The 253,293-nt window shown below is 44.0% G+C and overlaps 1 protein-coding gene across 2 annotated transcripts; it reads right to left on the reverse strand.

Annotated features, from left to right (window-relative positions):
- Positions 1 to 120,661: 120,661 nt before the first annotated feature.
- On the reverse strand, positions 120,662 to 243,093 carry KCNK10 (potassium two pore domain channel subfamily K member 10). Of its 2 annotated transcripts, XM_045902011.1 has the most exons (7): positions 243,042 to 243,093; positions 187,991 to 188,325; positions 168,891 to 169,008; positions 157,645 to 157,805; positions 128,247 to 128,433; positions 123,623 to 123,765; positions 120,662 to 121,321 (listed from the first exon to the last, which is right to left on the reverse strand). In XM_045902011.1, exons 1-7 carry the CDS (start codon positions 243,091 to 243,093, stop codon positions 120,701 to 120,703), a joined length of 1,617 nt encoding a protein of 538 aa, XP_045757967.1. In that variant the 3' UTR covers positions 120,662 to 120,700. The 2 variants fall into 2 exon arrangements, with proteins under 2 accessions (XP_045757967.1, XP_045757968.1); XM_045902012.2 differs by lacking the exon at positions 243,042 to 243,093 and having other exon boundaries at positions 187,991 to 188,238.
- Between the last annotated feature and the right edge of the window lie 10,200 nt (positions 243,094 to 253,293).

Raw genomic sequence — 253,293 nt, forward strand, 5'->3', positions numbered from 1 at the left:
CCCTGGGCCTCCTTTAGTCTAGCCAACACTGTCATCATTCTGTCATTTATGCATGGGGTCTCTGTTCTTTCCTGGCTAAACCCATCCACAGGTTGCTATGGGAACACGACAGCTCCTGTAACACCCTGACCCAACAAGGCCTTTGTGATAAGAGACTTCTTTGTCTAAATCCATCGGGTGACCCTGCCATGCATCGGTAGGCTGTTCCTCCAACAGTCACACCCACACACAAATAACACATGTTCATTGACACAAACAACCTGCCCCATATCACAAAAACAAACCAACAAAAATTCCTGGGATCTTTTAGCACATGTTTGTACTATTGCGTAAGATGCCTAATACCAACTAGGAGAACACATATTACCTCCTTAATTTCTGAAATAATGCACCTTGTGGGTGTTTTCATTTTGTTGTTTACTAGATCAGCAGTCGGGGGGACATTGTGGAGATCCTCCCTGCCTATCCCTACCTCCCTTCTCTTTCCTTCAGCCAGAAGTGGCTACCAAGGACTATTCTGGAAAATAATATTCTGGAAAAATCCAATTCTGACTGGGTTGTTTTATTTACATTTCTGGGCAGACACTTATGGGGGAGAATAACAGGAGGTTAATTTAAAAGAAATGAGGAATGTCCTATGTTGTTCTTTGTTCATAATATAAACACCTGATTGGATTCAACTTAAAAAAAAAAAAAAGTTGACCATTCATTTCTTTTATTCTTTGGCATTTCATACAGCTTAAAGATGGAGCACAAGGTGACTAAGTTCATGTTATTTAGTTGCATTAGCTGAATGCCCCTTGTTTGCAGGAATACGCAATGGCAAAATTAGGTCAACCTTGGGTGAGGGAGAAGAAAGCCATTCAAGAATTCATCTTCCTTCCCCAAAGATCCTTTCTTTGCTACATCATCTGTCCCTGGCCAAGAAAAATCACACAGAGGCCTTGCCTGTGGCCACTAGATGTCGATCATGTTCTATTTAGAACCTTGTAGTTTCCCAGCTAACTGCCACTCCCAAAGAGCGAAGTACTGTAATGTGATTTCTATCCAAGAAACAAGAAATATCCCCTATAAATTAGAAATGAAAGTGAAATTCAGTTTGCATCATTTGTTTCTCTGCTTTCTGGAAAGCTCAGTGATCATCAGGTAATTTCACTTGGTTTAAACTCCATGTATCATTTTAGTATCATTTTTTCCAGCAACTCAAATTGGTCAGTCCACATGGAAGAGAACATAACTGTGTAGTTTCTGCAGGATGTGGATACAACTTGGATAACTGGTCCTTGTTTGCTTATCTAACCCATGTAAGAAAATACCCACTGCCTTTCACATAAGTAGAAACAAAATATTTGAGCTATCAGAGGTTTGCAATTTTGGGTGGTTGGGTGGCTCAGTTGGTTAAGCGTCTGCCTTCTGTTCAGGTCATGATCCCAGGGTCTTGGGATCGAGCCCCGCATCGGGCTCCCTGCTCAGCAGAGAGCCTGCTTCTCCCTCTCCCTCCTCCGCCTGTCTCTCTGCCTACTTGTGCTCTCTCTCGATCTCTCTGTCAAATAAATAAATGAAATCTTAAAAAAAAAAAGAAGTTTGCAATTTTGTCTACTATGATAAAATTATTATCTATGAAATTCAAGATGTAATTCAATATATGTATGATTTTCAATTTCAAATTTATTATTGTTATATCTCAGCACTAAAAATGTATTTGTTATTTTGAATTGTTTGAATCTGTTCAAAGAACAGTAAAGAAAGAAGAGTAATGAGGTCATAATTTACTAGCATTTGCATATCATTAAACATATAATGACATGTGATCTGTTTCTTCTGCCTATAATTTTCTTAAGTCCTTTCTGAAACACCAGTGGATTTTTACACATTTAGGAATAGGTTATGATTCCTCAAGTGACGTTGCAATTATGTGTTCAAAAAGCAAGCCAATAAAGAAACGAGCTAGGGAAGTTTCCATATTGTTCGGTGTAAGCTTGAGAATAAAAATATAAATTTTGTTATCTAGGAAATGTGTGCTCAATTAATTTAGAATCAAATACAATCAAGAAATCTTGCTCTACAATGATTTGACTTGCCAGTGCTATGAAAAATATTAACATGAGCTCTCGGCATTTCATTGATCTTTGCTGGACGTATAATTGAACTCATAAACATCCTTCTAAAAGAAATCTTTTCAAAATTATTGTAAAATCTCTGGTCTTGGCTCCAAGACTATTGACACTTACTTACAAATGGATTAACTTGGAAGCCCTGATTTCATTTCACAGTTAATTATATCACATCAAAAGGATTAAAATAATGGACTAAAAAGTGCCTCTGCAGATATGCCCCCAGAGAAGGGTACCATGAGACTTTGGAAGGCTGCACGTGAATGCCAGATTTATTAGGTTCTATTAGTGTTTTTAAAAATATTGATAAAATATTGATTTAAAAATATTGATAACTAAACACTATCCTCTCTCATGCCATTCACCCTTTCATGGAATTGACACTTGCTGAGGCTAAGGAATGCGGTTGTGAATCTTCAGGACAATGCCTTCAGTATGTCCCTGGCAGTTCACCAGAGAACGGAAAGTGTGACCTCTGTGTTCAAAGGGACTACAGGAAAGGCGGATCCACTGCATTGTAGCATTTGCCCCATCTTCCCTGGATTAAAAGATTGCCAAAGCAAAGCAGGGTCTGAGAGAGGCAGACACTCTCCTTCTTGCTCTACAGATCTTGTTCTGACCCCTAAAAGGACTACTGTAAAGGGTGTTCTCACTGGTGATCAGGATTGTTTGTTGAGTGAATAAATAATAAATCAATTAATGGAGGGAACCAAGAATGGTACAATTTCACCCTTTGTCCCAGCCCCGGAGTTGAGTATCTGAAATCCTTGGAACAATTTGTATTTGGGGTTGAAAATTTTTAAGATTATATGGGAAAATAAGTTTAAGGGAAAGAGTTTCCTTTTAAGAAAGCCTTAGTTAACATTTGTTATATTTGTTAAAACAGAAACAGATAGGGGCCCCGGGGTGGCTCAGTCGGTCAAGTGTTTGCCTTCGGGTCAGGTCATGATCCCAGGGTCCTGGGATGGAGCCCCACGTCTGGCTCCCTGTTCAGCAGGGAGCCTGCTTCTCCCTCTGCCTGCCACGCCCCCTTCTTATACTCCCTCTCTATGTGTCTCAAATAAATAAATATAATCTTAGAAAAAAAAACAGAAGCAGATGCTATCAATGACATTTTACTCATCTCAAATTGATAAAAACAGGAAGTGTCATGTTGATCTCCATCTATCATCCCTTACTCATAAGGAATTTTAGGATGTTCATTCCCTAAATTTTTAGTAAGATGTTAAAAAATTGACTTGATCTTATTGCAGACTCTACAATGGCATGATTCTGTTCACTGATTCAGTGCTAAAAAAAAATATTGCTGCCTTTTCTTCAAGTCTATTTAATTTTAACTCCCAGCCCGGATACCGCCAAGCTGTAGGAAATTCTATCCCCGTCATTCCTGGACTGCCCTCCTCTTTCAGGTTTATACCAGAATCAGGGAGGTTGACATGATGCTAAGAAAATAGAAGACGCTAGCAATCACCAGGGACGTTATCTAAGCCGTCATGGTCCTTTGCACCTCACTGGTTCTTTGCTGCCTCCCTGACTATCCTGGGGCACAGGGCTCATTGACAAGACTGAGTAGAAGCCGGCTAATGACCCAGATGCCTGTGCATCAGGTTGACTGACATTCTCTTCAAAATCCAGGTAGTTGGCTTCCGGAGTGCGACGTGCACCTGAGTTAAGCCAGTCAAAGCAGCCCAATGCCCTGGACCAACGCTGGGTTGAGTGGTGGGCACGTGACCTAACTGCTTGTAATGCTGGGACAAAGGCTCTTGCTTTTGCTCTGGATGATATGTGCCGCGGATGAGGTGCTGGAATCTCGGTGGCCATCTTGTGGTTATGAAATAACCACCACGTGGAAGAAAGAATTCAGGGAATCACAGAGCCCTGGAGCTGGGTCCCATGATGTGATGAGTCTCTGCACATTGCAGCTACATGAACCAAATAAGACTCCTTGTTCTTCAAATCAACCTGAGTCAGTTTTTTTTTCCCTTTTTAAAACCCCCAAATTTTGGAACATGAAGTGAGGATGATGTCAGGTTGTTGAAGAAGCAGGGCTGAGGAGGTATGATGGAGAGGGCAATGAGGATTCATCTAGCCAGGGAAGTTAGCAGCCCTTGTTAGTAAATGGCAACAAAATAACTGTTTAAACTGTTTCTTGCTACAACCTGGGACTCAGAAAATGCTTACCAAAGCTCTCATATCAGGGAATTGCTAAAAAAATAAAATAAAAAAATCAAGCCATTGGAGTTTTTGAGCTTCTTTTTACAGGCTTTGATAAGGTTCTGCAAGAGAAAGCTAAAATGATTCAATTTTTGTGAGACCTTTCTTGATATGTTTTCAAATCTAGTAAATACCGCGCTGCCCTGAGGGGCCCATGCACTGAAGCAATGTGTTTTCACGCTTCAGGAAAAGGGTGAATTTTAGCTAGAAAAAGGAAGTCAGGGCGCCTGGGTGGCTCAGTTGGTTAAGCGACTGCCTTCGGCTCGGGTCATGATCCTGGAGTCCCGGGATCGAGTCCCACATCGGGCTCCCTGCTCAGCCGGGGGTCTGCTTCTCCCTCTGACCCTCTTCCCTCTCGTGCTCTCTGTCTCTTATTCTCTCTCTCAAATAAATAAATAAAATCTTTAAAAAAAAAAAAAAGAAAAAGGAAGTCAATATTATTCGTGAGTCACTAATGAACAGAGTCTCAAAAGCTAGACATTATGGAGAAAGAAAAGAGTTTTTAAAACTCCTTCGGCTCATATTTCATATAAAGAACCAGACTGGGTGACTTAAACTTGGAGTCTTCAAGAAGCCAAGGGAAGTGAGGACCCAGGATATAAACAGAGCTCTTGTTATGCAAAAAAAAATTTAAAAAGCCTGGCCTCCTGACCCCAGTGGACTATGGGGAGGAGACAAGGAAGAATTAGAATAAATACATTGGAAACAAAAGTTGAATCTCATGATCTGAGGAGCAGTAGGAACTTCCAGAGTGGGTAGGGGAGAATAGTCAATGTTGGTAACCTGCTTTCCCTACAGGCAGCTGCAAGCCTCTGGGAGAAACCCCATATTCATTATGAGGCATATCAGTGTGGTACAAAAATAGAAATTAGCATACAGTTGTGCAGGTTGAGCACTGCACAAGAAACCTACGTCTAAGGAGCACCACTCATTTCAGCAGACACTGTAGATTTGTACATTTATTATGGCAGCTTTAGAGCATTGGCAGCAAAGTGTTCAAACAAAATCAGTGTGACAGGAAGGAAAGTGTCTTAAGGAGGGTGCATTTTTTTTTTCTAATTTGTATAGAATGCCGTGTGAACAGCTTAACCTTGCCTCACCCCGCCACCACAAGGTCCTGTAAGCCTCCTACTCCAGAGCTATCGTGGGAGGAGCTAGGATATGTGAAACATATCTGATAATTTGAGTGTTTACCCCAAAGGAGCTGAGTTAACACAATTAGACAGTTTATGCAAGAAGAGGTGGAGATATTTTTAATTCACAAACAATATTTTTTGTACCCTGCTACCCAGCAGGTTGGTGACCCAGAAGGAAGAAGAGACCAGTTACAAAAAATAAAGCTACTCCTTTTGTGTGCACAATTGAGTTATAGTGTGATGCTTGCCTCCCAGATGCTGAAGCTTTGACTGGGGGGGGTGGGGGGGGCTGCTGGAACAGAGGGAGAAGGAAACATACTTTTCTTTAAAATAATCTTGTCCACCTATGACCTACAAGCCAGGTTGACTATAGGTCCAGTCACTAGAGCCGTGGTTCTCAAACATGAATGTTTATAAGAATCACCTGGGAATCTTAGTTTAAAAGACCTTTGTTCAATAATGCTGAGACAGACACTGAGACTCTGCATTTCTAACAAGTTCTCAGGTGATGCTGATGCTGCCAGACCCTGAGTCCAGGTGTTGAGTTGCACAGTTTTGGAGACTAGAGCTGTGGTTCTCAGACTTTCACATGCAATAGAATCACGAGGAAGATTTGTTAAAATGGAGAGTTGTGCCGCTACAACATTGTGATCTCTAATAAGACATGCTCAGCTGGTCTCTGTCCCCATTTCTGACACAGAGCTCCTAAAACCCTGGGTATTTCCTAAGTGATAAAAGCACTAAAGGCACCTCTGGTTCTAATATTTGATCTTTGACCTCATCCCTGGGACACAGCGCTCCTGAAAGCCTTGTAAATTCCTAAGTGATAGGGTGTCTTTTGTTTTAATGAGGGGGCTGAGTGGGCTCCTAGATGGGGCATAGATGAGGCTGGTCACTGGAGAGAACAAGACATGATTAGAAGTTTAGAATTTTCAGCCCCCCCTCCATTCCCTTGAGAAAAGAAAAGGGTTGAAAATGGAGTTAATGATTGATCATGCCTACCTGAGGCAACCGCCCTAAAAATCCCCAAAGTTGAGTTGAGAGAGCTTCTGGCTGGGCAAACACATTCAAACTGGGAGGTAATGCACCCCAACTCCCAGGGACAGAAGTTCCTGCACTTAGGACATCGCAGACCTCACCCTATGAATCTCTTCATCTAGATATTCATCTGTTCCCTTTAGCATATCCTTTCATAAATTGGTCCATGTAGGGGCACCTGGGTGGCTCAGTCCGTTGAGCATCTGCCTTTGGCTCAGATCAGGATCCCAGGGTCTGGGTCCAAGTCCCGCATCGGGCTCCTTGCTCAGCGGGGAGCCTGCTTCTCCCTCTCCCTCTGCCCCTTCCCCTGCTTGCACTCTCTCTCTCAAATAAATAAAACTTTTAAAAAATAAGTACATAAACTGGTCCATGAATGTGTTTCCTAGAGTTCTGTGAGCAGCTCTAGCAAATTAGTGGAACCCAAGAATGGATTATGGGAACCTCCTTTGTAGCCAAATCGAACAGAAGTTGTGGGTAACCTGAGACCTACTACCTGTAATTGGCATCTGAAGTGGTTGGTGCAGTTATGTGGAACTGAGTCCTCAACCAGTGGGATCTGACCCTATCTCCAGGTAGAGAGCATCAGAATCCTGTGAAATTGTGGGATACTGAGCTGGTGTTGCAGAATTGCTTGTTGCAGGGCCTCACACACTGAGTGACTGAAGTGTCAGAAGTAGAGTGTTTTGTGTGAGTAGTAGAAAAGACATACACTGTAGGGAATAACTGGTAGCCCCATTCCCAGAGCTTCTGATCCAGTAGGGGTGGGGTAGGGGCATTTCTAACAAGTTCCCCAGTAACTGATGTGGGTGGGCCATACTTTGAGAACTCCTGCTCTAAGATAATGTAGCCCTATCCCAGGCCCTTCTCTATCAATTACCCCTACCCAGAGAAAAGGTACAGCCTCTTCCAAGGTGAGAATACCACTGCCATAGAGCCCACAGGCAAGAAGTTTATTTGTGGGTCCCTTCCTCTCAAGTTTGGTCCTAACCTGTGGTTGCTAAGAGACAGAAATCATCAAGGCTCAAAACCGTGACCAATCAAGTTTCTGGCTGTGGTCTCCAACTTGCTGCCAAATTAAGGGAGCTGGACAACCATTTACCTCTCTGAGCTCACAGCACCGTGGTGCAAGTTCTTTAAACATGCTTAAGCCAGTGATGCCCACCTGTATCCCCTCCACTAGGTCAAAAGGTACTTGACAGCAGAAACCATGTTTGATTCACCTCTATATGTCCTCCAAGCCCATGCTCAGCTCCCTTCCTGGAAATGAGCACAGAGTTCTATACATTCTAGATGTAAAAAGAATCATATTTAGAAAATATTAAAATGATTACGATTTCCATTCCCATATAAGTGATCTTCTCTCAATGCCCATCCATCATTAAAGCCCAGTTTATTGTTCAGGAAAAAGGAGGGAGGTATCAAAAAGTCATAGTTCACGAAAGAAGATATTGATTTTTTAAAAAATATTTTATTTTAGGGTGTCTGGGTGGCTCTGTCAGTTAAGTGTCAAGTTTCAGCTCAGGTCATGATCTCTGGGTCATGGGATTGAGTCCCGCATAGGGCTCCCTGCTCGTCAGGGAGTCTGCTTCTCCCTTTCCCTCTGTCCATGTTCTCTCTCTCACTCTCTCTCAAATCTTTTTTTTTTTAAAAGATTTTATTTTATTTGTTTGAGAGAGAGTGTGCATGAGCAGGGGGAGGGGCAGAGGGAGAAGCAGACTCCCCACTGAGCAGGGAGCCCAACGTGGGGCTCGATCCCAGGACCCCAAGATCATGACCTGAGCTGAAAGCGGATGCTCAACTGACTGTGCCACCCAGGTGCCGCAAGAAGATATTACTTGGTGATGCCTCACTGGGCAGAAAGATGAAGCAGATATACCTTCTCATTCCAGAAGAAAGTCATGGGGTAGGGAAAGCTAGAGCAAGAGAGAGGACATGTCCCTGGGGTCAAACCTAGAGAGGTCAATGAGAAAAGCCAGAAGCAGAAAGGGTTTCTGTTCCAGACCCTGTTTGGGGCCTGGAGAGGAGACCACCTTCAAGGAACTCCTACCCCAAAATGGGAAAACAGCAAGAAACAGAAAAATAGACATGGGGCATGCCATGCTTATGCAAAAAAGAGATCTGGTGATTGGTCGGCTCATGTGGGGGATGGAAGGCATTCAAGCATTCTTACATGCTCCCAGAGGTGGGAGCATAAGGAAGAGTGAGGAAGTCCAATGGGCCTACCATGGATCGCTGGGGGGGAAATGTGACCCCTGTGGCAGAGGCTGCGGGTGGACAACCTAGACCCAGGTCGGGATGGAGCAGGAAGCTGAGACCTAGATGATCTGCAGCTCTAGCAAAGACACAGGTAAGGGGGAACACTAGACCCCCACCAGGTCACCAGATCTTAAATCATGCTGAATATGGGGATCAGCAGCTCCTACTGGGAGGATGCCAAATGGACAGGCAGGACAGCTTCTCAAAGGCCAGAGAGGACCAGAGGACAGCACCAGGACCAGCAGGTAGACATCACCCCTTTCCTTACTGCAAAGAGAACAGGTAAGCTTTCCTTTCCACCCAAGAGCCATCTTACAGGAGGTGCCATTTTGTGGATATCTAAGAAGAGTTCTAAAGGCAACATGAGTCTTGCCTTTTACTATTTATCAAAAAAATACTAAATAAGTCTTTAAGAGACTGCATAAGCCAACAGAGACTGAAATACCTTGTACAAATTTAAGGTTTTTTTCCCCACCATCAGTGGGAATGGAGTTTCAGCAGCAAGAGAATAAGCTTCTCTCCCACATGCAAATGTAGTATGAAAAATGTGACCTCACAACTCAACAAATGTTTGGCAAATTGTGTAGGATTATGTTGTTACACTCACTTTTACATAAGTCTAGCTCACTTAAGCTAGAGTTTCATCCACTGGGAAACAATAGCAGAAAATAGAACTAGTGTCAACAGCCCAGAAACAATATCCTGGTCATTGGGTGCTAGAAGAATGAGTGGGTGGAGAATAAGGAGGATTAAGTACTCTTCAAAATGTTACTTCCTCTTTACTCCAAAGCTCATCTGTTTCTCTGGCATTCATTTGATGAAAATGAATTCAGCCCCTTCTAAGGAGGATACACATAAAAACAGACTGCTAATAATCACAGTACCTAGCACCACATCTTGCTGATAGTAGGCATTGAATATTTACTTGGTCATTTGATGTGTTGATTAGATTTGAAGAGATATGAGAATTATGTGGTGTGCTTGGTTGATTGAATTGAAGTGGGGAAGATGAGATGAGATCTCTTAGGAATCAAGGTGGCCAACAAGGTCTGGGTATGGCCTTTCTCTGCAGTAGCCTTTTTTGGATGGAGCTGCCCAGCTGCTCTCCTGAAAGTGCTGGGAACAGAGAATGAGCTCACTGCAAGATATAACTTACTTCCTAGTTCTACCCAAGGTGGAAGATTGGCCACTGTCTCTCCTCTTCCATATTCAGCTCTAGAAAGGCATTTGAAGAACATCTAGTACAGATTTCTAATATTATAGATAAGGGATCTCAGTTCAGTGAGGTAAAATAATTTACCAAAGGTCAAACAACTTCTAAATGACAGAGACTGGCATAAGTTTCACATCTCCCAGGTTGGGAGTTTTTCCTCTACTGCAGATTCTTCTGGAGGCCCATGACAGATCACATGATCCTAGGGAAAAAAAAAGATTATTGGTCCAGGGAGGAAAAGTCCAGGGGCAATTTCAGGTATGGCTGAAATCAAAAGCTCAACTCATGTTGCTAGGAACACATTCTCACCATCTTCCTGTTCTGATTTTTGTAGTTAAGCTTTTCTATCATGTCAAAGATGGCTCCCAGCACCTCCAGACTTAGGATCCACAGCTTTAAAAATCCAATGGAAAGAGAGTCTCTTTTCTGATACTTTTTGCGAAAATCATGATTCTGGTTCCCCTGTCCAGGTTCCCCACTTTAAAGCAGTCATTATGGCTAGAGGTATGCACTGACCAGTTCTTATAGCCCATGCCTGCTCCTAGAGTGTAGGGCAGTCACGTCCTAATTTTGGAGACTGAAAGGAGAGGAGAGGGCAACTTCTCAAAGGAAAATCAGAATGCCATTATCCAGAGAGGGAGAGAAGAGAGTCTGTTTCTGCGACTGTATCCTTCTAGACTGTGTGGTCCAGATACACCTGTGACATCAGACATACACCTTGCATCATCCTCAATTGAAAGGGTTGTAAGTTTATTTAATTTCTAAAAGGGGAGAAATTGGACTTCTCTGCATCAAGAATAGACACTTTCCACAATGTCCATCCTGAAAAGTGATATCAGGAAGGATCGGAGGCAGACACTCTATTCATGGGCCAAATCATGGAAATATCCATGAGATATCTGAACACATGCCCTTGTCTAAATTCCTATACTGCAACATTGCCTGCCAAACATCTGTGATAAAAATCTATCGAAGCACATAGGGGATTGTGGGATTGTGAACATACGTGACAGCAGCCTCAGTGGTGTCCACTGGGGTGTCTTCTTGGTTTGGGGTTACGGTTTTTGTTCCTTCATTTACTAGCTCCCTGAAACCTTGAACAAACCAGATCATCTGTCAGAGGCAGTTTCCCATTTTTAATATGGAGATAACATTTCCCCTGCCCATCTAATGGTATTTGCTATTCGACACAAATGAAAAATTGGATATAAAAGTGTTTGGGGGTGGGGCACCTGGGTGGCTGAGTCGTTAAGCGTCTGCCTTTGGCTCAGGTCATGATCCCAGGGTTCTGGGATCGAGCCCCACATCGGGCTCCCCGCTCTGCGGGGAGCCTGCTTCTCCCTCTCCCGCTGCCCCCACTTTGTTCCCTCTCTCGCTGTGTCGCTCTCTGTCAAATAAATAAATAAAATCTTTAAAAAAAAAAGTGGGGAATAATGAAGTACTAATTTTATATTGATCATTTCAACCTTTATATGTGAGCATAAGAAGTATGTTAATATGCATTATTTATGGGTATGAATTCTTACAATTCTTACAACAGGAAAAGTTCCAAAGCCCATTTGACTCTTTTCCATATGCAAAAGTTGAAATGAATTAATGATAAATTAACCTCCAATTTACTCCAGGCTTGCAGCAAGGAGATGATTTACTGTGAAAGTTAAAGTTTTCTGCTTGACAAGTGAGTCACTGTGCTTATTATCTGTTTACAAATAGGCAAAAGCACAAAACATCCCCCTGTGTCCCAGTGAATTATGAAAGTCCTTTAAGAGCAGTGCATTAGCCATGGATCTTCCTGCTATCTCTCCCCTGCAGTTTGCTGAGAATGTTTTCCATAATATAGCTGAGCTTATCACAATTCATTTCTGCACTACTGACTCCGGGGATGATTGCCTAGATTTCTAAACCCAGATTGGAAGCTGTGGTTTGATAAAAACTGGAGAAAATGGCCCCGTTTCCCTCACCCTGTCTCAGTCCCTCCTTCTCTTCACCCCCACCCTATTCATCCCTCCCTAAACATTCTGGTTCCTGAGACTCTTTTGATCAGGTTCCTTTATTGTCCCAGTTTCTTGGGAATTCAGCGGTGATAGCCTCCATGAGAACAATGAGAGTGCACCATGTGTTGAGGACTCTACATCTGATATTTTACTTAATGCCTCCCACAGTCTTATGAAGTAGATTATCTCCATTGTACATAAAAGGACTGAAGTTAGGGAGAGGCCAAACAGGACAAGATTTGAACTCAAATATCTAAGTCCAAAGCCTGACTCTAACCACCATACTGGATAGACTTTGTTTCCATATTGTTTAAGCAGGCTTTTTTTTTCTTTCCCTTCTCTCTCTCTTATGTAAACCTGATTGATCCGCATTGAGAAATGGGTCTCAGTTGGGTCAGGAGGCAGAGGGAGTTGTGTTCCTTTAATTTTAGGAGACACTTGTATATGCATTACAAATATATTGAAGATACTTTACAGGGAAAGAAACTGCGACTATCTCCTGAGGACCCCATGTTGACAGCAGAGCAGGGAACAGCCATATTGAATTGCTGTTCTCTGTCAGTCACTATGAAGTCCACATTCTAATTATTATGATATCACATAAAGTTCAAGGCCATCCATGAGATAAATGGTCAAGAGGCAGTGTGATCATCTTCGCAACCACTATTATGACAAAAATACAACACAGGATTTTTTAAATATAAAAATGAAGAAGAATGTTAAATGATTGGGAATCTATATATGAAATTTATTTCTTATCAAGGTATAGTAGACACACAATGTAACATTAGTTTCGGGTGTACAACAGTGATTCAATAAGTCTATATGTTATACTATGCTTACTACAAATGTAGATCTGTCACCATACATCGCTATTACAATGCCATTAACTATATTCCCTGTGCTGTACCTTTCATCCTTGTGACTTATTAATTCTATAAGTAGAAGCCTACATCCCCCACTTCCCTTCACCCATTTTACCTATCCCCACCACCTTTCTCCCTCTGGCAACCATCAGTTTGTACTCTGTATTTATGTGACCTGCTTTAAAAAAAATTGTTGGTTTGTTTTGTTTTTTAGATTCCACAAATCATATGGTATTTGTCATTCTCTGCGACTTACTGCATTTAGCACATGTATGCAATTTAGTCTATTTTTCCTGCATAATGACTTTAAGAGATTAACCCCAATGATATAAAGTTTACCCCTGGTAAAGTTCTCAATCAATTTCATGTTGTTCATACTTTCATTTACTTCTTAAGTACTTTGGAGAAGTGTATGAGGAAAAAAGAGTGCCCTCTCTTTTTAAATGATCATAAGGAATAGTGAACAATTTAATAGAAAGAAAAAAAATGCTCGATTCATTTATTCTTTCACATTTTTGTCAAATGCCTAATTTTTGCTAGGTGCTGGGAGTACGGGGAAGCTTATCGTCTAATAGGGAATCCAGGGATACACAATACGACATAATGAGTGTTACAGTAAAGGCTAGAAGTGTGGGTGGGCATGACTGATGCTAGCTCAGTCTTGCAACATCCAGGAAAACGACCAAGAACATTTGCTGCCTCCTGAGTAGGCATTAATCAACTGGTGGAGGGTTCAGGCTGAGGGGTAGCACATAGAAAGGCCTGGTTCCGTTTTAAGGAAATGAAAGTAGTTCAGTGTTGTCGGAACTGACTCTAAGAAAGGAAGTGGCAAAAGATAAAGAGTGGAAAGAAGCAGAAGCTAAATCTTAGAGAGTCTCTTAACTAAGATAAATAATTTGGACTTTTATGGTAAGGTCAATAAGCAGCCATTAAAAAGTTTTAAGCAAGTGAATGACATGATCAAATTTGCGCTTTAAGAAATTACTCTTGTCTCAGTGTCCAAGAGGGCATTGGCATAGGTTGGTCAACTGGTGTGGTGACATTGACCTTCATCTCTGAGCCATCTGAGCCCTCATTTACCTTGCCTTTGTTTGCCCATAATTGTTGCAATACAACTATGTGTAAACACTACATACAGCAGACTTATGTTCATATTAAATATCAGTTCCAGGAAGGACAAGTTTCTGTCCCCCTAGAATGGAAGATGTCTATTATAATCCCCTTGCTTCAAAAGATTGGCTGTTAGACATGAGAGAGTAGCATTACCTAGATCACAGGGAGCTTGTGCAAGCCTCTGTCTGTCACATGACCACTCTGTTGTTGGGCCCATTGTCCAGCACAGAGGCAAATCAACAAAAAGGACTGGCTGATATACTCAAGATGAGTCCACTTTTCTCTGGGGATATTGAAAGACCCCTCTGCAGCAGATGTTTCCTGTGGGCAATTAGATATGCGTATTTTGTGCCCACTCCTATGGGCCAGTCTACATACCTCTTCTCAGACTTTGTTCCTAGTTTTCCAGTCCTGTGCCTTCCAGACTCTAGGCCAGTCATCCATATAAATGGATAACCAAGTTCACTACTCATCAATTTCCCACTGGGTAAGAATTGAGCAATTACTCACACCTAGTGGCAGCTTGGTTGTTAACAAATCCTCATATTAGCTCTCCTTACATCCCTTCTACTTTCTTCTTGTCCCTCACTCCTGATCCCTGGGATTATACTCAAGCCCTTTGCTTTAAGCTGTTCTTCCAAGGAAGTTCAGGTTAAAATGGTTGGTACAAGGAGTGGCCCTAAAAATCAACCATCAGAATGGGATTTTCAACCTATATTACTAATGGTAGTTACTAGTGCCCTGCACTGGGTGCCTTGGAGCTAATTGAATATTCATCCCAGGCTGTAAATTTTAACTATAAAATCATACTAATGACAGCTATCAGGAAAGTGACCCAATGTTCTAGATTTATTTTCCCCTTCTCACTAGATTGGAGTTCAGTGGGCAAAAATAGAGATAATTCACTATATTGTCACACATTTCTGAGCATCTGGTAGAAAAGCTCTATCTAAAGAGCTATAGCTGATCAGGTAGATAGCTCAATAGATGCTGTGAGTCACCAGGTATATTAGTTGCCTGTGGAATATTTCATTGTTTCTTTTTTTCTGATCATTTAGTAAGTGATGGCACTTTTCACCTTCATTGGTTTCATGTTCTAAATCAGTGAAACACTACCCTGATGTCTACAACTGAATAGCCTGGGGTGCTTTAAAAATTGATGCATGGACCCCATCATTTAATCAGAATCTCTAAAAGTCAAACCCAGATGTCTGTATTTTAAAAGCTCTTCACATGGTTATAATGTGCAGCCAGAGTTGATTATGGCACTTCTAGACCAACAGATAGAGGAAGGGAGAGAGGAACTTGCATTTATTGAGCAAGCACTATTATTGGCCTCTTCCCTCTCTTTTTATATACATGTAGTTTCAATAATGATGTTATGGGAAAATGTAATCAAAATTCTTCTTGGAGGAACATTCTGTCAGTTTGGTAGAAACCCTTTAAGTATTTGATGCTTGGAGTAAAAGGGGAGTCCTCCCAAAGGTATGCTCAAAACAAAGTCATTTCCAAAATTGCACACATATGACAAGGAGAGAAATTAGATTGCCTTTGAGGGGCTTGAGAAGAGAATGAAGAGGGATAAAAAAGAATAAAGGGTAAAACCACCAAATCTTCCATGGACCGAATTCCTGGTCCTTGGGGTAAGGACATCTTGTTGACACAGAATAAATGCTAAAGTTTCTGCTCAGGTGACACAGTCAGTATGAAAGCAGGAGCTGGAGGGTCAGGGATGTCCCTGCTGAGGTCTGGGTCTCAACTGTGGTTAATGGTTAATATTCACTGAGAGTAATGTAGACATGCAGGAGTTGGGAAAAGATGTTGAAAGGTGCTATCGCATTGTGATGTAAGAGAGTCTACTGATGTCAGGAGGTCACCTTGGTGATGGGCTCACAGCTAGAGCTACATTTATGGGACCCCACAGAAAGCCATTATGACCCAAAATGCCCCTTCAGAGTGTTAAGCTCCTGGGGAGTAATCATGAACCAGCATTTTCCAAAGAGTGTTCTGTGGAACTTGATTTCCAAGGATATTAAGTGAAAAAAATTAACAAGGGTTTTGTGGCCAAAGAAGTCTTCCAAATGGACTAAATGAAAGGACCTCCAAAACCTTTGGTATGCAAAATGGGCATAATGACACTCCAAGAAGGAGGCATAGGCTGTCACTCTCTGTGTGTGTCTTCTCTTGAAATGTCTCAGAGACCCAAACTCCCTGAGAGTCATTTGGGAAACACCACTACAGACCTATATAGGAATGACTGGTAACACATGGATGTTTTTGCAAGAAATGACCAGACACAAATGCATAAGGACACACACTAACACATTTTAAATTTGCCTTCTTCTTCAATCAAAAACAAAAGTAATTTGTTTTCCCTTTCAATATCTTTTGCTAGAAACAAGCCTCTTTCAAAACAAGCTGTTAGTCTGCCAGAGGCATCATGTATTCTATGGATGTTTGCCCCCAGTGGTTGTACATGATGTAATGACTCTGCGGGATTTATTTCACTGACTCCTCAAAACTCAGATTCCCTGTTGGGAGTTGTAGTAATATATGTGAGAACAGTAGGGAGCCCAAAAGTAAAGAATTCATCCTGCTGAATTTCTCCCCTTGTACAGTCATGATGTGATTCTGTAAGTTGAATGCAAACCAAGAAGCAGTTAACATTTAATAGCAGGAGGTTAGAAATAAGTTGGGCTTCTGGATCAAGTTACCTTTACTAAAGTGGAAAGCATGTGATGAATGTAGTTATGGAAAGGGAGGCAGGGGACCTTAATTCCAGTCCCTGTGAAATCATGCTCTACCTTTGTGACTTGGGCCAAATGCTGAGCTGTCTCAGCTGTGAAGTGAGGGTTCGATGAGGTCTCTTCCAGATTGAACCTAGGTATCTAGGTATACCTGGATAATAAATGTAAGCCATTCCAAAGTTACTAGAGAAAACTTTAAAACTCAGAACCTACCAAAAGGGTCCTTCTTAGGAAAGATCCCCTCTTAAGAAAGAGGCTCCAGAATTTTTACAGCCATGATTCTCAGTGGGCCAGGGATTAGGGATAGAGGGATGCTCAGTTTGAGAAAGCTTCAGTCATTCTTGGGGCTCCTTCATTTACTCCACACAATGCTGGAAAAATGGTGAGAAGTCTAGGCCCTGGGTCCCACATGATGTTGCTGTCCAGCTCAGGCCCTTCCCTTGGGTGTTCAGCCATGATGCTCCTACACTCCATGGTGTCCAGGCTGTCACCCTTTGTGCCTGCTCAGTCCTCTCCAGCACACTTGCAGCTGTCCCTGACTTAAAGTTTGCCACCTGCTTTCCCTCTGCCTGTTACTTCCTCATGGACTACTGAAGATCTCACAATAGAGCAAATGTTTTTCTGGGGGTTGTGAAGAGCTCAGCCTTTGCAAGTGCAACAACCTTTGTCCCATTACCCAAGAATGGTCAGCATACCCTTTCTTAGAAGTAGTAAGACAACAATATGATTGGATTTTCACATGCTGTCATACTAAATTCTCAATAATTCACCTAACTTTATCCCCCAAATAAAATTTCTGATGCCTGAATTAGAAGGTTGGAGTGGCCAGAATGTATATAATTTGAACAGAGTTCTCCCAGGTGATTCTAGCATTCTCTCCTTCATCTCAACTCTCTTCTACCCAAACATGAGGCCTGTGTCCTTCCCTGACCCTTCAGCTCCAAATGTAAAGAAGCAAGCCACTCTTGTTGGCCTTAGCAATGTTTGAAAGTGTCATTGCATTTGGAGCTTTAGCCTTTCCTGTGTGAAATTATGGGAAGAACTGTAACAAAATACATTTTTGCTCATGAGACCTTTTCCCATTTTAGATATCTCCTTCTAAAATGTCTCTCTCATAATACCATACATCCCCGGCACGTAATATAACTTCTAGTGTGATCTTTCCATGTCTATCCCTGCCCCTATCTACCCACTCTTCTCACGGCAGCTAGAGGGATCTTTTAGAAGTCTGATCAGGACTCATACCACTGAAAACTCTCTTGGCTTCGATTGTTCTTAAGGTAGATTCCAAAACTCATAACATGGTCTGCGAGAGCTTTATAGTCTGAAGTGATCCTGACACTACATCAAATCTCAACTCTGGCCATTTACCCCCCTTCCCGAAACTTCCCCAAACTGCACTGAATTTTATAGATAAATTTTGGGAAACTTTAGATATTTCTCAGTTTTCATCTAGAAGTTAGCATATGTTTCTATTTCATGTAAATCTTCCTTTATGCCCTTCGAAAAAGTTTTATAATATCCTCCATAAAGATCTTAAGCATCTATAGTAGATTATTGCTAGGTCACTTCCAGATTTTGTCACTTACAGATTTTTGATATGTAAATAGTATTTTTAAAAATGTATCCTTTAAGGATTAGTATCCAAAATATATAAAGAACTTATAAAACTCAAAACCCAAATAATCTAGTTTAAAAGTGAGCAGAAGACATGAATAGACATTTTTCCAAAGAAGGCATACAGATGACTAATAGACACATGAAAAGATGCTCAACATCACTCATCATCAGGGAAATACAAATCAAAACTACAATAAGATATCACCTCACACCTGTCAGAATGATGAAATTAACAACACAGGAAACAACAGATGTTGGCTCATACACTATTGGTGGGAATGCAAACTGGTGCAGCTACTGTAGAAAACAGTATGGGGGTCCCTCAAAAAGTTAAAAATAGAGCTACCCTATGACCCAGCAATTGCACTATTAGGTATTTACCCAAAAGATAAAAAAATACTAAATCAAAGGATACATGCACCCCGATGTTTATAACAGCATTATCAACAATAGCCAAATTATGGAAAGAGCCCAAATGTCCATTAACTGATGAATGGATAAAGAAGATATGGTATATATATATGAATATATGTATAAGTAAATTTTATATATATACATATATAATGGAATATTACTCAGTCATCAAAAAGAATGAAATCTTGTCATTTGCAATGACATGGTGGAGCTTGAGAGTATTATGCTGTGAAATAAGTCAGTCAGAGAAAGACAAATACCATATAATTTCACTCATGTGTGGATTTTAAGAAACAAAACAAATGAACATGGGGAGAAAAAAAGAGAGGCAAACCAAGAAACAGTCTTAACTATAGAGGACAAACTGATGGTTGCCAGAGGGGAGCTGGGCAGGGGGGATGTGTTTAACAGGTGATGAAGATTAAGGAGTGATGAGCACTGGGTGTTGTATATAAGTGATGAATCACTAAATCCTACACCTGAAACTAATATAGCACTGTATGTTAACTAACTGGAATTTAAATAAAAACTTAGGGAAAAAATTTGTCCTTTAATTGCTTGTTGTTGATGTATAAGAGTAAATTCATTTTACATGAGATATCTAGTATTAGCAACTTTGAGAGCTTTTGTTAGTTCTAGTTGTCTTTAAATTCTGCTCATTTTTATATAGATATTAATTTTGCCCACAAATAATGACAATTTGGGCTTTCTTTACCTACCCATTTCATTTGTATCTATTTTTAAACATTGTGCTAAGTAAGACTTCCGGAATAATGTCAAATAAAACTGGGCACAAAAGACATCCTTGTCAAGTTTTACCATTAAGTTTAATATTTGCTCTTGGCCTTTTTATGATTTCCTTTCTCAAGTTAAAGGAATGTGTCATAAACTTCCATTATGAATTAGTATTAGCATTAATAATTATAATCATTATTATGAATAATTTCTTTGCATCTATAGAGCTTAGCATATGGCTAAAATGAGATGAAGATTTTCCCTCCTTTTCTATTTTCTAGATCAGTTTGTATAGGATGAGAATTGGTTGGTTTTTTTGGGTTTTTTGTTTTTGTTTTGTTTATTTATTTTATTTATTTTATTTTATTTTATTATGTTATGTTAGTCACCATACATTACATCATTAGTTTTCACTGTAGTGTTCCATGATTCATTGTTTACATATAACACCCAGTGCTCCATGCAATACACACGCTCCTTAATACCCATCACCATGCTAACTCATCCCCCCAACACCCGTCCCCTCTAAAACCCTCAGTTTGTTTCTCAGAGTCCATAGTCTCTCATGGTTCATCCCCCCCCCAACCCCCCCCTTCATTTTTCCCTTCCTTCTCCTAATGTCCTCCATGCTATTCCTTATGTTCCACAAATAAGTGAAACCATATGATAATTGACTTTCTCTGCTTGACTTATTTCACTTAGCATAATCTCTTCCAGTTCCATCCATGTCAGTGCAGAAGTTGGGTATTCATTCTTTCTGATGGCTGAGTAATATTCCATTGTATATATGGACCACATCTTCTTTATCCATTCGTCTGCTGAAAGCCATCTCGGAGAAGTGGTTGTTTTTTGAAAAATTGTTAGAACTTCCTGTAACATCAGCAGGACCTATATATAGTTCTGCTTTTCAATTCCTCCTTGATTTCTTACTCCTGCAGATCTTCTTTCTTTCATGGTAAGGTCAACAAGCATATTTTTTAAATGTGCTGTATATTATATATAATATCCTGAATGTTTACATGTTATGCAAGTTTTTGTTATTAACTTGATCCACCAGCTTTCTAGAATAAAAGTTTTGGATTGTTTCTTTAAATTTTTTTTCCTTTCTATTATGAATGAGGGCTCTATTTTATTATATAATCTTGATGGTCAACACTGATCTATAGAATGCATCTTTGCATTCATTTCTAGTCACTTGGCTAAACTCCTGAAAATGTACCCAGCATATTACCAGACTCAGCAGTCTATGACTACAAAATAATATTTTATTTTCTTTGGTACTCAAGACATAAGGATTACTAAGCCTAGTGCATGGTCTATCAAAAGTCTACGCTTCCCCAGGGCTTCACTTTCCAACAGATTTGGGGGAATCTCAAAGGAAGGTATTGATGTAAATGACTCTTTGTTGATGGGCTCACTCCCCTGTTCCTGCAGCCAATGCTCTGGACCACTGCTTCTCCAAAGCCAGGTAGATCCCCTCTCACTGCCTAATGCATTTCATATCCTTCTCAGATTCCCTCCAAGCTTAGACATGATCCACTCTTATAATTCCCAAAGTAGAGCTAAGAGCAGCCTCTTGTATGTAACAAAACTTATTTGTAAAAATCTAGAGAAGATGACCAAGCAACTTATAAGGGAAATGAAACTAGACTGCTCTCAGACTTTTCAAAAACAACTGTCTAGAAGAAATGAAGTCCTGTATTTAAGATACTCGAGGAAAAAGAATGTGGCCACGGGTTTTATAACCAGCCAAACTGACTTTCAATATCAAAGGCTCTAAACAAACTATCACCAACATCTAAGAATTCAGGGAATTCCCTTACTCCTTTTCTGAACCTACTAGAGAACACGCTTCAGAGACATGACATGTCTAGAGACATCAGCATAAATACTGATATGTAGTTGCTTATAGAACTAAGTTGAAATGAAAATTAACAAGGCAATGGGACTCCTGGCTGGCTCAGTCAGTAGAGCACGTGACTCTTGATCTCAGGATCATGAGCCCACATTGGGCTTAGAGATTACTTTAAAAAAAAGTTAACAAGGCAAGATTAGAGTGTGTCATATTTAGATGCTCTGACAATGTAATTACAGTATAACTAAAAAAAAATGGTAGGGGGAGGAGTGGAAAAAGCATATACAAATTTTTTTTTAATTTATTTCATTTTACTATGTTATGTTAGTCACCATACAGTAGTACATCATTAGTTTTCACTGTAGTGTTCCATGATCCACCATTTCCATATAATACCCAGTGCTCCATGCAATACACACCCTCCTTAATACCCATCACCAGGCTAACCCATCTCCCCACCCCCCTCCCCTCTAAAACCCTCAGTTTGTTTCTCAGAGTCCATAGTCTCTCATGGTTCGTCTCCCCCTCTGATCTCCCCCTCTTCATTTTCCCCTTCCTTCTCCTAATGTCCTCCATGCTATTCCTTATGTCCCACAAATAAGTGAAACCATATGATAATTGACTTTCTCTGCTTTCCCATCCATGTCGATGTGAAAGTTGGGTATTCATCCTTTCTGATGGCTGAGTAATATTCCATTGCATATATGGACCACATCTTCTTTATCCATTCATCTGTTGAAGGGCATCTCGGCTCTTTCCACAGTTTGGCTGTTGTGGACATTGCTGCTATGAACATTGGGGCACATGTGGCCCCTCTTTTCACTACATCTGTGTCTTTGGGGTAAATACCCAGGAGTGCAATTGCTGGGTCATAGGGTAGCTCTATTTTTAACTTTTTAAGGAACCTCCACACTGTTTTCCAAAGTGGCTGTACCAACTTGCATTCCCACCAACAGCATAAGCGGGGTTCCCTTTTCTCCACAACTTCTCCAACATTTGTGTTGTTTTCAATAATCCTTTGATGGAGTCGTACTGATATCAGTATCATGGGGCAAACATTGTGTATGATGTAGGATAAAACAAATTTAGTAATTATGATCTATTCTAATTCTATCATCCCTGTGTTCTAGAGAATAGGGATTATTAGTATGGGAGAAGGAAGAAACAGATGTAAGCTAGAAGAAGTTACATAAAAACGCAATTGTCCTGAATTTGAATTGAATGAATTTATACTGATATAATTCAAATTTACACTTATGAATATATATGTATGTGTATTTAAGAAACCCTCATTTCACTGCCCCTGAAGTAAAAAAAGAAAAGAAAAGAAAAGAAAAGAAAAGAAACCCTCATTTCAAGATCACAATCTAGGTGTATGGGATACCCAGTGTCAATGGCCACTGAAAATATCTGGAAACAAAAACCCAACCCAGTAGCGCTGAATGTCCCTAATACCCAGAAGATGATTTGAAATGAGGGCTTCTTGGAGATGTGACTAATTTCAGGACAGCATCGAGAAATACACAAGATGATCCTGGAACATGTTGTTACCCCATAAGGGTCTTGTTAAAAGAAACCAATTTGAAGAGGCTCCCCAAGGCCAAAAACGGACACTTTGAGTTTTAATAAAGATATTAACTATAATAGATTGCTACTATATCAAATATGTTTAAATCTATATAGTTATTCCTATCAAATAACTGGTCATATTTGGAGAAGAATTTGGGAGACCAACTCATTATCTTGAAAACTAACAGAAGAAAGAATCACACACTCATCTGGTCTTGTCTACATGAATTTTATCCCCACAGCTGTCTGGCAAGGTGACCACAAGGAAACCTTGCCAGCCAAGTGTGGAAAATGGCAGACTCACCATCATATCTGAATCCCTGGGAAATTATGCCACTGTTGCTGACTTCAACTCCCTCCATAAGAGAGGAACACATTTTTATTTAAGCCACCAAATTGTAGGGGTTTACTCTATTCCCTAATCAATATGGAAGTCAGTACCTAAAAGTGAGTGCCATAACAAACACCTGAAATATATGGCATGGCTTAACATTCAGACCGAAGGAGGAAAATGGATACCAAAAGCTGAGAAGCTAGAGCCCTATGTTATCCATGGGGGAAAGTAAATAAAATTATCATCTATGATAATTTGGAAGGCAGACCAAGAGCCTATTAAATCTGTAGCTCTAAGGAAAGCAGTTGGAAAGAGAAATAATAGTAGTGTATGTTCGTTGCTATTTTTCGCTTTTAGCAAAATATCACAAGAAAGAGATGAACTCGGGCAAGAATTGACTAGTATGCCAGCTGAAGTGGAATAGAATAAAAAGACTTGAAATTCAGGGCTTCTGGGGGCTGGAATAAATTATGCTTTCTGTACCTCAAATACTAGAAGATAATATTTGTAGGTCAAGGGAGAAAGAGAAAGAAAGGGGGGAGAGAGAGAGTATAAAGAAAAAGGGGATGGAGACCCAGCCCCATTGGCAAAGATATTATCAAGGATGTTGCCTTGCCACCTAAGCCTATTTCAGACATCGGTGTAGATTCCACGAGGGCAAGGAGGATGAGCTGAGGAAGAAAAGCAAACTTTAGGACAGGTCTAGAAAAGAATCGGGGGCTTATTTACTACCACATGAAACTGGCTGGAAATAGGTCAGAAGCCTGTCAAGTTTTTGAGCAAACTCTATTGTTTAGAAACCACAAGCTTGTGTTTATAAAATTACTCTCACGCGCCAGCAGAAAGCGGGTTCTGAAAGGTGTACAGCTCCTAATAACATACTTTGCAATATCCACTCCATATGTGAACACGGGGGAAGTGGACAAGAATATTCTACGAGAGGGTAGAGCCCAGGGCCACTGAGAACAGTGGACAAGACAGTTCCGTGCAGAGGACCAACCCAGAGTCTATCAAGGCATTTTCTTGATGGGGATGGGGGTCTTCCCAATACCTCCCCAGCAGGATTCCATCATTCCAGTACCAGGCACTGCTTTTGGAGTGTTTATTGTGGATATCCTGTCCACTTTTATATACTGGATGGGCAGATCGCGTACAGGTAACTTGTCCTTTAGTTTGATGGGTGCTGGACCTTGAGAAACCATATATAGACCTGAGCATCTCCTGGGGATCCTAGATTTTGAAATAGATGCAACAACTAGATGAAATTTTGGGTTTTCTCCCCTATGGAGTATGTGAGTATGTCTTATGTAAGGGATTACGCTAGCCAAAAGAAGTAATGACAGAGATTGCTAGCTACAAAAGAGATTGTCTGCAAAAATCCATTCTCCCTTTCTTTCTGGGAACACAGCTAGACTTCATTTCTCAGCACCCCCTGCAGAGAAGTGACTAAGTTATCTTTACTGGAATACTCATGTCACTTCCAAGCATGGCTCATAAAAGCCCCTCACACTTGTCCCTCTATGCTCTTTTTCACTACTGGCTGACTGGATATGGCAAGGCTTTGGATGACCCCCAGATGTCATATGTTCAAGTTGCCAGAGCCACCATCAACTTGGGTCATTAAATGACTATAATGGGTTTTTGTTTTCTAAGCCACTGAAATTTGGGGGTTATTTTAATTGCAGTTTAGCATACTCTCACACATGAGGTCAAAAAGTAGCGATGTCTATTTTGCACAATTTGCCAACTTTTCAAAGAAAGGCTATGGTTGATCCATTGAATCCAAGACCTTTTTTTTAAAGATTTATTTATTTATATATTTGAGAGAGAGAGAGAGAGGGCACAGAGGGAGAAAGAGAGGGAGAAGAAGACTCCCTGCTGATCAGAAAGCCCGATAAAGAGCTCAATCCCAGAAGCCTGAAATCATGACCTGAGACAAAGGCACTGGCTGAGCCACCCAGGCACCCCTGAATCCAAGACCTTTATTCCACTGTCCCTCACCCCCATCCCATCAAGGGACCCCATGACCACATTACATTGTATAGTCTCTTTTTCCTTATGATTCCCTTGAATCAATGTACTATTAATTTCTCCTCTCTCCCCCGACCACCCCTTTCTCTCTCCCGCCTCTCTCTCTGCTTATCCCCAACTCTGCTGACATCCAACTTTACCTCCTCCCACACTCACAAACTGAATTCATGACCACTGACATAACACAGGTCCACAGTGCTGCCCAGCGATCCTATCACATTTCCATAGTCTATTCACCAGACCAGTCTTTCACAGAGCTATTTCATATTTTCTTTTCTCTCCACAAACCTCTAGTTCCTCCACCCTCCTTCTCACTCTCAGCTGATGAGTGTGAATTCTATTTCAACAAGAAAACAGAAGCCATCAGGGGAGAATTTCCATCAGCTCCCACCACCGCCTCTACTCCCTACCTGCATCTGTTCCCATGTAATTTGCCTCCCCTCCTGGATGAATTGTCTGTGCTCCTTTCTAAAGCCAAAACCTCCGTCTGTGCACTGGGCACCATCTCCACTCATCTACTCAGGGAACTTAGTCCAACTCTTTCCCTTCTCTCCTGCATCTTCAGAATTTCCCTCCACACTGGATCTTTCCCATCAACATACAGAACATGCTGCAATATAGCTCATTTTAAAAAAGCAAAAAACTCCACGCCCTCCTTCAACTACCATCTCATTTTTTTGCTTGTTTTCATAGATATGTCCCAGGGGAAAAACTGTCTATAGTCACTCTCTTTCTTAATCTAATTTCATTCTCTCTTGAATCCACTCCAGGCAGGCTTTCTAGAAACAGTTCATATCAAGATCACCTATGAACTTCATGTTGCCAAAACCAATGGACAATTATTAATCTCAACCAGAATTTGATAGAGTGTATTTTTCCTTTGGGAATACTTACTCTCTTAGCTTCCAGGGAGCCCTCTCTCTTGGTTCTATGCCTTCTTTACTGGTCATTTCTTCATCTCCCCAACCTCTAAATTTTGGAGGCCTTGGGCACAGCATCTTATGTTAACTCTTTCCTATCTACACTCATTCTCTAGATGATTTTTTTGTTTCATAGCTTTCAATACCATATCTATGCAGACAGATCACAAATTTCTATTTCTAAGCCAGACATCTCTCTTTAACCCCAGGCTTGTACATCCAACTGCTTTCCTGTCATCTCCACTTGGGTGTCAAAACTAACTTTTCCAAAAATCAAACTTGTGATTATCCTTCAGCCTACTCAGTGAGCAGCTCTATTTTTCAGCTGCTTAAGCCAAAACCTTTATTACATTTGACTATTCTCTTTCCCTAACACCCTACAGCCAGTGCATCAGCATATCCTCTTACCTCTACCTCAAACTATATCCAGAATTTGACCACTTCTCCTGACCTCCATTACCATCATCTCTCACCTGGATTACTGCAATGGTATCCTATGGTCAGAATTGCTCATTCTCTCCCAATATGTATTTAGCTGGGTGCCTGGTCTTCTAGGTGTAGATTTTCTAATCTTTCTTAGAACTTGGTGTAGCCAAGGGCATGTAAGCAGAAATGTCTATGGAATTTCTGGGAACCTTTCTTAAGAGATAGTTGTAAGATTCCCTTTGTAGCTTCCTCTTTATCTTGTCCTCATCCTGTTTCCTGGTACACAGATGACTCCTTAGCCCACAGAGAAGACCCTTATGTTTACTCTTTTCTATCTGCATCTTGCCCCAGGTGAGTCCTTAGAGCAATGAGTTGGAAAGTTTTTCAGTTGCTGAGGACTTGGTGACCAGCTATCATCTACCTCTAGAGTCAGACCTCTGGACTTAGGAGTGAGAGGAAAACCACCTTCTATTTAAAGCCACTGTTATTTGGGTAACATTGTCACTGTTAAACTTCATCCAAACCAGTATGCCTTCTGATTTTTCCCCTGCTTTTGCTCTTGTTCCTTTATAAACTATTCTCCCCACAGCATCAGCCAGAGCAATCCCTTTAAAACCCAAGTTAGCTCATGCTACTCTTGTGGTCAAAGCCCTCCAGTGGCTTCTTGTGCTACTCCCATCAAGGTCTCATTAAAGCCATTACTAGACCTGTCTGTACTACATGTTCTGCCCAAACACCTCCCTGTCTTGCAGAGGAGACTCTGCCCTTGTCTGTTCCATTCTTTCCCAACTGTTCCATTCCAGACACAATGGCCACTCCTTGACTCACAAGCATACTCCAACTGCCGAGTTAAGCACTTCCATCCTTTTCCTTTGAAGACTCTTATCCCTGTTATCGTGTGATTCATGTTCTCACTTTCTTCAAGACTATACGCAGATGTTACCTTACCAAGGAGGTCTTTTCTGACTACTTGGCCTAACCCATAACCAGCAAAACCTCTCCCACTCCCCCTGCTTGTGTTCTCTCTCTCGCTGTCTCTCTCTGTCAAATAAATAAATAAAATCTTTAAAAGAAGAAAAAAAAAAAGAAAATGCAACTGCTCTAACGTATAATATTTTGCCCAGTTCTCACAGGACAACAATGGACTTGAGCCAGGGATAGCAACAAAATAGAGCTTAGAGAAGCCTTAGTTGTTCTTCCTGTATAATTTTCATCAGTAACTTTTGTCCCCACTCCTTGACATGAACAATGGATGTTGTGTTTATTTTATATAAACTGCTATGCAAAGTTAGCTTCAAGCACCACCATCTGCATCTCATTCCCATCCCCAGATAGATGGTCATCCTTCTAAATAAAAAGATCTAAAGATGCTTCTGGCTAGAAATTAGGTAGCATAGGCATAATTTTGTCTGGTTCCTCCAGGTATAGTTAGCAAATAATGGCTTTGAGTATCTTCATCCTCTAAATTTATAGGGAAAAACTCAAAGATTAAGAAGCCTTTTGAGATCCAAAAGAACGACTCTTCAATAGTGCAATTCCAGGCATCAAGAGGCAACCATTCCACGTGTTAACTTTCTATACCTGCTATTCTGAAGGCTGAACTCCATCTATCAGATTTTACAAAGCCATATGCCTCATTCCTGGAAAGTTGTTTGATTTGGTTCAGAACTCAAGTCTTTTTTTCTTTTTAAACGTCAATACAGGCCAACCAGGCTTTGAACATGTGCAGACATTATTGCAAACAGATTAATCTTTCCTAGGCAGGGATCTAGTCTTGCACAAGTCAAAAAATAGGCAGAAGACATGAACGGACACTTCTCCAAAGAAGACATACAAATGGCTAACAGACACATGAAAAAATGTTCATCATCATTAGCCATCAGGAAGCTACTACTTTAAACAACTAAAAGGTGAATTGCATTATTGAGTTGGTGAATGCTATATTTAGAAGTTACTAGAGACAATTGCTAGTTCAAGTGAAACTCAAATTCCTCAAAATGAATAACTTGTAAGAGGTTTATATAGAGCTCAGCAATGCCCTGTTACATATTTATATGGAATTTTTATTAAAGAAAAGTGTTGGTATTTCCATGTTAATTTTACTGCATCTTTATAAATGCTTTCAAAACCAAATTCTTGGAGAATGGTAATTAAAAACTATTTTGAATGGATCTCATGGACTTTTCTTCTTAGCAGTTTGTTCAGGATTAAGAATTATTATAAAATGATTTCATTCATTCACTCATTAAGCAAAGTCATGCAACAATTATTTATTTAGCAATGCCAGTCACTGTTCTAGGCACTAAATTCAGAGCAGTGAGAAAAAGAGCAAGATTCCCATTCTCACAGAGATGACAATCTTATTGGGACAAGGGGGTGGGGGGAAAGAGACATGAACAAGTAAATGTATGAATGTCAGGTTACAAAGATAAGTGCCAGCAAAGCAGGGATGGAATTTTATTCATATTTACATCACCAGCATCTGGAGCTCCAAAGGAGCTTGAGAGGATGAATGGATTAATGACTTTATATGATAAACTCTACCTGCAGAATCTCTGAGCAGACAGCACATTTGCTCTAGAGCCATAGAATGGGGTGGGGGTGGCTGCATGCATGGTTTTAGTTCCATCTCTCACAAACTGGGCCTTTGTTGTGTGCTGGCTGTAGGTGGTTCCTAAAAGGAAAAGCCTTAGAACACAAAGTCTTTGTTTTGGCCTCTGCCTGCAACACCCCCACCCTGTATCCCGAGCAAGGGCTTCAGAGAAACTTTACCACAAATCAAAACCACAATGAGATACCACCTCACACTGGTCAGAATAGCTAAAATTAACAATTCAGGAAACAACAGGTGTTGGCGAGGATGCAGAGAAAGGGGAACCCTCTCATACTGTTGGTGGGAATGCAACCTGGTGCAACCACTCTGGAAAACAGTATGGAGCTTCCTCAAAAAGGTAAAAATAGACAACACAAACTACCTACGACCCAGCAACTGCACTACTAGGTATTTATCTAAAGGATATAAGCATAGTGATTCAAAGAGGCACATGCACCCCAATGTTTATCGCAGCAATGTCCACAATAGCCAAAATATGAAAAGATCCCAGATGTCCATCGACAGATGAATGCATAAAGGTGTGGTATATATATACAATGGAATATTACTCAACCATCAAAATGAATGAAATCTTGCCATTTGCAATGAGGTGGATGGAACTAGAGGGTATTATGCTAAGTGAAATAAGTCAGAGAAAGACAAATACCATATGGTTTCATTCATATATGAAATCTAAGAAACAAAACAGATGACCATAGGGGAAGGGAAGGGAAGGAAAAATAAAATAAGATGAAAATTGAGAGGGAGGCTCTTAACAATAGGAAACAAATTGAAAGTTGCTGGAGGGGAGGTGGGTGGGGGGAAGGGGGTAACTGGGTGATGGGCATTAAGGAGGGCACTGGATGTAATGAGCACTGGGTGTTACATGCAACTGATGAATCACTAAATTCTACCCTTGAAACTAATAATACAATATATGTTAACTAAATTCAATTTAAATAAGAAAATTTTAAAAATTAAAATAAAAAAATAAAATGCTGAGATTCTTGTGAAGTTGAGAAATTTCCCAGTTTGATGTTCTGCATTACCTAAAGTAAATTAGACCTCTACTTAGAACAAAGGGTACCTTGTTGGGAAAGGAGTGTACAAGTTAACATGTTTTCTCATAAGCTTTCTTTGCTCCTCGTAATGTCCTTGGAGTTGAACTCATCATTACCCAGGGTCCTCTTTTATTTTCCCTGGGTTGCTTCATCCATCCAGTCATTTATGGTAGTTGCTAATTGCTTCACCTAGCAAAGTCAGCACTTCTTGTTTCCACACTCTGTGCTGTGTTGGCAGAGTTTGGCTGGGTCTTCCCTCAACAGTTCCAGGAAAATTGTATCTTTACTCATAGCCTTCATTAACCCTGGGCAGAAGCAGAAATAGACATGCCCAAATGTTAAACCTAATATCTTTGTGAAAATCATGAAAAACATTGTCACTTTTCCCATCTCTGCACCCCTTTCTGAACCACAGTCCACTCGATATCAGAAGATATGGTTGCCCCCAACCAGGCCAACCCAGGAAGTGTAGGAGAGCCAGCACCAAGGGTAGAACCAGAGAGTGAGAGAAGAGGGTGACCTAGTTCGTGACAAATGCATCTCAGAGACAGGACTAGATTGTAAAGTCAGCAAAGTTGCTCAGAGCTGTATTACCATCTGAGAGGCCCTGGACACTTCTATCTTCAGGGCCCCCCCTTCTTCCATTAAATAATAGGAAAAATTGTATTTTATGACTGTTGGTATAAAGATGGATACAATCCAGACTGAATTCGTTATTATAGATTAACTATAATTAGAGTTATTTTTGCTGTTGTTATTTTAAAAGAAATTAAAATTTGAACAGTTTACGAGTCTGATGCCTTCCTTCTCCTACTGCCTGTCCTGCCTACTGACATCATCAGAACACCTCTGCCAGCTACAGAGTGAAGCAGGATGTGACAAACCAGTGACCTTCTGGTGTCTACTTCTTCCTTCTTCCTATGGGAGCTGGTTTTGGCTGCCCTACTGCAGCCCCTGAAACTGCCCCAACTGAGGTCATCAGTGACCCCCAGGTCGCCAATACTCATGGACGATGGTCAATCCTTATACTTCAGACCTTTCTGGGGCATTTGACACCATTCTCCATCTAACTGGTTTTTATTGAGTGCCCACATGTTTCAGGCTGTGTCCCAGATTTTGGAGGCATACTTAACCAAACAGACAAGATTTCAACCCTTATAGGGCTTTTTGTCCAGGAAAGAACCCAGATAAATAAACACCAAGTACAATATGTTTTGGAGGTACTGTGGAAGCACAAGGCCCATAACTTGAACTTGAGAAGTCAAGAAATGCTTCCTAAGACCTGAAAGATGAATAGAAGTTCTTCGTAGAGGGAGAGGAGAGTGTTCTAAGTAGGAAAAGCAAATGCATGCAGGCTTGGTGACAAGAGGACCACACTCTGGTAATAGAAAGTGACCCCATATGACTGAGGCCTATAGTATGTGGGTGAGGAGGGGAGTTTGCTCTGGATGGGTCATGAACATATTGAACCCTTAGGAAGATACCTCTGGTGTCTGCGTGGAGAATGAATTGGAATGGGAGTGTCACTGAGCTTAAGGTGATACTGAGCCCTGGGAGGCTGTGGATGAAAAGCCTGTGGATGGGACCTAGGCAAGAGAAGGTAATGTTCTGAACCAGGGAAGCAATAGAGGGGAAAGAGAGAAGTGGACAGACCAAAAATATTACATTAACGGGAGTTGGTGACAGCCTGGATTTGGGGGTGCAGGGAAAGAAGGATGGCATCTGTCTGGCTTCTTACTGGTAGAAAACAGAATCCTCTGTGCTGATTAAGCAGAAAGGGGTTTATTATAGGATATTAGGAGGCAACATGAGCTTTGGGAAGGCCAAAAAGCCCAGTTTGGAAGGCTCACAGGTCAAGAGCAATGCTCACTGTACTACAGGACTGTTAGAGCAGAATCACCACTGCATGTCATTTGATCCTGTGAGACTAAGAACTGGACACCAGACGCTCTACCCCAGCAACCCCAGAAGAACTGGATGCCCCCATATTTGTGATTGCTGCAGGAGGCTGTTTCCCCTAGCCCAGTGGCAGCCATGTTGCTCACTTCTGTCTCCTACTCTTATGAAGGTGCAAATGCTTGACCACACCTGGGTTACATGTTGAACCAGGCTGCCAGGAAGCTTACGGAATGTAGTTGCTGACTTTTTATGGAGGCAAACTATAGAGGAGTTGGAATGTGTGCTGAGGGAACCCCTTCCACTATCAGCCACAGCTGATATCTCTGCACCAGCCCCCTGACCTGAACAATATAAGAAAGGTGTTAGAACTCTTTCAGAGATGAGGCTCAGAGGTTAAATAATTCATCCCAGCTCAGTCGTGGGGCAGAGATTTGAAGGTAGGTCTTGCTGACTCCACATCTGGGCTCCTTCTATTCCCTCAGGTTGTCATTCAAGACTTTCCTCTGTCCTGACTGCCCCTGGAAAGGCTGCCTCACTCCTCCCAGACCACAGGATGCACAAGATGCCCTCCTCCTGGTTTCCCTAATGTCCTGGACAGATTTGTGGGCAGACGTACTATACTGCATTCTAATTTTCACTTAGATATATTTTGACCTCAACCTCACCCACCAAACCTGCTCTGCATATTTTTCTATTTGGTATTAAAAGTTTCACCCATGCACAAAGCAAGAATAGTGTGATGAGCTCCTCTGCACAGCACCCAACTGTGACAACAGTCTGCATTTGCCATTTGGTGTCCCAAGCATTCTTTATTCCTATTGACCCAGCCTCCTACTGTGCTAGCCTTTGCTTAATCCCTGTCCTCTGCTCTGTGGGCCTCATCCCACTCAGGAAACCTCACAACCTGATGATCTCAGGTCTACACAAAGTCCTCCCACCCCAACTTTTTCCCAAATACCTGAAATAGACTGTGGCTCCATCTTTCCAACCCCATTTTTCTCGTTTATTAAATAAAATGAAACAATTGAGCCAGATGATCTCTTTCTGCAACAAAATTCCAGGATGGATTCTGAAATTTTCCCCCTTTTTTTGGCAGGGGGTGGAGAAGGTGCTTTGGTTTTAGCTCAAGAATATTGCTGGTTGTAAGAATTATTTAATTGGATTCCTGGGTATCAGGATTTGTCCTTTTACAAGTAATGCTCCTCCTCTGGACTCTCTATGTTAGGAGCCTCTACCAACAGCATCAAGCTTCCCCTCTCTTGGCTGAGCCCCCTGTGCCCATCCCTCTACCCATCCGACTCGCATTTGCATTCACATCCCCTCCCCACCACAGGCCACCTGTGCAATTTTTCCTAATACCCTGCCAGCTGCTTGAGTCTTGCAAAAGCCAAGTTCTCCTTTGGGAGTTCTGACAGTAGGTAATAAGGATACAGAATGTGATGCTTCTCCCTAACCTGGACTCGGAAGGAAGACCTTTGTCAGGAATATTTTCTTGCTTCAGACCAACAAACTCACTTTACAGCAAAGGATATCTCCAGTGAGCACTTGAACTAAGATCACTAGTCCCACACCGTCAGGGCAATTGACAGCTTGAAGCACCAGATTGGAGGTAATACCCTGGGAAGATAGGTGCTATCCTGCAGGATAAGGTGTGCTCCCTAAATCGTTGACCGTTATATGGTACTCTGCCCCCAGGAGTTAAAGAACAATGGTCTGGGCATGAAGGAATAGATGTGCAAGTGGCCTTGCTCACTATAACATCCAGTGACCCACTGAGAGAGCTGTGCTTCTAGACCCCAGTTGCCCACAACAGCACTCACTCTTCATCCCACTCTTTCCTGCCCTTCCCTCTCCCTTGCATCGTTTTCCAGTCCCTCACCATGATCCTGAGATTACCAGCCAGGTAAATTCCTTGTACCCGAATCTTTGCCTCAAGGTGTGTTTTGGGGAGACACAAGCTAATACCTCACAGATTTGTTAGGAGGAACAAATGAGAGAATGCACTGAGCACCATGTGTGTCTTAGAGTAAGTGTTCAGTGAATGCCAGCTACCATTATTCCCGTCCTCATCATGATCATCATCGTTACCAAGCTCTTGCAAGAGAGCTGAGAAGACCCTGTTCAAAGTCCTAAGAGAGGCGACATTGACATACCAGGCTTCCTGCTTCCTCCTCTTCCTCACACACTGACTTAATATAACACTTAAAGAGTCTATAAGCAAGGAGCAAACTACTGATAATATTAACAGCTATCAGTTGTGGAGTGCCTATTCTACAAATAGGTACTGTGCAAATAGGTACGTGCTAGTTACAACATACACATGATTGTAGCATAACATTGTCTCAATAGCCTTACCAGATTACAATAATCAGGGGCATAATTATAATCTTAATAACAAGAGACAACATATGTTGAGCTTTTACTATAAACTGGGGTGTTTTCTGGGTGCTTTACATGTATGCAGTAATGTAGTATCTTCCCATTTTACAGGTGAAGGAATAGGTTTCAAGAGAGGAAGGGACTTGCCCATCACCACACAGCCTGGACAAGATGGAATCTGAATCAGAACCCAGATCCGGCTGACCACAGAGCTCGCCCTTTCTCTAGACTACAGTCTTTTCATTGTCACTGAAATTTCTCTAGATGAGACAATATAGCTAGGGAATTTACACTTTCAGGGGAACAAAACATTGTTCACAGAAACTGAAAAGAAGACTATCACTCAGCCCAAACAAGCAAAGTTTGCAAGAAATCTAACCCTGAGACAATAATTTTAAGGAACAAGAAGACATGAGTCACAGTCCAAAATAGCAAGAGTAAAGCATGGGATTCTGCTTACGCCAAAACTGATGCAGCAACTAGTTTCAACTGTAGCAGATGTGGGAGGGAGAAGTCCTGCTGTAAGTTGAGATGTCTGGAGAAAAATGGACCATCCCAGACATAATAAAATGACTAGTTTCTAATGAGTGCCTAAAAGGCAGTGATGTATGTGTCCAGTTGATAAATTTTTATCATACTCTACCCTTAGAAAAGGTAATCAGTAATCTATACCAACGTTGGAATCATTCTTAGAACATTAAAATTTGACCTTTTCTTATTTTTTATGTTATTATATTACAAAATAATCCATGGAGGTCTTCCAAGTTAAGGTTATATATTATCCCAAAGCATTCTTACTATCTACAATTATAGTAAGAAAATAGAGTTGTTTTACCAGCTCTTGGAGCTATAATAAACTGAAATTGATAGATTCTCCTTCCCCCATGATTATTTGCAATCATTACAATAGCTAATATTTTCCAAGGGCTTATTGTTTGCCAGGATCTGAGCTAAGAACCTTGTGTTATTTCATTTAATTCATATAACAACCATAAAAGGAAAAAGTATTATTCTTATCTTCATTTTACAGAAAAAGGAACTACAGATTAGAGAAGTTAAAATCTTACACAATATCGTTCAGCTACCCTTTGGGGCTATTGAGATTCAAATCCATGATTAATCAGTGTATTTTCAAACTAGTTTGAAAGGATTATGCAGCCAGCCAGTGCTCTTTCTATGTGGACCCAAATTTAAGTTCCAAAGTGGCTGAAATCAGGCTGGAAAAAGTGACCCGATGTATTTCTGAGTTCTCAGCAGGAAGAATTACTACCCTTCTAAAAGTTAAATTCTTAATAAACTGCTCCAAAGATCTACTTCTCTAGGAGGAACAGGACCATCACAAGGAATCAAAACAACAGATTAAAAAAATGAATGCCCTAGAGGCGCCTGGGTGGCTCAGTCGTTAAGCGTCTGCCTTCGGCTCAGGTCATGATCCCAGGGTCCTGGGATCGAGCCCCACATCAGGCTCCCTGCTCAGTGGGGAACCTGTTTCTCCCTCTCCCTCTCCCCCTGCTTGTGTTCCTTCTCTCGCTGTCTCTGTCAAATAAATAAATAAAATCTTAAAAAAAAAAATGAACGCCTTTCTAAAAACAGAGTCAGGATTCACTCTCACTGTATGGACTTACAAATCACCTGCACCACTCAGTGACCCTGGGCTAACATGGTGACCAAAACCAAGAAACTGACTCTATCAAACACATGATTTCCTCAGGCTATGTTAGTACATCTGATATTCAGATACTAAAAGCTGTGTTCAGCTTAATTGTTGAAAACTGAAATAAAATCTTGAAGAAGTGGAGGCATGAGGTACATAACAGATGTGTCTTCATAATAAAGATCCATGGCTTAGCCTGATTTTACGGTAGTGACTCAGCACTTCATACTTGGCAATTTACCTTTCCTGAGCCTGCTTCCCATCTTTAGCATGCAGTAGCTCTGGGTCCTTTTACTCAAGGACCTCTGATAATTTCTTGGAGTCACCAGGCAGATAAATAAACATCCCCCAAAACAAAACTTGCCCACCCTATGGAAGCCACTTACTGCCTAGGACAGGTCCCTTAAAAACAAGAACAAATGCTGTCTCAAGAGGTATGCTAGCTTTGAGAGACCTTTGTTCTCAAGAAAGCAGTGTATTGCCACCACAAGCTAGCTTTACACTCCTTACCTTGAGGAAAAAAACACCTGGGACAACATAAGATATTTATGGTCTCCATTGACCTAGTTTTAGCTATTAGGAATGCTAATAAAGATCTTTCACCATAATAGAGCTTCAAGCTCTATTACAAAGCTGTAATCATCAAGACAGTATCTTACTGGCACAAAAACAGACACATAGATCAATGGAACAGAATTGAGAGCCCAGAAATGGACCCTCAACTCTATGGTCAACTAATCTTCGGCAAAGCAGGAAACAGTGTCCAGTGGAAAAAAGACAGTCTCTTCAACAAATGGTGTTGGGAAAATTGGACAGCCACATGCAGAAGAATGAAACTGGACCGTTTCCTTACACCACACACAAAAACAGACTCAGAATGGTTGAAAGACCTAAATGTGAGACAGGAGTCCATCAAAATCTTAAAGGAGAACACAGGCAGCAACGTCTTCGACCTGAGCCACAGCAACTTCTTCCTAGAAACATTGCCAAAGGCAAGGGAAGCAAGGGCAAAATGAACTATTGGGACTTCATCGAGATAAAAAGCTTTAGCACAGCAAAGGAAACAGTCAACAAAACCAAAAGACAACCGACAGAATGGGAGAAGATATTTGCAAATGACATATCAGATAAAGGGCTAGTATCCAAAGTCTATAAAGAACTTATCAAACTCAACACCCAAAGAACAAATGATTCAATCAAGAAATGTACAGAAGACATGAATAGACATTTTTCCAAAGACATCCAAATGGCCAACAGACACATGAAAAAGTGCTCGACATCGCTCGGCATCAGGGAAATCCAAATCAAAACCTCAATGAGATACCACCTCATGCCAGTCAGAATGGCTAAAATTAACAAATCAGGAAATGACAGATGTTGGCGGGGATGCGGAGAAAGGGGAACCCCCCTACACCGTTGGTGGGAATGCAAGCTGGTGCAGCCACTCTGGAAAACAGTATGGAGGTTCCTCAAAAAGTTGAAAATAGAGCTACCATGTGACCCAGCAATTGCACTACTGGGTATTTACCCCAAAGATACAAATGTAGGGATCCGAAGGGGTACGTGCACCCCGATGTTTATAGCAGCAATGTCCACAATAGCCAAACTGTGGAAAGAGCCAAGATGTCCATCGACAGATGAATGGGTAAAGAAGATGTGGTATATATATACAATGGAATATTATGCAGCCATCAAAAAGAATGAAATCTTGCCATTTGCAATGACTTGGATGGAACTGGAGGGCCTTATGCTGAGCGAAATAAGTCAAACAGAGAAAGACATGTATCATATGATCTCACTGATATGAGGAATTCTTAATCTCAGGAAACAAACAGGGTTGCTGGAGTGGTGGGGGGTGGGAGGGATAGGGTGGCCGGGTGATAGACATTGGGGAGGGTATGTGCTATGGTGAGCACTGTGAATTGTGTAAGACTGATGAATCACAGACCTGTACCGCTGAAACAAATAATACATTATATGTTAAAAAAAAAAAAAGAAGAAGAAGAAGATAGCAGGAAGGGAAAAATGAAGGGGGTGAAATCAGAGGAGGAGACGAACCATGAGAGACTATGGACTCTGAGAAACAAACTGAGGGTTCTAGAGGGGAGGGGGTGGGGAATGGGTTAGCCTGGTGATGGGTACTAAAGAGGGCACATACTGAATGGAGCACTGGGTGTTATACGCAAACAATGAATCATGGAAGACTACATCAAAAACTAATGATGTAACGTATCATGATTAACATAACATAATAAAAAAATCTATTGGCAAAAAAAAGATCTTTCACCATAATTTCAATTGCAAGACTTAAACTTTTTGGATGAAGAAGGCAGTAGAGGAAATCCAGAGAGTGTTTTATTCCCCCATCCTTTTTTCCTTTTTAATTTGCTGATTGATAACTTGATCCCTTTCATGGATTTGCTACCTCCTGAGAAACAAAAAAGGGGAAATAAGCATTCCTTCATACGTATGATACAGTTTTTAAGAACTATGGGTCTTAACAGGAAAGACTTAAACTCATGTGTTTGGCAGAAATAGGGCTGCTGATCAACTGGCCACTATTGAAGTTATATTCCTGGTTGATTGCTTTCTCCAAGTACTACCATGGTGTCTTGCTAAATCATCAAAAATATCTGAGCTACATCAGGTTCATTCTGACAGAAATATTTCCTTTGAGTTATGATTGAGTGTCAGGTTCTTGGTCATAGGGGAAATTTTTCTGTAATTTATGTAAAAGTAAAACTGTGTTGATGACATTTTCATAATATCAAGAATCCATGTTGTAAATTCCTCTTAGAATTTAGGGACACAAAAACATGTAGCACTCGCAAATTAGTTTACAATAAAACTCCAAAGTGCTTTTTTCTCTTAGTTTTTAGAAAGATGAGGGGAAAAAATGAAATCAGCCTACATCTTCTTCTTCTTAAAAAAATGATTTGAGGGGCGCCTGGGTGGCTCAGTCGTTACGCGTCTGCCTTTGGCTCAGGTCATGGTCCCAGGGTCCTGGGATCGAGCCCCACATCGGGCTCCCTGCTCCGCGGGAAGCCTGCTTCTCCCTCTCCTGCTCCCTCTGCTTGTGTTCCCTCTCTCGCTGTGTCTCTCTGTCATATAAATAAATAAAATCTTTTAAAAAAAATGATTTGACAATTTCCCTAAGTGGTTTCCAATTTTTCCTTTTATTTTCATTGAATTGCCTTGTGTATATTTTATATATAAGGCATAAGTGTGTTTTTTATTATAATTCTCTACAAGATAAATAAATGCCTATTTAGATACCATAGATAGCCCATCATAAAAAGTCCAGAGATGATAGAAGCAGACTATTGATCAGGTCTCTGACAGAGTCAAGCTCTTCAGCTAACATCAGATAAGCTTGTAGAGGAGATGTTCTGCATCCCCCATACCCCTCTGATTATCTATTGCTGTAATAACCTCAAACAATGGTTTAAAAACAATAACAATCATTTATTTTTCTCATTAATATGGGGGTTGACTGGGATTAGCTAACCAACTAGAGGTGATTTTTTTCCCCCAAGGGACATTTGCAAGTGTCTGGAGACTTTTTTTTTTAATTTAAAGATCGAATTGGCTTCATTAAATGATTCATGGATCAGGCAGCATCCCATCTAGCAAGGAGATGGGAAATCCTGGAGACATTTTTGTTGTTACAACTGGAAAGGTGCTACCAGCATCTAGTGATGCTGCTAAATACAGTATAATGCACAGACCAGCCCCTACAAGGAACTATCCAGCTCAAGGTTGAGAAAACCTAGCTAGGCAGTTCTCATTTGAGATTTCTAATGAAGTTGCAGTTAGGTGCTGATGGGGCTGGGTCATCTTGAGTGCTTCTACATTTCACCTGTCTGGCGCCCGGGCTAGGAAGACTCAAACAACTGGGGACTAGAGCAGCTGGGACTCTTCAGGAATCTCTCATTTCTATGTAGTTATTCCATATATTCTCTTTGCAGGGAAGTTTTAGGGTATCCAAGCTCTTCACCTGGGGGATGAAGGCTCCCAGAGTAAGTGCCATCTGAGATTGGTAGAAACTGGGTGGCTTTTCTGACTCAGCCTTGGAAGTCCCTCAGTGTCACTTCTGCAATAACAAAGTAACAAATATCCCCTCCCTTTGGTGTCAACAGAGAAGAAGGAGAGAATCTGTATTCCCACCCCCGTTTGGCAGTAATGAGGTAGCACCATCACATCTATGGAAGCCAACCAAAACACAAGACTTAAATGAGATTCAGAGTCTTATAACATAATACCCAAAATGTCTAGGTTTGAACCCAAAATTGTTTCTACCAAGAACTAGGAAGATCTCAAACTAAATGAGAAAAGAAATCAACAGCTGCCAACACTAAGATGACACAGATGTTAGAATCATCTGATGAGGATTGTAAATCATCCATCATAAAAAAAAATGCTTTGACAAGCAATTATGAAAACACTTGAAACAAATGAAAAAATAGAAATTATCAGCAAAGAAATAGAAGATACAAAGAAAAACAAAATGTAAATTTTAGAACTGAAAATTACAAAAACCAAAATAAAAAACTCAGTGAATGGTCTCAACAGAAGAATGGAGGGGACTCAGCCTTGGAAGTCCCTCTTGGAAAGAATCCATGAACTTGAAGATACCTAATTGGAATAACAGAAAGAAAACATATTGAAAAAATAAAGCCTCCATGACACATGGAACTACACTATGTCCTAGACGGAGAGGAAAAGAAAATGGAGGCTGAAAAAGTATTCAGAGAAATAATAACTAAAAATTTCTCAAATTTGGCAAAATAAAATAAAAAGCCATGAAACTACAGATTCAAGAAGTGACTCTAAGTAAATTCCAGATAAGATAAACTCAAAGAAATCTACACCAAGATATATCATAGTCAAACTTCTGAAAACTAAAAACAAAGAAATAATCTTGAAAGCAACCAGAGAGAAACAATGCATTATCTATATGGGGAAAAGCAACTGGAACAATGGATTTCTCATAAGAAACCATGGAGGCCAGAAGAAAGTGGCACAACATTTGCCGGGTGCTAAAAGAAGAGAATTGTCAGCTCAGAATTCTACATCAGGAGAAATTATCCTTCAAGAATCCTCAGAAATCAGCATATCCTCAGATGAAGGAAAACATAAAAGAATTCATCCCCAGCAGACTTACTCTAAAAGAATGGCTAAAGAAAATTCTAAAGAAGTTATCATGGAATATCAGGAAGTATGAAAGAACATACTAAGAGGGAAACTATGGTAAATACAATAGAATTTCCTTCCCCTCTTGAGTTTTCTGAATATTGTTTAATGGAAACAAAATTTTTGGGTTTTGAAGCAAAAATTTTAACACTGTCTAATGTGGTTCTCAATGTATGTAGCAGAAATATTTAAGACACTTACATTACTATGTGTCAGGATCTGTGCTAAGCTCTTTATATTGATCTTATATAATCCTTACACGAACACTATGAAAAGTATTTGTGATGAATTTATGTGCAATTTTATGATTCCATCATCTTAGAAACTGTTCTAGGTGCCAAAGTCATCTCGTGTAAGAGGAAGATGACTCAAAGCTTCTCCTCAGATGCTATGATTTGATAACAAAGAATCAGCACAGAGAAGCAAAGGGCCAGAAAGAGAAAAGTGAGAAAAACATCATATTTTAATTCATTTTTTCATTCACTTCCTGAGTAAATTTATCAAGCATATCCTATGCACCAGTGCATTATTCTGGGTCCTCTGAGAAGCAGACACCAAGACAGGGTTAAATGTGCAAGAAATTTATTGGGGGAACATCTGTGGGAAGTAATTGCCAGGGTACCAGGAAAGGCTGAGAGAGCCATCAGATTGTGATGCAGGTCTCACTCTGCACGAAGGAAGAAAGTAAGGTTGCCATCCAGTTTAAGAAAAGCAGGACAAGCCATGGTGGTGACTTCAAGCCAAGGTTACTCATCAGGGGAGTCCTACATCTCTTGGAAATGGGTCTATTAAATCTCTGACCTGCACAGCCAGCCAGTGTCTGGGAGCAGCCCATGGGGAACATGGCTTTGGTACAAACTCGACAATGGAATTCAGAGCCAAGCAGGACTTTTTTTATCCACCAAAAAAGGAAAGAGGAGCTCTAATATGAAGAGGAGGAAAGGACTTCATCCCAGCCTGTTCCTAACCTATTAAGCATCCCCCAGGAGACATTCTGGTGAGCCAGCAAAAGCCTGGGCATTCTCACCCATACTCCTAAATCTGAAGAGATGCACAAGGAATGAAAGAATTTTTTAAACTTATTCAACCAGGTTGTGGATATATTCCTCACTGGTCTGTACTCCCTCACTCTCATTTATTAGGTATTGAAGAAGAAACATTCACTGTCTTAATCCACTTGTTTTTTTGTTTTTGTTTTTTTATCACATCAGCTCCAGTGTGGGGAATGGATCAAAGAAAGGCATATTAGAAGCAAAGAGACCACTTTAGGTGCCCAGACTAAAGTGGTGGCAATGGAGGTGGAGAAAAGAGAACTGGTTGAAAATCTATTTTGGAGACATAATCCATAGGATCACTGGTGAATTACATACATGTCCCTGACTTCAAAGATTGCACACTTGGGCAGACTGCAGTAGAATGTGTCAGAAAGCCATCACAACTTAGAAATATTAAAGGCTATAGCTCTTTAGCTTCTACCACAACCCTACCATGAAGAGGCCATCTTGAAGGATGTGTTTAACCTCATCCAATCATGTACCATGTGATTTCCATAGAAAGACCCATCCCTGTCTCTTGTCTCGATTAATACTGGTTGTTGTTGTTTAAAAAAAAAAAAATTCTTATCCAAATGAGTTCATCTACTAAAAGCAATGAGAATTCAAAATCATTTTATAAAACCATCTGGATAATAATGTTAGAGCTCAGCAATTTTCTTTTTTTTTTTAATTTTTTTAATTTTTTTTTTTAAGATTGTATTTATTTGCGAGAGAGAAAATGAGAGACAGAGAGCATGAGAGGGAGGAGCAGACTCCCTGCTGAGCAGGGAGCCCGATGTGGGACTCGATCCCGGGACTCCAGGATCATGACCTGAGCCGAAGGCAGTCGCTTAACCAACTGAGCCACCCAGGCGCCGGAGCTCAGCAATTTTCAATTAAGGAGTGACAATGTCCCAAAATAAGAAATTCACCTGAAGGTTGGAAAGAGGGTATAAAAAGTACATACCAAGTATCACTATGAACTTTTCACGTCTAACAAATGAGATATCCCACTTAGTGTTTCACTGAGAATCCAGAATAACCTTAAGAAATTGTCTTTGGTTTCCTTTCTGAGAACAGCATCTGCTTAATTTAACCTAAATGAAAGCGTATTCCATTAGATTGAGATCAACCTGTAAATCTAGATACAGGTTTATTCTTAGCAAAAGGAAGTCTAGGGTAAGTGTGCAAGAATATCCACTGCCTTCCCATGCATACCAACCTTGATGTCACGCCCTTCACATCAGGTGTCACTATGGAGCCTTTGTGGAAGGGTATGCAAGTTTGTGCTAGAAAAAAGAGAACAAGCACCATGAGGGAGAGCAGGACCACCCACTCGACAGGAAAAGCATGTCTAATTCTCGGGGCAATCTGCTGTTTGTGGTGTTGTCCTCTCTTCCAACTTGCCTATCAATTCTTCAGTAATGTCTACACTGCACGTAGAAGCAGTTTAATGAATGAGCTCAGCCAGGATACCTACAGGAGCAGTTTTATTTTCTTCCTTCCACTGCTTCCAGCATATTCTGATGGGTCTCCTTTCTCCACCTTTTGATGACATCCCAGGTGGAAACTGATGTTCCAATCTCTATGGTTTCATGAATAACCTCCTTTCAGTTGTAAAGGTTCATTTTCAGATGCTATATAGTCCCCCATCCAGCAAAACAAAACTTGAACCTCATATTTCATTCCAAGCTCTGTCCCTCTCCTTTTTCCTGTCTCCCTTACCCACCCTTCCCTAATCAGGCCAACCTTGACTAGGGGACTTGCAGTAGAGATTGAACATGACAATTTCCTCTACCTCTCCCATCTTTTCTCACTCCCTAAGGGTCAGTGCATGGAAAAGACCAATTAGCGGAAGGGGCAAAGTTTTGTTTTTTGTTTTTTCCTAGATGGTCACCAGTTAGTTTCTCCCTTGCCTGACCCCAGGTAGCCACTTCTACATTGCCCCCATTCACATATTGGCTTTTTGTGGGACACATGTGTGGGTTCTTCAGAATCACTGGGAGAAACACTGTATTGCTCAGTTCCTGGAGAGGATAATGTGCTCTCTGGTTCTCCTTGGACCATCCTTAACTCCTGCCTCCCCTGGGACCTCCCACAATTGAGTCCCCTTGCCAGGCCCTGACCTCTTGGGAAGATTCCTTCTAGGTGATTGTCATTGACTACATGTTTATATTCTACCAAAATACATATGTTGAAACCCTAACCACCCAGCCCCATGGTGGGATTAGTGCCCTTATAAGAAGAGACAGGAGAGAGCTTTCTTCCTGTCTCTGGTCTCAGCCATGTGAGGACACAGCAAGAAGATGGCCATTTATAAGGCAGAGAGAGATATCTCACCAGAACCCGAGCATGGTGGCTCCCTGATCTCAGACTTTCCAGCCTCTAGAACTGTGAGGAATAAATTTCTTTTAAGCCTCCCAGTCTATGGTATTCTGTTACAGCAGCCCAAATGGACTAAAACAATGGCTCAAGCTTGACCGTCTTCTGTGGCAAAGGAAATGTAGTCCCAATGCCCTCTTCTCCTTTTTCTTCTTGCAGCCAATGCAGGCTCTACCATCTGCCTCCCACTTCCAAAATTCTCCAGGTTGTAATTAAGCCCTACTCTGTATATTCAGACAGCACCCTAAACTCCAGCCTCAACGAGTCAAGCACGGGTGTCAGAGCTGGAAGGGCTGCCATGCTTCAGAGCTCAACCAGCATCCAGCCAACGAGCTGTCAGCCTCCCTTTCCTGAAGCAGCTCCCTCAAAAAAGAAAACCTCTCTGGTAGTTTTCTTGGAAACTATTACTTGGATCTGGAGATGAAAATGCCACGCTGCTTCCCATGAGGCCCAAATTCCCCACGTCAATAAACTATTGGGTGAACTCCCTTCAAAAGTGTATCTTCAATTTACACAGGATGGTTGGAGGGGTTAGGGATGGATGGCGACGGTAACAGGATAAATAGATTCTCTTAGAAAGTCATTAAGAGCATGTCTTTCAGCTCCCTGTCACTCTCTTAAAAGCATGGGGACGTTGTCTGCTCTCCTCAGGTTTGGAGCTTTACAGGAAACTGAGAAAACAGAAAGTCACATGCACAAGCAGATTATTCACCCTATTGCATTGGTGTGAATTGGCCACTCATTATCAATATAAAGAGATACGGAGGCAGTGTGTCAAGGTCGGCGGTAGTTGAGAACCAGAGCTGCTGGGGTCAAGGGGCATGCATATCAGATATAGTGGATGCACGCATAGAGGTAACTTTATAACCCATTTCTGAGCATTCCTGTGTTGAGTGGGCAAAAGTGACTCAGAGACACATAATGAGGGCAGTTCCAATTAGGCAGCAAATATTAGCAAGAACCATCAGAGTGCTGGGTATGGTAACAAGTACTAGAGGTATGGAAATGAACAGAACCCAAAGGTAGTGGAAGGAGGGCAGGTTTCATTGGCAAAACATCATTCAGGCACCTAAGGGCAAACAAAATCCCTATTGCACTCCTTCCTAAATGGATTCGTAATTGCATTTATTGGGAGCGGATTACAATATCAATAAACTACTGTACATAATGAACTGACTTGCTATTCAATTTTCATGGGCAATTTTGCAGTTTTTCCACTAAATCATGAATCATACCTGTTTGAAGACCAATCTCCCCCCGCAACACACGCCTTGTATTCACAGGAAGAAGTGCACTCATAGAAGAGGCTCAATTACTCCCTCTAGCTTCCCAGAACCAGTCGGGAGAAAACTCTGAGCATCATATATCCTTGCCTTTCCACTGTGACTAATTTCTCAGGATGTCTTAAGAAATCGTGTACATGGTTATCTCTGAAGATGCTTCAAATTGAAGGGAAATAATGAATAATATCCTGGAATTAGGACTCCATCGATTCAATCAGTGAGCATTTCTTTTTGCCCATCTTCAATCACTGTGACACATGCTACCCATTTCCAACACACAATGACTACTTTCATTTGCTTATGCAAGGAAATATTTTGGTTTTTCTTATTTAAATTCAATTAGCCAACATATAGTCCATCATTAGTTTCAGATGTAGAGTTCAACAGTTCATCAGTTGGATATAACACCCAGTGCTCATTACATCACATACCCTCCTTAATGTCCATTACCCAATTACCCCATTCCCCCCACCTCCCCTCCAGCAACCCTCAGTTTGTTTCCTAGAGTTAAGAGTCTCTCATGATTTGTCTCCCTCTCTGATGAATTCCCATTCAGTTTTCCCTCCCTTCCCCTATGATCCTCTGCACTGTTTCTTATATTCCACGTATGAGTGAAACCATACGATAATTATCTTTCTCTGATTGACTTGTTTCACTCAGCATAATACCCTCCAATTCCAGCCACGTCAATGTAAATGGTAAGTATCCATCCTCTCTGATGGCTGAGTAATATTCCATTGTATATATATTCCACACCTTCTTTATCCATTCATCTGTCGAAGGACATCTTGGCTCTTTCCGTCGTTTGACTATTGTGGACATTGCTGCTATAAACATTGGGGTGTATGTTCCCCTTCAGTATGGAGGTTCCTCAAGAAGTTTAAAATATTTTGGTTTTGTTTTGTTTTGCTGGGTATGATTCCCATGTATTAAAATCCTACTAGGTGCTATGAACTTTGTACAGATGATGTCTTATAACAACTGTAGAAAATAGGTAATGTTATCTCCATTTAATAGGTGAATAAATGAGGCTCAGAGACATTAAATTATTTGCCTACACTCATGCAATTAGCAAGGTATTTCAGACAGAGAATTTTGAGCTACGTTTCCCAAAACCAGAGTCTAGACTCTTTCCCCTACACCATCTCCTTAAAAAGATTAAAGAAAAAAATTGGGAATTTGCTAAAAAGCCCCAAGATGGAGAACATATTCATGAATTTTCTCTTAGTGGTGTTATGCCAAAATGAGAATATCCACAGCTCTCAATCCTGCTACATTTACGAGTTTCCAAAACCAGTGAAAATCTCAGAGTGAGCCTGTGCATCATCTGGTCCGACAATTCCTTCCTAGACTCTCCTCATCTCCTCACTCAGGTCCTCCAGCCCCAGCTTATCCAGGGCTGGGGAAGAGAACTCACAGACTTCCCAGGAGATGCTTCCATCTTTGCACATCTGTGAGAGAAATGTTTGCTTATTCTGAGCATGGGTTTCATGCCCTGTGGTTTCCATGCATGGGTCTGCCTTTTGGGAACTCAGAATAATTTTAATCCATCTTTGACATGATAGCCCATCTCATATTTGAAGGAACCTCTCATATTCCCAAACATCTAAGCCCCTTTTAGCTTTTAGAAATACGAATAGGACAGGATTTTAAATCCCTTCTTATTCTAGACTCGTTTCTGGTCTTCATTACCCATTGCTCTGAGCCTAGTTGATTGCAGAAGCTTCTTGACTGGTCTTCTTGCTTTATTCTTACACTGCTATAATCTGAACAACTCCACTCACAAGCCAGGATATCTCTTTAAAATGTAAAAATGACCATGTCTCTCTCCCACTGAAAACCCTCCAATCACTTAACATTGAGAACAAAATCCATACTCCCCACCCCACCATGTTAGATGTTCACTGTTGTTCTGAAAGTGTGCTGGGCAGCTGACCTGACACAATAAAACTGCAGCATGCTGGGCAATTTTGCAACTGCTCTGTGTTTTATTCACATTATATAAATACTTGTGGACTATGAACAGAGCAGATTCAAAGGTAAATTTGGCTCGTATGATCTGAAATGTAAGCCGGTCCAAAAGAGAAAAACCAAACCTCTAGCTCTGATGTTGGAAGCGTGTTATGAACTTTTCAGCTCCTTGTAGAGCCCAGCTTTTCTGACATGAACTCTAGCTTTCCATTATTATGAACATCTAAAATGTAGCAAGTTTATCTTTAATTTTCTTATCAAAGAGGACATTCTCCAGTCATTCTAAATAAAGCCAAAATAATACTGCTGCAAATATAAATGCAGTATATTTCGGGGCTCCTAGGTGGCTCAGTTAGTTGAGTGTCTGACTCTTGATTTCAGCCGATGTCATGGTCTCAGGGTCCAGAGATCAAGCCCTGCATCAGGTTCCATGCTCACTGGGGAATCTGCTGGAGATTTTTTTTCTTCTCCCTCTCCCTGTACCCCTCCCCCCACTTGTGCTCACTCTCTCTCTCTCTAAAATAAATAAATAAATAAAATTTTTTAAAACATACATACATACATACATACATACATAAATGCAGTATGTTTCATGCTACTGCATCTAAACTAGGAGTAACCAATGGGCCCTGAAATAATATATGAAATTCTGTGTTTGTATGTGTGTGAGAGAGAGCACACAACATAAACAACAAACACTGCCCTAACCCCATTCCACCACTTTACTCTTGGATTATAGTAGTATGTTTATTTGTCTGCCCTCCCACATAGACTGTAGACTCTGTGAAGGCAGAGTTCGTTTCTGCCTTATTGCCCTGGGTTCTAGCCCCATGGTCCAGTATGGTATGTAGTACCCACATGGTACTCAGTAAATATTGGTTTTAAAACATCATAAATTAATGAAAGGGCACTCTAACTCCTTTTTATGGAAACTGCGTGAATCACTGGTACCAAATGGGAAGACCAGATATGTTCACCACACATCCATTCATTCATCCACTATAATTATTTCCTGAGCTTTTCCTGAGACCTACCACCATGCGAATGAAGCCCAGCGACTCAATGCAAGCAGACCACCTGGTCTCATGGGGTCTTCAGTCCAGTGTCAGAGACATACATTAAATCAATAATCAATAACAGCTATTACAAACTGTGATAAATAAAATGCAGAAAACATGAAAGAGAACCTAATTTAATGACAGGGACTTAGAAAGGCATCTTAGGGAGAGTGCTGTTTCAGCTAAGAGCTGAGGGATGAATAGTAGTTAAGCAGGAAGGACTCTGTCAGGCCCCGCACTGAAAGTTTCTGTGCCTCCCAAAGGGTAGGCTTCCTGGGAGACTTCCCAAGGTCTATGTACCTGCTGTGGTACCTTGTCTCCAAAGATGGCACCATCAATTCCTTCTTTCTTTGTAGCCACGCACCACTCCGTTCTATTGAATTTGATTTGGCCTTTAACTGCTTTGACTAATAAAATGTGGCAGAAGTGATGCTATGCCAGGGCTGCCTCCTTTTACTTGGAGCCCTGAGCTGCCATGGAGGAAATCCAGGCTGCTCAGCTGGGGAGGGAGGCACCAGACCTGTGAGTGAGGAAGCCATCCTGGACATCCAGCCCATTTGAGCCTTCTGATGACTCCAGCCCCAGGAGCATTTTAACTGCAACTGCATGAGAGATGCCAAGCAAGAATTGCCAAGCTGAGCCTTGTCAACTTACAGAACCATGGCAGATAATAATAAATTACTTTAAGCCAATAAGTTATGGAGTAGTTGATTACACAGCAACAGATAATCAGAATACCTTCCAATGACATATTAAGACTCATTTGGGGGCTTGGTCTAAGAGACCTCATTTGTATCAGTTGACAGCGCCTCCCGAGAACATGTATTCAGATGTTTTTACTTGGGAGAGCAGGAAAAAAGAGTTTGTTCCTCCCAATGGATCCAACCCTTACCTACCCACATGTCAAGCTTTCCTTTGCTCTGGGCTGGAGAGGAGTGACCTAGAATATCTCTGACAAGACTTGACAGTATCCTTGACCTTTGTCCTGAGTCTCTATGAGAAACTCTACCAGTTTCTCCCAGTTAGCACACTTTTATTGTTTCCGAATCCTTCATAAAACTCCAGGTCCAAGGGAAACAAGCATGGTGTTTCTCTTTTCACAATGGGCAATTTCCTTGTCAAGATCATCTCTTGCTTTTCAGGATCCAGCGTCTGCTGGAGGAGACCCACTTTCTGTTGCTATCATGTCCTTCAGATGATTGGAGGGTGGGGAGCGAGGAAAAAGAGAAGAAGAATCATGCCTTGAAATTGGTAAGAGTGTTTTTGTTTGCACATCTTGCATTATTAATATTCCTGTTTAGCATAATTAGCTACCCTCTCCAGCTTACAACCTGCAGTGTTTTATGCCTCTGTTTGATAGCTCACCCATTAGCAAAGCAGTCCGGTTCCCCGAAGGCTGAGTGCAGGTGGTTCTGAACGATGCAGGGTGCCGGTTGCTCAGAAAAGCTGGCGGCATAAGCTTTAATTGATGCTAAAAATACATTCGCTAGAAGAATCAGACTCCTTCAGTCTGTCTGCAGTGGATAAAAGCATCTATGGATTCAGCAGTCTTAAGAAAGGCCCGGCAGAACAAAGGAGAGGTGAACAAATGGGAACAAAGGAATTTTATTAATAGGGAAAGAAAGATAGCTAATGCGAGACAATATTACTTCTCTTTATTCAAATAATTGGCAGTCCATTTTACTTACACAATGACTATTGCTTCAGAATATGATTTCAGACTCAACAAAGCAGTGCAATTTAAGTTCCATCATGCCTTGTCGTCCACCTTTGGGCAGCCTGGAAAAAAAGTCACTCAACCTTCCTTATGGAATCATGGGCTATTAAAAGCTGGAGGAGAGCTCAGAGACAGAATTATATGATATGTTATTATTATATGATATATGTCATTTGCATTACATTGTTATATGTATATTTCAGTGGTCTGAGTTAATATTTTTCCATCAGCTGCTAATTCATTACTCAAGAAAGAGTTATCCATGAAGAAAAAAATAATCCACTTTGACTTGTTAGAAATGAGTCAACATTGACAGAGTACACACATGGGGGTATGTGAAAGTGATTCTCCTCAATCTGCTAAGCAGAGCACCACCCTAGCATCCAGCAGGACCTGGAAATCCAGGTCAAATAATGCTCTCAGCAAATATTAATATAGTGCTGGTGATGTGCTGGACACTGTTCTCAGTGTCAGCTATATTTAATTTATGTAATCCTTAAAAATCCCTGTCAGGTCAACATTATGATCATTCCCACTTGATACCTAGGGAAACTGAGACACAGAAGTTACAAAAGTCAGGGCACCTGCCTGGCTGGGTCGGTGAAGCGTCCAACTCTTGATTTCGGCTCAGGTCACGATCTCAAGGTGGTGAAATCAAGCTCCGCATCAGGCTCTGTGCTGAGCATGGAGCCTGCTTAAGATTCTCTCTCTCCCTCTCCCTCTGCTCCTCCTCATCTCTCTCTCTGAAAAAAAAAAAAAAAGAAGAAGAAGTTACAAAAGTCATCTATGGTCACAATGTTAGCAACCAGAGTCAAGGTTTGGACCCAGACAATCCGGTGCAAAAGTCTCTGTGCTTCGTCAGCACACTATACTGCCTCTCGGTTCAAATTTGAATGTTTCCATACTTACCAGTGATCAGGCCTATATCACCCTAAAACAAGTTATTACCTCATTTTTAGTGTGCAGAGTACTTTCACATGCATTCTTCCATATGATCTTTGGATCAGATTTGAGAAGTAAGCGTGGCACAAGTTTTGTTTTGTTTTTTTTTTAAGATTTTATTTATGTATTTGACAGAGAGAGACACAGCAATAGAGGGAACACAAGCAGGGGGAGTGGGAGAGGGAGAAGCAGGCTTCCCGCCGAGCAGAGAGCCCGATGCGGAGCTCGATGCGGGCTTGATCCCAGGACCCTAGGATCACGACCTGAGCCGAAGGCTGATGCTTAACCTACTGAGCCACCCAGGTGCCCCTGGTACCTCCTTTTTATTTTTATTTTTTTTAAGAATTTTTATTTATTTATTTGACAGAGAGAGAGACAGCGAGAGAGGGAACACAAGCAGGGGGAGGGGCAGAGGGAGAAGCAGGCTTCGCGCTGAGCAGGGAGCCCGATGCGGGGCTCGATCCCAGGACTCTGGGATCATGACCCGAGTCCCAAGGCAGACACTTAACGACTGAGCCCCCCAGGTGCCCCTAGCGTGGCACATGTTATTAACTCACAGATGAAGGAACTCAGAAGCCATTTTCTCTAACTCCTTTATGTTCCTGATTAAGAAAAGTAAGCTGAATACATATAAAGAATGTTTACAAATAAATATTGAAGAAATGGAAACAATTTTATAGAAAAACAAGTAAAGACATGAAGAGTATTTCATAGAAGAGTAACACATGGCTAGTGGCCATATGAAGGATATTGAACATTATTAGTGTGGACGGAAATGCAAATCAAGGCCAGAATGGGGCACCAGTTTCCATGCCTTTTGTGGGCAAAAATGTAAAAAATCCATCTATGACAATTAACTGGGGATGAATAGAGCCGTAAGAGATATCAAAAGCTGCTGATGGAAATGTGAGTCTAGAAAAGCTGATATTATCTACTAAAGTTGAACAGCCATGTCTCATGACCCAGAAATTCCACTGCTACATATATTCTCAAAATATAGTCTTACATATCTATAAAAAATGTTCACATCAGCATTGTTCACAGTATCAAAGAATCTAAAAACAACCCAAATGCCCATTAACAAGAGAGCGAATAAATACATTATGAAAAAAAAATTTCATGGTATATTATGTAGCAGTTAAAAGTGAAAGGATTATAAAAACACATACCAACATTATGAATCTTAGTATTATAATAGTAAATGACAAATAAAGCAAGTCTCAAAAGGTAAATAAACCTACAGAGAAAGGAAAGAAAGGGAATGACAAATAGATTTTAGAGGGAGAGAGCCAGGTGTATGGGATATTGGAAGGATTCCATATAGGTGATATGGTAGGCAGAATTCTAAAATGACTCCCAATTACCATACCCTTAGATAATCCACTCCCTTTAAGTATGAGTGAGACCTGTAACTTGCTTCTAATCAGCACAACATGGCAAAGGTGATGGGCTATCACAGCTACGATCAAGTATATGGCAAAGGTGAAGGGCTTTTGAAGATGTAATTAAAATCCCTAACAGTTGACTTTAAGTAAACAAAAGGGGTAGTATCCTGGTGGGCCTTACCTAATCAGGTGAGTCCATTAAGAGGACATAGGGGTCAAAGGCTCAAAGCAACAAAGAATCTTTCTCTCCATTGCTAGCTTTGAAGAAGCAAGCTTCCATGAATTCAAGAGCCTCAAGGAAACTGATTCAGCCAACAACTTGAGGGAGCTTCCCTTGTCAAGCTTCCAGATGAGATCCCAGTTTGTCTATGGTCTAAGGCTTGTAAGACCCAGAGCAGAAAAACCAGCTAAGTTATACCCAGATGCCTGCCCCACACAATCTGCAACATAATATTTGGATGTTGTTTTAAACTGTTAAGTTTGTGGTAATTATTTATGCAGCAATAGAAAACTAAGGTAGATAAAGATTATTGTCAAAATCTTAGCTTTTGTTTTAAGATGTAGCCCACTGGTAGTGATGAAATTACTTGTAAGTAATTAAAGTTCATTCTGTCTTCTTTTGATGAGACGTAGGGAAAGAAAGAGCAAAAGTTAAATATTCCATTTATGTCTTTGGCTTCTATAAAGCAAAAGGCTAACAAAGCTAACAAGGACAGCATGTCCAGATTCCCTGCTGGGCATGTCTCCTGCTCGAAGGAGCTGAATGCAGTGCTGTATGGCAGAGAGTCCTTGAAGGGGGTGGCACAGCCTGCAGCACTCTTGGTGATCTGGGGAGGGGGGCACCGGACAGACCATCCAAAGACAGTGATAGATGCAAACACCTTGCTTAACTGGGCATTCAGTACTGGAGAGTAACTGGCTGACACCATCAATCCTTTTTATGGAGAAAGCAACACTGTTACTGGATTATAGGGTAGGCAGAAATATGTGCACATGAAGAAGGCAAAAGGCAGGTGCCATAGGTAGTTGAGGCATTGTATAAGAAGATGTCTTGTGGTAAAAAGAAACTGAGTAGAAACAGCTAGTAGTTAAGTGCCTTGGGGGGGCAGAAGCATGAGAAGTAGTGATGGAGAGTAACTGAGGCACCATAATGTTAGTACGATAGTCTAGGAGGGATGGTCCCGTCCTGCCAAAGGGGTAACCAGACAGGGCATCTCAGGTGACCACTGAGATATTCTTTATTTTTCTGACCTCCCTGTCTATCCTAAAAACAAACATCCCCTACTTGAGATAACATAAGAGTGTCTCTATTCCTGTCCCTCAGAAGAAACCACCTAGTTAGTGTAGTGGTGCATGAGCTCTCGAGCTAGACTGCCTGGGTCAGCTTCCAAGCTCCATCACTTCCAAACAATGTGACTTAGAGCAAGTTAGCTAACCTCTCTGTGCCTGTTTCCTCAACTGTGAAGTGGGGATATTACTAATATCCAGGATTGCTATGAAGATTAAATAAATTAATAGTTGTAAAGTGCTTAGGGTACTTGGCACATGGCAAGTGGTTGTTGAATATAACTGTTGAATGAATAAACTTGTTGGGGGGGGGACTCTTCTTCCCTACTCCCTAACCCTCCCTCCCATGTGGAGGAACATCAATTGGTGTAACACTCTGGGCTGCTCCCCACCTCTCAATCACCCCTTTCCTCACTTAGCGCCCAAGGAGATGGAATGACTTATCTGCTTGGAGAGTGTATCAGTTAGTTAAATGCCAGGAAATTCAAAATAATAGTGGCTTAAACAAGTAAAGGTCCTCTCTCTCCCATACATAAAGTACGAGGTAAGTAGTCCAGGGCTACTATGATGTTTCAGGGCTCCCACCTCCTTCTAGTTTGTATGCCGTCCTCAAATTTCAGTTTCCATTTCATGGTCCAAATGGACACTCCAGTTTCTTAGTCTTGGAAGAAGGGATGAGGAAAACTGGGGAGAGAAGCTCAGATAATCACTATTCCTAAAAATTGAGCACACTTCCTCTTACCCCACCCCCCACCCCCTTGAACTAGGTCACAGGTCACACCTAGCTGCAAGGGAGATTGGGGAATGTAGTCTTTATTCTGAGGAGCCTATGCCCCCTGAAAAGGGGGATTGTATTACTGTAGAGGAAGGGAAGAGATTTAGCTGATAATTCGCAATCTCTGCCATAGTGAGTTTGTAAGGAACAACTGAGAATGCTTAATTTATACCCTTGCTGGGAAAAGGCTCATCCTAATCTAGCAGGGCTGGGTCCATATCTGCCTGATTCTAGGGATCAGTATTAGATAGTTGCCTTGGCCACCAAGAGAAGCCATTTTCCCCAATATCATCTTGGACGCCACAAAGGTGATATATTTATCTCCACCTGCTAAACAAGTTTGTCTTGTTTTCATTGTTTCAGAACCCAGGCGGGGAAGTGGGGAGATAGTATTATAGACTTTTCAAGATTCCTGATATAACACAAGAAAAGACATACACAGAATTTGTCAACACACATAGGAGTTGTATAGAATTCCCTACACTGTGGACTCATGTCACAGAGAGAATCCGGGGTATATTTGTAGCTACATTTCAATTGCAATACTCCCAGATTCAAATTTATTTGGTGGTTAAATATATCTGGATGTACTCTTTTAAAAAGTTCCAGTGAAAGCAATGCCAAGTCACATCCTCCATTCTGGGAAGATTTGATAACTGAGTGGGATGGAGGGCTCTACTTTAGTGTTAATCCCTTGGCAGAGTTGTGGGGTTTTGGGGGTTTTTGTTTTGTTTGTTTGTGTGTGGGGGGGGGTTTATCTGAACTATTCTCTACCATGGACCGTTTTAACATTTAGAAAGTGTCCATTTTTAGCAAAATCTCAACTGTGTGAATGTAGCATATTGGTGTGGAGGAGGGTTACATTTCAACTTGTTATATTAGAAAAGTAAGAAAATCACTGACTTTTAGATCTGGAAAGAAACTTGGAGATCATTGAGCCAACCTCTCTTGTTATGGATGAGAAAACCGAAGCCCAGAGAGGGAAAGTGGCATATCCCTGGTCACTCACACTAATCAATTATGGAATTAGACAGGAGTCCAGTAGCTGCCAGACCAACATACTTTCCAGCATATTATACCACGCAAAATCCTACTCTACTTTCTTCCACTCTCCACTTTCCCTACAGTGAAGAAAATTAAAAAAAAAAAATTAAGTGTGTTACTTAAATTCTCTGTGCCTCACTTTCCCATCTGTAAAATGAACATAACAATGCCTACCTCACGGGACTATTTATAAAAATTAAATTAGATAACTATGCAGATATCCTAACACAAAGTAAGTGTACCTCAGAGTAAGGACTTGATAGTAGCTTTTATTAAAAGAAGACCTCATATGGAAGGTTAAAAGAGCTAAGCAAGGACTGATGTAATGTAATCATTCTGTCACTTGTTCATTCATGCAATCAAGAGTAAACAAGCAGTTATTGAACTGCTCTGTGGCGAGTGTTGTGCTGAGCTCTGAGGATATAAGGTGAATCTGATAATTTTCAAAGGGTAGATGACTACATAATATATTAAGGGCAAAAATTGAACAGTACAGTATGAGGTGTAAGGAGTGACCAATTAATTCTCTTGGTTAAGGGTGTGAGAAGGAAGGTTAATAAAAGCTCCCTGATGGAAGTGACCTCCTAGAATGATTTTCAAAGTCAACTAGAAGTGTGTCAGGGGGAAGAACATCCTTAAAAGAAGAAATCGCATGTGCAAAGGCCCTGAGGCATGAAATACCATGTTATTCATGGAAAAATAACAGCATTCAGAGTTGTTAGAGAATAAGGTGCCAAGATGACAGAAATAGAAGATAAAGTGGACAAGAACCAGCACATGAAGAGTGTGCAGTCCATGTTGGGAGCTCAGAGTTTGGCTACAGACAGTAAGGAGCTTGTTGAATATTTTCAAAGAGAGAAAGGTATGGCCAGATCCCCTTTGGTTTAAGTAGAGGAAAAGGGGCAAGCTGCTGAGGCAGGAAGCAGGGAAACCAGTTAGAAGATGAGGTCAATATTGCAAGCTGTCCACCAATATCCACTCTCCCTTCTTACATAAAGATTAACATTTTTACCTGGACATAAGACTGCCCAGAATGAAGATTACATTTCCCAGCCATCTTCTTTCAGTGAAGGGAGGTCATGTGGCTAATCTTGTCCAATGGGATATGAGTGTAACGTACATGTGAAACTTCTGGGTCCTGCCTCAAAGGAAAGGGATATGCCCTCTCATTTCCCATCTCTCCCTTTCTTCTTCCTGAATTCAGGCTCGATGATGAGCCATCTTGAGCTGTGTAGATGACAACGGTATTTAAAGATGGTAGAGCAACGAAATGGAAGGAGTCAGAGCCCCTGCAGAGGAAGAGGCCCCATCCCAGCCTGGGTCATTATATGACAGAGAAAAACACTTCTATCTTGTGTTTTAAGCCACTGTGACTTTCTGCCTAGATGAAAGGAGATGACCCAAGGCAGGGGCAGAGGGAATGGAACAGAGATAACAGATTTGAGAAGAGTTATTGGACTCATTCACAGGATGTAGGAGACAAGAGAGGAGGTGTCAACTGCGCCCCCTATATGCCTTTGCTTGAAAGCTAGGTGTATGGTTAAGTCATCAAGAGAGGAACAGAGGAGAAATTCAATTACTTCTGAAGATGTGAAAGTTTGCTGGAAAAGATCTCAATTTTCAGTTCGTATGTTCATCCATTCTAAGACTTTTTACTAAACATGTGTAAGGAATTGTATATGGAACAAAAGGTTTTTTTAAGTTGTCCATTAGCAGTAAAGTTGTTTTTTTTTAAGATGGACATCTCATCAATAGATAAATGGATAAAGAAGATGGGGTATACATATACATATATATTTATACATATGTACATACGTATATATATAATGAAATATTATTTAGCCTTAAAAAAAGAATGAAATCTTGCCATTTGCCACAACATGGATAGATCTAGAGCATATAATGCTAAGTGAAATAAGCCAGTCAGAGAAAGACACATACCATATCATTTTACTCATATGTGGAATTTAAGAAACAAAACAAAGGAAAAAAGAGAGAGAGGAGAAAAAGCAGAAACAGACTCCTAACTATGGAGAACAAACTGGTCACCAGAGGGAAGGTGGGTGGGGGATGAGTGGAATAGGTGTTGGGGATGAAGAATATACTTATCACAATGAGGACTGAGTAATGTGTAGAATTGTTGAGTCACTATATTGTACACCCAACACTAATATAATACTGTATGTTAACTATACTGGAATTAAAATTTTTTTAATGTAAAAAGATAGACATCTTAGCTGTAAAGACTATAAAATACAGAACTCTCCAGACTATGCACAAGAGTAGTGGACCTTTCATGGCTTGAGCTGTTAACAGACGATTACCTATCAGGGCGCCTGGGTGGTGTAGTCAGTTAAGCGTCTGACTCTTGGTTTGGGCTCAGGTCCTGATCTCAGGGTCATGAGATTGAGCCCCGAGTCCAACTCCATACTCAACACAGAGTCTGCTTAACTTCCTCTCTCCCTCTCCCTTTGCCCCTCCGGCTGCACGTGCACTCACTCTCTCTCTCTCAAATATATAAATAAATCTTTAAAAAAAAAAAAGTTTATCTATGACCTGGCTTGGTGCTGCTTCAGCTTTGCACAGATAGTTGCCTGGAAAAGGGAAGTGTAAGAGGCACATTTTTTGCTTTAAGATTTCATAAAAGCTCACATGTTTGTAATTGAGGTGGTGTGAGTAAGAGAACGTCCCTGAAGTGAGGATAATTCCACATAGCCACTCATTAATCCTCAGTATCCTGAGGAAGTCCATTTTAAATTAAATTGTCAGGACAAAAAGTATGTGTGTGTGTGTGTGTGCACATTCCATATATTTAAAAACACAGCCCTGTTTAAATAATCTCTGCACATTTTCACAGCAGACTTTCTTTTTTGTGCTATTTATCCCTCCTACACAAGCAGTTTAAATAATCACTCCACATGATATTCCAGACTTCCTGAGTAGAAGAGCTTTTCTTATATTGATTAAAAATTCAAAGTCTATCTATAAATCAGGAAAGTCACTTAACATTCATGTTAACATCCATAAATGTAGGCTGCCTCGAACATACCCGAAAAAAAGGTTTCTTAAACATGAAATATACAGTAAGGAAGATCAATAAACTTATTAATTCCATGTATCTTAATGGGTCATTGGGATCGTGCTCATTGCTCTGGTCTGTCCCCCTTAGAATACTCCATTGCCGGTCAAATGAAGGTACTTCTCAGCTTAGTCAGACAAAGGGAAAGCATCGGTTTAACTAACCGCATTCGGCGCAGCTCACCAGCTTATTTCCTGGACCCCTACTATGTGCCAGATCCTGTCTTAAGCCTATGGGGATGCAGATGTAAATAAGGTCCCATGTGACTCTGATATGGATGCAAAGAGCTCAGGGGGCCCGGAAGGAGAGACAAATTCCTTAAGGTTGGGATCCAAGCATACTTCCTCCAAAAGATTCCTACGTTTGAGCTGGGCTGCAGAAAGGAGGAAGGGCTGGACACTGGAACTGCCAAAGAAGCAGATCTGACATTCCAGGCAGGAGGAACTAGTTTCCACAGGTGTTGGAAGAAGAATGCATGAGCCCCGTGGAAGTGAGCTGTAGGCTGTGCTGGAAGTGTGTTTATGGGCTGAGTTGTGTCCCCCCAACATTCCTATGCTGAAGTCCTAACCTCCCATACCTCGGAATGGGACAGTATCTGGGGATAGGGCCTTTATAGAGGTAATGAGGTTAAATGAGGACATTAGGGTGGGCCCTAATCCTATATGACTGGTCTCCTTATAGGAAGAGGAGGTTAGGGGTGCCTGGGTGGCTCAGTCGGTTGAGCATCCAACTCTTGGTTTCAACTCAGGTTGTAATCTCAGGGTTGTGAGTTCATACTGAGCATGGAGCCCACTTAAGATTCTCCCTCTCCCTCTGGGGAGGGCCTTCTCATCTTCCTGGACCCCAGGAACTACAGAGAGCTGAACAGGCAGGCTGATCCCGGCCTACCCCTGAGTCTGATAGAGCAAAGGGAATGGAGCTGAATGGTCTGGTAAAGGAAGGAAAGAATTTTAAATGGCTCACAGCAACATTTGGGAAGCATTGGCAATGGTTTCTATGATTTGGGAGATAAAAACTGGGAGTTCTGTTCTTGATTTTTATGTAGAGATTATCCAATTCATTCTTTAAAACCATTTTCAGAATGGTCTGGGTGATCGTTTCAAGACCTAAGTCGATATCCAGTGAAACCATTCAAGAACCAGTATCCTTCAAGGAGAAAGAAAAGAAAACATTCATTACCTTCTAGAAGCTTACTGTCTGGCTGGAGATAACATGACGAAATATTTTTTAAAAATTAGGAAGAGGGGCACCTGGGTGGCTCAGTTGGTTAAGCGTCTGCCTTCAGCTCAGGTCATGATCCCAGGGTCCTGGGATAGAGCCCAACATTGGGTTCCCTGCTTAGTGGGGAATCTGCTTCTCCCTCTCCCTCTGCCCTTAACCCCCTGCTCATGCTGCACCCTCTCACTCTCACACTGTCTCCCTCTCTCAAATAAATAAAATCTTTTAAAAAATTAGAAAGGAAAAATACAGGAACACATTTAAAGCAACCTTCAGGTTATTTTTTAAAACAATCTAATAAGAGTCAGTGTGAAAATCCTTTGTAAATTTTGAGGCTCTGTAACAGGTTAAGGAGTTTTTATAACTGTTCACCAGAGAACAAATATTGAGCTTTTTCTGTGGGTCAGGCACTGTTTGGGATTATTCATAACAAAAGGATGCAAATTAGCATAGTAGAGTTCAAACTGAGTCAGTGGTCCCCTGGGAGACCCATAATAAAGGAGCAATCCGAAAGGGTTGAGGGGGACTCCCCCAACAGTGTCACAAACATTTTGGACACTCCCATGGCTCAGGAGCATCATGGACAGGGCACAGTTTTAAATTCAGGCCTGGGGCTGGAATCCTAACTCCACCATCTATAGCTATTTGACTCACTTATGTCACAAAAAGGTCATTGATAATAGTATACCTTGAAGAGTTCCTTTTTGGGGGAAACCTGGGTGGTTCAGTTGTTGGACGTTTGCCCAGGGTCCTGGGATCGAGCCCCGCATCGGGCTCCCTGCTCAGCGGGAAGCCTGCTTCTCCCTCTCCCACTTCCCCTGCTTGTGTTCCCTCTCTCGCTGTGTCTCTCTCTGTCAAAAAAATAAATAAAATCTTTTTTAAAAATCTCTTATTTGTCAGAGAGAGAGAGCATGAGCAGGGGGAGTGGCAGAGGGAGAGGGAGAAGCAGGCTTCCCGCTGAGCAAGGAGCCTGATGTGGGACTCCATCCCAGGACCCTGGGATCATGACCAAGCAAAAGGCAGATGGTCAACCAACTGAGCCACCCAGGCACCCCACCTTGAAGAGTTCCTAAAAGATTCCATGATAGCGTGCATAGAGTATCTGGACCACTTTCAGGGCCCTATAAATGGAAACTTTTATTATTCTTATCTCTCTTGGTTTCCCAGAACTGCCATAAAATCGTACTAAAAACTGGGTAGCTTAAAACAACAGTAATTTATTTCTCATGGTTCTGGATGGAGGCTTGCAAGTCCAAGCAGGGTTGGTTCTTCCTGCGGGCTATGACAGAGAATCTGTTCCATGCTGGTCCTAGCTTCCACTGATGTCCAGCCATCCTCGGCACTCCCTGGCTTGTACCTGCATCTGTCACTCTGGTCCCTGCCTCCATCTTCACCTGGACTTCTCCCTATGTCTCTGTTTCTCTACATGGTCACGTGCCCTCTGTGTCTCTCTCCTCTTCTTATCAGGACACCAGTCCCATTGTATTAAGAGCCCACCCTACTCCGGTATTGTCTCAAATCTTAACTAATTAAATCTGCAACAACTCTCTTTCCAAGTAGGGTTTCTGAGGTGCTGGGAGTTAGGACTTGAACATACCTTTTTTGGGGCGGGTGGGGGGAATGGGCATAATTCCACCCTTAATGGGAGTTTGAATTCAGCTTCTCATCCTGCTCTATCACAAAGGAGCCAAGTGACCTTGAACGAGGCACTGCCTCTGATCCTTAGTATCTTCATTTATAAATAGATAATAGTAATACCGACCTTATATATTGTCCTGAGAATCAAGACAGACTATGAGTGAGATTGCTTCGTGAACTATCAAGCATTATATAATTTAAATGAATCTTAAGCATTCCTCTGGTATTACAGTCTTTGGACGCCTATTCTACCCCGAGCCGTCTGCTTCTGCAACGCCTGTGAACCATCGATGCACCACGGTTCCTTGCTTGCTTTCCCCAGTCCCAAATAGGACATGTTATTAATCATTAACTCTAAGTGAACTAAATTATGCCTGTGAGTGATTGGACTACAGCAATTGAGTTACCTGACAATTTCCATGCAAGTCGCAGGGCTAGCCTAATGCAACGTGACAGCTTTTTCCTATAGCACATTCTTGAAATTCGATTATTCTGAGTAAGAAAACATTCACTGGGAGGCCTCACTCAGATTGCACAAGGACCGTTCAGCATCCATATGGAGAGATTAGGCTTCGGGACTGAGGACCCAGAGAGCAGCCGGCCCGCCTGTCAATCATCTTTCTCGGGCTCCAAACGGAATAAAATTGATCTGTGCCTGGTCCTGTAACCTTCTGCAGAATTAGGGACTGTGCTAGCCCAGGAATCATGAAATCTACTATCAGTCATAAACTGGAGGGGTACCCGGGTGGCTCAGTCGTTAAGCGTCTGCCTTCGGCTCAGGTCATGATCCCAGGATCCTGGGATCGAGCCCCACATCGGGCTCCCTGCTCAGCGCGAAGCCTGCTTCTCCCTCTCCCACTCCCCCTGCTTGTGTTCCCTCTCTCGCTGTCTCTCTCTCTGTCAAATAAAGTCTTTAAATAAATAAATAAATAAATAAATAAATAAACAAACAAACAAACAAACAAACAAACTGGAAGAGATATTCTGTATTTTGACTCCAAGAAAACAATTTAAAAGGAAATTGGCCTTTGATACTTACAGACCAGGCACACTTGGGCCCTTGAAATAGGCTTCACTCAGGTTCCTCATTCCACTAGTATTTATTTATCACATATTGCTGGTGTCCTTTCAGTGAAACAAAAGAAACAAAGCAGAGAACCTGGGCATTCTCATTTGATTCTGTACTGGAAAACGTGCCTTCCCTTTTCTCTATTTCCACGTGATGCTTCTTATCATAAGTTATGACACCCCTACCAGTGCCCCCAAAGGACCCCCACCGCACCGCAGTGAACATCTAGTGCCGTAGAAGGTAAGCCTGGGGTTCTCACCCCAGTGATCCCAATGAGGAAAATAGGGACAGGTGATTTCAGAGCCACTTGGAACGGCACTGTCAAGACACCAGGTCAAGACCTTATTGACAGGGCTGGACACCATTCCTCCCCAGCTCGCCCTTCCCCAGGGGAGAAAGCCCGGGACAGCTGCAGTCACCGCAGGCCATGCGTCGTGAAGATCCACCACCAGGGGCATTTCAACTCACATAAGGTACTGACCCAGGGTTGGAGCAAAACAATACTGAACGTTCACAGGAACTAATGGAATCTACTCAGCCCTCACAAAGGATGGGTACTTACAGTTTACATCGACGTGGATGAAACTGGAGGGTATGTTGAGCTAAATAAGTCAGTCAGAGAAAGACAATGATCATACGGTTTCGCTCATATGTGGAATATGAGAAACAGCGCAAAGGATCATAGAGGAAGGGAGGGAAAACGGAATGGAAAGTCATCAGAAAGGGAGACAAACCATGAGAGACTCTTAACCACAGGAAAAAAACCAAGGGTTGCTGGAGGGGATGGGGTGGGGAGATCAGGTAACTGGGTGATGAGCCTTAAAGAGGGCACATGATGTGATGAGTACTGGGTGCTTTACACAACTGATGAATTATTGAATTCTACATCTGAAACTAATGAAGTATGTTGGCTACTTGAATTTAAGTCAAGTAAATATGTTGGCTAATTGAATTTAAATTTAAAAAAAAAATGTTCATGTGAACTACTGATGGTCCTGAAGCCAGTGAGGGAGAGCAAAATACTGAACAGAATCTCAGCAACATGGAAACTTGAGGTAAATGAAGGTCACGGTTGAAGGTCATAGGCTGTCCCTATAGCAGAATAACCATAGATATGGGCTGTTGTAGGCAGAATCCTAAAGATCTCTCTCTCTCTCTCTCTCTCTCTCTCTCACACACACACACACACACACACACATACACATTAGCAACTCTTGATTACTCATTCAAACACTAATATAGGTGCTGCCTTGAAGGCATTTTACAGGTGTAATTAAAACCTCCAGTACCAAGTCGGTGGACCTTAAGACAGCAACTCATCAAGTCATGTGAGCCCCTGACAAGCAGAGTTTTTCCCCAGCTGATAGCACAAGAAGTATTCCATTTAGCATCATTGCTGGCCTGAAAATGCAGGGCACCACACAACAAGGGAAGCAGGAGCTTCCAGAAGTGGCGAGCAGCCCCCTGCTGGCAGCCAGCAAGCGGACAGGGACCTCAGTTCTGCAACTGGAAGATGCTGGATTCTGCTAATGACCGGAATGAACTTGAGAGAGCACTCTGTATTTCAGGTGAAAACACAGCCAACCACCCCCTGCCTTTCGGCTACAGCCCAGGCATCTGCGCCAGAATTCTGACCAATGGGACTATGAGCTGATAAATGAATGGCTGCTTGTTGTATCAGCTTTATTGACACATGTCTCTCTTACTATAAAATTCACCATTTAAAGGGGTACAATTCAGTAGTTTTCAGTATACACAAAGATGGACAACTATAGCACTATCTAATTTCAGAATATTTTTATCACCACAGAAAGAAATTCTGTACCCATTAGCAGGTCGTCTCCATGCTTTCAGTCCCTGGAAACCACTAATGTACTTTGTTTCCATGAATTTGTCTATTCTGGATATTTCATAAATGGAATCATATACAGTATACGAGCTTTTGTATTTGGCTACTTGCATTCAGCATGTTTTTTTTCAAGGCTCTATCCATGGTAGCATGTATCAGGATTTTACTCCTTTTATGGCTGAATAATATTCCATTGTATGAGTATATCACATTTTGTTTATCCATTCATCAGTCAATGGACATTTGGATTTTTTCCCACTTTTTAGTTATTGTGAATAATACTGTTATTCTTACTTGTGTACAAGTTTTCTGTGGACATGGGGCTTCATTTCTCTTAGGGTATATACCTAAGACTGGAATTGCTGGATCAAAGAGAACTCTATGTGTAACATTTTCAGGTACGACCAAACTGCTTTCTGAAGTGGCTGCAACCTTTTACCATCCTGTCAGCAATGTGTGAGGGTTCCAGTTTGCCTACATCCTTGCCGACACTTGTTATTGTCTTTTTTATTATAGCTACCCTCGTGGGTGTAAAGTAGTATCTCCTTTTGGTTTTGATTTGCATTTTGCTAATGACTAATGATGCTGAGCATCTCTTCCTGGGCTTTTGACCATTTCTGTATCTTCTTTAGAGGAATGTTCTAGTCAAATACTTTGGGGTTTTTTTTTTTTTTTTTTTTTTTCAGGAAGCTGCCAGACATATCACATCGTGACAATTCTCTGGGGAGGAGACTCTTTTGGAAACCTCCAAACTTTCTCAACACCCTCAAGCAGAGGTGAGGCTCTGGCAATATTTGGCCAATGCCCCCATTGCTTTTATGGAGGAGAAGATTTTCAGAGGCACTTATTCTGCCATTTCCAAAGGACTTCCCCCTGGATCTCACTTTAAACAACTAAGTTTGTGGTAGTTTGTGTAACAATAGAAAACTAATCCATGAGTCAAGACCAAGGACACGACTGGACCACAGAGCTAAGGTCCGAGCTCCCCCTATGGCAGGAGTATTGTGACTCTCTGGGGTGGCCTCTGATTTACCCCTTTTGTGGTTTCTCCTTTAGATCTTTCTTTTTTCTTGGTGCTCCAGCAGATCCTCCACTCCAATCCAGGAAGAGAAAACCCTAGGCAAAAATCTGTTTCATGGGTGCCTGGGTGGCTCAGTCGTTAAACCTCTGTCCTCGTCTCAGGTCATGATCCCAGGGTCCTGGGATCAAGCCCCACATCTGGCTCCCTGCTCGGCAGGGAGTCTGCTTCTCCCTCTCCCCTCACTCCCCTTGCTTGTGTTCCTGCTCTCGCTGTCTCTCTCTCTCTGTCAAATAAATACATAAAATCTTTTTTCAAAAATCTGTTTCATGTTCTGGGAATATCTTTCCAGATGCTTGCTTTCGAAGTGGCTTTGTTTATTCATTCAGCAAACATGTACTATGGCAATGGCCAGGGTGACCAACTGTCCCACTTTGCCCAGGACGTTCCATTTTCCAACACTGACAATGCTTCATCCCAAACAGTAACTCAGTCACTGGAAAACTGAAATGGTTTTGAACCCTGGAATCGCTCAGGGCTATGGTCTAGGGCAGCGGTCGGGAAGTTTTCTCTGTGAAGGGCCACATAGAAGGACTTTAGCCTCCGCAGTCCAGATGGCCTTTCTTACAACTATGCAACTTTGTGTTTGTAACACAGAAACAGCCGTAGACAATGTGCAAACAAAAAGACATGGCTATATTTTGATAAAACTTTATTTTAAAAATAGACGGCCATACAAGAAAATATACATATGGTCAATACACATATAAAAAAAATTGCTCTACATCATTATCTATCAGGGAAATTAAAAAAAATCAAATACACATCAAAACCACAATGAGGTAGCACTTCACACCCACCAGGATGGCTACCATCAAAAAGACAGAAAGTCGCAAGTGCTGACAAGGACGTGGAGAAATCGGGAGTCCCCCTATTTTACTGGTAAGAATGTAAATTAAGGGAGCCAGTTTGGAAAATAGTTTGGTAGTTCCTCGAGATGTTAAGCCTAAAGTTACCATTTGACTCAGCAATGCCACCCTAGATATATATCCAAGAGAAATGAAAACCTATGTCCACAGAAAGCTTGTGCCCAGATGTTAATAGCAGTGCAGGAGTGGAAATGCTAAGTCGGATGCTGAATCTCCTTCTCACTCATGTGCGAATTAGCGCTCAGTCAAAAACACAAAGACCTTCTCTGCAGCTCTCTGGAGCTTTGTTTGCTTCCCTCCTGCCCAAATTCCAGCCATATTTGCACTCCCAAATTCCCATCCCTGTCTCCGTCTCTCAGAGAGACTGTCCGGCCATGTTTGGGCTCCTCCTTCTTGCGCTGCAATCTGGAAACTGAATCCAGGCAGTAAACTGTGATCATTGGGCTCACTCCTTGCCCTTCTGTCAGAGACCACAGACCAGTGCTGCTGGCCACCCAGGGTCACGCCTCATTAAGTCATACATTTTAGGGGCACCTGGGTGGCTCAGTTGGTTAAGCATCTGCCTTCGGCTCAGGTCATGATCCCAGGCTCCTGGGACCGAGCCCCGCAACAGGCTCCTTGCTCAGCGGGGAGCCTGCTTCTCCCTCTCCCACTACCTTCCACTCCGCCTGCTTGTGCTCTGTCAAATAAATAAATAATCTTTTTTAAAAATCATACATTTTATCTGCTATTTCTTAGCTGCTTGAGGTAGGAGGGTAAATTCAATCTGTTATCCCATCCTGACTGGAAGTGGGAGTTCAGTCTTGCCTGCTTTTGAACTTTGTAGAAATGGATCTGGACAGATTGCATTCTTTTGTCTCTCTCTGGCTTCTTTTGTTCGGCATTCTGTCTGTGAGGACCAGCCGTGTTGTTTCAAGCAGCCTTCGTTCCTTCATTTTCATTGCTGGTTTGTATTTACATACATTTATTGATTTCTTGCCATGTGTGCCAGGAACTGTGCCAGGTTCTAAGGATACAAGTTTGATCAAGATAAATATAGTTCCCACTCTCAACAAGTGTAAAAGCCAGCGCAGGATTCAACAAACCACAGCTCTGTCGGCAAACCCAGCCTGCTGCTTGTTTTTTAAATAAAATTTTATTGGGCACAATCATACCCATTCATTTATACATTATCTATGGCTGCTTTCATGCTACAATGACAGAGTTGAGTAGTGAGAGAAACCGCATGCTAGCCCACAAAGCCAAAGATACTTACGATATGGCTCTTTCTAGAAAAAAAAATTGCTGATCCCTCGTCTAGTGGAGAAGGCTAGTAGCTTCTTACTGTAACACAGTACAAACGTGGACACCAAGGCTCAGAGAGACTAAATGACCTACTTAAACTTACTGAGATCTGTCCAGTGGCGTGCTGGTAAGCATTTACCAACAGGCACTCCAAAAAAAAAAAAGAGGTACGTATATGATACATTGTACCTTTATTATAAGCAATAAAGAGTATGTATACAAATGATAAAATGTATAATATTATTTTTCTAGCATTACACAGCTCTGTGACTATACTAAAAACACTTCTGGTTGCCTGGGTCTAGGGTGGAGGGAGTGGAGAATAACTGTTAATATGTATGGGATTGCTTCTGGAGGCATTAAAAATGTTCTAAAATTAGATCCTGGTGATGGGTGCACAGCTCTGTCCCAAAAACACCCCTGAAATGAAGAGCTTTATTCAGGCAATCTACTCAGTATCTCTGGGGACTTGCCTATTCTGGACATGTCACATAAATGAAATCTAACAATATCTAGTCTTGGGGACTGACAATAGTCTTTCTTGTCAATTACATTTGAGCAACTGATTCTCACAGAATGCTTTCCTTGATTTTGCTGAACTTTTATACCCATAGACACCAGTGGTTGCAATGGATGATTGAATGTCATTCCAACATGGTCATGATATTTCCATTTTTATTCAAGAGTAGAGAGAGAAACAACAAGGACGTATGTCAGAACTTCATCAATGATATGAGCAACTCCTATGCTAAACAACATGACAGTTTTTGAATACTGAAGTCATGTTGCCTCAGTATTTATGCCTTGCACAATGCAACAATCATAAATATGCAGCACACTTCTTATTATTATTATTGTTAATGTTAATCACCATACATTACATCATTAGTTTTTGATGTAGTGTTCCATGATTCATTGTTTGCGTGTAACACCCAGTGCTCCATGCAATACGTGCCCTCCTTAATACCCACCACCAGGCTAACCCGTCCCTCCACCCCCTCCCCTCTAGAACCCTCAGTTTGTTTCTCAGAGTCCATAGTTTCTCATGGTTCGTCTCCACCTCCAATTTCCCCCCCTTCATTCTTCCCCTCCTGCTGTCTTCTTCTTCTTCCTTTTTTTTTAACATATAATGTATTATTTGTTTCAGAGGTACAGATCTGTGATTCAACAGTCTTGCACAATTCACAGCGCTCACCATTGCATATACTCTCCCCAATGTCTATCACCCAGTTGTCCCATCCTTCCCACCCCCCACCACTCCAGCAACCCTCAGTTTGTTTCCTGAGATTAAGAATTCCTCATATCAGTGAGGTCATATGATACATGTCTTTCTCTGATTGACTTATTTCGCTCAGCATAACACCCTCCAGTTCCATCCATGTTGCAAATGGCAAGATCTCATTCCTTTTGATGGCTGCATAATATTCCATTGTATATATATACACCACATCTTCTTTATCCACTCATCTGTCGATGGACATCTTGGCTCTTTCCACAGTTTGACTATTGTGGACATTGCATGCAGCACACTTTTAAGTTTAATCTTGATTGTAAGCATTTTCCTCATTACTTTTTAAGTCTAGACCCGAGATCGGCAAACTTTTCTTAAAAGGACTCACAGTAAATATTTTAAGCTTGTGGGCCGTACGCTTTCTCTTGCACCTGCTCAACTCCTGCCCTTGTCACCTGAAAGGGACCACAGATAATAGGTAAATAAAATGGATGGGTCTGTATTCCACTAAGACCTAATTTACATAAACAGATTGAAGGCCCATGGGCCATGGTTTGCCAGTGCCTGGATCTAGACAAGCAAGAATATAAATAAAAGACCTGATTTATACTGTGTGCCAGTTCTACCAGAATGGCAAGCTACCAATAAGACATTAGCGAATGCAAAGTGAGGAAGACACACACACAGACAGGGTGGCATGGTGCTCTATAATAGAAGGAGAGAGTGTAACAAAATACTGACAGCATAGTACTTAAGATAGGAGCTTCATGAAATATATAAGGCATTTCAACGTTCTGTCTTCCTGCATGATTACTAATGCTCTTTGCTCTGGCCATTTTCTCTAAAGATAAGTTATAAGGGAAAGGAAAACCATATTTCTTCATCAGACTGGTAAATGTTTCGGTTGTAGGATACCAATTAACATTTTAAGTGACTGACGATATTGTATTTTCTTACAGAATGATGACCCTTGAATAGAATGGCCTAAAAAGATTTCAAGGATGCAAGGAAAGTAAGTTTCTAATAAACACATGAACAAACCTTCCTCCAGCAACTGATTCCTTTCTGCGATCTAAAGGGAATGATGGGGGCACCTGGGTGGCTCAGTTGGTTAAGCGACTGCCTTCGGATCAGGTCATGATCCTGGAGTCCCGGGATCGAGTCCTGCATCAGGCTCCCTGCTTGGCGGGGAGTCTGCTTCTCCCTCTGACCCTCCCCCCTCTCATGTGCTTTCTCTCTCTCATTCAATAAATAAATAAAATCTTTAAAGGGAATGATGAATTCACACAATCAAGCACAGGTATTTACTTCTCTAATTACCTTACCTCAGGTTACACTGAAATTCAGTGACAACTAAAAATATCAGACCAAGTGTCCTCAATAATTCAACAATGTAGTTTATCTTAAAATTTTAATCTAACATACTGAGATATAACATAGGATGATAATGTGGATATAACATTACTTTACTAGAATTCCTTAGTTATTAGCAAGAATTTGGTGAGCACCCGCAAGATGCTAGACACTCTGCTAAGTAACAGGAAGGACACAGACATGAATGAGACACTCCCTCTTTCCTCTCCGTTCCTGCTTCTAGCACTCTGTTCCAGGCTCTTGGCTGTATCAGGATGACTGCATTTATTTTTTTTTTAAAGATTTAATTTATTTATTCGACAGAGAGAGAGACAGCGAGAGAGGGAACACAACCAGAGGGAGTGGGAGAGGGAGAAGCAGCTCCTTGCTGAGCAGGGAGCCCGATGCGAGGCTCGATCCCAGCACCCTGGGATCGTGACCTGAGCGCAAGGCAGACGCTTAATGACTGAGCCACCCAGGCACCCCAGGATGACTGCATTTAATACCACTTCTTGCACCCTTCAACTCACCCAGCACACTACCAGGTCGATATCCCTAAAATACAACTTCCATGATATCACTTTCACTCTCAAAAAGCATGAACTCCTTAGTCTGGCACTCAAAGTCCTCAACAGCGAAACATCTTCACCTTGTCTCCCCCTCCACACATATTTCCTCCAACCCTTCTTTGCCCCATAAATATATCTTTGCAATTGGGACCACCACCCTTTTGTACTTGCTGTTCTCCCTGCCTGGAATAGTCTGCAATAAAGAGTGCTCCCCATCCTCCTGATTCAAAGTTTTAGTCAGGCTTCTCATTTTACCCATCCTCCAATCCATAAGGCTCTCTCTAGCTTTTGACTTCCTTACGCTTCCTTACACTTCATCCTAACTGTTCTTCGTGTGGTGGAATTAGTATGAACTATCAACTCTGTCAACTCTATTAGAAAGGGCCCTGTGAGAAATCCAATTTAAGCAAGGTTGGAACTCCCCCCAAAAAAATATCTTTATTGAAAGAATATTAGGGTAACTTACATTATGGAAGGATTGAACAATCAAGCATACTAGAGGTGCAGCTGAAATTCAAGCACAATTGGAACAAAGTACTGTACTTCTTGGACTCCCACTGTGTCTTGCCTGTGCTTCTCATGGGTAGACTCGGTTTCTTCTCAAAGTGGATGACTTCTTACATGTGGCAGGAAATAGGGCACCCTACAGTCGCTGAGTGTCCCATTTAGTAATGCCTTCTTCCCCTGGACTACAAAGCTTATTTTTTAGACTCCAGTTAGAAGGATGCTAGGAAAGGATTCAAATTGGCTTGGTGGAGGCCACGTACCCGTTGCTGAATCACTCAGCTGTAGCTAAAGGGCAGTGTTACTTAGGTCATATGCAGCTCCTGAGAAACCAACTTCCATACATCCAGGACTGTTTCCAGAGTAAAAGGAATATTTATGAATAAGGCAATAATCCTAAAAGGTGTCTTGTTCCCGCCACGCCTTGACTTCCCAGTGTTAAGGGCTATGGATAGGCTTGCACGTCTGCATGTGTGTGTGCGTGCACACACACACACATTTTCAGGGGACCTGAGTGCCATAGTCACAAATGAGGACAGAGTTCTCACTGAAGTAACCACAGACACGTTGTCTGGAATTGAGGTAGTTATCAGGAAGCCCCTTCGTACCCCAGGACCCTTACTTGTGATGCCCTTTGTCAGCTCCTTCAGACCTAGCACTCTGCAATAAGGGTTTTAGATCCCTAAAGCATAGCCACTACTGCTACCCCTGTTCTCTGGGTCTCTGAGACCCTATCAGTGAGCTAACCTGGGGTTATGGTTCTCTCTAGCCCCATACTATTCAGAGCTACTGGATATGCTCTGTTTTAACTCCAGATCCACTCTCCAAGCTGCTCTATGTCTTGCAAAGCTGCTGTGGGTAGAACCACATGAAAGGGTTGATTTTCCCTCTCGCTTCTAGTTGAGGAGAGCTACTAGGGAGCCCCTGTAGGAGACCAGATAGAGGAAGAAGAGTACAGTCAGAGCATTTATCTCCCCAGCTTCCTCCCTGTGGGGTTGCCATGGGCTGACTGCATCTGTTAACTGAAGATCTCTGTTCTTCTCTGTCCACATAGCCTTTCTGTCTCCAAGTTCCCTTAACCTCTTGTAATTCTGTTCTCTATTTCCCAATTCTTGTCTTGGGTCATGACATGTAACAAAGCTAGAATACCAGAAGTAGTTTTTGGCAATTCAGCTCAAGCTGGTAGGAGAATCAAAGACTCTCTGAGAATAATTTGTTGTAATTATGAAAGGGGGAGTTCTACATTGTCAATATCCAAGAACTGCTTGCCCCATTGCTCCGCCCAAAGGATTTGAAGATTTTACCCTTTGCTCCTCACCCATTCACCATCACATCACTTCATTCTCTTTCAGAGAATCTGGTAGAACTGAGTGACTTAGGACTGACTCTTGGGATCCTGAGGTAGGATCCTGGGACCAAGGAAATTAAATAGAGGACTATTGGCTAGGGCAGAAGCAGGGGTCCAAGACAAGGGATAGTTTCCTGGTATACTGTAAGAGGACTGAATGTAAGAGCCTGCCCACCAGACCCAGGACATAGGACATGGGACCATGGAGGAGCCTGGAATGAACTGGATAAAACAGGAACCACTCACAAATCCTCCCTCCCACCGTGGACCAACAATGGACTCAAGAATGAGACTCAAACCTGAAGTAAAAAATTCCTGAATATTCTTCTGGGATTTATAATCTGTGTAACCTGCTAGGAGCTAAGTTTTTTGAATAATGTCATGTCTCACTCCTCCCTTCCCTTTTGAAGAAACTAGTCCTCTGTTAAATTACACTGAATCCAGGGTCAGGGGAGTCATTTCACAGAGCCATAGCCACTGATCTTCTAGACAGGAAGCCTCTCCATGGTCACCCTGCCCAGACACCTGGATCACTAAAATAAATAAATAGACAAATGGATAGATGATGATGATGATAGATAGATAGATAGATAGATAGATAGATAGATAGATGATAGATAGATAGATAGATGATAAAAGAGTTTTTAAAAACTAATCTTTTTGAATTAGGTTTCATTCCAAATAAATGCCACTAGAGTACAATAATAAGATGGAGAGACTGAAACAGTCACATTTTTCTCTGTAAGAATTACTTTCCCAGAGAGAATACAATAGAAAATTAACATGTGAACAGGCCAGCTGCAGGTGTGGCACTCTCTTGAAAGCTAGGAGGGTATATATTCATTTGCTCTTGCTCCTGTGACAAATGACCACCAATTTAGTGGCCTAAAGCAACACAAATCTGTGATGTCCCAGTTCTATAGGTAAGATGGGCTCGCCTGGCTCCTCTCCTCCTGGGTCTCAAGGCCAAAGCCAAAGTGTTGGCCAGCTTCAGTAATTCTGTGGAGGCTCTCAGAAAGAATGTGCTTCCAGATCCATTCAGGTTTTTGGTAGAATTCAGTTACTTTTGGTTGTAGGACTGAGGTCCCTGTATCATTGGCGGCTGTCAGTCAGACATTGTTTGCAAATCCTAGAGCCTTGATTATGGTTCTTTTCATCTTTAAAGCCAACAACAGTGAGTAACATGCTTCTCATGCTTCAGATCCCTTCTTTGGTCACATTCTTTTGTCTCCAGCTGGAGAAAGTTGACTGCTTTTAAAGGGTTGTGTGATTAGATCAGCCCCACCTGAATAATCCAGAATAATCTCCCTATTGTAAGGTCTGTAACCTTAATTAAATCCGCAAAATCCCTTTTGCCTTGTAATGTAACATATTCACAGTTTCTAGGGATTAGGGTGTGGACATCTTTGAGGTTCATTCTCCCTACTGCAAAGACACTGAAGCTGGGTCATGGCCAAATGGAGGGAAGGAAGCAGTGTAGACCAAGACTGATGCCACTTTCACACGGGATTTTTTTTTTTTTTTGTAGCTATCTTATTTAATCCAACATATTGGGAAAATGCTATGAAAATAAATGTATATTTAAATATACTTTTCTGATTATATCTATAAATACATTATGTACATAGAATATATATATATGGTCAAAACCTTGAAGTTGCATATTTAGCTCATTCAATTTGTGAAAAATATCTACCACATAACCTAGTTAGCAAAGGCAGTCCTCCTTATCAAGTTACTCAATCAAATCACACTTACTGTTAGGAAAAAAAAAAAACTTAAGACTTAATTTTTTATCCAAATAAATGCATTAATTATACAATCTGCTGAAAAAGACACAAATCACAATGGTAAGTTTACACTGCTGTAAGATAAACTACTCAAAGTTATCAAGATTAAAATTATTTGGATATAATATCATTAATTTATGGATTTTTATAAGTTATAAGATCAAGCATAAATCTCTTTGCTGTTTTTCATTATTTAACTTGTAACAGTTCAAATTTTACTGTATAGTTAAAAATAAGTTCTTTGTGAAGGGAGCCTAGGAGAAAAAGCGGGTGGGTAGGCATGTGTATACTGAATGCTGATGTTAGGCTTATTGGGGAACGTCATGAAGGGAATTCCCTTGACATAATGGTAGTTTCCAGCTATGCTCTCAGGCAAGCTATCTCAAAGACCACAGAACAGAAAGGTTCACCAACTAAATTAAAGTACTTGAATCACAGAGGTTATTTCATCAACTTGATATCCCCCGAGGAGAGAAAGCAATGGGGTAGCTCACATGCTTAGCAAAGGGTACAAGCAGATGAACTTCTCCAGCGGGTACCTTAGACGTAGACACAACACTTTGGGGGCCCACAAAACTCTTTTAATTTCATTTACAATCATAAAAACAAAAAGGTATAATTCAGCCTGGATTATATTGGTCTTTCTTTCAATGCAGTAGTAAAATATAATTTTTAATATTTCTTGATGGTGAAAGGGGCCCAGGAAGAAAGGCTCACATGCCCAGGACCCAGGACAGACATCCTGCAGCCCAGGATGGGAAGACAACACTACCTAAATCTTGGGTCACACAATATTCACATCTTGTCTTTCCTGCATCGATATTCCCCACTAATGGTGGGCTGATGAAAACCAGAGTTGAGGTTTGAATGGAGGGCTTAGCAGACAGAAAGTGCCTGGAGCCAATATAAATAGCAGCTCCCCCCGAAAGACTCAGGACCTGGATGCCTGGCCACAGCCCCAGCCTGGCAGTTAGTCTGCTCCGTAGCTTTGGGTTTTGACGGAGTTTCTTAGTTAGAGCACATGTGGGGCCACAATAGGACCATACTGGGAGCCTCCAGTGGATGGCCAATTTCAAGATGCCCAGAAGTGGCCTCCTCATACTTGTAACTTTCCATGTCTTTCCCTGTCTTTGTAGCTGTAAGTAACACTCATTTGTTCAATTACACATTCTATCTATTCCATCTTCAACACGACTTACAGGTTACTTACTATCTGTAGTTAACACACTTACAAATTCTGCCTGTGTTTCACAAACTATTTGCCCATTATCGATCCCAAACATGTCCAATCAATTTTGCCTGAATCTTATAAGCTACTAGCTTCCTTGTTATGCTTTACACTTCTTGTGAGTTTTATCCACCCCATTTGCTGGCCTTTTATAGAAAGACTGCATATTCTCAAATAATACAGAAAGCACATTATAGGAAAGATTAAATAAGAATAATGTATGATATTAAGAAATAGCACCATTAATGCATTAGACACTGTGATCAAATATGATTTATGTAAAGAGAGAGAAAGTTCTATTCCACAAAAGACCATGGGGCTCATCAACTTTTCACCATGCTTCCGTCATCATGTTTCTACTTCATACCAGGAGGTGGGCAAAATTAAGCATTTTATAAGGTGAAATAAGGCAAGCATGCTAGGATTACAATGCAGGTTTGAACTAAAACACAAAAATTTTATCCACGGGTTTTATCCAAGGTAACTTGGAAATTTGATAGCTCCTGAAAATAGTTCAGTTACATTTTTAAAATTAACCATCACTAATCTCTTCTACTTGGGCCACTCATAGGTGTTTTTCTTTCCAGCTAATGACTTATCTCAGGGATAAGCACTGAGAACAACCAAAAAGGATGTGAAATTTGTTGGGGGAGGGGCACCAAGGGAGAGAGCCATTTTTAGCTTTTATTATTTCTTATCAATATTCTCTTTGCTTTATCTTCAACAAATTCTCAAGAGCTATGCATCTCTTGGTAACAGGGATGAAAGAGTAAGTTAAATGAAAGTCAGGCTCATGGCCTACAGTTAACATATTATTTCCAATTTCAGAATACAACAGTAGGGGCCCAAATATCCCCATTTCCAAAGCCATGCTTCATCTTTAACAGAAATATGTACAAGACATAAAAGGAAAGGAAGGTTTGGGGGCTGGTCCTTGATTTCATTAATTAAAAGACTCTTCCCTCGAGGCAGTATTTCAAATTGACTATGCCCTGGACTGAGTTGGGGGCAGGGGGTTTTAACTCAAAGCAATGGCTCACACTAAGAATTGGAAACGGTAAAATGTTTATCTTTCTTAGATGAAGTGGAAGATGGGCTGTGGAAAGGGGAAAATGGGAAAGAACAGCTCTCGAATGCCAGGAAAGAAATGCCCAGGGGTCTGAGTACCCCAATTTGAAGGCGCTGGTCTTTACCACACAATGCAACTAATAATTGTCTATTACTACTATCATTATAAAATATTTTAATCTTATGGGCACCTGGGTGGCTCAGTTGGTTAAGCGACTGCCTTCGGCTCAGGTCATGATCCTGGAGTCCCAGGATCGAGTCCCGCATCGGGCTCCCTGCTCGGCGGGGAGTCTGCTTCTCCCTCTGACCCTCCTCCCTCTCATGCTCTCTGTCTCTCATTCTCTCTCTCTCAAATAAATAAATAAAATCTTTAAAAAAAAATTTTTTTAATCTTATGCCATTTTTTTAAGATTTTATTTATTTATTTGAGACAGGGAGAGAGAGCGAGAGCACAGAGGTGTAGAGGGAGAAGCAGACTCCCCACTGAGCAGAGAGCCTGATGCAGGACTCCATCCCAGGACCCTGGGATCATGACCTGAGCCTAAGGTAGACACTTAACTGACTGAGCCACCCAGGCGCCCTAATCTGATGCCATTTTAAGAATTCTAAGAATCGGGCGCCTGGGTGGCTCAGTTGGTTAAGCGACTGCCTTCGGCTCAGGTCATGATCCTGGAGTCCCTGGATTGAGTCCCGCATCGGGCTCCCTGCTCAGCAGGGAGTCTGCTTCTCCCTCTGACCCTCCCCCCTCTCATGTGCTTGCTCTCTCTCATTCTCTCTCTAATAAATAAATAAAAATCTTTAAAAAAAACAAAAGAATTCTATGTATCACTTTCTATACTCCACCCCCCAGCAGGCTTCCCATGTCATAGGGGTTCAATGATACCTATTCATTCAATTCTTCATTCATACATGTGTGCGTGCATTTGCCAACAACCTGTTATGTGCCAGATGCTAGGGTGACAAGCCAATGAGCATGCACTATCACTCTGTGACAGGCACTGTACTAGACACTGGAGATAAGCAATGAACAAAACTGTCTTTGGGAAGTTAATTGATTAGCATTTGCTCTATACATTTCTAGACAAAATTCCCCGGTCCTCTTTATTTAAAAATCTCTGATTCGGGTCTCACTATCACTTACTTTTATACTTTTATCTATGAATAAAGGAGAGGTCAGTGTGAAACCACTCTGAGCTCACGGGCCACCCAAAAAGAGGGGATGGGCCAGATTTGGCCCTTGGGCCATAATTGGTTGACCCCTGGCTTAATAAAAGTAGAAAGAGAAAGAAAACTGGGGAATAAATTTTCCAACAGCAGAGATCATTTGTAGGTGCTGATACACCATCACTAGTTTGGCAACATTGTTTGAAGACCAAGGAAAGAATAACAGTTGTGACAGTATTTCTGAAGGGATTGTTTTGAATCCAATCTTTGGGTATGAAAACATGCCTATCTCTGAATAACATGCTATTATGGCTATATCTTTATCTTGGGGTTTTAGACATTATCTACTGGCTTCCTGATATGAAAAATAAGTCTCATCCTTCCTTCCCCTTCGCTCACCAACATCTTGCACATTTTCCATCCCTCTCTCCTTTTGCTCAACCCGATTGGGTCAGTGCCTATAAAATCATGCCTCTATGTGCTACTTTATAAGTGAGACGTGTAAGGAAGCTTAACTTTTTTTTTCTTTTCAGAAACACAAATTTCCCTTTTTTCCTGGAGTGAATTATTGTTCACACGCCTCAGTTTCTGTGTTCCCATCAGTAATCCAAACGCCAACTGTCCAGCAGAGTCCTAAATCCCCTGGAGAGCGCTCACACCAGATAATCCATCAGTTTCGTCTGACCGGGAAGCCTCGCTCGGAGCCCCCGGACCTGCCGCAGCCAGATGGGGGGTCCTCCAGGGGTGGTGCACACCGTTCATCCCGCGTAGCTCACAGGCTTTGCTGCCGTGTTGCAGCTCCCGGGTGCAGTGCTGCCTGCGTCTCGGAAGAACATGTGCCGGCAAAGGCAAACCTTGACCTTTCAGGGCTCCACACGATACGTGCGCCTTCGCATGTTTGCTCAGTGCGCTCCCACAGTCGCTCGGTTGTGGCTGTAGCCGTGTGTACGTACAGTGCACACGCCCGCATTCTTCAACTGCGCTAAAACACCTGCCTCCAAAGTCGCCGGCGAAGGGGAACACAGAGCTGGAGGGGTGCATATGGTATTGCTCAGGGCCGGGCCTGGAAACGCTTTACACGACCTCTGCTCGCCTCGCAGTGGCCAGAACTCCAGTCACAGGACCCCGGACCACCCCCACACCCCCCCGCCGCCGCCCCCCACCCGTGACTATGAGGGGCATTAGCGCAGGTCGTCTGCCCGTGTTCCAGGAAGAAGAAACGCTATGGGAAATTTCTAGCATTATGTCGGCCGGTCTGCCCATCTGATCACCAAACCATTTTATTGTTCTTCCAATATGTAGACAAAAGACAACAAAACAATAATCCCCACTGGTTCTGACCCCCTGGGTCTGGCAACTATGAAGTTAAAAACAAAGATCACCGGTTGCATAAACACCAAAATAAAAAGGTCGCTTGGAGACAGAAAGTACCCCAAAAGTTGAAGAACAGCAGATCGCAGACCATCACTGGCCTGGAGCAATTCGGAAATCCCTCTGGGCACGCGGGAGGGGGAGCAACCCGTGGGAGTAGGGAAACTTCCTGGATCGGGCCCTGATTCTGCCTCTGGAAGGAGCTCCCGTGGCTATTCTCTGAGGCCTTTCTCTCTGCTTTCTGAAAGACTCTCATTTTTATTTTCCTTGGTCACATCAGACCAGAGTGCTAGGAAACATGTCCCTTCAGGAGGAAGGTATACAGAGCCTCTGAAGTCTCTTTTCCGGTTGTGGTCGTTGGGCCGCTGGGATTGTTCCAGTTTTCAAACTGTTCAAGATTTGGCAGGGGCGGGGGCAGGGGTGTCAATCAAATTCATGGTTTCTTTGGCAATCCAATTCCCTCAGGAGCCGAAGTTTCCGAGGTATTTGCTTTCCATCAGATTCATAGGCAACAAGTGTACCCAAAGTTCTTTCCTAAACATAGTTGTGCCTTCTAGATAGAGACCCCATTCATTGCCTCCTCCTCCCTCCCTATTCTTCTCCCAGTTCAACGACCACCACACTGAGGTTATCCGGTGTGAAAGGGACCATAACACCCAGGTCACTTTCTCTGAGAAGTTTTACTGTAAGTTTACGTCTCTTACCTTTTGTGCTTTATAAATGAGAAGATGGCTTTTGGGTTGCAAATTTCTGTATCCCCTTTAATTCCCTTTGATTTCTCCTTGCACACCAGACAATTATTTCCAAAGGCTGTCATTTGCAACACCTTGCCAAATGACTCCCAGAGTGGCCGACTCCCACCAACACTTTCTTTGTAACCAGTTCTCCTTGGGCCTCTAGCTCCCACATCGCAGCAAGTGATGGTTTTTTCAAATGTTTGCCACCGCTTAACTTGGGTCCCCATTTCTTAATTTCTGATCTTAGTTCCTTTGCTAATCGCCACGGAGCCACTAAGCAAATGCCACATAGTTTTAAGTTCCTGTTACATCAACACCCACTTTCTAGGAGTATGAGAGTGCAACACTAGCTGCTATAAAGACAAACCCCAAATCTCAACGACTCAACTTAATAATTATTTCTTGCTCATGTCACAGTCCAGTGCAAATCAGGTGGCTCTTCACCTCATAGAGAGCCATCTGGAACCCAAGGCCTCAAAGTGACCATGGAAGGGAAAGAGAGACCAGAAGATCATTCCGATATTTTTATACCCAGACCTGATGCACCAGACCTGATTTGGGGGCAGGGTGCTACATCACTTCATCCCACATTCCATTGGCCATAATTCCATCATATGGCTCCACAATAACTGCAGGGGTGCTGGGATATGTAGTCTTCCTATGTGCTGGGAAGAGGAAACACGTAGCATTGCTTCTGACACGTGTCCTCTGATTTCTTGGTGCTTCCCCTCCCTGCCCCCCACCCCCGCCTTGAAAAGGGGAGAGAGAGGTAAAATTTTGAGGACCTCACATGTCTGAAAATTTATTTATTCTAGCCTCTTATTCATTACTAGCATGTCTGGGTACAAAATTTATTGGAAATTTTTGTTCCCTTCAGAATTTTATAGCTATTCCTCCAGTATGTTCTAGCTTTCAGTGTTGCTATTTGTTTTGAAAAGGGTCTGGTCATTGTGATTCTTTTGCATGGGATATGTTTTCATTTGAGGGGGGGCATGTTGTTGTTATTAGTGCTTCTCCCTCTCTCTCTCTTCCTGTGTGTATGTGTGTGTGTGTGTCTTTCTCTCTCCCTAGAAGTCTGTAGAATTTTTTCCCTGGTGCTCCAGTGATTTCAGATAAATTACACATGGGTTGTCTCAGCATGGATCAATTATTATTCATATTTCTGGACACTGTGAGCTTTTCAATCTGGGAACTCAAGTCTTTCCATTTGAGGAATTTTTATTGACATTTAGTGGATTATAGTCTATCACTATCTTTGTTATTGTCCTTTCTGAATGCCTATGTTCAGATATTAGACCATTGAGGCTAGTTTTATTATTTTATTTTCTCTCTTATTTTTTATATTTCTGCCATTTTGTTCTACTTTCTGAAGTGACTTTTCAATGTTCTCTTCTGGCCCTTTACTGGATTTTCTTCTTTAACACCAAGTTTTTAATTTTCAGAAACCTTTTTATATTCTCAGAATGCTATTTTATGGCAGCCTGTTCTTCATTCATGGGTGCTAGATTTTTTCTACAAACTTTCTTTGAGGATATTATTTGTTCAAAGTATTTTTTCATGCACAATTGAGTTTCCTCCAGAATGCTTTTTTCCTATTGCTTTTATCATTACAAGTCTTCAGATTTCTGCTAATGGATGTTTGTCTGTTCCCGTGGACTAGAAGCTCCGAGCAGGTGAGGGGGGCATGTTGACTGTGAAGATCCAACCATATTTTCCAGAGAAGATCTTCCAATTTTCTGCCTGGATACCAGTGTTCCTAAACAGAATGGAGAAAGATGGTTGTAAGTAGAGGTGGGGGTCTCTGTCTTCCACAGACATATTTTGGTTAAACCTCCATATTTTCAGTTTGGCACTCTGCCTTCAATTATGCCTGGCTGCTCTTGGTCCACAGACCCTAAGCTTAGTTTCTTTCCTGGGTGAGGGAAGAGTGGCTGCCCCACAAGTATGGAGTAAGAGAGAGAATCTAGGGGTCTCATCACTTCTTAAACAGCATTCAACCCTTCTTTCTTATAGGAAATACACACTTTCAGAAGTCCCTGAACTACCACCCTCCTCCCAGTTTCAGAGATTTTTGAGGATTTTGGAGTTAAACCAGTTCCCTTTCCCCACTGGTGTCTGATAAGTCAGTTACTTCTCATCCGTTTTATTTTCCAGTCTCAGAAATTTTGTTACTCTGGGTGAGTTAACTGAGCAGAGCCGCTTCCATCCCAAGGAAGCAAAGATTCTTTGGAGCAAGAGGTAGGCCCACCCAGGGTCTTTACCATTCCCCTTTGAGATCACACTCTTGGTATAGAGGACCCCCAAATTCTCTTTCCAAGTAGTCCCCAGGACATGCCGAGGGCCTGCCAGGGTTTCTTCCTCGGTCAATCCAGCAGGCTGACTCACCAATGTATGCCCCTTAGACCTAAGGGATGGTCAAGGAAGGGCTCTATGCAAGGGCTGAGGATGGAGGTGGCCACATGCTGCCATGCTCATGCGCTTGTGTACACACACTGCCTCTTTGAAAAGCCAGTCACAGCTTTGACAAAAGGCAACTGAATTTTTAAATTGCACTGTCTGCAGTTATTTCGTATGAATATACCCATATATGTTTAATGTTGTCGTTATGAGGGTGTATTGGTCAAGGCAAGAGGATAAACTGTAATAGTTTGTTATCTTGATTTATAACTTAAATATTTAGACATATGGCATGGCCCTCCCCATTCTTGCTCAGGAGTGGCATGCTCCCCATATTTATAGATTTATGGCCTTAAAAGCCATATTACTGTAAGCTTTTAGAGGTGTTTCAGGAGGGAACAACATTAGACATGTGTGTCCAGTCCACCATCTTAAACAAAAAGTGTACCCGTTTCCCTCTCTACTTGAGGCATTTCCCTGGTGCCTGATGCTCCCACATCGGTTACAGTTCCTTCTCTTCTTTTGGATCTTTCTTTTTTTGTCTTTCTCAGCATCGCTGTTGCTCACTGAGGTATGACCAAAGAAGGAGGTTCATAAGGAATATTTAGTCTTGTGCTTCTGTACAAGAATTCTTCTGCAGTTTTTCCCCTTATACATATTTTCCCCTCAGGTCATTTGAATTTCTTATGAAGTTTTTGAGGTCTTACCATTTATTTCCACTGTATCTTATCATCCCGCCTCATTCATCCTTGAGTCCCATACAGTGTTTAGCATCATTCCTAGCTCAGAGTAGAAACCTAATGAATATTTGTTCAATGGCGCTGCACTGAATTATAAGCTCTGAAAATCTATGCCAAGGGATGTTATTTTGAGATGTCACTGAATGCCTCCTCTTTGCTGACAGAAAACATGTGACACTATAACCAGACTACTTAGGGCGTAATTATATTTACGTGCTTCTTGCCAAAGGGGTGGTTAATTGTACTGATTGGTTGTTTCAGAACTGTCCAGGATAGTCCCAAAAGGACATAATCAAAAGAGCTAAAATTCTGCCTCTGCACAGACTTACAATGCCCAGGGATAAGACCATCCAAATAGAAAAATTTCTGAAGTTCTCCAAACATTTCCCTCCATACGTATCCCTGCGTATCTACTCGGACGGAAGGGACATCGAGATATACTGTGTACCTCAGCCATGGGCTAGTGGGAGCAGAGAAGCTACACAGTGAAAGTGAAAAGAACTGAGTTGGGTGTAGGAGCCAAGGGACCTCTAACAAGAGAAGAGGAGCCACAGCCAGCAGCTAAGACAGTCCCCAGAGGGACATAATGAATCCAGGGAAGATTTCAACCAGCTTTAAATCCTCTTCAGGAAGAAGCTCCTAGAGGGCATGACAATTGGCATTTGGAAAGCCAACAGCGCAGTGAATCCAGGTGATTTGGACTATCCCAGTGAGTGTCTGAGGACATGCCAATCAGTGTCTGGCCTCCCAGAAGAATAAAAATATCTAAGAAAATTGTCAGCTAGCCAAGCAAGCTTCGGAGTCAGGACAAGATTTTGATCCCAGCAAGGAGACGTGGGGAGCTCATCATGAATCCATCATGAATCCAAGTTGGCGTCTGACTTCAATGACCTTTACCCTGGTTTCTTGGCCATTTGAGAAATCTCTGCTCAAAAAGACCTCACTAGGGCCATGTGTTTTGACTTCCCCCTCATTCTCAGTTGCTTAGAACAAAAATAACAGCCCTAACTCCCCACCTTTGAAAGGAAGGGAGATGTATTAAGTTGGGCCAAAGAGGGGACATTTGCTGTAGGAAATTTCATCATCATTTGAAGTCAAATCTAGGGATGAATTGGCCAACCCAGCCCCTTAGAACCAAGGTTGAGTTTTCTGCAGAATAAGAAAAAAACAGCTGCATCCTCAGTCAAGAAATTCCAACTATAAAAAATAAAAGTTTTGTCCAGTGGTTCCTACAAAACCAGGGACTTCCCATCAAGATGCCCAATGACCTTCATCCACTGTCTTTACTGGGGACACATTGCTGTGGTTCCTCCAATTGCTAACTTTTTCTGCTTTGGAGATCCAGGAGCATATTTCTCATACTTTTCCCATGCCATCAAAAAAGTTTAACTCAACCTAAGAGCAATTTATTTTTTTTTAAGATTTTATTTATTTATTCATGAGAGACAGAGACAGAGAGAGAGAGAGAGGCAGAGGGAGAAGCAGGCTCCCAAGGAGCAGGAAGCCCGATGCGGGACTCGATCCCAGGACCCTGAGATCATGACCTGAGCCGAAGGCAGACGCTTAACCATCTGAGCCACCCAGGCGCCCCTAAGAGCAATTTAAAATATTGTGCTAGTAATGAGAAATCTGACGAGCTCCAGAAGAAAAAATGAAATGAACAAAAGTCAGATCTTCGGGGTCGGGTTTGAAATTTAAAAAAAGACCTTTTAAACTAGAAGTTAGGTATTAGGAGCTGGCCTCTTCCAAAACAAAAGGCAACAGAAACATAGCTTCCAGAAAGGCTCTACCATCCTCTGTGTAATAGCGCCCTCTGGCTTTAAATTCCTTGACAATGTATTTGGCTTTGAGCCTCAGGTTTTGTTAAAAGTCCACGGCTGGAAAGAGAACCCAGGATCCCCCATATCTGAAACCCTGCTCATCTGTTTCTCCTGCGTCTGCCTCTGCAAATAGGAAGTATGACTCAAGCAATGCTTCGTCATCTGTGGAAGAAAGAACTGTCAAAGAACAACTCCAATAAGTGCCTGGGGACATTTGCGATGCCTTACCAGTCTCTGGGAAATAGTCTTGAGATTGCCAGCATACACCAAAGAAAATGGTCTTCAGGTTGAGATATGGTCAACTAGAACAAGTTGTGGGAAAGGAAGAGACCCATCTGAGACCATTAGTATAAATGATTATTGATCTGTCATTCATGAAGGAAGCTGTGAGGCTTCCTTATTTCTTGTCTATGCTTCATTTTAAAACTCCTAAAGTGACCTCTAAGAAGAAAGAAAATGCTCTTGAAGCAAATGAAACAAAACCTTGCCTACGTGTGATTCTTCGTGTGAATACAGATAATGAAAGAGTTTCTGGATTCTTCGTGGGGGTTTTAAGAGGAAGGTGTCAGAAAAACTCCCAAAGGCTTTTGGCTCTCCATAAGAGCTCAATTTGATCTTTTTGACCCTTCAAAGTGAGTCCTTCCTGGAGTGAAACCAGGCTCAGCAAGAGTTAAATTATTCATCCCAATGGGGAGGAAGAAAACTACATAGGTTGATGGAGAAGGGCAAAAAACTATCTTGGGGAAAAAATCCAGCCAGAGCCCCAAGAGTCTTCTTCTGGCTTTGGAGAAGACAGGATGGTCTGGGATGGATCTTCCCCATGATACTCTTTCCTTGGAAAACATTATACTTTTGTTGCCCTCAGGTGAATTCTTGCCTACCCTTAAATATTCAGTATGGAGATAAACATTTTGTGCCTGAAACTACCACTATCTTGGTAGGTCTTTAGAATAAACCAATGTAGCTAAGAAAACTCAGCAAGCTGCATTGGTATATCGGAAATGCAGATTTTTATCAGGCTCATACCCGGTTTGACTGGGCATGATATCATTTTGTTTTCTCCCACCAATGCTTGAGGCAGATTCCATCATTTTCAAGTCAATTTCAGCCATTAAAAAACAGCCCTGTCTTCAGGAATTAATACATCCAGTCCAGACCATTCTAGATCAAAACGTTAACCTTGATCCAGTTAAAACTTCTTTCTCCACCAAGCTCAGGCTTGACTTCAGGTTTGGGAATCAGCATCTCAGAAGACGGTCATTGTCTGGCTTTCTCTCTTGGCAATACCTCCAGTTCCACTTAATTCTGCCCAATGCCTGCTTTTGGGTTCTCCAGGTGTAAGAGGGATGAGAAGCAAAAGATCAAAGGAATTTTTACTTAATTGGTGCTGTTTTCAGTGTTCTCTTGGATCTTGAAGTGCCTCCATCATATAAATACTGGCTTTATTTTATGGGCGACAGTTATGGGCATGTTGGAGACCCCCTGGGGGACCAGCTTGTGACAGCAGCCCCTAACCCGAACAATTCTTCCCCTGGCGGAGCTCCCATGACCCCTGCCCCATCAGCTCCAGCACTGGCAGTATGCCTCGAAGTCCCCTTACCACCACAGATAACCTTCTTAGACAGCATCCTTTCAAGACAACTTGAGCCTGGATCCTTTTACATATTTGCCTGAAGCCTTGGGGATACATTCTCATCCCTTAAAAACTGCAAGCAAAGCCTGCTCAGCCACTGAACTTGCCCTTCTCACCTACTACTGTGAGCTGCCCCAGCCAACCTCTCACTTTTATACTTCTTCAGGGGATACCTGTCAACCTTTCTAGAAAACTCTGCTCCTGTAGGAAAGCTAATGACTTTCTGAACCCCAGCTGGCATTCAGCCAGGGAATGTGACACCGTCACCCCTTCTAGCAGATGACACCCAAGTCTGTGCAAAGTTCTGGTGGTTCTATTGAGCCCTCTTTGTTTGGCTAATGAATGAAAGCAACACCCTCTCCTCTCCTCTTTTTCCTTCTCTGAGGAGGAGACCTATAGCAGCTTTACTCCTGCAAATTCCCTTCAAAATAGTTCACCCAGCAAATACCAATCTTCCAATTTGTAAGAAAGAATTTGGATGATGGGTGCAGGTGTTCAAAGGACCAGCCTGGTTTCTCTTTGGTAAATTCTGAATGAATGTGGAGTTATTTATTTCGCCCATTGCCCCAAACTTAAAGGCTTTAGCTGAAATTCCAGTATGGAGAGAAAAATCTCTTTTCATAGGCCATTGACACAGATACTGCCTCTGGGTGAATGAGGTCTACCTCTACCAGGCTAAAAAAGTCACAAGATGAGGTGACAAGGTGAGGTGTCTGCTTCAAAGCCTCCATCTCTATTGGACTTCTCTTTGGCTCATGCCAAGGAGTCCTTAGCACTGACCCTCTGCTCAAAGTCATGTGTCAGCCCCAGCCCTATGTACTTTGACCCCTCTACAGGAAGGTAACTATCCTTTCCCCAAAGGAACACCAACCAAATTTTCAACGGGCTTTCAGACTGCTGGGTGAGTCTTCAAGCCTTTACTTCCATAAAGCACTGAAGCATCATATTAATGAAAACTGGCTACATACAGGCAAAAAAATGAAAATCCTTAACCAGTAGCATATGTTAGCTCATTAAACATGAAATTTTTCTTTTAACCCCAAAGAACATCATCAGAAGTAGTCAACCTAAAGCACACCAAAACATAAGAGATAAAATGGAACTTAATGAATAACATCCACTTTCAGTTACCCCCCTGTGATTTATTGAGAGGAAAACATTCATTTCGCCCAAGCTCAGTTTAGGGGTGGTTAACCTACCCCTTGTGATGGTGTGACATCAAGGAACCAAATCTAATTAGATACCACTCCCCAAAAGAGAAGTAGACGGTTAATCTGCTCCAGGAAAAAAACGCATAGTGCATCTCAAAGCCAAACACAGATTGTTTCCAGAAATTCTGTTACATTGTCCATGGGTAAGGTGGTGAATCTGATAGGAAAAACCCAAACATGCACATGCTTGAATTTTCTCACACATCAGAGCTATTGAAAGTAGACTGACGGTGATACTCCATAACCACAGTGTAAGGCAAGTCAGACCTTTTCTTTTTCCACGTTCCCAGCATGGACAAAACAAGTGCACATATGAAGTATGGACTGAGGTCCATTCTGAACACGCAGTCAAGTAATGGGGGCCATGAGAAGGATGTGGTGAGCAGAAGGAGGGAGGCGGCTGGGCCTCCGTCAGAGCACGCTCCTAGGTGTGACATATTCCAGCCTGGGCCAGCTCCCTGGTATTGATGCCAGAAAGGAGGAGGACTGGCAGGGATGGCAGGACAATCAGGCTATGCCTGCCCCCACCCAGCTCTGTTCATTGGCTCACCTGGGCCCTCTCTTGGCCTCACTGTACCCACAGGCTCTGGGACCTTGGCCTGGTCTCCCTTTCCCGGCCACTCTTGCTCCCTGTGTTTCATGCGTCAATGTGTTTTACACATATGGACCTTTTAAGAAAGGCTTTTAAAGATTCAAATTTATGGTGCCCAGTTTGGGTGGTCCAGTCAATCCCCCCTCACCATCCTATCCTCCTCCCATTGAGTGCTGTCAGAACTGGGACTGTTCCCATCACCTCGGACCCATCCACATCCTTTAAATTGCTATTCCTTTCCCATTTCTGTTCTAAGCTAAGTGGAGCTGATGTTCCAAATATTTAACAACAGTATTTGGTACGGGCACCAACCAATCAGAACGGATCCCAACAGTAAACAATAAGCCATGAAGGGCTGGTGGCACCTGCCAAAGAAGGACCCTAAAGTAAGGACAAAGAGACCTCCACCTGCTTGGGGGTGGGTGGCTCATGACTTTTCTTCTGTTGCTAGCCCTGGTGTTCTTCAAGAGCCCCACGACTGTCTACCACTAGAGCTTAGCTTGACCCATCATCACATCATTTATGGAGGTAAAAGCCTTATCTATGTGGAAACCAGAGGAGTCACGCCTATATTTTTTGTTTTCTGGGTTAAGGGTTGTTGGACTTTTTGATATTTAGGTCACATTTCTCCACAAATAAACATCTCCACACCTAAAAAATTTCAACAAGTGTATTTTTCTGAAACAACTTCCCTTCCCAAGGACAAGCCCTTTCCTGAACTGCTAGGAGGTTCCAAGGAAACCCGTAACTCTGAGCTCGAGCTTCCTCTACATTCAGGGGACCAGGAAGAACGACATCAGCCCTCACAAAGTGTCCTAACTGCCCCAGGAAGACTGTGCCTCCTGTTTTATTCCTCTCCAAACAAGACAGACCGACTGGCATCCGAGAGAGAAACCACATTAAATAAAGATGCCCAAATATAAGTTCTATTTTAGCAGGCCAACTAAGAAGTCATGATTAAGACACCAGCCATTTCCTGGAAATAAAAGCCCACCCGGAGGTGTTTGGGAGCTCAGAGTATCGTCAACACCAGCTGGCAATTAATCTCCAGGGAAAGCTCTTCCTCAAGTGTCTCTGATACAGGCTAAATATACCCGAAATATAATTTTAAATATAGATGTCCTATCTATTCCTCACATTCCCTGGGGCTGCCAGCGTAAGACAGGGATCAGCCCAGCAGCACTTGGCACTACAGGGTGTCCATCGAGAGAGCATACTGACTCTATTAGCTCATCAGTATCCCACAATGGCTGAACTGGTCTGCACTCTGCATATTTAAAGAACACTCATATCTCTTCCCTCAAAAAAAAAAAAATTCATGAATTTCTTGAGTATTTTTTTGTTTTACTATTGAATTGGGATAGTGAAATATGTTTTAAATCTGAGCATGAATATTTGTTGCAAAACCGCATTTATAAACCTCCCTGTTTTTCACTATAATGTTTTACTGCTTTTCAAGATTTGGACAGAAATATTTATATACTTATATATTCAGCAGATGTAGTCAGATAACCCAAAAGACCAAGGTCTGCCAATGGAGAGAAATTTATCCCTAGAGCTACAGGGTGAAATGGCCCTTGTCAGAGCCCAAGGGCCTTTCTCCTTTAATTCTGCATTTTGTGGGCATCTCAGGCATGTAGGGCCAATATGGTCTGAAAGGAAAGATTTGGGGTCAGTTAAAGAATAAGAGTGAAAGAACAATCATAGGACAGGAGTACTAGGCATGGTTTTGATTTCTTTAAAAATGCCCAAGTGCATAACCTGCAGCCAGCAGGGAAATGGCCACATGGAGCAAGAAACAAGAATCAAGGCAACCACCACTGGAGTCTCCGAACATGGAGAGAAACACCATTTCCTATCCCTTTTGTTTGAACCAACGGGCCAAATGTTTTTAGACTCCATGAACCTGACACTGCCCCCAACAAGTTGTTTGTGCCTCTGTGCTTAGAAAACATATCCATGGTTTTAAAAGAAGTGCTCTGGCCCTGAGTTGTAAATCTCACCCAAAAGGCAGCTATTCTTCTTAAAACTCTCTTCCCCAGAAGTTCCTCATGTGGGCCAGGTGTACACAATTGCATCATGAATATCTGTATCCTCCTCTGGAAGAGATTTCACTCGGGTTTGGAGACATACCACTGAGGAGGTCATCACCAAGAACACAATGTTGATTGGAGGCAGATTTGGCCAAGCTGGGGGGTCCAGGACCCCATGTCCCTGAGGCGGGCACCAGTATAGAGGCAGATCAAAGAGTGTTTAGGACTGGATGCTGGGATTCAAAGGCTAAGTTCTCCTAAGGCCAGGCTCTGGATCCAGGTCTCAGGTCATTCCCAGACGGTCACATGCATAAGGTACAGGTAGAAAAGCACTCTCTGGATGAAGCGGGTCAGTGGGAATCTAGAAGAAAAGGTGCACGATTGTGGATCCAAAGAGAGCCTCCTGGTTTCCATGGTCTCTAGGAGGCATCCTGAGCAGAGACGTGGGAGGCTAGGTTCAGATGGACAGAGGGTTTGACCCTGGTGCAAGGTCTTCCTTTTGTCACAGCTCAACTTTGTTATCAATCTCTGCAATAACATTAAGCGTGCATTTGTACATGACTGCTCTTAGACGGCCCAACTCTCAACCAGAAAAGCTCACAGCTTCATAGAATATTAGCTCAACTAATCTCTCAGTGCATCTGGACCCCCCAACCGAACTCCCCATTTTCCCCAACACAGCCAGGTCTATCCCAGGCCAGTTACCTCACCCAGACCAAGGCTGGCCCGAGGAAAGAAACGGTTGAGTTGCTTCAGTCCTCCCCTCTTGCCCTTCTGACACCACCACCCATCTGGCAGGTCTTAGCTTTAGATTTCTTGCCCATCGAGTGGCAGGGGAGTGGTGTCCATCCATGGTGGCAAGGATACAGCCTTATGCCTGGGACCACCCTGGCTGCCATCTCGACCTCTAAGCCCCAGGACTGATCCCTGAGCTCCCACCCATCCCCTCAGGGCATCTTGTGTGTCCGTTCTAATATCAGGGCAATCAGGATTCTTGCAGCCAGGGGTTCCCAAACCCAGATCTCTGTGTGCCCCACATCATAAAACTGGGTTTCTGCCTTCTACCCTGTGTTCCAAGGTCCCGTTCTGATTCTCCAGATCAGCTGTTCTGATTATCCAATCCCCCAACCTTCAGAAGCCCAGGCCCTAACCACAGCCAAGTCAGGCTGGACAACCACCCGGCAGTAGGTGCCCTCTGCTGGAAAGTGGGTCTCCACTCCATTCTCCCAGCACACTCTGTGGGGCCAGATCCATATCTAGAACGGAAACCCCCTCCTTTGGACACCTTTCCTGATTCTCCTCACCCCAGCAAGGTGAGGGGCTTTGCTCCAAGGTTGCAGAGCCCCCGTGTAGTTTGTCTCTAGGATAGTGCGTTTGTATTCCATTGTAATTCTGCTTCAACTTGAGTGCCATGTCTAGTAGACCTCCTTGTAAGCAGGGATAAAATTTTAACCATTTCTGTACAACCTTAGTGCAAGTACAGTGCCTAGCACAAAGAAGGAACAAAATACATGTCAAATGAAAGAACGTTGGATGGATGGATGAGAAAAATGAATGAGCTTTCTTATCGATAATAGCCAGGCTGCCTGGACTTCTCAGTACACCCTGAATTTCTGTGACCTAGGTCCACCTTCATGATGAGAGTTTGCTGGGCCTCCCAGGAAAGTTCTGCCCACCCATCTGGACCTCAGCGATGGGGATCTGTTGCGGGCCTTACTACCCCAGAATCTACCCCACCCTACTGGTTGATGTTGGTGATAAGATGTCCAGCACAACCCCAGCCCTTGTGACCACTCTCTACTTTGATCATGTCTCACAGAAAGCCAGTTGGCTGGTGGCACTAACTAATTCTGACATGTAACACAGCACCCTTTGAAGTGATGGTATAAACTGGTACCATTTTTGGAGTGGCATTGACACACGTCTCCTTAAATAATATCTCAATAGTAATGACTCATGTTTCACAAACAACCAAGTTCACAGGCTATGGAAGAGAAGAGAGAAGAGCAAGGAGGGGCATTTTATAATTTATCCAAACAAGTGCAAAAAATCTTTTAAAGTTCTTAATCATTGAACACCAACAGCATAGAGAGAACTGCATTTAACCGTGAGTGCAGACAGGCTTTGGAGTATTGTGTGTAGCTTGTCCCAGTGCCTCTTGAGAGTAACCAGATAAATAATCAGGGAACTGAGTTCAGGAGAACCTGTTTCAATGGGAGAAGATTTGGAGGGGCACGAGGGCCAGGGCATGGAACCCTACAATGCTGGACTTTCCAGAACAGTCCTGATTTCAAATATTCAGTCCTGTTGTACAACCAAACAGTATTTCAACATTTTCTCATCCGAACTACATCTTCTGGACCATCTCTTACACATAGGAGTCCCTGTGTCCTGATCTGAGGGTTGAGAAAAAATAGTACCCATTGATAGTTCCTAATAGAGATAGCTTTTAACTTGGGCCTTTTATAACTAGATCTGCACTTTCTGGGTAAAGCCTTTCACTAGATAGATCAGAGGGGAGCTTCTCAAGCTTCTCTGAGAATCCTCAGAGAGTCCTCACCCCATCGCTTGCAGGGGTGAGAAGAGTATTAAAACAGAAGGCTCTAGAGAGCATCCTCACCTGCAGAAGGTGGACAGAGCATGTATGCAATGGCACAAGGCTTGTCGGATGGGGCAAGAGACTGGAAGAGATTCTGGGCATTGGAAATTGCAGTTACTGACATCTCAAATGGGGCTGCCTTCTAGGGTCACAAAAAGCCTCTTTTTGATAAACTGGGATCAAATTATTTCTTTTTAGTGGGAACGGATCAAATTATTTCAATTGTGAAGTAATAAACTGTCCAATTGGATGTATCCACTGAGTTCCTCATTTGGTTCCCCCAGGCACCCAGGACTCTGTAGGAGGATGAGATTCTTCCTGGTGCTACTCTTACTGACCATTCACCAAAGTCCTTGCTCTTGGCATTATCTGGTTATCATAGTGCATCTTTCCTAGTTATGAACTTGGTACATTTATCGTCCTGGGTCTAAGTGGTACTTAGGTGGTACTCCTCTCAGCTTTGTTTTCCAGGTAAGAAGTGATCCTCCTTCTATCCATTTTATCAGAGTTTATCCTCCAGGTAAGTTCATACCAGCCACTTAGAAATTCTCCAATCCCCTTCACCACACAACTAAGACATCTCCAACTCTAGCATCCAATAGGTATCACAGATTTGAGTAGCTGTTAAAGACATCTATCTGGCCATTGTCCTCCAGCCACAGTGCAGTAGGCAGATGGCATGTGTTCTTGGGGGGGAGGGGAGGGGCGGGGAATAGGCTCTAGCTACATGAACCACAAAGAACAAAACCAGTTTTCCATAAATGGGAAGCTCACACAGTGCACAGCATTCCTCCACCCAGAACAACCCTTCTGACATAAGCTCAGTAACATCAATATTCTTATGACTTTGGTCAATATTCTTATGACTTTGGTACCTAGCCAATACCTTAAAGGATTTCAAAACAACCCTTGGTGTGCAAAAAAAAAAAAAAAAAAAGTAAAAGACAGTGACTCTCTAATCAGTATCCATGGGTTGGCATCAAGGGAACTATAAAAACACTGAAACTGTATGCAATGTTTTTCCTTCTTTCTGAAAAAAAACAAAAAAACAAAAAAACAAAAAAAACTACTTTCTTCCATGCTCATAGAGATCCACAACCCAAGTGATGTTAAATTCCACTCCTGTAAGGTATGTTTCAGACTTACCGACTGGCTTTCTGTAGAAAATGGAAAATACACCATTTTCCTGTGCCCAAACTTGAAAATGACTGGTAGGAGCCACTTGAGGTAACCAAGGATATAACCCCATAGCCTTCCAGTTCTGTCAACTTCCCTTCATAGGCATGTGCCCCATCTCTCCCTGGGTACTGCTGTGCCTGACTAACCCAGTTCCTGCTCATTGCCCACACATTTTGGTGACCCTGCTTGGGGTCCCAAATTCATCACTGGGGAACCATCTGTCCCCATGGACACCATGACCAGCTTTGGTACCTACTTCCACCAGGAAGGGCACAGACCAGAAGAGCTATTTCTTGGTGTCTCCCTTTTCCACATCCAGCACACTTTTTCATCAGGGGTCCCAGGAACTTTCTGTCATGATCTGCCACCAGGAGGGCACCCAAAGGTTGTGAAAGTGGTATCTACCTTGTCCCACTGATGCAACTAAATGCACCTGTATTTTCCTGCTGCAGATGCATGTAGACGACTATTACAAACAAGAGTGCCCCACTAGTGATTCATCCAGGACCACTTTTTTGCTTAGCCCTGTTAAGATCTAAGGTTAAGATCTAAGATCTTGATTTCAGCCAAGTCCCATGTGAATCACCTTCTCTGACTTAATGACATATTCAGTTCTTGCTTCACATGTTACCTCAGTTCTGGCCCTTGTTAAGAACACTTTGGCCATAGAGAGCGTCCCCCACAGTCTGGCTAAACTCTCTCACTTCCCACTTCTCATGTCCTCAGGTCTGCCCATGAAGGTTTCTAGAAGAGTTATCATATTTATAAGTTTTTCAGATGCTTGGACTATTTCAGGGCAAAGAAGGGCATTTCAACTATCACTTCAAGCAATAAATTTGTCCACCTTTTGCTGTTTGAAATTTCTGAAACCAAAGAAACTGAGTGTTGTGTTGAAACATGATTTTTTCCTTTTCCCTGATAGAAGGTGAAGGCCTGGCCCTCACAGAGCAGATGTTCAGATGCTTCCTTGCCATCTTGAGTAAAGCAATAAACAAAGAGGGCCTTCCCCTTCCCTCTGTTCTCCACACCCAACAAGCTGGACCTCACCCTGACAATTTCTTCTTTTCCACATGGTCTTAGTGGCTCAGGATGGCCTGCAGGGCACCTATTGTGAAATATTTTCTGGACTTGCTGCCTTACCTTACAGGACAACTTCCTCCTATAGAGCAAAGAGGATGTTGCAGCCCCTGGAGCACTATCCCTGGTCCTGATATGCATATTCCCTTGAGGACCTCACAGTCTTTTCTTCTTGGGAACCATCCAAGAGAAGATCCACCTGGATGTGAGTTCTCTGATTAACTAGAGACTATTGTTGGTAACTGGACAGGGAAAATGACCCTTTGGCTGGGGTTCGTCACAGGGCTCACCCACTTCACACTTCACAGAGTGATGAATTTGGTCCCTAGTTACCCTGTTTCCCCAGGAAGGCAGATATCAGAAGGGGAAGGCAACATGGGTCATGGCATCAGCTCCTTTCAGCACCCTCAACCCTGTCTGGATGCCACCCTGCCACCCACCTTCCCCTCTCTTTCTAACCCCTTTGGCTCAGCTCTCTTCTGTTCCTTCCCCTACCCATGTCTTCAGTCAAATCCCAAGTACAGATCCAGAAAGACTGGGAAGGAAAGGGGGAAATGCTCGGTAAGGAGAGGAAGAGTAGAAGAGATGACACTTTCTAACTCTTTATTCCACCACTGAAAACACTGGTCCTCTGAGATTTTACAGAATGAAGGTGACAAAGATCTATGTGAAACAAAACCTCAGACCTGATTATGTCTTTGCCTTTGGATCATGACAGTGCTCACCTTTCACTCAACAACAGAGTCATGCACCATCTGCTTTCTTGTTTTTTTCAAGGAGGCAGAAAGGGAGAGAGGAATGAGCATCTAGAATCACAGAACCTGAGGATATGGTGTTTAGCCGTGCAAATCTGAGTCAATGACTTGTAGATCCTTGGTTTGGGCTGGTGCACACGGAGCACAGCAACAACCACAGCCCCCTCCAGAATTTTGCAAGCCCTGTGGGCCTCCAGATGTATTGAAACAAATTCTAAACAATTTATTTGAATCCAAACTTACACAAATATGAATTGAAGCAGTGACCTGGTCCATGCCTTAAAGCTCTGATCTTTTAGGGGGGGAAAGCCGGGGTCCCAAAAGCCAAGAGTTCCCTCAAAGACAATGGAGCCCTTCCTCACCCAGAGACCACTTGAAATCCAAGCAACCTTTGCCAGACCCTGCTAGTGGATGATTTTCTTTACTCTTTATAAAACTAAATAGCTGATTTGTCCCTGCGAATCAGCAAACAATTAGTAAACACCTCTTGTATGAGAACACTGCAAGAAGAGTCTGTGCAAGGTGGTTCAAATAGGAGTATTTTATAAGAATTGGGGCTCTTAAGGGGGCCAGGAAAAGAATAAAGAGGCAGGATGCCAATATCCTTAAAACAGTCTGTGAGCCACCAGCAATTCAATCCTTGTATTTGTTTCTCAAAAAGGGAAGCTACGTATATGGTCCGGTGAACTGATGATAATCAACAAATAGCATGTGTGATGTTTGCCACAAAGACAGAGGGGGTGGAATCTCTAACTTAGCCTTGGAGTTTATGTTTGTTTTGCAGATGGAGTTAAGCAGACAAAAATTCTGTCCCCTCCCCAAGGCTCTGTTTGTCAGTTCTGCATCACAAAAGGACAATCAGGCTCATTCTTGATGTTGGCCCCTCCTGGTAAATCCATGGTAGTTTTCAGGCCGGAGTTATCATTGTCTCTAAGAACTGGACATCTTACTAAACAAAACTGCATCCCATTTGGGTGGCAAATTAAGCAGCCCTGTTTACCGTGGGGGCGATGGGGAGGAAGGTAGGAGGACCCGACTTTCACATGGTAGGAAAAGCAAGGCTACTGCAGAGGAAGGCTGGCCACAGATACAGAAGCCAACAAGGCCACAAAGAAGAAAAACAAAGCCCTAACTCCATGCCTTTCACTTCACTCTCCTCTACTTAGGGAGAGGACACAACTTGACAGGGTTGCCAAGGGGGCTTGGCCCTATGTTCTGAATTCATTCCCTAAGGCTGCCGTCATTTCTAAGTATTCTGATCCATTTAGGCAGGATAAATCCCACAGGATTCAGGGAAGAAATATGATAGTGTCAGGAAAAACTGAAAGCCCCCTGTTGCTCTAGGTAAAATCTGGTTCTTTCTCCAGAATGTCCATTTGCTCCCCCCAACCCCACAACCCAGCATACCATTTTTACTCCCTTAGTCAGGACACAGAAGAAACATGAGAGTGTGCAAAAAAAAAAGCCCATACTTTCGGGTGCCAGGTAGCCTGGGATTTTGCTGCTTATCAGCCTGTTTACCTAGGGCGAGCCCATCTATATTCTCTGAGCATCAGTTTCTGCATCTGTAAAATGGAAATATTTTTCTACCTGGCAAAGTCCTTACAAGAATTAGAGTATATAATGCATGTCCGGGGGCACGGCTACAAAGTCGTCTTGAGCATAGATGAAAGGAGAGAGAGGAGGGAGGGAGGGACAGGAGAGGGGGAGACTTGAGTTTTCAGCCCCATGTTTCTGAATCATCTGGATTCTTCCTTCACCAGCTCACATTATTTCCATGTTTTGCGTATTATTCCTTTTCCACCTGCCCACATGCATCCTGTTACTGCATTTTCACTGTGATTGGAGACTACATTGGAAGCAAAGGGTACAAGTCTTTCTGAGGACATAAGAAAGAAAACATAGAGATTTTTGTGGTCAGTCATGGCTGATTCAAAAGATTTAGAATCCATTCCTGTCTTTATGATGTCAACGTGATTTCAAGGTTTTTAGGTGGCTTCTATGAAATAAAAGCAAAAGAAACAAATCCGAAAGCTTTTCTGTCTTATTTATTTAACTTACGGGAAATCTGACTTGTACATGGAAAAGGGTTATTGTTTTTCACAGGTGTATAACCAAGTATGCATCGATAAACACATAATTAAGCAACTAACATCTGTAAGGAATACTAGCAGGAGTGGGAGGCTCGCATCTGCGGCAGTAAGCTTTGTGAGCTGGGAAGTCTGAAAGGCTGCATGACTACATGGGGGAGCTGAGTCTTGAGTAAGAATGGGTGGGATTTACAAGGGGAAGAAAAAAGGAGTAGGGTCCTATTGGGAGGAGGAAGCCTGCCAAGTATCTGAAGAGCCAGAGGAGCTAGTCTCCCAGATGTGAATGGACCCAAGGGTTGCAAGGTAATTGTAGGCAAGCACCATGAAATTAGAGTGGACAGTTCCTCCAATGGGAAGTTCCTCCAATGGGAAATTAGCAGCCACGTTCGTGTTCAGCCGGGGAGATTCATGATATCAACTGTGCTTCTGGAAGGGTATCTGGCATATCTAACTGTCATAAAGGCCCAAACTTTCAGAATCACCTAGAGACTGTTATCCAAAATAAATGCAGGCAATGAGAAAGGGCAACTCATTTTTACAAACCGAGATAAAGAAGAACTAATTCTTCTTCTCCCTGGCTAGTTTGTCTCCCTACTCCATATCAACTTTCGTAATTTAGGCTTTACGTATGCCTCTATCAGGTACTTCAAGGAGCAGATGGAGAGCAGATGGAGGTTGAGACATCTGAGAATCCTGGGAACAAGAAAACGTCTGGAGCCCCAAATCATTTCCAAAAATGATAGATGGAGTCAAGTGTGTGCAACTTTACATATGTAGTTATAACAAGATACAAAAACAAGAAATCAAATTGCCATTCAGTCATATGATCTCCCAGTAGAAATGAATTTAGTGAAAGTCAATGCTCCCAGAGCTAAGAGCTTTTTCTCTTCTTGTTCCCTATTTCAGTTAAACCCTTAATTATCATTACCCCCATTTCCTAGAGAATCTAAACTGCATAGGATGCAGCCATCATATAGAAAATGGTATTAATGTGGGGAAATGTAATGCATTATTAAATGCAAAACCAGCAAGAGGATAGTACGGTAACATTTTTATTAAAACAATATAAATATTATATGCATTTATATATATTCATAGATAAATCGGAGAGGAGGAGAAGCCAAATATAAACCAAAATATATTGTTATTTTTGCATAGACGTGACTGCAAGTGGATTTTTCTTGATTTTGTTCCCTTTAATACTACTCAAATTTAATACTGAGCATGTGTTTTTAAACTAATAAACTGTGATGTTTTGAAACTGCCTGAGTATGTGGGAGAAGACAAGACCCACAGATTATAGTTTTGATTAGTGGAGATTCCTGAGTCTTTTGTCCTTCCCTTTGTAAGAATTTGACAATAGAAAGCGATAAAAGAAGTCCATGGTTGATTTAAATCTGTGACCAGTCCTCCACTATTGCCAATGTGGGCAGTATCCCACCTCTTAATCCAGGTATATCTGCAAGTGATTAAACTCATCGAGCTACAGTGGGAACGGGAGTGATGGACCCCCAAGAAATGACCATGGATGTTTTAAAAAGAAAATAAATGATAATGTCAAATATTCAGTCCAAGGTGTTTGTATGCTTTCACATGCTCCCAGACACTGAGTCACCGACAAGGACTATCTGAGTTTATGGCCGCCAAAGGGATGTGGGTTCCAGTTAGAAGATCGGTTTCATTTAGAAGATGGATCGCTGGTGTCCTCACGTCCTGATTCATAAGCAGTTACAGTTAATGCATCTCAGCACACTACAGTGCAACTAGAAAAGAAAGGCTTCGTGCTGAAGGGCAGAGTGGGGTCCATCCCAGATCACCACTTCCCCAGACCCTCAGTGGGACACCACAGGCAGATAATGTCCTGCCTGCAGCCAGAAAGCCACAAAACACACTATTATTTCTCCCAAAACTGCCGTCCACAATGAATCTGCTAATAGGTAATTGTAATATGTAATTAATAGGAGTTATCAAAACGCATTTCTCCTTATCCTGAAAACTCATTGGCAACTACCATTATTAGGCTGCATTTGGCATCTGTAAATCTTAAGATAGAAACTAGAGCTGTCATTGATATTTTCTACCGACACGTTTTTCTTTTCTCGGAATGGAGTGTCATCCAGGATTTGGGATTTCTAAGGAGCCCCTACATGATGTTCATGTTGTGACCAGACCATGGTCCATACTTTGGGTAGCAAGAACCTTGGCTTTTCTGACCTTGGCATCTTTTGGATCCCGTTGGTTTAAAAAACTCACTAAAATCACTTTTGCCTGATGGCTCCCAGGTAAGAGAAATTTAATGTGGTGGTAAAGAGCTCACTCTTGGCCAGGGCATACTAGGAAGGAAGTCCTTCCTTTTGTGCCCTGAACATTCAGCAAAATGTGGAAGGAAAAGGGGGAAGGAGAGCAAAAAGAGAGATAAAAAGTGACATATAGTGGAAGACATATTCCAAGGTCCTTCCAGAAGCTGAAAGGGTGACAAAACCTGATTACCATATTCTTACCCTATTGAAGTCAAAAGAAAACCAGGCACCAAAACAACTCCAGAAACAGAAACAGTACAAAACTGAAACAGAGCTATTGATTTTTTTAAACTATTTTATCTCAGAATCTAAAATGTTGGGAAACGGAGGAATGATTTGCAGTAGGAGAAAAGGAGATCATATTGCCAGTGCCTTTGTAGGTGACTGACCCTGGCTGAAGGCATCAGGAAACCAGTAACTAGGCTCTCTGCATTCAACACTAGAAATGCAACTGTACAAAGACATGAACTACGAGGCAGATTCATTCAATAGGTCACAGCAATGAGACTCCTTCATTCCTAATTTCCAATGTTTTATGGTTACAGGACAGACGTGAATTAAGGATGCCTGGGGAGGATACATTTACTGTCTTCCCAGTGAAACATCTGTACCTGCTCGAGTCTATCAAAGATGCCCACTCCTTTGTGATTTCCTCTTACATAATAAGATGGATAAAAGTGTATCAGTGTGCTCAGATATCCCTATACCATAGCTCATCAGGGATACAAGGGATTATACACCCACATTCTCAGATCACAGAGGACTCTGAGGCCCACATGGCTTGTCCAACTCCCAGCTGAGGGAACATTCTACCATACCAAGAAGGGAAAGTTATTTATGGAAGAATCGCAGAAGCTCCATAGTGTCTGGATTTGGATTCCACTTGGCCCAAATTCAGAACTCATTTACAATTCCTCTGCCTTCCCAGTTTGCAGGCTTCAGGGAAAGAGCAAAAGGCCAAAAGGGGAAATTTGAGCAAAAACATATACTTCCTCTTCAGGGACTGCTTTCTGGAAACAGCAGATCCCCTGAAAGAGGTGCTGAACCCGAGAATCCAGCTATGAATCACAGGCTCCGTGACAGGATGGGGGAGCAAACCACATAGCAACTCTCTCTGGCAGGTAAGAAGCCAACTTCTGGCACCCATGTGAAAGACTGTACTTGCACATGAAGGATATTCTTTTATTGTCCCAGATAACCATAGCCAGAAGCCAACACTTGGACCTACCTGCCCAGCTGGGCAAGAATCTAAGAAGTAAGGTAAAGGAAAGTATTCTCACATATGCAAAGTCTAACTTCTTGTAATTGTCTGGGTGACCTTTTTTGAAAAGTTAGTCAGTGTTATAATAGGAAGAGAAGAGAGAAAGACAAAGGGACTCGTCTTCAGAATCCCTAAATGCGAGGGAAAAGGAAAGTGTTTTGGACACCCTTATCCCACACTACCAAAGATTTATTGAGCAAGTGGATCTCTCCATCAAGATGCAGACTTTTCTCCATCAAGATGCAGACAAGTGTGGTTAGAGTACTGGCTTGAACAATAAAATAAGCAAGCTCAATAAAGGTCTGTTGGAAAAGTCTGAACTCTACCCCTCCAACAGCCAGACCCTCTGTGTGGACCTTGCCAATCCCTAAAATAGCACCATCTTTGAAATGTTAAATCCCAAGTCCTGGCCACCATGTACCACTATCCATCCTACTCTTAATTCTTCCCTGGCCTTATACCAGTTCTTCAGTCTCATTGATCCTGTACTCTCCCTGCCCTCCTTCCCTCCCAGCCTAACCCCTCTTTGTGGCTTCTCTTCCTGTTCTGGAAAGATTCATAGTTAGATTCATAGTGAATCCTTCCCCACCCCTCCCAAAATCCTCAATGTCCTAGCCCTTTTCCCTTCCAGCCTCACCTGCCCTATCGCCAACCTTGGATCGGTCCAAACATTCTCCCCCTCCTAGGCTTCTACCCCTGTGCCGCTGAGCACTGCTTGAGAAAGTCACCACGCAGGGTCTGCAGCTTCTCCTGGGGCCTCAGTGTCCCATAACAACCTTTTCATATCACCAGAGTTATTCCAAACCTTCACCACTCTTACCAAATCCCTGTCACATCCCCAACTTCCTGCCCTCAGCAGACAGTCTTGCCTCCTACACCACAGAAGAAAATAAAGCCCTCAAAAGGGTCAGGCAAGATCCCCCATGCCTATGAGTGTATCCAGATCTGTGTCTACCTTCACTCCATTTCCTTCAGAGAATGTAATCTATCCTCATGTTTGAGAGGCCATCTTGCAAACAATGCTCTACATCCAGCCTCTCTCCCCTCTTCCTGGCCCGAGACCCTGTCTCTCCCCAGTGCTTCTTCTCTCCCTCTGTATGCTCAACCCCTCTCATCAGGTTCCCTTTGTGTAGCTTTAAAATGTGCTGCAAAGCTGCCATTCACACTTGTGGAAAAAGAAAATTTCGCTGATCTTCCATCTCCTCCAGCAATTGCTTCACCTTCCCTGCCAAGTTTACCAAAAAAAATCAACTCCACTTGCCCCCGTCACCGCCTCCTTTAGCTCACTGCAACCAAGTTCCTCACTCCTCCAGCACTGAAAAGGTTCTGGCAAAGGTTATAGGCCACCTCTTACATGACAGGCCCAGGCTCAGTGGATACTTTTCAGACCTTACCTTACATGAATGCTTTACTGCTTCTTTCTCAAAAATCCCTCACCCTGTTATAGCCCCTGGCTCTGTCTTCTGTTAGCTGTTCAATAAACACCTCTGCAGTACAAGAGTACATCAAAAAATATTTACCTAAAGAACACTAGGGTTGGTCCTACTGTTTTTCTTTTTGCCTAATAGATGCACACAACTAGACCTCAAGATTTTGGTGATAAACCATGATCCTTTATCTCTCCAGGCCCTGTTCAGCCACAAATTAGCTAAGAAATCCACATTTGTGTCAGCTCCTCAAAGTAGCTTTCTCCTCAAGCTTGTATTGGAGAAAGGGCTGCCTATTCCTCTCGGAAAACCTTTGGCCCCAAGTCTTTGTGAAATTCATACTGAAGAATGGAGCAAACCCTATAAAAACCATATGTGGGGGGGAAATGACAGACATTGGAGAAATTAGATCTTAAACTTGAGATTTAAGGTGCCTTCAGACACACAGGAAGAGAAACCAGTGCTGTGTCTCTGAAGGGAGGCAAGTGTTAAGAGGAACAAGCCAAAGGACAGTTTAACTGAATGGAACCTTCATGAAGGCAAGGTACCACTTCAATCCTCAAATCTGGAGGAGACGTTGGGGGGGCCTCAGACTTTGATTGCTTTCACATTCCAATGAACACATGACTCTTCTTCCATAATCAGTATTCATTTTCTTGTTCATCTCCTACTTGATTATAAGCCACTTCATTTATCTCAGTGCCCCAGCCAAGCCTGGTACATAGTAAGCAACCAATGAATATGGGGGGAAGGAAGGATGGAAGGAAGGAAGGAAGGAAGGAAGGAAGGAAGGAAGGAAGGAAGGAAGGAAAGGAGGGAGGAAGGGAGAGGAGATAGGGAGGGAGAGGGAGAGAAGGAGGGAGAAAGAGGAAGAGAAGGAGGGAGGGAGGAAGGGAGAGAGAGAGGGAGGGAGGGAGGGAAAAACAACTGGAAAACCTACATATAGACACGGAAGAAACAATTGTAAATGAGCAGAAGACCTGTCTCATTGTAGACAGCTGAAAGACCCAGAAAATTTGGTGGAATTTCTGAAAAATTCAGTGGGCTCAGCTCAATGGAGAAGAGGTTCAAAATGTCCCTAGTGGCCAAGACAAAAAGGGAAATCCTGAGGATGTGCTTTATTCTTTATTCCCCTGAGTGCCAGGGCCAGAAGTTAGCACAAAGCCTGGCAAAAGGTATTCCCTAAAAACATCTTGAATGAATGTGAAACTCATCTCTAAGGCCCTTTCCAGCTCTGACATTATGGGACTCTGCCTTTTAGGATCTGCTGTGGCTGGCAAATCCCTACAACCCCTCATTCTTGGGCCTGGCAAAATAGACAAGGATAAAATTGCAAGTTGGAAGATAGAAGTAGAAGTGGAAGCTTGACCTTGGGAAGCAGCCTCACTGTTTAGCCCCCCAGCTTCCTGTATTGCTAACCAAACCAATGTTTTCTCCAAGGAAGACCATTCTGCTGATTGATGGGAACAGACATTGTATTGAGAGACACATTTACCTATTTGATTGATGGTCTACACCACAAAACTCTGATCCACATTTCCCCCACACTGGAGCCCTCCATAACCTTATCTATGAAGAGGAGGGCTAGTTCCCAGCTTGAGGCATATTTCCAGTCTGCGCTCCCTCTCTTGTTACCAACAAAGGAGTTCAGCCTGGTTGACCTCATCCAGGGAGGGATGATTTAGGGAAATTGCTCTGTGCCTTAACTAGAAGGCACGCAGTCCATAGTAGGAAGAATTACTAATGAGCTTTTGCCTGCATTTATTATTAGGCAGTTAATAAAGAAGGAAGGGAGATGGGGGAGAGAGGGAGGGAAGGGGGAAGTGGGGAGGGAAACAGGGAAGAATGGAGAGAGGGAGGCAGGCAGGCAAGGTGGAAGGGAAGGAAGGGAGGGAGGGAGGGAGGGAGGAAGGGCATATACACAGATACATATGAAATAAGAACCGAAAGGAACAAAAGCCCCCATCTCAAGTCCACAACTTTAAAAAAAAAAAAAAAAAAAAAACAGAAAATTTTGTTGAATTCATTTCTGAAAAAGGAGAAAACACTGAATCAAAGTTCTAAAATAACTTGGTTTGGGTCTCGCAGCTGCTGTTTTCTAGCTGGGTGAAGAAGTCCCTTTAACCAGATGCTCAGATGTGTGAACGCTTGCTTTTCCTGCCTGAAAAGACTGGAAGCACCTTCTAAATCCATGGTGCTCTTCCTTCATGTGGGTTTGTGTTCCTAGACAAAGTTGTAACTGAACCCGCCTCTTGGGCCTCGCCCTTCCTCACAGACCCTCAGTGCTCCCCCACAGCCTGGAAGATAAAGTCCAAGGTCCTCAACATGGTGTTTGAGGCCATCACGGGCCTGGCTTCTCCACACCCCCATTTTCTAACAGCACCCCCATGGCTCATCCCAACCCGTGCATCTCTGCGCTTTTGTTCGCAGTTCTGCTCTGCTTGGAACCATCACCTACACCCCTCCCAAGGCCAACTGCTATGCAGGCCTCTTCCTGAAGCCTGCCATGACCCCTGTGTGCTCATCCCCACTGCTAGGTGGCGGCTGGGACACCCCTACCCTGGGCATGCCTCTGTCATTGCCCTGGCCACATTCTGTGACATTTATCGGCTTCATGGATTTCACATGATAGTGAGGTCCTTTGGGCAGATCCATCATTGGATTCCCCACCTTTGAGCACCATGCCCAACACATGGTAGGCCGCTGATGAATGTTTGTTGGGTGAAGGGGATGACTGAATGATCATCTTCTCTCCACACTTGAAACCAAGATGTCCTTCAGAAGATGGAAAACAAAGTTTGAAGACACTCTTGTTTGTTAATCCCTCCCTCTGGCCCCTTGGTAGGGGCATATTTTGTGCCTTTTTCTCCTCGTACCTTCTCCTGTTCCTGTCTTATTCTCCTTTGTCACCTTGGTGGCATGCCAGGCCCTGTATGCTGGAAGCCTGGCCATAGTGCTACCAGAAAGTGTCAACTGTCAGAGATGGGCCCGAGTCAGTTGGGGGCTTCAGGAGGCAAGGAGATATCCCGGAAATCTGTTCGTAGGGACTCAGAGTATGTTGGGAGACAACGCTTCTGTTTCTTCTTGAACCAAGGACAGCCTGACGTAAAGTATGGGCGCCACATCAGGAATGTTGTATCGCCTTCTGGACCCTTCCCCACTCATGGTGGAGGTGTGCAAGGAGCAGCTAGAGGGCCATCTCTCAGGATTATTGTAGAGAGAACGTGGGCTCCGTATGGAAGGTTGGAATAAGTGACTTCAACATTCCCTACCCCCCTATTGGCAGCTCTCCATCTTTGAATACGGTTTGGAGAAACTGCAGTGAGTCTCTGATTGGGGCTGTGATTCAGACCCACTGTCTCACCCCCTGCCCTTCCTTCCCAGTAGGGAAGGGGATGTGTGGACATCCCTTCTCCCTGTCCTTGGGAAGAGTGGGCATCCTCCTCCCCTGGGTTCTTGCAAGGTCCAACCTATGAAAAGGAAGTGAAAATTGGACTTGCAGAGAAAGACAGTTAAAGAATAAACACATCCACCCCTGGGCCCTGCTGGTATATACACATAACATATGTGACTCCCCTCTAGTTACTCAAGGCATTGTGGACTGCGGCAGGCTCGATGGCAATGTTTTCAGTGCCTTTGGCACGAGCACCTCCCAGGACCTTCTGTTGGACATACATAGTTAAGCGTCAGCCCCAGGACCTTCTGGCATCTTCCACGGCCTGCCTGCCAGTTTGAGTGTTGGCAGGTGCCCAGAGCCCTCACACAGCGCAGCAGCTGAAGAGGGAAATGATGAGTACTGCCTGAGAGATTAGCTCTCCGGGGGGAGTGGTGGGGGAACTCTCAGGATGATGTGAGAAACTCCAGGGGCAGGGGCTTCCTGGGCAGGGGCACGCAGCGCCCAAGGAATAGTGCTTTGCTGCTTGGGCTGCAGTTCTCACCCTCCGGGTGATTGGGGATTTCCCCGCGGAGTTTTCTCGCATTCAGAACAACTGGACTAAGAGGACTCCTGGAAGGCAGCTATGCTCACCACTGTACCACCAACGCCGGCTCTAAGAGGACTTCTGAAAAAGAGCTTGGGAGTAAAGAGAAATGGCAATCCGGACACATGAAGGCATCCTCAAAAGTGGGGGTGGCGGCAGGAGCCTGCGCCCTGGAGGCAGGGCTCTGGGCAGACTGTCCTGGTAGGCTGGCGGAGCAGAGAGGAGCCTGCTGCTCAGCAGCGGTGGAGGGAAAAATGAAGACAAGAAGAGGCAAGCCACTTTTTGTCGTGATTATCCAGTGACCGGCTGGGAAGGTTTTCCTGGCCCACGTGGACCCAGGAAATGGGGCCTCCGAGCATGCTGTGCAGCCAGGGGGTCGGGGGGGGATGTGGGAGGTGGGTGAGGGGACAGTAGCTGTGTGCCGCAGAGCAATGGGATGCAAGGTCACTGCTGGTCACAGCCCTCCCTGGAGAAGGGCACAGGCTCTGCTTGAGTCTGGAGTCCCGTCCCATATCTTGCCCATTTCTGTACTACCTCCACCACCCACCCTCCCAGACCCCATGAAGCTCACGGGATGGACCCAGGAAATGGGGCCTCCAAGCATGCTGTGCAGCCAGGGGCAGGGGGGAATGTGGGGGCTCATCACCCACCTTTAACAGACTCTGCAGGCAAGGAGAACCAGGCAGGAGGGAGAGGTGGAGGAATGGCCCATCACCTCCATTCTCTCCAAGAGCTACATCTGGTGAAGAGAAACTATCCAGGATGAGGAGGGCAGGTGTGGCCTAGGGGAAGTATTCCAAATGCCCCGGCAAGGATGAAGCCTACCCACACCCCTCCAACAGACCCCTGTTCTTAGCTGCTTCGAGCAGGTTGGGACTCAGGGAACAAGAGAGGGAGACAGAAAAAGAGGAAGGTGAAGACACTACCTTGTCTTTTCCATTACGCACTTGCACCTAACCTGGACAGCCTGACACGTTTCCTGATAGGTAGGGAACTTTCTGGCTTTCCCTAGTGATATTACGGAAGGATGGACTGACAGCCCACACCCTGAGCTCTGACTTACCCGCTCACCTGAGCTGGATGGGGCTGTTGATATTCAGGTACAGTCATTAACAAGGTACCACTGTTGCTTGAGCTGGCGGATAACAGTGCTTGAGCTGAGACCCAGGGGACAGGGGAGCTTTGGAAGGGGCCTCTGCTGCAGATGGTTGCTCATCCCCTAGCTGATGGGGAGGAAGAGTCCCTGACCCCCGGGAGTCAGGATCCTGGCCTTAAGAAACTCCTCCAAGTGACTCTGGAGAGACATGAGCTACCCTAGCCCCTCTGGTGTCATTGATGACAAACCACAGCATCTCCCGGAGCCCCTGCTCCCTCCGCCCCGGCGTGGTTTTCACGTTTGGACTAGATGCTTCAAGGCAGGGACGCGCCAATGAGAAGAGTGTGGGATCTGGAGCTGAGCCTGTGTTTATATTCCGACCCGGGCCCTGTCACCCCCTGGCGTTGGATGTGACCTCGGGCGCATCACTAAAGTTGTCTGGCACCTTGGGAGCCCACCCTAGCCAACAGAACTTGAGCTTTTGTTATGGTAAACAAGGGAGGCGGTCAAGCTGAACCTTCTGGATGGGCCTGAGGAGCTGGGAACTATTGAAAGGCTCTTCAGTTTCTTTGAGAGTTAAAACATAAATTAAAGGAAAATAAATTTGAAAGGAGAAACATACCTTCTGAAGAAAAGGGCTTGTCAAATTCTGAGTTGTATATTTTTTTCCACTGAATCAATGATATTCTTCTGTACAGATAATAGCGTAGGAGAAGAGGAGTATTTAATATTAAATATTGAGTACTTAATTATTTAGCTAATTAATAATAAAATCATTGTGTATGCATGTACCCAGCACATAGTTAAGCGCTTCATATATGGTAACCCTGGGGTATTCTAGCCTCTTTTTTTTTTTTGAATCTTCTTTTGTAAAAGATCACCTCTTGCTTTGTTCAAATGGCCCTTGGGACATCTTCTGGGTCTCTTGTCAGAGAAAAGGCCCAGAAGCCTGAGCTTAAAGATACAGAAATGGCGGGGGGGGGGGGCGTCCCCCCACCACTGTTAAGCACTGAACCCCCCACCACTGTTAAGCACTGAACATTGTTGTTTTTTTTTTAACTAAGATTCCCATTGTACACCTTCCTGCTCCCTTTATCTGCTGATTCTCTACAATAAACGTCCCCCCCAGGAAGGAACACCTGCTTTGTAAATTTAGTAAAGTGCCCTGATGTTTCTAGGTGTTCCCCTCCCCTTCGACAGATGGGAGCTGTTTGTGCCAAGGTCCAGCACCTGGCCTGTCATGGGGACTTGCCAACTAGTTTAGTGCCGTGGACCCCTCTACCCTGATGCTGTCTTGAGATGTACTGAGTTGAAGCGCAGCGTTTTCGGTGTGTGGCCTTACATCCAAAAATCCTGTGGCCAGAGTCAAGTGCACTCTGCACACCTTTTCAGCCGTCCATGGATGCCTTGTGTCATCTTGAGCATTTTCTCTGGTGTGGGCCCTGGGAAAAGCCAGTCTCAGGAAACCTCCTCCCCTGTCCCAGCAACTTTTTCTTCCTCTTGTGGATCACGGCACAGGGGCAGCCGAAGAGATCCGGGGAGAAAACAGTCTCCTGGAGCTGGCTCACCTCTCTCCGTGCACTTTGCCCCCTTCCTCCTGGAAGACCTTCCCGAGTCCCTTCAGCTTGGGTCCCTTTGGGGTCTTTCTATGACCTCAGGCCACCTCTTCTTGCTTTAGAATGTTGCAATGTCATTTTTCCGAAAGCTCTCACCTGCTCAGGGCCGGCCCTCCTCAAATCCAAGGCTACCTTTAGCTTCCTGACAGGCCTCTGTGCCTCAGACAGGGCGGGGTAATCTAAGGACCCCCTTATCTCCTACACTCACTGCCCAGTAGTTTGGGCTTACCTGTTCTGACCCTGCACCGGGCACAAAGAATATTGCCCTTGTGGGATCTCATCCTGGTGGAGAAGCGGAGCCTCGGGCCCTACATGCCCACGGACACTCTGCAGCCCTCTTTGAGATCATTTTGCCTTTTAGCTTCTGGAAGACATTTTTGCCTGGAACCCCCTATCTTCTCCTTTACCAGTTCTCATTATTCTGTCTCCATATCCCAAGGATTCAGACTTTTGAGAAAATAAAAAGCCAAGGGGGTACTCGGCTATTTCTGCTTCCTTCCCAGTCACATCCTTCTCTTGCTTGAATTGGGGCGGGGGGGGTGGGGAGGGGTCACAGACTGAGGAAAAGTAAAAGGGAAACGTGAGGAGAGAGAAGACCATTTTTGTACTACAGGATAATCATCCAGCCTCATTGAGAATATGCAGTCAGCTTTTTGTGATCACGTTCTTTCTTCTAGGAGCTCCTGAGACGTCGGGGAGGTGGGCCCCTCCCAGACGCACACATGCCTATTTTCTGGGATAAGTCCTCCCTCGGGCTGGCCAGAAATTGATCCTGGACCCCAGATCCCACAGGGCTGAGCTAGAAAGGAAGAGAGCCCAGGGGCGGGCGTAGGATATGTGTCTGGGTGCCCGGAGGGTAGCCAGACCTGGGCTGGTCTGGAGTCTGGTCCCGTAACCTGGTTTGGCCATGGGTCTGATTGGATCTCTCTCTCTCCCCACGGGAGCCCCCCCCCCACCTTCTGCCCCCATCCCTCCCCCCTTCTTCAGGCAAGTAAATTCTGCTGGGCCCCACCTTCCCACTGCTGAGGCAGGAAGGAGATGAAAAGTAGCTCAGCTGAGGGGTATTCCTGGTCTCTAGCTAGAGGAAACTCCCCAACCCTTCCTCAAAAAGAGATTGTCCAGTCCAAGGCACTGCTCGGATAGATACAAAGCGTTCCTAAAATAAGAATCTTCCACATATCAGGGAGAAAACAGGGCTTCTGTTGCGGCCTAAGCCACAAGACGATATAGGTTCAGACCAAGAAGAATCCTTTAGAACAGAAACAAAGTGCAGGTATCCAAGAAATGGTGAAGCTCTTTCTTTTTCTGTCAATCAACCTAATTTCCCTTTCAAGGAGTGCGGGAAGTTACACACCTTGGTGGTTGGGGCTGGGATCCTGGGGCCCTCTCCCCACCCCCCACCCGTGCCCCTGGCCCTTCTGGCAGGGCTGGCCCAGGGCTTCTCTGCTGAGGCTCATCATGCTGTCTGTCCTTTCTCTTCAGGGGGCTGCACAAAGGTCCCCCTCTGGGGGGGACCGCAGACTCTGTCTCTCACCTAAGGCGACCTCTTCTGACTTGGGGAAGATGCTTTCCCACTAGTGTACTCCAAGCCGATGCTTTCTGTCCAGTGAAATCCTCCCGTGGGCCTGGCTGTTGAAATCAAAGAGGCAGGAATATTCTTGCCATTATATTCCTCCCTTGGGGAAATGAAGCCGGCACCTAGGATCGCTTGACGCGAGACAAGAGGGAGGGAAAACAGAGAAGGAAGAGAAGCGAATGTAGTGCTCGCGTGCTTGAGTTACACGTGGCTATCAGAAGGAGTTACCATTCCTGTTGTAATCGGTGCCTGACGGAGCTTATCTTCTGTTCATCTTTTAAGTTTGGCTTAGAGTTTGCGAATGATTTGTCATCGTAAAGCTTTCCCACCCTCAGAGAAAATGTCCTATAACAAAGTAATCCCAAGAGAGGATTGATTTGTGGTATCCTCAGACAAATGGATTCATCTTAAATATTATTGCAAAGAATTACGTTTGGGAGCCAGCCACGCACCCCTGCTCCCTAACCAGTCCTCCTCTACTTCCTTAAAGATGCCACCTCTTAAGCCTGCTTTGACTGCCATGGTGCATGCTGACCCTCACGCCCTCTGAATTTCTAGCCCCCTTGTGCTTTTCAACCAAATCACATCTGTCCTATTATTGCTCTTCCCTCAACCCGATTGCTGGATTTTGCCACCCAGAGCACATTGCCCTGGGCCCGCCTAAGCGCACAATGGGAGATCCGTGAGGGCTGGGACTATGGCTTTGCCAGTCCCTGCCACCCTCCCAGGACTTCATACAGCGTAAGCTCCACAAATGTTTGTAAATGGATGGATGGATAGATGGATGCAATCTGCAATCTTCACCAGTCACCATCCCCATTAGCTATTTCTCCCCTTTTTTCTCCTCAACCATAATTCAGTGGAGAAATTGTTTTGGATTCATATTCATTTATGGGAATAAGGGGACACCTTGTTACTTTTCTTCTTTCTATGGAATCAGACAGCTAAAGAACAATGTTCTTTTAAGGCACAGATTAATGCTCTATATAAAATATCGAAATGTACACCCGTAAATTATGTTAGCATTATGTGTATTTCTATTTCTTAACATTTGCAACTAATGTTGATTCCAGAATGGTGGCGTTCTCCAAAGCTCTTCATTTCAAAGCAAATTTATATCTTATGAGGACTTACCGTTGTTCTTTGCCTCAGGTATTCACAAATCACTCAAAAAAGCCATTGATGTAAGCAGTTTATAGATAACACAGATTACTCTATTGGAATATATTTTAATATTATTATGTTCCAAGTGAGGAAAAATCCTTATTTATCTTAAATGATTCCACGTAATAATTAATGACCTTTAAAATTCATTTAATAAACACAACTCTTTCAAAGAGCTTGTGTGAGACATTTTAAATATATATATATATATATATATGTATGTTAGAGTCTTACAGCATATTTTTAAATTTATCTCTAAGAACCAGCCTTTAAAAATTTGAAATATTTCCCACAGAGGCAATGGACGGCTGTTGACTTATGCGCCATCTCAAATTCATACAGCCAGGTATACCCTAGCATTTCAACACTGGAATAATTTTGTGTTAAGGTTGTTTACACTGCTCTGGTTCCCGTGATTGATGTAAGACCATAGAAGTGAGCAGGTAAAAGTTGTCTTTGGAGTCAGTGTTCTGTATCCAGAAATCTTCCAAGAGACTTTCCATTTGTCTGGACTGCTATCCTGTGCCCTAGGCTCCCCTTTCGTACTGAATCTGTCCAACCTCCCCTCAAGCTCCCCCCCCCCCCAGATTTGGGCTCTCTTCTTCTGTCCCTACAGAAGGCCCTTTACTCAACACCATGGTTTTGGATTTGCTATTTATCCAACAAATGTCTCTTGAGCTCCTACCATGTTCTGTGCACCATGCCAGGCCCATGAAAACAATGAGGGAACAAGATGTCCCTCTAGGAGCTCTGGATACGGGGAAGATGGAATATTTACAACAATGGGGGGACAGTTGTCACCAGGGGATCATTAGAAGGCAGTCCTCGATTCCAGTCCTGGAGGGGCAGAGAGGCTTCTAGAAAACTGATTTCCCACATCATGGTGGCCATGAAATTGAGCACCTTTGAGATGCCTCTGGGATTCTTGGGGCTAACTGGAAAGGATTTTGAGGGGCTGGATCCTCACAAAGCAGCCGGGCAGGACCAGAGAAATATTGTATCTGGGTACTTTGGACTTCTCTAAGAAACACGTATCTATTTAAAAGAATTTTGGAAAATTCTTTAACGTTCAACAGAAGGCATCATATGACCTTGCCTCCATCCTCTGAGTCACTACTACTACTCAGTTCTAAATGCTATGCCTCATGAAGGAATGAGAGTTTAAAAGGTGAATAATGTCTTAGTATTGTTCTGGAAATAGTTCTGACCTCATGATCCCAGGAAAGAATCTGGACCACATTTTGAAAACTACTAACCTCATGTATAGTCTTAAAGTAGATTCTAGAATGTACCTGGGTTAATAGGGAAGTAACTCTGTGATAAAAAGAGCTGCTTTGGGCACAGGAGTCAGGAATGGAGGCACATTTGCCATATATTTGCCAAATATTTGACATCCCCAGGAAGCGTAATCATCCTTTATTTCCTAGATTCACAGTCAAACTGTATCTGTAGTAATAAGATCAGTTTCAAAACAAAAATTCCATCATCAAACATCAAAAAGAGAGCTATCTTTCAGAGTAGTCATCTTTGGAGTCTAATTATTTCAAGAACTATCACCGCAAATTTTGGAGTTCTTTGTAAAATACAGCTCAAACTCGTTACTTTGTGGGTAAATTGGGTTTTGACCTTAGGAGTAGGATAAATTGCTTATTTCACCAGCCTTGGCTCCAAGTGACTTCCAAGTCAGGAAAAGACTTAAATCTGTCTTGAAGGAAGAATATGTGCTATCAATACGGGTATTAAAATTACTCCACCAATAATGTGAGTGTCTCTACTGTATCGAGCACAGTGCTCAGTGCTGGAAGTGGAGATGAAAGGCCTAATCCCTGCCCTGAGGAGTTTATAATCTGCATCAAACACACAGCAGCCTCCCTCACCTGCAAGACAATGGGTTTCCATAGGCTCTGGCCTGATGCTGATGCAGGCCTGTAAGTGTGTGCTCTGCCAGGCAAGAAGCCTGTCCCCAGAAGACCTGAGAGTAGCTCCCACCCCAGCCCCTGTGAACCATGCTTGGCCCCACAAAAGAAAGGAAAACAGGAGAGACATTGTATCAGATCTTCCAGAAGGTCTTTGTTGCAATTTTCCGCATCATTGAAAAAAAAAAAAGTTACATCATCATCAAATAAAGACAATAGCAGCAGAGCTCATTGAAACGTCACAAGCAAATTTGCTCTTGTACTTTTCCTAAGAACATTACGAAATTCCCTCCTCCCCCCCACCCCGCATTATTTTCTGTAAAATGCCTTTTTTTTTTTTTTTTTTTTTTTAAAGCACCATGAAATCCTACAGAGAGAAAAACCGGTAAAACACCTGCACACGTGGGTTTATCGTCGTCACTGGGGCCCCTGCCTGGGAGTCTGGGACAGGGAAGAGGCCGAAGGCTGACTTGTGGGTCGGTTTGCATATCGCTTCTAGGCACCACTGCACCTCCTCCCTCCAAGCCCGGCGTCCTGGTGGCAAAAGGAGAGGTCTTTCCAATCACCCTGTGCAGCCCTGGTCTGCTGTACCAACGGAGCTGAGTCCTCTCAAGGATGTTTTTGGTTGTTTTTTTTTAATGCACAGGGAACTGTTAGAGATTTTTCACTTAAGAACCAATAACAGAAGGTAGATTTCAAATCTCTTAGGCACCTGTGAAAAGGATCATCACTTTCTGTAAAATCAGAGACACTGCCTATTGCTCCTCAATGCCGCTGTGCTGGTGTCACGTGACCCGGGGGCGGCCGCGGGTGGACTGAGGTTTACAGGGATGGCTGCTGGTTTATCCTGCAAGGGCAGAGTGCAGGGCTTTGTTTATAGCCACGTCATCAACATGCTATTCCCAAGTTTCCATATGTAGAATTAACAGCACCTCCAATGCCAAATTCGAGTCACCTTTGTTCCAGAGAGTTCCCGTGCTTATCTTTTCAGGCCATCGCTAACTAGCTCTTACACTACACCAGCGCTGCAGCGGCCAGGTCTTTGCACGCAGTTGCGTCGCGGCAGAAATAATAAACCTCCTCTTGAAACCTTAGTGGGATGCAGAAAGCAGAGACCGGAAAAGCAACCCTGGGTTTTTCCCTCATTTTTTTAGAGCGTCTCTGCACATTTGTTTGTTGTCCTCTGCCTTTCCTGTGGTTCAGAAACCATGGTATACATTGGATGGTCTACATTTTGACCCAATCCAATGAGTATAAATCTGCCCCACCCAGATTCTGGCCACATTCTCACTAGTCCCCAAAACTGAGCACACAAATAGATGAGCAGCATTGACTCAGCCAGGAAATGACATCCTCTCAGGGAAGTAAGGGGGTGGTTTGCTAATGTCTAGCACAACTAGGACTTTCAACATCGAATGGTCCCCAGGGAACCCAAAGCAGCCATTTCCAGTGTGTGTGTGTGTGTGTGTGTGACAGATACCTGTCTATAATATATGAATTCATGAAGTAATCAAAGGGAAACTTCACCACAATTGACTGCAAATAGCAACAGCTTAAAATTCTTTAAATAGTCTTAACACCATGCAAAAAAATGCCCATGTAGCCTGAGCCCTCCGGGTGACCGTGTGCTGTAAGGGAGGATAGTGTGAGCCTACACAGGGCACGATTCTAATTTGGACACCAGGCTCCCAAATACATCTGGTCTCCATCAATTACCAGAAAACAAACCCCAAAGGGCAGGAGACTAAGCTCTCCTCTTAGCCTAAAATGAGGGGGCCCATTAGTCAGTATACAAAACCCAACTAATACCATTCTTAATGAATTTAACAAACTCATAAACCAGGGGAGGTTTGGTCAGAGAACTGCAGAACTAACAGGGACCTTAATGATTATCTGTGTTCAACTCCCTTGGTGTGCTGATGAGGTAACAGAGAAGCATAGGGACCGAGGTGCCCACGCTCACAGGCTGGGACAGGGAAGCACAGACAAATAGTCCCTGTCGCCTCACCTGTAGGCCAGGGACACTCCTACCCACACACACATTAGGGCCCTACCCCAATAGAGTTCACTATTGGGTTAGGACTGGGTATTTACCCAGTAAACCTCCAGATCTATTAGGGAAGAAAATATGGGTACCCAGCTACCGTGTGAAGCAAGAGACACCACCACCCACTGAAGATACTGAACATGTGCTCTTCCCGTGTGCAAAATCAAGGCATTGATTCCAGGTTTATGGCGGGGTGGGGGTGTGTGTTTAGGGGCAGGGCTGTGCTGATGTGCGTTTAGAATTTGCAGCAGTTTTGCCACGTGTTATTTGCTACGTGTCATTTGGCCCCATCTTAAAAGGGTACCATTCACACAACTTCATAACAACTGGCCTCCCCCCAAATCTTAGCTTGTACACACTAAGAGAAGTCCAAGCTCTTATTCCCTTTCAGCTTCTCCTTTGGAGAGTATGTTATAGTTTGTCCAATACTTCCCACATACTTAATGGATCAATCTCCATAGAGGGAGGGCTCTTCTTGGATTTCATTCGTCAGGGCTTTGGCCCCCTCTGTACTCAGGGAACAGGTTATATTGGATATTTTCCCACTCTCAGCCAAGGGCTATTTTTGATTCCTCTGCATTACTGTGATTTGACTCCTTTGGGGAAGTGTCTACGCACACACCACCTGTTCCATTTGGTAGAATGTGCAGCTTAGTGCTTTGAATTGTTTTATTCCTGCTGTATACGGAGTTCCTGCAAGGTAAGCAAGTAAAGTGCAAAAGAGTGCTTTCAAAGGACATTTCTAACAATACAGAAAGGGCGCCACATACAGCATCCCCAAAACCCAAACCGAAATAAGGTATAATTATCTGTAAGGGTAACACTTCAGGTCCTGTTTACACAAAGACTTCATACCCTCTTGGTAATAGAGATCTTCTCTCCACCTCTGTATGTCGTGTCCATGAAACTAAAAAGACACACATGCACACAAACACACACATACACACACCACACACACACGCACAAGAGTGCATGACATGGACATTATAGCAAAGTCAAAAGCAGACTTTGGTCAGACAGCCTTTGAATACCAGCTCTACCACCTTCTTGCTGTGTGCCATTGGGTAAGTTACTCAGCTTCCCTGAGCCTCCGTGTCCTCATCTGTGTAATGTGTTTGCCAACACTTCCCGTAGAGGGCTGCTATGAGGTTTCAGTGAGCTAACGCCCATAAAGTGCCTAATCTAGTGCCTGGCCCACGGAAACCACTGGATAAATAACAAGGAAGCCTCTCGGCCAGATTTGTCTGTAGGGTCTAGAATTTTTAACACACTACTATGAAGAAGGTAACGAGTAATACAGGGCGGAAATGCAAACGAATGAGATCAATGGATAGTTTAATCGGGATGCTTTTAACTTGTCAGAAGAATAGAGAAAGTCCCAGATATCTACCACTCAAAACACATCTTGTCATGCGGGAAGGACTCTCACAGTAAGAGCAGTGCCCGCACCTGCATAAACATCATTTCTGTGTCTGTTAATATGTGGACACAGGATGTCACCAGTGAGCCACGGCTCCAGCCCAGTGGAGGTGTTAACCCAAATCTACCATGGATGGGAAGGGCCTCGTGAAAGCTGATTCTTATTTGGCTCCTTCCCAAAAGCAATGCCAGAACTTTCACTAGAGCCTAGAAAGTTGGGGGAGGGGAAGGTGGAGCTACATGCGCTCCAGGAGAGGAAGAGCTGTGCATTTTTGGGAAATGGGCAGGAAGAGGTCTGCCCTGATACCAACGGTCAAGGATGCGGTGGGTATAATTTTCCCCAGAAGTCAGAAATTGTTAGATTATTTCAGGTAGTCTCTGCTAGTCTTGTGATCTTTTGATAAATCCACTCTGTGTGTTCATCTTGTGAAATCTCCAAAAGGTGGCGATGAGCCCGGGCAGGGGGGTGGGGGGGAGCCCATCACCAGCAACTTCCTGGGGTTGCCAGGACCATATGCTTAAGAGCGTGGTCCAAACAGCTACGTCTGAACCATCGATAGCCAGCCAATTATGCAAGGGACTGAGGCACGCACAGGATGGTGAGCCTAGCACCTTTCTGATTAAAAAATCCATTTAAATCTTCTTCTCAAAACTTGACTAGCCCCTCCCCCACTTTCCTTCAGTGGCCGTTCTAACCTCCTGAAACAACCGTGTCGCTATTGTTGGCCTTGGGACAATCACGCTGGTCTTCCAACTTTAGGGAATAGCAGGTTCGAGACAAAGAAACAAGCAAGGAAAAGAAGTGATGCTTTCAAAATAAGGAACACCCAAACATAAAAGTGGAATGTTGTAAATACTTCTTTTAAGCATTAGTTTTTAAATGGCATTAATGGCACTTAAGCTGCAAGCAATTAAAACAATCCATTTTCTTGTACAAGAGTTGGTTGGGGGATTTTTTTCTTTTGTTTGGAGATAGCAAGATTGGACCTCGTCACTATGTCTACCGTAAGACACCCAAAGGGACAAAAAGCCCTGAGATGGAATGATGCCATGGTCCTCCTTGGTATGTCTCAGACATGCAGGATGTCTATTTTTATAAAAATTTAGGGTCAGCTAGACAGAACAGCAAGCCCCTGGCATCATGCAAGGCAATCATTTTGGTATTTTTTCCCCCTCTTAACAAAACAAGTTATAACCGAAGTTCCACTAGAAAAGTGAACATGGACATTTCAAAACCAGTTTATTTTCACCACTGCACCCACTGAGGAAAATGCATGATTTTTGCCTGTAACCATGCAGCGAATGAGGTTGAGTTTTCGCCAATGCTTGCAAGTTCATTTGTCATTCATCGATAGACAAAATTCAGTAGGCTTCTGTCATTGGTTAAGGTGATATCCACAGTGTGATGCATTTGTGATTTTTTTTTCTTTTGTAATGAGGAAAGCAATTGCACCTTTTAATACGTGTGCTCTGATCTGTTTCCCACAAATTCCACGTGCTCCCGGGTCCCGTGGACATTCATTTGGAGCTTAGAAAGACTAGGTGTGCACTGAAGGATGTGTATCAAAATTCAAGCTCAGAGCAACATGCCACAATGTCAGCTCGAACCCTCATTGCAGATACTAGTTCATCCCCCATCCGGTCCCCTTCTGTGTGTGTGCATATCTCTGACGGTAGGTTCAGGAAACGAGGCTCCATGTAAAAGACACACCTGTTCCTTCCAGAAGGCTGGTCTAAGGAATAGCTGCCCTTTCTCCACGCCCGGCCCGGGCGGCGCCACACTGGGGGCATGGCACCGTCCCACACCTGCCCTTAACTTTTGTGGCCACGACCTCCTGCCTGTGCGAACGCTCCCGGCGTGTCCTGCGGTCCCTGTCGGAAGTGCGGTCCTCGTTCTTTGATTCCTTTTGGCAGAGCGATCTTTCTCTGTCATTTATGGCACAGTGAAATAAATTCTTCAATGCTATGTAATTTCGGACTAACGAGAAGTCTATTTAAGGCACATGTCTCAGGGTGAATATAAAAAAAAATAATAAAACCACAACGCTTGGTCAAGTCCTAGGTCCTCAGCATTTAGTTTCTGTCTTCAAGTAATGCGTTGTTCTCGAGTTCCCTGTCTTTGGTGTCCGTGGGGACCATTCCATTCTCCATCCCGGCCTGCTGCTGGATGCACTCGGTCAGCATGGCAGTGCTGGAGTGGTCCGAGTTACACATCTTCTCTGTCTCCTCCTCCTTCTTCTCTTCATCCAGGGAGTAATTCCGGAAGGTCTTGTAGATTTTGTGAACGTCCTCGGGCAAGGTCTTCTTGAGGTCCTTGTTTTTCCTCTTGGTGAGTTTGGAGGTGGACCCGAACTTGTTGATGATGTTGTCCTCGGAGGCCCCCTGCCCATGTTTGTTCAGCTGCTCGGAGCCCTTGAGGCGCAGGTTGTTGGGCCGGTTGTTGATGCTCTCCTGGGATGAGGCCTTGAAGCGGCCCGTGTCCAGAGCGGCGAAGACAGAGCGCTTCTCTGGGGAGAGCATGTCCAGCGAGTGGGCCCTCTGGTCCAGGCCCAGGCGCCGGCGCTCCATGCTGCGGATGGTGGCCGCCCGCTGCAGCTTGTCGTGGATCTCCACGCTGAGCCGCCGCCGCGTCTCTCGGAACTCGGCCGTCACGTTGGCCTTCCACTCGGCCGCGTGGGCCTTGATTTCACCGACCTGGCCGAGAGACATGAGAGCAAGGGCATGCTGAGAAAGTCGTACCCGCCTCAGGCCCCCCAGCCCTCCCAGCGCCCACAGCCCTTGAGTGTCCCGATGGGAAGGCTGGCTCCAGGGAGGCCAGGGGGTGGGGGAACCCATGCCTGGGTGGGGATGCTACCTCTGCCCTAAAGACCCATCTCAAATTGGCTCCTGGCTCCTGTGGCTCGGGGGGCACACCTGCTAGAGAACCCGGCAGGAGCCTGAGATGCGGAGGTGGTGACCGAACGGGAGGAGGAAGGCATTCTGCAGGAGAGATCACTATCTAGAGTTGGCTGGGCTTGGGTTCGCATTATGCGTCCACCCCTTTTTTAGTTGTACGGCCTCATTCCTCCGGCGTAACTGGGGTGATCATGTCAAGCGCACCGAGTTTAGTGTTATGCGAGACAGAGACATGCACTCGGGCACAAAACAGAGGTGCAACCAGGCCTTGGCCCTTCTCTGTTCCTCCAATGCTTCTGTCTGCGTAGGGTGACCAACCTGTCCCAGTTAGACTGGGACTGTCCTGGTTGTGAAACAGAACGTCCTGTGTCTTAGGTACCCCCGCAGTCCTGGGCAAACTGGGAGTGTTGCTCACCCTGAATCTGGGCCACACTATGGTTGAGTGCCATCCGGCTTACCCTGCTTAAAGAAGAAGACCCTCCAGGGCATCTGGGAACCAAACTTCCCTAGTCATGTTCTGCGAAAGCCCACAGAACATTCTTCCTCAGAATTCATGAGGATCGAGATCAGATTTCTTGGCTCTCATCCAACACTGCCAACAGCGCTAGTCCTATGTTTTCTATACAGACGAGCAACTCAGCAGTCTGCATTTTTGCATTTAGGAAAGTCGATATTTATATGGTTACTTTCTCTCTCACTACAGCTGACTTTCAGCAGGTCAGTTAGCCATCTGGGGAATCAGACTGGAGATCGCATTGCCAGTGTTTTTCTAAGCCGGGAAAACTAACCCTGGGGCCCGGGAATGAGATGGGACATTTTCCCATTCAGCAACTTTGTCCCGGGGCCTTCTACACAGAATGTCTGTCTGCCGGGAAGTGAGCAGTCACCTTTCAGGAGACTCTCCCTCTTTTTATTTCTTTGGGGTTTTTTTTAATCTCCCTTCCACTTGTTAGCTCTTTTCCTTTTCTTCTCTTACCCTCCTTTTCAGTTCTTTTCCTCTCTTCCTAGAAGAACTACATGGACATTTTTTTTTTTAAATCACAAGATCTACCTTCCCCTCTTCTGTCTTTTCTTGCTTTTGTGTAGATTTTCCCGCACATTTACCCAAGGGAGAAAAGGCTGCATGTCCCTGGACATGGGGGTAGGTTTGTTTCTATAGATCTGACAACCAGGAGGGGATAAAGGTGAAAAGGGACCCCTTGTGTTCACTTCCCCACAGCTGGTCACTGTTGGAGAACTTCAGCCTCAGAGAATCGAGAAGGAGTCCTTGTATCCTACTGCATTTCCATATAGACCCCAAGATCTGAAGGACAGGCCCATCCTTCTCAAGATTTTTACAAACTTTCTAAGCCTCTCCCACATATCTGCACACCTCCCTCAACTACGGTCTACCCCTGCTGACCACTGCGATTTTTCAAAAATCATTCTGGGGTGCCTGGGAGGCTCAGTCGGTTAAGCGTCTGACTCTTGGTTTTGGCTCAGGTCACAATCTCAGGGTCCTGGGATCCAGCCCTGCGTTGGGTTCCATGCTCAGTGGGGAATCTGCTTGAGATTCTCTCTCTCTCTCTGTCCCTCCCCCCACTCAGGCTGGCTCTCTCTCTCCCTCTCTAAAAATAAAAAAAAAAATTTTTTAAGATTTTATTTATTTATTTGAGAGAGAGAGAATGAGAGAGAGCACATGAGAGGGGGGAGGGTCAGAGGGAGAAGCAGACTCCCTGCCGAGCAGGGAGCCCGATGCAGGACTCGATTCAGGGACTCCAGGATCACGACCTGAGCCGAAGGCAGTCGCTTAACCAACTGAGCCACCCAGGCGCCCCCCCCCAAAATTTTAATAATAAAAAAATAAAAAGTCGTTGTTTACTAGTCCTTCCAGGATCTGTGGGCTGATGAGTCATCAGATGTTCTCACTTGCCAAAAAAGGACCCAAAAATAACCGCTATTCCACTGAACTTGGCTTTTAGGTAATGATTCAAAAAGAGGACGCCGTAGGGGCCCTCCTCGTATTAAGAAACCCTCCAGCCCATAAAATAGAGACAGGTCATTCTTGACATGAGCTAATCGGATCTCAGAAACACCTATAGAATTTGAAAGGGGTCCTACCTCTTCTTTTGTCTTTTTGGATAGAACCCGTAGCCAATCTCCGATCATACTGAGGACAGCTGCAAAGTAGGCCAGGCCAACAAGGATCCAAAACCACACTAGGGGCTTATACCACTCCCGGTAATTGATGCCAGCGTTTCCCCCTGAAAACAACCAAACGTTACTGTAACCAGGGTCTAGCATTTGGTCTTTGCAGAACAAACATATTCTGGTCCACGTAGCAGCGATGTCATCCCATCCCCATCTGACACTCAACTGTTAGGCCTGCTGTATACAAGAGGTGACAGGCAAGGGAGGGCAAGGAAAAGATGGGTCCCTTCCCTAAAGGAGCCTGACTTGTGGCTTAACTTCTTTGATTCTTGACCACCAACCGTAATACCCATAACAAAAAAGTGTCCGTGGCCAACTTGGTCCACCTCTGCTCAACCAGGGCTTGACAATGAATGACGTGAGCTAGAGGACAACAGATCAGGCCCAGGTGTCGATTGTCTTCTTAAACTTCTTTAAATGCAATAAAAATAAAAGATCAATAATCCCCAATGGCTTGGAATTCTTGGCACCATTTTCTCCCAACACACGCATTTACTAAGAGCAGAGTGGATGTGTGGAACTAAAATTAGACCTAATGGCATTCTTGAGACTTTGATCCTGGCAGCAGTATTTAACACTAACTGAGGGACGGTGTTTACATGATGCTAATCCAAAAGGTCAATTAGACTGAGTAATTAGAATCACTTAGTGCTAGAACTAAAAGGCCATCGAGTCCGATCCCTTTATTTCATACGTAGGGATTACAGTAGAAATCCATCAGATCGAATTGGCCAGCTGCCCGATTGCATTGACCAGCTGTTGCGCTGAAAGGACCAGTCATTTATTGCAAATAATTAGCCTACTTATGCTAGCCCTCTTACAGGCGCTACCAAAGGTAGCCGTGCAAAACAGGGTCCAAGCCCAGCCCCCTTCCCCAAGGAAGTGAGGAAGTAACTGACGTCAGCCTGGCTCTCACTCTGTGAGACACTGTTGCCCAGCGAGGCAGGCCCGCGGTCACTTCTAAGACGACCGACATTGGCGCCGTATGGGTAATTGTGGGGCTACGTGATGAGTGATTACTAGTCTTTCCCACTGGGTCGTGGTTGTAACCTCATCTAGCGCCACTGAATCCACACTGAGTTCTTACGGTATCAGTAATACCTCCCAAAGGCAGCTGGGCAGGCACTGTGGCCGGGGGCTCTTTTCAGTGAGACCAGTGCAACCCACAATGTCCCAAATTAAATGGCCACTGCCATCTCTTAAAATTAGAATTCCAAACACGACTAATGGGCTGTGTGGCCTGCCCCCTTCGGTCTGGTTTAGCTGCCTTTGTTTCCCGCCCCCCTCCTTTAGGCAACTCTCCCCCGCAGCTTCCTCTAGGATACTACTGGAGTTCCTGCCCCAGTGAGTGGTTTCTGTGGTTCATTCCTTCTCTGCCCTAGAAGGGAACAGCTTTCTCCTTGGGCCTAAGAGGAAATAATCATCTTAGCAAGTCGCCGCCACCCAACAAAGCTTGTCACTAGGGGGCGCTAGCGAACAACACAATAAACACCCTTCGGCTCTTTATCAATGGCTGGTCTGGAATTCAGAGCTCTGTGCGCACTCTCAGTCAGGGTTTCCAAAATGCTGTGATGTTGTTAGGCTGTCCTGACGTTGAGTCGGCTACAAAATAAACCAGCACTTAATCCTGCATGGTGATCAATGTTCCAATTATACTTCTAGAAGGGTTGATGCCATGTTCAATCACAGCAGTCATCGACTCTCTTTAATGTACCTTTTTTTTAAAGGATCTGGTATCCTTCCCCATTGCTCTTAGAGTGTTGCCCAAAAGGTTGTGACAAACTTCCAGGCTGTTAAGGCGTGCATTCTTCAGACCAATCTATGTAAGCTCTGGAAATCAGAGCTTCGAAGGGCCTGGTCTAATTGCAGTCAGCACTGTGAATTATAAGAGACACCTGTCCATGGAGACCTCGGGACAAACAAAATCAGGCTCTGTAATCAACAGTAAATAAGGGAATTCAAACAGGGCCAGGCCTGTGACTGTGGAGGTCACGCCCTTGCCAGGTAAGTAAAGATAAAGGTCAAGTGCAAGTTTGTACTACGTGCTCTCAATCCACAGTGGGTAATTAGAACAAATAATCAATTAAAATCATTAGCAGCACCCCTTGATGCACCAGAGTCCCAGCTCATTTTGTCCTTGCTCCCCCCGACCCAAGGAGGAGCAGCAACCAGCTGGGCAGTGCTCCCTAACAAGTGAGGTCCTCGTGGGTGAAAAGGTATAGAACGTGGATGTCCTTTGTTCCCTCCCATCCATGGTAAAGAGCAGGGGCCCACTTCCCGTGCATTTATGCGTCACAGTGTTAAATAAATCACACGTGTCCTTTCCTGGGTTATCTTTAACATTTTTACTTAGAACCAACATAAGCAAAATCATTTAGGTTGGCCAACTGTATTCACCTAAGATCTAAATAAGTCAGCGCTACCTTTCCTCACCTTTTTAGTAAAGCCCTAAATCAAGTCCATCGAATAGGCCAACCGAGAACATCCATGTGCATTAAATCGGGGGCTCCTTTTATTTTACTTTTTATTTTTTGGTCCTTCAGTCGATGCTGTTTTATAAAATGTAAGTCATATTATTTTTTTACAGATTCATCATCACTTTTCAATTAACATGAAGGCCTGGATTCAGTAATGTTAACCAAAACAGATAGTAGATAGTTATACATTGACTCTAATTTGAATAGGCTATAACAGTTTTTGTTTTAGAAGATAATATCACAATGTATAACTTTTAAATATTTTAAATATTCTTTTAAATATTCAATCGTGTTATTGTCAAATGGCTTTTTTTTTTTTTTTTTTTTTAGTGACAAGCTTCCCTGCATTTTCTTACATGGTATAATTAGATGCAAACCAATAACCTGAATTCAAATTAAAAATTTAAACTCTTTGCTGATCACTAAATAAATAAATTTTTAAATTTTATATCCCAAGGTTCTGCTATTTGTGCCCCCAGATTAAGAGATCAACAGGCCGAGTCAAGCAGGTGTTTAGAGAGAAGGGCTCGTTGCAAGTGTCCTCTGTAACAGACTGCGGCAGACGGCCCAGGGCTGCCACAGGGCACTCTGAAGCACAACCCAGTGCAAACTACGCTCTGGAGGAACTTGAAGAAGTTTGTGAAATAGTCCCAATAGTTCTCTGTGGTTTCCTTCCAGAGTGGCAGGCCTCCGCTCAGATGGCACCAGGTGACTCCCCACCCAAGGTGAGAGGCACAGTGGCTGAGCACTGGGGTGGGGTCCCAGACCCCCAGCTTTTTTAATCACTCTGACTTTGCAGTGCTCAGTCCTTAGGCAGGAAAAAGGAAGGAAAAAATAAAAACTGCTATTTTTACAAACGGGACTTCAGTCTTTATCTGCCCAGTTGGAACAGCTAGGAGACCACCCTGCTGGTTATCACTGTCAGAATGAATGTGGAGGCACCCATGTGTCTTTTGAAGAGCCCTCAATATCCCCTCCAGAATATCCTATTTTCCAGATTTCCAGATCCCTGTCCGCCTTGTGAGTGCCATACTCCATGAAGAAACCAAGGCACCTGCCAGGATCATGTGCCAAATAAAGGACAGTCAGTCTGCAAGCTCAGCCTGCAAATGTCCAGGCTACTGCTTAACCAGGAACTGGTCAAGAACATGCACACACACACACGCACGTGCACACACGCACACACACACACAATGCACATGCATCACCCAAACATTTTGAGCTTAGGACAGAGTTGTTTAATCAAAGCGTTCACTTCTCAGAGTAGAAAATGATCAATTGTCTGACCCTGTGGAACTATCCCTTAGGAAAGAGAAGGATGGCCTCCTCTTCCTGCCTTCCAACTACATTCTGGGAAAGCCATACATGTAAGAAACCAGATCTCACTCATTTCATTTTCAAGCTCCCTGTCCCTAGTTGAAATTGATGGCAGTTTCCTTTTGCTTCTATAAACATAGTTCATTGGCATCTATTTTCACAATGAAGGATATTGTTTCTATATACATTCATGCAGTATCCGTTATAATATTGTACTCCCTTGGGACAGTTCTCAGCTCCTGGTAGTCAACTGAGTCCTAAGTCTTGTGTCAGGGTATGCCCGGGATAAATTTTGCAGGGAACACAGTCCTCCCCTGGGCAGCCTCAGGAACCCTAACCTACAGGTCGCTGCAGGCCAAGCTTTATGCTAATCTCTCCAGAGGTTCATATTTGCCACTTGCTAATACAGCTTTTATCAATTGATTCAAGGAGCTTTAATGCAAATCAGAAGTCCAACATTGAATGAGAAATTCATTTCATTCATGCATAATTCATAGGATAATAAGGGCAATGAGCATCCTGGGAAGGAAAAGGCTGGCTTTCATTTCACAGCAGAATCTGCTGCTTTTTACATTACGTGGGACCATGGGCTTGAAATGAGTCCACACACAGCAGCAGGGACACTGAGCCATTTTCATTTGCTTCTCCCACAACAGGGTTTCTCACGGTTTTGAAAAACATTATCAACAACATCTTTTCCCTGCTGGGGCCCTGGTGACTGGGATGCCCAGGGTGCTTACCTGCCACAAAATCACCAAAGCCCACCGTGGTGAGGGTGACCACCACAAAGTAAATGGACTCCAAGGTGGTCCACCCCTCGATATATTTGAAAATGACAGCGGGAATCGTCACAAATACAACACAGCCGGCCAAGATGAACAGGATGGTTGAGATGACCCGGATCTTGGTCTGGCTCACTTGCTTTTTCTGGGAACAGCAAAGGAGAAAGATAGGCAAGTCAGCTTCATCACCCTGGATTCAGAAGACAGAGGCACAGGAAGAATGTATTACGCCAGTGGCTTTTCACCTTTTGTCAGTCATGGGCAGCTTTGGGACCATCTGATGAAGGCTGTGGGCCCTCTCCTAGAAAAATGCACGCACAGAAGTTTTCAGATGCTCTAGGTGGTTCTCAGACCCAGTGAAGCCTGTTCGTGGACCCCAGGTGAAGAAACCCTGCTTAGGTCATGTCTTGAATGTCCTTTGTGTGGTTCCATGACTGCAGCCCAAATGCTGATTCTAACTTCCTCACTAGTACAAACACAATGATTCCCCAAGAAGGGCTTGCTGCCAATTCTCATGTGGTATTATTGACCCTCCTCCTGGAGGGTGCAGGTTTGGAGCTCTTTCCACAATGGTAGGTATGGACCTGGCACCTAGTTTCCCTTGTGTCAGTGGGAATGTGTTGGAAAAAAACAAAGACAAAAAAACAAAAGAAAAACAAAAACAAAAAAACAGCTGACCTGAAACAGACTAAAATGTTCAGATGACAAGAAAAACATAGCCACCCCCATATACATTTGAGACAGACTCTAGCTTCTTCACCCTCCTTCCCTGCTGAAGTTGTACACTTATAACATACTTTTCTTTTAAAACACACATGTTTGAGCCAGCGCTGCAGTGTGTTCAGGCTGTGTTATCCACTGGGGACAGACAAGAGTCCAAGTCAGAACGACAGGTTACTGTCTAAAATGATCAGCTTCATTTCAGGCCAGCTTCTGAAGGAGCCAGTCAAGAGGTGAAAGCATTTAGATTGGGAATTAGACAGATGTCACCCAAAGGAATGGTGCCAATGGAGTCCAGATGTGGACCGGGAGCCTCCCTGGTATTCCCCTTGAATGCATTCAAGACAACACTGGCATTGCCTCTGAGCTGAATAATCCTTAAGGTCTTCTCAGAGTCCCCAAGTCTGGCATGTAAACTGTCCTCAGGGGGACCTAGCACGATAGCCCGACCAAAACCACATACATCAGAGTGACTGGGCCTTTCCACATCGCCTAGATTGATTTTCTGCAAAAATACACCACATTTGGGGCATTGGATATAGGAAATCTTTACCATGTGCTCTGTTTTCTATTCATTGCCTTCCGGTGAATTAGAAGGCAGAGAACCTCAGAGCGTACAGAGACCTCTGCATTCATACACTTCAACAGAAGCCAAGAGGGGTTGAGGGACTAGCATAAAATGATTTTGCTAATTAGAGGCAAGGCCAAGATTAGAATTCTGATGTGATTAACTCCCAGTCCAGTGCTTACTGATAGAACCAGACTTCAAGTTACTCCACAATTTCCCAGCTCATACAAAGTCGCCAGAGTCCTGCCCCCACTGGCTCCTTCATAACAAAATCAACCAGACTAACCCCCATGAAGAACAACAGGCTGTCCTGCTTCCCTACTGGAAAGGAAGACAGAGAATAAAAAATTGTTACTGTGCAATGTGTCCAGGAATTCCTAAGCTTCGGTCATAAGCAGTGACACCTCTGCCATGTGTCCCCAGGACAGAGATGGTCAAGAGAGTGTCTTCTAAGGTCAACCACTTGGATCAACCGTGGAAATGCTGGTCAAGAAGATGACTAGGCTCCCCTCCCTTCCATCCCCTCCTCCTCGACTATGGGAGAAATGTCGGCACAGCTTGTTTACTGGAAAGTTCCAGGGATGCGGGAGCTGAAAAGGGGGAAAGGATGCTGTCCACTCTATTCACACCTCAGAAACATTCAGCCCCACCTGCCTCAGGTCCCGGTCCCAGGTATGTTCAACCCAACAAAATGGAGGCCTCAGTTCAACGAATAAGAACAGGTATAGTGGAGAACATTTATTTGCATGAATCTAAATCAGCACTATGTACACCCCCATTCTGAGATCAATATATTCCCTAAAAATACACAGGAAAACCCTAGGAAATACAATCCTTCTCTATGAAAAGCAGTCGTGTGCTCTTACTCCCAAAGGGCACTCGGTATATAAAGTGGGAATGGGGAAAAATTATTTGATCCATGCTTTTATACAGTCCCCTCCTCATCTCCTCAGAAAAGCCATCTGAAAAAAAAAAAGTGATAATTTACTGATATTGCTGAAACTGCAAATGAAAATTCCAATTCTTTTTTTCATGAAAGTATCGTGACAAGATGAATCACCTGAGAATCACGGGAATGTCTTACCCATTCCATGAATTTCCAGCCTGGGTATTATAGCAGGACTTGGTGAAGGCAGGTGAGCCCCTCTGAGAATCCAGGAACGTATTTATTACTAGCCTAGTTTTGTTTATAGACATGTATGAAAATCCAAACCCCAAAAGGAGATTTCACCATAGATCATTAAATTAATCTAATTGCTGGCAATGGGAACATCATTCTCCCCCTCCTCTATAAACTGTCCTCCTCAAATGCATAATGAAATTAAATGTTTGTGAGACACTTGTTAAGTCATAAATTAGGATGTGAATACAATTGCAATCCAAATGAGGCTGTGGTTGGCAAAGGAGGGCTTGCAAGTACGTAGGAAGCTGGAGACATTCCCGGGCTCCCTGAGGTGGACAGAAGGGATGACGGCACAGGACAGGATTTGTTTGGTGGCAGGGAAGGAGCTATGTAACAAAGGCAAAATAATGGTGTCTAAAATGCATTATCTCTTGGAGAGTTTATCAGCAAGGTAAACATTTCACCACCACTCACCTCAGCGCCCAAGGCAAGCCTTGGCTGTTTCTTGCAGACATCCTAGGATGATGCCCAGTGAATGCTTGGAAAATTCAATCATTGGGGTATTTTAGGGACTTAAGAACTCAGATGTCTTACGTGTGTGTGTGTGTGTAAATGTGTATACCCATACTTCACTATAAAAGGAAGAGGTGTGGACATAAGGTTTTAGCAATATCTATTATTCTGGATACCCATGTTTTTGCTGCCCTCTAGATATTAAAACAGAACAAAAACAGTTACCTTAACTGAACACTTTTTCAAGATGGAACCAAACATTATCTTACACATCATCCAGTGATCTTTGGGCTTCTTATCCCTGTTAGCCCCACAACTGCACACTACCACTTGTAAAAGGGTGTTTAGGAAGTTGGAGTCTAAGGGTAGACTGCCTGAGATGCATCCCATCCCCACTGCTATGTAGCTGGGTGACCTCAGGCAAGTTTCTCAACCTCTCTGTGCATCAGTTTCTTCCTTTATAAAATGGACATCAAGAATCCACCTCACAGGATTGTTTGGAAGATTAAATAAGTGTGTAAAAGCTTCGCACACTGCTGGCTAAGTGCTCAGGGATTGTTAATGGCTATCTTTGATGTAAAAGTTCAAATCTTTTCTCAGATGTGGACAGTCCCAGATTTAATGCTGTCCTTAGCTATTGAGGAATGCTCCCTCAAGTCTGGCTTAAGATAATCTTCGTTTCACTTCAGGAAGTCACTGTTAGTTGTCCCTTCCTAGATACGTTATCTCATATAATTACCTCATTGTTAATGAGAAAAAGGTCCTCATTCTCCCTTGATTCTTCTGTGTTGGCTCTGGGTTGAGCTCTCAGACAGTCTCAGCTCACAATCTTGAAAATTTTATTTGCCTTTCCATTAATTTCCCCCTAGTTCTTCATCATCCTTCTAAGACTGCCAAGAATTGCAGATAATGTTTGCGATGTCAGGAACCAGCTACAGAGAGGCACATACCTAGCTTTCCTTGCCCCCCTCCCCTGCCTCCCCACCTCCCCGCCACTTATGGACATGAGCTATCTTTCCACAGAGGGGTTGCTAAGCAAAATCACACTGCTTATTTACCAGTAAGCAGAGCAGCTAGCAAAAGGCTTAGTGAGAGCCCAGATCTGATTGAGCTAATGTGTTCTTGGGCTAACAAAATTGTTATCTGGGAAGAGATGGTTTGATACAATATTTGGGCAGGAGAGATAAGATGGTTGTGCACATCTGTCCAAATCTTGTTTTCACACTTTGTTGATTAGAATAAACGATGTGTTCTTTCCTTCTTATGCAAATAGCATTATGCAAAACTATTTCCTGCCTCCCAATTGGCACTAACTGCAGGAATTTTCAAAGAACTCAAAACCCACCTCCTGTAGAGTTCATTTTGTTATCACGACTCTTTGTGCAATTATTCCAAAGAGCAAAACAAACTTCACAAACAGAGAGCAGGAGAGCCAGCTCTAAGAGCTCTGCTTTGAGAGAGGGATGTACATGCTGACAATCCTAGAAGTGTTTACTTGTTTCAGACCTCAGAGGACTAAGCCACATGTCCAATTCTCATTAGGCAAAATGCCCTTTCTGTGTTTGCCTCCTTCCACAATCTTATTTTAGAGGAGTATATTTCTATTTATTTGTGGGTTGGTAGTTTATTTCATTTTTGCCCCTCTAATGCCCATTCTCCTTTTCACTTTTATGTGATTTCTTAGAATTCTGAGATTAGCAATCCAGATTGTTGTGTCTGGCTGAGGAAATTGCTTCATTGTTGTGATTTTTAGCCAGGACACTGGAGATGCTATTTAATAATAAGGATACTGCAATAAAGAAGTCTTGGACAGGAGCTAGATGTGCAGAGCTCTACTTTTGGTCTTGTTTGGTTTGGTTTGTTGAAATGCAAACACATCACCATGGTGATACAATTGAACTGAGAATAATTTCTCAAAATGAAAAGATAATAGGAACTGTCTCACAGAAGAACTGACTTTATTTTCTGATACTATTATGTTTGCCACAAAGATTTCTTTTAAAAAGGTCCAGTTCCAACAAATAGTGTGAACATCACAGTGAATAGCTATGTAGCACAGCAATTCTATAAACTACGAGGAGAGCTTGTAAACACCATTTGCCTATAATCTCCATGGCAGAGACACTGTAAACACATATTAGTGAGAATCACACAGCAAAATCTCCATGGAGCCTATGGAAAATGTCCTCCTCAAAAGGTGAAGACACAAATGTATTTTGTTTCTATTCAGCTCGATAGCTAAATTCACACACACACAAAGTTTTATCTGAGCCACACTGGAGCATCTCACAGATTATTGGCCACTTTGGGGCTTTGCTGGTATTACCATGCAAAGTTTTTGAAAAAGCTTTTGGTAGATACAATTAAATCATTTTTATCACTGAGATGCCAATGTAGGTACACCTGGGATGGAGAAATATTAAAATCCACAAATAATAAAAATTCGCAGCTGTTCCACTCCAGGAACACTTTCACTAAAATCTTTGAAAGTTTTCTGTTCTAAAACTCAGTGACTTCTAATATCTTGAGATAATACTCCACTGGAACACAAGAGTTTGCGCTCAAGATACAACCAGTTAATTCACTCGGCCCATAATTTTTAAGGATCCTTTACATATCAGGGGCTGCTCTGGTTGCAAGGGACATGCAGTTAAAAAAGAGAGCAAAGTTCCTTCCACATGTACAGGAAGTCTAGTGGGTGAGATGGGGTGGGGTGGGAACCTCTGAGTCTTTGGCTGAAAGCAGTCTTTGTGGCGCTGTCCATGGTGTCCAGCCCTGCTCTAGCTATTGAAGGCAAAGTGTAGTACCTAATGACATCCCACTGATTAAAAATATCACCTGGGAGAGAAGAAATAAATATTTCCGTAGCTCTGGTACGTGGGATACAAAAGCATGCCAACTGTAATGGATGATCTTTGGATTTCTGTTAGTTAAGCATTCAGAAACTGTGTCCCAGAGATTGGAACAACTCAGAGGCACACCAATGTAGGAAACACCCACATGTAACCTTGGCTGAAGAATGGTCCTTCTTTTCAGCTGAGGTTTGGAAAACAAGCCCATGGAAAGGAGAGGAGGATGGGCACACCTTCTGATGAGCCACCTCAATAGAATAACTCCTGGCAACCCCGATAGATGCCCTACCTAGCTGCTCACCTATCCAAATTCTAAATTTACTTTACCCAGATTTTAGCAGCACAGTGAACAATGCCTCCACCCCAAAATGCCCCCCCACCATCATATACACAAGCATACAATAATAATACTGCAGTAACAATGCTACAGACACCTAAAGCTGCCTCCCTCTTCTCCTCCCCAAGCAAGCCACATTAGCCAGAGAAACAATATCCCACCCCAATGCTTCTTTCTTGTGCAGGGAGTTCCCCCTGCTAAAAAACACATGCCCTCTCTCCAGCCTTACTCTGACCTAGGAACTGAGCATTCTGCCTCTTCCTCTCCCTTCCTTTTGGGAACATGCTGACCTCCTGAAGTGGCCTCATGATCTCCTGTCTAATTCTGGGTCTGTCATTAAGAAATCATTTTTCCACAGATATAAACCATATTCTCCAGTGTTGAGAAAATATAGTAATACTAGGCTTCAGTGCATCATCTCCTTTGTCTTACTTCTCAATCAGTTTATACCTGGGGTGGAAAAAAAAGAGATGCTATTTATTTGGCTCCTTTGAAGAGCCCCATCATCTCAATTCTCCTCCTCACAGTCTTCCTGGTACCATGGTCTTTTATGTTAGTGACAGCTCAATAATTACTTCACAATGAAGGGGAGAAAGAGTCCAGTGGGTCCAGTGGGGCAAGTTCTCCTCAATGGAAGGTGAGTTCCCTTCTTTAGACTGTAACCCCCTCCCCCCCCAGCCAAGGAGGAACACATATAATGAAAACAGAAAGGAAAGAAATTACAATGGGTCTCCTACAGAGGGGCCTGTCCTAGAAGGAGATGAGGAATGCGGGAAGTCATTAAGGAAGGCCAGGCCCTGGCTGGGGTTCTCTGAAGGGACAGGAACCTTCCACAGGGACAAGACAGGCTGAGGGATGGAGCTGGGAAAGCAACAGTCATAATGCAGCCACATAACATGCTGAGTGAAGTAAACGGTTCACTGGGGATTATCAAGGAGGCTTTGACTCATCCTCGTCCTTCCTGGCCATCTCCAAGCCATGTCCCTGTTCACTGGAACCAGCATCCAAGAGTACCCAGGAAGTGTGGGAGAGAAGAAGGACTTCATAGGCCCCCATCCCTCCATTCTCAGCTATGAGTAGCCCAGAGAGCAGGCCCTTGTGAGCTTCTGGTGGGCTGCTCAGAATGCCTGTCTACATGCCCAGGAATCAAGGCTAGTGACAAAGAAGCATGCATTTTCTGTGGCCTACTATTTATCTTGCCTGTTAGAAGATTTGGAGAAAGCCCCCACGATCAGCCAGATTTAGGTCAATACCTTAAAAATGCACGTGGGTATCATTGAGTCAATACCTGTGCAAATCTCTGGGTTTTACGGGGATGCAGTAAGCAATCCCCTCCCCAAGAGTCACACCACACCTTCTTTCTAGACGAACACTTTTTAATGAAAGCACACAGGGATGGTCACCCTCATAAAACTATAGGCAATAATGAAATAGGCATTAAGAAATTATGTGGGGAAAAGATGTGGCAACTAAAAGAGAAAGAGGCAAGGCGAAGCAAGAAAAAAAATAAGAAAGTCTATGAGAAGGATGAGCACATTTGAGAAAAAGACTTTGAGCACACAAAGCAGGAAAGAGGCCATGGTCTGAGGGCCTAGAATTTTCCTGGAGGTACAAGAAGGCTGCCCAGACAGATAGAAAGCAAATGGAGAGAAGACAGAAAGAGATAGTCTATGCGATTTCTAGTTAGACTGGGAACAGAGAAGTTTAAAGAGGAATGAAACACAACTTCATAGAAAATCACTCAGAAATTAATCCTAAACTAGGAAGCCCTGCGTTGAGGCAACTTGATAGAAACATCCAGATCAGATAAGATTTCTTTAGCAGAAAATTTTCCAAGCTGTGAATGAAGTTGAATTCTGTAACTTTTTTACTCTTTCGTTCAATAAGTCTTTATCGTGGACCCACTGAGCTAAAGTCACTGGTGAGCAAAACAGAACAGCCCTCCTCCGTACAGAGGCTGAGGCATGCCAGCGCCTCACTCTCCCAGCCTCCCCAGTGCAAAGACTCAAGCTTGCAGCCCAGGCTCCCCCAACCATAGAGACATAAGTCAGACTCTGACCCAGACACTAGTGAGTCAGGCGACAGACGTGGTCTTGGAGTACCCCTTTTATGGTCTTCTGTGTGTTTTCCTCTTTTCTTTCTCTCCGGTATCCCAAAGGCTATCCCTAAGTGAGGAGCAAAGATTCTCAGAGGCATCCTTGCAGAACCACTTTCCTCTCTCCCGCAGACTCGATAAGTCTGGGCTAGGGTCAGGGACAGAGAGAAGGCAGAATGGCCATTCAGCCTGGAGAGGAAAGAAGGGTGGGAGGAACAGCCTCTTCCTAGGGTCTTCCAAGTGGCATTAGCAGAACCTGCTGTCTGGAGGGCCAGGGGCAGAGAGGAAGGGATTAGACGCAGAGCTCTCCTTTAGCGTGGGCACAACTCCCTCGGCACCTGTGCCCGGCCCACCTCGCAGGAGTCCTGGCTCCCCCTAAGTCTCCTGAACAGAGACTGAGGGACATGGACACTAAACAGAGTGGGGGCGTGGAGAGAGAACCTTGCCCCCAGTCAAGGTGGAACTGGACAGCACTAGATGGAAGCTTCCATGGGGACAGTGAGGTGGCAGGCAGCAGTGGACACACCATCCATAAGGAAGCAGGGACCGTGTGCGTTCCATCCTGGAGCTGGTGGCCACAACGATGCGATCATAACCCATTTCCAGGGGCAATCACAAGGGTGGTTCTAGCAACAGCATCTAGGGCCCAGAATCACTGGGGTCAGCAGGGCCAGCTTCTATCTCTATGCCAGTCAGAAATGGCAGTGGTTCTTTCCAGAACCAGTTCTGCGGCATGATTTGGGTCATTGTTCTTGGCTGGGTACCTCCCAAGTCTGGGTCTCTATCCAGCCCAGGGATTCAGTAGCTATCTGATATCCTTAAAAAAAAAAAATTTTTTTTTTCTGTTTAAATTATCCATTAGTTGGTTTCTCTTGAATCAGCTAAGCTGCCTGCTTGCAGCTGCCTCTCCTGGAGGTCAGGGTAAGCTGGCCTCAGCCTCTTGCAGGCAGGTCAGGGACACGGCCCCAAGGGGTCCCCATGACAGGCGGAGAACTCTGAACTCCAAGATCAGCCCGAACTAGAACGTGACATGATATATAACTGCGTGGGCAATCTCTCTGACATTTCTAAGTCTTCAGAGAAGTCTTGTCAGAAATGACAGCTAGTTTCAGCTTTAGTGTGGAAGGGGCCGCAAGCACTCCTGGGCTGGAGAGTTAGAGAGAGAGAGCAGTATCAGACTCTGGGTCAGCTGACGCAGAGGGTCTGGCACCTGCAGGAGGGGACCAGCAGCACTACCCAGAGAGGCTGCTGGTCAGAGCGGAGCGTGGCCACCCGGACAAGTGAATGGGGAAGACACAGGCTGCGGCCAGGACAGACATGGGCACACAGCAGTGACGGCCCCCAGAGGCACCAGAGGGCACCCAGGGAGGGGGGCCGCGGTGGGGCCCGCTGCGAGCCAGTGCAAAGAGAAAAGATTCAGAAGCGCAATTATCGACGTGTGAACAGTAGATCTCTTTGGACGGTGGGTTTTCACGTGATTTTATTTTTCTCTCTGTACTCTGTTCTCCAAAGTCTCTATGGTGGTCATGCTGTCTTCGTCATCTTTGCAATGAGGGAAAAGGACAGGGGAAGACTGGAAGGGAGAGGGGTGAGGAGGAGAAAAGGGAGAGAGGCAGCGGGGACGGTGCTCCTGACCGTTGCATGGCTCCCTTGAGAAGTCACACCAACGTCTTTGACAAGGCAGCTTGTCTTCATTTGGGAAAGAGATGACGGCCATGCCCTTGAGGGAAAACTGGAAGAGAGAAGGAGTCGCCCATACTCCCCACAGGAAAGTGAAGAGATGGGCCTTTTCTAAGCCTTCAGAATCCCAGGGACAATTTGCCAACAGTGGCGGTGGCCACCGTGAGGATGTGGCCTTGTTCCAAGGCGGCAATTGCATCCTGCTTGCTGCCCGGCCACCTCCTCGTCCCACAGAAAGTGGCCACCCCCTTCCTGAACACAAGTGCTAGGGAGCCACACTATTGGCAAGCATCGGCTGGCCCTCTCCGTCTTGTCTATAATTCCAGCTATTTTTGCGGCGTCTCTCTAAAGAGAGTGAATCGTTTGCTGGTGCCCACAGTCCTGTTTCATGTTTCTGTTCTGTCTGCTGGGATGTTCTTCCCCTTTCTACGCTTGTCAAACTCCTGTTGGCTCCTCAGAACAAAATTCCACTATCGCCTCCAGCAGGAAGCCCTCTGCCTTCTGGCTAAAGTGACCTGTCCTCCCCCTGGCTGTCTCTGCTCCCAGTGCGTTCCCCCCCACCGTCGATGGACCCTCGCGTCCTGCATTTGCTGTCTACCTACATGCTTGTCTCCCTGTCTTTGCATCAAATACGCTGTGCATCTTTCTACACTTGCTTCCTCTTTTTTAGCACCTAAGGAAAATAGGAGAGCAATTGTTTAAGGTAAGCTAATGTACGAAGGACATAAAATAAAACTGTTCATCCAGCAAGAGACAGACTGTCAGGAGTTTGTAATGTCGGATGCTAGAAGGGGTATATATTACAGAGAGACCCAGGCAACAGACATACACACACATCACACGGTACACATTTGCAGGCTGGAACTGAATATTAATAGCACGGAACTGCCTCAGTGGGAGAGTCCTGACTGTTTGAACATGGCTATTTACACAAGGATAGAAATTATATGTGTGTATTCCTGAAGTTACACAGGAGCTCCCGGGAAGGTTTTTTGTTTTTTGTTTTTTTCTTCTTTCTTAGAACCGCATTCAGAGTATAACACTGTAGGAGGTGACTGGAAAACCCATGCGGTGTTTGTGGTTGCCTCTCTCCTGGCATGCGGCAGGAGGGGGTGAGAATGTTCAGACATCCGTCTGCAAGAGCCAGTGCCAGGGACCAGACAATAATCCCAAATTTAGTGTGAGTTTTCACTATCCCACTGAGAAAAATTCATGTTTATACTTACCTGACCTGAGAACTTAACTCCCTTTTACATATAAATACACACATACACACACACACAAACACAATTTTTTTCAGCATAATTTCAACATAGGCTGAATTTTACAAGAATATGACTCCAACGTACATTGCAAGAAGGTTGAATTTTGACTAATTGGAAGCCTGCTGAGAACTGTTCTCCCTTTTGAAAAAGGACATCACTGATGGGGGGGACGTCCCCCATCCCCTATGGCACCTTCGTCACTGGTAGGACACATCTGAACTGACCCACATCTGGAGCGACTGCATTCCACACACGGATGCAAGGAGCCCACTGCTCTGGTGGCTCTCCAGAGGGTTTTGTGACCAAGTGCCTATGACTAAAGCATGTTATTTTAATTCTAAATGACCTACCTTTTATCTCTCCTTCATACTGCAGCTAGCAAGTAGTATTGAAATTTGCAAAATTAGATGTGTAGATCAGTTGCACTCTCTATGAGACTCATTTCAATGTGAAAAATGGACACGAAGGAATACTTGCTATAAAAGAGGGTGTCGGGTATTACAGGGTTGAGAACCCCTGGAGAAAAGTAAACTGAACATCGTATTTGAGGTTGACTTGAAAAGTCTGTAGAATTATACTTACAGGTATTGCCTGATGAGACAAAAGTCCCTTGTACATAAATATCATGGGCCAAGTGCAATAAGCATCATCAGAGGACAGGTCCCCTACTGGACCACCTGTCCATCAAAATAATTGCACTTCATAGGTTAAGACTGGGACATTTTTTTTTCATTGCCATTTATTTGCACACAAAGCTACTTTTGGTTTCAAGGTCATTTTCCATATCAAAATGTATGACAATGCTCCTTCATTCACTCATCAGGTATGGGTTACGTGCTCTTTGGGTGCCAGGTGCTGGGCTAGAGACTATGCTGGAGAAGTAGACAGAATGGGGCCTCACAGCTGATGGGGTCTGTCTGAAGCACCATAAATACCCCATGCAAAAATCCGAAAATGAGACCATAGCACATTCAGTGTAGACACACGCCCTTTGGAGTCCCCCCGTGGAAGCGGAGATATCGCCCCCGAATACAACCATCAAGGACCTCACTCCAAGAAAGAACGCTAATTTTTTTTTAATTTGGATATGAACTTTTCACAACATACGGTTAGTCAGTTCATCTTTTTGTTACTTCCCTAATAATAAGAGAAGAATTTGAATTCAAGATATTTCTAGAAATATTATTAAAACTAAAGACATGTGATCATTTTTTTAAAAAATAGAAAAAGGATAGGAAGCAATGTGCCCATTTTTCAGGCAGGAGGAATCTCATCAACCCTCAAACTCCCCCCCATAGTGGCTCCCAGAAGCAGGTATCACATGTTTATATGGCCATCTGGACAGGTCCTCTTCCTCCTCTTCCCTGGAGAAAAGATTCACAAGCCTCCAAAGGAAGATAAAAGAGAAATATACCTCATAGAAATACAGAATCAAAAGCAACAGAGGCAAGAAGCAAACAGCAATGTCAGAAAAAGGACGAAAGCCAAAGAAAGTGGTAAGACCACTGCGAGAACACCATATGGCACTGATAGGTCTGCATTTTATTTTAAATGTTGATATTTGCTTTCTCGTTATCTTTGGCGCCAACTCTGTTACAGTACTCAGTAAAATTCATTTTTAAAAAATCGCACAGAAGCTCTCTGTACTCTATTCTCAAAATCATACATCAATTCCTATCCTTTTTTTAACTGCATGCCATATAGCCCCGTTACTAATTGTTCAAACTAAACTGCAGAGCGGTGTTATATTGCAAGGGAAATCCTGTTGACTGATATGAGATGCTCAACACATTTGTTTGTGCCTACTCAGCAGGAAGAGGTAACCAGGGTGTGGGGGTGTAGATAGGTAGACAGCCAAATAAAAAGGCCCACATAGAAAGACTGTGGATGTTTCTGTTAAATTCACTTCTGCTGGGAGCACCCGGGAGGTTCAGTCAGTTAAGCGTCCGACTCTTGATCTCAGCTCAGGTCTTGATCTCAGTGTTGTGAGTTCAAGACCCACGTTGGGCTCCATGCTGGGCATGGAGCCTGCTTTAAAAATAAATAAATAGGGGCGCCTGAGTGGCTCAGTCAGTTGGGTGGCTGCCTTCGGCTCAGGTCCCAGAGTCCTGAGATCGAGCCCCACGTCGGGCTCCTTCCTCAGCGGGGAGCCTGCCTCTTCCTCTCCCTCTGCCTGCCACTCCCCCTGCTTGTGCTCTCCCTCTCTCTATCTCTATCAAATAAATAAATAAAATCTTTAAAAAATAAATAAATAAATAAATAAATAAATAAATAAATAAAACAAAATAAAATAAAATAAAATAGTTCACTTCTGCCAAGGAATGGGAACAACTAGCGGAGGGGACCTTGCTCAATCGAAGTGGAGCCACAGCGGTAAGCACATAAGATCTGAACATGAGAGACAGGGTGTGAGTGCAGCAAAACCCATCTTCCAAGGGTCCCTTTTAATATTTGGGGGTCAGGTGTCTTTTGGAAAGAAAGTCTGGGAACATTTTGATGCTTTATAAAAATATGAACTGGCCCTTGTGTTTCAAGATCTAGTGAGAGCACACACAAAGCTGAGAGGCGATCAGCACGTAGCTAAAATAAATTCTTTTTCATTCTTTCACTTTTCCTTTTACTAGAATCTACATACGTGATGGGACATCATGGATACATCTGCATATACATTTGCATTAAGTGCAACCAGGGATGCAGAGCACAACCTCCCCCCTCGCTCAGACAGAACAGCAGGGGCACACTCAGACCTTCTATATTCTTCTTTCTCTGAATCATGGCCAAGGCATCTTTTCTTTGTAGGACAATGACTGACAATGAGCTTTGCCCCAGACCCAAACCCTCCTGCCCATCAGATTCCCTCTGTTACTGCTGCTCCCTGAACTCCTCCAGCCCATGCACCTCTAAGCCCACTCCCAAGAAGGGTAGGACCAAGGGCAGCATCAACAAGCGTCTCTTCTTCATTCAGGTTTGCAGGGGGAGGGGGGATGTGCAGCCTGCACACCCTAGGTGCATGGAAAGGAATCTGGTTCATCTCCCCTTCTTCTCCAATCAATTCACAATCAATAAGTATTTACTAAAGTATTTATACCTCCAAAGTGCTCAGCACTGAGCAGGTATGGCAACGGTACAGAAAAAGAAAAGGCATAGAAGTTCTATATTCAAGGCCCTTATGCTTTACTTAAAAAGAACCACCCATTATTATGCAACATAAGACAGGTGCAGCACTGAAGATGTGTGTGATGTCAAATATACAAGCTAGAATTCGCAAGTCCCTCCTTTGGGCTCCCATCGCTAATAGCATGCTTGTCCTAACAGTAACAGCATTTACTGAGTGCCGACTACAATCAGGGAGACTCTCAGGCATCAACTAAGTACCAAAAGAGGGAGCTACTATTTTTACCTCATTTTTCAAATAAAGAAATGGACACAAAAATAGACACATAGATCAATGGAACAGAATAAAAGACTCAGAAATAAACACACAGTTATATGGTCAATTAATCTTCAACAAAGGAGGCAAGAATATCCAATGGGAAAAAGGCAGACTCTTCAACCAATGGTGTTGAGAAAACTGGACAGCTACCTGCAAAAGAATGATCCTGGACCACTTTCTTACACCATACAGAAAAATAAATGCAAAATGGATTAAAGACCTAAATGTGAGACCTGAAACCATAAAAATCATAGAAGAGAGCACAGACAGTAATTTCTCTGACATCGGCCATAGCAATATTTTTCTAGACAGGTCTCCTGAGGCACCGGAAATAAAAGCAAAATTAAACTATTGGGACTTTATAAAAATAAAACCTTCTGCAGAGTGAAGACAAACAATCAACAAAACTGAAAGGCAAAAGAAACCTGAAAAGCAACCTGCTTAATTGGAGAAGATATTTGCAAATGACATATCTGATAAAGGGTTGGTATCCAAAATGTATAAAGAACTTATAAAACTCAACACCCCAAAAAGAAATAATCTAATTTAAAAATGGGCAGAAGACATGAACAGACATTTCTCCAAAGAAGACATCCAGATGGCATACAGACACATGAAAAGATGTTCAACATCACTCATCATCAGGGCAATGCAAATCAAAACCACAGATATCACCTCTCACCTGTCAGAATGGCTAAAATCAACAACACAAGAAACAGTAGATGTTGGTGAGGATGTGGAGAAGTAGGAGCCCTCCTCATGCACTATTGCTTGGAATGCAAACTGGTACAGTTTGCATACTGGAAAACAGTATGGAGGTTCCTTAAAAAATTAAAAAATAGTACTACCCCAAGAGCAAGGAATGACATTACTGGGTATTTATACCCAAAAAATACAAAAACTCTAATTCACAGTGATACATGCACCTCTATGTTTAGAGCAGCATTATTTACAAGAGCCAAATTATGGAAGCAGCCCAAGTGTCCATCGACAGATGAATGGATAAAGAAGATGTGGTGTGTGTACACACACACATACACACATATAGACAATGGAATACTATTCAGCCATAAAAGGGAATGAAATCTTGCCATTTGCAACAACGTGGATGGAGCTACAAGGTGCAATGCTAAGCGAAATAAGTCAGTCAGAGAAAAACAAGTATCATAGGATTTTACTCATATGTGGAATTTAAGAAACAAAGCAAATGAGCAAAGGAAAAAAATAGAGACAGAGACAATCCAAGAATCAGACTCTTAACTCTAGAGAACAAACTGGTGGTTCCCAGAAGGGAGGAGGGTGGGGGGATGGGTGAAATAGGTGATGGGGATTAAGGAGGGCACTTGTCGTGATGAGCACCAGGTGTTGTAAGGAAGTGCTGAATCCCTATATTGTACACTTGACACTAATATAATACTGTATGTTAACTATACTGGAATTAAAATTAAAAGCTTAATTTTAAAAATTTAAAATTAAAAAGTAAAAATAAAATAATTTCTAAAAAGAAAAAGGGGCATAGCCCAAGGCACAAGGTTGGTAAGTGGTGGACCAGGGCTTAGGCACTGAGGCATGTGACTTCAGAGGCAGCCTACCCCAGCCCCAGTCTCATCATGGACATCGGTCTTTATCTATGCCCGTTTCTTCCTGGGGAAGGAGTGTCACCTGCTCATCATCACATACCCCGGTGTTGAGAACACAGAAGACATTATTTGACAATGGCTTCTTAAAGTGACCTGGGGAGAGGTAGGAAGGAGCAGCACGATGGGAAGCTGGAGAACGAAACGTTATGAGGCGGATAAAAGAGTGTCAGAGCAGCGGCCAGGCCAGGTGGACACCAGACGTCACCAGCATGCAGAGACCCCCGTTGGCTTGGCGCTGAGCCTCCCTCCCTACCAGCAGCTCTGCTGCAGGGCCGGAGCTGAGGGAGCACGACGGGGACAAGCGCGGGGACACAGATGGAGCTGAGGGTGGGGGGCTGGAAGGGGCAGGTGCAAGAGGGAGACGAGGCACAAGGCACAGCCTCATCGTTTTGCCTCCAGTGTGACGGGATGACAGCTGTTGGGGCAGCCAGGACGTAAGGAGCAATCAGATAGCAATTTACCAAATGCCGTCTCTGCGGCATTTGAAAGTGGAAGAAAAAGAAAAAAAGCAGAAAACAAGTGCTGTCAAGGATGTAGAGAAATTGGAACCCATGTGCGTTGCTGGTGGGGATGTAAAACTGTGCAGCATTGTGAAAAACAGTCTGGCAGGTCCTCAAACTATTAAACATAGAATTACCACATGACCCAGCAATTCCACTTCTAGGTATGGCTCAAAGGAACTGAAAACAGGGGCTCAGACAGACATTTGCACGCCTGCGCTCATAGATACATCACTCCCAACAGCCAAAAGGTGAAGCAACCCAAGCATCCATTAACAGATGAACGGATAGGGGCGCCTGGGTGGCTCAGTTGGTTAAGCGTCTGCCTTCGGCTCAGGTCATGATCCCAGGGTCCTGGGATCAAGCCCCGCATCGGGCTCCCTGCTCAGCAGGAAGCCTGCTTTTCCCTCTCCCACTCCCCCTGCTTGTGTTCCCTCTCTCGCTGTGTCTCTCTCTGTCAAAAAATAAAATCTTAAAAAAAAAAAAAAAGATAAACAGATGAATGGATAAACAAAAATGTAGTATATACACACAGTGCAATATCACTGAGCCTTAAGAAGGAAGGAAATGGTGACTGGTGCTACAATATGCATGAATCCTTAAAGACACAATGCTAATGAAACAAAGCAGTCACAAAACGACCAGTCCTGCATGATTCCACTTATATGAGGTCTCCAGAGTGGTCAAATTCCCAAAGATAGAAAATAGAATAGCAGTTGCAGGGGGCTGGGGGAGGGGAGAATGAGGAGTTAGTGTTGGATGAGTATCTGGGAGGATGAAAAAGTTCTGGAGGTGGATGGTGGTGATGTTTGCACAACAATGCAAATGTAATTAATGCCACTGAACCATACATTTTTAAATGGTGAAAATGGTAAATTTCCCACAGTAAAAAAAAAAAAAAAAAAAATAGGCCTAAGGGAAAACACTGAAGCAAGGCTCTAAAGTATCCCACTAACTCCTGGGGTTACCTTAAATAAGAAGAGAACCTCTTTGAAACAGTGACTATGGCCAGGACAAAAATGTTAATTCCATGGAAAAAAAAAAGAGAACCCAGAATGACATGGAAACAGTGCTGATTTGAAAAGCCAGTGTTACTCAGTCTCTTTGTACTCAACTTTTTTGAGGCTAAGAATCCCTTTTAAACATTAAAAAGAAATTCCTCAAATTCTTAATCGCAGGAAACAAACTGAGGGTTGCTGGAGTGGGGGGTGGGTTGGGAGGGAGGGGGTGACTGGGTAATAGACACTGGGGAGGCTATGTGCTCTGGTAAGCGCTGTGAATTGTGCAAGACTGTTGAATCTCAGATCTGTACCTCTGAAACAAATAATGCAATATATGTTAAGAAAAAAAAGAAGAAGAAGAAGGTAGCAGGAGGGGAAGAATGAAGGGGGGGAAATCGGAAGGGTAGACGAACCATGAGAGACGATGGACTCTGAAAAACAAACTGAGGGTTCTAGAGGGGAGGGGGTTGGGAGGATGGGTTAGCCTGGTGATGGGTATTGAGGAGGGCACGTTCTGCATGGAGCACTGGGTGTTACGCACAAACAATGAATCGTGGAACGCTACATCTAAAACTAATGATGTAATGTATGGGGATTAACATAAGAATAAAAAAATTTAAAAAAAAAGAAATTCCTCAATATACACACAATAGAATGTTTTGTATCCACTGATTGAATTCTTAATGATGATCCTTCCACATACATTCAAAAAAGGGTAGTATATATGTGAAGGAGACGTACTATTTATTCTGTCTACCAGCAATGTTTGAAGTACAAAAAGTAATTCTCTGATCCTTTATAATAGCACCTCAGGCCCCTGGGAACCCACCACCCACAGGGTGAGAACCACAGCTCTATGCTAACAAGAGACTAAAGCTCAGCTGTGAACTCCCAAGACTCGGTGCAAAACCATTAAATCAAAAATGCTATGATGCACAAATGCAGCTCTTTGCAGAAAATAAAAAGTGAAATATTTTCCCCCAGAAAGACAAAGTGTATTTCCTCTAACAGGAATGCACATGTCCTAGGCTAGACTTAATTCGGGCAGCCCTGCCTTACATAGAGTTCTCAGAGCCTGTTCAGCAGTATGACTATACTATGCCCCTCGCGCAGTCCCTTCCCAAGGGAGCTGCTCTTTGGGATTGCTGTTCCATACAGTGGCATGCCTCTCAATGAGGATGTCTTCTAAACAATTTCCCTTGCCTCAAGCAATGAGAAATTTATCCATGACTACTGACATATATAGTTGCTTAGAAATCACGTTCATTGCTGCCCTGGTATAAACATGCTGATCAGATACCCAGCGCCGTGATGGGCAGACTCAGCTCAACAAGGGCGTGTCTCAATTTTAATTTGTTGTAAGCTACACTGGAGTGGGTTATTACTTGCTTGACTCACAGAGGTAGCATGAGGCTAAATGTGTAAAAAAGAAAAAGGTTGGTTTTTTTTACATTGACATATGTAACCAAAAAAGAGAAAAGAGTTCTATAAAAAGGCAAAGGGTTATTACTCTATTAAATCAGTGCCTTCCAGCGTGACCAAACTAGCCTGTGAAATTTGGTGATGAAGGGTGAACATGGGAAATCATCATCCACCTGTTAAGCTGGTTTTATGATACTAATACAAATGTGAGTCCTAATAAAATTCCTGCATTAAATCCATTAACTCAAAAGTACCTGGAAGTTTTATTTTTTTAAATATTTCATTTATTTATCTGAGAGAGAGAGAGAAATCACAAGCGGGGGTGGGTGTAGAGGGAGAAGCAGACTCCCCAATAAGCAGGGAGCCCGATGCGGGATTCAATCCCAGGACACTGGGATCACAACCTGAGACGAAGGGAGACACTTAACCAACTGAGCCACCCAGGCGCCCAGTACCTGGAAGTTTTAGAAACAGGTTACCAGGTTACCATGTGGTAGATCTAAAGCATCACTGGACTTGTGGTGGCCCCAACATGCAAAGATATAAAATGTCTTAATAAAACCCCTGAAATTCTAGAAAGTGATCATGTGTTCAGTGGGCAATCCTAACAGATAATGAATATCCATAAAAATCTTCCACAGACTTTCCTCTGTTGGATGACCGTTGAAGAAGAGCTTCTTCCACATTTCTTGAGTTTAGGGCTGAGTTAAATCCCCACTGGGAATTAAGGTCTTGGTGTTGGTTCCCTCAAACTCCAGATTCTCAAAACCATTGAGGCAGAGCATTGAGACAATCTAATGAATCCAGGAAAAGGAGAATGATTTGGAGGGCAAGATCAGCTGGCTCAGATCACCAAGAGGCTAGGGTTCGAGCTGTGTGTTCCTCTTATTATCCACAGTGACTGAGTTGTATGAAGTGGGGTGATGAGGTGCAAGAACAGAGAGTGGAGAATATCATCTGCCTGGCAACCTCTTTTTTGCAGGTGGCCCAGGATGAGACAGCCATTGGGACAGCATAAGCTCTTCTTTTATGAGCCCATATTTGCATTAGTCACATAGCAGACATGAGCAAGGGGACATTTAAATCCTAGATGAATCTCCAAGAGAAGGGAACACCATGAAAGAGATGTTTGCTAATAATGAACCAATATTAGGGAGATAGCGCAGGCGCCCAGAGAAGAATCAGAGACTATTGTCCAATTCAAAGTATCAACAGATCATATGAAACCAGAAAACTAAAACCCTTGGAAAGAAGAGAAAGACAGGGCCAATACTAACTTTTCCTCAACTAGCCATCTTTATCTGTCCCAAGGTCTTCCTAAATCTCTCATGGGAGACTCTTCTGAACTATCAGATGCCAATCCTATCTTACAAGAGAAAGAAGGAAGGAAGGATAGTGGAAAGACTAAGTCTATGCATGCACACTGGGGCACAGTCACCTGCTTTGGAATCCTTGCCCTGTCATTTAGGGGCTGGGTGACCTTGGGCAGGTCACAGAGCAGTCTAAGCATTCCAATCTCATAAGATGAAGAAGATGATAATGGTCTCTCTGGGAAGGCCATGGTGCAGCTTACTCTGGGTAAAGCCCACAACCCAGGGTGTGGCATACAGTAAACTCTCAAAGCAGACTAGCAACTCATTTCTAGACTTCGATACTGAGGTGCCATAATACTCAGTCTGACCTCAACCAAATCCTACTGGACAAACGACAAATCCGAGGCTCCCTACAAAGGTCCCTACACATGGAAGTTCACCAGTGATTTGCCACCGCTAAGTAACAATCAGATTCCCAGAAGTTACCTGCAATCAGAGCTTGCCAAAGAGAGAGACTTTGTTAAAGCTACCTTAAAGATGTTTAAATGTTAAACACTATGTGGGCAGTATTTTATGTAGTTATATTTTAGGTAGAGTTTGAGAGTTTTAATGTTTATAGAGAAGAGTGAAAATGCATTTTAAAAGCCATTAAAGCCTACAGCGATCTCAGATGACCACAGGAAACACCAAACAAACACCAGCTAGCTACCAAAGATGAGCCAAAAAAGAGGAAGAATCATACATTCGATTAGTGCCTACGGGGTCAGCTAACGTCAGTGCTGAGATGGTTTGCCTGCTAAAAAATACCAGCCAGAACAATCTATCTTTATGTATATCACCAGGGTCAGGCCCCCAGGCATTTTCCCTCATTGGTGACAAACGATCTTATTCCCAGAGCATAAAATCTCTAAAGCCCCCTTTAAGGACCCATGTGAGAGAGGAGAGCTCTGGGCAGGAATGGCACCAGTGATGAAGAAGCAGTTAAGACCATTGGTAGGGACACGGGAATTGGAGTGGAAGATTCAGCCAGGGGAGCAGGGCATGCACCTTGGGACCTGTGGGGCAAATGACTCCTTACATTTCAGCAGAGCTGTGGCTTAACTGGGGCGATTTTTCCCCGAGGGGACATTTACTCATGTCTGGAGATGTTTTTGGCTGTCATAACTGGGGGCACTGGTGATCCCGGCATCTAGTGAGTGGAGGCCAGAGATGCCACCTAACATCCTGCAATGCACAGGGCAGGGCCCATGACAAAAATCCAGACCCAAATGTCAATAATGCCAAGGCGGACAATCCTGCATTACAGGAAGAGAGAAAAGAGGCCTGAGGCCATTCACAGACAGACTTTGTCACAGGCTGTCATTAACAGATGTTGTGCATTCGGGCACCTGGTGTCTCAGTCTGTTAAGCGTCTGCCTTCAGCTCAGGTCATTATCCCAGGGTCCTGGGATCTAGTCCCGCATCGGGCTCCCTGCTCAGCGGGGAGTCTGCTTGTCCCTCTCCGTCTGCCCCTCCTCCCACTCATGCTCTCTCTCTCTCTCTCTCTCAAAGAAATAAATAAAATCTTAAAAAAAAAAACAGATGTTGTGCAGTCTGGTTTGTGAATGTCATTTACGGAGTGTGTCTCAAGTTCACATCCGTGCCTATCATTAAAGCCAGACAATATCTTTAATTTAGAAGAGGCCTGTTTGATAAAGCTTTAAAAATATTTACCTTCTTTGAAATTGTTTTTAAAACAATTACTTCCCAACTCCTACCAGTCCCTGAGGGAAAGTAAGAAAGCCATTGTTCACATTAAAACCAGGATCTTCTCTCTGATCAAAATAAACCCACATTATCCATGTAACATGAATTCTACTGAGTTATGTCTCAGGAATTTTTAATACAGTATGCACTAGTTTAAGTGTGATACAGAGGCGAACAGACACATACACATATGTGAACACACACACACACACACACACACACTTGGGCACTCTCACCCTCCATTCGCCCCCCCCCACCTCTTTAGGCTGGTGTACATAACTAACACCCAGTGAATATTTCCACTACTAATAGAATTGGAAAATTGTAGTTGAACTCACAGAGCTGAAAGAACACCCAATTTCCAAAACCAGAGATTTTATCTTCTTGAAATAATAATTCTTTGAAGTTAACCCCATTGCAATTGGGGGCTAGCTCAAAGACCACTTGTGAGTACCAGAAGGCTCTTGCCATGTATGCCCTTCAAAGTCTTTCCCTGACTCATGCCAGGCACATGGCAGAGGCCCCCAGCAGTCCTTGGCTTCCACCACCAGCCCCTGCCTGCAATCCACAGTGATTGATTAGCCCACTAATTGAGCATCATTAGCAGATTGAGACTGTCATCACCCCATCTTAAGCATCTTACAGCCTCTAAAGTCCCCAAGCAATCATGGTGCTGATAAGCCTAGGGTAACGTGTTATTATTTGTCAGCTACACCGAGGCTCCTTTGGCTCCAAAGGCAAACATTTCTGCTATATCCTTGGGGAAAAAGCCAAAGAAGAAAAAGAGTTATCTCTTGGTTTTAAAGGTAATATCAAAAAGCTTGCTGTTCAGCCAGATAAAAAGAGGCAGCTGCTTCCCACCAGAGGCCAAAGTCCAGTTCAGAGCAAGAAAATGGGATCCAGTCCAAAATCTGACCAGTTTTCCCACAGCATCCTATCAGGTGACAGTTGGCCTGGCCCAGCAAAAGAGCCAGCCCACAGCAGGGGGGAGAGAAGCTTCCCGATTCTAAAATCTGCTTCAGAACTCAAGGTCAGCCTTATTTAATCCCAAATAATTATCCTTCCTTGCTAACTGCCCAGATTTCCCTCTGGAAACCCAGGAAGAATTATTTTTACTTTATATTATATAAATACTTAAAAATCATCTCCATGAATTAGCATGACATGTTCAAAAATCTTACACTCTACATTGGTTTCATAGCATGGATGACTATATTTGACAGTAAATATTTTTGGCCCACCTGGAAGAAGTTAAGGCAGGATTACTAGTTCAAGCCCAGGCTATACCCCCAACTCACTATGTGGCTCTAGGCACATCACTTAACAAATCATGGGCTCCATTTCTCAGATGTGAAATGAGCCTCACAGAGTAGTGTTCCCCAAAGAGTGACCCACAGGCCAACTGCATCTAAATCTTAAGGATGCTTATCACCCTAGAGAGGGGCCCACAGATAATCCCAGACATTACTAGTATTCATGCATTCTCCCATCCTGGAAATCACTTCCTGGAGATCAAACAATGCATTACAGGCTCCTCTGTGGTTGGCTGGGGCTGAGTGACTGCTTGGAGCCAATGGGTCAAAAGGCCAAAGCTCCCAAGGGCCAGGGTGCAATGCCCATCTCTCTTCCTCAGCCTGGAGGGTTCCCAGAGCTACAGCAGCTCTAGCAAGGGTGGGAGAAAGCTAGGATTGTTTGATATCCCAGCATAAGTTAGTCTTCCCTGACTGATTCGAGGATCCTAAAGACCATCTGATTTATGACAAGGAGGGAAGATAGCTTCCCTATGAGTGGTCTATGTGGCTAGTGGTTGACTGACACCTGAGCCAGATGCTGTCATTTTCTTACCCCAACTTCTTCTTTGCTACCAGAATTCTCACTTTGTTCATCACAGCAAGGCAGTCAGTCCCAGGAGATGAAGCATGATGCCTCTGTGCCAAGGGTTCTGAAACTTTAGTAGGCATCAGAATCACCTAGAAAGCTTGGTGGATACAGATTGCTGGGCCCCAACTTTGCTAAGAATTTTCATTTCTAACAAGTTCCCAGAGGATGCTGATGCTGATGGTCCAGGGAACCACACTCTGAGAACCACTGGTCTCAATCAATGGATCCCACTCTTCTTTGTCAGATACTCACTTTCTTAACTTCCCTTGCAGGTGGGAATGGTCATATGACCCAGTTCTGGTCAGTGAGACAGAGCGAAGTCTGCAGGGTAACTTCTGGGGAAGATTTTTCTCCCATAAAAGGAGACCTTTTGTCTTGCCTTAAATGTGGTCGAGTGAAAACATGACATTTGGTCCTGAGGCAGCCATCTTGCAAACCATGAGGTAACAAGCCTGAGGATGAAAAGCCAACATGCCAAGGACAGCAGAGCAGAAAGAGAGAACAAAACATGGGTAAACTCGTGTGAAGTTGTGATTTATAACAGGAAATAAATATTTGGTCTTCCTCCCATTCCTGGCACAGAGGTCCTAAAACCCTTGGAACTTCCTGTGATGAGAGTGACAAAGGTGTTTTTTGTTACATCAATGACATGACTTTTGGATCACCTAGGGATGGGGGCTGGGTGCCAGGGGAACCAACCAGAAATAGAGATTTGGAACTCTCAATCCCACCGTGATTTCTGAGGAGCGGGGAAGGGCTAGAGGTTGAATCAATCATCAATGGCCAATGATTGAATCAATCATGCCTATGTAATGAAGCCTCCATAAAAACCCAAAAGGAGGGGATTCAAGGAGCTTCCAGGTTGGTGAACCTGGAACTATGTACTACTGTGCCAGGCCCCAACTTCCACAGGGACAGAAGCTCCTTTATCCAGGACCTCCCACGCATGTTCTCATCTGGCTGTTGACTTATATCCTCTACAGTCCTTCAGAATAAACTTGTAATCTAGTGAGTAAACTGGTTTCCTGAGTTCTGTGAACCATTCTAACAGATTTATTGAACCCAAGGAGCAGGTCATGGGAACCTGTGATCGATAGCCATATGGTCAGAAGCATAGGGAAAAACCTGGACTCAAGCCTGGCATCTGAAGCGAAGGGCCATCTTGGGACTGAGCCCTTAACTTATGGTATCTGATGCTATCTCCAAGTAGATAGAGTCAGAATTGAGTTGAACTGTAGAGCATCCAGCTGGCATCAAAGAATTGCTTGGTGGTGTGGGAGGAAAAAATCTACACATCAGAATTGGTACCACAATCCTGAACTTCTCACTGGGGAACTGATACACCAAACCTGAAACAACCTTCCTCCAGGCTTCTTGTTATGCGAGATAAGTAAGTGTTGAACTTTTAACCCATGGTTAATCAGTGTTGGGGCAATGTCCATTTTCCTGGTCTCATGTTCCACGTGGAAGGACTTCAGCCAGAGTCTCACTCTGGCTGCTCAATCAGACAAGTGACTTACAGGCGGACTTAGCGGAAGGGACTGAGCTCCTTCACCTCAGCCCCCTTCTTATCCTATCTGAAACCATCTACTACACAGAGGTATACTTTGATTTTCTCTCTATGATTTAGCAAGGTTAGTGGGGCTGACCCTGCTCTCATTGAGAGGGCCTGTGCTGCCAATGACTAGAAGAGATGGAATTTCTAAAATGGCCCATGAAAATATCCCACCCTAATCCCCAGGACCTCTGCTATAATGAGCTATCACTCCCACGACTGATATATCATATGACACAGTTGACCTTAAGATATGGAAATTATCCATGTGAGCCTAATCAAATCACATGAGCCCTTAAAAGCAGGGCACTTTCTCAGGCTAGTGGCAGAGGAACAAAGGGAAGTCCGAGAGATACAAAACACCAGAAGAATTCCATGTTGGCTTTAAAGATGGAGGGGCCATGTGCCAAGGAATTCAGACATCTCCTAGAAGCTGAGCATGGATGACCTCCACCTGACAACTGGCAAGGACACAGGAATCTCAGTCAGTCTTATGACCAGTGGCAACTGATTTTTGCCAAAATCTGAATGAGTTTGGAAGCAGATTCTTCCCCAGATCCAGAGCCCAACCCAGCCCACACCTTCATTTCAGCCCCATGCTATGCTGAACATAGCACCCAGACAAGCCCACCCGGACTTCTGACCTAGAGAACTGTGATACAATAAATGGATGTTGTTTTAAGCTTCTGCACTTGTGATAATCTGTTACACATCATTAGAAAACTAATACAGCGGGGAAGTCCTTCTGATTCAGGGGGAAGTGGTTAATAAGTCTTTTTAGCATCAAAACCAAAGCTACAAGGCACCTGGGTGGCTCGGTCAGTTAAGCATCTACCTTCACCTCAGGTCATGATCTTTGGGTCCTGGGATGGAGCCCTGCATCAGGCTTCCTGCTCCTTTCTCAGTCTGCTTCTTCCTCTCTCTCTGTACCTCCACTTATGCTCACTCTCTCTCTCTCTCAAACGAATAAATAAAATCTTAAAAAAAAGAACTACATCCTCTGATCAGCTTATCAGCAATAAAGCTGACATCTTAATCTTCATCTGACTCCCATGCGTATTTCTCAATTATTTCTGATTTCAGAAGGGGAAAAAAGGGAAGGGAAAAAAGGTTTTATTTATTCATCCAATATAAACCCCAATAGGCAGATATTGTATTACTCTGCAGCCAAAAGCATCCCTAAATAATACATTAACCTCCAGCAACTCTTTAAAATGAGGCTCAGAGCTGGGATGTGGTAGAAAGACCCAAATCATGCCACCTCAGAACACAGGCATCCAGAAGGCTTATTTTATATTTTATCTTTACATTAAAAATCGTCTCTTCCCTACAGCGGAGAGAAAACACAGCAGATGAAGAAAAAGACTTAATCCTTGAATGGGTGGGGGGAAAATTGTACCTTCCCCACAGGAACTAAAAATCCATAACCCCCAACTTCGTTGGTTTATAAAATTTTCAATTTTCAAGTAATCACCTAAGAGTAGCTGGCCTTTGAGATGTCGTTTAAATGAATGGCAAAGCGCTTTGAGATTTTCCACCAAAACTACAGGCAGCCAGTGAAGTGCAGATGGGTTGTTTGTGTATTCAGGAAGTGCGCTTCTACTCCTCCTGGAACTCAGTCACTCCTTCCAACAGCACCCTCCTCCAGTGCTCTGCAAATGCATACATCGCAGGCTGCCAATTCGATAATATACTGCTATTTCCTTCCTAAAAAACTCCCAGTCTTTGATGGCGCTGCAAGGAATTGAGTGCGCCATCAGCATAAAAATGAAATGCAAGGTTTTTAAGGCTCTGTCCCAGAGTCCTTTGAACCATCCATCTGAGAGGCAGCTTTAAGGGAAGGAGATGAGTACTCCTTCCCTTAAAATTAGTTTGAAATTCATTAGGGGAAACTAAGTCCCCAAATTCAGTAGCAGATGTGGTCACAATGACTGCAATCTCTTCCTTCATTTAGAATATAGTAACTAATTTTTTTTTCCTAAAAGGGGTACTTCAAAAGCTTTTAGTGCAACCCTTTCTTTCTACAAATAAGGAAACTGAGATCTAGAGCAGCTACATAAAATTAAAAATGCTGGAGCAGTCATTTTTCCATCTGAATCCTGTTCTTCTGAGTGTTCAATCCTCTCCACCTTGAAGGGCCATGAGGCCCTGGCTAACAGGGCACCTCCGAGAAGCTCAAAGCAGCTCTTGGAGACGGGTTTGGAGATGGAGCCTTGCCATGTCTGGTTTAGGGAAACCTAAACATCTGAGAAGCAGAGAAGTTGAGCTCTGACGGTTTCCATGGTGACCACTGAGCCCAAGTGCATGCTCTAATGAGCCAGCTGGGCAAGCCAGCACCTGGGAGCAAAGGTTGGGGGACATTCCAGGAACATCCACACGCCACTGAGCTCCTCAATTGAAATCTGAATGGGTGGCTAGGCTGCTAATAAGGGCTTTTTTTGGGAGACAGATACACAGCAGATCTGAATGAACTCTATATATCTGGCCCTGTGCCAAGCTCTCTTCCACACATTATTTCATTTAATCATCACCAAAACCTTCTAAAGTGGATTCGAATTCTACCTTCCTCTTTCTCACCGATGAGTAAACTGAGGCCGCTCACCCAGGATCACTGAGCTCATAAAAGGCAGCTCTAAGCTAGTTCTCCTGCTCCATTCTCCCACGCTCACAAACCTGAAACCGCTCACCTGGGGAGGTCCCCTGTCTTTTTCTAAAGAGAAGTCCTGATTTCTTGTCTCAGAAAAACAAGTGCACATTAGAACTCACCACTGATCTATCTTTGCCCATCATTGCCAGATTCTGAAACGGTCTCAAATTGTCATTTTTAAAAATTAAGTCATCATCAGAAACAACTCCCTGAAGAAGGTTTGAAAGACTCGAGAACTAGGTCAACAATGAAAAAGAGAGCAGAAATGATGTTACACCTGAGTCAAACAAGCTTTCTGTGAGATCATATGAGTAAGTGTTAGTTAAAGGGCATTGAGAACCCCAAGCCAATCACATCTGCTCCACAACCTGTCACTGAGGACAGGAATGCCACCTTTAGTAAATAAATTCCTTGAGTTGAGTTTTTGTCCCTTGGTTAAAGGCAAGTATTCTCAGGAAGAAAAAAACCCACTAAGATATTGGCAATCATCAACACCTTAGTATAAATTAGTACATCAGTGTACTATTGCTGAGAGAGCACTCAGAAGTGAGAGGACAGAGAGGGTGGGGCCATGAAGAGATGGATACAAAGCACAACGCAGTATCTGGAAAACGCATGCTTCTGGAAGAGGTCCCAGAAGCCAGGATCAGCTTAAAGACCCCGGACTTGGAAATAAAAAGGAGTGAAGAATTTCCAATAACAAAACAAATGGATTTACTTCTCTACTTTATTGCAAATACACTTAGAAACCCATCTTCCATCTTTAAGATGGAACTGAATATGTCTCTCATCTTTAGAAAACCTTGTTTTGGCACACCTATACTTAACCCTCTTGTGTTGTGATTCCAGAAATACCACTGTAAATAAGGAAACTGATAAAGAGAAGTTTAGGCACAGTACTTGTGACTACCATTGGCCAAAACAGAAAATATAATTATAACATTAAACTCTTCCGTTAAAAGTGACAATGATATGATAACACCGTAATCATTCCTTCTGGATCCCATCAGGCTAAAAAGCCAGTTGGATCGCAGAGTTTAGGGTTTAAATAGATGCAGTACTCACTCGAAAGACCTTCTCCACTCTTGCAATGCTCTTCCCAAAAATGGTTCCAAGTTGGTCTCCAATTCCAGCTAATAAGAAACCAAAGAGCGGAATTCCAAAGATGGCATATAAAATACAAAAGATTTTGCCTCCTTCAGTGCTTGGAGCAATATTCCCATACCCTGGTGAGAAACAGTAAAAAGAGAAAGGGAGAGTGGTGAGGTGGTAGAGAAATCAGAGAGCTGAACAAAAGAATCCACAGATTTCTTGAAGGGTTTCTGTGCTCCCCCACTTCACAAGCTTCCGGGAGCAGAGCATCATCAAAAATCTAACATTCAGAACATTGTTCCATTACTTCTCTCCTTTCTCTCCCTGGAAACAGTTTTAAGGAGATCCAGCCTTCCTGGATCTTAATGTGTTTAATTAGATTACATTTTAGGAAATTCGTAGTCACCCAGAATTGCACTGCTGATGAAAACAAGTATCATCCATTTCAGAAACACCAAATATCTTGGTTCAGGGGTTCAGGGAGACCTGAAGATCCAAGGAGCGTTCACCATTGCCCTTTTTAGATTGGAAAAGAGCTTCTCCTTTACAGTCTCTTCCCATGAGCAACCCCTCCACTTGACAGACTGGCTGTCTTCAACATTTGGCTTTATAGGGTGATGGGTGCTCCGCATTAGGCAGGATATGTGGTCTAGCACAAATTCAGAAAGGACTCATGGATCATACAGCCCTGAGAAGCCTGAAAACAGAAGAACAGGGAAGGAAAACAGTGCCTCTTCCTGCATTGACAGTGATGTTTAGCTCTACTTGGCTCTTTTTCTGTTTACTGGGAACTTTCATTGTGTCTGGGTCATGCCTCTCTTCCCACCCACTTCTTTCATCAAGGGCTATCAGGCGCTAAATATATGTTTATTGGTGGAATGGATGTCTGAATATAAAAGAATCTTTTTATAGCCATGTCTATAATATGTATTTCAAATAGTGCTTGAAAACACCAACATCTGCATTCTTAAGAATTCTGCAATTATGTAAGTAACTTCTGTATAGTGAGCACTGGGCTTCCTCTATATGGATGGGGCTAACGGAAGTGGTGCTGGGAAAAAAAGGCTATGGTATTGGCATGATATAGAGAGAGATGAGAATCTAAATTGCTTGATATCCAGTTTCATGTCAATGAGTACTGCAATGTTATGCTAACTAGCATCTGGATAGTCACCCAACTGTTCTCCCATATTAGGGTAACTCAGGTGGGGCCTGTTTCTAAATCCATGAGATGAGTGAGTTACTGGGTTCAAGGCTGTGAGCATGTTAGGGATGCAGCACAGCCAAGGCCAATGTCGATGCTGCCCCATCCCGAACCTCCGATGAGCCTAGAAAACTCTCGCTGCTGCTGTCTGATTTTGGGTGATGAGTCACTTGGCTATTTTCCTTTTCAATTTTCTTGTCAGAATCATTCAAATCTTTTATCAGGAATTATCTAAATTCCAGTTTCCATTTCTCAAATGAGTGTTCAGGCAAGCCTTCCTCATCTTACATTCCTTTTACTCAGCACCCTTTTCACTTAATTGTGCAAAAGAGACTCTTGGAACTTTTTTCAGGTGCTTTCAGGAACTTGGACAAAACCATTTTTCTAGGGGCGCCTGGGTGGCTCCGTCAGTTAAGCGTCTGCCTTTGGCTCAGGTCATGATCCCAAGGTCCTGGGATCGAGCCCCATGTCAGCCTCCCTGCTCAGCAGGGAATCTGCTTCTCCCTCTCCCTTGCACCCTCCCCTGCTCTTGCTCACTCTCCCTCTCTCTCTCTCTCGAATGAATAACATCTTTAAAAAAAAAAATTTTTTTCTAAGTGTTGCCCTCTAGAATAATCTGATTGATACTGAAAAGGGAATAAATGTGCCTACACAGCTTCACTTCACTCAGGTCGATGGGGACCTATGGAAACATCTATGACTCTTGCTTGACTGTCTCAGAGTTGACCGATCACTGTCAGGGAAGGTAGGTTCTCTTTTCGTCTCAATATCTCAGAAGGAAACATGTTGTAGACACAGCACAGGCAAACAAATTGCTGAATAGGCATCTCATTAGCCCCAACAAGAGGTGCACACTCTTTCCCCAGCTTTTGGTGAGGACCTGCCCCACTGCCTGGGTAAGGACTGTGTTCAGGGAATTTCCTGGTATCATCCAAGGGGCATGACAAAGAAGAGAGAAGACAGAGGGTCCAGATCCAATTCCACCTCACTCTACCTGGTTGTCCCCAGAGTCACTTAACCTCCACAGATCCCAGCCTTAGAGGGGTTTGAGGATCATGTGGAAAAATCAGTGAACTGTAAAGGACCATACAAATGCAAAGCAGTATTACTACTAGCAGTATTATTACTACAATTGGCTCCTTATTTAGTCAGTGTTTCACAGACTAGAACACTAAGATAAAGTTAAAGCAAAGCTCTTGGGTAAGGACACCAGTGAAGTAAAATTCAAATAAATCTTTAAATATATTTAAGGCCATCACTTCATACTGGGCATAAGGTAATTGCCATTCTTGAGTAATGCTGTGTTTGTGCATTGTGTTTGTGCCACGTTGTGGGCAACGTGTGTGTGTGTGTGTGTGTGTCCCTTGCCTCTGATGAACTATATGGAAAAGCTGTCCCAGTGGAACCCTCAACACTGTCATTCTAGACTTTTAACATTTTGGAGCTTTGCTCTGAGGCAACAGGAGGGCCACATGCCTGGATATTTGGCTCTACTTTATCGAGACTGTTAGACTGCTCTGCCCATCCATCCAGGATCCTTGGCAGAACTTTGAAGGAGGGGGTGGTGGTCATATAGGCTCAAGACTGGAGACTGCAGGGCTTCCTGTTCTGACACTTCCACTTCCTGACTCTCAGATCTTGAGGATTTCCCTAACCTTTCTGCCTCACTCTCCTCCTCTGACATGGGGCTAAAGATAGCACCTGCCTTTTGCTATTAAAGATGAAATGAGGAGCGCCTGGGTGGCTCAGTCGGTTAGGCGCCGACTCTTGGTTTCAGCTCAGGTCGTGAACTCAGGGTCATGGAATCAAGTCCCACCACATCAGGCTCCGCGATCAGTATGGAGTCTGCTTGGGATTCTCTCTCTCCCTCTCCCTCTACCCCTCCCCCCCAAAAAAAACACACAAATAAATCTTTTGTTAAAAAAAAAAAGATGGAATGGGTTACATGCAAAGTATGAGTTGCCTGTGGAGATTAAATACAAAAAATCATGACACAAATCATGATGCAATACTTGGTAAGTATTAGCAATTATCATCTATCTTGCCCAGGGTTTTCTGTAGGAAGGAATCACTTCTGAGCAATATTTCTCCGGGAAAACTAAGCCCCAGGAGAAAACAGATGGTTGGTTCCTGTCTTCCATCTGGAAACTCCGCTGTTCTCCCACAGTGCCAGGCCAAGGAACAGAATGTCTGTACCACCAGTGGGGTTGGATCCATGAGTTGGATGGGCCCACCGTTGCATTTGGGGTGTGGGCATCTCTCGGCGCAGCTAGGGGCAGCAACGCTGGGAAATGAGATGGGGTGACATGGCAGCGAGAAAGGCAATTGGTCAGGGAGAACTAGCCTAGAACATGAGAACTGGTTTAAGGAAAGCAAAAGAAGTCGAAAGAGTGACTTCTGGCCAGAGAGGACCAGCCCGGCAAGAAGTGTCTGTTATGAATGAGAAGGACCAAGGCAGGGCTTCACTGTGTTTACCTTTGGCCAGAAAATAGTTCCAGGCCCTTTTTGAAGAGAAAGCTGGTGTTTAAAGGAGGCTGCCTGAGTAGCTCATGTGTAACACTTCCATTTGCTATTTACATGCCAAAGTCAGATCTTTGCCAAACCATGCGCCGTTCAACCCTGTTAACTGGTTAAGAGTGTGTGTTCTAGACCCAGAATGTCTATATGTGCTAAATCGGCTTTCTGGGGGTGAAATCTGTGCACCCACACTAAGAAGGGCCCCATGCTTGGTTTATTGAGCTGCTGTTGCCATTTTGACGTTCTTAACCATTTTTTAGCAAGGGACCGCATTTTCATTTTGCGCTGGGCCCTACACATTACATAGCTGATCCTGGTGAATGTAGCTAGGCTCCACTGCTTACTAGCCGTGAGATATTGGCCAAGTTACTTGACATCTTGGAGCCTCCGTTTTCTCATCGGTCAACTGAGGTTATTAACAGTACCTACTGGATATGCTTAATGAGAGACTAAGATAATTACGTGGAGCCCAGTGCCTGGCACCTAGTGAGCACTCAGTAAATGTTAGCCCCAATGACGGCTATCTCCAAAGCCACAGGTTAGCACCCAGTTCAGGTGCTGTGTAAGTAGAAATAGCTGCTCAGGTACTTTGGCAGGTACAACTCCTAATTAAGGCCAACGGGCAAGTGACAGTTACTAGCTACAGTCTGGGACCTGGCCAGGTGCTCTGTCTGATATGAGTAGAGTCAGATGGTTCAATCCGAAAATGTCTCAAAGACTAAAGTCTACTAGCATTCCATAGCTGTTGATAAGAATGCCATCATTTGCTGCCCTTACAAATAATGGCTTGTGGGAAAGCATCTGAACAAAGGAGTGAGCATCATTCCTCCAGCTTAGAAACCCCAGTTGGTAGGAACCCACCAGCAGAGTCAACAGTCAAGAGCAGGTGGGACTTTCCCACATCAGAATTAGTTACTGAGAGAGGGGACCGGGGACAGCGAGCCCTCTGCAAAGACTGAACAGGGTCTAGTCTTCCTTGGCATTGCTCCTAGTTTGGAGAAGTGCCTGAGCATATGCCCTTTTGCTACACATTTGTAAGCCTTCCTGTATATGTGAACATAAGAAAACATTGTTTAAAAAGAAGTACTTTGATATCTTCAGATAAAAGAGACCTCTGATACTGAGTAGTATCGCTGCTTTTCAGAAAAGACTGTTATTCCTAAGACCTCTCTATACACATTCTAAATAATGAACACATTTTTCTTGTGTCTGAAAGGTACTCATGCGGCTCATGAGAGTCTTTCTAGAAAGCAATTTGGCAAGCCTTTAAAAAGTCCATGCTCTTTGACACCACAGTTCCTTGGGGATTCTCCCAAGGAAACAACCAGAGATGAAGACCACACTTGACACACAAAGATCTTCAGCATGATGTTACACCATCACAAAATAGAAAGAGCTTAAGCCTCCAACAACATGTGACTATGGTGTGGGTAGTGTATTCAATGGAACCCAATAAAAATTATGTTTTTCAAAGAAGCTTAATAATATGGGGAAATGTTTACATTATTGTGTCACAAATTATATGAACTCAAGTAAGCAGGCTAATGTTTGGGTATTTCACAAATAATGAAAAGACAGCTCCTCAGCTCCAGCTACCCCACTGCACAACTCGTAAATAGTGGAAAATTTCTCAAGAACTGGAAGAATTCAAGGGCCCTGAGTTTTCTTAAAAGCCTTGCTACCATATGTGATGAATGAATTCACCACCAAATAATTATTCTTACTACCATCATTGTACTCAGGTTTTGTTTAGAATTCTCTAACTGTATGATTTTACAAAAAATCCTCCACTCTAGAGTTAAAATTTAGCCGGCTAAATGGTTTTCAACTTACAATGCTTTAGTTCTCAATTAAGAGAGAGAGTGAGAGAGAAAATAGTGCTTTTACCCATTGCGTGGAACAAAGACCCAGTCTCTAGGAATGATACTGAGCCATGATACTAAAGTGGACTTGTAATTGGGGCTGGGTTTTATCTTCATTTGTTTTTTGTTTGTATGCTTGTTTTATGGTAGTTTGCTGTTCAGCACCCACCTTCCCTGCAGATTTTGGGGAAGGGTCTTCATCCCATGCATAGATATGACATAGTGTCCTGCCTCCCAGGCAGCCAGGACAAAAATGCCTTGACCCAGAGTCTCATCCAATCAGATGTTCTGCCTAAGACATCAACAGTGAGTGGCCCAAAGAAGGTGGGGGATAGCACCTGCGACTGCAGGGTCAGGCACAGCCCATCAAGACCAGAGGACACTTACAGGCCCTCCGTGATCTCTGACCCATAAGTGTGTTATTACTTAGGATTTTTTCAGTTTTAGATCATAGAAACCCAAGGCAGTCTGGCTTGAACAAAAACAGAAACACACTGCCCACAGTAAATAAGGGATTCAGCATTTATTTCTTAACACTTTGTGGGTAACTTCATCCAAAGTTCACAAGATGTTAGCTGGACCCCATTTATCACTCTGCTTTTCTTCTGTTGCTTCTTTAGTGTTATCTGAATTCTAGCCAAGAACATGACTGCCAGTCATGGGCCTACTATCTCTTTCCAGATTTACCTCCAGGAAGAAAGAGAGGAAGTCACTTCCTCCAAAGCTTAAGCAAAAGCCTAGGAACTGAGTTTCTAATTGGCCTAATCTAGATCTCACGTCCACCTCTGAACTAAGGACCGTGGCCAGACACAGGCAAAGCACTAGATTTCTTGGTTTAGGAAATGCGATTCATCCCCTGAAGCCTGGAGGCCAAGCTTGTGGAAGAAGAACACTTAGGAACTGGTTATCAGGAGACAAGAGTGTATAAGTGAATGGACACCAGGCAGCAGAAGCCAAGGACTAAGAGTGATTTGCTCAAACTCAAAGATTCCAGCATACATACATTACAAAGGGCAGCAAATGTTACATATCAAATGTTTCTCATTAGGCAGATGGCACCACCATTCCCCATCACATAAGGTCATGTGGTCAATAACACTGTTGTTTAATAAACCAAGCCCCTGGGACCCTAACAAGTTGACACAATAAATACCATCAGTGTGCATTCCAACAAAGCTATAGTGTTTTTCAGTGCCTCCTACAGACTACTGATTTAACTATTTTATAAAGCAAGAAAATTAGGATTTTCCTTTTTCTGTCTTCTTTAACATACACTAATGTCTCATGGATCCAACACTGAGTACTGGAGGACATTTCCCAAAATGTACCTCTTGAAGTGGCTCAGACTTCTTCAGTTTTAATTATTCTACAATAAATCCTCCTAAAATGCATGACACATTTCCTCATCTTAGTAAAACCAGGCTGATGAACACAATTTAACCTGAGACTGGTCTTTTCTGACCCACTACAGTGATGCTCTAGGGTGTCATTGAGTTCTATACCAAATGGTACCAGGCCACCCTGCTTCCTGTGTTTGGAGCTGTAAGATTGTGGACTAAAATGATCCAGTCTGGTCTAGAGTGTCAAAAGGCTCCTAGGCCCCAAACCCACTAATGCAATGCATACCTCCAATATTTGTAATAGTCAATCTTAATATATTTGTATATTTGCAAGTGTGAACATGGTATGTCATATAATTAGATTAAAAGACTTTTTAAAAAGAAATGCCAATTCTGTTTCATCCCAAATTTTCTTATTGCATATAACTTTTTGAATAAAACAACACAGGTCCTAAAGGCTAGGTCTAAAAACAGTAACAAAAGCCTGTGCCTCTACAATAATCCTTAGCCTCTGAAATTTGCACCAATAGGAAATTGATCATCAAAGATGTACGTCCCCCAAGGAGGGCACACTATCCAACACCCACATAAGAGGTGGTTGTGAAGGGTTAGGGAGAGGGAAGAACCTCCCAGAAGGCAGAGCTGGGCCTCAGAGAGCAACAGATGAGGGAGGTCCTCCCAGAGAGCATAAAGGGTGTTAATGATGAGATCCCCCCACCTCTCAATGCTATGTGTCTCCCATTCTTCTGAATGAGGATTTTTATTGCAGTGTGACAACACTTTTGTAGAGGGGCAGAAAACTCTCATTTTCAACAGAACTGGGAGAGGAATTTTATCCATAGCTTCCCCCATATGTGTAAGGATTACCAAAAAAGTTGGATGGATGCCATATGGGAAAAAATAAAGAGAAGAGGCACAGAGAAGGAAGAAAGGGCCCATCGGTGGAAAACCCTAGAAAATGCCAGCAAAAATCCAATTATGAAGGCGAGGGTCTCATTCTGAACTTCAAAAGAGATATCCTTGTTTGCACCAAGTATAGAAAACAGGGTGAATAGAGAGAGCAGCAGAAGCCCCCTTGAACATGATCTGGTTCAGAAAAATCAAAGAGGCAGGACTAAACAAAAAATAACATAGATGGGTCACATTTGCAGGCAACCCTCTCTCTTTGGCAGCAGAAAAGTTGGGGATGTGCTACCTGGAAAATTACCCTACCTCTCCTGGCTCTCCTCTCCCCAGCCCTACATAATCATTTGGCAGATAGCTGTATCAGGAATATCCAGCTTGTTGGGCATCAAGTATTTAAAAGGGAAATCATCCAGCATAAATATAAAACTTCTGCTTTTTTTTTTTAATGTGGAAGGAGCAGCAACACTTACCAATGGATGAAAGACACTCAGCAGAAAAATATTGCCCCAACCAGGCAAAAAGTTTGACCAATTATGAAGTAATCACCTCCAAGAACCTTCACAGCAAAACCACAAAGCAGAAAAGCAAGAAATCAGGAAAGAATCGAAGAGATAACAAGGAAAAATGGAATGTGAGCTAATGGAATTCAGGAAAGAACCACGAAGGGAAAAAAGTCCCCTAATGATCACAAAAATGAAAATAAAATTGGAGGAAGTACATGGCAAAATATGCACCGTGCAAAAACAGGAAAGGAATAGAGAAGATAAAATGAACAAAATGGAAACCACATTTTATGAGTTAAAAAGGAGTAGAGGGGGAAATGACAGGCACAGAAGACAGGGAAAGAAGTGACAACACACGTATAGTCAGAATCCCCAAAGAACAGAACCAAAACCATATGGCAGAGAACGTGTTTAAAGATGACAATCAAGAACACTTTCCTGAAGGGGAAGGGTGCTGGGGGGATGGGGTAATTGGGTGATGGGCATTAAGGAGGGCACAGGATGTAATGAGCACTGGGTGTAATGAATCACTGACCCCCACCTCTGAAACTAATAATGCACTATATGTTAATTAATTGAATTTAAATTTTTAAAAAAGAGAATAAAAAAAGAATGCTCTCCTGAAATAAAAGGGACAAAGCCTAATAGTATTATCAGATGAAAGATAAATATTCTTTTGAGTAGCCAAGCAAAAAGGGGAAATCATTTATAAAAGGGGGAAAAACTTGGACTGGCATCAGGTTTCTCCACAGCAGCACAGATATCAGAAAAGAGTGGATTATCACCCAGAAGACCCTCAAAAAGGAAAATGTGAGTCAAGAATTTCATTTCCAGCCACACTGCCCCAGGAGGGTAAGGCTGCCATTTGAGCAGTGCAAGGACTGGGGAATATTGCTCCCATGAGTCATCCTTTTTTTTTTTAAGATTTTATTTATTTATTTGACAGAGAGAGAGAGAGATAGTGAGAGCAGGAACACAAGCAGGGGGAGTGGGAGAGGGAGAAGCAGGCCTCGCGCGGAGCAGAGAGCCCCATGTGGGGCTCGATCCCAGGACGCTGGGATCATGACCTGAGCCGAAGCCAGGCGCTTAATGACTGAGCCACCCAGGCGCCTCTCCATGAGTTATATCTTAAGGCAACTACTTGAAGATAAGTTTCAGCTGAGCAAGTGATGATGGGGAAAGCCACAGAAGGACTAGAGAGGAACACTGACAATATGTAACTTTGTAACTGTGACTAAAACAAATGCGAATATCAGGGTAACAGAACAGAATGTAAATCATATACTCTGACATTATAGAATGATACAGTCAGTGAGTAATAATCCACAGCCCAAGAGCGAAAGAAGTTGAGATGCTAAGTTCACTGACTGCATTATACATAATAGCTGAGAGCCAAGAGTTACCATTTGAAGTGAGCAAATCATCGAATAGAACCATAAGCATATTTAATAATTTAAAAATAAACATCAAAAGGATGGTGTCAATTAAAATTGTGTGGAGAGAAGAAGAGATGTCATCGCCTACGATAGGGAACTAATAAATACTGCTTAAAGAAGAGAAATTAAGTTTGTTATGTATGATTATAAAGTTAACCCCCAACACAAAAATATAAAACTCCCCAAGAATCAGAAAAAGAGACACAAACATATAGTAAGACAAAAATCAGTGTAGGAAAGAGGTAATCATAGATCACAGGATTAGTTATAAAGAGCATGTGCCTGGTCAAAATCATGTAAATATCCACTGTTGATCTAATTAAACTATATTGGGAAGATAGGAGGATGGAAAGAGAACCCTTTTACAGTAGGGCAGGGAAGAAGAAAGAGAACACAGTCATCCCCCCTTGTCTGCAGGGGATGGGTTCCAAGACCCCCAGTGGTGCCTGAAACCACGGATAGTACCAAACCCTATATATACTATATTTTTTCCTATACATACATCCCTATGATAAAGTTTAATTTATACATTAGGCACAGGAAGAGACTAACAACAGTAGCTAATAATAAAAATAGAATAACTTTAACAATATACTTTCATATAAGTTCTGTGAATGTGGCCTCTTCAAAATACCATATTGTGCTGTACTCACCCATCAATTCTCGGCCTTTTGGCTAAGATCAAGGGTAGTATCTGTACTGAACTCGCCCCTCCTCTTCTTGTGATGCTATGAAGTGATAAAATGCCCACATGGTGAGATGAAGTGAGGTGAACGACATAGACACTGTGACGTAGCATAAGACCACTACTGACCTTCTGATGCAGCAACAGAGGACGATCATCCACTTCCGGACCACAGGTGACCCAGGGTAAATGAGACCCCGGAAAGCAAAAGTTTGGATGAGGGGACCACTGTAATTTCTCACCTTCCACGACGGGAAGTCAAGAAATAATCTCTAACACTGAAAATTCAGGAAGCCGCAATACACGCATGATATTTAAAGACAAGGAAAGAGTATCAAAATAATCAATCAAAAGAGATGAGAGTGGTTGCCCCAGGGGAGGTGAGGACAGGCAGAGGGTCAGAGACGGCTGTTTCGTAACAAACTGTAGAACTTTGGGGTTCTTTCATAGGCAACCTTAGTAAAAAGTACATGTTTAAAAAGGAATTTGAGCTCCACTGACCACTCCATATTTTGATTTTCCACTCTGACCATTTCATCAGGTCCTTTCAAATGAAAGGCTCTCTAACCTCTCATTTTGAAAAATGAAATTCCTTAGTCTGCTTTGCCTTTTATGGAAAACCACTCACAACCCCTGCATTTATCCGACAGTGTGCCATGAGCCTCCTTTGAACCTCAAGCTGTCATGGTTCTAGGACCAAACGTTGACCAAGCGCCATTTCTCAGGAGGGTCCCAGAGGAAAAGATGTTAGCGAATGAACGGATACCTATGGTGGTGATGACAGTCCCAGCAAAGAAAAAGGCACTTCCAAGGTCCCAGTGACTGCTGTTGTTGGAAGAGTTTCCTATCGGACTTACTCCTGCATTGTCAGCGTCAAGGGCATGCTGCAAAGAGAGCAAGAAAGCATGAGATTCGGTTAAAAATTAAAAAAAAAAAGCTCTCAAATTCTTTCCTTGCTTGGGAACCTGAAATGATTGGGCAACTGAGTGGCTCAGTTGGTTGAGTGTCTGACTCGGTTTCGGTTGGGGTCACGATCTCAGGTTCATGAGATGGAGCCCCAAGTTGGGCTTTGCACCCAGTGGGAATCTGCTTGAGACTCTCTCTACATCGTTCTCTGCCCCTCCCCCCACACACCCCTCCCCCACTGCACTCACACATGCCTCCGTCTCTCAAATAAATAAATAAATCTTAAAAAAAAAGAAAGAAACTGAAATGATCTAGAGGGGACTGGTTACACGAATGTGGGTGCAGTCATAACATGAAATACTAAACACCCACTTAGGAAAATTAGAAAATTAGTTTTAGGTGGGAAAAAAAAAAACTAGGCTATATAGTATGGTGCCATTTATGTAAATTTTGCAGGCATAGGATTTAGGCAATCTGGGCATGGGTTATGCAAAATACATACATATCTCTGTGTACATACATAGAAAGATGTCTAGAAGGATTGTCACCCAAAATGTCATTCCTGGATGGCAAGATCTCAGTTGCTTTTCACTCTTCTCTTTTCTGTTTTGTTAAAATGTTTTACACTGAGCTTGCTTCAAGATGGCAGGAAGTGAGAGCTTGGGCTCCTAGATCAGACCAGCAAGGCTCTGCTCATTAACTTCGGAACAATGGACAAGTTATCTTAACCTCTGTAAATGCAAAGGTCCTCATTTGCAAAGGGGGGATAATAATACCTTTGCCCAGGATTCAATGAGAAGATCTGTGTAAAGCACTCAGCCCAGGGCCCAGCACCGAGTTAGGGGGTAAGGAATAGAGGTCAAATTCGTGACTGTCATTTGGACTCCCCCCACCTCCACCCTGCAACACACACATACACACACACACACACACACACACACTGCTCCTTTTAAAATAAGTAACCACGACTCCTCACTGGCTGCGGGATTTGGAATTCCATACCCTTAAATTCACATAAATTGGCCACACTGATATCCAAGCTCGTTTCACACTACTAAGACACTCCCTTATACTTCTGGACCTTTGCTTATGCCCTCCCCCAGTCATGCCTATCTTGCAGGGTCCAATCTGGGCTCCACTTCTTCCAGGAGGCTCGATCCATGTACTGCAGCCCCCACAGATACCTGCTTCCCAGGGATCCTACTCCTGCACCACATATATTTAATTAGCTTTTGGTCACACACTCCCCAGCTGAAAATCCTTGCCTAGACTCTGCATGTGCAGAATAAGGTGCCAAATACGTCAGCAGCCCTTCCTGAGCTGGCCTCTGCCCACCCCTTTCAGGCCAGGGGAGAGGGTAGGAAGAACCTTCAAGCAAGTGAGCTGTGTTGAGGAAGTGACAGGTGGGGCCTTCAGAGGGAGGTGACAGACGTATGAGCTACTTCTGGAGCAACAAATAGAGACACTGTTCCCTGAACAAAGTTGGAATAACCTCATGTGGAGATAACAGGTCACAGTTAAATATTGAAATGTGATTCTATTTATCCTAAATAATGCCCGTGAAGCTTTGTTCAAACAGGCAGACAGCGTTTGCCACAAATCAGACTAACTGAAAAAGTCAATCATCGTTACCTTTTGCCTTCACTAATCAGAGATATTTCAAACTCTCTAGACCAGGGATCAGCAACCTTTTTCTGTAAGGGCCAGAGTGTAAATATTTTGGGCTTTGTGGGCCACATATGGTTTCTATTGCATATTTTTCTTTTCCTTTTACAATGCTTTAAATATGCAAAAACCATTCTTAGCTCATAGGTGATACAAAAGGCCGTGGGCTAGACCCCTAGACAACTGACTGGACAATAGCAGGGAAAAAATCTCTTTTCTTTAAGTGTATTCTTTCCTGCCCCTAAGAACATGAGATATTCCACTGGATGCTGTTTCTAAGATTAAACCCTGGCACCCCAGGATTTAAAATCCAGCCTCTCGGGATGCACACAGGCTGTCTTAGCCCATGTTTAACCGACCTAATTGACAACTATCACTTACTCATCAGAGGCAATGCTCTGCTCTGCTTTAGAGGAAGACAGATGGCAAGTCCTTTCTTCTGGTAAAATACCCATTCTCACTGTGCTGTGTGAGTGCCATCAGACCAAACCACAGGCCTTAACTAGTGTTTATGTCCTCTTTACCCATTCGGCTCGCCAGGCCCATCTGCAAGTAATACCTTGGGGACAGCTCTAGGCCTCAGTCACTTAGTTGGGTTCAAATCACACTATCAATACCTAATATTTACAACGTCTATGAAGCTGCATAGAGAGTTGGGGTTCAATCAAGTCTCACTGTGCTGAGAAATGCACCTAAATGTCATAAGCAGCACATAAAAGTACAGATTTGCAGCAGAGACAAGTGGGGATGATTATTTGTTTCATCAAAAAATCCAGAGTAAGATTCCTTTTTAAGTTTCATTTTTTGAATTATGCAATTTATAAATATTTAATGTTTACATATGTAGCCCTCAAGGAAAGCATGTGTCGGGAAGGAAACTACTTAATTTGTTGAGTTTCTGCACACAGGCAGGTGCTTTAGAAGTGTTATTCCCTTTTATCCTTCCTGCAACTTGTGTGTTATCCAATTTTACCCTTTCTACAACTTGCAAGAAAGTAATATTATCCCCACATTAGAGATAGGGAACCAGGCTCAGGAAAGTCAAATAACTTGCCCTAGGCCACACAGCCGGGAAGTGAAAGCCAGAATTCAAAACTGGACTGGGCCCAAGCCATGGTTTTGAACTCTCTTCTCTATGTGGCATGCCTCTCTCCCCACCTCCATGCTCACCTCCAGACAGAAATGAGGAGGAATACCGCCACTTCCCAAGAACTTAGGCAGAAGGACCTCTCAAAGGATCATTTCTAATTAGAAGACATCCTTAAACATATAAATGCAGGCACCAACCTTCATTGGGCTGTTGGAGCTGGTGAGAGCTTAACTGCTTTGCATTTAAAATAAAATTTAAAAAATAAATAAACACGGGGAAAGATTGATTTTATACCCTGAGAGGGAAGGAACAGATAAAAGAGAGTGAAAGCCCCTGAAAAAGCAGGAAGACAAGGAAGAAAAAGTAAGAAAGGAGTGTCCACGGATGCCTGGGAGCTTCGGGCTCAGCTGCAGCAAAGCCGGGGACTTTGAAAGGCAGGTGCATCCAGCATCCAACTTTAACTTTGTTTATATCTGTGATGTAAATCCCTCTCTCACTTTCCCAAATCTACAGTAAAGTGGGCTACACATGCAAATACTTTGAGGAAGTGGTTTTGTGGAAATTAAATATAAGGGCTGTTATGGGAACAGTGGGACCAGAACGAGATTTGGAACCTGAAGCAAGGAGAAAATGAAGCTCCCCAACAAGTCACCAAGATGTTGGTGAGGCTTTGGACAATCCCCAGTCCTGGGAACAAGGTTTGATTATTCTGTCTAGATCGGGTGGGTCAGAAAGACTCCAGCAAACCACCACAATTAAAACAAATTGGCAAACTCGGGCTATACACACAGAAAGAAAACACAGTTTAAACAGACTATCACTTGAATTAATAGCATCACTTTTAACTCAATAAGAATATTTCTGATTGAGTTCAGAGTTCCAACTTTATTAATTTTTTAAAGTATTTTCTAATGATCTTAATTGTTTGAACTCAAGTAAAACATTTTAAAATTAAATGCACTTGCTCTTATGTTTTTTTCTCTGCATTCAGGCTACAAAAGTGAAGATAAGCCAGCCCATTAGAAATGTCTGAGCACATAGATAATGAAATGATGCATCTGAGCTGTGTACAGCTTCACTTAAAAAATCAGTTATAGGGGAGAGATATAACCAACAGCGACATCATGTTAGGCCACAATCTCAGACCCGATGAGCATCGTGTGTGCACTTACAAGTTCAACCAATATCAAGTTCAGAGAGCTCTTATGAGGATCCAAAAAGAAATTATACTTGATATGATGTGAGACCTTCAGGGAAAGGGTACTCTAGATAAGAGGGCATTACTTTAAAATTTAATTCCACTCGTTCTTGAATTTCCTTTTTAGCCTCTGAGTTGGAATTTCCAGCACCCACCCAGCTTCCCAGTAAACAACTCATGAGTGAATGCTCAGATCAATAATAAATGAATGAACAAACTAAAGTAATAAGTTTAGACCCATGCAATTTACTTCTTTGTAAAAGCAGAGAAACATAATAAGAAAGTAGCCCCATGAAAAGAAATATAATGATTGTTTTAAAAAAGAAGAAGAAGGTGAGTAGCTAATGTGAATGGGGCAAGATCTAAAAGAATAGAGTGGTGGCTACCCAGGGGCTGGGCGGTGGGAGAAATGGGGCAATGTTGGTCAAAGGGGGCAAACTTTCCCTTATAAGATGAGTAAGTTCTGAGGATCTAATGTACAACGTTGTGATCACAGTTAGTGATACTGCATTATACCTTTGAAAGTTGCTAAGAAAGCAGATCTTAAGTACTTTCACCACAAAAAAAAAAAGGTAATTATGTGACATGATGAAAGTATAATGTAATTCTGTAGTAGTAATCACCTTGCAATATATAAATGTAGCAAATCAATATATCGTACACCTTAAGCTTACACATTATATGTCAATCATATCTCAGTAAAACTGGAGAACAAATAGATAAAAGAGTCTGTCCCCCTCCCCCCCATCCTCCCACTACCACCCCCAGGCGTTAAGACCACCCGAAAGGTATAATGAAGAAACTGCATCCCCTCGGAAAGTGAGGTGGGTCTGAGGCTGATAGAAGGACAGGAGGTAAAGATATCCCTCGGAGGTCCCCCACCAGGTACCCCCACCAGCTCCCCCCTCCAGCCCCCATGCTGTAATCCCATTAGGCAATGCCAGGCTGCCCAAATCACTGTTGCAGATGGCGCAAGATACCATCGTGAGCTTTAGCACTACAGTGGGATGAATGATGACCCACAGGGGACCGCTAACTGTCTGTGGCTTTTCTCCGATGATCTGTGTACTCGGTGAGATAATCTGTTTCTCTGTTGCCTTATGTGGCACCTGAAAGAAAAACAAACAAAGGCGGAGTTTGTCTGAGACCGGCTGATGGATACAGCCGATCGATGCCATATGCGTGGACCCTAGTAGCCAGAGTGATCATCTGACCAATGGTCCAACAAGCACACTTGCCCAGTAAAGAGGGGCTCTGTGAATGGCTATGCTGGGGCCACAAGACAGGGGGAATGCAGGACGTACGGTCACTCTACTAATAGCTTATACCACGTGGACAAAAGGAAAGGAATTCATCTGAGAACCCAAAGCTGGTTCTGCGTCTACCACATTCTTAGTCCCAAGAGGGCACAGTCCGCAAAGGGGTCTATGAAATAGATATTTATCCAGAGGCCGAGGCAGGATGAGGGGGGTGGGTATGAAAAGTGCCTTCATAAATGTATTAAAAGGGAGTACATTTCAGTCATTAATGGACAGAAGGCAAGCCACAAACCCCAGAGACAGAGAAAGACAATCGGCAGAACACATTACGACTCAGAAACGCCTCTAACGATTCAGAACCCCAACAACAGGACAGGATATCTTTCCACCTCCTTCCGCATCTATGGCAGAAGGGCCTCAGGTAAGAAATGGAAGTATGATATTAATTTGCTCGCCACAGTTGCTTTTTATTTCTCCTGCTCCAGAAGCATTTCTCACATAAATATTTCACCACAGTGGGAGCAAATACGCTGGTGCTAGGAGCAGGGCAATTTTACATCCAAGTGTGAGACCACACCACAAAAACTCGAGCCACCCCCAGCAAGGCACATCTGTGGCTGATTGCAAGAAGTCTTTGCTTCAGTGTGGAGGTGGACAGGACAGCCCCCATCAGCACTTACTCTTGCAACAGAGAAATTCTGTGCATAAAGTGGTAAATGTTCAGCGTGTGCACATTACTCAGCTTCTCGGAGTCTCCGTTTCTTCATCTATAACATGAGGAAGTCTTTCCCTGCAGAGTGGTTGTCAGGATTTTTTTTCAGTGGATGTAAACCTTTGAGCCGTGTGCCTTGTCATTTCGTATATAATAATATTAATAGTAACAGGAATCCTTTCTGAGAACTTACTAGTGCACAGAGGAACTCAGTCAACCCTCATGATGACGCTGGGAGACAGACATCACTATTGCCCCAGGGGGCACATGAGATTTAGAATAGTCAAGCCCCTTGACCATGGTCCCATATCTAGTGCACAGCAAAGCTAGCAAGCAGATGCTATTAGAATTGTCAACAGGAAGATCGCCTTCCTAAATGCTGGAAAGGCAGCTTCTCTCCATCCTCAGTGGTCTCCTTTCTCCTCATCCTGGACCCTCCTGGCCTAGCTCCCTGCCTTGCAGAGAGCAGGCTGGCTCCCACCCAGGTTGGGTCTCCTACAGCCGTACCCCCTCAGCATTTCCCACAAAGAAGTATTCGCAAAAACTAGGCCAGACCACAAAAAGAAAAAGCAAGAGGCACCTTCTGTTCCTTGGTGAATATTATGACAGTGTTTATTTCCTGCTATCCTAACTGTATCTAGTTATATGTGCAAATACTAGCCCTTCCTTGGGTCTCCGACAGCAGGCTTTCATCAAAACTTTATAGCCTGGTTACAAATCTAAAGTGAAGGCCACCTGTAGAACAAACAGAATCTGTTTAGAGAATAAAACAGCAAAACCCAAGGCAAGCTAAACCACACATCCAGAGCCTATGGTCTTAGACAAGTGGCTTTCCTTGCCACCACTAGTTAATTCTTTGGTGGGGGTAATGTTCTAAAACTCAATTCATGGGGTACCTGGGTGGCTCAGTCAGTTGAGTGACTAACTCTTAGTTTCAGCTCAGGTCATGATCTCAGGGTCATGAGATCGAGCCCCGCATCAGGCTCTGTGCTCCGTGGGGAGTCTGCTCCAGGTTCTCTCTCCCTCTGTCCTTCCCCTCTTTTCCCCACCCCCACTGGCGTGCTCAAGTGTGCTCTCTCTCTCAAATAAATAAATAAAGAATCTTAAAAAAAAAAGATTTGGTCTAAAAAAAAATAAAACTCAATCCATTAGCACCTGGGTATACACTAATGACTATCTAAATATTGTCCATGTGGGATCAAGCCATATCTGGGGGAGCTCTTTTACCTTCCAAATTGTGCCTTACAATATAGAATTAATTTTCACTCTCTCTTTGACTATATAAGGGATGAAATAAGAGAAATCTTAAACCATGAGGAAAGCATCAAGTCCATAAGGAATTGGGGTATCATGTATGCTCTGATGAGATCAGCAAACTTTCTGAAGAACTGTCACTCTTTCATCTCCATTTGGACTCATCCTCTACAGATTCAGGAACAAATCTGCCAAGTGTTGCTGAAAAGTCACCCTTGTCCTGAGGGTCCTTGATGTACACCCCACATAATCCCAAATTAATATTTCATTTCCGTTGCTCCCTCAAAGAATGTGTCAGGCCCTACAACCAGCACCAATCTCTAATGAGTGCAGTTTGTTCTGGGGACAGAAGGAAGCAGAGACAATCCCAGAGACTTTGAAGAAAGCTCTAGAATACTCATAAAAATAATTCTAGTAGCCAGCATTTGCAATGTGCCTTCTTCCCTTACTCAACCCTCCACAAAAACCCCATTATAAAAAGTCATGTTATTACTCCCACTTTGTAAATGAGACAACAGAAAACAGAAGTAACTTGGCCATGGTTGTAGTAGTTAGTAAGTGGCAGAGCTGGGACTGGTTAAAAGTACACTCCTTCAACCCTGCCTTCTCCTCTCTCCCACAGAGAGTTCTCTGTCCAGCGTGCAAACATTGTGCTAAAGCTCATCTGTTATGTCACCTTCTTCCCCATGAAATAGGACAATATAGAAAAGTAAGAATTTGTGATCTGGCCCTCATTTTTCAAAGAATGAAAGCTTAAGTCCTCACTTCTCCATAAAGTCAACTGCATCGGCAAGTTTTCCATCTCTTCTGTCCATTGAGAAAGAAAAGAATTTTCCTTGTTCTCAATAGACTAAGAAGTTACTCTTAACCACAGACCCGAAGGATAACCATAAACATAACTTTGGTTTTCAACAGAATACGTTGACCCGGCCTCAACACCGTTTGTGAAGACACAAAGCCACGTCCCTCTAGAGCACAACCAACAGCTAATCTTTACTCTGCAGTGAAAGAAGGTCCTTTTGGAGGTCCCACAGGTTGAGTCAGACTCCTGCTGTGTGAATAGGGACCGCGAGTAGAGCATCATGCAGATTCTCCCCATCTCCAGATCCCAGTTCTACCTCTCAGTTGAGCTTGGGCAAGTAATTTAACTCCTCCCTTCAGTTGCTTACCCCTACCTCAAAGGACCACTGTAAACATTAAATGAGCAACAACGTATTTAGAGCGGTGCCTGGCCACAGCAAACACCAGGCAAGTGTTAACTAGTGATACGACTAAGACAAGACTGGAAGCTTCTGGAGGACCGGGAGAAGGCACCTGGCCTCCTTTGTTACGTGTTCTGATCACTAGTCAAACCTAGCACCTCCTTCATGACAAGCATTCGGTTAATATTAGTTATCTAAATGAATACATTTGATGGTAAATAATGAAAATAATTATATGAGCCAAAATCTCATTAAGTAAGATTTTCACTTCACTTTAAACGAAAACCAAACACATGCACATCTGTATAGAAATGTGGATGCCATACCACTCATTGATGGCTTTTTGTTTTATTTTTATGGGAGTTTTTTTGGGGGGGAACACAATCCTCATTTGCGAATTCATTTTTTCCAGTGCCATGCCGAGTTCCATTAGCTCTTTAATTTCTGGCTTAAAAGCTTTAGAACTTCACTAAACAGTGATGGAATCACAGCCTCAAGGATAAAAACAATAATAATAATGAAGTGGAGGCCTGTAGAGACAGGCCAGGGGCTGCAGGCCCGATCTTGCATGCACTGAACAATCTTCTGCATGAGCACTTTGCTGGAAAAAGGGCAGCACCTCTGACTTCAGAGCACCAGGAAGGAGGGGTCACTTCACTTCCGCAGAGCTGTGTCCTTGGTCCCAAAGGACCCAAACCTGCACTCAACAGAGGTCACCTGGTACCTCAGCTATGATCTAAACTTCTTGCACAAAAGGCTGCTTGGAAGAAGGGATGGCCCAGGGTGGGGAAGGAGAAGTCTTGGCTGGCTCTGCACTCTGACTCCCAGCAAGGATCTCCACAGACTGCTGAATCCGTGGCTCGGGTGACATGCTTCCCTTAAATCACTGCGTTCCTAAATATGTAAAGCTTTGGAGGTTAGGAACACCAAGGGAATCGGCTCATGCAGAAAAAAGACAGAAAGATTATTTGAGAGAAGTACCTTGACAACCAGACTGAAAAGAAAGGACCTCTCTTGCCCAGAAACAAAATCATTTTCTGCTTTGCTTCTCCAAAGGTTCTGAATAAAGGGCTCTCAGTCTCCCAAAACAGATATAAAAAGCCCTATTCACTCATTCCTCAAACCTCAAGCATCCTCTATGGGCCGGCCGCTGTGCCAGGCATGAGGGACATATGGATAAAAGACACAGACTCAAACGGGAAGACCTCACAGTTGTGGGAAGGAGGCAGATAAGAAAAATAATGTTCACTCAATAGGGTCTATTAAGGGCGGAGGCACACGTGAATGTAGGATGCTGCAGGGCCAAGCCACCCTACTGCCTGAAATGGCCATAGCTTCCCAGTGCTCTTAGGATAAAGCCCTGCATGGTTTGACCCCTGCTTGACCCCAGGGTAATCTCCTACCAAGTTCCCTTGGTAACTCACCTCCAGCCATATATGCTCCTCTTCTCTCAAGTCCTCAGAGATCCTGCCCGCATCCTTCCACCACGGGGCCTTGGCACTCAGTTCCCCTGCCCAGAATCCCTGTCCTCCTGTGTCAGCTCTCCTGCTCATGTACCCAATAGCTCCTTCTTCTCTGCATCGTTCATCACAGTTTTATTTATACTGATTCATGGGATTACATGCACAAGGTTTGTCTCCCCTACTACTGATCAGTAGGGTAAGCATAAATTTATCTTTCAAACCAGGTCAATTTTGAGAGAAAGGGATGCTATTAATAAGTATTCCAAAACCATGAAAACCGGGATGATTGGTTGTCCTAGCTAGAAACTCCAAGAGGTCAGGGACTATATGTGCCCCTTTTACTCACCATCGTGTCCCCAGGACTTAGCACTGAAGTTGGCACGCAGCAGGAAAACAGTGAATTTGTTGAATTAATGAATGAGTGAGTGAATGAGTGAGTAATTGAGTAAGGTATGTGGGGCTTGGCAGAAGAAGGGAATGGTAGATGTCATGGCCTTGGGAAATGTTCATGGCTCATGCAAATTAACCAATATCTGCTGCTTCTGGAGAGAAGAGTTTGGCAGCTCCTGATCTCCGGCCCTCCCGTATCTGCAGAATAGCAGTTTGGGTCACCATGACAGCATTAAAGGTCCATGCCCAGGACACAACCCAGTACCTAGTCCTCTCACACAGCTGGTCGTATCTTAAATGAAATCGTGTGCCACCAAAGCATGGCAGAGTCAGGCCCAAAGAGCAGAGCCTGTGAAATGAATCAGTATGCCAGAGTCCTGAACAAAGTATCTAAGACCCTAATCACTTACCAGCAAAGGATCAAAATCCCCAAGAGATCATAAAATGAAAACCAGTGGCAGAGATCCTGTTGACCAACATAAAAAGACATGAACCAGTCAAGGAAGGAGAGACATAGCAGGATGAGAAGGGACCTCCACATCCAAAGGCTCATACTTCCAGGAAATTCCAGACCTAGCCCATGCCAGGCAGGTGGAGGTTTTAGGTTTTCTTCAGATAAAGAGACCACCATGAATAGAAAGTGCTCATTTTGAGGTCAAGAGGGATCTGAGAAGTTAAGTAACTTGCCAAAGCAAGGTCTGAGTAAAGTACGCCAGGAAAAAAGTCAACTTTCCAGACAGTGAGGTAGCCTGCTCACTCTGGGGCGGGGGGCGGCGGGGGGGGGAAGGCGCGCTACACGAGCTGCCCCCAAGAGCACCCTCCGGTGAAAGGAATCCTTGTTGCCTGCACTACAACAAGGCCCTTACAATGGAAACTCCCATGTCCTCCCTGGTGGGCACCTTGCCCAACACTACACCCACTCCCGTGAAACACCACTCCCTTCCACATGGCTAATACCTAGAGAGAAAACAGCTGTGTGACCCCATGAGCTGCAGTGGAGACATTCAAAGTCTTAAAAAAAAAAAAACATGTAAGCATTCACAGCCTGAAAAACAACTGCTACATAGCATTATCCACCCAGGCTGGGGCATGGTTTCCTCCCCCCGTCAGTCAGGGAAGCCGCCTCGTGGTTTTATTATTTGAGGATTACAGAAGATGAAAGTGTTATTGCTTTCTCCAAGACTAGCCACGACAGAAGTTTCTAAGGCAACTGTTTTGGGGACAGGGAAATAAGCAATTGAGGCATGTCAGAGCAGTGAGGATAAAGAGGTTCTTGGGATCAGATGGCCATCAAATCAAGTTCAAGGAAATAATGTTTCCTGAATGCCAGCTAGATGCCAGGCACTCTGCTGGTGCTCTGTGTGGGTTATCTCCTTCCCTCCTCCTCATATTCTGAATGAGAGGGACTTTCCCACCCTTTCCCAGGAGAGGTAGCCTTAGTTTCGGTGGGGTAAGGGACCAAGTCTACCTGACTTTCATACCCATGCTCCTTCCTCTCCTCGACACCCCCTTCTTGAGAATGCAATAGTCCACATAAACCCGCTACAGTACCAAGTAAGACAGCCCATGCCTCCTTAAAAATTTATCCTTCTCCCTCCAGTCTTTTCCTTGGAGTAAAAGCTATTTAGAAAAGGCCCAGATGTACTGTAGGAGATACCCACCATTAACACAAGTGAGCAGCATAGCACAATGGTTAGACCTATGGGCTCCAGAGTCAGGTGTCCCAAGGCTCAAAACCCCATTTAACCATGTACTGACTGTCACTTACTTGGGCAAGGTACTTAGAATAAGATTTAATTTTCTCATCCATAAAATGGCATGATGGCGATGGAATCTACCTGTAGGCTCGAAATTGCAAGGGTAAAATGAGCTCAGACACGGAAGCACTTAGAACAATGCCTAGGGGAAAGCGAACAACCAAAAAGCAGGAGCCATTTTTTATCACTAGGACAGCTCTGCAGGAAATCTCTCTGTTAGTCATCTGCAGACTGGGCGAGAGTCCAGAGATGGATGTGTCCCCTCTGGGTTGAACTGCTGAGGCTCAGCTCAGGTTAAGTGGCTTGCCCCAGGGTATCAAACTAGAAGATCCACACACCTCAGTAGGGGATAAACAGCAATCAGGCCCTCAGTCAGAAGACACAGGCCCTCTCACTCAGTCACACCTTGGAATGATGGCCATCTTATCCCTGCGCTGACCTGTGCCTTGGGGGCTGCCTGAGTCTTCTGGGTCCCTGAGGTTCTCTAGAATGTTTCCCAAACCACATGAGGAACAATGTGGGGAGGGAGGGCACAGACAGCGATCAGGGGAGTCAACGTTAGCATCTATTTAATATATAGGAGGCTCAGTGTCCCCACCGAAGCTCAGGATACAGATGCTGATCTAGGTGGCCGTGGTAAGCCCTCTAAATAGAATAGGAACGGCTACGTTGCCTCCCTGGGCTCAAGCCGCAAAGACACAGCCCCAGTGGTGTTAGCAGCCCAAACCCGCACTCACGGAGCGACTTCCGTGAAGGTGACTTCACACTTTAACAGTAGAAGCAAATTGAGAAAATTCGTCAACTAGAAAATTTAAGATTGAAGCCCCAAAGGGCACTTAGGAGCTTTCTTCTCTCTCCCCTTAGCAGGACCCCAGGATGGATATACTTTAGGGGCTTTCTGGTTTCTTTTTTCTTCCTTCCCTAACGAATAAATAATAGCAGTCACAACAGTAAAAGTAACTGAACTGTTTGTTCACTATTCAGACCACCCGAACAGGTGGACATGAATACTACAATCTCCAGTTTACAGATGGGAAGCTGAAGCCTAGGGTGACTATTTCCCAAGTCACCCAGCCAGGAAGGGAAACTGCAGAGCTTGGGTGCTCATCGTGGGCTATGGTGCCCACGGGGCTCTGCCTGAACAAGGAGGGGTGCGGAGCACTGAGCAGGCACTCCGGAAATCTCTGCTGAAGGGGAATGAGTCATTCGCAAGTTTTCTTTGACTCTCTTCCGTGTGGCCCCTTCTCTGTGTCTCAGCATCTCTCACCTCCAGTGTTCTAATATTCTTCTAATGGGTCTTCCTTCCTCCAGTGTCTCCTTCCACCAACCCAAAGTCCCCATTGCTAAAAGAATTATTTTTCCGGAAGAAAATTTTCATCATGTCACTGCCTTGCTTAAACTTTGCATTGACTCCCCACTTCCCAGGGCATAAAGCCCAACTCCTCAGCAAGGCTCCGTGGTCAGCTCCCAAATCCAACCCCACTCGCCTCTCCAGCCTCATTCGCCACCTCTCCCCATACCTCTCAGCTCTAGCCACAGTGACCCCCTGAAGCTCTCTCAATGGGCCATACGCACCCCTGGGATGCCCTTTATCCATGGCCTGCAGAATGAACCTCCTCCCATCATCCACGTTTCTGTTTGAATAGGTGGTGGCTAAAAGCCTAGGATACGTGGTCAGACTGCCCAGGAGTAAATCCTAGATCTTCTGCTTACTAAATGGGCAACTTTGAGCATGTAACTTTGCTGCCTGCTGCCTCAGTTTCCTCATCTGTAAATGGGGACAAAAGACCATCTTTCTAGAACAGTTGTAAGGACTAAAAGAGATAAATGGCCACAGAAACTTCCCTGACCTCCGTTTGCCTCACTGGGGCCCCCATTTTTCATATACTTCAAATAGTTCCGTTCCGGTCATCATCAAAAAGACAAGAGACAACAAATGCGGGTGGGGATGTGGAGAAGAGGGAAGCCTCGTGCGCTGCTGGGGGGAATGCAAACCGGTGCTGCCACTGTGGAGAACAGTATGGAGCTTCCTCAGAAAATTAAAAATAGAACGGCCATATGAGCCAGCAATTCCACTTCTGGGAATATGTCCAAAAAAAACAAAAACTCTAACTTGAAAACACATACACACCCTCATGCTCATAGCAGCATTATTTACAGTAGACAAGACCCAGAAACAGCCTAAGTATACAGGGACTGAGGAGTGGATAAAGAAGTTGTAGTACATATACACAGTGGAGTATGAATGGACCTTGATGGCTTGAGGCTAAGTAAAATAAGTCAGAGAAAGACAAATACTGTATGATCTCACTTATATGTGGAATCTAAAACAACAACAACAACAACAACAACAACAACAAAGCAAGCAAACAAAAAACTCATAGAAAAAGAGATCAGAGGCCAAAAGTGGGGGTGGGGGAATCAGAGGAAGGTGGTCAAAAAGGGCCAGCTTCCAGTTATAAGACACATAAGTACTAGGGATGTAAAGTACGGCATGATGACTAGAGCTAACACTGCTGGGTGATACACAGGAACGGTGTTAAGAGACTCAATCCTGAGGGTTCTCACCACAAGGAGAAATGTTTTTTTTTTCTTTTTGCTTTTGTTCTTCATCGTGTCTGTACTCGGTGATGGATGCCAAGCAAACAGCGGTATTTCACAATATATGTTCAGACCATTCTTCTGTACAACCTTGAAACTATACAGTGATGTATGTGAATTATATCACCATAACACTGGGAAAAAAATAGCTCCACTGCAGTAAATTCCAGTTGTTGGTTTATGTGCCTCTTCTTCCAGGGTTTCTCGACCTCAGCACTGTTGACATTCGACTGGATTAATTCTTTGCTGTGCCAGGGGCTGTCCTGTGCATTCAGGACGTTTAGCGGCATCCCTGGTCTCTACTCACCACATTCTACTAGCACCCCCTCAAGTCACGACAACCAAAAATGTCTCCAGATGGGCGCCTGGGTGGCTCAGTTGGTTAAGCGACTGCCTTCAGCTCAGGTCATGATCCTGGAGTCTCAGGATCGAGTCCCGTATCGGGCTCCCTGCTCGGCAGGGAGTCTGCTTCTCCCTCTGACCCTCCCCCCTCTCATGTGCTCTCTCTCATTCTCTCTCTCTGAAATGGATAAATAAAATCTTTTAAATAAATAAATAAATAAATAAATAAATAAATAAATAAATAAATGTCTCCAGATGTTGTCAGATGCCCCATGGTGGGGGGTGAACCCCCTCCCCAGTAAGAACCACTGCTTGAACCAGGGAACGTATGGAACTGCTGAATCACTATATCGTACGCCTGAAACTGATATAACACTATGTCAACTAACTGGAATTAAAACAAAAACTTAAGAAAAAAAAGAAAAAGAACCACTGCCTGAAACTCTGAGCTCTTAGAACAATACTACAAGCCCCAGCAGCAGGGGAAACAATCTTTTTTTGAGCACTCACCACGTGCCAAACATCGTTCAAAGCCCTTCTCATGAATTATAGAATTTAATCCTCTCAACACTACCAAGGGTGAGGGATTTTAGGCACATTTTATTGATAATGAAACTGGATCACAGAGAGGTTAGTAACTTGCTCACAGTGTATTTTATTCTCCTCTTTTCTATCCCCAGCGCTGAGCATGTGACCTGATACAACAGGAACTCGATAGCAACTTAGAGAACGTATGGATGAATTCATTAATGAGACAGTTCCCTCCATAACAGCAATCTGGTCAGGGACAGTGACCCAATGGTCTCCTCTGGAGTCCCACGGCACCCCATAACAGTGGTTTAATTCTTCTGAAAAAACCCTTCCCCCAGCTCTGGCTCTTTTAAGCTATCCAGGCATTTCATGGGAGTTAAGCGGTTCTGGGTACTCTGTTTTTGTAATTAATAACATGAATTACACCTTCCAGCTTACTTTATGAGGAGTTCACTCAATCCAGCCAAGGGTCCTGTGACATTACCAGATAAATACCATTGATATCATTTTTTACCTGTCAGTCACTCCTTTGAAACTTGGGTGAAGTACAATAATACTATGTTTTTCCAGCTTGGAACATATCACACTGAAAACCCTTCCAAAAAGTTTCTTATGAGCACTATATCCAATGCTGCTCAATGCTGAAGTGAGAGAATGCTTCCCCTAATCCATAGTGTGGACCTTTTCATCGTATGAAGGAATCAGTGAACTGAAAGGCAAACCATGATCAATTTGTTCTTGATTAACACAGATTCAGCATTTAAATCTGCTTAACCTGTGTTGTGAAAAAGTCTGTAGATAAACACAACTATAAAGCCTTACATCACAGTGGCTGGAGATCTTAAAGTATCCCAAGCCCAAGGCTCACACTCAGTGGGTGCAGGGAGAAGACATAGACAGATGCTTTCGGTTAAGAAACAGGGAACTCCAATGTTTCTTGACTCTGTTAAAATTCTGGAAACTGTTAAACACAAAGCAAATGTTTAAGAGAGAGCTGAGTTTATGTAAAGCAAGACCTACCTAAAGACCTTGTAGACTCATTGGGGGAGGAAAGGCAAGGTCAGACAGACCACACTTTGAACCCCAGCCTGGCCACTTTGGGGGTTGGGAAGTTACTCTACCTACTTTAGAATCGGCTTCCTCACCTATAAAATGGGTGTGATAGTGCCAACTTAGAGGATTGTTGGAATGATTAAATGAGATAATGAGTATAAGGTATCTGGCTTATAACAGATGTCTAATACAGGGTAGTTCTTAATTGCTACAAAAATGACCTTAAGGATGTGTATGTGTGTCATGCACACACACACATACACACACACACACACACACCTCATTTCCCAGAGAAACTTTTGAGGTCAAAGTAGGGGACAGGTTTTAATGGCAACACCAGAATTAGAATCTCTACATGCCCCCCGATCCTGTCCATTCTGGCCTCTAAGCTCTTTCATGAAGAAGAGAGCCAAAGAATGGGCAATACATAAATAAATACACCAATGCATGAAAAATCTCAGATATCTCATGGTATCACCAATGTTATAGATTTAGTTTGATATCTCAATCCAAAAGGATTTCTCTATTGGGCAATAATTAGATGCAAAGCAATGCATAGGCTACACATGGATGCAAAGATAATATGACATAATCTTTTTCCTCAAGACCTGTCTAAGGAAGGAAAATGCAAGCATGACTCTAGATTCAATTCGGACCACTTTTTAGGTTTTTATATGTATTGCAACTAAAGAGAAAGGATCTCACCACATATCACAATAACATGTATAATTCCGTTCTTACTTAAAATTACTCCAGAATTGTTTCCCCCATCTTCTATGACATTCTAGGCCTTAAATCTGGCACATATTGGTACAACACTCCCATCATCATAAATGTGATAGCATTTTCTCATAAAGGGAGGGAAAAAAAAGACGAAGCTATCAAAGAAAGAATAATATGAAATACTGCCCTTAGATTTTTGCATTTTAAAGTTTTCTTTCTTAATAAAAATTATAGGATCACAGCTATGAAATCATATTTATTCCCAGGGGGGTGGGGAGAATGTGTATTTCTATTTATTTATAAAAGTCAAGTCAGATTATCAAAATTTCTTTAAAGGAATACAATTGCTATGAAGGTTCCAGATCATAAGGAGCCCCATAATTCTCCTAGCCTATCAATGTAGTTTGAAATAAATATACAAATAGCCAGGTCAGTCTTGCAAATCCTGCAATATCCTGGATTGCAGTAGCCCTTAGAATTTAGTGCAGATAACCCCAGAGCAGATGGAGTCGCGGGAGCCATCTTTTTCATCCCTCTGCCTTGCAAACTTTAGAACCCCTGGAAAGATATGACTCTCCCTTGCCTCCATAAATGTCACCGCCTTCCACTCAGGACCTACACTTCCTGATTCAGGAGCACGTGTAGGATAGGAACTCAAACCTCAGTCTCTGAGGCAGCCATCCTCCATCTCCTGCACGATGAAGCCCCCCAACTGGGCTCCCAAACACTGCCCTTCCTCCCTCTGGGACATGGCTCCCCGCCCTTCCCAGGCTTCTGGAGCCTCCTGTTTCATTTGCTCCCACCACACCACCTGAGATGACTCTGTCTCCCATGGCCCTCCCAGCTCCCCCCACCCCTGCTTTCATTGCCCTGCTTCTCTAGGTGGTAGCCCAAAGTTCTCTGCCTCCATCTTTTTATGGGTATTTTTTTCTTAATATCTAAGGTATGCAAGGACCTTAGCACAGTGCCTGATGCAATAAGTTTTCAAAAACAGCAATCCTAGTTTGATTATTACTACTACTGCTGTCCTTATTATTTCATCCCCATAAATCCACCAAAACGGCCCTGTCAAGTCACCAACAGCCTCCCATCCCCCTCCTCTGGTGATCTTTACTCCATTCTCATTGACCTGGGACAGGTTAACACATCCCTGCTCATTTAAAATTCCTTCTTTGGCTTCTTATTCCTTATTCTTCCTTATCAATTATACATGTTACTGTGAAACAGCCTCCCATCCCCCCCTCTGGTGATCTTTACTCCATTCTCATTGACCTGGGACAGGTTAACACATCCCTGCTCATTTAAAATTCCTTCTTTGGCTTCTAAGGGCAGCCTCTTGGCCCAGCGTCTCACACAGACTTCAGAATCAGGAACTTGATCAGCACAAAGAGATGGACTCGAACTTGAAGATCCAAAGCCCTTTCGCCTACTCCTGCCTCCAGCCACCTCATCCAAAAGCAGGTGATGTGAAACCCAGCCTGCTCCTAACATCACGGCATCGAGGCCGTGGCATGCATGGGCCCCCTTCCCGCACATCATCACATGCCTCACTCTCTGTCTCCTTTGAGGTCCCAGCTCAGACGTCACCTCCCCGGAGAGGCCCTCCCTGACCATCAGGAGCATCTCAACCAAAGGCAAAACGCAGTGAGCCCGAAGGACAAAACCCAAGTTGCCCCTTCTCCCTGCAGGCTGCTCTGTGGCTGACTCGCTCCCCGCTCACCTGGATCAGCGTCTCCAGCTCCTGGGGGCTCACGCAGATATGATCCCGCAAGAACTCCGCCTTCTCCAAGGCGATGGTGTTCTTCTGGCTGCTTTCAAAGGGCTGTTCCAATGCTCGGAAGACCAGACCGCCGGTGACGAGGTAGACCACCACGACCACAAAGATTGCGACGACTGTTTTCCACTTCATGACGGTCTGCAGGCCCCCCTGGGAGGCGCCTTCCATCCTGGCTACCACCGTGGCTCGGGAGGAGATGGAGAGGCGTGGGGCGGCGTAGTGCCCGTTAGCGGCCCCCTTGGGCTGGCACGCAGGGGGCGCGGCTGCCGGAACGGCCACTGAGAAACAGGGCGGGGGACAGGGGGAGAGAGAGTTTGTTGATAAATACAAGACACGGAACGCGTCAGAAACAAAGCACAGATGTCTTTCTCAAGCCAGCTTTCAAACGGGAGCACGAAAACCTGGCTCACCAAGCCGGGCGGTGAGGGGATCTGACCAGTTGCGAGGTGCCTGCTTGAGTTCTTAGAAAAGGAGCACCAGGAGTTCTGGTATTTCAAAAAAAAGTAGTAGTAACTGAGTTTAAAATTCTTATATTTCTCTACAAGGGTCCAGTTTTGAAAGTCAGGTCGCCGTGATTTATAATTCATCTCTTCTCTCAAGCTTCCTTGGTTAAGCAATGTCTAGGATGCAGGACAAACCTTCATACTTGAAAAACAGACGTGTTGTGCAACTCAGAGAGGGAATAGATAAGAGATGGATGCCCAGCTACTCTGTCCACGTACTGAGGACTGGAGGATACCAAGAGCAGAGAGGAGATGAACGTCTAACGAGTTTCGAAGTCCCTTCCATCCTGGGTCGTGGTCACAAAACAAAGGGAAGAAGAAGGGCAAGCTTGCTATCGGGCAGACAAGTCAAAACTCAGACATAGTAAAAAAAAAAGTTGGGGTTTCAGAAGACGACCAAAGTGAAAAACAAAAGAACAGGTGACTGGACTGAGGGAAGGAAACAATGAGTGATGTTTCATGCCAAGTAACTTGGTTTCCTGGAAAAACATAAGAATAATAAAATAGATTTTAAGCACATTTCTAGGTAGAAAACGCGATGACCTTAGTGACAGAATTTTTCTTCTATTTTCCTCCAGTAAGAAGCCATTGGAAAAGAAATTTCCCCTTCGTTTTGAGAACATATTGGATTCTCAAAGGTCCCTGGTCTCGAGAAGGTCAATTTCATTACCTTGGAAATAAATATGTGAAGCTGGAGGCTTTTCTAGAATGGCAGGAAGAGCAGGGTCGTGTGGCACACGTGATGCTCTCATGCACTTCGGAACTCTGTCTTGTGCAGCAAGGAACAGCAACGCATTTGATTTTGCTCTGCCTTTAGTACACTAATGTTTATTATGGCTTCTGTCACAGTGGAGCCTGGCTGTTGTGTAAATAAGGTTTTAGGAGATGGTATTAGCTAATTACCTAAGTGGGGCAAACAATCCCACTCAAGAGAGCGGACTGCTCACTCCCTGCCTTGGGAAACTCAAGATAAATAAAAGCACGGGAAGGTCACTCTTTCCCTGTTCAGAACACCAATGATCCTGATGACATCCGACCAGAAGGGTGGCCGCCTCGAGGAATCCACATCTGTAAACATCTGCCTTTCCTCCTGGAGCCTCTAGATCAGCTTTTCTCTTTGAAAACCAAGCGGAACGTCAGCCTTTTATTGGACATGATTCTAGCAAATAAAATCATTAAATGTTAGATTTCCTCCCAACTCACTGAACACAAAACTGTCTGGAATCTCTCACTGAAAGATTTAAGAATCAGAATCAGCACCCTGGGCATCATGTTCTTGCTAATCCTTTCCCCAAAACATGACTCTCAGGTTCCTACCGGCCCCTGTTGATACTGAGGTGCGTCTTGTCTAGGACAGCTTTCTTTCAACCTTGCCCCCACACTTCCCACTCCTTCACCCTCCCTGCTGTATCTCAGTCCCCTGTGCCTCTCACCCTTCCCAGGACCACCAACCTCATCGCTCCAACACAGCAATGCTCTGTTCATGCCTCCACAATTCATGGATGTTCCTTTGGCCAGCAGCCCCTGCCCCACCTTCACCTGCCTGGGAAACTCTCACCCTCCTCAGTGTGAGCTCATATCTGCCTCCTCTGTGAAGTCGTCCTGGACTCTCCAGGCAGACCCGGCATGCCCGTCTCCCCACGAGCCTAGAAATCCCTGGGAGTCTGAAAGCTTGTCTTTTGATTGTTGGATCTCCATTTCTTGGCACAGTGCCTGGCATAGAGCAAATGTTTGTTTTCTGTTGTTGTTGTTAACTCCTTCAGACTATAAACAAAAGGCCCATCAGAATCACCACCACCCTCAGTAACAAGCATTTACGTAGTGGCCGAGTGAGCAGGAGGCGCTGTGCTATGGTGGGGATAAGTCAGAGTCCCTCCCAGCTTTGGGGGTTTGATAACCTACTTAGGGAACATCCTCCCACAGCGTCAGGTGACAGATTCTAGGAGGAAGCCCAATGATGGCCTTGAGCTCAGAGGTCAGCTGGAGCTGGGTCTCCTTCACTGACTTGCATCATGGATGTTTCCGGGGCTTCTAGCATTCCTGAGGCTGAGCAGAATTGGGCCTGACAAAGGTCTTTCTCAGACCAGTTCCTGATGCCTGTTTGCTAAGAGACTGTCCCTGGGAGCAGAGTCTGAATAGAATCCACCAGTCCCAAGTTTCCAAAGCACGAGGAGCAAAGACTGGAGTTTCAGTCCCAAAGCCATCACTGTCTGGTTGACCACTTAGTTTCTCTGTTTCCTTATCTGCAGAAGGTGGATAGTAAGGACTCCGTTGGAGGGCTGCAAGGCACATGCATGGTCATGGCCACCGCATATCCCCGCTTCACAGATAAAGAAACTGAGACCCAGAGAGATTCCATGGCTAAACTGAGGTCAAAGAGGCAGAAAGTGGGGGAGCCGGGATTAAAACGAGAATAATCTGACTCCAAAGTCAGTTCTCTTCTGGAGCATAAGCACAGAAGAATAGGAAACAAAGCAATTCCCCTGGTGGAAAGGGCCCTTTTATCCGAAATGTATCAATGGATGGGGCATAGAAAGTAATGACCTATCATTCCTCACAACTCCCACGGAAAAGTATCTGGCACCAAACGCACTGCCAAGAATTGATGAGAAGGGAAAGGCGGGAAGGGCAATATCCCTTCGGTTAATTTTCATTTTAAAATGCTTCCTCACAAGCATTCGCCCATTCCACTTCTACCTAAACACAGGTAGATATGGGAGCACGTGCAGAAATCTGCTTCCTCGTGGTTGAACAGGTTCGAGGTAGTTTTGAATTTTTCAGGCTTTCCCGTGCCCTGTACTTCCTGCCCATTCTTGCGCTCAGTCAACAAACACTGGAGTCAGCCGTGCACCGTGCTTGGCGCTGGGGATACGGAAATGAATAGGACCCACCGATACCTTCAGAGTCCGTGGGAGGGCCGACGAGGATTTACACATGCATGAACCTAGTGCATCGTCACGAAACCCGGTGTGGAGAGCACTAGTCAGTATCTATCCCCCTTGACAGGTGAGGCACGAAGGCCTGGGGCAGTGGCATCCTTGGACCCACCTTCAGACATCTAGCCCCAGGTGCCTCCACTCCTCCCCATCACTTGAAACAATGACATCCACAGGCCTCGGTTTCTTGGAAACCTGAAAGGCAGCCCTCCTCAGAGGTGCCTGTCACACAGCAATGTGACTCTGCCCATTGACCCAGGCAAGGTACAACTGATTGCAACACACCGGCGAGAAGCAGAGAACTCCTGCCCTCCCCGCAGCCCTCCCAGGCCTGGTACGGGTCCAGGGCCACCTGCATCGGCAGCTCAGAGCTTCCAGAGAGCTCCAGGTGAACGCTGAGCCTGGAATCCCCAAACCGCTTCCCCAGGTGTATGTGGACTTGAGGCAAGTGCAGAGGGTGGGTGTCGGGAAGAAGGAAGGAATGCTGAGGAGCCTCATAGCAGCTGGTTTTACCATGACCGTCCTCTGAGAAGAGCAGAGAGAATGTGCGAGCTCCCTCTGATTCCACATATCCCAACAGCCGGATCTTGTTCTTCCAGCTTCCGTCTGATGGCTGTACCTTAAAGGTGATCGAGCTGGTCCTGATAAGAACGCAGGGACAGTCTACACACACTAAGTGAGCAAGCCATGCATGTCCCCAAAAGGCCACCACAGAAAAGGCTCTCCCTTTGGGTTCAGGGATTTCTCTCCCCTAGCCCTCTTAAAACACCAGGCTTTGCGCCCAGATAGAAGAGACCAAGGCATCAGGAAACGTCTGGGACCCTTTAGAGACAGAGAGCCAAGACAAGAGGAAACCAGGCTGAATGGGGAGGAGGAAGGAGCTGAGAACATGCTGCCACCTTGACTCACATCTGTCCCCGCCTCGCTCTTTAGGGCAGACCTTGTCTTCTCTTACCAGAATCACTTCGAAAGCCCCCAGTCCTGCCTCTTCGAATCCATCCTCCACATCGCAGCCAGGTGGCGCTCTCCCAGGTGTGACTCTGAACACAGCCGCCTCATACTTGAGCTCCTCTGAAGGCACCACAGTGCTTCAGTAAAGTGCAGGCTCCTTCCAGGACCTGGCGCCTGCTCGTCTCCCCAGCCTCACCTGCTGCCACGTCCCTCACATACAACCTTTGACCCCGCCAAACCCAGCAGCACCCTGACCCTTGCATGCTGAGCCACCTGCTGATGCCACCCTCTGGGCCTTCTTGCTTCCCAGATACCTTTATTCCCCCACTCTTTATCTGGTCCATAACAGCTCCTACTTCAAAACTCACTTCATGCATCACCACCTCCAGGAAGTCCTCCCTGACTGCCCACCCCCCAGCATAATCAGATGTCCTTCCTCTATGCTCTCTTTATGTCTCAGTATGGAGCTTAGCACACTGACTACAACTGAGTTGCTCCTACTTATAATTTGCTCCATTCCTGAATTCATTCATGCATCCATCCACAAAGTTACCAGCATTTATGATACCAATTTCACACACTTGCCCAACAGAAAATCTGACTGCAGAATTCATTGAATCTGGTAGTGTGAGCTGCCCCAGTACTGTAGTATTTTCTTCCCACAGAGAGACAACCAGAGTCGGGGTGTTAAAGTTCTCAGACAGTAAAATAGTCTAAGGAGAGCTCTTCATGATTTGTTCAACTCCTAGGGAAGACGAGAAAGAGCCCAGGACCAGGGCTCCTCCTCGTCCGTGCTGAGCTGGTCGGAACAGCCCTGGCATTTCCCACTGCCTTGCTCCTCTTCCAAGATCTGGGGCTCCCTACCTTGTGGTTTTCCCAACAGGCCCCACACCCCACCAAGCTGGTGAGATGGACCCCTCTGTCATGACTCTATCATCAAGGCCTGAAGGCACACAGCCACGGCTGGGGTTCTGTTGTCTAGTTCCAAAATGCTTCCTGAATAACATATTTTGTCTCTTGCTCTAGGTTTTTTCCTCCATAATTTAAATTAACTAGAGCTCTTAAAAAAAAAAAAAAGATTTTTTTCTTTTTCCCCTACCTTTTGGATTAAAAATAATATAAGCAGCTGTAGTTCCCAAAATATCTCCTTTACCCTGGGGCCAAGTGTTTTAAATCCCATTGTCAGGACTCATGCCTTCCAGACAGAGGTTTGCCTCTCCCAGGTGTTTTGTCAAAAGCAGTTACCTCTCCTCACTGGGCTCCACAAAGGGGACCTTTCCCAAGCAGGTTAGAGCCAGGGGATCCTTCTAAAATTCTAATCCTGCTCCTGCTTAAAACCCCACAATTATTCCCACAGCTGTTTACATGGCCTCCAATGTCCCATGTGCTTAGGGCCCATCTTCCTTCCCCAGCCCCCCTGGCCCACCCTCCACATGCTGCCCTCTGACCCCAGCCAACTCCCTTGGGTATCAGTTATCTCAAGCACACAGATCACAAGCGGTTGTACCAATCGAACCAATTCTTTTTACAGATTCACAGTAGAAAGCAAAACAGAAAAGCTCATGTTAACCCATTCGGCAGAAAAATCCTATGACTTAAGCCCATAAACCAGTGAAATGCCTCATTCCCTAACCTGAGGAAATCTGTTCACTGCATCCCACCCAATGATGGTGACAGAAGCAGCTAGAGGTACTTTGATAAATTCCATATTTATCAGAGCATAAAATACAGAGGTGATCAGGACACTAATGTTTTACAGTAATGAAAAGGGAGGGGCATTTAGAAACTTTATGTGCCCTTTATTCATTTATTCAACAAATACATGACAACTCTGTGCAAACTCCACACTCAGTGTCCAGGCTGCCAAACCACCATCCACCAGAAAGCTCAAGGGACAAATTCTTTTGAGAAGCGCAAGGCCAGGGACACCAGTGGATGTAGGTTTCCCTATAGCTTTGATTCCCCTCAATGTAGCTTTAATCCCTCTTCGATCTCTGCTTCCTCTGCTCTGACCCAACCTGCCCTCCCCATCCCAAACCTTTCCAAAGACACCTCAGGTCCACCAGACTGAAGACCTCCCCAACTTTCTCAGCATCGGGCGCCTGGGTGGCTCAGATGGTTAAGCGTCTGCCTTCGGCTCAGGTCATGATCCCAGGGTCCTGGATCGAGTCCCGCATCGGGCTCCCTGCTAAGTGGGGAGCCTGCTTCTCCCTCTGCCTCTGCCTCTCTCTCTCTCTCTCTCTCTGACTCTCATGAATAAATAAATAAAACATTTAAAAAAAAAAAAACTTTCTCAGCATCTTCAGGGAGCTTTCCTCCACCTTCTTCAGTGACACCTGGGCTTCCCCTGACGACACTGTCCTCTGAGTGTGGCATTCAGGTAGAGGCTGTTCAATCTCCCTCATCCACAATGTCAGGGCCACCCTGTCCCAGAAAAATAACACTCCACACTCTTGCGTCCCAATCCCTGTTCCTCTGAGACCCAAACCCTCTGGCTTCTCCACTTCCTCCTCTTCCCATGGCTGTCTGTGGTAGAGCCACTTCTCTCCTTGATGCCCTGAAGCTTCCGTCCAGGTCCTGCTTGCCTCCTGAGTTATTTCAGCTGTTCCAAGGACAATCCATCCAATACCCAAACTTCCCATTTCCTTGATTACCATCATCTCCAACCCACTTCAACCAGTGACTCAGGCTGGGTTCCCCAGAAGCAGATCCCAAGATGAAGACTGGTTTGCAAACAGTTTATTAGGAAGTGCTTCCAGGAGAAGCCCATAAGGGAGTGGGGAAGCAGGGAGGGGAAGGGCAGGAAACCAAGTAAGAGTGGATTCCAACTGAAGCCCTGTCCCCTGAGCCCATGGGAGCTCTGCAGTATAGATAACTTCTCCAAGTTTGTCCCACCTTGGGGCCAGGGAGCTAGGCTCTTCTTCTTTCCCCCAGTCAATCACTGGCTACAGACAACCCCGGAGGGACATAAATGCCCAGGAGCATCCTGGTAGGAGACGCCAGTAGACCAAGGAAATTCTTCTGAAAAGGGACTCTTTGTAGAGACGAGCTACAAGGGGAGAAGCACACAGACTCTGTAGGAGGGGTGCACAGGGCCAGGAAGAGCGTTCTGGAAGAGCTGGTGGGGCACCAATGATTTCCAGTACAACTGCCTCCTGCTATGGCCACATCCCAAACCCCATCATCACAAGAAATGTCCCTGCCTCAGAAATATGCCGGTAAAGAAATCCACTTCAGACTGGAGCATCCTATCCCCCTGGCTCTCTCCCGGGAAGTACCCCCACAACACATCCTGCCCCCACTTCTCACTCTCTCATGCCCCTACTGTGTTTTCTTCCCTCCCTGCCCAGCTTAGATTCCACGTTCAACCCTTTACTCTCCAGCTCACAGACTCTACTCCCTCTCTTTCTGGCCTTTCCTGGAGACACCTGGAGACACCCCCTTCTCTCTGCTCAGAGACCATATCCAGGCTGCTAGATGCCGCTGGGAAATCGAACAGCCATGGGGATTGCTGCCTCTCTAAACCTACAGCTTCCTTCTTCAGCTCGGTTCCACACAGCCAGCTGCCCTGTCCCCCTGCACCGAAACAGCTGTCCGGACAGACGTCATGGAGATATTAAGGTGTATCTGACTGTACACACACCTGAAATTGTACATGGCAATCCGTCTGCAAGATAGCGTCTACTTTACAGAAGGATTTGCTGGGGACTGCATGGGAATGGCAAGCTGTGTGTACGACTAAAATGGGCGGTGGTTTATATTTACAATCTTTAAGAACGAACTGTTTATGTAGAATGAGCTGTACCCTCATTGTGCCTTGTCCTGAGGTCACTGAGATGGAGTCTCCACGCCCCGGTACACTGTGCTTTGCATGCAGCCTCAGCCACCTGCCCTCCAGTGTAGCCGCCCGGTGCTCCTGGCTTGCTTCATAGTCACTAAAACCTCCTATTAAAAAAAAAAAACTTGGATGAAAAAAAAAAATTTTAGATGGCTCTTCCTTCACTGTGCCTACTAAGTCGCAAAAATGAATGAGATCCATCAAAGGCAGAAAACGGTTTCTACAAAACACCCCACAAAATGGCTTTGCCTTTCAGCATTACCCTCTGGATAATTTCCCCCTTAAAGTGGCTCTTCTAATTCAGTATCGGTGCTGCCATCAGCAACATCTCCGTGATTCGCTGCAAATGCAGCCTTCAGAGGCTGGGAGTGAGTTCAGGAGGGGGGAAGGGAGAAACCTAAAAGGGAAAAGAATACCCACATTGTTCCTCATGAGGGTGGGCACACAGTGATGTAGCAAATGTATCCGTCCGTTTCTCTGAAGACTGAGAAGTGTTCGCAAATACTATTAATAGCTCTAATTAGTGAAGTCTCCAAGGAATCAACAGACTTCCTGAAAAATTGGGGAGGCAGATCTAAAAAGATAGGGAAGGGAATCTTCAATAAACCAGCACTCCTCGGTGTGGGGTACCAAATGGGATCTGACGAAGCCAAGAGTCATTGCTGCCAGGGGAATCCTAGGGCTGAACCAGCCTCCAGGGGAACTTTCCAACCAACCATGAGCTGCTGAGTGTAGGCTGGTCCTTCTAGCCAAACCAAGGCTCCTCCCCCCAAATATCTGCAGTCCTTTCTCACTAGTAATCCCTCCTGCTAGAGAGTAAATTCCTCTAGATGCCCCCTTACTCTGGGCCCTTTGCCTCTAAATCTCCCAGAGCCCCAATCCCAGTGCACAGCATATAATAAGAGCTCAATTAATATTCATGGAATGGATTCAACAAACATTGGTCGTGTCTATCACACGTCAGGCACCAGCAAGCACAAAGGTGATGGAGGAGGACCCTGCTGTCCAAGAGCTCACCAGGCAAAAAGGTGGATGCAACCTTCACCTTCACTCCCATGTAATTCAGAAAAGGCCTAGCACTCAAGGATCTAGAAAAGGCATCCAAAATCTCAGAGAGCAAACAGATCCCTGCCTGGATCGTGAGGAAATCTGCCAAGCTGCTATGCTGGTCCTTAACCTGCTCCCCAAGAAACAGCTCATAAAACAAGGGAGTACAGAAAGAAGTATGCTCTGGCACTGTTTTCAAAAGTTCACTCCTCTTCCATGTTACTTCTTATAGATCCTCAGACCCACACCTGTTACCCAGGCAACCTCTCCATGTGATGGGTTAGCAGCAATTAAGCCGTCATCAAAAACATATTTCCATTCAAGGAACTGCCCAGTTACAAGAGCCATAGGTCCTGACTCAGAAGCCTATAACCAAAAACCTACAACCAATTATCGAATATTGGCACATCATAGGGCTCAATAAAATAGCGTAAAATGAAAGCGTTCAGCTTGCCATGTAAACAATGTTAACGAGGGACACAACAGCCCTTGTAAATAGCAAAGCTCAGGGGAAAAACCACAAGAGGAAAAAAATTTTTCCATAGATAGCTAAACCTAACTTTTGGGTTCTCGGCTTTTAAGCAAGGAATATAATCCTCATAAAAAATCCTAGCTGATATTTAATGCGTCATACGCTTTGGATTCAACCTGTATTTAATTGATTTGAAGTTGCCTCTGAAGAGGTCATTTGAAATACAGTCTTGTGGTTATGATTCCTCCTCTTCATAGAAAGGAGGAGGAAAAAGGGCCCAGAAATCTTTACAACCAATTAAAATAGCAAATGACACAACCGGGCTATCTTGGAATTTGAGGGCATTTCCAAGAGTTCCCTGCCATTTAAAGATTTTTAATAGCCCCTCAGATGCCAGTTGCATTTCAGCTGCTATAACTGGGAGGTGCTGAATCCAGCAAAGCCATTCGCTCCCTAGTCACAGGGCTAAATTAGGTACGTCGTGGAGTTAGCACTCGGTTCCTCAAGCACAGCCAAAAGTGCCATACCACTTAATTCACTGGAAACTTCCACATGAGGTCCATTTCCTGATGTTCTCTAAGTGGTTCACAGGTATCAGGGTAGTGTCTTTCTGTTCATGGATCATTGTCGGCTAATGTTCCCCACAGCACATAATGCAGCTTCTATCATTCGATGAGTGCCTACGATGTGCTCAGTAGTCTGTGAGGTGCTCTAAGGGAACTTAATAGAAGTATTAGCTATCACCAGAAAAAAAGGGTCCCTCAAAGTTGGCATTTCTTACTGGTCCTGGTGACTCAACCCAGAAGCAGACCATAGGGTAGCTTCTACATGACCGTCTAGCTAGGATAGGGTTGCTAGATTTGTGAGTGTGCTAAAATTCACATCACATAAAAGTCACCATTTTAACCATGTTAAAGTATACAACTCAATGTGCACTGCAAGATTCAGAAAAAAAAAAAAAAAGAATGCAGGACAGGGAGTTAAATTTGTATTTCAGATTTTTTTAAATTAAGGTAAGTATATCCCATGCAATATTTGGGACATACTTATACTTAAAAATTGTTTTTCTGAAATTCGCATTTAACTGGGTGTCCTGCATTTTATCTGGCAATCCCATGTCAGGGGGACAGGAAGAACACAACCATCAACCACCCAACACAACCAGCCAAAAACATAGGTAAGTACGACACTGGGTGATATCAATCATAAATATAAAAACAACCAGGCTTGAACCTCTGGCACCCTGTCGCAGCTGCTCTTCCCAAGGCCCCCACCGCCTCCACCTTGCCAGATCCTGTGCCCACCAACATGGCTGCATCCAACTTGGCCTCCCACAGCACCCCACATAGAAGGCTTTGCTCCTTTTTTTTTTTTTAAGATTTTATTTATGTATTTATTTGAGAGAGAGAGATAGGGAGAGAGAGCACAAGCAGGGAGGAGAGTGAGAAGCATGCTCCCCGCTGAGCAGGGAGCCCGATGTGGAGCTCGATCCCAGGACCCCGAGATCATGACCTGAGCCAAAGGCAGATGCTTAACCGACTGAGCCACCCAGGCACCCCAGGCCTTGCTCCTTCTTAAAACGCTCCCATTGGCTTCTTGACACCACATTCCCAAGATTTTCCTCCATTCTCCCTGGTTAGGTCTTGTGGGTTTGTTTGCTTGTTTGTGTTTGTTTTTGTTTTTGTTTTTGAGAGACAGAGAGAGAAAGCACACCCATGCAAGCAGGGGAAGGGCAGAGGGAGAGGGAAAGAAAGAGAATCTTAAGCAGGCTCCATGCTCAATGCAGAGCCCGACACAGGGCTCTATCTCACGACCCTGAGATCACGACCTGAGCTGAAATCAAGAGTCAGATGCTTCACCAACTGAACCCCCCAGGCACCCTCCCTGGTTAGGTCTTTTTAAATCCATTCTCCAGATTCCTCTTCCTAAAAATTTGTAAATATTGGACTTTCGTGGGGCTCATCCTGCACCCTTTCTTCTCTGCATTCTCTCCAAGACTAATCTATTTCAGGGCCAAGGTTTTAAATGTCACCCACTTGCTGATGACTGCCAGATCTTTATGCCCAGGGAAGCGGCAGCCAGAGGCCAGCAGGAGGCCACTCACGGATCAGTGTGCAAAAGCCACAGGAGCTACAGGCATGCTGCATCCCAGGTGACAAGCCACGCCAGCACTGGAGGTGGCCAGAGCCCCCTGCTGCAGAGAACAAGGGAGCTCTGCTGGCTACTTGGGTTACAGGGATACTGATACCTGGGTCACCATGGCCATCGCCATAACGTCTGGGCCACTTACAACCAGAACAAGAACCAAGTATTTAATGAAAACAATCTCAAAGTCATCCTCATGGACTACACATGAGGACCGTGTAGCCACTACCCAAGGGACCAACCTTCCTCGGTGTGTATGCCGAGAGAGCGTGGGCTTTGCAATGCTCAAGGCCAAGGTCCAGGCCTTGGTGCAGTAGCTGGAGAAGCCCCTCACCCAAATAGCGGCATCTCAATGGGCACTGGTGGGAGCTGGGATCAGAAAAGAGAGAGAAACATTTGGAAGGACAGGGCCCCCTGGGAAAACTGTCCTGGACTGTCGGGGGAGGGGAGACTCTTTCTTCCAAGAATAAATTTCTACTCCTGAAAACACAGCTCTGACTGCCTGCTTCATACACGCAAATACCAATGGTTTAGTTTCACTGGCAGATCTCAATTGCGCCTCACACTTAGTATGTCCAAATTGTGCTTGATCGCCAACTGACCAAAAAAGAAGGTTCCTCTCCCAGGATGGTATTAACATCCACCCAGTTTGCTCAAGCCAAACGGCCAGACTCTCAGAGGCAACCTCACTTCAGCCTCCCTGTTCCTCCCTCCCTCCCAGAATTCTGTCATTTCTACTTCCAAACAGACCTAGAAGGAGCCCTGACCCTCCTTCTCCCTACCCCCACCATCCGCCCAGGCCACCACCTCTCTGTGAAACTCCAGCCATAGCGCCTCACAGGTCCTGCCACGTCCACGCTCACCCCACCCCCAGCCATTCTCTGCCCAGAAGTCAGAAAACATTTTCAAACATAAATCCTATCACCTCCCTTCCTCAAACCTTTCAGAGCTCCCACCATTGCATCTAGGATAAAATGCAAGCCCCCTACTCTGGCCCCCAAGGCTTGACAACAGACCTCCGCCCACTTCTCCAGTTTTGTCCCTCCACCCTCGACCCCACCCCCATGCCCTGCATCCCAGCTTTCCTTCACTTTACACAGGGTCTTCTTCCCCCCATTCTCCCCATGGCTGACTTCCACCCATCCTTTGGGGCTCCGTTTAAACGTTACCACCTCACGGAGGTCTTTCCTGACCACTCTGAGGAGCCCCTCTCCTTTTGTCTCTACCTTTGCAGGTAGTAATATTATTTGCTGGTTTACTGTTGATTAGACATCTTCCTCGGCACCTGCACCACTAGACTATCAACTCCAAGGGCAGAGACCTTGCTCATCTGGTTCACTTTTATACACCCAGTGCCTAGCCCAGCACCTGGCACATGGTAGGCATTTGATAAATACTTTGAATGAATACATAAAGCCAAGGAAGAGGTTTATTGTGTAATAATTACAAATTATACCAAAAATCGATAATATAATTTTTCTTTACCTAAAGGGGGTGCTAAATATCAACTAGTCATCTAACACCCTCAGCTAGAGGATATAAGGGTTACCAAGGCAAGTGGTAACCCCAGGATACAGGCCCAGTGTCCGTCTAACTCTAAAACCCATCAAGACTCTCCACTGCCTTCATGTTCTGTTACAAGAAATTCTCTGAAAGAGCAGCTCAAACCGCGATCCTGTATTCATTTGAAAATTTAACCTCAATTTCTCAATTGGGTACTAATAAATCCTGCCATAATCCCAAATCGCAATCTTTGGTGTTCAGGACTGGATTTCACCCAGTGAGAGCAGAGACCAAAAGTTGAAGGGAGACACCTGCTTTTCAGGTATACCCCAAAACAAATCAGCCACCTTTTAGTTATCGACATGAAGGTGAACTACATCTTTCCCCAGGATCTTCCATTTAAGTCCAGCTGCACCTTATCTCAAACCAACTCCTTTTTCATTGCTAGGCACTCACCAGAAATACCCTTATCTGAAAGCCCTGAAGGTACAGAAAGGCACGCCTTTGGAAATGACACCACATAATATCTTCTTATTCTTACCGCCTTGAAGCCTGCCATCAAGCCCTCCCGTGCTTACGAATCAACAGAGGCTGAATCCATGACCTCCTGACAGGACTTCCACATTGCACAACCTCCAAGGGATCCGTTCACAATTGTACAATACACAACCTGCACAACTGTACATAGCGGCCCTACCTTTTAAGGCCTGCTTCAGTTCTGTCAAGTTTATGACCACTCTACAATTTGGACATGAGCTAAAAAAAAATGTTCTTGTGCCAGAAAATTCAAATTTCCTTTCATCACAAATGAACAATTGCTGGATACATCTATCAAACTCTGCAGTCTGCTAAAGAGGATGGTTATCATACTTCAAGGTTATTTTTTTCATCAATTTCCATCAAAAAAACTTGATATGAAAAAGTAAACTGAAAACAAAGATCATGGTATGATCACTCTCTGGGACATATTTACATACTAAATAAATCAGTCAGGATAACCCATAAGATCCAAATCAAACCAAAATTCTTAAAAATGGAATAAACCCTCTCTCCCCCTTCTATGACTTTTAGTTTTATGGATTTGTGCTTATATTCTACAGCAGACGGTAATGCAGATCTTGTCAGCAGAAAAGACTTTAGCTAGCGACTGAGATCTTGAGCCTGAAATTAGGTTAATGACAGTGGTACCACTCATGGGCCAAATCTGTAACCTACAAATAACCAAGAGGGATGTGGAATAGACCAGAGGTGTTCAAACTTTTCAAACAAAACCCTTCCATTTCAAGGAAAGGCTTTGTTCTAAAAGTTTGAATTTCAAGTAGAAAGTCAATTGAACAGAATAAAATTCAAACTTTAAGTGGAAATTATAGCTATAGAGGTAAAACTCCATTTGAAGGAAGGAGTCGGTCAGGTAAACCAAACAGACATAAGATCTGAATCAAACTGAACTTCCTTCAAATGAACGAGTTTTGTTCTGAACGTTTGAATTTTGAGTGTAAATTCAGTTGGACTGAATGAAATTCAAACTTTAAGTGAAAATTATATGGATAACAGACACAGATGTAAAATTTCATTTGAAGGGAGGATTTTGTTCTAAAAGTCTGAACACCTCTGTCTATTCCACACTACTCTTGGATATTGGATATTGGATATTGGATTCTGTAGTACAAACATAACATATTAAATATGAAATACATATTGCTATTATTATATATCACATTGCATTATATATAATATAATGTAGTATAGTATAACACACTATAATATCATCTCAAAGCAAGCTTTGGCTGGCTTATTTAGAGGAGGGGCCCAAAATCATATGAGCTTTGCCTCCTTCTCAATCTCTACACTCATTCCAAGACCTCTTGGGACGCAGAAGATTCGTGGAACATGGATGGAAACCATGAATCTGGAAGAAAGAACACCAAAGGGAATATCCAGAACTTGGGTTCTAGTCCAAGCTTTGTACTAACTTGCCCTGTTACTTTCAGCATGAACTGTGGGAGGAGAAGATCTAGGCACCAATACCAACTTTGTGTCACTTAAACTACTACTCTACTACTCTCCCTTATCTATAAAATGGAAACAGTAATCTGCCTCAGGGGATTACACTGCAAATTAAATGGTATCTTACCCATAAGGTGCTTATTGTATTGAATGGCTGTAGTGAGTATTTAATAATCACTAGTTGTGATAATAATTAATTCATTAGATAAGGTCTATAGGATGGGAAATGTGTTCCTGAACGTTGAATACAATGCTAACTGAAAACATTTGTACTAAATTCATTTTGTGTCTTGTTTTGACTAGTTTTATTGTAACTATCATTAGGGATTGTCACTGGTTTTCTTCCTCTCCAGAGACTAGTTAATTGAAAGCCAAATGTACTCATCTTCACCTTTTGGCTTGTAGGTTCCTTGTAGCACCTCGATTTTCCCCCACAGCAATTAGCTCAGGGTCCTACAGAGTCAGTATTCCATCAGGGTTTCTTAAATGAAGGAGAGCTTACCAGTTCTGAAATTCCAATACAACAAAGACCAAGAGCAGTCAAGTCCTTTAATAAATAAAAGAGACCCTCACTTCAGAGCACGTCCAAAATTTAGAAGTACACTGGATCCTTTAAGCCAATTGGCCTTATAATTGACCTCCTGGCTAAGCCTCAAGACAGACTGTATTTTTTCCAAAACTGGCCACAACATCTCCAGTCCTGCATGCTCTCCTCACCATGAGACTCTGATATTCCTCCCATAAGATGGAATCTATATGCTCCCTCTCCTTGAATCTGGACAGGCTTCTGACTAAGGCAAAAGTGGCATTGTGTGACCTCCAAAGCTTCCATAAAAGACCACACTGCTTCTTCCTGGTTCTCTTAGGACACTCACTCTTAGAACCCATGCTATGAGGAAGCCCAAACTAGGCCATACAGAGAGGCTACATGGCATGGTCCTGGGTGGGTGCTCTGGCCAACAGCCAAACTAAGATCTCAGCTGAGAGTCAGCCATAACTGCCATCACATGAGGATGACCCCAGTTGATCCCAGACCCCTCCTGCTCCCCACTAGTCATCAATATTCATAGCCTTCAAGTGTTCCCATGTGAGGGCCCCCAGACATCAGGGAGCAGAGATAAGCCATCACTAATGTGTCCTGCCTGATTTCCTAAACCACAGAATCTATGAGTATAACAAAATGCTTGCTTTATGCCGGTAAGTTGGCGTGGTTTGTTATATAGCAATAGGAACAGAAACAGATTTTAATATATATTACAGTAGAGGAATTGCTCATAAAATGGAATCATGGCAAAAACCAGGAACAGAACCCAAGCCTCCTATATACTGACTAATAAACAAGTCAAAACAAGATTCTAAACCATACAGAGTAAATATAATACTAACATTAAAATCACTATCATTTATTGAGTGCTTATTACGTACCAAGCACTACTCCAGGTACTTTACCCGTATTAACTCATCCAAACATCAAAATAACTCTATGAACTGGGTACTAGTATTATCCCATTTTACAGATGAGCAAACAAAGCACAGGACTAAATTAACTCGCCCAAGAACACACATCTAGTAAGAGGCAGGGCTGGGATTTGAATCTAGTGATCTGGTTCCAGGATGGGTAATCCTATGCAGTGCACTGGGGATGCTTCTCGAGCCTTATGCCCTGTGAAATATACTATATGCGAAGCAGCCAGCATGGTGCTTGGCATACAGTCAACACTCAGTGAATATTGCTTCCTTCCTTCCCCAACATTGACATAATTTAGATCGCCACATTTTCTAAAGCAAAAATGATGTCCTTCTAAAGCCAAACGTACACCTCCCACATTTTGCTTCACTCCTTGTTCATCTGACGGATGATTTCTACATTTTCATCCCCCGCCCTGACCTTTTCCCAGAACTTGTAGATTTAACTGTCTACCCAATTTCTCCACTTAGATGTCCAATTAGCCTCTCAAATTTAACACGAACATAATTTAAATAAAAATCTTGTTTTCACCCATACACATACCCTGAAGCTGCCTCTTCCCCAGACTTCCCCATCTCAGTGAGAGGCACTGCCTTTCATACACCCAGAAGTTCAGCCAAAAAGTCCAGAGTTGATAATGGTTCTGCTCTGCCCTGGCCACGTCTGTCAATCCAGCAGCCAATCCAGCCAACTCTTCCGAGTGGATCCTGATTTCCACCACTTCTCCCCACCCTCACCCCAACAACCCCCCTCCCCTGTCCAAGGGTCCAAGCTGCACAACCGTGTCCTACCCAGCCAGCCCATTCACCACACAGCAGCCAGCGTGACTTCTTTCTAAAAACCAAAGTTAACTCCACCACTCCCCGCTGCTTAAAGGCCTCCAGAGGATTCCCATTACACCCCAAAGAGCATCCAAACTCCTTCTCTTAGTTCTCCACGTTTTGGCCACTGCCTACCTGCCCCCTCAACCTCAGTTCCCCATCAACACCCTCCAGCAGCCACACCCAGTCTTCCAGTTTTTCTGAGTTAGTTCCCACCTCTGGGACTTTGCATTTGCTGTCCCCTCTGGCTGGAACATTCTTGCCCAGATCCTTGCAGGGTAGCTTCTTGTCAATGCTCAGGGCTCTGCTCCACATCACCTCCTCAGAGATTCCTCCCTGCAGAAAGGCTAGTCCCCCAGCAGTCACTCAGCCGCCCACAGCCTCACTCTGTTTCCTTCACAGCTGAAACTGTATCACCAGCTGAAATTGTCTTCTGTTCTTATTTGCTTATTTACTATGTGTCATCCCCACTGGAATCTAAACATCTAGAGTATCTAGAGTAACATCTAGTGCATTTTGTTCCTTGCTTCATCTCAGCACTTAGATTGGTGTCTGTTACATCATAGAGGCTCAATAAATATCTGTTGGCTAAAATGAACGAATCCCTTTACTGGACCATAAATCCCTGGCAGTCTGGAACCAGTAATTATTCATCTTTGTATCACAAGTTCTGAGCCCAATGTCTGTCTCAATGTCTGTCTATAGGTAGTGAAAGAAAGAAGGGGGGAAGGGAAGGAAAAAGGAGGGGAGGGAGAAAGAGGGCGAGAAAGACAGGAAGGAAAGTTAAAAACACAGCTACAGCACATCATTGAGTTGTCTGATTTGTGGATTTTATAGATGTAGTCTTACAAATGGTCAAAAATTTAATCCCACATCGAACTGATTTAATCAGTTGTCATTATTGAAAAATAATTACTTAAAATCAAGACTGTTTGAAAAAGTCAGAATGTGTGGATGCTCTTACTATATCTGCCATAATTTAACAAACATTTTTCTGCTAGCCAGCCAGTCTACCAGACACATCTGTGAACACGTCTACAATGTAATGTCTCCTCAGCTCAGGGATGTAGGCAAGGGAGTAGAGAAAGAGAAGTTGTGCCAGGAGGAAACAAAAAGGTAGAAATGCAAACCCTGCCCCAAACAGCCTGCCCCTCCAGCAGGAAAGAAGCCAGGAAACGTTCATAGCTGTACAGCCTCTGCTCAAAGCAGAGGAGGCATCTGCTCTTCCTTGCACACTTCAGCCCATCCTAGACTCTGGGTGGCGCCTCTGGAAACTTCTCCCTCCTCTCCCTGTCCTACATGGCCCAGGTGAGTGGCTGCTGGTCATCCCAGCACCCAGCAGGTGGGTTAGTCTCATTATAACGCCACGTAGCCTGAGGGCCAACCTTCCCCCTACCTTTGCCCTTCATGTAAAAGTTCCATTTCCATGGAAGGAAATTCTGGCAAAGATCAAGAATAATGTGGCCTTATGGAATATTACTCAGCCATCAGAAAGGATGAATACCCAACTTTTACATCAACATGGATGGGACTGGAGGAGATTATGCTAAGTGAAATAAGTCAAGCAGAGAAAGTCAATTATCATATGGTTTCCCTTATTTGTGGAACATAAAGAATAGCATGGAGGACATTAGGAGAAGGAAGGGAAAAATGAAGGAAAAATCGGAGGGAGAGATGAACCATGAGAGACTATGGACTCTGAAAAACAAACTGAGGGTTCAAAAGGGGAGGGGGGTGGGGGACGGGTTAGCCTGGTGATGGGTATTAAAGAGGGCACGGATTGAATGGAGCACTGGGTGTTATACGCAAACAATGAATCATGGATCACTACATCAAAAACTAATGATGTATTGTATGGTGACTAACATAATAAAATAAAATTTAAAAAAATAAAAATAAAGTAATTTACCTATAAAAAAAAAAGAAGAATGTGGCCTTTAATATTCAAATGCTTCCCCTCAGATTCACTTGAATGTACCTTCTTTTTGTCCTTTAAAATCACTAGGTGGTTTCTATATTAATCCTTAAAGAGGAACTTTGCTGGGCTCTGCTGTTCATACACTGCCTCAGCTTAAAGCAGGACCCCATTAGCACAACGATAAATGGTCTTGGGAAGGATCAGTTCAGTGGGATGATGAACACATGCTATTAGATTCTCTTGAAGACAACCAACATCTGCCCAATGGTCAGGGCCATGAACTTGCAGCTTTGGACCATGATCAGGATGGGAGAGAGAGATGTAGAATTAGCCTCCCCTGGGAGCTCTGCCTACTGGTGCTGAATTGGAGCTACCTGTCAACCTTTATTAGGAAGAGAGCCACAGTTCTACCCATCCACCCTTCCAGGGTCGGCATAGAATCCAGTAATTAATTGTAGGAGCTGAGAATCAGACAGACCTGGGCTCATGTCACTAGCTAGGTGACTTTTAAAGATAGTACTTAAGCTTGCTAAGCTTCAGTGATCTTATCTTCAAAATGGGAATAAAACCTTTCCTTCATGCTATGATGGCGCTTCGGCAAGATTATTCACCTAAAGTGCCCAGCATAACACCTCACGTATAGTAAATAGTAAATGTTGACTGCCATAATTATCACTACTATCATCAGTATCATTTATCTATTTTGGTATAAGCCTTGTATTTTATTCATTTTTTATGCCCAGTGCAAAGCAAAGGGTCTGGCACACTGTGGATACTTAAAAGATAATTTTTATTTTGTTTAAGATTTATTTATTATTTATTTGAAAGAGAGAGAGAGAACATGGGTGAGAGAGTCTGAAGCAGACTCCTGTGCTGAGTGTGGAGCCCCCACGGGGCTGATCTCACGACCCTGAGACCATGACCTGAGCCAAAACCAAAAGTTTGACGCTTAACTGACTGAGCCATCCAGACGCCCCTTAAAAGATAGTTTTTGAAAGAAATCAGTGTGGTAGGCAGAATGATGGTTCCCTAAAGATTATCCATGCCCTCATCCCTGGAACCTGTGAAAATATTATCTTATGTGACAAAGGGATTTGGCAGATGTGATTAAGTGAAGGATGTTGACATGGAGAGATTACTCTAGATTATCTGAATGGGCCCAGGGTAAACACAGGGATACTTATAGGAGGGAGGCAGGGGGGACAGAGGCAAAGAAGGGGATGTGAAGATGGAAGCAAAGGTCAGGGTGCTGCAGCCATGAGCCACGGAACGTGGGCAGCCTCCAGAAGCTGGAAAGGGCCAGGAGAGGATTCTCCCCTAAAACCTCCAGAAGGAATACAGCCTTGCTGACACCTTGATTTTAGCCCCACGAAGCCAATTCTGAAGTCTGACCTACAGAACCATATGGTAATAACTTTGACGGTTTTAAGCTCCATCCGGTTCATGGTAATTTGTTCCAGCAGCAACAGGAAGCCCGCACAATCCGTGACGTGGGCTGGTTGCTTGCTCAGTGCCAGGCGCTCTGCACCTTTCACATAGGCTCACATTAAGACTCACAACAGGCCAGAGTGGAGGTTCCACCCTTCCCCCAATTTTACAGGCGGAGAAACGGAGGCCCAGGGAAACTAGGCAATTCACCCAACATCCGGAAAAACAGAGGCAGTAAGACTAACCCACAAAGCACTGTGTGCAAAGAAGAAAACCTTTACAGAAAAAAACCTTAATAAAAATTCTCACTGATTTTCCTGCAAGGAACAAAGCCCTAAGCTACAGAGCCACAACAAAATGACCAAAAAATTTCTGCAGGTTGTCCAGGTGCTATTTTCAGAGCCAGAGGCAGATCTTTTCATTCACGGAAAAAAGGTACCCACCAAGCAAGTTTGTGCAAAAGCTTCTAGGTCAGTGTCAGGAGCCCAGGAGGAACTGTGCACTGAAAAGGAGCCCATTTTCTCGGCTGGACGGGTGGTCATCTGCAGCAGAAATGGGCAGCGCCGAGATTATTTTCGTTCCCACATGACTTGCATGGACTGTCATTTTCACCAAAAAGTCATGAACAAGCCAAACGCTGCAGAACTGTAAAAAGCGGGAAACTCTCCTTGGCAGGGACACCACAGTTGGCTTTCCCAGGCACAGTGATTCTTGAACTATACCCAGGAGGCAGCCTTGAGCACCTGCCCTTATTCCCCTCCTCATCCATCATGTAACACCAGGTCTGTCTGCTTTTTACATTGGACTTTCCTGCGAGCTTTTCTTTGAACAAAGGGTTTCTCTACCACAATGTCATGTGAAGTGAGGCTTTTCCTTTATCTCGGGATTTACACTGAGACCCCAGAGCTGAAAACTGAGCATTTATTTATGCAGAAATTGCTAAGCTAAGGTCAGACTGGCTCAGAAACCACCTGCTGCTTCCAGCCCTTGTAAGAGAATTCACTGGAGAAAAGGCGTTTCTTAGAAAAAACAAAAAAACAAAACAAAACAAAAAAACAGCATCGGGGAGCACAGTGGCAAAAAAAAGCAGCAAGGAAACTGCTCAGAGAGATCAGAGTGGTTTGCAGAAGAGGGATGCAGCATCTTGGCCCCCCAGCTGCATGCTTGCTGAGCTGCAAACTTCATAGGTCTGCCTTGCACTGTTCTGGAAAACAGTATGAGAGATTTATGAGAACTCAGATCTGCTCCATTAAGTGCATAATTCCAGAGTACATGCAGATGGTGCCCCCTGGAAGTGTGCAATGAACAGAGCCCTGGGAAAATCAGACACAGGTTCCCACAGTTTGGCCTATAATGGCTGTCTGAACACAGAGGACAGCAGTAGAGTGGCCTGCTCCTCCCAAGCTTGGCAGGACCAAGATGCATAATGATTTTTCATGGGCCAAATGGACATAGAGGTGGGGCGAGGGGATAGCTAGCTTAGAGCCTTCATAAAAAGGCTTTCCCCAAGAAGTCAGTCTACTTGAGCAAAAAAGGCCCACGGTGTGCTCAAGCAGAGCCTGAAGGGACATCACAAGGGACCATCCAGAGAGGGCACCACTCATGCAGGAGGAAAGTTTAGAGATCTTTGCAGGGGGTTGCCAAGAACTCACAAAAGCTCCTGAATGCCTGTAAGGCTAGAGAGGACCACAAAGGACATCATCTAAGTGGAACACTTTGGCCTTCTCTTCATCCCTCTCCCTGCCACCTGACTCTGGAGGAGCCTGAAGCTGCAAAGCAAGCAGGGAAGGAGTTTGGACCTGGAGAGAAAGAGAACAAACTTCTGGTCTGTGGTGTCTCAGGCCGGGCCTGACCTACAGGGAAAGGAGAACTTTGAAGTAGACCAGAGGTTGGTATTTGGGTTTATATTAAACTGGACTTTAGAATACTTGAAAATAATTATTTCTGTTTTTGTTTTATTTTACTTGGAAAATGCCTGGAAAAGCTGTAGGGTATTTCTGGGAGATGATCCAGGGTTGGCCTACCAGAACAAATATGAATGTCACAGTTGAAGAGAAATAAAGCCATATTCTGTTTGCATTCCCAATAAAGTCGGCCCATTTAATAAACCAATTACACAGCATTGAAAAAAAAAAATGCTTCCAGCATCCCCATGTCCACTGCCCCCCCTCTTGCCTAAACCACCGTGATTCCTTGCCTGCGCCTCAGTAACCTCCCAAATGGTATCCCTGCTTCCGTTCTCATCCCCCCCTCTCTCCCTGCCCCATCCATTCTCTCACCACCAGCACTGTCGAGGCAACAGCCCGACTGTTTATAGAGACACCCCTCCCGCCCAATCTCAGCCCTCATGTGGGGCTTCACTGGCCTTCACTCCTAGGCTTCAGGGGTGAAGCACGTGACCCGGGCTAAGCCAATCCACACACTGGATCCCCAACTCCCACTCTGACTGGCTAGAGGATGAGTCGCCGACCCTAGACAAGCCAATCAGGACCAAGGGAATTTAACTGCAAGACTTCTGTCTGAGCCTTGGAGAATGCAGCTTTCTGTGTCCTGAAGGATGTGAATCTGGAAGGATAAAGCTCTGGAGCCACTGGCAGCCATCCTAGAACCACCAGGTGGGAACGTGCCTAGGGACAGAGCAATGCCAAATAGGCGAATGAAGAAATGGAAGAAATATATCTAATCCTGGATGCATCATCGGAGCCCGAGACTGAGCCCTGCCTGGACTGTTCAGTTACGAGAACCAATAACCCCCTTTTGGGCTGGATCCCATTTGAGCCAGGTTTTCTGTCACCTGCAGTAGAAATCATCCTAACCGATACATCGGCTGATCCAGTGACTGTGTTTATGCCCATTAGGCTCATGTCTCAATCAATCCAAACTTACAAGTGGCCTCATAGGGCTACTTGGCAAAGGCCCAAAGAGATTCTGATTGGTCTTCAGAGCACCAATTCCAGCAGCATCGTTGCCATTAGGATCAATTCCAGACCTGAAAAAGTACCAGCTTTCTCTTTCTCCACCTAAATTTAACATGCAACTTCAAGGATACTGTCCTGACCTTCCCCTCTTGCTGTCTTAATGATGTTGCTTTCTACCTTTAGAAAACATTGAAATACAATCACCATTAGCACCCTCAAATAGGTTGTAAATTTCTCACTGCACTTTCATTAATATTCTAACAGAATATTCTAATTCTTTTCCATGTATTTCTCATATGTGCTTCTTCATCTGTTTGTTCTTATATTAGAAAGTATATAAAAGACGGGGAACAAGCCTCTTTGTAGGCAAAGAGCCATTAGGAGCTTAATAAATGCTTAACTATTGACAAAGACATGATGACAAGGGTGACAGTGGTTGTGTTACATGCATCATTAGAAGGATGACTTTCTCACAATGTAGAGGAGATATTTCCTCCGAATTAATAAAATCTACTTTGTTCATTTACCCTTATGAGAAGAAATCAGAAAGGTTTAGGTGGTCAACTTAGAGCTCTTCCTCATTCCCACATTTGAATAGCTACCTCTGGTGTTTGAAAGCTTGGACCCTTTCTTAGAATATGTAAAATTCTTCTCTTGTCTATTCAATACCTCTAAGCAAAATAACATAGTGATTCTAAATAATGAACCAGACATTTTAAATTTCCTTGAGATATACACACGATCAAAATCTAAAAGGAGTTCATTGAAAGCAGAACATCCCCCACAGATATTAGCCACATAATTAAAATTATTCATCAGCTCCCAGCTATAGACGGTGAGCTCAGCCCTACAGCAAGCTGCTCTTGGGATCATGGGCTTTATTAAAATTCCCATTACTGATTTCTGGAATCTTAGCTATAACAGCACTTCTGTTCTGTGGGGGTCTGGTTAGAGTGAAGTAAGAAATTCTTGAACCTCAGCACTTAAGCCACCCAGCTGTCAGGTACTTCCCTGGGTCTGGAGGGCATCTTCCCCCTCCCAACCTTGTGCAGTCCATGCTCCTGGGCTACAGCACACAGGGATGTGACTTAAGACCTTGGTGGAATTCTGCTTACTGTCCCTAATATTGGATTCTGATGCTACTGTATGTAATTGTCCATGTACTGCTCCAACCCTGGTTGGCTTCTGGGATCTCTGATGATTGGACACAATGTCCCTGCACGTTCTGAGACTGTGGGATGTCCTGCAGGATGTTGAAAATGGAGTGGACTTTGATGATCCATGGACCAAAGCTGAATCCTGTTTCTGGGAGGTACTAACTGTATGAAGCTGGGCAAGTTATTTACCTTCTCTGAGCGCCCGGTTCACACATAAAACAAGGGTGATAATGATGCTCAATGAATATTTATCTTGTGGGGTTTTTTTTAAGTGACATATTTGACTCAAAACCACAATAAGATATCACCTCACACTGTTAGAATGTCTGTTATCAAAAAGACAACAGATTACAAACGTTGAGGCTGTGGAGAAAAGGGAACCTTTGTGCACTGCTGGTGGGAATGTAAATCGATGCAGCCACCTTGGAAAACAGTATGGAGATTCCCTAAGAAAGTAAAAATGGAACTACTATGTGACCCAGCAATCACACCCACCCCTGGGTATATCTCCAAAGGAAATAAAATCACTATCTTGCAGCATTATTCACAATAGCCATGGTATGGAAACAACCTAAGCGCCCATCAATGGATAAATAGATAAAGAAAATGTGATTTATAGATACACAGGTATATAGATATGCACACAATGGAATACTAGTCAGCCTTTAAAAAGAAGGATATTCTGCCATTTGCAACAACATGGATGAAACTGGAAAGCATGCTAAGTGAAATAAGCCAGAGAAAGAGAAATATTGCATGGTATCATATATATGTGGAATCTTTTTTTTAAAAAGTCAAACTCAAAACAGAGTAGAATGGTAGTTGTCAGAGCAGAGGCTAGAGGAGATAGGCAGACACTAGCAAAAGGCTACCAGATAAGTAAGGTCTGAGGATCTAATGGATAACATGGTGACTGCAGTCAATCATACTATATTGCGCAGCTGAAATTTACTAAGAAAGTAGAATTAAGTGTTCTTACAAAAAAAAAAGGTAAATATGTGAGGTGATGGATGTCTCAATTAACTCAGTAGTGGAAATCTTTTCACAATGAATACATATGTCAAATCACCACGTTGTGCACTTTAAATATATTTACGATTTAAATATATTCCAATTTTATTTGTCAATTATAATTAACAAAGTTCAATAAAGCTGGAAAATGGTGTTTTGAAATGGGCAAGAGTAGGACACTCAATAAGTGGATGGCGCCATCATTGTAACTTCGCTGTTCACGTTACCACCAGGTCCTCGCACTGATGCTACTCTCCATTCTCCGACAATACAGTCCTAATGCCATTCATTTCTCATTCTTCCTGCTCCGCTCTGCTGTCTGGCAGAGTCACACTGCCTGAGTTTATGCAGCAGAGCAGAGAGGGAGAGAAGATGCAGAGAGGTGAGGCTTTAGAGAATTTCTGTCCACCCTGCTGTCACTGCCTATAAAGCTTGAACCACTGGCTCTTGGTCTGCCTTCTGACCAACTTTTCTCCTAATCTGGACATCTGTGCATCTGAGTTCTGGCATCCCTGGACCAACCCCAGTGCCTAAAACTAGAGGCTTAACCTTGGTACTGAACCCCAAATGGGGCCATAATATGGGTCAAAGCGTGGTACCAATAATAGTATTATGCACATATTTCCTATAAAATACAATCCATCATCAATTACAAAATGCATCATTTTATGTACTTCCAAAAAATTAATATTGCCAACTAAATGATTACATATCATTGGTAGAAAGACACATTCTGATTTCAGATGTGTAATGAGAATAATGCATCTTAGAATTAATGTAGTACAATAGAACATTTCCCTTGGGAAACAGTTAAAAGTACATGGTTCTTATCCTTATTTGCAAGAGTCCTGCACAGAGCCTAGCAGACAGTAAATAAATATTTGTTAAATGAATAAATAGATACATGAAGGAATGCATTCCTTTACGGCCACATTATAACGAGGTTCTGTCATTTAAAAAGAAAATTTGATGCAGGAGGAAAATCATGCTAAAAGTTAAATACATCATTTCACCAAACCTTCCACTTAAATTCATTTAAAAGAATAAACTTCACTCTGAACATTTCGTACATGTGTAGCCTCTTCAGCAAAATGGAAACCTAGATACAGTAACAGATTCCAAAAGTTTCGTGTCTACCTAATAGCCAGTCTTCAGGTAGACACTATTTTTAAGTGTGCAGTATCTGGGACCATAAAATGTAAGGTGCCCCTTCAGAAGCATCTGGCAGCATCTGCAGGGCACACTCACTTTGGGTTCCTAGTAGCTAGGAGATGGCGTTGGCGTCTTTGATAACTGGAAACACGGATCTGCCTAACAGAGCCTTCTCCCTTCTTTTGTACCCCTAAATTGGCTATAGATTTGCTGGAACTCAACCATTCCCTGCATGGTGATGGGGATGCAGGCGAGTGAGTCACAGTCCCCAAAGAAGTTCCCGTTAGAAGAACTCGCCTCCACTTCCTGCCCAGAGCGGCTCCGAAGAGCTGCTTTGCCCTCTTCATTGCAATTAAAAATTGGTGCATTTCGCCTCAGATACTACAGAGTTAGGCATTATGTAAAATAGATAGATAAAAGAACAAGAACTATACGAGCAGAGACTAAATGAAAATAGATGGATTTTGGAGATTCATAAATTTAGATGGTGCTCCAGGAAAATTTCAGGGGGCAGGTGCCACCGACAACAGAGGATCATCCTTCTCTTTGCTGTGCAGTGGCAAGTCACATTTCGGACGCCCCTCTTTTTAAGTCTTCGTCTGCTGTTTGCTTAGAAGTATTCAAATTAGATTCCTCTCTGTGTAGAAGCCGAATTGCATCCACAGCTACTGGATGTCACGTCCGTATCAAGTGGAAAACAAGAGTTGGAATAGAAGAATCCTGTTATGTAAGTGTCCCTCCACAGAGGGATATTGCAGGGGAAAGGACTATGTGTAAAAACAAGTCACTCAAATGACTTTTCACAGTCTACTGTAGGCCAATTTCCCAGGACATGGTACCCTCGTACAAGTCAAGAACAATAATGTCCATTTTCAGTGCAACATAAATGCCTCTCGAGCTTGCAAGCCCACATGGAAATTATACAGCTATTTATCCTTGTGTATACTTAAGGACAAAATAAAAGGAATTAACAGAGCCTGGACTGCTTCTGCTCCTTTCCAGCAAGAAAATTACCTGTAAGATGCCTGCTCACCCTCACCCACAGATGCTAGAACTACAACCATTATCTTATTTCCCCTACATACAATCAACATTCCCTAGTATTCCATACCTCCTGGATGACACCACCCTCCTCTTGTGATCTAAGAGAAAGGACTGACCCCCCTGTGCTGGTGGCTGGTCGCTCCCCAGACCTCTGCACTGACCCTCTGTTTAGATCTTTCTTCTTCACTCCCTCATCGGTCCCTCTAGCCCAGAACTCTGTCATGTGACCATTCAGGATCTCATTATTTGTCACCCCAGATTACCCTGATAGTCCCCAGCTTGCTGGTCTTCCTCATCGTCATCCACTGGATGTGGATTCATATCCATTAGTGGTTTCATAAAGTGCAACACGTCCCATGTCATAGCCGTCAAGGTCTCTTGATTGCCTACGGAAATAAATCCACACTCAGCCCAGAGTCTAGAGTGGCCACAAGATCCCAGCCTTCTTTTCCACCTTCATCTTCCCACATTCCCCCAGGACAACTGGATACTTGCTCTTCTTCCAAGCAAGGGCCTCCATTTCCCTCTTTGGTGCCTTGTGGATGTCCTTCCCTCTGCTGGACCCTCTCCATCAATGCCTTTTACATCATTTCATCCTTCAAAGTCCATCTGAAATGCCAGGTCTTCCAGAAAGTCTTCCGTGATCCCCAGAGCTGGCTATGAACTCATCCTCTCTCCTAAGCCCTGAGCATACACTCACTGCATCTCTCTTGAGGTCCTCACCCCATTCTGTTCCCCACCCTCCCACCCACCCCCACCACTTCACACTTCATTTTCTGGTAGATCACTCACTCAAACACTGTACTCTCCTTCATATCTGCAAAAGCATCATGGAGTCTATGGCAAGGACTTGCTGAAGTGAACTGGAATTAAGGAGAGCTTACCAGCCCCGATTCCATAGATGAAGTTCACTCCACTGCCCAGGACAGAGCTGCTGTCCAGTGACATAATGAGAGCTGCTCCAACAGCTGGAATTGGCCTCATCAAGCCTACATCTCACCTTCTTACCAGTGTGCCATTCTCCCGCTGCCTCGCTCCAAATCCATTAAGAGCAAAGACTGCATATACTTCCTATTTTCATCTCCTCTGACACAGTGGTTTGCACATGGTAAGTATTTAATGAATGCAGCTGAACCCATTTACTCAATTCATCATGTCACAACCAGAGAGCTGTAACAGTGCTCTGAGTGTTCCCAAGAGTGTAGTTCAGGACCCATTGGTGGTACACAAGATGGCATTAGGTGACACGCAGATGAAACATTTTTTAATGGCCGTGGGTTTATTTTAATGAGCACTAGGCAAAAGAGAAGTAGTGCAGAATACCTAGGATTTCATAGATACCATTGCTTAGGGTAAGGCTAAATTTATTTCAGTTTTTAAAATAAGGGGTCAATTTAAAGAAAAATGGAACTAAATAGTGGGTAGATATTGCTTAAGGCAAAGCTAAATTTATTTAAGTTTTATTTAAAGATTTTATTTATTTATCATCTCAGAGAGAGAGAGAAACAGAGAGCGAGCACAAGCAGGGGGAGGGGCAGAGGGAGAAGCAGACTCCCTGCTGAGCAGGGAGCCCAATGTGGGGCTCCATCCCAGGACCCCGGGATCATGACCTGAGCCAAAGGCAGCTGCTTAACCGACTGAGCCACCTAGGCGTCCCTATTTAAGTTTTTAAAAGTTAAATCAACTTAAAGAAAAAAAGCAAATTAAGTAGTGTTATAGGTGTATTTAAATACGGCCACAAACATTTTAAAGCAAAGGTGGCACAGGAAAGGCTGATGTTTAGAAACCTTGCCCTAACTAGTATTTCCAGTTTGAATCTGGTTTGCTCTCAAATGCCCCACACCTACTGCAAGAAATTATCCTTTATAAACATCCCTTCAAGTCACATCAGGTCTGGGAAACCCCAAGTAGCTCCACACAACCAGCCACATCTCACTTCCTGACAGTTCTTTCTCTAATCCTCTTTCCAAGCCCTCTGATTCCTGGGCAGGGGGCTCCACCCTTTCTGCCCCTTGGGCAGATCATGCAAATGGGCACAGCTTACCTGTGCCTAAACCATTCTCCCTCCCCTTTCCTTCCACCAGTCCATGAACACTCCCACCCCTGAATAATGGAAGTTCAAAACCATCTGCTACTTCCATTTCTTATTCCAATCCATCTTGTACGCACATTCTTCATCCACTCAATTAACAGGTTTTACCTGCGATCTTGCTTTCATCCACAGGCATGTTTCAGCACCCCAATCAGAATGTGAACTCAGCAAGAACTCAGCAAGGGCAAAGACTACGTCCTTGATGTTCTGTGAAGTCTCCATCAGCCTACAAGTGTGCCGAGCATGTGTCTCATCATGGAATAAACCGAAACCAACACATCCAGAAGGCATCTAACACCGGGTGCTCTACTTGTATGTCAAACATGAACTTGGTTCCAGATAGCTCACCCACAGCATCATCCAAGTGCGATTCTTACTGCACTCATCCCAAAGACCAAGCTTTAACAGTTTTCCTGCATAATGAACCTGGATTTATCATTAGAATTCATCCTCAGGGTATATTAATAAAGAAATCACTCAATCTGGGTTCATCACTAACACTTTTACAGAACTCATCTATCCTGGGTCACCTGGGTGGCTCAGTTGGTTGGGCGTCTGACTCTTAATCTCGGCTCAGGTCTTGATCTCGGGGTCGTGAGTTCAAGCCCCACATTGGGCTCCATGCTTGGCATGGAGCCTACTTAAAAAAAAAAAAAAAAGAACTCATTTGTCCCTTCAAAAGATTTGATGGAATCCAAAATTCAGAAGGCTGTTGGTCTCAAAATTAATTTTACTTATCATGATTTCAAAATAAATAAAAATCACCTATCCTACATTATACTTCTCTTTCTCAATCTGTTAAGAGGTAAATCGGTATTTCAATCATCATCTGAGGAAATATAGTCCAGTTGTTCATAAACATGGACTTTGGTTCTACTCAGACCTGGGTTAGACACTCAACTGTACCATTTGCCTGCTCCAGGACCTTGGTGAAATTCATTTACTCACACAGCAAACATTAATTGAAAGCTACAGTATGCCAGGCACTGCGCCTGAGCTCCCTAAACCTCATTGTTCTCCTGTGTAAAATGGGAATGATGACATTCCCTGACAACAGACACACTGCCAGGATTAAATAAGATAATGTATGCAAAATGCCTGCCCCTCTACTAGCTCAGTGTTAATGAATAGTAACAATAAACATTAGTTCTCATTGTCCTTACCACATCATCATCGTGGTCTTCTTCAGTCTTTGTAGAGCATTTAACTTTGCCAATGAAGAGTCCCTTCTTAAAACTCTCTCTTCCCTTGATTTCATGAAGATGCCATCTTAGAGTTTTAAATTTATTAATTTAGTTTTAGCTTACTAAATTAATAAACAGAAAACATTTTCAGTGAGTGACAGGCATGTTGCAGACAAAGACAACAGTGTGCTGACAGAGTGTGACCTGCACAAGTGGGTGGACAGAAAAGCATCTCTGAGAGATTGTGGACTCTGAGAAACAAACTGAGGGTTCTAGAGGGGAGGGGGGTGGGAGGATGGGCTAGCCTGGTGATGGGTTTTAAAGAGGGCATGTATTGAATGGAGCACTGGGTGTTATACGCAAACAATGAATCATGGAACACTACATCAAAAACTAATGATGTAATGTATGGTGATTAACATGACATAATAAAATAAAATTTAAAAAAAATAGAAAAGAAAAGCATCTCTGAGGAGACGACATTTGGACCAAGGTGTCAGAGGTGAGGAGGAACAAGTCACATGAAGATCCGATGGGAGAGAATTTCAGGAGAATAAAAGGTCCTACAGAGGTTAGGATAAGAAGGGACTGGTTTATTCAAGGAACAGAAATAAGCCTATGGGCGCCTGGGTGATTCAGTTGGTTAAGCATTGGTTAAGCGTCTGACTTTGGCTCAGGTCATGATCTCAGGGGGATCTCAGTGGGATTGAATCCCTCACTGGACTCCTCTCTCAGCAGGGAGTCTGCTTCTCCTTCTGCCCCTCCCCCTGTTTGCATGTGCATGGGTTCGCTCTCTCTCTCTTTTTCTCTCTCAAATAAATAAATAAAATCTTTAAAAAAAGAAATAAAAAGAAATAAACCTAGGGAGGGCTAGACTCTAGATGAGGTTTAGAGAGGAAGTAAGCAACAGCCCTCACACAGGGCTTTGCAAGCAAGCATCAGAAGCTCACAGTTAATGCCAGGGGGACAGGGGCACTATTTGCAAATTGTAAGCTGTGGGTATGATAGGATCTGATTTACGTGTTTAAAGATCATTTTGGTTGCCCTGTGAGGAACGGATTATGGAGAACAGGAGGGAAAGCAATAAAAAGGCTATGTCAGCCATCCAGCTAAGAAGATGCATCGGACTAGAGTGGCAGGAACATGTCCTAGGTACGTTTTAGAAGTCACGGTTGGCATGACTTATTGATGAATGGATGTGAAGTGTCAAGGGGCAGAAAAGAAAGGACTCACCCATGCATCATGCCTAGATTTTTGTTTGAGCAATTATATCTATCCATGGTGGTGCCATTTATTGAGAAGAGGAAATCTTGGGGAGAAGCAGGTTTGGGATAGAAGTCCACAGTCCTGTTTCAGTCTTTGGAGCTGCAGCGGGCCATTAGACAGGTGAGCAGAAACGTCAAGGGGGCAGGTGGATGTGCAAATTTGGAGATACACACTTGGGAGGTACTAGGGCTGCTGACATCACCGAGGGAGAACCACAGACAGAGACCAGGGGGACAAGTCCAAGTGCTTGGGCATGCCGCCACTTGGAAGGAGAGCACCAGAGAAGGAGCCAACAGGAAAGTGAAGAGCAGCCATGACAACTGAAGGAAAACCTCCAAGGAAATAATGTCACAAAGCAAGCAATAGAAGTGAAACGCTTTAAGAAGGAAGAAGCGGTCAACTGTTTGAAAGGCCTCAAAGTGTCAAGGAAGATGCAGCAGATGCTGCCCCTCTCCCCACCTTGCTAACACACCCAATTTCATGCATATGTTGGTTAAATGGCAACATGTTTAAAGAACATGGGCCCCACTCACAAGTTCAGGTAGTAATTCTTAATTGGTCCAAGCCAATAATGATAATACCATTCCCCTTTAACACTGACTGGTTTAGGGTTTGTTGTAAGGAGAAGTATGCCATAGGGCTCCTAGGGGGGGAAAGTCCTCCCTGATGAAAACAGAAATATAAGGAAAAGCCCCTTCACTTCCCTCCCTGCATTTAGATGACATAATCCTTGCTGGAGCTTCTGCAGCCCTCTTGCCACCATCCGGGAAGCATTTGCCAATGTGATGAAGGGAGGCAGGGCGGAAAGCTGGACAAACCTGGGTCCTTGAGGCATTACAAAACAGCTGAGCGAACAATGGCAGCCCCTTGTTCAGTGAGAAATAACTCATTTAACAGTAAATGTCCTTGCTGTCTAAGTTTCTTTGAATGGGACATTCTGCCACATGCAGCTAAAGCATCCTAATTGATACTTAAGATACAAGAACAGACAGGGGAGTGCAATGGCTACTGGTGACCTCAGTCAGAACAGCCCCTGTGAAGAGGTAGCTTAGAAAGGTGGTGGGGTGGGAAAGTAGAGACCATGATTCCAGACAACTCTTTCCAGCCATTTGGCTGTGAAGGGCAGAAAGGAATTAGTTGGTGGCCACAGGAAATGTGGAACAATGCTGGAAGATACTGAAGTGTGTTCACACACTAGTGGGAAGATTCAAGTAGAGGGGGAGAGGGTGATGGTTTGGGAGAAGGGAGGAGGCCAAAAGAGTATACGTGGTGGGGTCCCCAGCATACATAGGAGGAGCAGACACATTTCATCCACTGAGGAATAAAGGCAGGGCAGTGGGTGCAGATGTAGGTAGTCTGGCAGAGTTGGGGTGGGGGGAAGTGAGGTCGTTCTGACCAATGACTTCCTTTTTTCTCAGTGATGTAGGAAACGCTCAAAATGTCTCTCAAGACTATCTAAAACTCTCCCCCCACTGAGAATTCCATCCCAAGTTACTCTCAACTCCTTCCTCCATATTCCCACAGAACTGGGTCTCTCTCCTCTGGAGTATGTATTCACCTAGTGTCATAGTTTTAATCCCCCATGCCACCAGTATGGAAACTTCTTAAGAGCAAGGAACTGTGCCTGGGTGGCACAGTTGGTTGTTGGTTAAGCATCCGACTCTTGGTTTCGGTTCAGGTCACAATCTCAGGGTCCTGGGATTGAGCCCCACATTGGGCTCCACACCCAGTGTGTAGTCTGCTTGAGATTCTCTCTCTCTCTTTCTCTCTGCCCTTTCCACTCATGCTGTATGTCTCTCTCTCTCTCTCTCTCTCTCTCTCTCTCTCTCTCTAAAGTAAATAAATAAAATCTTTTAAAAGGGGGGGCAAAGAACATCTAATTAATATCTCAGAACCCATCACAGAGCCTGGCACACGTGTTTAATAAATATACTGAATTGAAATAAAGTCTTCATGTGCTGGAGTGAAAAAGACAATCGGCCCTTATTCACAGATTCCACATATGCAAATTCTTCTACTTGCTAAAATTTATTTGTAACCCAGAAACAATACTCACAGGACTTTCGCAGTCACTTGAGGACATGTGCAGAGGAGCAAAACATCTCAGTCATCCAACACACACGTTCCCAGCTGCGGTCGAACAAAGCCACGCTCTGCTTTCCTGTTGTGGCTCTGATACTGTAAGCAAGTGTCCTTTTCGTGATCTATTTAGTGCCATATTTTTCACATATTTCTGCTTTTTGCTGGGCATTTCATTGTTTAAAATAGCACTCAAGCACAGTGCTGAAGTGATTTCTAGTGCTCTTAAGTGCCAGGTTGTGAATGCCTTATGGAGAAAATATGTGTGCTAGGTAAGCCTCCAGTAGGCACAAGCTACAGTGCTGTTGCCGTGGGTTCAATCTTAATGAATCGGCAATATTTATTAAATAAAATGTCTTTAAACAGAAACACACATAAAACGAGGTTATGTAGTGATCAGTGGATAAAAATGTGACAAGGGGCTCTCAGGAACCTAACCCTGTCTTTCCTCTAGAAGCAACAGTTCAGTATTCACTAACTCAGTATCCGCAGAGACTTTATAGAACATAACCTCTGCAAATAATAAGAACCAACTGTACTCCATTTTGCCATCTTCCGAGAAGGAGAATTATGGAAACAGAATGGTTTGATGAGGCTGAGATGAGTCTCATCAAGCCTTAACCTCTCTTTTCATGCTTTATGGATTACTCATCAGCACCAGGATTTGTGCTGAAGATGTCTTGCAGAAAAAGCTGCTGATTAGCTGTAAATCGTATCCCCTGAGAACCACTAGCCTGGCGGGGGGTGGCGGAGGAGGGGCAACATACGGAACCCTCTCAAAGCTAGTGGGGTGCAGAATAAAGCAGAGAAGCAAGGGAAGGGTGAAACTTTACCATATGTCTTAATGTGGTTTTCCCAAGAAGCTGATCCTAAGATAAGGACATTAACACTGTAGTTGTTTGGAAGGTAAAGAAAGCACTGGTGGGGGAGGGGGGGCATGGAAAAGAGAGAGGAGATTGGAAAGCAGCCAAGATAACCAATAAAAGGTGCAATATCAAGCTAGCTTTCACTGTGGGGAGAATGGAATTTTTCCCCTTGGAGAAACTAAGACCCCATGCAAAACATATTCCTGAGTTATCCCCCCCAAGGCTGAGGGAACTGGGGTATTTATACATCATCTCTCATCAGTCATCGGTTGAGGACTGTTCTTGGGATGTGCTAATTTCCCTGCACTTTCTGCCTTCCATGGAAGCAGCAAAGGAGGCAATGTTAAGAAAACAGGAGAAGATGCAAGAAATGGCAGTCGGAAGTCAGCCAGTTTGCACTGAAGGGGTAAGAGTGCAGGGGTAAGGATGGGCCCTGGCATGTCTGCTATGCTATACAGGGCTGACACTGAGGGTCTCACATTAACTGAGACCAGGAATGGGCCACTTCCATGAGAAACCTACAAAACAAGCATATAACCATTACCTAAGTCCTGGGGTCTTAATGTACTTTCAGCTAATTAACTAATTCATAGACCAATCCCCACTAGTTTTAAGTCAAAACAAGGTTTAATGATGTTTCTAAGGGAACCTAGAGGCAGTACCTAAGGTTATTTTCCTTCTTTGGTAGAAGCAAGATGGAAATCTGATTTGCATTTTTAATGATCAAATGGGGCCTTTTCCCTAAAATAGCATGTAAGAAAACAGCAGGACAGAAGCAGTTTTGGAAAATCTAGGGACTCTAGCACTTCATAGCATATGCTGACTCACCATCATTGACTAGGTAGGTCCCCGATGAACATACAATGAAGACACACATGCCTACCCAAGAGCCGGCTGGTGCTGGGTCTTCCCTTCCACAAGCACCGATGCCCAGCACCTCCAACGCTGTCACAGCAACTGAGGAATGTACACTGCAACTTATGTCTCAGGAAAAGTCCTGGGGTCAGGAGAGGGAAGCCAGTTCACACCTTGAAGTGGTCAATTACAATCTATTATTAAAGATAAGGCAAGAAAGACATTTCCTCTTTCGCATCGGGTGAGTGCACTGCTAGGCTTTGAACACAGAAAATATATTTCTCTCTTCATCTTGATTTCTACAGCTTTCACAGTTCATGCCACAACCCTTGAGAAATGGACAAAAGAACTGACTTCATAAAGATAAAAAGCTTCTGCACATCAAAGGAAACAGTCAACAAAACTAAAAGGCAATGTACGGAATGGGAAAAGATATTTGCAAATGTCTTATCAGATAAAGGGCTAGTATCCAAAAATCTATAAAGAACTTATGAAACTCAACACCCAAAAAAACAAAAAATCCAGTCAAGAAATGGGCAAAAGACATGAACAGACACTTCTCCAAAGAAGACATCCAAATGGCCAACAGACACATGAAAAAATGCTCAACATCACTTGGCATCAGGGAAATACAAATCAAAACCTCAATGAGATACCACCTCACGCCAGTCAGAATGGCTAAAATGAACAACTCAGGAAACAACAGATGTTGGCGAGGATGCAGAGAAAGGGGAACCCTCTTACATTGTTGATGGGAATGCAAACTGGTACAGCCCCTGTGGAAAACAGTCTGAAGATTCCTCAAAAAGTTAAAAATAGAGTTACCCTACAACTCAGGAATTACACTACTGGTAATTATCCAAAAGATGCAAACATAGTGACTCAAAGGGGCACATGCAACCCAATGTTCATAGCAGCAATGCCCATAATAGTCAAACGATGGAAAGAGCCCAGATGTCCATCAACAGATGAATGGATAAAGACGATGTGGTATATGTCTACAATGGAATATTACTCAGCCATCAAAAAGAATGAAAACTTGCCATCTGCAACAACATGGATGGAACTAGTAGGTATTATGCTAAGCGAAATAAGGCAGTCAGAGAAAGACAAATACCATATGATTTCACTCATATCTGGAATTTAAGAAACAAAACAGATGAACACAGGGGAAAGGGAGGAAAAATAGAGTAAGATGAAAATAGAAAGGGAGGCAAACCATAAAAGACTCTGAACTCTAGGCAACAAACTGAAAGTTGCTAGAGGAGACATGGGTGGGGGAAGGGATAATTGGGTGATGGGCATTAAGGAGGCCACTGGATATAATGAGCATTGCGTATTATATGCAACTGCTGAATCACTAAATTCTACCCCTGAAACTAGTAGTATAGTATATGTTAACTAAATTGAATGTAAACAAAGAATTAAAGAAATAAAAAGACTTAGACTAGCCAACGTAAGTCACAGAAGCCACCTGTGGGTATGCAGCCATGAAACCAGATCCTCCTCCAGGAGGTAGATGGAGAATATCAGAGTCCAGTGAGCAGGGACTCCCTCAACCATGAAGGAAGAGGGGCCAGGAAAAGGGCCAGGTCTGAGGCCCAGGTAACACGCACCTAGAGGGACACACTGCTCTACCTGGACGTGGTGCTCAACATGACACAGAGGCCTAATCAGAGGCCAGCAAACGGCCCTGGAACCCACACAGACCTGGGTGCAAGCCCCAGCTCAAGCATTTTCAAGTGGGGGCAGCCATGAGCAGCTCCATACATGTTCTCAGCTTTGGTTTCCTCATCTTCCAAATGGCACCGACACTACCTGTCTCGTTGTCCATTTCTTCATTCAGAAGTAGACACGGATGCTACAAAATGAGTGAACCTTGAGAACATTATGCTAAGTGAAAGAAGCCAGTCACAAAAAGCCACATGTTATATGATTCCATTTATATGTAATGTCCAAAATAGACATATCCATGGAGACAGAAAGTAGATTGTGGTTGCCTAGGACTGGGAGAGAATGGGGGGGAATAGGGAGTGACTGCTAATGGGTATGAGGTTTCCTTTTGGAGTCATGAAATCTTCCAAAATCAGATGGTGGTAATGGTAGCACAGCTCTGTGAATATAGTAGGGGAAAAAAACACACACACACACTGAATTGTACATTTTAGATGGGTAAATTTTCTTATGTAAATTATATCTCCATAAAGCTGTTATCCTAAAAAAAAAAAAAAATTAGAGCCCTGGAGCCCTCACTATGTGCAGATTCTTTGGAAGCCATAAGCGTCCAGGTCATGAGGCTACACTTTGGGATATTAACTTGGAAGAACCAGCAAAGTGAAGAATAATGTATATCATGTGTGTTAAGCACCGAGTACTGCACCTGATGCAGAGAAAACCCTTGGTAAATGGGTGTGACCAGTACCATTGTCCTCATGGGTTATGATAATTATGTGCCAGGCACTGCATTCTATTCTTTGTGCCCACTGTCTCATATAAGTCCCACAGCCCCTAGGGGATGGGTGTTATCATCATTTCTGGATCTCCGATGGGGATGCTAAGGCACAGAGAGGTAGGTCAGCCCCTGAGACCAGCGGCTTGCTGTGGCAGAGCTGGGGGACAAACGTGGGCTCTTACACAGCTTCTCATCACACACCCCTCATCTCCAGCAGCGGGGCCACTGGTACGCTCATCGGCACTCAGTACCACTGGGCAGGGTTTCCTCAATCACCAGAACTGGTTTAAAACAGAACAGAAACTTCTGGAAGCCACTAGCAGGATGGCTCGTACAGGTCTCTCCCAGCCACTCAGCTGAAAACTGGCATGGCAATGTGGCCTTAGCGCAACCCTATCTCAAACCCCAGGTGAGATTCCTGCAGCCCCACCCCACCCCCGGGGTTCCCAGTGGACACCCAGCCAGTCCAACCGGCTGCTGCCTCCTTAAGCTTTCGTGACCCAGGCTGGCGTCCTTTACTGTCTGTTGGCCTCAGTCTGCCCCAGCATCCCAGATGCAGCAAAGAGACTGCCAGGCTCATAACCAGCAGATGCCCCAATTTCCCCCTATTCAGAAGATATGTAAATTTAGACACTTTGGGAATCATGTGTCGCAAGAAGTTCCCATCTGCCAGAGAGAGAGAATGAGAAAGACAGAGTATTTAAGTACCTAACATTTCGGCCTCTTGCAGTTCCTCAGAGATAATTTACACGTCATCATGGGGGAGACTCACACTCTCCTCCCTTCCCAGTGATATGTGCTCAGGCCACACAGTCCTAGTGAACAAAGATTCTTCATAGAAGTTCAGGGGCACTTGGGTGGCTTAGTCGGTTGGCTGTGCGACTCTTGATTTCGGCTCGGGTCTAGTCTCTGGGTTGTGGGATCGAGCCCCACGTCGGGCTCTGCACTCAGAGGGGAGTCTGCTTGAGATTCTTTCTCTCTCTCCACCCCTCGCCCCTCTACCTCTCTTTCTCTCTCACTCTCTAAAATAAAATAAATAAATCTTAAAAAAAAAAAAAGTCCAGTACAAACTAAGCAGCTCTGAGGCCTTCTACGACATCACTGAATTCTCTAACAAAATGTTGCTGCCTTCAGCAGGATCAACACTCATTCCCTACAAACTTATCAAACTACACATTTTTTGCAGAGCAATGCAACACCAGAATGGCCTCATTTCCATCCTTATTATAAGATTGCTTAAACTCCTTCATGTGTCAAATGTGCATCTGAAAAAAATTTCTACGATGCAGAGGAAGTTGACCTGAGTGTCTACAAGACAGACTGAGAGGTCTGGCCTGGTGGTATGTTTTGGGAGGGCAGGGATTTTGTGTTGTTCAATCTTGGACCCCAGGCCTGGAACACTGCTGAGCACAAAGAAGACATGCAGTAAATATTCACTGAACAAATGAATGGATGTCTTCCCCAGGAGGCTGAATATACACCCACATCCACCATACTATTATAAAATTTAGTTTGGAATCTCAGAACTAATATGCTCTAGGCTCTACACAGCTATAGCTCTTCATTAATTCTTCCCAAAGGAAGGGAAAGGGTTTCAAAACAGGCCCCAGCACCTGTTGGCATTACCTTAAGAGACAGTGTTGAATAATGGAGGCTAGCAGATAAGGATGCAAAGATGTGCTTTGTCCCTCTTTGCTGTCTGGTCAAAGGCAAGTCACTTGACCTCTGTAGACTCCAGAGGTCATGAGGCTACACTTTGGGATATTAACTTGGAAGAACCTTTACAGGTCTCAAAAGTCCCTTCCAATTTCTTGGAAAGAGCCGAGATGCCCTTCAACAGATGAATGGATAAAGATGTGGTCCATATATACAGTGAAATATTACTCAGCCATCAGAAAGGATGAATACCCAACTTTTACATCAACATGGATGGGACTGGAGGAGATTATGCTAAATGAAGTAAGTCAAGCAGAGAAAGTCAATTATCATATTGTTTCACTTATTTGTGAAACATAAGGAATAGCATGGAGGACATTAGGAGAAGGAAGGGAAAAATGAAGGGGGCAAATCGGAGGGAGAGACAAACCATGAGAGACTATGGACTCTGAGAAACAAACTGACGGTTTTAGAGGGGGGGGGTGGAGGGATGGGTTAGACTGGTGATGGGTATTAAAGAGGGCACATACTGCATGGAGCACTGGGTATTATACGAAAACAATGAATCATGGATCATTACATCAAAAACTAATGATGTATTGTATGGTGACTAACATAACATAATAAAATAAAATTTTTAAAAAAAAGTCCTTTCCAATTCCTAAAGTGAGTTTCATATGAACTGGATAACATTACACAAGTTTGCCTTCGATGTCCTTTTCCTGTCCTCTGGGCACCTTCTGCCCTCTACCCCTGAGACACCTTCATCCCCCCACCCCCATCACACAGCCTTCACTTCCAGCGTCCTCCAGGTGCACCCTCTGTGGCTCCTTCCCAAGGCCAGTCTTCCCTGCTCCTGACTTTTCCCTTCCCTACTTTACACCAACCCATCAATATGTTTGGGTCCTGTGTTCCATTCCCTCTTGGCCCAGCTCTCTCTTAGGAATTTGATTAACTCGGCTGCACCAATGGGTAATTGAGAGTTCATATGTTATCCCAAAGAAAGACATTTGCATTTTAACAAGATGTGTTCTGGAGACGATATTTTAATCCATACCTCTATCAGCACCTTTATCATGGTATATCATGATACTTGATTATGCACCTGGCTCAGCAGCTAAACTGTGACTTTTCTGGGTATAAAGCCTCAGGTCTTTTTCCATCTTTCTGTGTCTGGTGCCTAGCCCCATTTCTCCGGGCACTCACTCAATAAATGTTTAGGGATAACCACGCAGATGAATGAAAGGCTGCTGATGAAGAGTTAACATAGATTTCAGGCGATCTGATGGTCATGGGAAGGACTGATGTGGCTCAGCAATAGACAAGGACTCAGAGGGTTTCTCAAATCCCACCCCCTGTGGCTGTCGGCTCCGCCTGCCTTTAGAACTGAATCTGAATGCAGACATTATTGCCTGACAGCAAGCATTCATGCTCCTATAAAAGCTGTGTTCTCACCCCGCCAGAGAAAGGGACCCGCACATCATAGTGTCTCATTAATTCAGGCTTTTGGGAGGCCTTCTGAGCTGAGGCCACAGAGACTCAGGGGTTCCCATTATAGTCAAAGGAGAAATACCCCAATGTCACAATGCCTCTCAACACTCCAGACACAAAGTGACAGTGGGTATGAAGGGGATGCTGGCAATTTTTCTCAGGCCCATTATGCTGGACTGAGAGCCAAATGCTCCTGAAAGGCGTCTGAAATACAAAATACAGGCACTCCATAGTTTTATTAATTAATTGACTCCAGATATGTAAATTATGACAGAATCAAGGGCCACATAACAAAGCCAGGGAAAAGATTATTATAATTAACAGAAATTGAAAATGCAGTGGCCTGGTTTTAAGATACACCTCCCATTTGCAACCAGAAGTTTGGAACCGGTTATCATAAAACAAAAATGCCAAGAAGAGCTTTTTTCCTGCCTAGATGTTTTTCAAACATTCCTATGATTCTTACAAGGAGACAGAAAGTCCCCCAGGTGAGTCAGGCACCCAGCACCATGCCCGGCCCATTGGAAGCATCCTCCATAAACATCTGCTGAATCAACCATTTAATTGATGAGTGACTGAAATAATCTTTAAAATGCAAATCTGATTGTGTCATCCTCCTACTTCAAACCATTCAGTGCCTTCGCCTTATTCTAAGAAAGCAACAAAAGTCTTTCATAGGACCTACTATACCCTGCACACCATGGCCAGCACCCACTGCCCCACCCTCGTGCCGCCATGCGCGCTTCACTCTCCAGCCGGCATCAAACTCCAGGTCTCCTGAGACCAGTGCTCTCCTCACTGTGCCTCACTGGCTTTCCCTATTCTTTCACAACACATCCAAATACTCCCGAGATCTCAACCAGACTAACCACAGGAGCGTTATTTGAAACAGAGTGCCATGAGCCACCATCCTTCTGCAGTTACAATCACACCTACGGCACGTACACTAGATGACTTACGAGCAATTGTTCATAGTAAAGTGGAAATGCTGAGGAAATGACGTGCATGTGGCTTCATCTGCTTCATAATGAACCAGTTATAGGTCCAGGAAGTGAAAATGGGGCTTCAGGAAATAGAAGAATCAGTCAGAAGTGAAAACCCTCTGAAAGTCCATCTCTTTGCAGGGGTAAGTGGAGGCAGGGGGTGGCGGGGTCATTCCTGGATGAAGGAATAGAGGGGGAAATAACAGGACCAGAAGGTAAGTACAATGGCATATCAGTATCCCGAGAAACTCGCAGCCTGTGGTTACTATGGTTACAGACGCCATGAGAGTTGGCTCCAGAATGTGATGGGGGGAGGGGGCTCCGGCAGCCTCTTTCAACGCCCTCTCCCAGTCCTAGGGCCTCTTTGCCATTTTGTGCCAGAAGTGACATATTCCACAAAGCCTGTGGTCGCACTCAAAAGAAACTGTCTTCACTCTCCTCTCACTCAGGACACAGAAGCTCCAAAACTTTCCTCAGAATGTAAAATTGCCTCGGGAAGAAGCCAGGCATGCCGTGTTCGGAAACATGAGGCCCTCTAAGGCATCGAATGCATCCTTCCTGGAAATTGTTTTCTCTTCAAGAACGTGCAGGAAAAGCAACAGGGTAGTCAAAAAAAAAAAGTTTACTCAAAATATGACACAGAGCACTGTCCACCAGTGGCTTTTCCCATGGGCTGGCTGGGCCCCTCATCCCCCAGCACGTCATCCCTGCCATGCTGGCTACATTCTGACTTCTGTTTCAGTCACACAGTACAGACACAGGTCTGCTGCAGAAACACACCAGACACCCATTCCCTGGCATTTCTGCTGCTCAGCCTGAAGGATGTCCTGTTCTTCGGGCTTTATCCAAGGAGGCTGGGTTTTCAGGCACTGGATCTGTAAAGGAAGGGGGTTGTCATAGAAGGGGAATCTGGAGAAGAAGTGGGCCAGTGAGTTATCACGTGGTCTCTGGTTTCAGAAGAAATTGGGCTTATCATGCGGTCATTTCTTGGTGAATGTTCTACAGATGTACACATAGCATGGCACCTGCCCAGGACAGGCTCAATAGATGCTTTTTGTATCTGAATAATCAGCTTGGGCTGGTAGGTATACTGGGATCTATTACAAGACCGTATATTCATATTTTATATAAATCGTCATCACACTCACTGTCTTTCTGAAATACCACTTTGAGTAGTGGGTAGTAGGAGGGGTAAATGGAGGTCCGTGAATCATTGTTCTGTGGTAAGTGGGAAATGCAGAGCTAAACAAAATCAACCAGGCTTCTGTACTACAGGGTTACCAGGGGCAGTGTACAGGTAGAGGTGAGAGCTCCAACATTAACAGACAGACCCAGTTTAAGCCATAGAACTATAACGTAACCCTGTGCAAGTTACTCAAGCTCTGTGGGACTTAGTCCCCTCATTCAGAAAACAGGGATAATAATGTCATCTGGTTTTTTTGGACTATAAAGAGGATTTGATGAGATAATGGCTATAAAGCACTTAGCAGAATACCTGGAACTTAGTGTATATTCAATAAATAAGAAGGGGAAATGCTTACGGTGATTTTAAAATATGTCCTCAAATTCTTTGTTACTCCTCCCTTCCAAAGTGAGCTTCATCATCCCAAGTATGAATTCAACTTAGTAACTCACATCTAATGAAAAGACTGTGGTTGTAGGAACAATATGTGATTTCTGAGGTTGAGTCATAAAAGGCATCATCGGTTCTGCCTTGTTCTCTCTCAAATGGCTTGCTCTGGAGGAAGCCAGCCACCATGTTGGGAGGACATTCAAACAGCCTGTGGGGAGGGTCACATTGGCAGGAAATGAGGCCTCTCCCCCAACAACCAGCAGCGTTTGCAAGTCACATGAGCACATCATCTCAGAAGTAGATCTCCCAGCCCCGGTCAAGCCATCAGATGATAGCACCCCAGCTGACATCTGACCACAATCACTGAGTGACTCCAGAGCCAGACCACTCAGCTAAGCTGTTCCCAAATTCCTGATCCACAGAAATTATGAGATAATAAATATTTGTCATTGGTTTAAGCCACCAAATATTAAAGTTTTTCTTACACAGCAATACCCACTCTCTAGGAAAGAATGAGAGAGAAAACACCATCCCGTAAACCAACCATGAAACCATTTTTTATTTCCTCAGAGCATCTGAGGAGATTAATTTGTATCTTATGGAACACACTTCAGGAAATGCTGGTCTAGAACTTAACAGTTTATAAAGCTTGTCCACATTTATTAACTCATTTAATCATCTCAGCAACTGTGAAACAGGTGCTGACTGTGATCTTTATTTTACCCAGGAGAAAACTTAGGCTCAGAAAGGTTAAATGACTTGCCCAATTTATTGTCTACTAATAAAATTGGTAGAACAAGAACTCTATTGGTAGAATAATACTCAAGTATTATGACTCCAAACTATGTTTTTTCCTCTGGTCTTTTCTCTGGTTTGACCCAAATAACCTAGGTTTTTTTAAACCTGGGATAAGAATACTGACAGTCAAAGAGAGTCCCAGGAAGGGGGGGCTGTGCAATAGGCCGCCCTCCCCAATGATCTGGAAAATGAAACAGATGCTCCTCAAGTGACTGGAGCTGGAGTCTTTTGTGACTTCACAGAACAGGGACCCCTTCAACCGTGATAAGAACATAATGCAGGAACACTCATGGAACCTTTGCAATGCTCCAAGATGCTTTTGAGAATTAGCATTTTATTGGATCATTGGTCATTTTATTGGATCCACATAACGAATCAAGGAAGTACAGGCTGGGGGGCCTGGGTGGCGCAGTAGGTTAAGCAGCCGGCTCTTGATTTTGGCTCAGGGCATGATCTCAGCATCCTGGGATGGAGCCCTGTGTTGGGCTCTGCGCTCAGCGGGGAGTCTGCTTAATGATTCTTTCTCTCTCTCCCTCTCCCTCTGCCCCACCATCTGCTCTCTCTCTCTCACTCTCTAATAAATAAATAAATCTTTAAAAAAAAAAAAAAGGAAGACAGTCTATCATCATCTCCACCTTACGGATGAGACTGTCACAGAGAAATGAAGCTACTTGCCAAAATCAGCCACTAGTAAATGATAAAGCTCAAACTGGAACCCAGGCGATCTAAAACTATCAAGGCATGAAGGTAACTGAGCCATCAACATCTCAACTCTCTCCTTTACCATAAGAGTGGCAGAGCCAGCACTAGAACCCAGATCCTTCCACCTTAAGCTGTAGAGAGGGTAGCATCTAGCCCAGAAGCTAAGTTAAATGAATATAACATACATTTACATCTACCAGGGTTTAAGGATGTATATGCTAAACCAGATCTACCATAACTTCCCATATGGCCTCAAATTCCAACATGAGAAATGAATGCCTTTAGTCTAAGGCAATATTCTCAACCAGTAGAATCTGGGAGCTGACCCAGGTTGGTTCATGGTTAAAATGGGTAACAATAGATTACCCCAAATTTGCAGACAGAGAAAAATAAGTCAATGGATAGAATCCTTTCATCTCTAAGCTTTTTCTCCCGTCAGTTTTTCTTAAACATTTGGATACTGCTTTCTCGTCTCATATGATAAAAGTGAGTAAATGTTCAATTGTCAAATATCACACCTGATACCAAGTATCTCTATACAGACTGTCAGGCTCATCAAATTCGGTAAGTTATGCTATTTGTCTTTATCCTGCTAAAATATTTGATATTTTGGGGGCTTACAGACATGCTTACACATAAGAAACTCATTTTCCTGGTATTAAAATTGTTTTAGAAATACAAATAGAGGGACACCTGGATGGCTCAGTCAATTGAGCCTGATTCTTGATTTCAGCTCAGGTCATGAACTTAAGGTCCTGGAATTGAGCCCTGCCTCAGACTCCATGCTGGGTGTGGAGCCTGCTTAAGATTCTCTCTCTCAGATGAACCATGAGAGACAATGGACTCTGAAAAACAAACTGAGGGTTCTAGAGGGGAGGAGGGTGGGAGGATGGGTTAGCCTAGTGATGGGTATTAAGGAGGGCACATACTGCATGGAGCACTGGGTGTTATACGCAAACAATGAATCATGGAACACTACATCAAAAACTAATGATGTAATGTATGGTGATTAACATAACATAATAAAAAAATACTAAAAAAATAAAACCTTAAAAAAAAAAAAGATTCTCTCTCTCCCTCTCCCTCTGCCCCTCCCTCTGCTCACTCCCTCTCTCCTTCTCTCTAAAATAAATAAAGAAATCTTAAAAAAAAAAAAAAAGGAATACAAATAGCACTTGGGGCCACTCTGCAAAGGCCACCATGACTTCCAGATTTCTAACACTTGAGCAAATCTGCACTCTCTTCGAGCATCTCTTTTTAAACTGAAAACACTACTACCACCCCTACATTGGGTAGCTGAATTAAAAAAAAAAATTAGGATCCTTCACATAAGAGATAGTGATTGAGATGAGAACTCTGTAGGAAGACAGGGGGAGAGAAGAATGAAGGAATAAGGAAGGGAAATAGGAATGAGAGAGGTAAAGTTCCCTGTGATGATGTGGGTTGTGTACTGCAGCAGTTAACTCTCCAAATCCTATGTTGTGCCACCATTCTACTCTGCTTCAAAGTCCCCTCCATGGCAGCGGGAAGTCATGGAACCAAAATTAGTGGCAGTATGGGAAACGGAATCCCCTGAAATCCTACATACCTACCTACCTATCCCTCCACACCACCTCTTACAGCCATCTCTCCCACCTCCCTGGCTCTGGGAATGGAGGAGAAAGAGAACACAATTCCCCCCACCCCATGACCATTGCCCCCCCTACCAAGGGCTCTGGCGCTCACCACCACCACTACCCCAACCCTAAACGGAGGATTTGAAAGTCAGGTTTCGTTTTTTACTCATAGTACTCAGTCCCAGACACTTATGAAGGGAGGAAAAAAAAAATCTCAAACTCCGTCTGCAAACCACAAATAAATGTTCTGGAAATTAAATAGGAGGTTTTTGTTTCTCCATCCTGGGTAATAGGCATGAGCCTGACCTAGATCAACAGTAAAGTCTCCACTGAGTAAACCACCAAGACCAGAGCCCAAAAGTGGATAGCCCTGCTGACCACCATAAAAACATCTGCCAGGTGGGTGTAACTGACATGGTGCTGGTGCCCCATTTAGGTAGATTCCATAACCAAGTCATACAGAGCTGAGCCCCTAATGGACTGCATCTCCATCCGCTTCATCTTATAAGTGCCCTTTAGAACAGAATCCGAGTACAGCAGAAGATCCTCCCTTTAATTCACCTTTATGCATGGGCCAAGGAAGCTATCCAAACTGAAACCTTCTAATTGGCTATCAGTAAATGGCTTTATTCTGTTTCATTAAACTCTTCTAATTCTCTATGGACTAAAAGTAAAAAGAATCCACTATCTCAATAGCCTTTCTCTTGCCAACAAAGGGCCCCTAGTTCTGTGCCTATAGTAGATACGCTTTGTGCCGTTATCTCAGTTGTGGTAGAAGTGTTCCAATTTCCTGCAAAGTGCACATTGTCTTTTTTAAATGCACCTGATTTATGATGCTAATATAGAGCCTGTTGTGGACTGAATTGTGTCCCCTGCAAAATTCATATGTTGAAACCTTAACTGCTGACATGACTGTATTGAAGATAGAGCCCTAAGAGGGTAATTAAGGTTAAATGAGGTTATGAGGGTGGGGCTCTAATTCAATAGCACTGGTAACCCTCGTAAGAAGGGGAAGCCACCAGAGTGTTCTCTCTCCACTGTGAGGGTACAGCAAGAAGGTGGCCATCTGCAACCCAAGGGAAGGGCTCTCCTCAGACATCGACCCTGCTGGCACCTTGATCTTGGATTTCCAGTCTCCACAATTGTGAGAAAATAAATTTCCATTGTATAAGCCGCCCAGTCTATGGTATTTTGTTATGATAGCTTGAGAAGACTATTACAGAGCCAAAACATACGTTTTGGAAACGGGGTGAAATAGCAAAATCAACCTGCCCCATCTTAATTCTACCCAGCAATCGTGGGCATTGGCAAGAGGATGATGAACCTCCCTCCGACCCTGCCGGAAAACAACCTTGGCCCAGACAATCTTTGGAACCATCTTTCCTTTTTACTTTCTAGGATAATTGTGGTGATTTGGGCACATTATTAATCCCATTTGGAATGCCGATCTCCTGAAAGTTGGATATTAAATAAAAAATAGACGATTTTCTTTCCAGAAAATCTATGCTATACAAATCGGTGTTTGGAAACACATTAATAAAGATAGCGCTCAAGCAACCTTGCAAGTTGAGCGTGGCTCACATTCACAAGATGCTGAAATCTCTTTTTAGCCAGGAGAGCAGAAGTGAAATCCAAGGGTCTTCAACTGAACTCATGAGATAAAGTGCCAGCCAGTGCATGACCTAACAAAAACAGCCATGGACTTGGGACCCACTGATCAATCCTCTAAATCTCTCAGAGAAACTTCTGAATACACCTTGGACAAGAGGCAATGAGAGCGTGTGAGATCAACAAAGACCCTGGAAAGGTGGAAAGCTTGAGGGAAATGATCCTGGACATAAGCATCAAAAGGACTGGGTTGGCCCGACCTCTGCCTGTTTGCAGCCTTGGGCCCCCAAATAACTCATTTCTTCTTTCCATTGCCATCAGTAAGTCTGAGGCTCCAGTATCAACCAAAATAGGGTTGTTTAAAGAACAAATGATTTGTAAAAAGTGTTCTGTAAACTGAAAGGTGCACACATACAGTATAAGCCTCTCTGGAATTTTGCATTTAAGTATGCACTGAAAAGGCAGCTTTAAAAAAAAAAAAAAAAAAAAAAACAGCTCCAGCTCTGAAGCTTTGCTTCTTCGTTAAGTAGATTTAAATACCTAAAAAGAGCTACGTGTCAATGGCCAACATGAGCCAAATTACTAATTGGACACCAACCATATCTTTGTCAGGCTACATGGCCTCCCTACCCCAGCCCCTATCTCCCCGCCACCCCGCCCCCCCAGCCTTTTCACTCCTGGTGAAAGGGAGAACAGAAGGAAAAGTCTGTTGGAGACTTCAGAGAAATGGGAGCTTGCAAGCAGAGGGAATACCCGCATCCCTTCCGATACCCCATTATTTAGGGATATCCTTCCTTTTTCCTTAGTTGTACTTTGCCCTTTGTAGCATGGAGGAGTCCTGGAATTTCCTTCATACGTGGAGACTTAGAGATCCTCTCTATTCCAATCCCCCACACATCCATCCATTCAGCAAAAGTTACTGAATGCCTACTACGTTCCAGGCTCTTCCTGGGGGCACTGAGGACATAACAGTCAATGAGACAGGAAATTCCATTCATAAAGCTCACATGCTAGCAAGGGAGGCTGGCATCATCTGAGACACATGAGTAAGATGCTTTCAGATGATTACAAGTACCAGGAAGACAACTGAGCAGGTGACATAATAGAAAGTGACAGGGCTGGGGAACAAGAAGAGAGGTCTTCAGATGGGACAGGGAAGCCCTTGCTAAAAAGGTGACATCTGAGTGAGATTCAAAGGTGGAAAGGAGCCAGCCATGTGAACACACATTATAAGTAGTGGAAAGCACAAGTGTAAGTCTCTGAGACAGGAACAAGTTTGATATACCTGAGGAACAAAAGGAAGACAAGAAGCCCAGAGGTCAAATCAAGAAAGAGGTTGGAGAGATAGGGTCAGAGAGGCCATGTCAATGGCCCCTTTGCACACAGGAGGAGGGTGAAACCCAGAGGTTAAATGGGCTGCCCAAAGTCACACGGCTAATGATAGCTATGGCTCATTCTAGAAACTAATTCTTTTGCCCCCAAATCCAGAGTTTTCTATACCATATTGATCTGCTTGACTTGAGGTGTGGCAATATCGTTTGCTGATCTTACTGATTTTTAAAAGCCCTTAAGAGGGGCGCCTGGGTGGCTCAGATGGTTGAGCATCCAACTCTTGATTTGGGCTCAGGTCATGATCTCAGGATCATGGGCTCTAACGCCGAGTTGGGCTCCACGCTCAGCGCAGAGTCCACTTGTCCCTCTCCCTCTCCTCCTCCTCCTCATCCTTCTCTCTCTCTTTCAAATAAATAAATAAAATCTTTAAAAGCCCTTAAGATACCCAAAAGCAGCAAACCAATCCCAGTTTTCAGCAAAAAATCATCCACAAGTGACCCCAGCGATGTAAAATGCACATGAAAGCCAAGACTCAGTGCCAGCCTACTTTTCTGTTGGTCCTACAAAAGCAGTTACTCTATTTGTTGTAGGCTCAGCTTTACAAATATGGAGGAAGGCCATAGCTCACCAGAGAATAATCATTTTATATTTAGGTCTTATTTTTGCACCTAAACCTCTTGACAGTGCTTTGCTTAATTCACGCAAGTGCAATCAAAACCAATCTGCTCTCAATCCACCTTCATTCTGTGCTATTAAATTGTCAGGTAATGGGACTGTGAGCAAAACATCATAATTACAACTTCCTTCCACAATCTGTGAGCATCTCCACCTGAAGGTTCAAGTCTGTTAATACTCAAATCCTACAGTCCATAGAACTGTCTCTCCCCTTTTCTATTCTAATGTTAGGTTCCCCGTCATCTCTGCCCTGCTAAACATACTTGGTCTGTCTGTGTAAACCCAAACCTCCAAAGAACAGACCCAAAGTCTGTCCAGTGGCCAGTGATGGGCCCACCAGAGGTAGAGGCAGAGATGCTGTTTGGCCAGATGGGTTAATGGAGAAAGGAATGAGTAGAAAAGGCATTCTTCTTCCTCTTCCTCCTTCTCCTCTTTCAATCTTCCCTCCCTTGCCCCTCCCAACTCCTTTTTATTGTTTTCTTTCTCCTTGCAATGAGCTTCCCCAGTCCTTGAGCTCTGCAAGCCTCACCAGGCAAGAGCCAGAGGTCCCAATAATTTAAGAGATAGACTTCAGAGACAGACTCAAAGAATGTATAAGGACCCCTGTTCTAGTCTAACCCCACCATCTACTAGCTGTGTGACCCTGGGTAAGTTACTCAACCTCTCTGTTCTTTAGTTCCCTCACCTGTAAAATTAGGACAGCATCTTCCTCCTAAGATTAAATAAAGAAGATTAAATAAAGAAAATAATTTATTCTTCTAGTTAAATTGTAATTAGTTAATAATAAATTGTTTACTTTTTAATGTATGTCAAGCACTTCACAGCACCTGACACATAGTTCTATAAGGTGTGAGACATGCCACCCTCATTCCTGACCCCTCTCCTGCCTCCACCCCCTGGCTAGAAAAGACTACCATCACCCCACCCACAAGAACAATTGTACATGAAGTCAGAGCATCTTACTGGAAGGTAGCTCAGTGGTATCCTGATGCCAATCAAGTGGGGACAAAGCACTGATATCACTGGATAAGTATTATGAGAATAACTATATGAAATAATGTGCATAAAACACCTGGCATGCAAAGATTTCTCATTAAATGTTGGTATTTTTATCAGAGTCTTTTCATTTTTAGCACCATCAGTTGTGACTGGAGACGCTACTTGCGTACTGCTTTCTGTGTCAAGCTGTAAAATGTTGGATTCATCTGTGTTTAGCACTGTGATATAAATATATACAATGATGATCATATAGAAACGTATTCTCAAAGCCAAGGCAAGCTTCACCGCCCTCCATCCTGACCAGAGTTCCTTGAAGATCCCAGTATGACTTTTTAGACAACTCCCCACTTGACACACCTCTCGGATGGCTCAGGACATCCCCCCCTCAACAAGCCCTGGACTGAACTCACGAGCTTTCCCACAAGACTGGTCCTGCCCCAGCTGCCTTCCCAGTCATTTCAGTGACTCTATGTCCACACTCTATTTACACAAAACCTGTTGATTTTCTGCCCTCCATAGCTCCCTACCCCACCCACTTCTCCATCCCATACCCACCACCCTGGTCCAGTCACCATGGCATCTGGTCCCTCACATCCACAAGAGCCACACAGCACTTGTTTTGAAACTCAGTTCAGATGAGGTCTCTCCTCAGCTTGAGACCTTTCAGTGGTTTAAGATAAAGGCAACACTCCTGCCCCCACCCCAAAGCCCCACCCTACCTGCAACAACACAAGGCTCTGGGGTCTGACCCTATGGATCCACCGGCCACACCTCAAAACACACTCTCCCTTGCTGTTCGCCCTAGCCATGAAAACTGCCTTTCAGTTCCTCAAATACACATGTCCCCTCTACCTCAGGGCCTTTGCACTTGCTGTTTCCTCTTCTAGGTCAGTTCACCTCCTCAGTAGCCAATTAATCGCTACATATCTTCCATGTCTCAGTACAAGTGTCTGACTACCTTCCCTGACTACCCACCCTCCCTGATCCTTCTCAATCTATCACTTTCTTAAAATCCTGATGCTCTCCTTCATGGAGCATACATAAACATGTAATTATGCACTCTTCTGTGCATTGATTGATTTAGGTCTGCCTCCCTCACTATAAACTCCAAGAAGGCTTTGTCTGTACTATTCTGACTATATCTCCAGGGACAGCATTTGGTAAGTAGTAGGTATTCAATAAATACATTTTACAGGGATCAAAAAATAAAACAAAACAAAACAAAATAAAATAAAATAAAATAAAATAAACCAAGGCACACTTTCCAGAGATCAACAGACAAAACTGGACTGGGTTTGGGTTGTATTAAGGTGTAACAGCTTCAGTGTTGAAACAGGCAACACATCTTCCCTCATTCTATAACAGCCAGTCAATTTATAAGACATTCACTCAACAAATAAGTGGGTTTCCTCTTTTCTGGTCTGGAGAAAAGAATAAATGCAGTCGTAAAAAAGCATTAAACATACCTGCACACATCAAATAAACCAATTTCAACCCAATACACACAGAGGTGTTGCCTAGCCCAACCCAGCTTCAGAGGAGCTGAGAGAAATGATAAAGCGCATTCTTGTCAAAACTGGACACTTGGTTTCAACTTGTTCTGCTCCCACACCAATCACTCAGGAGGGGCCTTAACATCTGTATGCTAATTACAGACACGGTGGTCAACGCTAGGCACACACAAATCTGTCTTAGTCGCTCTCTTTTGCGCCGAGGGAACACTGTCCAACATGCATCAGAGCGTGTAAACCACACTACTGCTCAGGAGGACACACTCCGTGCCCCCTCCCCAGCCCTTGGCAGCCCCACCCTTCTCGCAAACCCTTCCCCCCTCCCACTTCTACTCCGATCCGAGCCAAATTAGCTGCCTGGTTTGGTAATAAGATTGAGGGAAGACTCCAAAGGCCCCCTGGGCTCCATTATTCCATATGCCCTCCGAGAAGGGCCACCTCCAGGGACGGTTACTGCAGATCCAAGCCCCACTTGCTGCCAGGAAACCTTTCCCACTGAGGACACCCTGGGCAGGCGGCGCAGCTCCAGGTCCAGGGGGAGGCACCCCACCCATCTGCCAGAGAGACAAAGATCACCAGAAACAAAGGACACACACACATACACCACACACACACACACACACACACACTCGCACACATAAAGTCAAAAGCAAATACCGACACTTGGTGTGATTTCAAGCCAAACAGCCGGCTTGGTGTATCTTTAGGTTTTTGAAACAATCCAGGAGGGACAACGATTATGTGGTAATGACAGGCACTATCTGGGTTTGGAACCCCCGCTGCCTCCGCCCTCCTCCCACCCGCGCTGCGGCTCCCAGGCGCATTTTCCAGCCTCAGGACACACGCTGCCGGGAGCAAGAGTGCTTCCACTCACGGAAGCGCGCGCACGCCGGAGATGGAGGCAGGGCGAGGGCCGCCAAAAGTAGGAAATACCAACCTTTAGGATCCCAGTTCACCTGTTTTCTTGGAGTCTCGATTGGAAATTTCATTGCTCCGTTGCCCAGAGGGGAGGAAATGGAAACAATCAAAATAAGAATAAAGTCCTCAAGCTTTACACGCCTCGGTACAGCAGTCCAACAAAACAATTTCCAAGGATGGGGGAGCCTTGGGCTGGCTCGTGGAGGAACCCCAGAGAAGGATAAGTGGAAAAGACTGGCTAAGGAGAGACTGGACACGGCTTAGGTGTTGGCACCGGTTGAGGGGTGGCCAGCTGCAGCCCCCTGGGTGAAAGGAAAAGTAAGACTGGGGAGGGGTGGATGGAGAGGGAGGCTCAGGAAGATAAAAGAGCCCCGCTGCTTCCCAAAGCGGTGGCGGCAGGTGGGGGGCTGAGCAGCCGGAGGGCCGGCGCGAGGGAGAAACCCACTGCAGTGTCACTCCAGCCCCCGGAGGCGTGTGCGCACACACTCCCGCACACACACACTCGCCCGGGCGCGCGCTCCGGCGGGCACGTCAGCCTCGCTCGGCCGCGCACAGCGCACACGCCCCACCCCGGCCGCGGCTCCTCGCCCCCGGGCGACGCCCCCCACTCCCCACCCCCCGAAAGCCATTGGACGTGGGAGTGGCGCGGCACCCGGGGAGCGCGCGGCGAGGGCGACCCTCCCCGCAGCGCGCCGCAGACGCCGCGCCACGGCGGGAGAGCGCGCGACGGGTGGAGGCGCGGGGCCACGGAGGCGCGCGGGGCTCCGGGCGCCCGGCCGGGAGCGGCGGCCCGGAGCGGACTCGCCCGCGAGGCGGCGGGGCGGCGGGGGACGGCGCGCGGCGGCGGAGGCGGCGGAGGCGGCGGCCGGAAGCCGCGGCTGGGCGGGGAGCGGGCGCCAGGCGCGCCGCTACTTACTGGCTCGGCCGGCCGGCGGGCGGGCGGGCAGGCAGGCGTGGAGGCGGCCGCGGCGCGCTTGGTGGAGTTGCAGCCGGAGACACGCTTGGCTGCCTGGAAGGCGCTGCAGGAGGCGGAGGAAGGGCCTCGGCGGCCCCGCCGCAGACCTCGGCCTCGGGGGTGACCTCCTGTCGCCGCTCCCACCCCGGGCATCCACACACACAGCCTTCTTTTCTCACTTCATTTTTCCACTCCAGCCCCCTCCCGCGCCCGGTTCTCCCGCCTGCGCCCCGAACCCGCGTCCCCAGCGCACTCGGAGGAGGCCGGTGCCAGCCATGAGCCTTTTGTTCTGGGACCGCTCCGCGTTGGCCGCGCTCTCCCCGCCCGGGGAAGCTCGCTCCCCAGGCGCAGCCCGGTCCCTTCCCCAGCTACCTGCCGCCCGGCTGGGGCCGCTGCTCGGAGGCCCTGGAAGGGGCTGGAGAGAGACGCCACGGCCCCAGAGGAAAGTGGAGTTGCCAAGACCTAGCGGCCCCGGGAGCCCGGGAGCGCAGCAGGAGCAAGTGCGAAGGGACCCCACACATGTTCCCGGAAAGAGGCTGAACCTGGCGCATTTCCCCTACCCCCACTGAGGCCTCGATCTCCAGAAGAGCCAGGTGGTGCTGAGATGCTCTTGAATGGGCCACTCGAAGTACCCATATGAAGGATGCTTACAAATTACTTCGGCTCCTAGCAACAGAGACTTGCACATAGTAGATATTCAAGAAATACTTGCTAAATGAAGGCATAAGCTGCATGAAGCAGTGTTGGACAGAAAGTAGTTTAAATTACTCTCCGTTCACTGTCCACTCGACATATATCTTGAACCCTTTCTATGTGCCATCACTGTGCCAGGTGCTGGTGGTATGGAAAAGAACGACATAGATATGGGCGTTGCTTTCAGGGGTCTTACTGTCTAGTGCCCACGAGGTCCAGCTAGGTTTGTTGCTGCCCTTACTTATGAAAGAGTGCGTGACTACCTGGCTTATTGCCAAGCCTGCCCACTGTGGCCCTAAAGCCCTACACTGGCAGTTGCGCTCTGGGTGTATGCCACTCTAGCACCTTGAGGCTTCTGGGAGCCCTGTTACAGCAGCATTCTTTCTCATCATCCTCCCCCCACTGTCACATCCAGGCTTCGGAGTCCCAGAGCAAGACCCCCAGAGGTCCACTGTCATCTGTGGGAAGGGTTGGTAAGTGCTTTGTCACTGACCCTGCAGGCTGCTGGGACCAGAATGCTGAGTTCTCTGCAGACCCCATTCAGACACACCTGCTACCATCTGATGGCGCTACCCTGACTCCTCAGCCCTGCAGATGCAGATTCCCAAGCCACTTGATCGCCACTTTCTCTGGGAGTCCATTTCCACACTTTGTTTCCCTCTACTAGAAGGCTGAGAGGATGGAGGAGACATGGAAATGAGACAAACAAGGAATTTCTGCTTCTCCAGCCATGCCCCCAGAGACACTAGTATGTGTGTGAATTCTGCCCCAAAACCCCAAGGGAGCTGCTTTTAAGCTCCTGAGACTGCCTTCAGAGCTTCACTCTTCCCTCTCCTCAACTGCTCACAGGCAGGAGGGCTCCAGCCCAGTCACTGCAATGCAATGTTTTTACTTGCATCTGAGTCAGAGAGAAGTGCCCCCTGAGAAAGACACCTTCTCTCCCGAAGCCTCTGAGGATAGGGGAGCAAGACTGACATGTATCAAATGGCCCCTCACAGCCTCATACTTCTCTCCATTTATCTTCCCTATGTCATGTTGAAGAAGCTCTAACTGGCCTCATTTTACAGATGAGAAGATCAAGGCTCAGAGAGGTAAAGGAATATGCCCAAGGTCACAACACAGAGAGTCAAACCCAAGGGAGCGCATCTGGTCCCTGGATCCATGAATCTTGACCCTGAAGCTGTCAGATGGGTTCTTCAGGGTCGTGAGGATCTAAATACTGTATTATCTAGGACTGCAGCCCTTCCTTCTTTGCAAAATGAATTGGGCTACCCTGCTGCCCTAAGGCCTCCATCAGGGAATTAGTTCACTCTCTGAGGCAAATTCCCATGGCACAAAATGTAGCCTTAGGGTGCATCATTCAGTCAATCAATCAACATGTATTGAGCAGGTCTTGTGGATGAGATGATTGGAGGTTTTCCTCAGAAGTTATACTGGGCCCTTGGAGAACCTTCCCCCAGAAAGCATCAGCAGGATGGTTTTAGGAAAGCTTAGGATGGACCTACTGGGGTGAGAGAGAAGGATCAGGGGTCCGGAATGCCTGATGTGGGATAAGGACTTGCCCTAGTCATAGGCCCTTAGGATCTCTCTGCTAAATCACTCGCCCCACCCCAACCCCCAACCTCTGGGGCTTTCTTTCCTCCACTTCCATTCTCCCTTCTCAGTATGTGGACGACACGAGTGGGGAGGGATTCACCAAAAATCAAGTAATCCCTGCACGCCCTCTGCTAACGTGCCTGAAATCAAGTCCCAACTCCTAAACTGCGTATGTGGAATGGACTGCGGGGGATGGAGGGTATAAAGGGAGAGTCCCCCCCACACACACACAACGCCCCAAGAAAAACAACTTATCACATTAACCCTTTGTGTTACTGCAATCGCCTTCCATCGCCGTTAATTCTTCCCCTTCGTTATTACGCACTAGATTCCACTTACCCCAAGAAGGAGGAAAGAAGTGGACTGTGTAGAGAAAAAACATCCAAAACAGATGCCGCGCCGAGCGGTTCCCTCTCCCTCCGTGCCACCGCAACTTCCATGGCTGTTGCTGCGGGCGGGTTAAGTCTGGTGGAAAGAGACCGCCTCGGGTTCCTGCGGCAGGACAACAAAGCGTCGTGGCGCAAAGTCAGCGCGCACTGGCCGTGCCCCGCCAGCAGCCCCGGGCCGGCTGCGGCCGCGTCCTGGGCGCATTAGGTGGCAGAGGGCGCGGGTCCTTGCCGGGGAAGCGTTGCAGCGGGAGGGCTGGGGGAAGCCGGAAAACCCCAGTCACCTCCCGAGAGGAAGTTTTCCGCGAGTTGGTGGCTCCCCTACCCCTCCCCACGCCGCAGTCCGGGATGAGTGTGAGAGTCGAGGGGTGCTGCCTGCCGCGCGGGGAGTCGGTCTCTCCGAGTGGCTGGCGAAAAACAGCTCAGCCAGAGAAGAGGGGAACACGGAGTCCGGCGTGAGGCCGGAGAATGTCCTGGACCCAGAATAATAGCAGGGAGTGATGAAGCAGCCTAGGGAATCCTGCTTAGTGCTGGTTCGGCAAACAGAAGCGGGAGGACAGAGCTGATGAGACTCTGCTTTGAATTCACGAATACCAGAATGAATTCATTAACCTGCTTTGAATTTCTCCCTTTGGTTCCATCATTTCTCCCTGAAGTCCAGAAGAAATTCCCACCTTCCAAGATCTTCCCCACCCCCAAGACACCTCCAGGTCCTCTCTTACAAAGAACTGCAGAGAGGTTTCCCTGTCCTTTTGTGAACATATCCCCACACACACCCCCTGTGTACCCACTCTGCGGTAAAACTGACGAGTTTATGCGTTCAAGTTAACTTAAATTTCTCCTCCCAGAAATGTTTTCTCCAGTGAAGTTTCCCCTTTGTTCTCAGCTTTTAATCACTCCTCCATTTGGTTTCATGTCCCAACCAGCATCTGCAAAACACACCCTTAAATAATATATGTTGCTCTAATCTGGGTTCTGCTTTTGGCTTGGAAAAGCTGGAGACACATCAGTAGCTAAAGGGCAACGGGTGTCATATGTCACACTGCTCAATAGCAAACTCTGTGTACTAAACCCTGAAGATTTATTTTGGTGACTCAAACCTCTGATTGCCAATGATTGAAGACAACATATTATGAACTCCAAAGAAGTTGTACTTAAAGCATCAGACTGATGAACGTGTTTCATAAGGAGGAACTGCATTCCTCTTCCCTTGTAAGTTTCTCTGTTAAATTTCAGTCCTTAAGAAAATATTATTTAAGCTCCCATAAGGCACTGTGCCCAACATTTTACCAAATATATACAAAGCTGTAATCCTGCTTCTTATAAAACATGTTTTAAGGGATTCCCTCTCTCTGAGTGACCACCAAAACATAATCCCTGGTAATTTTTTTTAAAAGATGGAGCTGAATTTTTTGTTGTTGTTGTTTTCCCTCAACTTTTTTATTTTTAAAATTTTCAAACACACAGAAAAGTTATAGTTGTTTGGTAATAACCAGGATGCAGTCAAAGATTGCATTTCTTTGTTATTTCTATCTAGTGTACTTTATTCTAGAAAAGTGCCTTCATTTTTTTGTTTTTTATGACAGTGACTTTTTTAAGAATCCAAATTCAGGGGCGCCTGGGTGGCTCAGTCGGTTAAACGTCTGCCTTTAGCTCAGGTCATGATCCCAGCGTCCTGGGATCGAGCCCAGGATCGAGCCCTGCATGGAGCCCTGCATCGAGCACTGCATCAAGCCCCATATGGAGCCCCGCATCAGGCTCCCTGCCCAGCAAGGAACCTGCTTCTCCCTCTCCCTCTGCCTACCTGTCTACCTACTTGTGATCTCTCTCTCTCTCTCTGTCAAATAAATAAATAAAATCTTAAAAAAAAAAAGAATCCAAATTCATTTGCTTTCTCATAATGTTTAATGTCATGATGTAGCTAAAGATAAACTGAGCCAAAGAGAGAAGAAAATGATTTCCTGACTACAGCAGGTCATGAAAAGAACTCAACACCTTCTATAAATTCAGTGTCCATGACAATATCCATGGAATAGAAAGCAGTTGTATCCCTGCTCACTCAGGTTTCTCCCCAGACTGAGTCCTAGCCTTAGTCAAATAATTTATCTTTGTTTTTTATCCCTCAAAAGGCCATCTTTCAAGGATGAATGAGCGTTTTCACATATGTACACCAATTGGACAAGTGCATATGGTATTTTACTAAATCTTAAAATAAGAATTCAGCAAGGTTACACACCATTATAAATGAGCTCAGATTTTCATGTCATTCTAGGAAGGTTTTAACTTGAACCAAAATTTTAAGGCATGTAGAAGTCTTGCATGGTTTCAATAACCTATTTATTTATGGGTGAGTCTTATTCCCAAAGTCTTTCAGCTTGCAAAGAGTTGAAAATCCTTCAGAGGGACCTACTGTCCCAGCATATTGACAGATGCTTCTCTCAAGCAGCCAATGAAAGGCTTGGGAAAGTCTGGTCAATAGAAAAGGTTTTGCTCTATATGGGGTGGAACAGAGTCTCAGCATCCAGTGGGGATGTTTGAAATATATTCATTTCATCTTTGCTGCTTTAAAGCAAATATTTGTTTGGTTGAAAATGGTTATAACAAATGTAGTGTTAGAACTTTTCTCTCCTACTACTAAGTTATCTAAATGTTTGCTGAGGGGCGCCTGGGTGGCTCAGTCGTTAAGCGTCTGCCTTTGGCTCAGGTCATGATCCCAGGGTCCTGGGATTGAGCCCCACATCGGGCTCCCTGCTTGGCGAGAAGCCTGCTTCAACCTCTCCCACTCCCCCTGCTTGTGTTCCTGCTCTCGCTATGTCTCTGTGAAATAAATAAAATCTTTTTTAAAAATTTAAAAATTTAAAAATTTAAAAAAAATGGTTGCTGAATCATAGAACAAGATTTGGAAGAGGTCATCTCAAGATACTTCCTGGTTCAGTTTTCCACCTCTGAATAGGATTCCAATTTATATGACCATTCAAGAATACTAAATACAGAAGACTCTTAACTCTAGGAAACAAGAGGGTTGCTAGAGGGGAGTTGGGTGGGGGGTGGAATTGGGTGATGTGCATTAAGGAAGGCACATGATGTGATGAGCACTGGGTGTTATAAGCAACTGAGGAATCACTAAATTCTACCCCTGGAACTAATAATACAGTATATGTTAACTAAATTGAATTTAAGTAAAGAATTTTTTTAAAGAAGAAAAAACACTAAATACAAAAAAAAAAAAAACGAAATACATATAATGAAAGAAACTGTAAACCCTGCATTGATAAGCTTTTTCAAAATGTAAGAAACTTTGCTAAGGTCAAAGTTTTTCTTACTTCCAGTCTAAATCTTTTCCTTCCTTAAAATGTTCAATACTTATATGAAGATGAAGAGCAGCAAGACCCTTACCTATTAGAGATTAAATTGTCCAACACCTTCTTCTTCATGTCAGGTCATTTTTCTACCCTTTTACCAATACGTACAAGAATTTTGCTAACCCATACTTTTCTTAAAAGCATCTCTTTTGGGTGCCTGGGTGGCTTAGTTGGTTAAGCTTCTGCCTTTGGCTCGGGTCATGATCCCAGGGTCCTGGGATCGGGCTCCTTGCTCAGCAGGGAGCCTGCTTCTCCCTCTGCCTCTGCTGCCCCTGCTTGTACTCTCTCTCTCTCTCTCTCTCTCTCTGACAAATAAATCAATAAAATCTTTTTTAAAAATAAGGATAAGCAATAAATACAAAGTATGTGACCAACTTACGAGTATCTTAGCCAGCCATCCTCTTCAGGAGGAAGTGCAACCAAGCAGGTGAATTGTGCCAAGCTTCACTCAGTTTCTTCATCTACAAAATGGGATACTAAATATCCTGCTAGTTGTACCTCCAGGGTTGCTTAAGAAGACAATAGTGTTTTGTGAAAGTGCTTTGTAAACCGTGCTTAATGAGACAATAGTGCTTTGTGAAAGTGCTTTGTAAACTGTGCAGGCATTTGCAGATTTAAGGGATCATCCTTATTACTAATCCATCAGATTTTTCTTACTCTGCCAGGCACATAGCAAGCACTTTTTAAGAATACCCCATTTATTGCTCATAACGATCCTGGAAGATGGGTACTATTATCATCATGATTTCATTAAAAACAATGCCAGACATATATTAGACACCTATATATTTGTTAAGGGGGAAATTGGAGCTTGGAGAGGCTAATGGTTTGTCCAGGTAAACATGGCTAGTTAGGGATGGAAGTAGAAATCAAACCAGGTCCCCACTCATCTCTAGATCAAAATACCTTTCCTTATTCAGAGCTAATTACATAAAGTTATCTTGATCTCTGCAGTAGTCAGTTTCACTGGAAATGGCCGCCTAAACCATCTGTACCCTTTTCCCATTACATTGGCATCTCCCCACCTTCTGGGGTTCCTTATATTCTTCCCCCTGTCAAAGTGAATATGAATCTTAGACCATCAGTCATAATCAAACAAATAAAAGAAGTATTGGGGAAGAGGTGATCAGGAAAAGCGGTGGGAAAGCCTTTGTTATGATCCCGAAAGTCACACCAAACCATACTACATGTGGGCCATCTTAAAGTAGTTAGTCAGATAAGCAGTCTTGTTGACTTGTCCAGGTCTTACTCACTTCTGTGCAACCACATTATGTTGCTAGGTCTGCTCTACTCTTCCAGTGGTCGATTAATAATGCTGATTATAGAAAGAGGATCTCCTTCCAGTTTATGTAATACTTCTATATTTAGATTCTGATACTGTGTTTTAAAAATAGTTATATAATGTTACTGATACATATTGAAATATGGATCCACTCAGACCTGCAAAATAATTACTGATATGCATAACTCTTTTCATCAGGAAACAAAAGTAAGCTGACAACTGTAATTTCTAGGAGTCTTACTCTATCTTTTATGGACAATAATTCTTTTTCATTTCTTTTCAAACATGGGGCATTATTTTTCAAGAAGAGTCTCCAAAGAGCCATATCCTTGGGTTCCAAAAGTTGTAAGTGACCATAACCTTCAGTTAGAATGAACCCAACATTTTTAGAAAACCACCATCAATTATTACCCCGTCATCCACTGCACCATACTAAAATCTTGGCTCATCAGAACCCACCAAATTAAATCTGCCCTCAGCAACATCTTGGAAGAGTCAAATACTATATTTGCTAGGATATAAACAAGGTCACTGCAAGTTTAGATGGCCACTGCTATCCTATATGATAATATAAAAGAAATTCCTGCTAGCCTATATGGCAATTGGAGAATGGCACTCCGTCCAGTGGAAAAAGCACCATGGCCCTGGCTTGATTTGTAGACAGTGCCTTTGTTCGAGCCAGATGACACTCCTTGGGGATGGAAGATGGGGTGGGGGAAGACATACTGATACCAGGAAACACAGCACTGTGTCCAAAACTTGGAATGGACTTTAGTCCCCATTCATCCCCTCAGCTTGGTACAAGGCAGAAACTTCGTAACTGTATGCTCTGGCCCCTTGTATAAGATATATAGATGGATACATTGAGCAGGAGTACATGATGGGTTCCAATTATTCAAGGTCAATTTTTGGAAAACAAATATTTAGTACTTTATACCGTACATGAATTCAAAATAATGTTAAAGAATTTATTTATTTATTTATTTATTTATTTATTCATTCATTCATTCATTCATTCATTCATTCATTCATTCATTCAAGAGAGAGAGAGAGCACGCACATGGGAGCAAGTGAGCACAAGCAGGGGGAGAGGCAGAGCGTGGAGCCCGACCGACTCAGGACTTGATCTTACAACCTGAGATCATGACCTGAGCCAAAATCAAGAGTTGGATGTTTAACCGACTGAGTCACCCATGTGCCCCCAGATTAATTTTAAAGTAGTCTATCATTATCATTTATTATCTTATTATGTTTGTCATTTCTGGACATGTTCAGGTTCTCTTGTTTCCATTATTGTTCTCAGTTAGTAGAAGATCAAACTATCATACCTCTGCAACATCCTAGCCGTGTTCTTTCATGAAATCCATACATTACAGGGCACCTGAGTGGCTCAGCCGGTTAAGAGTCTGCCTTCGGCTCGGATCATGATCCCAGGGTCCTGGATCGAGACCCATGTCGGGCTCCCTGCTGAACGGGGAGTCTGCTTCTCTCTCTCCTCCCTGCTCTTGCTCTCTGTCATTATCTCTGTCTGTCTCTCTCAAATAAATAAATAAAATCTTTAAAAAAAAAAAGAAATCCATACATTAAGCTTGAACTTAATATGATAGTGATGCCTCCATTGCTTCTGAGCCATGAATGATGGCAACAATAAATTTAAATCTAAAATATTAACATTAAATATTATTTAATTCTAAAGTATCACCTTCTACCTCTGACCAGCTGGGTAACTTGTTATTTTGTTAGAAAAACTACTGAGAGAATGTGAAACTTACAGAGATGTTCTGCTTTCTTCTACTTTATCCCTAAGAGATAGTATCACCTACTATATTCTGTCTTTGATGCTGAGACTTTTATCAGTAATGCAGGCACATTGGATATAGAGTATTTTTTCTGGCAAATAGAATTTTAAAAGCTGACATCAGAGAGCTCATTTATTAAATGTTATATTCAAAAGGGGTAGCTGGGGTTTGGAGTATTTATCTATTTTTTCTGCCCTC

This window comes from Mirounga angustirostris, unplaced genomic scaffold (genome assembly GCF_029215605.1).
Source record: "Mirounga angustirostris isolate CCGP_5_RB_7025 unplaced genomic scaffold, mMirAng1.0.hap1 SCAF_9, whole genome shotgun sequence".
NCBI classification, from domain to species: domain Eukaryota; kingdom Metazoa; phylum Chordata; class Mammalia; order Carnivora; family Phocidae; genus Mirounga; species Mirounga angustirostris.

Excerpts from the sequence above, each read along its gene's own strand:
- KCNK10 (XM_045902011.1), bottom strand. The coding sequence starts at position 243,093 with ATGAAATTTCCAATCGAGACTCCAAGAAAACAGGTGAACTGGGATCCT. Across the intron at positions 188,326-243,041 it reads GGTGAACTGGGATCCTAAAG|TGGCCGTTCCGGCAGCCGCG; the intron begins GTTGGTATTTCC and ends CCTGTTTCTCAG. Across the intron at positions 169,009-187,990 it reads AGCTGGAGACGCTGATCCAG|CATGCCCTTGACGCTGACAA; the intron begins GTGAGCGGGGAG and ends CTCTCTTTGCAG.